We start from the raw sequence: 277,446 nt of genomic DNA on the forward strand, positions 1-277,446 counted from the left end.
TCCGGTGCCATCACTTCCGGTCGCGCCCTGATGGCATTGCTTCTGTTCTCCTCCTGATGACGTCACTTCTGGTCTCACAGTTATGATGTCATATCCACCACTACTTCCCATTTTGTATAAATTCCACCTTCCACTGTCATGTATGATCAACTGTTATGCTTTTGATTAACCTTTTCGCAACTTTTTCTTTGAAGATCGCCGGACATTAAGTGGGGACAACTCCCCAACTCTTATTTTTGTCTTGTGTGATACTTATTTACATATGTTAACTTATGTTACAGTTTTTGACGTCTGTCCTCGTGAGCACACCAACACTAATAAACATGATCCAAATTGACTGTTCGTCCAGAGTTTTCACACGACTTTATGCTCATCAGCATGTCTAAAAGTTCTGCCTTTAGGCAGTTATGAGAATTTGTCTTGAATGCATTCATGAGACTGAATCCTCATTCACAATTGGCACTTGACGCTTGAAATGTTGCTTCGCAGCGGAGAAGTAGTGTGTTAAAGAAGGTACGAAAAAGAAAAGGAAAAATTTTAAAAATAACGTAACATGATTGTTAATGTAATTGTTTTGTCATTGATATGAGTGTTGTTCTCATATCTATCTATCTATCTATATATATATATATATATATATATATATATATATATATATATATATATATATATATATATATGTTGTTCTCATATCTATCTATATATATATATATCTCTATCTATCTATCTATCTATCTATCTATCTATCTATCTATCTATCTATATATATATATATATATATATATATATATATATATATATATATATATATATATATATATATATATACCGCTTGGCAGGAGAAGTAGTGTGTTAAAGAAGTTATGAAAAAGAAAAGGAAACATTTTAAAAATAATGTAACATGATTGTCAAAGTAATTGTTGTGTGTATTTGGCGGCAGCGTCACAAAGTTGTTTTCGGTAGCTGCATCAGAAAATGTACCACGACGTCTGACACGCCTCCTTTTTAGTGTTTTCTCATAGCTTGGATTGCTGCTGTCATATATATACACACATGCATACATACATACATACATATATATATATATATATATTTTTATATATATATATATATATTTATATATATATATATATACACATATATATAGACATACATATTCATGTTCATATCTACATATCTATATACATAACTACATATACACATATATATATATATATATATATATATATGTCACGACGGCGATTAGGAGGCATGGACTGATTCGAGAACACCTGGGAAAACATTTGCCGCCAGGGAATGGCGGGTATTAACTTTCTCCCTCTGCTTCCTTGTAGAAAAGAGACCTTCCAGCACCATAGGCCTGGTTTGACGCTGTCGGTACTTCCGCCTTCCTCCGCCATCTTGCCCTGACGTCATCCTTCCCATCCTCCCTTGCGGTCCTTCCCAGCTGTCCTTCACTTCCGGCTCCACCCTATAAAATGGCGCGCCAGGAGACGGCGTCGCGTTATGAACTGTTTAGTTTATACTTTTGACCCTTTTCTTTTTGGAAAAATTTCTGTGTACAATATACGGGGCCGGAAAACCCCAACCCTTATTGCTGTCTCCTCGGTCCTTTTACAATATATATATACATACCTATCTACATCATATATACACACACATACATACATACACACACACAAATTATATATATGTGTGTATGTATGTATGTATATATGTATGTGTGTGTGTGTGTATATATATATATATATATATATATATATATATATATATATATATACATACATACATATATATATACACATACATATACTTGTGTGTATAGCTTTTATATATGTGTGTGTATAGCTTTGGTCACTGAGTGCAAGGGAGAAATAATAAAATATAGTCTATAAGTTATTAAACAGTAAAACATTAACGTTTTAAGAAGTACAGGTACATTGAGCTGCGGTGGGTTGGCACCCTGCCCAGGATTGGTTCCTGCCTTGTGCCCTGTGTTGGCTGGGATTGGCTCCAGCAGACCCCCGTGACCCTGTATTCGGATTCAGCGGGTTAGAAAATGGATGGATGGAGGTACATTGAGCACTACTGGAGTGGTTGCGGTAAACTACATTTTAAAGACTGTGTAACACAACAGGTAAGTAACTAACAGCAGCTAAAATGTATATGGATCATCTCTCGGTAGTAGATCCCTTTTGAAAGGCGCTACACGACGGCTGTGGTATTACATTTTCTATGTGAACGTTCAAATTTCTGCCTCTGGTAATGTGCCTTACCGGCATTTAAAGAAAATTAGTTTTGTGTCCTCTGCAGTGTTAAGAGAAAGGCTTTGGTTTGGGATAAAAGGAAAAAGGTGTAAAGAAAGGAAAGTTGCCTTTTTCTTTTATATAGTATAGAGAGATGTGTTCGCTGGCGTTATGATCGCCTTTTGGGGACAGTCGGGTGGGTCTTGTGTAGACTGGTGAGGCGTCCCGCCATTAATCGGCTGTGATGGCACTGTCAGTCCTCCACTCCTGTGCGTGTCTTCATAATCCGAGCTGAGGACCTCATAATCGTATACGTGCAAAAGAAAGTGTGAATCGCCTTAATATTATTTTGCTGTGGTGTAGAAAAGGGGTCCCGTGTTTGCACTTGTCTGGGCTATAGCGCAGGGGAGGATGAAAAAATTAAAAGTGCTCACTTTGACTTAAGGCAGAAGCGCAGTCAGCGTCTCAAAGGCCAGCACAGCTATGCACGCGCTGGCTGCTCGACTTTGCTGGGCAGGAGACCCCAGTTTTGCAGACACGTTCATGATATCAAAAGTCTCAGGGCTCTTTGGAGGTCATTCATATATTATATATATATATATATCAAAATACCAGCGCCTCAGCGGAGAAGTAGTGTGTTAAAGAAGTAATGAAAAGAAAAGGAAACATTTTAATAATAACGTAACATGATTGACATTGTCATGAGTGTTGCTGTCATATATATGCCTGCCTAAATAAGTCACCCTCGCTTTGCTCTTACTTTTTACCGTTCATTTAATCATGGCTAGTGGCGGAAAAATTATAAAATGGAAGGAGGATGGCTTTACCAAAACAATTATTGATGGCGAATCGATTATTCATAAAGCTTGAATTGGTGATCTGTTTTCTGTGTTAACCTCATATTTTTCATACTTCTTCTCAAACTAAGGTGGTGCGAGGGTAAAATGAATCGGGATCGCTGATCAAAGTAATCGGTGTACCAGGAAATCATGCATTGACAAAAGCTCCCTTTGCTTGTAATGCAAAGTGTGATTAAATGCATTATTTTTAACGCGTTATGGAGCACATGCATGAAGCTTCTCAGCTGTGCTTGTGCTAAGAAAAGGAAAGATTTTAAAAATAACGTAACACGATTGTCAATGTAACCTTTTGTAAGTAGTGCCTGGAGGATTCAGTGTGGAGAAACTCTATAGAGACAGCGTGTGTATTAACTTGTGGATTTTTCTGTGAGTATTTGGTGGCAGTCTGACGAAGTTGCTTGGAAGAGGCGTTAGCTGAGCTCAGCTCAGAGTGAAATGGGATGAATGGGAGGGGAGATGATGGCGTGACTCCCCCACCGCCTTAACTGTCAATCCCCACAAACACAGTCTCTCGGAATTTGCATAAGCACACCCCTTCACCTACAATTTTAACTTAGTTACAAAGTGATCAAAACTCTCGTTTATATCCTGCGTCCTCTCATTAAACTTGTATCCCGCATTACCTGTGGGCATGTGAAACGCCAGCGGTAGCCTGTCTATGAACTTAATTTAAAGTTTAGGTTTACACCTTGCTTTCTTTCCGAGGTAGCAGCACTCATGAATATGGTAGTATATGTCACTCGCTCGCTTCTTATTGTTTCGCTGCCTTCTCAATTATATAATGCATGTTTTCTTAAGCGCTTTTTGGAGGTCTTCCTGGTTTTCTACGCACTGCGTTGACAGTCAGTTCACGTGATTACGTGGGAGGCGTGATGATGTCACACGAAACTCCGCCCCCACGTCATTCCAGCTCAACTCCATTACAGTTAATGGAGAAAAATACCTTCCAGTTATGACCATTAGGCGTAGAATTTCGAAATGAAACCTGCCCAACTTTTGTAAGTAAGCTGTAAGGAATGAGCCTGCCAAATTTCAGCCCTTCTACCTACACGGGAAGTTGGAGAATTAGTGATGAGTGAGTGAGTGAGTGAATGAGTGAGTGAATGAGTGAGTGAGTGAGTGAGTGAGGGCTTTGCCTTTTATTAGTATAGATATCAGCAAATGTCCGAAGCAGCCGATTTTGATTTTTTCAGACACAACAAATCGAAAATTGCGATACTACATCATCACTGTCTTTGACAGCTCATTCAGCTCAGTTGACTGGGGAAGGAAATGACGGTACCTTTCAGCTATAGCCTTGTAAGGCTATTTGCACACATTCAGTCACAGCATTTAGAAATGACAACACTTTACTTACATGGTCCCCCCATTTCAGGGCACCATAATGTTTGGGACAATTGGCGTCACAGGGGTTTGTGATTCCTCTGTTGGGCTTCATTGCCTCATAAGATACCTTGGCTTGCTGCTCCCCTTTGGAGTCTGTACACTGCATAAAATGCATATGAGACAACTAAACTTTAAATGGGAGTTGTTTAATTTTTATTTAGCAAAAAAAATTGCCATTGTGGTAATCAAATTTACATGACAAGATTTCCTAAAGTAAGCTAATTTTTTTTGATAAGTCAATGATTCTTACAAAAGGAAAACAATATTTAATGTCATGATTTAAATAAATTTCACTTTCTTAGGTTTCATGTCTGGCAGTGTAGATGCCATTCTTCAACAAGAGCTGTGCTAATGAAAGTCAAAAAAGCCATTATGAAGCTGAAAACATGAATAAAACTATTGGAGACATCAGTAAAACCTGAGGAAGACCAAAATCACCTGTCTGGAATATCACAAAGAAGAAAAAACACACGGGTGACCTCTGGAATGACAAAGGGACTGGTAGGCCAAGGAAGACCTCCACAGCTGATGACAGAAGAATCCTCACAATGGTCAAGAAAAAGCTCCAAACGATCATGCACAGTCTTCAGGGGGACGATGTGTGTTTGTCAGAGACGACTATCAGCAGAAGACTTCATGAACAGAAACACAGAGGCCACACTGCAAGATGTCAGCCACAAAAACAGGATGGGAAGATTACAGTTTGTGAAAAAGGACTTCCAAGAGCCTGCAGAATTCTGGGAAAAGGTCTTGTGCACAGACAAGACAAAGATGAACCTGATCAGAGTGAGGGCAAGAGCAAAGTGTGGAGACCAAAAGGAACTGCCCAAGATCCAAATCAGACCACCTCATCTGTTAAACATGGTGCTGGGGGTGTTATAGCTTGGGTATGTATGGCTGCCACAGGTTCTGGCACACTTCTCTTCATTGATGATGGAACTGCTAATGGCGGCAGCACAATGAATTTTGAGCTGCACAGAAACATCTAAATGTCTCCAAACTCTTTGGGCAGCACTTCATTCCACACAAGATAATGAGCCAAACATACTGCTGAGGCAACCCAGGAGTTTTTAAAGCTAAAAAATGGAAAATTCTTGAATGGCCAAGCCAGATGCACAATTTAAACCCAACTGAGCAGACCTTCCATAAGCTGAAGAGAAAACTAAAGGGGGCAAACCCCTGAAACAAGCAGGAGCTGAAGATGAACCTGATCAGAGTGATGACAAGAGCAAAGTATGGAGACCAAAATGAACTGCCCAAGATCCAAAGCAGACCACCTTATCTGTTAAACACTGTGGTCAGGGTTTTATGGCTTGGGCATGTATGGCTGGCCCACTTGTAGAAAAATCTGATCTGCTCAAGTTCAGTAAATGCCTCCACACCCATTGGACGGCACTTTGTCCTACAACAAGATAATGAGCCAAACATACTGCTGAGGTAATCCAGGTGTTTTTCAAAGATAAAAAAATTTAAATTCTTGAACAACTAAGCCATTCACCTTATTTAAACCCAACTAAGCAGGACTTCCATATCCTGAAGAGAAAACGTAAGAGGACAAGCCCCCAAAACAAGCAGGAGCTGAAGATGGCTACATTATAGGCTCAGCAGACCATCACCAGGGAAGACCCTCAGCACCTGCTGATGTGAATTGCAGACTTCAAGCAGTCATTGCATGTGAGGGACATGTCACAAAGAACTAAATATGACAACGGCTTTAATAGACCTGCCATTGCTGTGTCCAAACATTATGGTGCCCTGAAATGGGGGGACCGTGTAGAAAAAGTGTTGTTGTGACTGAAATGTATGCAAATCCCCTTAAATGAAAGTCTACAGTGTACACTTTAATCACAATGTCTGAATTATTTGATATGTAATTTTAAACCTTGGAGCAGAGGGAGAAGTGAAGGAAAAATGTGTCTCTGTCCCAAACATGATGGAGGGCGCTGTACTTAAACAGGCTTCAATGACAGTGCAGTACCTCTGCTGCATTAGACCCCCTTAACGATTAACAGCGCAGTCACTTTCTGACTGATCTGCATATTGTCTTTAAGTATATATATGTTGTGAACTTGACCCGGACACAGACAGATGGACATCTTTTGTTCCACCACACACACGTTTATTCACACTATTTACAAGTTCAAGTTCAGTGCACATCCCAGTGCCTCCAGCACCGATCCCCCAGAGTCCCGGCCTGACAGTCCAAATGCCTTTCTCCTGGCCGCCTCCAGCCCTCTCTCCAGCTCCGTCCTTCTTCCACCACTGAATGAAGGGAGGCAGCCCCTTATATCACACCCCGAATGGGCTCCAGCTGCTTCCCAGCATTCCTCCGCAAACACGCCCCAGTGTGGCGAAAGTGCCGGCTGTGCACCCGGAAGTCCTCCGGGTGTCCCCTGTCTTCTTCCCCTCAGCACTTCCTGGTGTGGCAGATGTGCTGGGCTCCAGGCTTCTACAGGCACCGGGGCGCCGTCTGGCGGTGGCCACGGGTCCCTACAGGGTTGGGCTTCCAAGCCCTCTACCCGTGGCCCCCAACACAACCAGGGCGGTCGCCCCCTCGCGGTCTGGAGGAGGTACAAGCTCTCCTCCGGTCCTCCTGGACGTTCCGGCTGAGCTCCACCCCCAGCCGGATGCCACAATGTGTATATTTATTTTTCTATCGGCACATAATCAGTGCAAGCTCCCATCCTCTGTCTCTCGCTCTCTCTATCAGCACACCAATGTCCTCTTCTAAACCAAACATATTCTGATTATATTTATTGCTGACTCTAAGCTGACCTGTCATGGAGATGTTTATATAGGCACTAGCCATGTGCGCCCAACTATGTTGCGCGTGTTAAAGTTGTCTGTGAAGGGCTCCCTGTTTAAACGCAGCTGCCAGTCGGGAACTGGAACCTTCGTCGCACAGCATTATGATTTTTTATAAGGACAACAAAATTACAAAAGAAAACCCTTGGACATTGATTCGATAGGAACGGCCTACTCGGAATCACTGCCCGAATAGTAATTATGTGGTGGTGTGGGAGCATTTCTGCTTCTGTCCGTTCACAGTCCGTCTCGTTTTCACGACACTGTCGTTTCCTCTCACGATATCTTCTCAACCTTTCTCCAATCTCGCAGGTTGCTTTGTGGCAATCCAAAGGTCTACGCATGCGTGGAATTCGCGGACAAACAAAAATCAAGATCTAAATGAAGATCTTTTTAGTTAATTTAAAGCACAACAATTTGTTTAGTTTGAATGTCTGTGTTTTGAGGTGTGACTGGAGTACTATAGTCTTCAGTAGTATAAGCCTGGAGGAGATTCTTAATGCAATGCCTATGGTGTTAGCTGTCTCTCTACTGCCACCGAGTGCTTCTTCTTCTAATTAATTCGCGGACAAACAAAGATCAAGATCCAAATGAAGATTATATATAGAGATAGCATGTTACCTTCAGGACCGATTCCTGTTTTGTCAGCACCAGTCATGGAAAAGCAGATTAAGAAAACGGATGGGTAGATAAATTGCAATTTAATGTCATGAAATGAAGGTATAAAAGTTCACTTAGCATCTGTTAGGAAGTTTTTAAATTAACTGCTTTGTCTTCACAATCATGGCTGATGTATGTTTCATGTACATCTCATCTGAGATTGATTTTAATGCATGGTGTTGTATTCGTTGTCTCTTCTTTGTATTCCACTTCTGTCATTAATCTCTGGGAGACAAGAAATTAAGAATCTCACGGTGCCATGTACTCTACGCATGAAGATAAACATGAACTCGAGTCTGAAGCATTCTGAGACTCTAAAGTCCTCTGTATCCAAACTCCTGCCACATTCCACATAAAAAATAAACCCACTTGCTTGGACTTCAGGCCTTGTTTATTCTCGGGCTGAATGAAACCTACTAAATTGAAAAGAACGTCTGAATTGTGAGGTATGAATTACTACGTTAATTTAAGATTGGCTAAAACAATGCAGTTGAGTGAGGTGCCCAGAGTAAACATTTTTATAGACCCAGAAAAATAAAACAACAAAATATTACAGAAAATAAGTTTGTTGGATGTCGATTGTTTCTTCTCCCATATCCCAAAGAGATGTCTTAGTTTGATTTGAAATTTACTGGTCCAGGGTATTTCTACATGGGTTGATCAGATATCACTAGCTTTACAGTATCAGTGTTCTTGTTCCAGAAAAGTCGTTCAGCTTCAACGTCAGCCTCAGACATCACAAAGGAGGGACTTTAAGCCCAAAGTTACACGAGTTTTGGCCCTCGATGGACTGATCACTCACTGCTTTCTGTTTGTTGCATCTGGGATCCCTGCGATCCTGAATTAGATGAATCAGTCTTGTGAAACGGATGAGGCTATGGGATTTTACTTGAATAATAAAATTATGGAGTAACCCCAACCCATTACCCAAATTCTGCTCAGTTCGTTTTCACCCTGAGGTGTCTCCGTATGTCTGTATGTTGCAACACTGAATGCAGTCAGCAGAGCTTGGTCTCTATAAAGCAACTGTGAAAGGAGTTGCAAATCCCCTTAATCAAGCTGGAGTGCCATCCGCGGGGCACATTCCCATTTAACTGCCATTAACTGTCTGAAATGCAACTCAAGCACATCTCATTAGATTCTTCAACAGATTAGCCCGACTATTAGATCATCTGCTCCTGTAATGACCCCAGAATTGTGCCGTGAAGCCGAGCGTCCTTGTATGTGACTTGCTAGCTGCTAATTCCTAGATCTCTCTCTCCCCGAAGTGACTTTGTCAGCTTAGACTTTGGCAGGTTTACTACTTTCTACCTCAGTTATTTTTAAAACCAATTCCTATTTGTCAGTGCTCAGGCGATACGCTTTACCGCTTAAGCATCTTTACTCTCACAGCGGTGTGCCAAGGAAGTCAAGGCTGTGTGACGCAAGAGAGGTTGTAACGGCCAGTTACACCACCAAGACCTGTGGCCTGACAAGCTGAGGACGTTAGACCTGACAAGCCATACTTCTTCCAAATAAACTTCCCCAATCAAACTACCGTATATGCTCATGTATAAGTTGGGTCTTGAAATCCGAAAAATCAATTATAAAATCAGACTTATACGCCCATTCAAAAACATGACACTTATTTTATTTTATTTTTTTACATCTTCTTGCATCCTTTAATCTCACATCAGTTTCTCAGATGTATCGAATTTTGTTGCAGCAGCGCAGTTGCCAATTTCTTTCTCTACTTCCATGACATTTAATTTAAAACCAGCTTCATATTTCTTTCTGATCGAACGCTCCATCGTAGATAAGGGATGCTCGTACGATAAAGGTGTATGAGGGTGTGAGATACAAAAAACACAAATCAGTGCAAATGTTGCTTCGGAATAGTTTGGGTATTCGGGCACAATAGAGGGAGAGGTTAGGAGCACCCGCTGATACAGCGCATTGCCGCGCCCACATAGAAAAAGAGGCCGTGCGCCCCGTGGTTACTCTCTCAGGTGCTGCTGTATTTGCTGCCAAAGGGGCTTTTACAAAGTACTGAATGAAGGGTCTGTATGCTTATATGAATGTGAGGTTTGAATTTTTAATAATTTTGCAGACCTTGTAGAAAATGTGTTTTCACTTTGTCATCATGGGCTATTCAGTATAGATTGATGGGCAAAAACGGCACATGAATCCATTTAAAATTAAATCTGCAGCGCCATAAAGTGTGCAGATAGTTGAAGGGGTCTGAATACTTTTTGTATTCATTTTCAAATCTAAATCAGAGGTGAGGTGGGCTGCAGCCTATCCCAGCAGCATGATAATGTGAAGTCTCAGACTTCAAAAACAGTTTGCGACATCACTATGTACTTTTTTTTTTTTTAAACAAGATGTGAATTTTCTTTTTACCTGCAAAAGTAGAGGAGATCAAGAAAGGGGCAAATACTTTTTCACAAGCCTGCCCATAAAATGAACATAATCAATAAAATAGAAAAGACCAAATCACTGAAGCTCAAAAAATGTTGTGCTCATACAATTCAGTGGGAAAGTTTCTTTTTTGTTTGAGGGACTTGTAAATGCCATTCCGGTGCAATAAGTTCACACTGAATGCGTGTCACTTGGGTGAAGGCCATGAGATGCGCTTTGGCTGTTAGAGCGAGAGGCTGATGATATTGGAAGAGAAGGGCTTGCAAGATGCGCTTTGTTGTTAAATGGACCGTAAGGTGGCTTATACAGCTCCTGGGGCTGAAAGGAAGGTTTGTGGAAGGAAGTCGGCGCCAACAGAATGGCACAATCGGATGGCTCTTGCCATCGCCAGGCTGGCGTACACTGCAGTGCCCTGCAGAGGCTCTCATTTGGATCGCTGTGGATTAGATTTTCAAATACATTTTCTCTGTTTCTCTGTCTCACATGCACGTACAATCCACAGCTCCAATTTTCTACTTCACTGGAGCTTTTATGTCTTTTTCTTGTATTCGTTTCTGAAAGAAAAATACACACAAACAGTCCCTCGTGTGGGCATTAAAAATGCCTGTGATTGGCACCTGTGAAAGATTGGCAGACAGAGCCATTCTTCAGCAGGGACTCGCTGACATGAGGTTTTGATTTATTGTTGCTGAACAATACCTTCTGGTTTATGCTCCCATCTTCTGATCCCATCGTGTGCAGAAACAAAAGCCATTTCTTTTGAAAACTGGCGGGTCCGATTGCACTTTTTTTTCCTATGATTCTAATCAGCATCCGATTTTTTGCCAAAGTTTTGACATCAATAGTACAGCAGATCTTTTTGTATCTTAGTGTCTGTGACTTCTGTGCAGAGTTTGCACATTCTACCTTTGTCAACATGCATTTTGGTTTCCTATTTTATTGAAAATCAAAAACTAAAATCTCTCATTCATTTAAGCATTGAAAGCCTTTGGTGTGGCACTCCAAATTGTGGTTGGGTGCCTCCTGTTTCCTTTAATTAGAACAGTAGAAAAGCATTTGATAAGAACAAGCCATCCAGCCCACCAGCTCTCATCAATCCAATCCTCCTAATTCACCCAAAATAACATCAAGTCGAGGTTTGAAGGCCCCAAACGTCCTGCTGTCTATCACACTTCCTGGTCACTTATGCCACATGTCTGTGGTTCCTTGTGTGAAGAAAAACTTTCCAACGTTTGTGTGAAATTTACTCTTAACAAGTTTCCAACTGTGTCCCCGTGTTCTAAATGAACTCATTTTAAAATAACAGTCTCAATCCACTGGACTGAGTCCCTTCATAATTTTAAACACTTCCATCATGTCACCTCTTAATCTCCTCTTACTTTAAAGACTCAGCTCTTTTAATCTTTCCTCAGAACTTGTCCCCTGTAGTCCTGATATCACCCTAGTCGCTCTTCTCTGGACTTTTTCTACCACTGCTGTGTCCTTTTTGTAGCCTGGAGACCAAAACTGCACACAGGACTCAAGATGAGGCCTCACCAATGTGTTATAAAGCTTGAGCAGAACCTCCTTAGACTTGTACTCCACAATTCAAGGCCCTATATAACCTGACATTCTGTTAGTCTTCTTAATGGCTTCTGAACACTGTCTGGTAGTTGACAGCGTAGCATCCACTATGACTCCTACATCCTTCTCATAAGTACTTTGCCATATTCAGACATGCCATTGTGCATTCAAACCTCACATTTTTACTTCCTATTCGTAATACTTTACATTTGCTGACAGTAAATTTCATCTGTCACAAATCTGCCCAAGCCTGTCTGCTGTCCAAGTCTCTCTGTAATGACTCAACGGATTCCAGATTATCTGACAGTCCACCTAGCTTTGAATCATCTACAAACTAAACCAGCTTGTTATTTGTGTTTCTGGCCAGATCATTAATCTTCTTCATCTTTCAGCTGCTCCCATAAGGGGTGGCCACAGTGGATCATCTGTTTCCAGATTTTTCTGTCCTCTGCATCTTGCTCATACATTAAAAGCAGCAGCGGCCCCACCACTGACGCCTGTTGGTCACTACTCTTAACATCAGCCAATTCTGATGAGGTTCCTCGCACCATCACCCTCTGCTTACCTTCGTCTGAGCTCTGAACTCCCATCTCTTTAGGTTTGATGCCCAATCTCTCAAATGCATTCTGAAAATCAAGATAAATCCTATCCTAAGCTCCACTTTGATAGAATTCCAACATGTTAGTAAAACAGAACCCCTTCCTTGTCTAAACCCAGGGGCCGTCTTAACGTATGGGCACTGGAAGGGGGCCCACAATGTTTCTGATGCCTATGCATGTTTCTATTATGCACTCAAAATCAGGGGCCCAAGTGCACTACTTTACACGTTGGGGCGGAGCTATGATGCTGTTGAGACAGCCCTGCACCCATGCTTAGTGTTCAGTAAAATTCCTGTCCATGCCATGTGTTGCTCAATCCTCTCCATAATAATTCCTTCCATTGATTGAAAGTCATTCACATTAAGGTCACTAGTTACTTGGATTTGCCCAATCTCCCTTTTTATGTAATGGAATAATATGTGCTTTGGAGTTTACCCAGTAAGCAGTAATTGTTGAAAGATCTTTGCCAGGGGTTAGTTTATGTACTCAGTAGCCTCCTTAAGCAGATGATGAGATGGGTCTGGAACTTGATTGATGTCCACCTGTGGCAAACTGAATTGACTGGACATCATTTAAAAATTCACCCACCTGGGTATAGAAGGTCCCACAATTCACACTGCATTTCAGGAAAACAACCGAGCGATGAAGTTCAAGGAACACTGTGCAGATCTCCTCAGTCATATTGTGGTGAGGCCTACAGTAGATGTGGGCAAGGGGATAAAACCATTTGTAAAGTCTACAGTGTTCCCAGGAGCACAGTGCTCTCTATAATTGTGAAACACAAGAAATTTGGAACCACCAGGACACTTCCTAGAATTATCCATTGGGCCAAACTGAGTAACCAGGCAAAAAGGGCCTTAGCCAGGATGGTGACCAAACACCCAGTTGTCACTCTAACAGAGTTTCAGAAGTCCGCTGCTGTTATGGGAGAACCTGTTTGAAGAAGGACCATCTCAGCAGCACTCCATCCGTCAAGTGTTTATGGTAGAGTGGCTAGATAGAATTCACTCTTGAATTAAAAGTCATATGACAGTTTAAAGGACTCTGAGAACATGAGGGAAAAGATTCTCTGGTCTGATGGGACAAAAATTGAACTCCTCGAGCAAAACCTCATGCACCATGGCTGCTGAAGACCAGGTTTTACCCATCATCTTCCTAATAGCAGCCCTACAGTGAAGCATGGTGACGGCAGCATCATACTTTGGAGGTGTTTCTCAGCAGCAGGGACAGGAAAACAACTGGTCAGAAGTGAGGGAAGGATGAATGCATCCAAATAAGTAGAGGCACTTGAAGAAAACAGAGTGTGTATGGCCTCAGACTGAGGTGATGGTTCACCTTTTAGCATGAAGAGCTACAGCATACAGCCAAGACAGTAGCTTTGGGACAAGTTTATGAGTGTCCTTCAGTGCCCTGACCAAAGCTCAGAGCTTGAGAGGACCTGCCAGGAAGAATGAGATAAACTGCCCAAATCCAAGTGTGCAAAGCTGATAGAGTCTTGTAGTGGGGTCACATAGGGGGGTTTATTTGTGTGTAAATATGTCCTATTGAGTGATTGTTAAATGTGAATAACAACACTGGTCATGCCTATTTCTGTTTGGACATTGGGGTCAGTGCCTTTAAGCAGGTTTGCACTGATGCAGAGGGCTTGTGGGATTTCTAGTTTTGGTTTTGTGTGCACTGTACCGACAAAATCTGGAAAAGAAGGATGTGGCGGGACTTTTGATTGTGCCATTTTCCAGTCAACTTCAGCAGCTCGTAAACCTTTTACATTAATTAAAACTCTGCATTCATAGCAGAGAAGGATGGAGCTCAGCCCCAGGATTTAAGGACTGTGGTGGGTTCTTTTTTGTCCCAATCCAGTCCACCGATGCTCTTTGAGAAGACTATTCTTCTGGATTCTGGTGGTAGGACTGGATTCATTATCCAAGTTCCAGGAAGCAGTTTATTTAAAGGGAGTGTTCCACACATTTTTCTGTCCTTTACGTTTCCAGAACCACTTTCATCACCTACAGTAAAGACTTCCCGAACTGTAAATATCGTTGTATGGGGGTTTTGTTCATGGTGGTTGTTTAGTACTTTTGTCATTATTTTGCTTTACCATGTTTGTAAGCAGTTGTTCTAGTAAATAAGGAATATTTATTTGAGTGTTTGATGTATTTAATGTTCCTGGGGTGTTGTTAATGTTCGGGTGGCAGGGTGGAAATACAGTAGGGCTTAGGTGTAGGTGTCACCCGCTACACTTGGGTCCCAACACAGGTGGGTCGTCATGTGGTGGGTACGGCAATGCGCTATCAGTACATGCTCCCAACCTCTTAGGTGTTGGACTGATTCTATCCATCCCTCATTTTTAAAGCCTAGTGGCTTCTTTGCTACATAAATCTGGTGGCAACCTCCGTGCTTGCTAGACATCGGGGGTGTGCGACAGTCTTACTTCTATTGCTGCCAAAGGATCTTCTGTATCAGGGGTGCCCACACTTTTTCGGCTTGCGAGCTACTTTTAAAATGACCAGGTCGAAATGATCTACCTACATTAAAAATGCTACATATATATATATATATATATATATATATGGACAGCCGGGTCCCATGCCCGGCCAGGACGCCTCTGCTGCATACGTCCTGGGGGAGCCACCATGGACAGTGCAACGCCTCCCCCGGGGCGCCTGGGGGCAGCCTCCCTGGCCGTGGGTCCTTCCTCAGTCTCCCCCGTGGCTCCATGGGACATGGAGTCCACCACAGCTCGGTTGGGAGATGGGGTGGCCGCTAGGGGGTGCTACGGAGAGCCAGCCGCAACAATGGACGACTACGCCAGATGTGGAGCCGACCCGGACACAGACAGGCAGACATGTTGTTTTCAAACCACCACACGTTTATTTTACAAATATTTACAATAATACGGTCACTCAGACCCAGTTCAAAGTCCACAAACCCGAATACAGTCCTGGCCACTCAGTTCCTTTCTTCGGGCCGCCTCCACTCTCCTCTCTGCCTTTACCTTCTTCCACCCGACTCTAGCCTCGAATGAAGGGAGACGGCCCCTTTTATCCAGTTCCCTGATGAGCCCCAGGTGTTCCCGGCATTCCTCCCTTGGCGGAGTTTCGTAGTTTTTATGAACAGTTCGAAAGTGCCTTTCCACATTTTCCTTCTTTGGAATAGCAATGATAGATTGACAGATCAGACAAACGCACTTCGATTGTGACATTGTGAGAAAAAAAAATTCTCTTCTAATTCCACATCCACCCCATACACTCCCCAAACATTTTTTTTTAAATCCCTTCTTTAGTCGATATAAATTGGAAGGCTAACTAGATCACAGCCGGAGTTTTGCAGCAGCTTGTGCGTTTGATCGTGCATGCGGGATGATCAGCGTGTTAGAAGAAAAGAGATCTCAGACTGGCCGGCCTGTATGTCAATCAAGTGGCAAATGCCATAGGGAGGATATATGATAGACTAATGTTTAAAAAAAATTTTTTTTGAATGCAACGCGATCTACTTGCGCTACCTTTGCGATCAACGCATTGTGCACCCCTGTTCTATATAGTGCTGAATTAGGAATCTGAAAATGTATATGAATGAGAGATTTTGGTTTTTGATTTTGAACAAATTTGCAAACCTTTCTGAAGACATGTTTTCACTTTGTCATTATGGGATATTATGACTGATGGGCAAAGATGCCAAATGTATCCATTTAAAATGAAATCTGCAACGTAATAAAGTGTGCAGAACTCAAAAGGGACTGCAAACGTTCTGAATCCACTGAAAAGAAATGGCACACCCTTTCAATCTATCTGCTACTATTGGATGGCTTATCTGCACAGGGGCTGCCCAAAGTTTTACAGATAGGTACCATAAATACCCAAGAATAGAAAATTACAGTTTTATAAAATACCAATGGATTCCTGATTTTAAAATGACTCTTTCTACATAAAATCGTTGAGAGTTTTCTTGATCTGTCAGCACCCTACTATTATTCATTAAAGATTTCTTATTTTCGGGAATTATTTGGAACTTTTTCAAAGCCCAAAGAATTAATTGTACATGCAATGAACTCTTCTCAGAATGAAAAGGTTATTTGTCAAGAAAAGGTTCCACAAAGAAACACACAACCCAGTAGAGTGCCATACATTTAATATTAAGAGTGTGGGTACAATCCTGGATGGGAGTTGAGCGTATTATCTGCAAACCCTCCCTCTCACTTTCATCCAACTTTGAGACCCTCACTAACCATACATGAGGTCTAAACTTAAGTTGTAAACAATAAATCGTCTCCAGGTTGGTACAAAAGTTTGGCAAATAGCCCTGTATAATGTCTAGTGGACATGTCAAAAGAAATTGAAACAGACAGGTTCAAAATAAACATTCAACAATGTAAGCAGGTAAGAAGGGGTATTTATACAAAAAACAAATTCCCACAGGACATGATATGGGTGGAAGTGATGTCACCGTAGCAGGGCCAGAAGTGACGTCATCAATGGAGGGATGGAAGCAGAAGTTGTGGAACAGCCATTTTGGGTCCTGGAATGGGGTAAGTGGAGTTATTTTTCTTCTTTGCTTCTGAAGAGAGAGAGAGGCGTTAGTACCCTTCAGTGACCCTTCGTCTCATGATATTTTGCTCACCTTGGGGTTTGCTGGCTGCCTCCTAATCGCATGTGTGTGACAGCCTCCTAATGTGTTCATGAACGACCCTTTAGCCCCTAGGAGTCTGCCTTTTGAAGTGTGCTAAGAAACCAGAATAAAGTATTTTAACATTTATCATAATGATATTCTTCAGTAAACTATGCAAACTCTGAACTATAATATCATGATAATGATTAGTCAGCACACAGCAGTCCTAATAATACAGCATGAACAACTGAACATTAAGAAGCCACTAAAACAAGCTGATGCAGGACACCAGACAATGTATTATTTTCTGAATTTTGATCATAGAATATCACTTCCTTATAGTTGCATCACACAGACTATACCTCAAAGAGATGTTTGTTAACTTGTCACCATTAGGATGTTTTTGCTGTTTATACCAGCCTTCTAGTAGCAGTGCTTTGGTGACTTCAGTGTGCCACCTCCTCTCAGTTACAGCAATTCACTTGGATTACGTAAGATGATCAGAGCTCTGTTGGAGCCGGAGACCTTCTGGGAGCTGCACTGCTACATGGGATCAGAGGAGGCATGATGGGATGGCAATGACTTGTTTAAGCTTTGCAGCTAAAGATGTAAAAATAAAAACTGCGGTAAGTCTGGCTGTGGTGAAGGAGAGGTTAACTGTGAAATCTCTTTGCCGGGATTATGTAAATTATATGGGCAAATAAACTATTTTCTAAGTAATGAATCCTCATCAGTTTAAGTGCTGTGCATTAATTAAGTCATTGTTCAGTATTAATTACTTTATTAAGGTGATGTATTGTTAAGGAAAGGTATTTCATATATCAGAGACTGATTACACTAACAGGCCTGTATTAAAGTAATTGACCTTTCTCTGTAATTTTAAAACCTTGAAGTTTAGTTATATTTCTATTGGATTCAATTGCCTTGCATGCATGTAAGTGTTGCATAGTCTTAGAAAACTGTAAGCAATAACAGGGCAGCTCTAAATGTGGAATAACCGAATCCTGCAAATCATTGGACACTAAGACAGTAGTAGGCAAAAGTTTTTGCAGTGACACAAATGCTGTGCTTTGCAAAATTTGCGGCTTCAGTTTTTGTGGTGGCAATTCACACTGTTTTTATGTCATTGTGCAGAGTCATCAGATGGGTATTAATTCATTGCAAAGAGCTTTATTAACATAAAAAGTTAAATTTATCACACAAACCCATTTTCACTTATTTTGGCCCCTGGCACAAAATGATCAGCTAAAATCGCCCAGCAAGTGCCAGGACCGTCTCCTTCTGAGGAGTCAGCTGCAAAATCGTGTTGCCATCAGTGCAGAGCTGGTTCAGTATTGGCAGCAGGTGGGTGTGAGTGAGGTGAAGACTTTTGGACAACGGCCTTGTGCCACGAAGGACAGCAAAAAAGCCACTGTGTTCCAAGAGAAAAATCAAGGACAGACTGAAGTTCTGCAGGAAGTACTAGGACCACACAGCAGAAGACTGGTGTAAAGTTATTTTTTTGGATGAATCCTCTTTCCAATTATTTGGAGCATCTGAAAAATTGATTATCCAGAGAAGGAAAAGGTAAACACTACCGTGAGTCCTGTGTCATACGTACCAACAGTGAAGCATCCTGAGACAATCCATGTGTGGGGTCACTTCTCATCCATGGGAGTATCCCACTCACAATTCTGCAGAAGAACACTGCCATAAATAAAGAACGGTATCAAAATGTCCTCCAAGTGCAACTTCTCCCAACAATCCAGGCGCAATTTGGTGATGACCTGTGTATTTTCCAGCATGTCACAAGGCAAAAGTGATAACAAAGTTTCTCGGGGATCATATCATTGAAGGTTTGGACCCATGCCCAAGAAACTCCCCAGATCTTAATCCGACTGAGAACCTGTGGTCAGTTCTCAAAAAACGAGTGGACAAACAGAAGCCCCCAAACTGTGATTGACGTAAGCACTAAAAAGGCCCGAATGGATCACCTTCAGTCAGGATTTTACCCAGAAGCTGATATCCAGCATGCCAGAGCAAATTGCAGAAGTTATGAAGATGAAGGGTCAACACTCTCAACATTTACGTCTTACATAAATTTGATGCATTTGCCAATAAAAGCCTCTGAAACTTATGAAGTGTTTATCATTGTTCTTCAGTATACCGTAGGAACATGTACAAAATATCTGAAAATGCTGAAGCAGCAAAGTTTGAAAACACAACATTTGTGTCACAGCTAAAACGTTTGGCCATTACTGTATGTATTGTGTTCACCGTGTAATGGCGGATTTAGGTATGGGCGACATCTTATGGAGGTTGGCACGGCGCATCCGCACCGAAAAATCTGCTTCACAGCCTGAGCCGGTCAATCGTGGCGCCGTTTGTGAAAGTCAAAGTGCGCGCGCTCTGGGCGCCAGTGGGTGTCGTCTATAAAAGCGAAGGAGCGCGCGCTCCGTTAATTCCGCGGTATGTATAAAGAGGGGCGCCGTTTATGTAACTGAAGGGGCGAAAAGAGGGAACCCACGGTAGTCGAAGTCTTATACAAATTATCAAGGGGCGCCGTTCTCCACCACACTTTAGGGCTCTAAATTGGCTTTGACCGGCATAGCAAATACCTGAACAGTAAAGAAACTACGAGCCAAGGCATTCGGCTTCAGCACCTTGGACAGAACTGCAGTGGCACTCGGACTGCGGCTCTGTTTCACACGTCCTGTCTAAAATTAGATTTGCGACTGTGAATTACTTAAGGGTATTAAAACTAATGAAGTGTTTATAGTTAACTTGTTTAACTATATTTTAAAAATATATAATTTGACTTTGTTATTTTAACAATCTTGTTAATTGTGCAAGACTACGCCTGTGCTACCCTAAACAAAAAAAAAAAAAAAAAAAACACCTCGAAGATATATCTTCATTTTTTAATTCAATGTGAAAATGAAACTGTAGTAATTTCTTGCTCAGTGGTGCGTTCAAAGGCCTTTTGCATGGACTTCATATGTCTTTTACACGACCTTAAACTTGCAGTGTCCGCTAAACTGCCCACATTTCGACGATTTGCTGCTCTGACTTCCTCGAAAAAGGAATAGCAGACTTGGGCGACAGGCAGACAGAAACGTCTTTATCTTTATAATATCCGTTTTTGATGCAATATATGGACTTTATTTTTGAAGTTCAGCATATTTGTTTGTACCATTCTATTTCGCATAATTGTATGTTTTGTGTTTATAATGCGCTTCAAGTAACAATACACTTAATTAAAACTTTAACTACACTCTTAAAAATTCTGGTTCTTTAATGTCACTTTGTGGTTCTTTATTGGTTTGAGGGGTTCCTTGTAGAGCAAAAGGCACCATTTCATTCTGGGGTTTTCTGCATGTGAAGTTGGTTCTTTGTGTTTTGAAAATTTTCCTAATACAGTATGTAGAAAAAAAATCCTGAAATCTTTCGTATATGTTAGGCTACCAACCTTTCTTAGTAATTATTGTTGGTATATTGTATTTGATTTTACACTGATAATACAGGTATACATTGAATAATATTGTTTGGATTGTTACATGTGGTTTTGGGCACTGAACTCAAAAATGAAAATGATTTTTCTACATTTTTTTCACAAAACACATTTTTACTTGTCAATCAAAGGATTATTTTTGTTGTTTTTGCACCATATTAAGTAAAGCATAAATGTTTTATGCTAATGATAATTTGCTCGCATGTGATATGTTCCAATAATAAAATCGGGTTAAAACAAAATCGTTATTTTATTGGATAACAGGTTAAGATTAGAACTGAGCAAGGTGATGAGTCTTAGGAGATGTCGCGCCATACGAAATTCCTCAGTGAGGGGCTCAAGAAGGAATGGCTGGCAAGAAAAAAAAAGCTACAGCTTGGTGCCAAACACATCACCGGACCTGGCATGGTGGATCCAAATAACATGCGGCTATACCATCACTTCATGCTTGGTTTAATGCAGATGCTTATCAAATCCCTGTCAAAAGATGGAGGCTGTTTTATGGATTTGTGCTCAGACTTTCCTTATTTGTCTGAGGTTGAATTGAACGAGGGCATTTTTGCAGTACATAAAACTGATTTCGAATGCAGAAACGTGAAGGTGTGATGAATGACCTGAAACGAGAGGCTTCATTCTGGGATGAGTTCTCTGTAGGTGCCGCTGCGTTTTGAAAAGCCCACTTTCACAATTCTTTGCACTCTTTTTTTTTTTGCCATAGTGACATTTCGAATTCTGTACCCTGCACATTTGAATTGCGAGGCAGACTCCATACGCCATATGTTAACAGTGTGCTTTGTATGGCAGCTTGTGATGACATTTCCTGTGAATGTCGCTAAATGTACTCCTGACCTATTCCGGGGGGTGGTGCAGTGGTCGGGGTGCAGCCTCACAGCTCCAGATAACTTCTTTCTCCCCGTGTATGAGTATGTTTGACTCTTCTTGGTGTTTAAGATTCCTTCGTGTGATTTATAGGTCGAGTAGCACAGAGAGTGCTATAAGCGGCGCTCCGGCTTTGTGCCCATGCAGTGTTCTCGGGACAGACTGGATCTAAAGCACACTTGGACAGCACGTCCTCTTTGGAGCATTTCTCTTCTATACAGAGAATGGCAAAGTGTTTTTAGAAAAGCACTTCAGTTTGTCCTTCTGCGGCACTCTTCTTATTTTTCACAATGAGTAGCTCTCGTCATTCTGCCTCCTGGTCTCCCATCTGTCGCACCTCTTCAATAAATAAGATTATCGACTCTAACGTCACGCTAACCTAAATGGAGCACCGTAGGATATTTTAGTTAGAGATTAGGGAATAAGACGGGGTCAAGGTCTGTCTCCCAGCCATTACAGAAGGAGGAGGAGGAGGACGCTCATCACTGCGTTCCCAGAGAGGCTTTGGACTCACATCCATCAAACTGTACATGTGGTCGCAGCCAAATCGAGAAGGAGACCAACATGTCCCTGGCGAACCCTTTACAACAGCCCAGAATCCCATGGAAAAACAACAGCTTTGCGCTGTTGAATAAAGACCAGCCCATATCCGAGCAAGGAGAAACCATCATTGGAGCGTACCTCTTAACACTCGGTGAGTAGGAAAGTCCCAGTAGAGAAATCTTCATTGCCACAGCGAAACTCGATTTGCTTCTCAGAAAGGGGGACATTTGAAAACATCGGTCAAAGCGGCGCGCTGCAAAGGTCTGATTTGATCAAACGCCGCGCTGTCTGGTGCGATTTATCGCTGGAAATTGTTCAAGCAAACGTGAAACAAATGCATCGGAGAATGACGTAGTCTGTTAAATGGTAAACAGCTGGTTATTTGAATATGGTACCCTTATGAGATTTATACTATTTCTTAGTAATAACTTTAAGATCTCATTTTTGTTTTTAAATTAAAAACGTTTATTGCGGTGCTGGGCTGCTCTCTTCAATGTATGTAACTACTTTTGTAATAAGCCGGGTGCTCACGTTTCGGCACGACGATGTGTTTTAATCAACAGAGCGAGTAAGCAAATAAAAAGTCTTAGCAGAAAAAAATCCACACGTGAAAGATGCGTTCATTTATAAAGCTATCTGAGATCTAGGAGGTTTTGCATGGACATTTCAATAACATTGGGGCGGCACGGTGGCGCAGTGGGTAGCGCAGCTGCCTCGCAGTAAGTCTCCTCCCAGGTGGAGTTTACATGTTCTTCCCGTGTCTGTGTGAATTTCCTCCTGAAGCTCCTGTTTCCTCCTACTGTCCAAAGTCATGCCAATCAGGTGAACTGATGATGTTAAATTGGCAGGTATGTGCGTTTGGTGTGTGTGTGAGTGTTCGCCTGTCCTGGGGTTTGTGCCTACCTTGTGCGCTCTGCTAATTGCAGACAGGCTCTATCACCATCTCGATGACACTGGTCTGGGTTAAGTGGGTTAGACAATGACATAACACTTCAATAACACTGTCAGGTGATATCCTTGTCAGTTGTAACCCCCTTAGCTCATGCGAGTAATTGGGATTCTTTGTCTCTGCTCAACAGGGGCCCCTCTTCATAAGTGGCACTTTACTAGGTTGTGTGGTTCCTTGTCGAACCATTGCTTGATAAAGAATCATTTCATTCTGAGAAGATTTCTTTGGGATTTATAGAGGTTCCTATAATGTGGACAGAGCAGATACCTTTAATGTATAGGAGGCTACCCAAGAAGGATACTAACAGATCAAGAAAAACTGACCTTAGCCTGTGTGATTGCATTGTAACTGTGCTGACAATCAGCCAGGGATGAGTCACCACTACTTTGAGCTGGCATCCCATCTTGCCAATGAGCAGCTTCAAAGCCAGTGGCAAGCCTGCAATGTTACAGACAGGAGTCCATCTAGTGTGCCAATGGTGAGCCAGCCTTTTTAATTAAGTGATGAGCAAAAATGAATCATTCTGGCACTCAGTGCCCAGGCTATACAGTATGAAGCAAGAGTCCTTAAAAAATCAGGTACCCATTGGTACTTCACAAATCTGTTGTAATCTCTGGTGGCACAATGGTGGCACTGCTCCCTCACAGTAAGGAGAATGGGGTTCGCACCATGGGTTCTCCTTGTGTGAAGTTTGTATGTTCTCCCCGTGTCGGAGTGGGTTTCTTCCAGGTGCTCCTGATTCCTCCCACAGTCCAAAGAAATGTAGGTTAGGTGGATTGGTGTTACTAGACTGGCCCTGGTAGGTGTGGTGCCCCGTCCGCAGGATTTGTTCCTGCCTTGTGCCCTTTGCTACCTGGGATAATCTCCAGCACCACCCAAGGTGAACCAGGTTAGAAAATGGCTGACTGTTAAAATCTGTTATCTGATTATTTATGGGTTTGTTATGGATCTAAATAAATAACAGCTCCTTCTAGAACTTTCATGCAGATGGCTGTTTTTGGAACCAAATATGGTTTCCCTATAGCAGTGTTTGTTTTGTGATACAATCTTGCCCTTTTTTATACCCATTGTTTGTGAATTCCCTGTGGAGAATCCACCTTGGAAAATTGTGGCCTATGCTCAGATTGGGAGGTGCCCCCTTTTAAGAAGTATGAATAATCGTAAGAGTGGATGGGGGTCTTGAAAAACATGCAAGCGTTTTAGGCTTTTTGCCAATACTGCAGACATGTGCAAATCCTCAGCTCCCTGCAGCAGCTTTTTATTTTTTTCTTTCCAAACTGATGCGGTCCCTCCATGCAGAGGAAGCCTGTGTGGTCCAAGTGGGTCTGCATGGATTATTGTACTTCTTGGGCATGTGGGGTTCTCTACCGTTTATTATATCACCCTGCTTGCATGTAACTGACATCAGCTCGTTTTTTCATTGTCTAGCCTGCTTATCATCCAGTTCAGGTTCTCTGGGGTGCCAGTGCCTATCCCAGCAGCACATGGGCATGAGATGTGTGCCAACCTAGCAGGGCAGCTCCTGGTAATTTCATTTCATTATGGCAGGAAGACCTTTTTACACAAATCAAAAGTAACATTGTGAAACATTCTGGTTCTGTAGAGTTATCTACGCCATTCCATACGCGCTGCCGCTGAAGGAGCGCAGGTTGTTATTCGAGGCGGTCGCCGCAGCAATGTCGATTGCTTAATCAACCCATGGTGGCCAACCATGACCCATTACCATTCAATAAAATGTAACTGAGTCGCGACCCATAACTTAAGAAGCCCCGCCTTATGGCATTGTTATGAAAAATCACTTTGGCCCTATTTTATAAGCGCACTTAACGAATCTCGGGAGTCGTTTCTCCTGCTGCTTCTCCTTGATGATACCGGGTCATGGAACCAAACTGGCAGGCCCGTCGCGACAAGGCAGGCAAACCAAGCAATTGCTTGGGGCCCCGAGCTGGCCTGGGGCCCCAAGACAACGACTGGTTAAGAATAAAATGCAGCAACAAACTGTGTGAGCACCCCATTTATAGTGAATGCAGTAAAGTGCAATGACACTGTTATCGGGATCTCCCTCAAGGGGGCCCCCCTCGCTGACAGCGGCCAGCCAACCACGCGATCTCTGCTGCCGGCAAAATACAAAACTTCCTCGGTGTGGTTCCTTTGCGTGCGTGCGTGCGTGCGGGGGGCCTCCATGTCCATTTTGCTTGGGGCCCCTAAATTCCTTCAAACGGCCCTGCAAACTGGCACTGGTGTTACTAGCATGTCTGCCGGGGTGTACATTTTGACGTGTGCGGGAAGCCCGCTAAATCACCAAAATATGCTCAAATTTTATTTTCAACGATTTTCGCAAGTGACAGACGCCACTGATGCTTCGATTCTCTTCCCTCGGGCGGCGCGCCCTTGTAATACGCGATCTCGCGGGACTCCAAACACGTGATTTTGGATTCCGACTCTGCGCGATCCGCTTAGAAGGAGTCGAGGCTGTCGAGCTCATAGACATATATAGAGATAGATATAGATAGACGCCGCATTCACTGTGTTGCCCAGTCGACACGATACGTCAGTACGTCCGCCCTATTGCGAGTGGCAAAAGTGCCATTTAAACAAACATACGTAGACGTGGAAACCATGTTTTCTGATGAAAAAATAATAACGTTTAAAGCAGTATAGTTTAAATACAACAGATTTTGGCGAATCGTTTACATGCAATTATTTATATCCATTTATACAATAATAATGTCAATTATTAAATAATAATAACAACAAAAACAACAACAATAATAATAATAATAATAATAATAATTATTATTATTATTATTATTATTATTATTATTATTAAATAATTCCTCCCAAGTAAGTAACATTTCTCGGACTTCCTTCTTCCATCTCCGAAACATTTTCAGACTTCGTCCTGTTCTTATGCAACACAGTACTGAAGTATTGGTTAATGCCCGAGTCACCTCCCGTATAGATTACTGTAATGGTATTCTATCTGGCATCCCACACAAACGTATGCATCGCTTACAACTTATTCAAAATTCTTCTGCCAGGATAATGACCTGCTGTTCTAAATCCACTGAACATATTACACCTATTGTCTCTGAACTTCACTGGCTCCCTGTTAACTATAGAATACAATACAAAGTACTGCTCTGAACATTTAAGGCTCTCCACAACCTCACTGATGTCCTCCAGACTGACACTCCCTCTCGCTCACTCAGATCAAAGTCATCTGCAGCTCGACTTTCTGTACCACACGTCAGACTCAGTGCTCTGGGAGCTCAAGCGTCGTCTCTCATTGTGCTCCTCAACTCTGGAATTCTCTTCCCACTCATATTCATCAGTTTAATTCAATAACACATTTTAAAACTGCCCTCAAAACTTATCTTTCAAACTGGCATACCAATTGTGAATTTTGCACTGATACTGCCAATTAGCTTTGGTTGTTTGCTAATTATTGCTTTTGATTGATCATTTTCTTGTTTTAATTTTACTAATGTTGTTTAATTTTATTGTAAGGTGACCTTGAGGGCTAAGATTATAAAACGGGATTTTCTAATGGCCAATTATAGCCAAAACAATTGTTCAGCCTTACCTATGAAATGTAATCCCCTCGCTACTTGCTATGAGCCTATGATACAAACTCTGTCTAAACTGTTGCCAGACTTAATCCGTACTCTGGGGTTTTAGACAAAACTTAAAATTTGATGACATGCTTAGAAAACAAATGTAATAAAAGATAAAAATTTAGTAACACAGCTCACACGTTATTAGAGTACATGTCAAATGTCAATGTCATGTTCAAGTGCCAGTACCCTAGTAGGCTCTCGTAGCTACTCATTTACAATGGAATAAATTACAATGAAAATCTCACATGATTGAAATTTTCCATTAACTGAAAGATAAACTATAAATGTTCTGTCCTAATATGAAAAAATTCTTATCCTGAGCTTTATAACATTATTTCATCATACTAATAATTGCAGTTGAAAACCACTAATTATCTCTCACACCGACGAACAGAGAACAATAAAATGCATAACACATAATCTAAACTAACTATTAGTACCGAAGAATTTAAATACTAGATATGAGATAAAATAAATTGCAATAATGTACTGTATATGCTAACCGAAAGGTAGCAGTATCAAAACAGAAATTGGCAAAGGGCAGTTTTGACCAAAGTTTTTGCTGCAATGATGTGTACTGCCAACTAAAACAACTTGATGACATAATACTGTATATTATATAGGACTATATAAATCGCAGTAGCGGACAGATAATGTTTAGTAGTTTAGAAAATTAGTTTTTATGTCAAACAGTAGCCAGTACATAAAATGTATTTCATGAAACGGCCGGCCCATGACTAGACCAGAGTCTGCAGCCCATCGGGCATTGCCCAAATGCCCTAATTGCCAGTCTGCCCCTGACTTCATGTGCCTTCGCTCCGAGTGGAACAAAAGAAATGTAAACAATCAAATCTTAAATGTTGTAAGTATAACTCAAAACGCTGACTACGCCGCCTGGTGATAATGCTTTGTGCACTAGGACCCTACTACTTTTTTATTTTTATTTCTCAGGTTCCACTCAATGTAACTATGGATCCTATATACAATATTTTAAAAGCAACAATATTAAAATAAAAAAAAGGATAAAAAAATTGGCAGGAATGTCCAAAAAATTCGAGGACAAAACTGCTGCAGTTGTTTGCGTTTCTTCAATGCTGGCACCAGGTCCCTCAATCTGTGAAGAGAACACATCTCCTTCAGGTACTGGAAAGAGCCCACCATAGCAAAGGAGCCCTCCACCACTAGCAGGGCTCAGGTTTCTTACTTTACCAGGCACTTGGCTTAAGGTAGAAAGTGCCAGGCAGATTTCACTCCAATTCCCTACCAGCCTGGTGTCAGTTCAGTTCTCTAAACCAGCTTCCTCCTTGGTGCAGCACAAAGACCCCACACCTCTTGAACTCCTGAGACATGAGGGTCCACCTCTTGAAGTTCAGGGTCACATTGCCAGTCAGAGTAATTTTCATAGTTCAAAATAAACTCAATTTAGGGCCCCAAGGTTGTCTTGTTTTCAGCTAGAACAAACATATACATTCTTAATAATTGAAATATGAAAATGAAAACTATAAACAATAAACTCTCAAACACCCCAGCAGCACTTCCCTTTCTGTATGTTATATTTGAAAAAAAAATTGTATTACCATTTATACATTACATCATTACTATACAGAAATATACAAAACTAGCCAACCCGCGGCCTACCATACGCCGCATAATCAGGCCGGTTTTTTAATGATTTTTAAGCACAGGGAGAAAATTAACATTTGAAAAATCGGTAATGTAATAAATCAGCAAGAAAAGCAACATTGTAACAATGCACGGAACGAACCAACACACAATCGTCTGTGACTGAAAACTGGCGGACCGCCATCGCGCCCTGCCTGCTCGAGTGCCCACCTCCAACTCGTCACTTGAGTCGTTGTCGTCTTTGCACAGTCCTCATGCACCTGTGACTCACGTAGACTTTTCATTGCTCTGTGCGGTTTTGGCTGCTTTTCTATATATAATCCACCAAGACACCCGACCACGGTAGTAGCGCGAATTGCTGTATGTAGCGTGTCAAACAGTTTGCTATGGTGCACGCGGTCGTGCGTCGTAACAGAAAACTCGGTTTTTAAACACTGCTTACTTCATTGTGTTTTAACCTCAGCTGTAAAGGATTGTTTTAAGGATCCCATGGGATATCCCCTCGCAAACCGTTTTACACGCTGCATATGGCGACTCACCTCCGCGAGAAACATGCCTCTATGAACAGTCAACGTGGCTCGGAGGTACATGAAGCCTCTACGACAGACGAATATAAATGACGCCGTTTTTTCTGTGTCGTCGCATTCGAATTGGTGGGCGTGGCTCTGTGAGTTGTCGTCGTATCCAATGGTCTTGGAGTTGGTGGGCGTGGCTCCTTCCTGCGTGCACCATAGGTGTCTCACTTGTCGGCGGCTTAGTGAATCCACGCCGCTTTCCATGGGTGTCTTGCCTTAGTGAATTATATATATAGATATTCAAAGAATGACAATGTCAGGAAGTATTGTCTTTCAACACATATTTAAACTATATATGTACATATTAAATACATTTATATTTGGAAAATAAATTGAATGCTTTAATTGCCTTACTATTTTTAATATTTTTGATAGAGAGTATAAAAGAATTGAGGTCATCAATAAATAAACCATAGCTTGGAAGCCTATCATTTTGTGTTTTGCAAGGAATATGCAGAGTTTTATTTCACGGTTACATTCTTTGTTACTTTTTGTGTAACAGAACAGGGTAGCACCATTCCCTTTATTTATTGTGCTATTCATTTTATGTCCAAAATCCCTCATTAAAGCAAACCAAAATTTTTTCAAATGTGCACATGTTCAATAAATTCATTATTTTCACCACAAAAGCATTTAATACACCTGGAATACTTTTAGATATTCAACTATTGTGTGGATAAAGTTTATGAATGATCTTATCTGAAGTTTCTTTCACTTTATTTGTTAAACTATATCTATGAGGAAGTGTCCACACCGTTTTCCAAACAGTCGTGTACTTTGATGCCCACTTAAATTGCACAGCAGGAAGACTTTTTCGATTTAGTAGGTCCTTAATAAACTTGTTGTTTCTTTCCGCTGCACTAATCCTATTTAGAGAAACTGCTCCAGGTTCTTCATGTGATGGGAGAGTATTTTTTAGAGATGTACAGTATATCTCATAAGGGGTGCGTATACCACCAGGATCTATGAATCTATGACAGATGGATATTCTTTTAACTGAAATTGTACATCTGTAGATGTAAAAAAAGACCTCTTTCATTTATGAGTTGACTTACTAATAGAATGTTATTCCTATATCAATTACCAATGAATAAACTTTTCCTTCTGTTCTCATGGAGCGCAAACATGAATATCAGCAGAGTTTTCTTGGCAGCCTTTGTCGATTTTCATAAAGCGTGTTGATCAAGCTGCCCTGTGGGACATCCTGAGACTTCATTGGACCCCCTCAAGCTTGCTGGATATCATGGCCGGCCTGTACACTGGTACTGTGTGTGCTGTGCAGAGTTGTGGCAGAACCTCTGTGTTTTTCCCATTTGATTCTGTGGTGTGTTTTTGCTCCTACTCTGTTCAAAGTTTGTACGGACAGGGTGTTGGGGAGGGTCTTGGGTCCAGTGGCTGTGGGGCATCTGTTGGTGAAGAAAGATTCACTGATCTTGACTTTGTGACGATGCTGTGATCTTTGCAGAGTCAATGGAGGCTCTGATCGGGACTCTTGAGAGACTGAGTGAGGACGCTGAGTGTCTGGGCTTGCGAGTGTCCTGGATAAAAACAAAGATCCAGGCCTTTAATGACCTCTTGGGCACAGCGATCAGCAGTGTGTCTGTTTGTACTTACCTCAGCAGTGACATTCATGTCTCTGGTGACTCTTCCTATGAAGTCAGTAGACAGATCTGGAGAGCATGGGGGGTCATGAGGTCGCTGGAAAGGGTTGTGTGGTGCTCCCGATATCTATGCAAAAGGACGAAGGTCCAAATCTTTAGAGTCCTGGTGCTTCCTGTCTTACTATATGGTTGTGAGACATGGACGCTATCCAGTGACAAAGGCTGGACTCTTTTGGTACTGTCTCTCCGGAAAATCCTTGGGTACCGTTGGTTTGACTTTGTGTCGAATGAGCAGTTGCTCATGGAGTCCCGAATGAGGCACATTACCTACATTGTGAGGGAACGTCAGTTACGGCACTACGGCCATGTGGTGTGATTCCCCGAAGGTGATCCAGCTCGTAAGATCCTCATTGTTGGGGACCCGAGTGGCTAAGGGGTTGCCGACATAACACCTGGCTGCGGCAGATAGAGGGTCATTTCTGGAGGGTGGGACTGGACTGCGTGTCTGCCTGGGTAGTTGCAAACCAGAATCCAGAGCTGTTTCGCCATGTGGTGGGTGCGGCAACACGCTGTACCAGTGCATGATACCTGACCTGATTATATTTTCATTATTCCCACTACACACACACACACACACGGCCTCATCTTCTGGTCTCCCCTCCTGCCTACTCTGCTGTTATTTCTTGCCCTAAACTAAGTTCATTGGGGAGAATTCGAGAAAAAAAAAAACATTTAAAGAAGACAAAATATGCAATACAATTAACTGCAAAAAAATCAAATTTAAACCAAATGAAACAAACATGAGTAATCATAACAAAGTGAAGAATTCAAATAATAAACAAAGGATACTCATTCTCAATTTAAGTTATTCAAACTGGTGACATAAGTCGCCTTGGGTAAAACTGTTAGCCAAATACTAAGTAATAATTAAAAATAAATAAATCACCAATGCAATTCCTAGCTCATTTTCAGCTAGCCAGGCACAGTCTTTAAAATAAAGGTTCTAAAATGGCATTGTGCTGCGCTCTGTGGTCCCTCCTTGATCCACTGCTTGACCCAAAGCTCCATTTCATTCTGCATGTGAGGTCGGTTCTTTGGGCATTGAAAAGGTTCTTAATGTGTGGAGAAAATAGAAATCTTTAATGTATCGGAGGAACTGAGGGAGCCGACACTGATACAGGGCATTGCCGCCCCCACCACATGACAAAACCACCTCAGGATCCCAAATTAGGCCCCGTGTGCAGCTGTGGCATCTGAGGTTTCATTTTGTGGTGGCTAGAAGTGCCAATCCTGCCACCAACCCCCTGACAGTTCAAGAAAACCTGCACCTGAGTGACTGTAGGCAGCAGGCATCCCTTTAAAACAGAAATTTACTGGAATTTGGCAAATCGGGTATCATCCATTCACTGTAAAAAAAGGCAACAAAAAAAAAACAGGCAGGCAATGGTTTAAGGAGAACCCACACCTCCCAGAAAAGTGCCATTAAAGACCTTGGGCACCTTACACCAGCCCTGTGCCAATTTAGGGGTGCCATTAACCTAAGCGGCACCTCTTTGAGGGATGTGGAAGGAACACCAAGACGTAGTGAATTGAACCCGGGAGGGTGAATCCCAGCCACCCTCCCAGTTGGCATAGTGCTGCCCGTTTATATTTTTACTTTTTTTTTTTAGTTTAAATGTGCTTTTGGCTGTTATTAGCCTCAGTGAAAACAAACAAGCATGGGCAGAGTTGTCTTGGCAAAGGCTCCTATCTGGATTGGCATCCCAGAGAGGCTTTCCAAATTGGCATTTGTCTGGGTGTAGAAAGGCAGCAGTGTGTTCCAGATCTCTCCACGCAACAGTTGCAAAATAGAAAGAGAGCGCGTCAAAATGACTAATGGTGTTTTCTGTTTGATTATATTGTAAGTATAGATCGATGGATTTGCATATGTATGCAAGGTTATGAAAGACTGAATTGAAGAACAGCTGCCATAAACATCCGCTTAGAGCTCAGATTAAAGATGTCCAAAGAAGATTTATTTAGTTATACAACAAGCACTTTCTGTTGGTGTTTGAGTCTAATTATTCACATGTGCGGTTTTTGGGGGGCTAGCTTTGGCCAAAGCCTCACCTAGTAGTTGGGGAGTGGCTGGGTTTGGGTGAGCTTCTTCTGAACCAGCCTGCTTTGGTGGTACTTTGGGATGGCTCGTGCCCATTTTGTCATTATTTTACAACCTGTCTCTTTATTTGAGAACATGAGAAGCAGGCCTACACACAACTGTCAATGATTTCTCTGTAAACATATTAAAGTTCAAGGAGCAAGAATCTTTTATTGCCATTCCAACATCCACGTGCAGAAATAAAACTTGGTACTCAGGTCCTGGTAATTAAACAATAAGTTATTGATTCTTTTGACTTTCTGTTTAAAAAAAATGTTTACAGACAATAGGGCATATAGTCCAAAGTAACAAAATGTGTGTTGTAATGGATGTCACAAGTGGGCTGGCATTTTGGCCAGGGTTGAGCTGGGACCCTTACTCGACCGGGAGTCCAGCGCAATGGAAAGACACAGGGAAGTGTTGTATTAGAGGAGAAAATATTCACCAGACACTAGATGGCAGCATCCCTGGACTTCGGTACTTGTTTGGATACATGCAGGGCATGCTGGGAACTGGAGTCCTACACTCCAGTCCTGTTGGGTTCGATGGGTGCTGCAGGGGTTTACAGTCCCAGCTTTTTGGGACTCACACCTGATCCGGAAGTGCTTTCAAAAGACCGTGTCCTAGCACTGGAAGTACACCTGGGACTGAGATAAAAGGAGCCGCTCTGCCTCAACTCGATGAGCCTGAGTCGGAGGGCAGTAGGTAATGCTCATCAGGAGGACAGAAGGAGGAGGAGGAGAATCTTCAGTTATACTTGTGGGATGTGGCTGGTGCTTATTTGGAAAAGTGTTGGTTACCTTTTATTTGAAGCTAGAATTGTGTGGGGCAACATTGTGTCTGTGGTTTGGAGCTCAGCGGTGCCCCCTTGTGGTCACTGTGTACATGTAAAAGTTTAAAAATGTTTTGTTACTTATAATCCTCGATATAAGAATTAGCCAAGAATACACAGAAATAAATGTGCCAGAGAACCTTTATTTACATTATTTATATCCTTAACAGATTCCATAAAATAACCATGAATAGATGATGGCAGGTTTGGGAATAGTGTCTGATTTTGAAAGGATTCCTGCTGTCTATAATCACACAGTCTAAGTTCAGGTTTTCTTGATCTGTATATCCTGCTCGGTAACCTACTAATCATTAAAGATTTCTGTGTTGTCCTCATGTTATGGACCTTTTCAAAGCCCAAAGAACCAACTTCATACTCAAAGGAGCCATCCCTGAATGAAATGAATGTTCTTTGTCAAGCAATGGTTCTTTGAGGGACCACACAACTCATTTGAAGTGCCGGTAGGGCACCATTATTTTTTAAGAGTGTACGCTGCACCTTCAATGAAACACTTTTTCTTTTTTTTTCAGGATGGCTGTCATGGTTTGGCAATAGCATTGTCATTTTTGTCCTCTACAAGCAGAGGGCAACTCTGCACCCCACAGACTACCTCACGTTCAACCTGGCTTTGTCAGATGCAGGTATTTCCGTGTTTGGATATTCTCGCGGAATCCTGGAAGTCTTCAATGTCTTTCATGATGACGGCTTTATTATCACCTCCATCTGGACCTGTCAGGTAGGTGTGTGCTGCTTCAAAACAAAAAAACAAACAATGGAGCCTGCTTTCCAAAGGTGTGTCTTTCAATGTGGCTGATATGAGCGAAGCCCTTTGAACAGGTGCCAGTGACGGCTTCTACTGTAGGTCGCTTGTTTTACACTTTCATTTCCGACATAATTAATAGGCATTTTCATTGGTGTTTATCAAATGTGAATGAGATACAAGATGGCTATTGAAGCCTGTCTAGTCATCAGCTGTGCAAACAGCTTCCTGTGTAATGTCAGCAGCCATACCACCTGCACTTCAGAAGAGGTCAGGCTTGGCCAGCACTTGGCTGGGAGACTGTGATGATGCAGGTCGGCTCCACTCTCTCTGTAGCATTCAGGAGCCTCTCGAACCTGCTACCATACCCCAGGGATGAGCCTAGCAAATGAAGACACATCGCACAAAGCAAATGGTAGGTGCATAAAAGTGCTTTTATCAAAACAATTCAAAATTAATCAGTGTACCAGTAAATAGTGCAGTGGTTACAATTGTTCAAAAAATGAACAACACATAAAAACGAATTATGGTGCAGGTTTAGAAAAGTTGCAATAAATAAATCCATTAAAGACATCGAGGTTAAAAGCCAGGGACCGCATGCCCTTTCAAACCTGGCACCTCCTCCCCATTATCCCCTATATTGGAGGTGCAGTCAGCCTTCATATCCTGTCTCCATTACCTGCCGCCCTTCAATCGGCATTTGTAGGGCAACCTGTTGAGCCACCCATGATGCTCACCCTCAACCCTTGTGCGAGACGCCATTAATCGGGCCATTCCTACTCCCCACTGGCAGGGCCGTCTTAACAGCATCATAGGCCCCTCGGAAAAGCAGTGCATTGGTACTCCTGTTTTGATAGCAAAACAGAAAACACATAGGCACCAGAAACACTGTGGGCCCCTATGCTCCTGGCCAGTGCCCACTTTGCCCATACGTTAAGACGGCCCTGCCTGGCGATTGCTCAGTAGGAGCTCCCTTTCTTCAGATTCAGGCTCCTGCATCCATGAATCTCACTCCCGACCACCTGTCTCTTACTCTTCCTTTGCGTCTCTCCATTTCACCTCCTCCTCTCACTCGTCTATCTCTCGCTGGCCAGGTTATCATTCCTCCTTTTTCCTCACCCCTTCTTACTGTGCCGGCTCCCTTTTTTATCTGTCTCCGTGGAAATGTGGAAAGCCAATGAAGCAACTGAGGACAGAATGCACCCTCATGCGGAGGTGCGTGTCATCTGAATTACTCCACCAGCCCCCCACAGCTGCGTGAGCACGCACACCCACGGAGATCGGGCCAGCCAATTCATTATTTACTTATTAAAAATCGGCCACCTATTTTTGACCTGTGGACTCACTACACCACAGAGACTATCTTGGAAAACCTTGGACTGCTGCGGAAGAGGTGTTGGTGAGGCCAGCAGGGGGCGCTGACTCTGTGGTTTGAATGTGGATCCCAATGCCCCAGCACAGAGACGGGCATGCTGTGCTGTAAAAAGGTGCAGTCGTTTGGGTGAGACCTAAACTGAGGTCCTGACTCTCAGTGGTCATAAAAGAACCCTGTGCATCCTTCGTAAAGAGTAGGGAGTACTCGATGTCCAGGTTAAATTGCCCTCCACGGCCTGGTAATTCTGGCCCCCTAAGCATGCCATGACTCTGATTGGCTAATTATCTCTCAGCACCTAACAGCTAATGTGTGATGAGCACACAGACACAAAAATGGCTGCTATCGTATCATCCAGGTGGGTGCTGCACATTAGTGGTGGCTCATCACTCACAATGTAATAATAATAATAATACATTTTATTTATATAGTGCCTTTCCCAAGCTCAAGGTGCTTCACAGAGTCTCATAAAGAAACTTCAAGTGTGTGTAACATTGGATGCAAATGTTTCCTAAATAGAACACTAAAACAGATAGATATAGGATACACAAAGCATTAAATAGAGTAAAAGATAAGAGAGCAGAGTAAAATACTAAATTCACTACTAACAGAATAGCCTGAGCAAATCATATCATTTATGATATAACACACCCATACACACACACAGATTATCGTGAGCATCAGGACAGAGAGATTACCTGAAAGAAGAGGCAGAATGTCAGGGTCAGCTAAACGCCTTCCTGAACAGATGAGTCTGAAGTTGCTTTTTAAAAAAGAATGAATGGAGTCAGCTGATCTCATTAATTTTGGGAGGTCCCTCCAAAGTCTGGGTGCTATACGGCTGAAGGCCCTGCTGTCACCCACAGAGTGCAGGTTAGTGTGAGCCACAACAAGATTGCCAGAATCAGAGGACCATAGTGGGTGGACATGAGCCTAGTGATGGAGAAGCTCATTGGTGTAGTCCGTGTGAGGCCTTTTAAAGCTTTGTAGGTTAATAATAATATGCAAAGCACTTTGAGTAGTCAGAAAAAGCACAATAAAAATGTAAAGAACTATTATTATTATTAATCTATTACTACATACATGATCCTGACACAGAAACCCCCTGCCATATATTTCTGAGTCTTTGCTTTATAGCCACATTCATCCTGTGCTTTATTGTCAACTGCAGTATAACTGGCTATCACTGTAAAAAAGAGCCATGCAAAATAAAGATCTACTGACTAAATCACACTTGAAACCCCAAAGTCTCCCCGTCCTGTGCCCGTGAGTGCAGGTTACCTTATGCTTTTCTCACAAGCAGCTTCATGACGCTCTTACTTGGTTTTCAAGATGAAAGGGTTTTCGAGGTACGTACAGTATAAGCTGCACTTTCTCGGATTGTTCGTTGCCCACTTGTAACAGAACCTCGTGCTCTCCTTGCAGGTAGATGGCTTCTTAACCCTGTTGTTTGGACTGGCCAGCATCAACACCTTAACAGTCATAAGTGTTATTCGATATATCAAAGGCTGTCATCCCAACAGAGGTAAGAGCTGACTGAGAACCTGAGAACATTAAAGACGACAACATTCTGCTTTCTGATGGCTGCATTTACTGTACACACATTAGGTGTACATTGCTTTATTTGTTTATTTAACATTTTATTGAATTTATTAAAATCAAATAACATTCCACACAAGCAAGTGAAATTTTACAAAAAGTCAACCCCAACCCATGAGAAAGAGAGCTAGTCCAACATAGTGAAACATTAATAGTAGAAAAGATAAGTAAGTAAATAAATAGAATGAAAAGGAGAAGAGCGTCTGCCTCCATAATTTAAATGAATTATTATTCTAAAATGTTATTAATTACATCCTGCCAGGCTTTAAAAAAAGTTTTGCACATATCTGCTGAGTATTTCATTTTTTCCAATTTCAAGTAGTATACACTCATATGAAAAAGTTTGGGAACCCCTCTTAATTCTTTGGATTTTTGTTTATCATTTGCTGAGCTTTCAAAGTAGCAACTTCATTTTAATATATGACATGCCTTATAGAAACAGTAGTACTTCAGCAGTGACCTTTTATTTTATTGGATTAACAGAAAATATGCAATATGCATTATAACAAAATTAGACAGGTGCATAAATTTGGACACCCCAACAGAGATATGACATCAATACTTAGTTGAGCCTCCGTTTACAAATATAACAGCCTCTAGACGCCTCCTATAGCCTTTGATGAGTGTCTGGATTCTGAACGGATGTATTTTTGACCATTCCTCCATACAAAATTTCTCCAGTTCAGTTAAATTTGATGGCTGCTAAGCATGGACAGCCTGCTTCAAATCATCCCATAGCTTTTCGATGATATTCAAGTCAGGGGACTGTGACGGACATTTCCAGAACATTGTACTTCTTCCTCTGCATGAACGCCTTTGTAAATTTCAAACTGTGTTCTGGGTCATTGTCTTGTTGGAATATCCAAATCCCGCGTAACTTTAACTTTGTGACTGATGCTTGAACATTATCCTGAAGAATTTTTTGCTATTGGGTTGAATTCATCTGACCTTCGACTTTAACAAGGGCCCCAGTCCCTGAACTAGCCACACATCCCCACAACATGATGGAACCTCCACCAAATTTGACAGGAGGTAGCAGGTGTTTTTCTTGGAATGCGGTGTTCTTCTTCCGCCATGCAAAGCGCTTTTTGTTATGACCAAATAACTCCATTTTTGTCTTATCAGTGCAAAGCACTTTGTTCCAGAATGAATCTGGCTTGTTTAAATGAGCATTTACATACAACAAACGACTCTGTTTTGGCGTGAGTGCAGAAAGGGCTTCTTTCTCATCACCCTGCCATACAGATGTTCTCTGTGCAAATTGCGCTGAATTGTAGAACGATGTACAGATACACCATCTGCAGCAAGATGTTCTTGCAGGTCTTTGGAGGTGATCTGTGGGTTGTCTGTGACCATTCTCACAATCCTGTGCATATGCTGCTCCTGTATTTTCTCTTGGCCTGCCAGACCTGCTGGGTTTAACAGCAACTGTGCCTGTGGCCTTCCATTTCCTGATTACATTCCTTACAGTTGAAACTGACAGTTTAAATCTCTGAGATAGCTTTTTGTAGCCTTCCCCATAACCAGGATACTGAACAATCTTTGTTTTCAGATCTTTTGAGAGTTGCTTTGAGGATCCCGTGTTGTCACTCTTCAGAGGAGAGTCAAAGGGAAGCACAACTTGCAGTTGACCACCTTAAATACCTTTTCTCATGATTGGACACACCGGTCTATGAAGTTCAAGGCTTAATGAGCTAATCCAACTAATCTGGTGTTGCAAGTAATCAGTATTGAGCAGTGACAGGCATTCAAATCACCACAATTACAAGGGGACCCACATTTTTGCACAGCCAGTCTTTCACATTTGATTTAATTTCATACAACTAAATACTGCGTCACTAAAAATCTTTGTTCAGAAAAAACCCTGGAACTCAGATGTTCCTAGGAAATGAAAGACTGTTATCTTTTTGTTGAAAGGAGAGTCAATTATTATGCAGATTGAGAGGGGTTCCCAAACATTTTCATATGACTGTATAATATCAGTTACTCACTGACTTAAAAGAAGTGGTTTAGGATATTTCATGCTGAGCAAGATACAGTAAATCTACATGCCAATAGTGAAGTAAAGGCAATTACAGTTTGTTTGTCCTTGCATCTCTTTAACAGCTACTCCACTAGTTGAGACATTGGATTTCTTTTTTTCTCAAAAGATAAATATGAACATACAGAAAGGGAGTGACGACCTGGCATGGGTCGAAAAACTATTAGACTATATATCCCCTCTTAAGAATTCACCTGAGATATAGAAAATGGGGCTTCTGGGCTATGGTGTTTAAAGAAAGGTTGAGACTGACTGGGTGAATGGTTCCTTACCCACCCAAAGGACCCACATAGTGGATGGAGGGCACTGATGGCCAGATGTCTTGACCTTAATGGATGGTGTTCCCTTTCCCTGATGGGACTATGAAATCAAAGTCTAACAGGCCTATATACTCCCCCAGTACACTAGGTGGTGGAATACTTTGGTTGGATCACCCATGCACACACCCGAAGGGGAACTTTGGAATTGTAGTCCCATTGGTCAGTCCTGCTGGGTGCCAACAGTACCACTGAGCGGAACTGTCTAGAATGGGCTTTCCCATTCTACAGGTGCTCCACCTGACCTAGGAGTGCTTCCTCGGTGTAATGTCTTGACACTGGAAGAACTCAGGGGTCTGGCATAAAGAGAGCCACCTGACCTCATTTAGGGTGTCAGGTGTGGGAGAGAAGGAGGACAAAGCTCACCTGAGGAGTTTGGAGGGAGGATTGAAGCATTGTGCGTGTGTGTGTGCGCCTGTGTGTACCTTTGAAGAAGTCTGTAAAGGTGCTGCCTTCAAACCCAAAATGGTATTTGAAGATGGTGCACTGAGGTTACAAGACATATCGCTAGTGGTCACAGGTGACTTAACACATCATAAAATAATATCCAGTCTTTGCATATCCATTATTTTACATACAGTAATACCGTTACAACAGCAGCCAATAGCATATTACAAGTACAAGTGGTGAACAGGAAGGCTACGTGACTTACACAGTGGCTCAGATGTACAAATGGAATTGACAGCCTAGTGATTAACAGCCCGTTTGCTTACCCATCAGCCCACTCTGCAAAGGGGTCACAAGCCTTAACCAGGCAGCAGGTCATGGACTCCTTCTAGGTTAGAGACTGAAACTCCATTTTCAAATCTGAATACGCTTGATTCTCAGTCATCTAGGGCACCAGTGCAAAATAAAATTATATGTTTCAAATTTGTTGTGTAAATGTTATTTATTTATTGTGTGTCTCTCTTTTTTTTTTAACAGCGTATTGTATTGGCAACAGCAGCATTGCAGTTTCACTTGGACTAATCTGGGTGGCTGCCTTCTTCTGGTCTGGAGCCCCACTGTTGGGCTGGGGAAGTTACAGAGGTCAGGTTTCAATTCTTTGAAATGATTGTTCACCTTTATGACTTTTCAGGATTGTACTTGTATAGGAAACTTTCATGCTCTGTCATTTCTTTAGAGCAGGAGTCTGCTTTTCCTCGTACGTTTCTGTAGTTTCAATTTTGTTTTTGACATTTCTGTTAGGATTGCGATTGATCTAATTTTCATCTGTATCACTCATGTCCTGTCTTTGCGTGAATGACTATTCCTTCTGATTCTTTAATTTGATTTCTCCCCAATTTGGAAGAATAGAGATGACTGCTCATTTAGGGCCATGTGCATACTGTACGTACACATAAAATCCACCTCAATAATGTGACAAAGTGCTAAATATAGTGCCCTGAAATGGGGGGGACTGGTTAGAAAAAGTATTGTGTGACCAAACTGTCTGCAAATCCCCTTAAATGAAAGTTTGCAATATGCACTGTAGTTTTAAGCTGTGGAGGAGAGGAGTAAATTAAAGAAAAATGTGTCTTTGTCCCAAAAGGGCTATGGAGGGCACCGTATGTAGAGTTCATATATCTAAGGATGTTGGTGCACCATCTTCTGCTGCTAGTGCAAAGTGAAGTATGGAATGGCATCTGATGTGAAAATGTGGAGTTTTAACAAAATGGACAGTCCAGTCAGACAGGATAAGAGAAGGGCAAAGATGAGCAGACATTTCTTTATGTGGTTTAGCAAGAGATTTGTTAGCAACTATGCAGAGGTCCTGCTACACGGCAGATTAACTTATCTTCAAATCAAAACCAAAAGTCGAAACAAAACAATGTGTCAACTCCAGAACTGTTCATAGCTAAACATTTTTAATTTTTTGAGTACTTGCCTCTCAAGAGATCTTTCCTTTCTGTGGCTTTAAAGATCCACCTCTCCTCCTCATTTATAGCTCAAGAATCTTCTCTTCATTTGAAATGCACAGAATTATGGGAATGCATCTTTCCTGTTTATCTTGTACACCACACTATGTTTTCTCGAAGTATTAAAAATATTTTTTTTAAAAAATACCTGCATACGTCAATTCCTGACGTTTTAAGCATATAAACGGATGTCAGACATGTGGATTGTGCAGCACAAGTCATTTGAGAAATTTTCTTTTTCCTTTTTTCCATGGATACTGCACACCGTTTTTTTCGTTGTCCAGAGTTGGTCGGTATTGGGTCCCATTTAATCCAAATCTTTGTCATGTACTTTCTCTGTGCAAACAACAACAACAACATTTATTTATATAGCACATTTTCATACAAATAATGTAGCTCAAAGTGCTTTACATGATGAAGAAAGAGAAAAAAGACAAAGTAAGAATTAAAATAAGAGAACACTAATTAGCATAGAATAAAAGTAAGGTCCGATGGCCAGGGAGAACAGAAAAAACAAAAAAAAAAAAAAACTCCAAACGGCTGGAGAAAAAATAAAATCTGCAGAGGTTCCAGGCCATGAGACCGGCCAGCCTCCTCTAGGCATTCTACCTAACATAAATGATCAGTCCTCATTGTATTCAGGGTACTTATGGAAGGACTTGATGATGACTGTCACGTGGACATCTGGCCTTTAGTGCATCAATGTAGGGACATCATGGGGCTTTGATCAGGTGGTGGTGGCGCAGGTTAGTACGGATTTTGGAACCACCATGAATAGTAATGATAATTAATTGAATATACATAGCATCAGGATTAAACTAAAATGAAGTTATGAGAAAGCCATGTGAAAGTAATGTGTTTTTAGTAGTTTTTTAAAGTGCTCCACCGTATCAACCTGGCGATTTCCTATTGGCTGGCTATTCCAGATTTTAGGTGCCTAACAACAGAAGGCCACCTCACCACTTCGTTTAAGTTTAGCTCTTGGAATTCTAATCAGACACTCATTTGAAGACCTAAGGTTACGATTTGGAATGTAAGGTGTCAGACACTCCGATATATAAGATGGAGCGAGATTATTTAAGACATATGATCACCACTACAAACTAAATGGGGTAAAGTAATATAACATTTTTAGGTGGAGACACAAGCTGTTGCTGCTGCAGTCTGTGCCGCCATCTTTTAACTCATAGCCGCCATGATACTATAGGTCACGTGACAGGTGCGTCATAGCAAGTGTCAAGAATTGATCCATTGCTTACATTTTCCTACACTTTTCCTTATCATTTTACAAGGTCTAGCACTTGTTTGATGGGGTTCTTGAGTCCTAGAATCTCAATCTGAATCTCTCAATTAAATATTGTTTCTGTTATTCCATTTTTCTGACTTTTATCGCTTTTTTTTTTTATTCACGACAGCTGCTAATTTGACTTCCTGTTGCTAGGGCAGCCTCTCGTGCTGTTAGGGGCGTGTTCTTGGAGGCTGTGACCTCTGGTTAATGATGATAAAGGTTAAAAGGTCATCTTTAGGAGCACTTTGCTCTCCGAGTTTGTGGATTCAAAACAACTTATTTTATGCCTTTAAATCTTATTACTTTTGCCTGTTTGGTTTTTGACTTAGTTTGAATTTCTGACTTGGATTTTTGTCTCATTGTTATCAGTGTGGCTGACTTCTCACGTTTTGATTATTTTTCAGTTTTGACTTTGCCTTTTTCTCTTGATTTTTACTTAAATACTCCTACTCACTTCCATAGGATAATAGTGATTAGAGACACACAAAATGGCAGCCCCATAAAAAGAAAATCAAATACTCAAAAGGGAGACACAATCACGTCACTGTGATAACAGTAAAATATAAAAACATAAAAAATAAAAACAAAAATACAAAATAGTGTTTGGACCTTTTAATACTTTTTTACCAAAAAACAGATTATGTAGTCATCATTGAGCAATGAAACTCAAATGAGTTTAAATGAGTTAATAATCATGTTGTGCTAGGAAATAAGAAGAAAAAGATGGAAATATTCTCTTTGCATAAGTATTCAATGTGATATTTCGTCAAGTGACCTTTTGCAGCAATATCGCTTAAGGCAGCACCAGGATGCAACCAAATTTGCATGGAATGACCAGGAGATGTCGTTTAAACAGGTTAGGGACCATAAACCGAAGACTAATAGAGAGAGAGAAATCATAAAACTAATTCATACACAAGCACTACAGCTGAAAAGCAAAAGCAGTAACTCACGAGACGTGAAGTCAAATAAGGAATTAATGAAAGCAAAGACGACCATCAGAACCCATCAAACTCACATACTGTAATTACATTTCTGCTATGTAAAATGGCTACTGTGATGCAAAATAGCAGGTGAGGAAACAAATCAAACAGTACATCATTTATGAATAATTAATAACTCTATAAACAAGGAAAACAATATCCATCCATTCATTATCCAACCCGCTATATCCTAACTACAGGGTCATGGGGGTCTGCTGGAGCCAATCCCAGCCAACACAGGGCGCAAGGCAGGAAACAAATCCCGGGCAGGGCGCCAGCCCACTGCAGAAGGAAAACAATATTTACAATTTAAAAACATGAGACAAGTCAAGAATCATGACAGTAGCTTCGTTAAGTCTTTTTTTTCAGTGTGTCTTCACTTTGGTCAATACTCCCAGGCAGGTCGGCCCACTTTATTTAAACCGATCCAATGTTGCTAGTGTGCCTGATTTATAAATAATTCCACAACTGTTTGAGATCAGAGCTTTGACTAGGCCACTTATGGAAATTAAAGTTTCAAATTAAAAATGAATTTAGACTTGTGCCCGTATTTATCTAGAATCTCATAATCACGCCTAGGAATTGCAGTGAAAGTCTGACCAGAATAAGAACTTGTCCATCCCCAGAGCAGCACATGAAATAGCATCCTGCATCCACTGACAGTGACGAGTAGTTCACGTTTCAGAATGAATGATGGCATGATTTCATGATTCATGATGACGTTTTAGAGTTTGCATGGAGACCCTAATCCTAACCCTCACCACAATAATAATAATGATAATAATGTTTAAAGCAGTAGGAGAAGAAGAAAAAGAAGAAGGTAGGATACTCCACTAAGCTGCATGTAATTTGTTGCTGCATTGCAACAATGTCAGGAATAATACAGTGTGAATCCATGAGAACCTGTGTGTTGATACTATGATATCTGTTTGTAGCACAAGTCTGGCATTTAATATAATAAATGCTCCTGCCTTTATGGAGTCATATACATAATATTTATTACAAACAACAGATAAATAAATACAATACGACTAATCAAGGCTCCCATTAAAGCATTAGCACAAATGAACTTCGTAATCTGCAACGAAACCCCACAAACCTCCTAAGAACTAGGGAAGTAATAATAAAATGAAAAAAAAAAAACAAAATCGCTAAACAATCAGTGCAACGCGCATGGCAAATCAATCTAACAATACTGTTTAATCGAGTAAAGAAAAATGTGACAAGCCCCATTGTAGTTACAAAATAAAACTTAAACTCTTAAAAATACATACAAAATACTTAAAATCCCCATAAATCCTCATAAATCCTAGTGAAGTTAGCAGCAGTTTCCTAATTCAAGTCTCATGGACTAGGAGTCCCAAAGCACATAAATCCCAGTAAGCTCCAAAAGCACATCCAATAATTCCCACTAGAGGGGGATATCACCATCAAACCCTGGCTACTAATAAGAGCAAGCACTGAATCTTTATAAAAGATGAAATCTTCACAAAAAGTATTCCAATCACTATGAAGTTCTGTGGAGCACAAAGGCAAAATGGAGTTACTTGAAACACAAGGCAATCCGAACAAAGTTCCAATACAGAATCCAAAGACATAATCAAAAGGAACAGAGCAGAAAGTCAATTAATCAGTTAATCATAAAAAAAGACAATAAAGCACAAATAAACTCACTATACCTGGGCACATTTGAAAGGAATCACCAGGAACTGCGGGAGATACTCCTGATTTGTAGGGTGCAGGGTAGTAATTGGGCCTCTAGGGAGACCACCCACAAAAGACATGGAACATAACAAAGACAACTTATAGACAAGATCAAAAACAAAGAATAATGCACATAATCAACAAAAGCAACATTAACATAAATAAAAGGAACAAAAATTAACAACAATTAGGAAAATTGAGGAAATACTGTTATTCCTAATTCTAATATTAGGATCAAATTCGCATCACTCTGAGATTTTTTGAGCCAGGTAGGACTGGGCTGCTACTCTGAGATGCTTGATACAAGGGCACAGCTCTTGTTTTGACATTAAAGAGAGTCTTCCTCTGTTGTTCCGTATCTAAACAGCCAAATTAAATCCGCCATGTTTCAGTGTTGCAGAACAATACAATGTGAACACGTCCTTTTGTCTTCTTAAGATTTTTAGTGACATAAAACATTGTCACATAAAAAACGTGGAGCCACCCAAACATTGTAAACATTATGCTTCTGAGCACTGGTGAGGCCTCCTCTGGAGTCCTGGGTGCTGTTTTGGTCTCCAGACCACAAAAAGGACATAATAGCACTAGAAAAGGTCAAAGAGAAGAGCAACTAGGCTTATTCCAGGGCTACAGGGGATGAGTTATGAGGAAAGATTAAAAGAGCTGAGCCTTTTAGGTAAAAGGAGATTAAGAGGTGACTTGATTGAAGTGTTTAAAATTATGAAGGGAATTAGTCCAGTGGACTTTAAAATGAATTCAACAAGAACACGAGGACACAGTTGGAAACTTGTTAAGGGAAAATTTCACACAAACATTAGGAAGTTTTTTCTTTACAGAGAGAACCACAGACACTTGGAATAAGTGGCCAAGTAGTGTGGTAGACAATAAGATTTTAGGGACTTTCAAAGCTTGACTTGATGTTTTTTAGAAGAATTAAGTGGATAGAACTGGCAAGCTTTGTTGGCCAGAATGTTCTTGTCTAGATTGTTCTAATGTTCTGAAGTTCTAATGTACTCTGAAGTAAAAGTAATACAGAGAACAAGTTTCAATGTTCAGTAAAATTAGACAACAGATTAAGGGCTTCAACACGTTTGTAAGGCACTGTGAATAACATTTCAAAAATGAAATGACAATAATTACATCGTCACATGACGTAATGCATTCCTAATAGAAAGATGCGATATAAACTGAAATGGACATTCATACCATAGGAAGCTCTTCATCACATTTCATCCATCCATTTTCTAACCCGCTGAATCCGAATACAGGGTCACGGGGGTCTGCCGGAGCCAATCCCAGCCAACACAGGGCACAAGGCAGGAACCAATCCCGGGCAGGGTGCCAACCCACCGCAGGACACACACAAACACACCCACACACAAAGCACACACCTTAGGGCCAATTTAGAATCGCCAGATTGTAATTTCATGTCAGATTTTCTGACAAACGTGAATATGAAAAACACAATACAAAATAGAAATGGACTTGTACAGCTATATGCCTTAGTTAAAACAGAAGAGAAACAGCTACATGTTCAGTGTGATCATATTACTTGGTATTCATCATTCCGTTTTTTGGTTTGTTTCTATCTCCAGATCGTGGATATGGGACCTGTGAAATCGACTGGGCCAAAGCCACCTTTTCCACCATCTACAAGTCCTACATCGTGTCCATCTTTATCTGCTGTTTCTGTCTGCCAGTCACTGTGATGATCTTTTCCTATGTGTCGATTATAAACAAAGTCAAGACCAGCCACGCCTTAACAGCTGCGGGGGACCTTACTGAAAGACAGCGAAAGATGGAGAGGGATGTTACGCGGGTGAGTGAGATACACATGCAAAAATGTTTTTGAAAAAAAGACTCACAAGCCAAAGGAATCTCGGCACATTTTCTGTAGAGAGAGGACAACTTAGTTAAGGGAATCCAGAGAAAAAGTTACATTGAGTTAGGCCCTAAAAGGTCTGATTGGAAGGTGGCCAACATTTAGGCTTTTCAGAGCCACCCAATGTTACGAATGTTGGCAAGAAGAGGCCATTCTGTCCACAGGTGTGGCAGTGCAGGTTAGCTCCATGCTACCAGTTCCTTCGAGGAGCCTCTTGAACCCAAGCACTGTCAATAACATTACTGAGATGAGCCAGGCAAATGAGGACACACACAAGGCAAGGGGTAGGTGTATAAATATGATACATTGCTTTTATTAAAATCAAATACACAAACACGTCCAAAAAGTACAGTGCTCTCTTCCACAATACATCAATAAATAATCCTTTTAAAGAGTGATGACCCATGAGTTTAAAATCAAGATTTAAAATAAGAATAAAAACCAACAACACAATCATAAGGTCAATGTTCTTTCCACTCTTAGACAAGCCCAGTAAAACTGCTACTTCATCTCCCTGGGTCCTCACCAACCCAACCTCCATCTTGGCTGCCTCGAGCTGTGTCAGCCAGACCACTCAGAGTCAGTTATCCTCTCGTCATCCTCCCCATGCCCCTGGCGTGTCTCAGTTCCACTTTGAATGAACCCTCTGCTCCAGACAGTCAGTGTGGACAATCTGCCCGTAGAGCGCTGATCCTTTGGTCCATCACGGGGCCTACGACCTTGTTGTCTCTCACACACTGGCTGGTGAGCTTGTCCTGCCTCTCCACCTGATGCTGCTTTCATGGCTCTGTTCTAGCTTTCTCTTAATTGCTTGCTCTCCCTCTTTCTGACCCATGTAGGCTCCTTATGTACTCTGCTGCCTAACTGGGTACAGCTGCGATGAGCTGTGCCCCCCGTAGCATCATTGAGGTGTCTGACTGATCTGCACGTGGTCAGCCAGCTACTCAATTAACCACAGAGCTAAACGTGCCAATGCACACCCGCACCAAACTGGTGCCTGCACCTTCTTGGGCGCTCTTTTCTATTTAAAATTTACCTGTTCTGTCCCTACTGAGCTCTAATCAATTTCAGAGGAGGCATTTTTCTCCTTCCTGTGCTCTAGTGAGTACTTAGCTAGGTTCTGGATGTTATGAACAAAGTGTCCCAAAACACAAGAGTTCCAAAAATTGCCACTAAACGGAGATATATGCAGCTTGATACAGTATAAAGGTGATTATTAAATCAGGATCATTATCAAATAAAAAGATTTATTCTTCAAAAGTGCTCTTCAATAAAAATAAAGCTCCATGGAGCAGAAAAGGCAATTGGAGTTGCCCAAAACAATAAGGCAATCCAGTGCAAACAAAGTCCCAATATAGTAATAAAGATAATGATAAAAAAAACAGAGCAGCAGACCAACAAAATTGAGTAGTATCACAAAAGCACAAATACAGGAAAAATCACAAATAAACTCAATGACACCCTAGTGCATTCAAATGAACCACAAGGCTCCGTAGGAAAAACTCGCCTAGGAATGAGGACCATAATGGGCTGGTGGTCCCGCCTCTTGGGGAACCACCCACAAAACACAAGGCACATAACAATGTCTTAGAAACAAAATGAAAAACAAGGAATAATGAAAATAAGTAACACCTTAAATAAATGAACAAAAAGAACATGAAAGAAGGATTTGAACCCCGGACACTGGAGGAACAATGGCTGAAATACAACCCTGAGACCATTTTGATTTTCGGCTCAAAGTGTGAACTGCAAGAGTGTTTTGTTTAATTTCCAAAATGAACCCAGAAGCTTCAGTTTGCATCAATAACATTTGCTCAGACTACTTTAAACTAGAACGTGGCACTAGACAAGGATGCCCCTTGTCACCGCTGCTGTTTGCGATTGCCATTGAACCACTGGCAATACATTGTCGAAATAATGATCAGATAAAGGGGATTAGCAGAGAAGGACTGGAACAGAAAATCTCATTATATGCAGATGACATGGTACTGTATATATCGGACCCAGAAAATTCTGTACCTGCAGTCTTAGCAGCACTCACAGAATTTCAAAAGATCTCTGGTCTCAGAATTAATCTGAATAAAAGTGTACTCTTTCCAGTGAATTCTCAAGCATATAATATTAGATTAGATACCCTACCTTTAATCATTGCAGAACAGTTTAAATACCTCGGGGTAAACATCACAAGTAAACATAAAGCTCTTTATCAACAAAATTTCGCCGTCTGCATGGAAAAAATTAAACAAGACTTGCATAGATGGTCAACCCTTCATCTCACTCTAGCTGGAAGAATTAACACTGTTAAGATGAATATTCTTCCTAAACTCCTTTTTTTATTTCAAAACATCCCAATATACATTAATAAATCATTCTTTAAGCAATTAGATTCAACAATAACCTCATTTATTTGGAATTCAAAACATCCACGCATCAAAAGAGCGACCCTACAAAGACAAAAGGCAGAAGGCGGCATGGCTCTACCTAACTTCCAGTTTTATTACTGGGCGGCAAATATACAGTCGATAAGAACCTGGACACAAATAGAAGAACATACACAGGCTTGGACCGCAATAGAAGTAAAATCCTGCAGTACTTCTTTGTATTCCTTGCTTTGTGCTCCAATAAACACACGTTATCGGCAATCCACTAATAACCCAATTGTGCTCCACTCACTTAGAATCTGGAACCAATGTAGAAAGCATTTTAAGACGGAGAAGCTTCTTTCTGTGGCACCCCTGCAAAGAACCACCTCTTTCAACCTTCACAAACATATGCAGTTTTTAATATCTGGAAAAAATTTGGAATTAACTTGCTTAGAGATCTTTATATAGACAACGTCTTTGCATCCTATGAACAATTACATTCCAAATTTAACATTCCAGCTAAACATTTCTTTCACTATCTTCAAATCAGGAACTTTGTTAAACAGAACCTTCCAGATTTTCCTCATCTTGCACCCTCACCCATGCTGGAAAAAATATTGCTCAATCTCAAGGACTTAGACTCCATCTCTACAATATATAAAATCATTTTACAATCCCTTCCTTTCAAAGATCCAAGAGGACACTGGGAAAAAGATCTCTCAATTAATATATCAGAAGAGGAGTGGAAAGTAGCAATGCAGAGAATTCACTCGAGCTCCATATCGCAAAGCATACAATTATACAACTCAAAATTATATATCGAGCACATCTGTCTCGACTAAAACTCTCCAAAATGTTTCCAGGACATGATCCAACCTGCGAACGCTGCAAACTAGTTCCAGCCTCACTGGGTCACATGTTCTGGGCCTGCACCAAATTAACATTATTCTGGACAAAAATTTTTAATTACCTTTCAGACAGCCTTGGACTCACAATCCCTCCTAACCCATTAACAGCTGTGTTTGATGTTCTTCCAGAGGGTCTTAAAGTGGAGAAAGACAAACAAATTGTGATTGCATTCACTACACTGTTGGCACGCAGACTTATTCTGATAAACTGGAAGAACCCAAACTCTCCTCTTTTAAGTCAGTGGGAAACTGATGTGTTATATTATTTGAAATTGGAAAAAATCAAATACTCAGTTAGAGGATCCGTACAGACTTTTTCAAAACATGGCAGGATCTAATCAGTAATATTTTAAAATAAGTTCATGAAGCATAGAGAATTTATTAATTTAGGTATGTTTAAAAGCTGTAAAATTTTATGCCGTTTGGCTTGCTCTCTCTCAAGGGTGGGGATCGATCTGTTCTTAACTATATTTTTCTTTTTGTAAAAACTTGATTGCTTTGTATGGAGTGCAATTAAATTAATAAAAATAAAAAAAAATAAATAAATAAATAAAAATTTCCAAAATGAGAAAGCCACAACTTAAAAGAACTTTTCAAAAAATTACTTCAATTAAGTACTTTTGTTATTAAAGAAATTATTTGATTAACTTAAAAAAAAATTCCTATAATTTACAATACAAAATACTCTCTAACTCTCTGTCAGTTGATCAGACATTTTCACTGGCAGGTTGCCTGCATAATTTTAGGGTATTATAATAACAAGTTAGTATATATTATTTTGTAATTCTCTCATTTAATCTTTTTTTTCCTACCTGGTTTTGTACTTTAACAAATGAGATAAAACATTGTCTTAATATTAATTTGGAGCAGATTCTTACATTTTTCTGGTCTCAGATGTTCCGATGGAGGGAGTGTTAATCACGTTTCACTGGAAGGATGTGAAGTACAGGATGACAGGAGATTCAGGCCTACAACAGATAATCAGACTTGTTTAAGCTACATCACCAGGTGCTGGGCCACAGCCCTGAAAATGCCTGCATGGTTACCCTTAAGGACCCTAAGGCCACCATTTCTTACTGGTTTCTCATGCCCATAGCCTTGGAAAGACAGATGGACAAGATGGATATCCCTCTAGACCCAGCTCTAGACATGTTAATATACAAACAACAAGGACAAGAATATAATCAATAAGATGGCTAACTTGATATGCAAATTATACCAAACTAAGTGGTAGGGCAGATAATGAGGAATCACCTAAATTGCCAGTGATTTATCCCTCTACTCCACAGTTTAAAATTACAAAAAAAACCAATTCAGACATAATTAAAAAGCACATTGCAGTCTTTCATTGAAGGGGATTTGCAGAAATTTTCGGTCACCGCACCTTTTTCTCCACGGTCCCCCCATTTTAGGGCACCATAATATTTGGAACAATTGGCGTCACAGGTGTTTGTGACTCCTCAGGTGGGTTTCATTGCTTCATAAGATACCTCGGCCTGCTTCTGCCCTATGGAGTCTGTAGTTGCCATAGTTTAACATGAGGGCAAGAGCTGTGCCAGTGAAAGTCAAAGAAGCCATTAAGGGACTGAAACACAAGTATAAAACCATTGGAGACATCAGTAAAACCTTAGGATGACTGAAATCAACTGTCGGGAATATCATGAAGAACAAAGAACACACTGGTGAGCTCAGTAACCATAAAAAGGGACTGGTAGGCCAAGGAAGACCTCGCTCCACTGGCAACGACAGAAGAATCCTCACAATGGTCAAGAAAAAGCCCCAAACGCCTGTGCGACTGACCAGAAACAGTCTTCAGGAGGCTGATGTGTGTGTGTCAGAGACACTCTGCAAGATGTCAGCCACAAAAGCAGGATGGCCAGATTGCAGTTTCTAAGAATGGACTTCAAAGAGCCTGCAGAATTCTAGGAAAAGATCCTGTGGACAGACAAGACAAAGATGAACCTGATCAGAGTGATGGCAGAAGCAAAGTGTGGAGACCAAAAGTAACTGCCTGAGATCTAAAGCAGACCACCTCGACTGTCAAACATGGTGATGGGGGTGTTATGGGCATGTATGGATGCCACACGTCCTGGCACACTTCTCCTCATTGATGATGGAACTGCTGATTAATTAATTAATTAGTTCTGAGGTGTGTAGAGACATCTGATCTACTCAAGTTCAGTAAATGCCTCCAAACTCAGTGGATAGCACGTCATCCTCCAACAAGATAATGATCCAAACTTAATGCTGAGGCAAAGCTAAAAAAACTAAAAATTCTTAAATGGCCAAGCCAGTCATCTGATTTAAATCCAAATGAACAGGCTTTCCATATGTGTGATCTGTGAATCACAGACTTCAAGCAGTCATTACATGTCAGGGATCTGCGACAAAGAATTACACGTGACAATGGCTTTAATAGTCCTACCATTGCTGTGTCCAGAAATTATGGTGACCTGAAATGAGGGAACAGTGTAGAAAATGTATGCAGATATCCTTAAACGTCTGCAATGTGCACTTCAATCACATCTGGTGTTTGAGTTGTAATTTTAAACTGTGGAGCAGATGGGGTAAATGAAGGAAAAACATGTCTTTGTTCCAAAAATTTTGGAGGACACTGTATGTCCACAATTCTCTTCAAGCAGATCTGTCATTAAAACAAATTAAATGTAATGTACAGTAAAACAACATTCATTTATTTATAAGCATTTCTTTACAAAAAGTCTAGCTCAATATGCTTTACAAATAGAAAAAGAAAAATGACAATTACGAAAACAAATGAAAAGTGGAAGAAACCCAGAGACCGTAAATTAAATTAACACTGAATCGTCAATCTGTAAGTCTCTGATGGTTACAATGGTGAAACTCATCGTCTGACTTAGCAGCGTATTTTATGCTGCGATGACCAGAAAAGTGGAAACAGTGTGGAAGATGAAGAAGATGAAGAAAATAAACCAGGAAAGCAGCCCTTAATTTGAACATCTGATTTTGAGCCCTGTGAACTCCAAGACCTCCAAACAATCTCCGAAATATTCACATGCATTTCAGGACCTTAAAATTTCCAAAGATACGTGTTTTTAATTTTTTATAATATTTAAATAAACAAACTTTATTACACAGACTTTATAAAAGTATTCTAGTTTAACATTACATGTATCTGTTTTTTTATGGAAGCTCTAAACCACACAGTGAAAACAACTATGGGATAACACCTATCCCGTAAATACTTGAAAATACTTTTATGTAAGTTTGACATGTTTTCACATATATATGAGACTTTATCTCGTATGTACGTGATAGTAACATGAAAACATCTCGTACATATTGGATATCTTCATGTATGACCAAGATTTTTTTTATTGTGCGAGTCAGAGCTTCCGTAGTTTTATGACTGGACAATTGAAAAAGAAAAGAGCATGCTGAAAACCCTGGAATCCGCACAAATCTAAATAAATGGCCAGGTCAGTGGAGTGAAAGAAAGCTGGTTCTGGAGTAGCAGGTATGAAAGCAATGGGAGTAAGGCGAAGGGAACGAAGATGCATCAGACGAGGCTGAGAAGAGCAAAACAAGTATGGGCAGTGGAACAATTTAAGACTGCAAGATATCCAAGAGAAATTTTCATTTATGCAATAAATAGTAAGCAGGACTGATGTCATGTGTTTTTCATGCAGTAGGGCTGGTGATTGAAAATCAGTTCTCGCCATTTTTAAAAACCACACTTTCTCAGTCACTTAATGTGATTTTTCTAATCCCCCTTTTTTCTTTCTGTAGGTGTCCATTGTAATCTGCACAGCTTTCATTATAGCCTGGTCTCCCTATGCTGTCATCTCTATGTGGTCCGCCTGTGGCTTCCATGTGCCTAACATGACTAGCATTTTCACCAGACTTTTTGCCAAGTCGGCCAGCTTTTATAATCCCATCATCTACTTTGGCTTGAGCTCCAAGTTCCGCAGGGATGTCAGTGCGCTACTTCCTTGTACCAAGGAGGGGAAGGAGATGGTCAAGCTCAAGCGCGTTAAGCACCTGAAGCCAAAGCCAGAGGCCAACCTTGCTCGGCAGGAACGTAAATATGTTGAAAACGTGAAACAAGCACCCACCCCAGATTCAGGTGTCGGAAGTCCATGCAAAACGCCTCCTCCGCAGAACCAAGAGGTCATCTTCATCCCATTACAAGCCACACAAGAAGCTCCAGAATCAGAATGTGAACGACTGTGAAAATGTGCAGAGAGTGTCCTCCAGGGAGTGAGGGTCTATAGAATCTACTGGGTGTTTGGTTCGGCGCTGCTAAGAAATCAACTGAATAAAATAATCAAAAATATTAAATGTGTGACACCACTCTGTCTAGAGCATGACCATTAAATAGACCGTTATGTTCAGATACATAGAAGCTAAATGAGAATATGTGAAAAATCACAGAAGAGAGTGACATTAAACACAGGGAATTTATTTGATTCTTACGAAAATGGCCACTGCCAACCTTTGAGACGCTAGCTGTGTGTATGAATCTTTTACCAATTCATTGGTAAGAGCCCACTCCCTACCCACTGTAGGTGCCATAGAACATGTTAGCAGTTAGTGTTAACTATTGTTCCAGAAACACTTCCAGAAATAGATAGATAGATAGATAGATAGATAGATAGATAGATAGATAGATAGATAGATAGATAGATACTTTATTAATCCCAAGAGGAAATTTACATATTCCAGCAGCAGCATACTGATGAAAACAATATTAAATTAAAGATTGATAACAATGAAAGTATAACAGACAGACAATAATTTTGTATAATATTAACGTTTAACCCCCAGGTGGAATTGAAGAGTCGCATAGTGTGGGGGAGGAACGATCTCCTTAGTCTGTCATTGGAGGAGGACATCTCCTTCTGGAGATGATCCTGTTCAGTGGATGCAGTGGATTTTCAATTATTGACAGGAGCCTGCTCAGTGCCCGTCGCTCTGCCACTGATGTCACACTGTCCAGCTCTGTGCCTACAATAGAGCCTGCCTTCATCACCAGTTTGTCCAGGCGTGAGGCATCCCTCTTCTTTATGCTGCCTCCCCAGCACACCACCGCGTAGAAGAGGGTGCTCGCCACAACCGCCTGATAGAACATCTGCAGCATCTTATTGCAGATGTTGAAAGACGCCAGCCTTCTAAGCCTCCCTCCACTAGAGGGAGATATGATTCTCAAAGATTCTTTTACAAAGAAAACGATTTATTCTTCACAAAACTGCTTGTAGCAAGAATGAAGCTCCATAACAGCACAAAAGACAAGAAAGGAGTTGTGTGTAACACTAAAGTCAATCCAAAGTCAACAGGGCTCGACATACATACTCAAAGAATTGTCAAAATACTGAGCAGAGGGTCAAACATTTAAGCACAAGTAAACTCACCTCTCCCTGGCACATTCGAAATGAACCACCAGGGGCTGTGGGAGACAGTGAATCCAATGCAAAGAACATTGTCTTATTGTAATTATACATTTTCACAGTGTTGTCATACTTTATGCATTCAAACAGGACAATGTTGTACAATATGAATTATCAGCGTGTTTAGTATTTACACATGTATAGAAAAGGTGTTGGATGGATAAATGGATGGATGTGTATGTGTGTGTGTTGCAAGGGACATTCACACTCAGGTGAGTTCACTTCATCCATCCACTTTCAAAGCTACTTAAGCATATTCAGTTGGCCACAGCCTGTCCTAGCAGAATTAGGGTAAAAGACAAGAAATCAACCCAGAGTCAGTGCCAGTCCATCACAGGGCACACAAGGAGGAGTGGTGACTCTGTGGCTAAGGATCTGCACTGGTATTTGGAAGGTTGCCAATTCAAAGCCTGTTACTGCCAGATGAGATCGTACTCCATTGGGCCCTTGAGCAAGGCCCTTAACCTGAAAATTGCTTCAGGAGTGCTGCGCTCTGACCTCCAAAGGTCAAGCAAAATGACAGTTCCCCCTTAGGAATTAATAAAGTAAATCAAATCAAAATCAGACCCGCTGGAAAAACAGAGAATCACTGATTAACATGTAGATCTCTGGTATGTGGGATGAAAATCAGAATATCTGCCCATCATATAATTTGAAGTGGCAAGGCAGGAACCAACCCTGTATGGAGCTGCCAACCTCACCTTGTGCTTAAGGATGGAAAGTAGCACAAAAATAATAAAAAAAGGACAAGAAGAAGAGACATGTTGCAAAACAATGGGAGAAACATAACTGCAAAAATCTACAACCTGATGACAAAACCAAAACACGTATTAAAAATTGAAGCTGAAGAAAACCAGCGATAAGACCTGTAACCAGGAACGTATTTTAAAGAAGAACTTGCTAAACAAAGCTTTGCTTTTTGGATGAGGAGAAGACAACATCGGTGACCTTTTACGCATCATGTAGACAAAGGCACCCGCTACTCACTTCCAATACGTGTCTGAGGCAGCTAGTAAACAACAGCCACAAAATGGCGGTGCCCATGAAAATCCAAAATGGTGCAAAATAATGTTAACTACTTTCAATTTGAAATTAAACATACACTGCAGTATTTGAATTCTACATATTTAAAAACCTAAAATGGGTGTATAATAGCAAAGCAATTCATAGTAAGAAAAAAAAATAATATAAAAATCCCACAGAGCAGAACTAAATCAGATGACCTCTTTGGTAAGCTTGTCTTTGTTCTTTACTGTTGAACAGCACTGTAGTCTTCTACTCCGATTTCTTAATTATGATCTATTTAGTGGCTGTACTAATACCTTCTAAATTATGCAGCAGAGGAAGGCTTGAACTGTTCTAAACGTAACAGCTAAATGGTAACACCTAAGCTGCCAGTCTGTGACTTAACAACAGTCTTGTTTTCACTCAGACCTTCTCTTCAAAGCCAGAGCTGCATGTCCGCTTTGTGTACTGAGTCTCACACTTCTGATCTTTTTCGTTTTTTTTTTTTACCCTTTCACTCGAGACCCCAGCTTTTCCTTTGCATGCAGGCGGTGTGGTTAACCTCACTGGTAGGACTGAGGGCCCGACTTTAGGTGAAGAGTGTGTAGCTGCATAATGGGAACTTTGTGAGTCGTGGCTGGTATTCTAAGGGCCTCAGTGACGGAAAAACAAACCATTAGCAATGCCTCAGAGGAACCAGGCTTGAAGGTGTCAGCTGAAACTTCCACATTCCCATGTAAATGCTAAACATCCTAATTATCCCCGGCTCTCAGGCAAATGGAGTCCAATGTCAGCTTCATGCTGAAGCTTCTGCAAGTCCTGATGAGTCACTTAAATAGCAGGTAGTGGCAGTGCCAAGGTGAGCTCAGAGCACTTGCTGTCATTAATCTGCTAAGACGCTTGCAGTGTGATGTGAAAAGAGCTCACGACAGGCTTGTCATTCTTGTGTGCTCTAAAGTCTCAGACTGGGGTACATGCCATTATTAACAAGTGACAGCCACCTCTTTATTCATTAAGCTGTGCCATATATGTGCATAAAGGCTGGCTTTGCAGCTGATGCAAGAGACATCTTTGAGGACAATTTTCTCACAAAAACAGTGAGACTCACATTTTTCTATAGGTAGTTTTTTCTTTATATATATATATATATATTGTGAAGGACAGCCGGGTCCCATGCCCGGTAGGGACGCCTCTGTTGCTTATGCTCCGGGGGAGCCGCCATGGGAAGTCCAATACCTCCCCGGGCGCTTGGTGGCAGCCTCCCTGGCCGTCAGTGACTCCCCAACCACCCGCAGGGCTCCATGGGAGATGGAGTCCTCCACAGCTTGGTTGGGGCCCGGCGTGGCGCTAGGGGGAGCTGCCTGCTTCCCACAGCCCGGCTGGACGAGCTTTCAGCCCCACCCGAGGTGCAATCGGGACCAGGTGGTTAATCACCTGGAATGCTTCCGGTGGGCTATAAAGGCCCAGCCACCACCACTCGGCGAGCCAGAGTTGGGAGGAAGAAGGAGACGAAGCTTGCCTGGGAGGAGTGGTGGAGAATTGTAAGATTGTGTTTTGGGACTGTGTTTGGGACTGTGTTGGGCCTGTGGGACACGGGAAGGCGCAGCCCACGGCTGAAGAAAATAAACCTGTGTGTTTTGTACACGTTGCCTCTGCGTGGTCTGTGCCGGGTCGGGCGCTATATAGCGCCTTTTACATCTGGCGTAGTCGGCAGGATTCCGGCCGCCCATTTGGACCGGGACCTGCATAAAATTGTGTGTAACGGCCCGGCACAACACCTGGGGGCACGTGTAGCTCAGCGCAGGAGCGCACACCGCACCGCAGTGCCGAGCGCGCTCCCGAGGCAGAGAGCGTGCTCTATTGTGAGTACAGCGCTGAGAGCGGCCTTTGGACTGCAGCAGGGCACGCTCCCGACGAGAGCGCCACCGAGGCCGAAGCGCGAGGCACGCGCCTGCACGACTTGCCGGCGGACACGCGCAGCACAGCGCTGAGAGAACGCGCTCGCAGCTGCAAGCAAGCCAGCCAGCGCAGCACAGCACAGCACAGCGCAACTGAGGCCGCAAAAACCCACCTACAGGCACCGCGCCATGGGGAAAAAGAAAGCCGGGCGGACACAGAAGCCAGCCTCCAGACGCCGGCATGCCGGCCCGCTCCACGGGTCACAACCGGAGGTAGGTGACGGGCTCAAGAGGGAAGGGCCACGGGAAGGGTTTTCCGCGTTTGCGTCAGCCTACCTCCCGGACCCCGAGGGACGAACCACCTGTTGGTGGGCAGATGGCCTTTGTTCGTGGCGTGACGGCGCAGAGAGCGACGGGGAGAGCGAGGCTGGGCTGTGTCTTCCCTTTGGGCCGGCCAGTGAGCCGGAGGAGGAGAACCCGGAGGAGTTTCCCGATGCGGTGGCTCAGCTAGAGGAGCAGGAGCTCCTCTCCGAAACAGGTAAAGGGGGGTGTGTCAGCCGCCCGCCGAGGACAGTTCGCAGGCGGGGTGACGGACCTTCTCCCGAGCCTCTCGGACTCCCAACGGACCTGCGGAGGGTCCGCAGGGTCTTGTTGGCTCGCGGTCGGTGGGAGGAAACAAGGGGACTTCAAGTCCAGCGCCGACCGAACGCATTAACTTTTCTTGGGCTGTAGAGGAGTTGAAACATGTTCTCCTTCCTCTGCAGTCCTTAGTTAAGGTTTTTCAGGTCCTGCAGGAGACGAAGGAGGACTTGGACAGGAAGATCGGCGCCCCGATGGCGGCCGTTGTTAAATGGCTGGAGAGACGGGGGGCCATCCTCCTGCCTGCAGGACACAGCGGTTCAGGTAGGTGAAGCCTGGGCCGTAGAGGAAAGGGGGCGGAGCGCAACGGCTGCGGATATGATCAGTGCTGCTTGCCAGGTCGCCCCGCCCACTACACAAGACGCCGCCGTGTGGACCGATACGGTGGCAGAGGAACGTGTGGAGAGGCAGCTGGTGGATGTTGGCTGCCAGACAACCCCGTCCCCTCTGCCTGCACCGGTCTCGCGGTCGTCTAAAGGGGTGCAGGCGGCACAGGGTCTCTCTTCTTCCCATAAGGGGACCCAGACCGTCCGTGCACCCCAGAGGAAGAGGAGGACCCGGACAAAGAGGTCGGGGACTCCTGACAAGGTGCAGCGTAAGCCCGTTAGTGGCACTGCAGGAGGGCTATACTGCGGAGGGGCGAACACGTCACCAGCCCTCCCCGGAGTGGGCGAGGGGGCAGGAGTTTCCTGCCTGCTTCCGTTCCCGCAAGGGTCGAGCTGGAGGGGTGGGTTGTGCTTTTCTTGTGGTCACGCTGGTCATGTCTGGAGGGTTTGTCCAAGGAGGACGTCCGAGTGGCAGGGACGCCGGGCAGCACCCCAGACCTGTTCATTATGTTTTACAGGGCGCAGCCGGGAGCCAAGGATGCCGACTCCCTGTCCTGGAGGAGGACCCTCAGGGCAGGCCGATGATCCCCACAAGCCTCATCTGAGGGAGGGGAACTGTGAAGGACAGCCGGGTCCCATGCCCAGTAGGGACGCCTCTGTTGCTTATGCTCCGGGGGAGCCGCCATGGGAAGTCCAATCCCCCCCCGGGACGCTTGGTGGCAGCCTCCCTGGCCGTCAGTGACTCCCCAACCACCCGCAGGGCTCCATGGGAGATGGAGTCCTCCACAGCTTGGTTGGGGCCCGGCGTGGCCGCTAGGGGGAGCTGCCTGCTTCCCACAGCCCGGCTGGACGAGCTTTCAGCCCCACCCGGAGGTGCAATCGGGACCAGGTGGTTAATCACCTGGAATGCTTCCGGGTGGGCTATAAAAGGGCCCAGCCACCACCACTTGGCGAGCCAGAGTTGGGAGGAAGAAGGAGACGAAGCTTGCCTGGGAGGAGTGGTGGAGAATTGTAAGATTGTGTTTGGGACTGTGTTGGGCCTGTGGGACACGGGGAAGGCGTGTGCCCACGGCTGAAGAAAATAAACCTGTGTGTTTTGTACACGTTGCCTCTGCGTGGTCTGTGCGGGTCGGCGCTATATAGCTCCTTTTCCAATATATATATATATATATATATATGTATATATTTGACTTTTTCCATTACATGGCAGCAGCATGCTGAAGAGTATCCCACATACATCTAAGAGCTTGACATTAGACAACATTGGAAAGGACAACAGTCCCTTGATATTCATACACAGGGCAACTGTATTTAAAGTTCTAGTTAACATAACAGACACTTGTTAGGGACATAAGGTGAAATCAAAGAAAACCTACCTGATCTCAGGTGTACAGTATGAAGTGAGGGCCTGGATAGATAGATAGATAGATAGATAGACCTTTAGTTGTTCTCAGGGGAAATTTACCTTTTTACAGAAGCAAAATAAATAAATAAATTCTATATTATGACAAACAGCAATCCACCTCTCAAGATAAGAAGCGAGAGTAGTCAGTCAGTGTGAGGCATTACACAGGCACATTGCTATCCTTGAAACATTTGTGCTGAGCAATATGTAGGCTGAAAGTCTTCAGTGTTGGTGGGTCAGAGAGAGAGAAGATGTGCAGTGTTGTTCATAATGGCCGTCAGTTTTCTTCTTCACCACTACCTCTATTGGGTACAGAGGGTATCCCATAACTGAATCTGCCTTCATAATTTGCTTGTTGATTCGGTGGGCCTCTCTTGAAGTGATGTTACCAGCCCAGCACACCACAGCATGTATAAAATCTCAATGGCCATCACCAAGTAGTAGAAGATGTGAAGAGTGTCACTAGCCACATTAAAGGAGGCTGTGTTCCCCTAAAGAAAAAAAGAGCCTGCTCTGCCCTTTCTCATATAGTTCCTCTGTGTTCCAAGACCAGTCCAACCAGTCATTAAAGGGGACCTCCAAGTACTTGAAGCACTACAGAACCTCCACATCCACCCCCTGACAGGACGTAAGATGCTCTTTGGTGTGTGAAAGTCAATTAGCAGTTCCTTGGATTTACTGATGTTAAGATGCAGACAATTCCTTCTGCACCAAGAAACAAAGTTCTCCCCCTGACTCTTCTCCCCCTTTATTAACACCCCCCTTTAAGTGCAGAGTCATCTGAGGATTTCTGTAAGTGACATGACCTGCTGTTATGTTTATAGTCAGAGCATTACATGGTGAAAAGTAAAGGTGACAGGACTGCTGCCTGTGGTGCTCCGTGTTGCTCACACAGTCTTTGAGGCTCACACACTGGTCTACCAGACCGATAACCCATCATCCAGGACTCCCAGACTCATCCATATCTCTGAGCTTACCCCTTAACTGGGATAGCTGGATGGTACTGAATACCCTGAAGAAATTGAAAAACATCATCATCACAGTGCTGCCAGCTTTCTCCAGTTCTGTGGAGCAGAGAGCTAATTGTATCTGGTACTCCAGTCTTTGTCTGGTAGGCCAACTGCAGTGGACCCAGGTGGTCTTTCACAAGAAGACTCATATAGTCCAGAACGAGCCTCTCCAAGTTCTTCATGACAGCACTGTTCTAGTATTTAAACCTGAATTAACAGTAAAATGTGAGCTCCATAGATGTCTTGCAATTTGAGAGTGCACCTAGAGGAAGACTGGCATCCCAGCCAGGTTGTGATACAGTCATGGGACTTTCAGCATTGGGAAAGGTGACATAATCTATCATTCCCTTAAAGTGCAACAATGCAGAATAGAGCAAGCAGCCCAGTCATCCAACCCTCCTCTTCTGACAGCTGTCAAGCAGATGTTGTCTGTAGTAATCAGGCTCTTTCTGGACTAAGGAAAAAGATATGCAGGTTGAATTCTGGACTGACATCCAATTTGCTGTTGGTTCCTGCCATGGGCCATGTGTTGCTGGAATAGGATCTGAATCTGCTCAACTCTAAACTGGATTAAGAAAGTCTGGGAATGCTTGTCCATTCATTGGCACTGTGGTACAAGGATCCTTGTGAAGAGAACATCATCCTGAGCAAAACATCTAATGACCAGTTTGTTAGCTGCTTATCTTCAGACAGACTTGCCAATGTTTTTCTTAAATATATACCCAGAAAGATATATCTTTATAATTATATTTTGATGGGTGTATCAGTGGCGAAGTGTGGCCAGGGGCAAAATCACTAAGGTTTGTTGTAAGGCTGTCATAACAACAGGAACAGCTGCTTTGATATTCTTTCATTTAACATCCTGGGACCCCATGCTGGGTCTTGTACCAGATCTGTGGGCTTCTTTCACTTGCTAACAAATCCATCTTCTAACCTGCTTATTCATCTGAGAGTCACGGTATGACGGTGACAAATTAAGAAGCAATGGCCACAAGGGGAGAGCCACCCTGGATACTGTTTCAGGCTCCCCCACCCACTCTCATGTTGACTAGTCTAACTTACATGTCTTTGGAATGGGGGAAGAATGACATACACAGGGAGAACACGCCAACTGCACTCAGGCAATGCTAGGATTTGAGCCATCTGTGCCAAGTACAATCCTGAACTGAAGTTAACAGGTGAAAAATGGATGGGTGCATTCTGATTTATTCATTTCTTAGGAATATACGATGTCTTTACCTACTACCACAATGCGGAGCACCTTTGAATCTTACTAAATAATAATACGTTTTATGTAAAACTGCCTTCCAAGGTACCCAAGGCCACTGTTAAACGATACACATAAAATCAAACAGTCCAATATACAAACAAAACTAATGGGAACAACAAAATGCAATATTGAAAGGAAAGGCTTTAAATCTAGATTTAAAAGAGAAAATGAGGAGCACGCACAGAGCTCCAAAGGCAGGGCATTGCATAGCCATGGCGCTGATACACTAAAAGACCCTGTTGGCCATAGTGTGCAATCTGCATAACATAACGGAATGGTTAATAGGAAAGAGTCAGAAGAACGAAGTGAATGTAAGGGAGTATAGGGACAAATTAAAGAAGACTAGGGCCTGGACCATAAAGAGCACTAAAAACTAAAAGGAGACGTTTATATTGAACACGGAAGGGAACAGGGACCTAATGCAATTTTAAAAGTGTAGGAATAATATGCTACCAGGGTTTTAAGTGGGTAACCACCCCTGCTGCTGAATTTTGTACATGTTGTAATTTGTTTAAACTCTGAGCAAGGATCCCAAACAGCACCCCATTGCAACAGTCAAGTCACGAGGTTTACATAAGCGTCTCAGTTGTAGTATCAGAGAGCAATGGACGCAGCTTTGAAATCTGCTTAAGATAGAAAAAAGGCAACCTTGGTAATATTATGACAAAGGTGAAGTGAAAAGGGGTTCTGCTGTTTGGCAAAATGGCCTGTTCCTGTTAACACTTTTTTTATGTTCTTCTCATTCAATCCTCATGAATCCAAATTAAACATGAGCTGACATTGGTTCAGCTAAAACAAAGTCATGTGGAAAATGTTGTTTTGGTGTGATCATCACAGCAGAGCTCACATCGCCCCAGGACAGAGAACATGAGGGAGAGCATTCTTCAAAATGTGCAATTCAAAGCCAAAGGCAAAGAAATGCAATTCCAGCAAAGCTACTGACAGGGATGTCCATATAAATGGCTTCCAAAATACATGTTCGGCGTGCCGATGGCAATCTTCCTTCACGTCACAGCTGAGCTGATGTGCAGCCAAGAAGGGTGGCTACCATTGGGGCTGTGCTTCTGAGCAGACCTTTTAGATCAGCCTAATTATCATTTTGGATTTATTTAATTATCCTCTATGTCACTCTTACATATTTACAGACAAATGTACAGTACATCTCTGTGACTACAAAGGGAAAACGTGAAATGTACAAGTGGGGTTAATTCAGACCCCGTTGCTCAGAGTATTTCAGTGAATAGAAGGGAGCAATTTTAATGAGAACAGGCCATTGGCACAACAAACTCTTCTGTTCTACTTACTGACATTGTCCAAAATAACATCAAGTTGAGGTTTGAAGATCCCCAATATCTTAATCCCCACAGAAGAGATTTTTGCTGTGTTTGCCTTACCTTTTCAGGTAATGCTTTTGAGCTCTTCAAAGCTTTGTGTATTGCAGAGTCTTTTGATTAAACAAACATTTAACATTAACAGTAGGGTGATGGTGCAAGGAACCTCTTCAGAATTGGCTGATGTTATGAGTGGTGTTCCACAGGGGTCAGTGCTAGGGCTGCTGCTGTTTTTAATATATAAATGATTTAGATAGGAATATAAGGAACAAGCTGGTTAAATTTGCAGATGACACCAAGATTGGTGGATTAGCAGATAATCTGGAATCCGTTATATCACTACAGAAGGACTTGGATAGCATACAGGCTTGGGCAGATTTGTGGCAGATGAAATTTAATGTCATTAAATGTAAAGTATTACATATAGAAAGTAAAAATGTTAGGTTTGAATACACAATGGGCGGTCGGAAAATCAAGAGAACACCTTATGAGAAGGATTTAGGAGTCATAGTAAACTCTAAGCTATCGACTTCCCAACAGTGTTCAGAAGCCATTAAGAAGGCTAACAGAATGTCAGGTTATATAGCGCCTCTATGTGTGGAGTACAAGTCCAAGGAGGATCTGCTCAAGCTTTATAATGTACTGGTGAGGGCGTGTTTGGGAGGAATGGCCCCCCCGATCTGAACCCGAGCGGTGTTTTGTTATTGGACTTCTGTGTTCGTCACGAATTGTCCATAACGAACACCATGTTCAAGCATAAGGGTGTTCATATGTGCACTTGGCACCAGGACACCCTAGGCCTCAGGTCGATGATCGACTTTGTGGTCGTGTCGTCGGACTTGTGGCCATATGTCTTGGACACTCGGGTGAAGAGAGGGGCGGAGCTGTCAACTGATCACCACCTGGTGGTGAGTTGGCTTCGATGGTGGGGGAAGATGCCGGTCAGACCTGGTAGGCCCAAACGTGTTGTGAGGGTCTGCTGGGAACGGCTGGCAGAGTCCCCTGTCAGAAGTAGCTTCAACTCCCACCTCCGCAGAACTTCAACCACGCCCCGAGGGAGGTGGGGACATTGAGTCCAATGGGCCATGTTCCGTGCCTCTATTGTTGAGGGGCTGACCGGAGCTGTGGCCGCAAGGTGGTCGGTGCCTGTCGTGGCGGCAATCCCGAACCGCTGGTGGACACCGCGTGAGGGATGCCGTCAAGCTAAAGAAGGAGTCCTATAGGACTTTTTTGTCCTGTGGGTCTCTGGAGGCAGCTGATAGGTACCGCAGGCCAAGCGAACGCTGCTTCGTTGTTGCTGAGGCAAAACTCGGGCATGGGAGGAGTTTGGAGAGGCCATGGAGAACGACTTTCGGACGGCTTTGAGGAGATTCTGGTCCACCGTCCGCCGTCTCAGGAGGGGGAAGCAGTGCAGTGTCAACACCGTATATGGTGGGGATGGTGCGCTGCTGACCTCACTGACGCTGTGGGTCGGTGGGAGGAGTACTTCAAGACCTCCTCAATCCCACTAACATGCCTTCCACGAGGAAGCAGAGCCTGGGGACTCTGAGGTGGGCTCTCCCATCTCTGGGACTGAAGTCACCGAGGTGGTCAAAAAACTCCTTGGTGGCAGGGCCCCGGGGTGGATGAGATACGCCGGAGTTCCTTAAGGCTCTGGATGTTGTAGGACTGTCTTGGTTGACACGTCTCTGCAACATCGCATGGACATCGGGACAGTGCCTCTGGATTGGCAGACGGGGTGGTGGTCCCCTCTTTAAAAGGGGACCGGAGGGTGTGTTCCAACTATAGAGGGATCACACTCCTCAGCCTCCCTGGAAAAGTCTATTCGGGGTTCTGGAGAGGAGGGTCCGCCGGATAGTCAACCTCGGATTCAGGAGGAACAGTGTGGTTTTCGTCCTGGTCGCGAACAGTGGACCAGCTCTTCACCCTTAGCAGAGTCCTGGAGGGTGCATGGGAGTTTGCCCGACCGGTCTACATGTGTTTTGTGGACTTGGAAAAGGCATTCGACCGTGTCCCTCGGGAATCCTGTGGGGTGCTCGGGAGTATGGGGTACCGGACCCCTGATAAGAGCTGTTCGGTCTCTGTACAACCGTGTCAGAGCTTGGTCCGCATTGCCGCAGTAAGTCAGCCCGCTTCCAGTGAGAGTTGGACTCCACCAGGGCTGCCCTTTGTCACCGATTCTGTTCATAACTTTTATGGACAGAATTTCTAGGCGCAGCCAGGGTGTTGAAGGGGTCCGGTTTGGTGGACTCAGGATTGGGTCACTGCTTTTTGCAGATGATGTTGTCCTGTTTGCTTCATCAGGCGTGATCTTCAGCTCTCTGGATCGGTTCGCAGCTGAGTGTGAAGCGGCTGGGATGAGAATCAGCACCTCCAAATCCGAGAGCATGGTCCTCAGCCGGAAAAGGGTGGAGTGCCCTCTTAGGGTTGGGGGAGAGATCCTGCCCCAAGTGGATGAGTTCAAGTATCTAGGGGTCTTGTTCACGAGTGAGGGAAGAATGGAGCGTGAGATCAACAGGCGGATCGGTGCGGCATCCGCAGTGATGCGGCTCTGCATCGGTCTGTCGTGGTGAAAAAGGAGCTGAGCCGTAAGGCAAAGCTCTCAATTTACCAGTCGATCTACACTCCTACCCTCACCTATGGTCATGAGCTATGGGTAGTACCGAAAGAACGAGATCGCGAATACAAGCGGCTGAAATGAGTTTCCTCCGCAGGGTGTCTGGGCTTTCCCTTAAAGATACGGTGAGAAGCTCAGTCATCCGGGAGGGGCTCAGAGTAGAGCCACTCCTCCTCCGCATCGAGAGGAGTCAGATGAGGTGGCCCGGGCATCTGATCAGGATGCCTCCTGGACGCCTCCCTGGTGAGGTGCTCCGGGCACGTCCAACCGGGAGGAGGCCCCGGGGAAGACCTAGGACACGCTGGAGGGACTATGTCTCCCGGCTGGGCTGGGGACGCCTTTGGGATTCTCCCGAAGAGCTGGAAGAAGTGGCCGGGAGAGGGAAGTCTGGGCCTCTCTGCTTAAGCTGCTGCCCCCGCGACCCGACCTCGGATAAGCGGAAGAGGATGGATGGATGGTGAGGCCTCATCTTGAGTACTATGTGCAGTTTTGGTCTCCAGGCTACAAAAAGGACATAGCAGCGCTAGAAAAGGTCCAGAGAAGAGCGACTAGGCTGATTCCAGGACTACAGGGGAGTCTTTACAGTTTAAGCAAAAGAAGATTAAGAGGTGACATGATTGTAGTGTTTAAAATTATGAAGGGAATTAGTCCATTGGATTGAGACTGTGACTATAAAATGAATTCATCAAGAACACGTGGACACAGTTGGAAACTTGTTAAGGGTAAGTTTCACACAAACATTAGGAAGTTTTTCTTTACACAAAGAACGATAGACACTTGGAATAAGTGAGCAAGTAGTGTGGTAGACAGTAAGACGTTAGGGACTTTCAAAACTTAATCTGATATTTTTTTGGAGCTTTGGCGAGCTTTGTTGAGGCTGAATGGCCTGTTCTTGTCTAGAGTGTTCTAATGTTCTAATGTTCTAGTACCACACCACCCCCCCACCCCCCAAATCCCTGAGGGCATTTTTGGAACTTTATTGATCATGGGACTCCCCAGTCACACCTTTTTAGGCATTTGTTTTGGTTTGCAGTGTTTCATGTTCTATCTTTTTGGCACCATTTTGTGTGCACGTCATCATGCTCCCATTCTCATTCTGGTGGGGGGCCAGATTCAGTGGATTCACCGGTACTTTCACTATAAATATGGCAATGTGCCGTAAATTTGGTATCCCTGAGTGGATATTTAAAAAGAAAACTTTAAAAACGAAGCAGTAGTTCCCTTCTTTTCCAAGAAGGCCCTAGCGTTGGCTCTGACTTCAGTTTGGTTGCTTCCTTTGTGTTTGTCTTTGCTCATTGCCTAGTTCTGACTGTCGTCCTGGCTTTGACCATTTGGTTCTTTTCTAATCTCATCTTTCACCTCCCAGTTCTTTTATTACCCCTTATAAATACCACATGTCGTGGTTAATACACCTTATCAAAGGGCTACTCATTTTAAGATCTGAGTTATGTTTCCACTAGAGAACTAGCCAAAGCTTTCTGAAAAGGAATTGGGGAAAAGACGGAATCAATGACAAAAACAAACACAAAACACTAGTACAAGTCTAGACCAGAGAAAACTTACACGAAGAAGGTATGATATGAATAGAAAAACGATTGAAATAAAAATGCCATTGGATTTTGATAAACTCAGATCGGAAATTAAGTTTTGGATGAAATTTTAAATCTGTTTTAAACTTGTTGCATCGCTGACAAAAGGTACAACCTCAGAGAACACATGTCTAACAACATGGGAAGCTTCTGAATAACAGGAACACAAACTGCAATTATCCTTGTGAACCACTAAGGGGGTGTTGTAGCAGCCCCAAACTCCTGACACAGTCTCCGATGACAATAAAGAGATGTATTGCCACAAATACCTTAATGCATTCCACAGCTTTGGCAATATGACTCTTCCCTTCTCCACTCTACCCTGGTGAGCTTCATCTGACAACACTCCTGACTCTGACTCCCCGGGTGAAGTGCAGCAGCTTCCTTTACACCAAACCAGGGAGTACATCCAGCGCTATCACACTGCATCCAGTAAGCACTTCGGGGTCAGGTGGAACCTCCATTGTGATAGGAGAGTCTGCCTCCAGCAGCTCGCCTTGGCGGTACCCGAGGAATCCCAACAGGGATGCCCACTAAAACTACAACTCCAATACAGCCCTGTGGGTGTCCAAACAGGATGCACACTAGAGGGTTGTCACTACCCAGTGTACTGGTGAAGCACATGGCCCTGGGAAGCAATCTCCCCATGTTCATCCATTATAATAGTCTCAAAACCAGGTAAGGTACCACTAACCCACCTGATAGGAAAGCCCATTCTCCCACATCCTTCCATTAAAAGGGCCTCCCAACCAAGTAAGGAATCACCCAACCCGGCCTTAGGATGCCATCATGAAACAACAAAAATGGCCCAAATAAGTCTATAGAATTGAAACCAATCTGATAATACCCTGGTTCAAATGGATTGTAGAGTATAAAAAAAGTCTAAGAACTCACAAAAACACAGTGGATTTAATTTGAAAAGTTAAAGATATACAGTACTACAGATTATAACATATTTTTGCTTTGCGCCCCACCCCACCATAACCTATCATCTATGGAGGAGGAGCGAAAGCTTTAGAATCGTCAAAAATTTCAATCTCTGGTTATCAACAGATCTTGATGTTTTACGGTCCCCCTGATACTGAAAACATTGATAATGAGTGTGTGTGCCTGTCTGTATATGTGTGTGTCTGTGTCGCAGTTTCCTTAGGACGTTCTACAGCTAAAACGACGAGACAGGAAACTCAAAACTTAAGCCTGTTATGAGCTGACGATGTGCTGATTAGTTTTTGAGCCAAATCTTGCAAGGGAAAGACACACTCTAAAGGAACCCTCAAATACCGTAATTCTGCAATTCATTTATTAATTCTTCTTGTCAATTGCTATAGTAATGACTCTTTTATGATCAGAAAGATCAGAATCAGAGCAGTAAATAATTACTGACAGGTGTCACAATAATGAGACATACTCTGATAAAGGTTTGGGGCAGCCACCTGTATATTCTGGTATCCCGGCTGCAAAGTCGCTTTTCTCAAAATAAACAGCACTGATGTGCATACAAATGAGTCCAAAACAAGACTGAGGATTTAGGGAAAAGGGACAGGCTTTTAAAGGGGAAGACAGGAAGTGAGGTCATAAGGATCAGGCTCATGTTCTTTAGCCATTGGTTTGAGCCCAGACGTGACATCACAGGGGCCGGAGCCAGTAAGGTCTCCTTCCATTGGCTCGGTCCCTGAAGTGACATCAAGAGAGCCAGATGGAATCTCCCGGGAATGGTCTACAGGAAAGAGAGAAAAAGAGTCAGTGCACTCTGCCAGCTCCCGGCATGCCTCAGAACTGTCGTCACTCGAGCCCTTTAGCTGCCTCCCATGCGCACATGTGTGACACAGGTTATAGAATAGTTTGGGTGACTTGGTTCCTAGGGTACAAAGCCTACTGACGTTCTTATCCAAATTTTTTGCCATATCCTATGTAATTTGTTTCTTGGTTCCAACCTTCCTTTTGCTTCTATTCCATCTCTATCAAATCACAACAATAAATAACACAAATAACAATAAATTAAAGCAAATAATTCATCACATTAATTAACGGGTTCCTGACACAGTGAATGCAGGACATGGACAGCATGCAAACATCATTCAGACAATACCATTTATTTTTGTATAGCCTAAAATCACACAAGGAGTGCTGCAATGGGCTTAAACAGGGCTTGCCTTTTGACAACCCCTCAGCCTTACCTAGGAAAAACTCCCAAAAAGCACTTGTAGGGAAAAAATGGAAGAAACCTTGGGAAAGGCAGTTCAAAGAGAGATTCTTTTATGCATAGGCTGGGTGTGCAGTGGGTGTCAAAAAAAGGGGGTCAATACAATACAGTACAATACACAGAACAGAACACAAGTAATTATCAATACAATATAATAGTACAATAGAAATATTACAAGTACAGAGCAGAATTTAACAGTAGATGATATCACATAATGGGATTCGGATTTCTTCCGAGTCCTGGAGACCTCAGCTATCGTGTTGCCCCAAACTGGCCTTAGCGCTGGGCAAGCCAATTGGATGCAAGGACCCCTCTACCTGACGATTCCTGCAATCCTCCATCATAACTTTACCTTAGGTAGGCAAAACAACTTGGCAGTAGGGCTGTGGCACCAAATGCCACATTTAAGTATTGAGAAGAAAAACAGATTAGGTGAGGGTTAGTCACAAACAGCGACCAAACAGTACTCTCAACTCTGTTCCTGAAGCTCAGAGGCGGTCTCCCTAACTGCTGTGGTTAATTACGCTGCTTTTTCAAAGGAGGTTAGGGTTAGGGCCGGGTTACAGCTAGCTGATAAAGTTATACTCTTTCATTACCTAACACAGAAACCAACCTCATCTTCAACTAGTAAAACGCCTGAAGGCAATGATTCCAAAAAGCACGGCCTGCATGTCATAAGAGGAGGACTGGCCCATAAATCATGTGCGGTTTTCTGCATAGCTGTGCGGAGCTGGTAATTTGCACAGTAGAACTCTGCTCTACCTATTTTTGAATCTGTCTCTGTTTGTTTTTAACAAAGAAAGGAAAAGTAGTGGATGGAGGTACGGGTGTCTGATTTATGGTCAGGAATGCCAAGGTTCCTTACATGAAGAACGATGGAAATGCAAATTATCCACTTCACATAAACTGCAGCTGTCAGCTTTGAAATTCTTTGTATGCAGCAAAGCTACCTACAATTTACTGCACTTCTAAAAATACTTCTGCCCCAGATAATTCATAACTCTTATTTCTACTAGCTGACATTTTCTTATTTTAACATTTTTGATGGCTAATACAATGGCATTGAAGTTGATGATCAAGAACAACTCCCTTGCAGTGCATAATCTGTTAACAGAAATACACAATGGGTGACTGCATTGTCCAGTAGGATGGTAGGCCCACTTTCTATGTTCTCCATTGGCCTTTCTGAGATGAAAATTCTGGTGGGATCACATACACTTGGGAGAGGGGAACAATTTGAAGAGGCAAAGCCATCCTGAGAAGCCATGTAGTATGTACAAAATGTGTGTGTGTGTGTGTGTGTGTATACAGTGTGTGAGTGTGAGTGAGTGTTCCACCACAAGGTGGAACTGGCAGCATTTTTATTTTTTTTGAATAACTGACCAGAAGATGAAACATGAGTCAAAATACAAAGCAACGTTTGAAACTGGGCTGTCAAAACTATCAGATGTCAACACTGTAACCACAGTTCTAAATCAAAGTCAAAATTTGAAACACTAAATTCATAGAGTTGTAAAAACAAATCACTCACCAAAATCTTTGTTTTTATTTTCATGCAGGCAAGCGAATTGCACTGACCTTTAAATTGTCACACCAGTGAGATATGAGTCGCACCCTCCAGCCAAACTGCACTCTAGCAATGGCTTACTATATCATGGCAATGAAGCTACAAAATTGAGGCACCTGAGGGAAAAACGAAATGGCATCAGAGAAGATGCAAAACTACCTTAAAGCTACACTACCAGTTCAAAGTTTTAAAACACCTCAGTTTTTTGGAGTTTTTATGGGAAAGCATGCAATTTAATGTCTTAAAGTTTCATGAAATCAAGTGTGATGGATAACACACATCGATGGGTGTCCCAGCCAGGATGGATTATGATTCCTTAAGTGGACTGGAGGCCAGCCCTATACCACCACAAGAAATAGGGTAAAGATGCTAATGCCAGAGTGGGTACAATGTCATCCTGGCTGGGTTGAACCATGGAATAATATCCAGCCGGGAGGACAACATAATGGAAGGACAGGTTAGACAACCTGGCAGGACTACAGACTCCCTGACACAATGGGAGACAACTTCCTTGGGCAATGTTACCTCTGTGGATACCCACAAGGCACTCTGGATATTGTAGTTCCCTAGAACAGCCTTGTCCGGTTCTGTCTGGGCCACCGGGGGTGCTTGGTCATAGCCTGAATGACGTGCTTCCAGGTCACCCAGAAGTCCCAAAAAAGCAGAGATGAGGAATCCCTGTAGACTTCAACTGACACTTGCATTTTTTGACCTGCATTGTTAAACTGTTGCTCAGTGAGGTGCCTGTGATCACACAAGCTGGTGACCCACAGAAACATGTCTCCTGATGGGGTTGTGACTTTGTCTCTGTCAGATCTCCTATCAGAGGTTCTTTCAGTTTCCAGTTGCCTTTAAATTGTGTAGGATACCACTGAACTCACTGACACTGATTTCTTTTGCATTTAATCTAAATGAAAGGCCTACACTTGTAAGGTTGTCTCCAGACAACCCAAGAGAACTTGAGAGGATCTGCAGGGAAGAATGGCAGGAAATCCTCAACTGCAGTTGTGTAAAGCTCGTCACATCAGAACGAAGAAAACTCCTGGCTGGAGCTGCTGAAAAAGTGCTTCAACTAACCACTGAAACAAAAGGTCTCGATATTTCAGCTTTTTATTAAATTTACAAAGGTTTTAAAATCCTGCTTTTGCTTTGTCCTTTTGGGTATTGAATGCTGCCTGATGGGAAAAAAAAGAATTTAAATGATTTTGGCACAAGGCTTCAACATAGCAGTATGTAAATAAGTGAAGAGATCTGAATACTTTCTGAAGGCACTTAATATTATATATATATTGTCACAAGAACCACAAATACACATCATAAAGTACAATGTGCCTTGGCAGCAAATAGATATTTAAAGATAGTGAGTTGTTCACAAGACTGAGTCCAAATCAGAACTGCAGTATTGAATCAAGATGGCGGCTTTAAAGGCCAGTGTAGGAAGTGATTTCTTCGGAGCCAGAAGTGGAAGTAACATCATCGGAGACGGAACCGGAAGTGGCAACCCTGCGGGATTTCCTGTGAATGGTCTGCAAGGGATCGAAAAAAGACAGTCAGTGCACCCTTCCGCCCCCTGGTCGGTCGTGGAATTGCCATTATTTAGCCTCTTTAGTTGACTCCTACTCGCACATGTGTGACTATATATATAAATATATAGTGATAAAGAGAAGAACACAATCATAAAGGTTTGGGGTTTCCGGCCCCGTATACTGTAAAGTAGAGTTGGTCAGTGTTTTTTACAATCATTTACAACAGATAATGGTGGAAGTTATATACTGCATACACACACATACAGAAGTGGCTGGAAGAAGCTTGTTGGGCACCTGAAGTCCTCACCATTGATCAGCCAGGGTTGGGAGGAAGAGGACAAAGCCTGAAGAGGAGTGGAGGCAGGGGGACTGGCGACAAAAGGGACTGTGTTGTGTGAGGGATTTGTGCACTGAGCTGGAAAATTTAAATAAACTGGGTGTTGTGTGTAAAACTCGTCTCTCTGCGTGTCTGTGTTGGCTTGGGGTGGCTGTACGTACCCTGGTCTTTCACAATACATATATATATATAAATATTGTGGCATCTAGCCAGGGCTGGAGCCTGGCCGGGACGCCCAGGAGGACCGGAAGAGGACTTGTGCCTCCTCCAGACCGCGAGGGGGCGTCCGCCCTGGTTGTGTTGGGGGCCTCGGGTAAAGGGCTTGGAAGCCCAGTCCTGTAGGGACCCTTGGCCACCGCCAGGCGGCACCCCAGTGCCTGAATATCCTTGGTGTGGCGGAAGTGCTGGGGGGAAGACGACAGGGGACACCCGGACGGCTTCCGGTTGCGCAGCCGGCACTTCCGCCACACTGGGGCGTGTCTGAGAAGGAGTGCCGGGAAGCAGCTGGAGCCCATCTGGGTTCCTATTTAAGGGGCCGCCTCCCTTCAGTCGAGGGCGGAAGTCGGGTGGAAGAGAGACAGAACTGGAGAGAGAGGACTGAAGGCGGCCAGGAAGGCACAAAGACTGTGAGGCATGGACATTGGGGTTGCGGTGCAAGAGGCACTGGGGTTTGTGGTGCACGTATATGGACTTTTAAATAGTGTAAATAAACGGTGTGTGGTGGAACTTATGATGTCCGTCTGTGTGTGTCCGGGTCCGAGTCCACAATATATATATATATATATATATATATATATATATATATATATATATATATATATATATATATATATATATATATATACTGTACATACACACAGACATTTGTGCAAAAGTATTTGTGCACATATTTATCCCATCATTTTGAGCGTGAACTCTTATGCTGTAACAATACATTTTCAAAGTGAAAATAAACCCTTTTCTGTAGATATTTAACTTAACAAGAAGAAATTCCAAAGTGAGTGTTTGCCTAAGTATTGAAGCCCTACACATTCAAACTTTGTCAAACCCTTTTGATCCTATACCAGCTTTAAATCTTTTAGGGTATGTCCCAGTTTTGTAGTTTGTTCAGCAGTGATTCTTCTCAATTCTTCTTGGCAGATTTAATAGAAATCATTTAGGCTGATTGGATGGCGCCTCTGGACAGCAGTTTTCAAACAGTGCCACAGACTCTCTATAGGGTTGAGATCAGGGCTTTGACTTGGCTATTCCAAAATATCCACCTTTTTGTTTTGGAGCCATTCCAGTGTCACTTTGTCCTTCGGTTTAGGACCATCGTCATGTTGAAAGGTGAATCTTCTCCCCAACCATAGGTTCATAGCAGACTGGAACAAGTTCTCCTGTAGTATTGTGCAGTACTGTATTTATGTTCATCCAATGTCCCTTCGACTCTGACAAGATTCCCAGTCCCAGCAAATGAAAAGCATCCCCATAGCATGATGCTGCCACCACCATATTTCACTGTAGGTATGGTGTTTTTTGAGGTATGGGCAGTGTTAGTTTTATGTCTCACATACCTCTTTGAAGTCTGGCCAGAAATGCTATTTTCATCTTACTGTATCTGACCATAAAACCTTCTCCCACTTCTTAACTGGGTCTTTCTCATTCTTTGTACTAAATGCCATTTGTGCTTTTATGGAGTCCTCATTAAGGAATGGCTTTTCTCTTCCCACCATCCTGTAGAGGCCTGTTTTATAGAGAGCTCTTGAAACTGTGGACCCCTGCACCGTCACTCCAGTTTCAGCCAAAGAGCATCATAGACTTCTGAGAGTGACTGTTAGATTTTTAGTTGCCTCTCTCATCAATCAATGTCTTGCTCTGATGTTTAGTTGTTTCGGTTATGGCTTGTTCTAGCTGTGGTGAACCTTCCACTTTCTGATGATGGCTCCAACGGTGCTTGACAGGACATTCGAACTCTTCGATGCTTGTTTATGTCACCATTCCCTACCTTGAGCATTTCAATGACTTTGTTTCTCACATCAGCAGAATGTTCCTTTGTCTTCATTTTTGCAGTGATTGTCCAACAAAGACTATGGCCCTTTAGAAAGGGGGCTTTTTATATCCAGAGAGATACAAAGGGCTCACAAGTAGGACCTCATTATGTTTAATTAAGACTGTCAAATAAATGACTGTCACCTTTGTGTCATTTGTGATTCATTTGTGTATATCTGGAGCTTCTAAAGCACAAAAGTCTAAATTCTTAATGCAAACACTAACTTTGGAGTTTTTCTTCTTCAGTGAAATATCTACAGAAAAATTTTATTTGGACTTTTGAAATGTATTGCTACAGCATAAGAGTTCACATTAAAAATATTGAAGGGATAAATATATGTACAAATATATTGTCATGCTGAAAATTAGGATGACATCAAAGGGGATTAAATACTTTTGCCAACCACTGTATCTACATTTTGCTTTCTTAATCAATGTTGCTTTATTGTAAAACCATCATTTATAATATAAAATTAGAAGTGAGGACTTGCTTTCAGTCATACAAGCACAGCACCTGCCTAATAAGCCTAAAAACAAAGTGTTTCTTCTTCAGAAAGCTCTTCAGATCTACAGTATAACTGTAATCAATCATCCAGTCAATAATTTTAGATTTCACCCAATGTCATCCTAAACAAAATACTACATACACAAGCTACAAGAATCCTGCATCAAGCTGGTTTGCACCCACTCCTTCTTCTCATGAGTCTGGAAAGAATTGAGCCCCCTCATTGCCCTTTGAAGATGAGAACAATTGCCATGTAAACACGCTGTGAAAAGCACAAAACAGCAAGCTCTTGAAAAAGCCACCGTGGAAATGTTTGCCTGCACGCCCCCACATGGAAAGTCTCTGTCAGTGAATAAATAAAGGGCTCCTTTAGACATTACATTTAATGATCTCACTGATGAAAGCATGGCATTTCACTAAAAGCCTATGCATCTGTTCCAGAGAAAAAAAAAACAAAAATGCCCAGGCAAGAACAAGCTGACAGACACGTGATAAGACACTCCTTATAGCGAACCATTAATTTTAACATTACATACAAATACAATGTTAGTCGGCACAGCTCCAGGAAAATGTGCGTCTTCTGTTGGGGAATTCATCTTCTGGCAGAAACTACCATGAGTAAGCTATCCTAACATGACGTAGGGGGCGCTGCTGAGAACCTCTAGCTACTGGATACCCTAAAGTACTATCTATCTATCTATCTATCTATCTATCTATCTATCTATCTATCTATCTATTAATTATTAGTGCCTCATCTATCTATCTATCTATCTATCTATCTATCTATCTATCTATCTATCTATCTATCTATCTATCTATCTATCTATCTATCATAAAGTGCCTTTAATATTTAACTATAATATAGTGCCCTTCCTATCTATCAATGTATCCAGAGTGACGTTCTGGTGCTGGAGCTAAGGTGTGCCTTGTGATGGACAGGTGCCTCATCCAGGTCTCTTTCCTGGATTCCTGCCTCTAGCCTCCCCTTGCCCTAAATCAGATTAAACAAGTTTAAGAAGGAGTGTTGTGTTGTTGGGGAGTGAGCCAAGTGAGGGCACAATGCAGGCTATAGCGGGTATGGCTTCCCAGCTGAAGCTCCAATTTGGGAAGGTGTGAGGTGCGTGCCAATGCCACAGTTCTGCACTGTGATGGTAAAGCTCCTTAAGACACAGGACTTACAGAACAACGGCCATCATCGATATATACGGTGTAGAGTCATTTTCTCTTCTTCTTCTTCTTCTTTTTCGGCTACTTCCGTTAGGGATCGGGGCAGGAAAATGTGGAATTTTCCAAAGTGTACTCTGCTGCCAATATACATCTTCAAGAAAATGAAAAACAGGTCAGTGGATGCTGAAAGCTTTTCTATTAGAGGGGGATTTGATGAAATGACTCTTTAATCCCAGCCTCTTATTTCAATAAAGAGGTTACTGTTTTTGCAGAGCCCATTCCTTTAAACTGAACATAAAGTATTTACTAAAAATGACACGGGAAGCCCATTCTGAATATTGTACCTTAGATGAGTTGTCATTAAAGGTGGAGACATGCAAGTCAGAATCCTGTGCCAGCTTGCCATCTGTGTGGAATGTGCATGTTCTCCCCAAGTCTACTGATTTATTTATTGTTTCTCCAGATCCTCCTGCCTTCCTCCCACATCCCAAAGACCTGTGCTCTATGTTCCTGTATGATTTTCAGTGTGGTTGTATGATAGCCGGTTCCTCTGTTGCCTTTACCAGATGCTGCTAGAATAGGCCCTGAATTATGTTTAAAATAGAAATGCACAAATGTAGGAAATACAGTACCAACTGAAAGTACATTTCTGTGACAAAAAGTACAGAAACAGGGGTGAGATCTGCATAAAACGCCACCCAACCTGATGTGCAAATACTGTAATTAGCTTTGTATGATCATTACTGTCACTAGAGGGCAGCAAATCAGGCTCATGGTAAAAATTGGACAGGGTCAGATTAGAGTGATCTATCTATCTATCTATCTATCTATCTATCTATCTATCTATCTATCATATAGTGCCTTTCATATCTATCTATCTATCTATCTATCTATCTATCTATCTATCTATCTATCTATCTATTGATTATATAGTGCCTTATCTATCTATCTATCTATTGATTATATAGTGCCTTATCTATCTATCTATCTATCTATCTATCTATCTATCTGATTGTGTTTTCATATCTGTCAATTACTGGTTTTCAGTGATAAAATAAAAACTTTGTGATTCAGATTGTAACACTTTCAGTCACTGAGGCCAAGTGGTCAGCCATGTTGGCTACAGGCATGTGACAATAAGATGATGCTGACAGTGACAGCTGTAGGAAGACACTCTACCCTGTCCTGAAAATTGTGAAAAGTTCAGAGAAACAAATGTGGCTGCTGTCAATGCTTTCTAACTTCTTCAGAGAGCTGATGTTCTCTATAGACTGTCAGGTAAGGAGTGGGATTGCATTCTAAGAATCCATTATGGCACGTGATTGCAGCCACTTGTCATTTGGACTGATCTCCAGAAAAGTCCAATTTTACCTTGGTGCTAATCACTTAGAGATACACACATGGAGAAAATACAGGCATGATATTTAAACACCAGACGCCCGTCCACACACACACCATCATCACCCCCAAAGAGAAGAAACCATCAACTGAAAGAGCTTCTCTCCTCTGCTTCTTGTTTAAGGGCAGTTAACTGTGAACACAAACATGTCAAGGACATATTGGCACTTTTGACTTTTTATGGCAGGACTACCTGAGGACATTTTCAGAGGAGGCAATTCTTAATCAATAACAGCTGCCATCTGCTAGGAACACCAACATGATTTCAACACACTTCCCTGGCAAACCATTTCTAAGGACCTGTCACCGAAAGCGCCCGAGTGGATATAAAGAGCTGCTGAACAGTGTGCTTCTGAGATTCATTACAAATATCTGATGCCTTAGAGGATCAGTTCTATAATGCTTGGTTAGATATTTCACAGGACACCATTCAGAATTTGCATGGCTTTGCCACATGATGCACAGCTGCTGGAACTGCCTGCAAGAGTATTAAACTTTCACATGAACAACTTTCATGAGTTAAAATGAGTTCATCAAGAACACGGGGACACAGTTGGAAACTTATTAAGGGTAAATTTCGCACAAACATTAGGAAGTTTTTCTTTACACAATGAACGATAGACACTTGGAATAAGCTACCAAGTAGTGTGGTAGCCAGTAAGACGTTAGGGACTTTCAAAACTCGACTTGATGTTTTCTTGAAGGAAACAAAAATGGATAGGAATGGCGAGCTTTGTTGGGCTGAATGGCCTGTTCTCGTCTAGATTGTTCTAATGTTCTAATGTTCTAATGTTTGGCTCTGCTTTTGAAATCTTCACTTACACGTTACCTTCTCTGGACTCGTTTTTTAGAAATTAGTGCAATAGAGGGTCGGCTCAGGTGGGACGGTTTGGAGACAAAGTCAGAGAGGTGAGATTGCACTGGTTTGAACATGTGCAGAAGAGAGACACAGGGTATATTGGGAGAAAGATGTTAAGGATGGAGCTGCCAGGCAAGAAAAAAGAGGAAGGCCTAAGAGAAGGTTTATGGATGTGGTGAAAGAAGACATGAAGATGATGGGTGTAACAGAACAAGATGAAGAGGACAGGAAGATATGAAAGAAGATGATCCGCTGTGGCAAGACAGTGCCTTTCATATCTTTCCATCATTGTGTCCATTTCATACAGAGCCCTTGTAGAGACTGCAAATCTGTCTATATAAGTATCTCTTATAGCGCCTTTCATAAGCATCTATTGTGCTCCATACCTGGCTTTCCCTTACTCTCACTCTCATATGATGTATTTCATATAGTGCCTTTCACATCTATCTATCTATACATCTTTATATGCCTCATTTATTGTTTTTCATATCCATCCATTTCTTTAGCTCATATAGTTCCTTTGATATTTGTCTATTGCATTTCATAACTATCTCTCATATATTGGATTGTTTTATATCAATTTAACTCATAGAGTGCCTTTCATAGCTAATTATTTCTCACAAAATGCTTACTTCTATCCATCATTTTATCTCATATTTCATATTTATCTGTTGCACTGCTTATCTATCTATCTAAAGCTAATATAGTATTTTTCATATCTCTCTTTTTATCTGATATAGTACCTTTCTTATCTATCTGTTGATCTCATATTATGTGTTTCACATCCATCTATCTCATATAGTATCTTTCAGGTTTATCCATCGATTTATCTCATAAAGAGCCTTCACTTTTCTCTGTTTGTCTGTAGTAAATTCCATACATACTGTATATATCTTGTATAGTACTTTTCATACATATCTGTTGTGAACATTTCAGCCCGGATCACAGACAGATGCTAAGGACACAAGTATCAAAGCGCATGTCATTTTATTTATACAGTTCCAACAAGCACCAATACACTTTACTTTACTTTCCTTTCATTTCTTCTTTTTTATCTCACTCTTTCTCTCTGTCTTTCTTCCTCCTCCACTCTCCCTCCGGCAAGCTTTGTCCTCCTCCTCCTGACTCTGGCTTAGTAGCGTCTGCTGGCCCCTTATATAGGGCACCCGCAAGTGCTCCAGATGTCTGAAGATGTGTTTCCAGCAGCACTTCCTGGTATGGTGGAAGAGCTGTTCTCCAATGCTCAGCAATCATTGTAGCACCCTCTGGCATTGCCCCCAGATCGCCATCTAACTTTCCGGGGGAGGTAATGCTCAGACCACGCTTGCTCCCCTAGTGCTCCCAGCATGGAGGTGTCCCAGCCTGTCTAATGTAGTGTTTTTCATATCTATCTTCACATTAGTACCTTTCATATCTATCCATTTATTGTATATTATGACTTTTGTGCCTATCTATTGCATTTCATATCTGGTTCTAATGTAGTGTTCCTCATACCTGTCTTCCTGCCTCTAACACAATGTTTTTCATATGTATGTTTCTACCTAGAATAAAGTACCTTTAATATCTATCCATTTATCTCATATTATGCCTTTCATATCTCTCTCATATAGCACCCTTCAGATTTACTTCATAAAATGACTCTCACGTCTCTCTGTTTCTAGTGAATTGTATATGGGCCTATCTCACATAGTAGCTTTCAAATCTATCCATCTATTTATCTCGTACATTACCTTTCTTTTCTATTTATTTCATTTCCTATCTCTTGGCCTATCTATAACATAGGGTTCTGCATATAAATTTTTATGTCTCATAGAGTACCTTTTACATCAATCCATTTATCTTATATTATAGATATTGTGTCTATATTTTGCATTTCATAACTATCTCTAATATCGTGTTTTTCAGATCTATCTATGTCCATCTAATACAGTGTTTTTCATATGGATGTGTCTACCTGATATAAAACTATGTATCTATCCATTTACCTCAAAGTATGCCTTTCCTATCTATTTTATGTATTATCTTTAATGGTTATCCATCTATTTACCTTATAAAGTACCTTTTACATGTATCTCTCTATCTGTCTAAAGAATTTCCTATTTTTATACTGTATCTCATGCAGTGTCTTTCATATCTGTCTGCCTCTGTGTATGCATCGCCTAATTATTATGCTAGCAGCAAAGAGAACTTCAGCATAAGCACTTCAATACTCATTCGTCTTCAAAATGAAATTTCAGAGCCTTAATAAGCCTTTTCCATTTCAGGTATCCTTCTTTGCCACTGGACAATGAAGTCCATCCTGAATCCCTAAGATGAATGTGCAGTATACCACCAAGTCTTTAAGATACCAAAGAGAAGCTATTACCTGCAGGGAGTCTGAGCCTGCAGAGACACTCGCTTCAGCGCCAGTGTCATCCACCCCAGTTTAGTTCGTCCCCACGGTGGCGTAGTTGGTTACCTTTACTCCATATTGGTTAAACGCGATAAAATGACCAAATGCTTACATAATCAATGAGTTCCTGGCTGAAAACATGTGTCAAAGTGACGAGATGTGAGCTTGAAATGGTTGTACCTGCTCAAATCAGCTGGGCTTCGTTTGGCTTGACGATGTGATTCCTAGAACGCTGTACTAAACGTCATTGCGGTTCACTCGTATGGCACACCACAAGAAAACGGTGTATTGTATCACATTAATAGCTAAACGGCACTCTAATTATTTTAAGAGCATGGAATTCTATAACGCTTTAGGCACTAAAAATGTTTCCAGAAGTGTATGCTTTACAAAGGATGTCATTATAATAACAGAATTATGTTACCAGGTGCAATTAGAGATGATTTGTGTTCTAACCAGGCATTCCTGTGTTGGGGTTTATGGTTTTAAGTAGAGCTCACAATTTATTTTAATGCTTGGTGCGCAAATAACTGGCTCCGCGCAAGGTAAAAGGAGTTGAACCGGACCGGAATCCGAATTAAGCGGTGAAACCACGCCCACTTTCCAGGCGGGCAATCAATACGAGGCGTGGAATGACGAGAGTCGAGCTGATGACAGCGCAGAGCCGGAAGGGGAGCAACGTTGTGTACCAGCGCCCGTTTGTCAAAGGTACATTAGCCCGACTCCTAGGAATCACTGCTATGAGGCGTAGTGCACGGTAGTCATAAAAGGGTATCTGTGGTGCTGGGAACAAAATCTGCAAAGAACTAGAACTCGATGTGTGTTTTAATTCTAATTCAAATGGTGCGTACCTAGAAGAACCTTAAGGAACCATCAAGTAAATGTAAAGCAGAGAGGGCTTAAAATATATACATTTCTGTCATTCTGCATTGTAAATCATTTATTGTAATGAGCACTATGACAACTGTAGATGAATCTTTCTCTAAAATATATATATATATATATATATATATATATATATATATATATATATATATATATATATATATATATCACATGTAAATTATTTCAAAAACTATGAAATATTCTATAGCTCTGTAGTTAACCTTAGACGATTACGGCAAGACGTTAATATTAAAACTTACATTTTACAAAAATAACAAACAAAGACACCATATATATAGTACAACGTAATTTATCCCCACTGCACACATAGGACAAAGAAAATAAAAAGGGAAGACGAATTATAATGAGAAGAAGAGCATACCTTAAATATACTGCTCAAAAAAATTAAAGGAACCCTTTTTAATCTGAGTATAGAATCAAGTCAATGAAACTTCTGGGCTGTTGATCTGGTCAGTTAAGTTGCAGGGGGTGTTCATCAGTTTCAGCTGCTTTGGTGTTAATAAAATGAGACGACCCCCCCCCCAAAAAAAACAGGAATGGTTTAACAGGTAGAGGCCACTAACATTTTCCCCTCCTCATCTTTTCTGACTGTTTTTCACTAGTTTTGCATTTGGCTACGGTAAGTGTCACTATTGGTAGCATGAGGCGATACCTGGACCCTACAAGGTTGAATAGGTAGTCCAACTTCTCCAGGATGGCACATCAATACGTGGCACTGCCAGAAGGTTTGCTGTGTCTCCCAGCACCATCTCAAAGGCATAGAGGAGATTCCAGGAGACAGGCAGTTACTCTAGGAGAGCTGGAGAGGGCCCCTCGTAGAAGGTCCTTAACCCATCAGCAGGACAGGTATCTGCTCCTTTGGACAAGGAGGAACAGGATGAGCACTGCCAGAGCCTACAAAATGACCTCCAGCAGGCCACTGGTGTGAATGTCTTTGACCAAACAATCAGAAACAGACTTCATGACGGTGGCCTGATGGCTCGACGTCCTCAAGTGGGCCCTGTGTTCACTGCCTGGCACCATGGAGCTTGATTGGCATTTGCCATAGAATACCAGAATTGGCAGGTCCACCACTAGTGCCCTATGCTTTTCACAGATGAGAGCAGGTTCATCCTGAGCACATGTGACAGACATGAAAGGTCCTGGAGAAGCCATGGAGAATGTTATGCTGCCTGTAACATCGTTCAGCATGACCGGTTTGGAGGTGGGTCAGTGATGGTCTGAGGAGGCATACATATGGAGGGAAGCACAGACCTCCACAGGCTAGACAACGGCACCTTGACTGCCATTAGTTATCTGGATGAAATCCTTAGACCTATTGTCGGACCCTATGCTGGTGCAGTGGGTCCTGGGTTCCTCCTGGTGCACGACAATGCCTGGCCTCTTGTGGTGAGATTATGCAGGCAGTTCCTGGAGGATGAAGGAATTGATACCACTGACTGTCCCCCATGCTCGCATGACCTCAATCCAATGGAACACCTCTGGGACATTATGTTTTGGTCCATCCGATGCCACCAGGTTGCATCTCAGATTGTCCAGGAGCTCAGTGATGCTCTGGTCCAGATCTGGGAGGAGATCCCCAGGACACCATCCATCGTCTCATTAGGAGCATGCCCAAACACCTAATCCACCACCACCACCACCGCATTGTCAGGCATGCATACAAGCACACGGGGCCATACAAACACCTGAGTACAATTTGGATTTGCTGCAATGAAATTTCAGTAAAGTGGACTTGCCTTTGATTTTCTGGGTGTCTTTGAATTCAGCCCTCTGTAGGTTGATCATTTTCATTTCCATCAAACGATGTGGCATCTTTTCATTCCTAACACATTACCCAGTCTATATCAGTAGAGATATCCAGTGGGATTTTTTCCCATTGAGATCTGATGTGTTTTCAAAGTGTTCCTTTAATTTTTTGACCAGTTTATTATTGCATTCATTACGTTCAAACAATAGTAAAATAACTGAAACGGGAGCTCACTCTTCATGTACCTCTCCTCAGCCCAACTTACTCTCAAGTGATGAAACTGCAAGGGCAAAGATCAACAATTACTAAGAAAAATACAGAACAAAAATAATCTAAAATAATTTTATCATGAATTAAATTTAACTTTTTTTTTTTCTTGGGGGCGGAGAAATAAATAAGTTAAATAAAACCCCACTATACTTGGGCCCCTTGCAGCTCGGATTGGCTCCCACGCCGACGACCGCGAATTGAACTGAGCGGGTTTGAGGTTAGAACATTAAGGTGGGTCACGTCTACGTGTAGCCAATTTCTGTTAAACTTGATATCTGGGAGCTGTAGTGTAATGATGAATACTGGTGTTCGTATACACACTTAATACGTTCTTTTTATTAATGGTGTATTTGTATGACATTAAGCACATCCGATGGGAATAAAATAAAATATATCAGTTCTGCTTGTGTGTGTGTTTGTTATGTGTTTGAACTTATCTCTACTACATTTTGCACAGATTGACCATTTGTAAAGGGGAGGGGGTGGTATGTTTTGTTCTAAAATGTAGTCGGGTACCCCTTCTTGTGTTTTCCCAGCATGCAGATCCCCCGTTGAACCCATCTCCACTATACGTTTTGCACAGATTCCTCATTTGTACCGGGGAATAAGGCTATGTTTCAAAATGTGGTTGGTATCCCTGTCTGGGCATCCCCTGCTAGTATTACACAATCTTGTTTTTTGTTACCTTTACATAATCTAACATGTCATGCTAAATTAAATTTAATCCATTACGACATCGGCAGCTTTGGCCTCAATGTAGGAACAAGCTTTGGACGGGACGCCAAGGCTATCACAGGACCCACTTGTACAATTGCCAGTTAAGCCTAGGCTTCATTAGAAATGTGGGAGGAAATCCTGAATAACCATTGGAAATGCTATACACACAGGGGAAAAATATGTAAAGTCTACGCAGACTGGGTCTCGAAGCGAGGGTGCTGGATTCATGAGGTAGCAGCGCTAACCTCTTCGCCTCCTTATATATACGCTAGCTAGAATGTATTTATGTAAAAAACGTATTTAAGTTGTGAGAAGCATGTGGACCGAAAAGGGTGCATCGTTCGATTACTCGCGTCCTTGCACACTCGTCCACTCAGACGCTCACTCCCTCACATTGCACATTGCACCTCATTAGCTCCCTATCTCAGTCACGCACTCGTGCCCAGAAGGCGCGGTTGCTGCACCAGGGTGGGGTCAGCCAATTAAAAAGGCCCCGCCTAATATCCCGTTACAAGTTCGCGTGCGCTCCTCCTGTCTCTTCAATGAGCACTCAGCAGTCGGAGGTTTGGGCTGCTGCTACGGCGATCTCTCTTGGTCTTAAAAGCCTCTGGACTTACAATAATGTCTATGACAAGATTGGCAGTCGCGAGTGTCTGACTGATTAAAGCCACACCGCGGACCTGGAAGAGGAAGAGTCTTTCTGCTCGGTAAGCGTCCTACTGATTTTTAACTATGCATGACTGTGTCAAGTGCTCGCTAAAGGGACGACGTTCTCTGCCTGTCTGTTAAGGGTTCATTTTGTCTTTACCTGTTTTTAGAGGAGTCAGAGGTTCCCAAAAAGTATGCACTGCAGCAAAGCAAATAGATAAAAGATCGCTCACTTCTGGTAGACTTTAAGAAGTATACATAAACAGCATTTGCCGCGTGCGTGAACAGAACTGCTTAACGCATCATAATAATTCTAGGGAGGAAAGAAAAAGTCATGGTCTACAGAGCAAATGAAAATGCAGGCTCTGCTCATCTCAAGGTAACGAGCAACGCATCTTCAGGATTTTACTGCTGTATAGCGCCCACGAAAAACTTTAACTTAAAAAGCAAAAACTTTTTTATATAAACATTGTTCATCAAATGAATTTAAACCTACCCTCACTAGTAAATCTGATGAAATGTAACCTACATTTCACAAGTGAACTCCCTATCCAGCATCAACGGAACGATGCGAGGTGCAGCAAAGAGCCGAATGAACTGCAGCACCTCGGGTTTAATGCATACTTCAAGATTAGACCGACCTAGGCACAAACGTTTAAAAAGCGCTGAAAGCCATAAAATGTTACATATATATGTGATGTTAACTAAAGGTGATGGGGGACGTGTTTCAAATGCTGCTGCAGTCTATGCTGGGACCGTGTGGCGTAGTGGTCAAGGATTTGGATCTCAATCTCTTGAGGTTGTGAGTTCTAATCCCGCTGCCGACATTTGTGTGACTCTCTGACCGAGTCACTTCACCTGCCTGTGCTCAAACTGAAAAACGGAAACAGTGGAGCCAGTTTTATCAGAAATGCAGCCAATGTGTGCAGGCGCGTGTGTGCCTGAGAAACGGGTAAAAGTGTCCCGAGAGTTGAATAGTGTAAACTAACTGTAATGAATTCTGGTGTCCGGTGAAGGGTTTGATCCTTTCTCCTATGCTCTCGATACCACGATGAGATAGCGACTCCTGCGACTTTATCACGATCTAGACTAATTCAAGGATTTAAATCTCACAGAGCATTACCATCTTATTTTCTACTATTACAGTATAACCAAACAAAGTATTAATAAAAAGTTGTGATTACTAATAAAAGATGTCGACATGCTTTATCCCGTGTGAGAGGTTTATTGCTAACCTCTGAAAGGAGCAATTCATATAAACGGGAACTAACGCCCCTTTCCCTATCATTGGAAATACGTTTTGGTGACAAATGCGTGGCAAGGGCGCCCCCTTAAGGACGAACCGGGATATTGCGTAGATTCCATAAGCGTGCATTTCTATCTCACCTGTAGTACTAGGTTGTTGTACCGTGTTAGCCATTATGAATGTAGAGAAAAGCAAAGCAAAATGACACCTTTTATTGGCTAACTAAAAAGATTACAATATGCAAGCTTTCGAGGCAACTCAGGCCCCTTCTTCAGGCAAGATGTAATCAACATCTTGGATTACAGGATTACATCTTGCCTGAAGAATGGGCCCGAGTTGCCTCGAAAGCTTGCATATTGTAATCTTTTTAGTTAGCCAATAAAAGGTGTCGTTTTGCTTGGCTTTTCTCTATCTCACCTGGAAAGGCACGTTTGTTTGTTTGAGGTGCAGAAGACAACTGGGCTTTGAAGAAAACTGCTTACACGACGAGTTGTTGATGTAGATTCAAAACCCGGCAAATCCATTTTACACGTTAAATCGAGACAATTGTACCATACGCGTCAATACCGTTCAACCGTCCAACGAAGATCAACCCCAAACGAAGCGCCGGTCCATGCAGGGCACTCTCATTTATGGTGTCTCAATAACCGAACACGGACCTTTTAATGTAGGCGGAGGGAAAAAGAACAGAGCAGACACGGTGACATCGTTCAAGCATAACCCAGGAAAGGATTTGGATTTTTTGTTTCAAATGTTATTTTGCAGTCATAAAGACGCCAGAGTAGTTCTTCAGAGTGATGCCATCCATCCACACGAAGAATCCATAGAAAAGATGTTAGACTCGTAAAAGGCTCCATAAATAACCTCGAGATGATAACACATTGGCGAAATGGACTCTTCCTGAATGGCAAGCCCACTATACCTAAAATATTTGTTTTCTTCACATTTCAAGGCCCAAAGACCCAATTTCATATGCCAAGAACTCTTCCCAGAATGAAATGGGTTTTTGTCAACCAATAATCCAGTAAAATGCCATTGGCTCGTTTCTGCTGTTTAGATCAGGAACACTGTAAACTTTGAAGAATATATATACTGTATAATTCTTTTCCAGTAAACTGTGTCAACATCAGTTGGAACTACGCTCTTTTATTATGCCGCAGCACAGGTGGGCTACATCGGCAGGTCGCAGCCTGCAATGGCAGCGCACTAAGGACTCCTAGCGGGAGCCACATTTCAAAGTGGACACGAAATCCACAGTGTATAGTTGCATGATAACTCCGGCAACCTTATTCCCTGAAATCTGGGGTCGTATGCCCCGATCCATGTTCATGCCTATTCAGTCTGTATTGCATAGATATTTTATTAATTAGAAAAATAATCATGCTCTGAAATTAAAAGCCCAAGAGTCCATTATTTTTTTTATAGCCGCTTGACTCGGTTCAGGTTTATAGGCAGCTGCTGCCTACAAATATTCTGGGAGGGATCTACTTTAGGAAATTACAGCTACTGTAGACAAAGGGCCGTAAGCCACAATAAGCCGCCGGATGTCCATGAATATTCCATACCCACTTATTCAGGGCAGGGTCACGAGAAGCTGGAGTCTGTCGCAGCATGTTTCGGGGGCAAGGCAGGAACAATTCCTAAACAGGGCGCCAACCCAGCGTGAACACACACACACCATACAAGGTGCCAATTTAGAATCCTTAATCCATCCAACCTGCATATCTTTGGCCTTTGGGAGGAAATCCATGCAGAAATGGGCAGAACATGCAAACTCCATGCAGGGGGTCATTCCTTGCAGTGAGGCAGCAGCGCCATCACTGCGCCCCCCGATGTGTCAGGGGTGGGCAAAAACAGGTTTATAGTTGTTCGTATACGGGAAAAGGCATACAGATTATGATCAGCTTTAATAACTGAAAGTGAACACACACACACACCATACAAGGTGCCAACCTAGGTTTAGTCTTTTAAGTGCTCAAATGATACAAGAGTAAACTGTTTCGTGTACGCCCAAATGTAAACCTGCTTTTGCCCACGTGTGTGTGTCCGCATGTATAGTCATGAAATATTTAAAACGCATAGACATCCATCAGTTTTCATAGCCGTTTGACATCTCAGGCTCCCAGGGAGTCGGCGCCTACCCCAATGCCGGCCGCACAGGACTTCCTTGGTCAAGTGTCCTACGCAAACTACCAGCTTTTATTAGTCTGTTTAGCTGACCATGATGAAGCCATTTGTCGTAGGAGGGATGAATTACAAGTCCCGGTGTCTGTTTACTGAGAGGGGCGGATTAGCTGCTAAGGTTTTCCTTTGTTTTTTTTTTTTACAAAGCCGAATTCAGGTTTTAAACGCTGAAATAAGTTTAAAAGCATATGTTTAAATTAATGGTTGATAACGGAAAATTATTCTGATAATTTATACATGGTATGGTAAATGAGACAAGTCTGACTTTATAGTGCTACCCGAGGAATTAGAAGTATGTTGTTTAAGTCTGACATGGTGGTCCTGGACACATGGATTGCTGTAATGCGTAACCCTTATTTTTGTGAACCCCAACAAATTCCTACACATTGAATTTCGGCATATTTCTTTAACGCTTTAAAAGGCTCGCCCCCCGAATCCTCCCGTCATAGAATTGCTTGTTTTCCATCAGGTGCTGACTGCGATTCCATTTGGGGTTTAACATTGCAGACAGCACACCAAATCCGGCTGCTCCTAAACTTCATTTGGTGCTCCTTCTGGGTCATTCTGCCTTTCCGAAGCGGGACTGGCCACATAGTACACTTCCAATGCCTCCAGCCATCTCCACGTTTTTTGTTTGGTGTTCTCATTTTACGTGACCTAAATTAGACTGAGTGGTATTGTGGACTGTGTTTGAAAAAGAGAAGAAACTCGTTGCGGGTGGCACAGCAGACTAAATCCAGCAGCTCCTGAGCTCCATGTGGTGCTGGGTGGATTAGCGGTGCTAAATTGGGCCCTAATGGTTGGGCGTGTGTCGGTGTGTTCTCTCTGTGATGAACTTCTCCTGCCTTGTGCCCGATATTTGTTGGGATTGTCTCCAGCGTTCCTGCTCAAGACACATCGGTTTGAAAACTGGCTGCCATGAGTGGAGGGATAGCGTTACTTCTGCACCGAGTCACGCAGTACTTTCACTTGACTGACAGCTTCATTGAATCAAATTAAGAAAACCTTTGATCACTGCTTCCCTGCTCGCTCTGACCTTTTGTTTGAAGACTTTCATATTTAATTAAATTTGGAAGCGATTGCACGTAGTTATAAACGTAATGACTGGGCTACAACTGCTTACTTAATCAAAACGCACATCCACTTGGCTTTAAAACCGAGGGCGTAGTTCTTGAAGTTTCTCAAAGCCAACTGGGGTCGTCGCTGTCGCCATAACGATCTTGTCTTTCACTTCATACACCACCTTCAAATTACAACGCTAAGAAACACAACGCTCAACACTCCATTTTGAATTAGCCCGTCGCTGTTTATTTGTATGCCAGGGTCAGGCAGACGGTTTCATGCCGAATGTTCTTTAGTTTTATCAAAGCCCAACTGCCGTCTTCCTCGCCTGGTAGGCACACAGAGAGTGCCGATACTTGCGGATTAGTGACCCGAGTGACCCCTCATTTCTCGGCTGGATCAGTTTCTTGGTTGTTTGCTTCGGTTGCTCATCGTCTGTCAGTCTGTTCTGAAGCATCTCCTGCCTCTAAAAGCGTTCCTGTCCCTGACAGGCTCCATTGATCGCTGTGCGTTTCTCCCAGACACCTCTTAACATTTTGGCGCCCCAGGCGGCTGCCTAGCTCGCCTATACCTTGGGCCACCCCTGCTGGAGTTTAAAGTGCAGTAGAATATTATTTGCCATATTTCTCATTAATTCGATCAGTCCTTCATTTTCAGAATTTGTTTACTTAGCGTGCCCCAGGGCCATCTTATCTTATGGGCACTGGTCCCTGGGGCCCACAATGTTTTTGATGCCTATGTATGTTTCTGTTTTGGGGCCCCAGTGTACTACTTTGCCAGGGGCCTAAGGTGCTAGTAAGATGGCCCTGGGCTGGTGATTTCAAAGTGCAGAACTGGGGCATGTTTGTAGCATGTATGTAGGAGTAATGTCTATTCCAGTACAATACAATGCAATTTATTTTTGTATAGCCCAAAATCACACAAGAAGTGCCGCAATGGGCTTTAACAGGCCCTGCCTCTTGACAGCCCCCCAGCCTTGACCCTTTAAGAAGACAAGAAAAAACTCCCAAGAAAAACCCTTGTAGGGGAAAAATGGAAGAAACCTTTGGAAAGGCAGTTCAAAGAGGGACCCCTTTCCAGGTAGGTTGAGCGTGCAGTGGGTGTCAAAAAGAAGGTCAATACAATACACAGAACAGAACAAATCCTCAATACAGTATAAAAATATTAGAAGTACAGAGTAGAATTTAACTACTATTCACTGATGCCCACATGTAGTGCCCGTCCTCTTTGGTTTAATGCCTGCTTTGTCTCATCGTCAAAGTTGGACCACAAATTCTTCTATGTCATATCTCTACAATTTTTTTTTTTTTTTTAAGCTGAATTTTATATTTCACTAGCTGAAATACCCAGCATTGCCCGGGAGGAAAATTAAAGTGTGTTTTTGTTTTTAATTGTTTGAGAAAAACATAATTTTAAAAAAACACAACTTTAAAAATAAAATATATTTACAAACAATAAAGACTCACCTTGTCTTGTGATCTTGTATGCATATCATCTAGTTGATGTTTGGAACCGGCCAACTCGATTTAATTTGAAAAGCAACAGGGACGCAGTGGTGCTCAAACAAAGAACTTTAAAAATAAATGAACAAACAATAAACCTGGGTTCGCTTCCCGGGTCTTCCCTGCATGGAGTTTGCATGTTCTCCCTGTGTCTGCGTGGGTTTTCTGCGATGGGCTGGCACCCTGCCCAGGGGTTTGTTTCCAGCCTTGTGCCCTGTGTTGGCTGGGATTGGCTCCAGCAGAGCCCAGTGACCCCGTAGTTAGGATATAGCGGGTTGGATAATGGATGAATAAAGACTCACTAATGTGTTTGTCTTGTGGTTTTGTATATACAGTGCATCTGGAAAGTATTCACAGCACATCACTTTTTCCACATTTTGTTATATTACAGCCTTATTCCAAAATGGATTAAATTCATTTTTTTCCTCAGAATTCTACACACAACACCCCATAATGACAACGTGAAAAAGTTTACTTGAGGTTTTTGCTAATTTATTAAAAATAAAAAAACTGACAAATCACATGTACATAAGTATTCACAGCCTTTGCTCAATACTTTGTCGATGCACCTTTGGAAGCAATTACAGCCTCAAGTCTTTTTGAATATGATGCCACAAGCTTGGCACACCTATCCTTGGCCAGTTTCGTCCTTTCCTCTTTGCAGCACATCTCAAGCTCCATCAGGTTGGATGGGAAGCGTTGGTGCACAGCCATTTTAAGATCTCTCCAGAGATGTTCAATCGGATTGAAGTCTGGGTTCTGGCTGGGTCACTCAAGAACATTCAGAGAGTTTTCCTGAAGCCACTCCTTTGATATCTTGGCTGTGTGCTTAGGGTCATTGTCCTGCTGAAAGATGAACCGTTGCCCCAGTCTGAGGTCAAGAGTGCTCTGGAGCAGGTTTTCATCCAGGATGTCTCTGTACATTGCTGCAGTCATCTTTCCCTTCATCCTGACTAGTCTCCCAGTTCCTGCCACTAAAAAACATCCCCACAGCATGATGCTGCCACCACCATGCTTCACTGTAGTGATGGTATTGGCCTGGTGATGAGCGGTGCCTGGTTTCCTCCAAACGTGACGCCTGGCATTCACACCAAAGAGTTCAATCTTTGTCTCATCAGACCAGAGAATTTTGTTTCTCATGGTCTGAGAGTCCTTCAGGTGCCTTTTGGCAAACTCCAGGCAGGCTGCCATGTGCCTTTTACTAAGGAGTGGCTTCCGTCTAGCCATTCTACCGTACAGGCCTGATTGGTGGATTGCTGCAGAGATGGTTGTCCTTCTGGAAGGTTCTCCTCGCTACACAGAGGACCTCTGGAGCTCTGACAGAGCGACCATCGGGTTCTTGGTCACCTCCCTGATTAAGGCCCTTCTACCCCGATCGCTCAGTTTAGATGGCCGGCCAGCTCTAGGAAGAGTCCTGGTGGTTTTGAACTTCTTCCACTTATGGATGATGGAGTCCACTGTGCTCACTGGGACCTTTAAAGCAGCAGAAAGTTTTCTGTAACCTTCCCCAGATTTGTGACTTGAGACAATCCTGTCTCGGAAGTCTACAGACAATTCCTTTGACTTCATGCTTGGTTTTTGCTCTGACATGAACTGTCAACTGTGGGACCTTATATAGACAGGTGTGTGCCTTTCCAAATCGTGTCCAATCACCTGAATTTACCACAGGTGGACTCCAATTAAGCTGCAGAAACATCTCAAGGATGATCAGGGGAAACAGGATGTACCTCAGCTCAATTTTGAGCTTCATGGCAAAGGCTGTGAATACTTATGTACATGTGCTTTCTCAGTTTTTTTTATTTTTAATAAATTTACAAACACCAAGTAAACTTTTTTCACGTTGTCATTATGGGGTGTTGTGTGTAGAATTCTGAGGAAAAAATGAATTTAATCAATTTTCGAATAAGGCTGTAACATAACAAAATGTGGAAAAAGTGATGCGCTGTGAATACTTTCCGGCTGCACTTTGTTATCAAGTTCGGAACCGGCCCACTCTATTTAATTTGAAAAGCAACAGGGGCAGAGTGCTGCTCAAAAATTAAGCATGTTGGCAGGTGCCTGATATATACTAACCGTGTAAGCCCATGCTGTTAAAAGCACGGGATCCTAGAAAGTATTTAAATCATCAGAACTACTTTGGGCATGTCTCTGCTAGAAGGATTCATGTTGCCAAAGTGGTTGTATCGTTTGTGCATTAGCAGTTTAGTGACTGTCTTTCTTAGGAGGTTTCGTTTTGCTGGTGTACTGGCCTCGCTGGAGCCCTCACCCCGACTCTACATCTCTCTTCCGGGACGGATGGACAGACACATACACACTTCCACGCATAGAACTCTATTTAATTTCAAAGCAACAGGGGCGCAGTTGAGCTCAAACATAAAGAATGCTGGCAGTCGCCTCCAGTTTGCCTTCTGGTGGTCGTTCCGAGTGTCAACTGGAGGATAACATGCATACAACACCGTAAGATCGCCCCCCCACCCTACCCAGAAAAGGGTGGGTTACGGCTAATTTCACCCTACAGTATTGTTAGTCGACCAATGAGGAACATGTGTACCAAGTTTCAGAAAAATCACTTCAGACGTGATGCTGGAACATACATACACACATTGACTTTATATATAATATTATGTATGTATATGCGTGTGTTCTTTTGATACATTACATTTATGGATAACCTCGGTGAATGCAATGGTGCATAAACTTTCGATGTTGCTTTTCAAACAAACCCAGTGCATTTTGTTTGTTTTCTAAGTCCTAATGGAGTGTTTAATGCACTTTCATCAGGATTGCGTTACTTGCTCTTGTAAAAGTCGGGCTCTTTTTGGTGAGGTACATTCTTTAAAAGTCCTGGTTCTTTACCTTCATCCTACTGACTGGGGTCTTTGGGGACCCCGGTGGGGTATATTGTGTCATATCTCGCAGGTGCTTTTTTTATCATTCCAATTTTTGACTTTGTCAAGCAGTTTCTTCCTAATAATGTCACATCATAGTTTTTCACACCACTGTAGAACTATTTATTAAAACTGCAAAATGTCAAAAGTGCACTTTTGACATTGTATTTTAAAAATCAATCTACAGTGGTGTAAAAACTATTTGCCCCTTCCTGATTTCTTATTCTTTTGCATGTTTGTCACACAAAATGTTTCTGATCATCAAACACATTTAACCGTTAGTCAAATATAACACGAGTAAACACAAAATGCAGTTTTTAAATGATGGTTTTTATTATTTACGGAGAAAAATAATCCAAACCTACATAGCTCTGTGTGAAAAAGTAATTGCCCCCTGAACCTAAACTGTTTGGGCCACCCTTAGCAGCAATAACTGCAATCAAGTGTTTGCGATAACTTGCAATGAGTCTTTTACAGCGCTCTGGAGGAATTTGGGCCCACTCATCTTTGCAGAATTGTTGTAATTCAGCTTTATTTGAGGGTTTTCTAGTCCTAATGTTCTTTTTGCTTAACAGTGGTTTGCGTCTTGGAAATCTGCCATGCAGGCCGTTTTTGCCCAGTCTCTTTCTTATGGTGGAGTCGTGAACACTGACCTTAATTGAGGCAAGTGAGGCCTGCAGTTCTTTAGACGTTGTCCTGGGGTCTTTTGTGACCTCTCGGATGAGTCGTCTCTGCGCTCTTGGGGTAATTTTGGTCGGCCAGCCACTCCTGGGAAGGTTCACCACTGTTCCATGTTTTTGCCATTTGTGGATAATGGCTCTCACTGTGGTTCGCTGGAGTCCCAAAGCTTTAGAAATGACTTTATAACCTTTACCAGACTGATAGATCTCAATTACTTCTGTTCTCATTTGTTCCTGAATTTGTTTGGATCTTGGCATGACGTCTAGATTTTGAGGTGCTTTTGGTCTACTTCTCTGTGTCAGGCAGCTCCTATTGAAGTGATTTCTTGATTGAAACAGGTGTGGCAGTAATCAGGCCTGGGGGTGGCTACGGAAATTGAACTCAGGTGTGATACACCACAGTTAGGTTATTTTTTAACAAGGGGGCAATTACTTTTTCACACAGGGCCATGTAGGTTTGGATTTTTTCTCCTAAATAATAAAAACCATCATTTAAAAACTGCATTTTGTGTTTACTTGTGTTATATTTGACTAATGGTTAAATGTGTTTGATGATCAGAAACATTTTGTGTCACAAACATGCAAAAGAATAAGAAATCAGGAAGGGGGCAAATAGTTTTTCACACCACTGTATTTATTCAGTCACTGTTTTGGATTGGTCCTAAGTTAGTGTGCGTAAGGCCACTCTGTTAGTCATTTAGAAGGAGACGGGCATCACAGCACCTAGAGATTTTCACCGCTCCTCTGTTGACAAGTTGAGATACTGCTGTTCCTAAGGTAAGAAGTTCCAAGTCTGAAATACAATGCATAGTTTCATAATGAAATGTGTTAGAACTATAAAATGTAATGTTTCCATTCTATTATAAAAAAAAAAAATTATGTAAAATAGTTTGCCATGAAGACAGGGAGTGAGTGGGGGGAAAGAAATAAATTGTAACAGGTTTTGAGGCTGCAGTGGGGGAAGGAGGTTTCTCCGAGCTCCAAGATGTGTCTGGCTGTAATAAATCTAGAATATAACTAAATAATTTTGTTAAAACCATTAAATGTTAACAGCGTTTGTTTTTTCAGGGGAAAAATGGCGAGCTCATCCAAACAGGCTAGATTTGGTATTGATGAGGCTCTGAGACAGTTTATGGTTCTTTACTGGGTTGTGTGGTTAATCGTAGAGCCACTGCTTGACCAAGCACCAATTCATTCTGGGAAGGGGTCTTTGCATATGAAGTTGGTTCTTTCTGCTATTATGTAGGAATAAATAAATAAATAAATAAATAAAGCCTGAAATCTTTAATGTATGGTCAGCTGCCTAGCAAGCAGTGCCAGTGTTCGGTTAATTTGCACCCTAGGCCAGGCTGATTAGTGTGCCAATCGACTGTTCGGTAGCGAACTGTGCAGTTGGGTTTCTCCCCTGTATGATCTGCGCCCAAGACATATGCCAGCCCTGCTAGCAAGTTGCTAACAGATTAGGAACACCAGGACTTGGCCAGTGACATTGTATGCAGCGAGAGTCCTTTTAAAATCACCCATTAGTATTTCACAAATCTGTTTCCATCTATTCATGGTTATTTACTGAATGGATCTGAAGCTAAGGTTCGTTTTGGAAACTTTATGTGGATGGGTCTTTTTGGAAGCCAAAACTGGTTGTTCTGGAGACTGTTCTGGCACCTTTACTTTTAAGGGTGCACAATATTTTCCAGAAGAATGGATGCTCCTCAATAGCTTTTTGTGAACAGGACAGGTGGTCGTTAATGTCTGCATCTCCACCTCGTGCGACCGGCTAACATGCTTTTGCAATGAGGGCTCAAACCTTTAGTCTCCTTATTAGGTGTTGGTTTGAGAAATGGACAAGCTTGCTGCCGCCCCGATTTTAAAAACTCTTTCTCTTTGGCATGCTTTAATTTCTGAGATTCACAGCAAGGCTTTTTATCGTCATCTCCGTATTGTTTTTGCTTTATCTATGGTGGAGGAGTGAAGGCTTTTGATTTGTCAAAAATTTCAATCTCTGGTTTTCAATGGATCTCAATGTTTTAGGGTCCACTGATACCGAAAACCTCAATATCTCGATGGTGTGTCTCTATGTCAGTTTCTTGACGACAGTCTAGAGCCAAAACAGCTAGAGGGAAAAATATCAAACTCAAAACTTAAGTCTGTTATGAAATGATGTGCTGATGAGTTTTTGAGCCAAATAGAGCAAGAGAAAGAAGCCCTCTGGAGAAACCTCCAAATGCTGTAATTCTGCACTTATGAATTCTTCTCATCAATTGCTATCGTAATGACCTAGTTTATGATCAGAAAAATCAGCATTAGAGCGGTAAATAATTACTGACATGTTATAGAATTGTTGGGGTAATTTGATTTCTGGCCTACTGACGCACACGTCTGAATTTTTTTTTTCCCCCCCCCCACGGCTATGGCCAAACCAACTGGGAGTGTAAATGCCCAATTACAGGTGACATCTGTTACTGACAGTTGTACCAAGTACAGAGGGTGTGGCTTATCTTTTGTGTGATCTGGTGGTTTGATGTCTGTGCCAGGTGGGCTATGTCATGTCCGGTTATTTTCTAACCAACTCGGACCAAGCTTGAAGGGGTGCTGGAGCCCATCTCAGCTAACAGAGGGTGCAAAGCAGGCAACAAATCCTGGACAGGGTGCCAGCCCATTGCAGGGTGAACACACACAGGCCACTCCAATTCACCTAACGTGCATGTTTTTGGACAGTGGGAGGAAGTGGTGGCAGACACAGGACAAACTTGGTTCTCCCAGTCTCCTTAATGCAAGGTAGCGGTGCTACCACCAGGCCACTGTGCAGCTCATGGGTGGGATATGCTTGCTCCACAACACAACTTTTTTGGATGGGCAGCCTGTTAAAGCCGGGACATACTATTATAGTTCATTAATTTTTTGGGACACACAGTCTGAAATAAGGGACTGTCCCGTTCAAACTGGAATGCCTGGTCACTCTACTCTCTACAAAATAGCTATCCACAGTTCCTGTCAAAGACGGGTAATGGCAAATCTTGTTTAGTTATTCTATCTCTTGCACATCAGGTACAACATTCAGCACCCTTCCTCTGTATTTGTGTGTATGTGAACCTCTCTTGACTGGCACTTCCTCTCTCGCACGCGTTCCCGTAAAGCCTATTTCTGAGACTCTGTCATTTATTATTGAGATGCCTTTCTTGCCTCCTGTTTCATGGTACACTTTCTGTCTTTGAAGGCGATGCTCTCACCGTGCGCCTTGTGTGTCTCACATTTCTGACTGATCAGATTGCTCTGAAGGACCAGACACACAGACTTTAATAGTACCTGGTTCTTTAATGGCACTTTCTGGTTCTTGACTGGGTTGAGTGGTTCCTTGTAGAGCCATTGTGTGACCAAGCGCCATTTAATTCTGGGAAGGGTTCTTTGCATATGAAGGTGGTTCTTTACACTTTGAAAAACTAAAATCTTTAATGTATGATAGGTTACCTAGCGGGACATTAACAGATTAAGAAAACTTGAACTTAGCCTGAGTTATTGTAAGCAAGTGTTCTTTTTCACACATGACTCATTGGCATTTCACAACTGTTACCATCTGTTCATGGTTATTGACTCTATGGAGTTTGTCATGGATCCAAATAAAAGTTCGTTCTGTAACCTCCATGTGGATGGGTCTTTTTGGTAACCAAAAATGGTTACTCTTGAGCATCGCTCTGTAGAACCACTCTGGCAGCTTTTATTTTTATAAGTGTACGCTTGAACTTAAACACAGGGCCGTTACCCACCATAAGCCACCAGCACAAATTGATATTGGGTCAGAGCAAACCCCTGCATGAGACATTTTATGTATATATAATGGTACTTTTGAAGTCGGTCAGTCATTTTCAAACGGGGTCTGTTAGAGCCTGTCCCAGCTACCATAGGGCACAAGGTAGGGAACACTCCCTGGACAGGGCGCCAGTTCATCACATGGCACACATGCACAAGGGCCAATTTAGCATCGCTAAACCACCTAACCTGCATGTCTTTAGACTGTGGGAGGAAACCCATGCAGACACGTGGAGAACATGCAAACTTCACGCAAGGAGGACCTGGGCTGTGAACCGTAGTCCGCATACTGCAAGGCAGCAATGTTAACTACTGTGAGGTCCATGATGTTAAAGACTGTCTCCTCTTCAATCTGGTGGCGTAGCTCAAATAGCTCTGCTGTGTCGGCTAATCAGTTGCAATACCAGCATCCTCCTTAGCAATGGCACCTCTGCATTAAGGGTGGATGCTGTACCTTTTTATTCCTTCAGTAAAGGATGGCTGCATATTCTTTTACCATTTGCTTATCTATTACTTGGTGACGACAATCAATGGATCAACCCAACTATGCACACCTCTGTGAGAACAATTTTAACTCTCTCAGGGCTGGGTTGACTTTTGTCAATATTCAGGGGTAGAGGACAATAATCAGCTGTAAACTGCAACAAAATTCACCCTTACATTTTAGTTTGACTCTCTTTGCTAGAAGGACAGTTACATAGCTTTGTTGGTTTGACATCAATTTCCTACACGTGCATGAGTAGCGAAGAGCAAACCACCTCTAAAATGGCATTGACGTCTCTCCAAAGCGAATGTACAAAAGCAAAATACTCCATGGACGTTTCACATAATCTTGTTGAATTGGACTCTTACTTGTCAGACTCAGAGTTTGATGGAAGTGAGATGGATATTGAAAACGAAAGTAAGGTACCAGCATCGTCTCATCTGTCCCCAGATTGTGTTGCTGAACACTTTTTCGTGTAGCATTTGCCTGGTAGGACCACCAATTACAATGACAAGAGGTACAAACCAGATTGTGTCACACTGCCACCACCACCACCGCCGCCCACCTACTGTTACTAAGACAGCCAGGCAACCAGCCCAAAGTTTGTTCCTGCTGACCATTGAGGCGCCACTGCCACCAGAGATGCCAAACATGTGCCAACAGCAGACAAAGCACATAGCAATAGACGTTTTATTTTGATTTATAGGTGACATGAATGCTTTGTGTGCTTTGCAGAAAACTGAGTTTTTTGGAAAAAATATTAAACATCCTCTTTCTCTCTTCTGGACAACTAAAAGGCATTTTTATGACCTCCTAAACATAAATACCTGGCTATTTGATGGGGGGAAAAAACCCTGACAGATTTCCTATATATTTGGGGGTTGTTTCCACCTTCGCTAACATTAAGGACAAGTAACGCTGCTCAAAATGTACTTTAAATGATATTCTGACCATGAAAAATACTAATGGCATAAAACAAAACTAACTTATTTCAAATAAACAAAAAAACTATATTTTTCAAAATGTCACCCCCCCCTACTCCAACAGAAACAGTTTGGTAGAGAAATTCCAATTTTAGCACACCTACATCTAGAAAATACACTGATTTGTGTGTTTTTGCACAGGGAGGATTTTGTTTGCAATACCTTCATGTTTCCTGTAATTGAAGTCCAAACCACAGTCGCCAATGAACACGATGTCTCCTACTGCACCTCTGGTTGAGTTTTACCCTCTGACTCAATGGCTTCCTTTAATGATAGACCCTGGAGTTCTTCTGGAGCCATGGCCTTGCGTAACAGAAGCTCTTCCAGATCCTATGTAAGCCCCCCAAAGAGCTGTATTCCCAACAGCACCCTCTGTCAGCACTCAGGGACCCCGAAAGGTTGCTCCTTGACACTACGAGTCCCAGGCACCCCCACAGGGGGTCCACACTATGGCCAAACCTGATTAGCACTTCCCCCTCTCATACTGGGGTATGAACTCTTCAGAATCCCCGGTCTTCCGCAGTTCCGGAGCCTTCTTAACATAAGGTATGATGGGCACTAACCCAGGAGCATAGGGGTCCGCAATGTTTCAGATGCCTATGTATGTTTCTGCTTTGCTGCCAGCTAAAGAAGGCACCGCGTTTTTAAAAACTGCTTCCAGCATTGTTTTAACCTCATTTTTAAATGGAATATTTATTGGATCATTTTAACCTCCACTTTGGATCATCCTGTTTTTAATGGATTATTTATTTATGGACATTTTGATGCTTTTTTTTTAAATGAAAGCACTGTTTTCACTTTTCACCTTCCCTTTGCTGCATTTGGTGTCCTCATTGTCCAGCTCATCCAGTTACATTACCGATAGTGTCGGGTTGAAATGGCTCCCAAAATTAAGAAAAGAGCATGGAGCAGGACCTGCATCGTCACAGCCCTCCTGTCACGTGGTCTTTCTGTTTACAGTCTCCTGGATTCACCCCACCATCCCAGTCGAGACTCCAGTCCATCTACTACGGCACTTGCATCTGGCATGGTGCTCATTTCTGCTGCACCTCTGCTTCACAGGCCTATGTTTAAAATATTTAGACTACATGAACTTAAGTTTGCATGAAGAACTTAAGTTCATGTAGTCTAAATATTTTAAAGTCCCACACACCAATCATTCATAGGTGACTGATGATTCCAGAAAGACTGGTGGCCTACATCGTGTTGGTTCCCAGCTTCTGCAGGTTTTGGACAACAGGTGAAGTTCATCCTTAACAAACTAAAAGAGTTTGCCTAAAGCTATTTAATTAGTGCATGGAGGCCTTTGAGGTTAACCATTCATTTTAGCTTTCTCGATTTGTGATGAATTTTCTTTGAAGTTTCATCTCACTGCCAGAGACACACTGGAGATGTTCTACAGAGTCCATATTTTCACACAGATGAGAGAGCCAGCATTTGAACCTGCCTCTTATGATAAACACGAGTCCAACCCCAGGATCTGTTCTTGCCGATGAGGTAGATGAGACCTTTTTCAAAACCCTGTAAAAGTAGGGAAAGACGGCTACAAAGCTTTCTTTGAATATGCCTTCTGGGCTGCTGCCTTTAAATGTTAAAGTAATTCTTCCTGCTCCTCATCACTGGCCTGAGCCAAACTGACTAATCAGGCCAACCTTGGACCACTTTGACACTACGACAACCTAAATATTCAGACCTTCAGGACACCCGTGGAATGATCTTCCCGCTGGTGCAGCTCATGCAATGCTTTGTTTTCATTTTTGTACTTCTGATTGTTAGTGCTGATAGGTGTAGGAATCTGGGCACGTCTCCTATCGGGTGGTGTGACAGCTGGAAACAAAGTTGTATGGAAGGGAAATATTCCACACTATGGGCTCCGTGGTGCCTGCATCTCCTTTCAGACAGAAACTACTTCTCTTTTTTTAAGTTGTCACTCTCTATTTAAACATCATTTTAATTGACTTTACAAATGCTGAGCTAAATAAGATCTCCAAATTACAATCCACAAAGATGTAATTAATCTAGACACAAGTTTGCTGTAAAGTAACTCCGAATGGCCGGCTTTGGGCTGGCTTATGATCCTTCCAGTGTTGTGCAAGTTTACACCTCACAAGAACTAGCTCAAAGTTCAGTTCACATAGATTAAAATGAATAAATGCACGTTCATAGTTCACCACTTCAATTTTGAGCTAGTTCAGTTCATTTTGTATATTTTAACGGCTCACTTATACTTCACGCTAAGAATGCCCACGTGCACGCATCATGGCTGCCACGCGTTCCCAGCATTTGACACATCCTCTGAGCAGGTCCTCAGAAATTAACACGACGTGTGCGCGAGTTGCAATACCAGGAAAAATCTGGGGGCGCATTATGCTAAAAGTTGGAATGGTGACATCTGAGACTCTAGTTACTATCTACATGTGACAGAAAGCCGCTTTGAGGATCCTACAAGATCAATGAGCGTGCTTCAATGTTTGATAAATAGTTCGATGTGTTGAAGCAAAATGCCGACATACAGATGCTTTCGTGGTGTTTTTATATTCAAGCATCGCATATTCCCGATCATAATGACACGATCCATTTTAAAAGTCTCACATACCGTCTTATCTGCCGTCCACACTGGGCGCATTACATGTATGATATTCCAACTCTCTGCACCTTTAGAATCCTTAGATTTATATTTGATATCACTCTCATGATGAAATGCATTAAAGTGTGTATGTTACATTTTACAGATAAATCATTAATTTGTTTAAATAATGAATACTGTTAATTGCACATATAGGCGTGATACTGTGGCAGAGCGGTAGCACTGCTGTCTCGCAGGGAGTCACATTGCTGGTACTCCCTGCCTGGAGTTCACATGTTTTCCTGCTGGGTTTCCACAGTGTGCTCCGGTTTCCTTCCAAAGATATGCAGATTTGGGGATTTGGTGCCACTAAAATGACGCTAGTGTATGTGTGTGCTTGTATTCACCTTGCGATGAGCTGAGGCCCCGTCCAGGGATTGTTTCTCACTCGTGCCCAATGCTTGTTGGAATGGACACATCCCTGGATTGATGGATTTAATCAATAAACATCCTTTTCTGAGAAATTGCAGTAAGGTGTCATCAGAATTTAATGGGTGTTCTAAGCAATTCACATCACAGCAAAGCTGAACCTGTCCTCACCGTGATATCTTGCACTGCCACCTGGTGGATTCTTCCAGATGTACATAAAGTACACACGCAAGTGTAAATAGTAAAACGCTTGTGTAGCAGGAGCGTCCGCTGCAGCATACGTCGGGTCACGTCGCGTGAAGTATAAACCCAGCCTTAGGAGTGAGAATAAATGATCCATGAGCTTACATTTTCAATTTTACATTAATTATGGAGACTTTTTTTTATTTCAATACACTTTATTAAATTATACCCAGAAACAAACTTGTATAACCATATATGCTAATATTCTATCGGTCAAAAAAGAAATTAAATAGATGCAAGTATAATATAAATTACCGCTTTATTTCCAACCGTGTGACACAAATGGTGACTCTGGAACCAGTGTGTAGGTGAACTAACTAATTACACTGCCGGTTAAAATTCGCATCACATTGCATGTCCAATGGAGAAAAGTATAAAATGGCCTGGTGATATACGTTTTCCTAAAAGCGAGAGTGGAACTTCACCGAGTGCTTGTGTCACGAGCACAAGCAGGCAGACACAGACCGGGCCTATTTGATTTAATGTTGTTTTTTCTGAATACAAATGGCAAAAAATTCACACAAGATAAATATTTGTAAAAATCCACTATTTGTGTTTATCTGAATACTGTATTTGGATTCACCTCCACCCCTACATTACAGGGTAAGGCAAACCATTTAATCTGGACCTAAACCAGATCCAGAATGCCACCTAAAACTGAGCTAGCGCACGTTCAAGTTCTTCACTTGCAGATAAGTTGCACTAAGTTCACTGTTCTTAAAAAAAAAAAAAAAAAACTTGTTCAATGAACGTGCATTTTTGAACTAGTTCATGTAGGATACTGGCTCCTTCATCTCTGTGACTCCATCAGTTTAAAACTGTCAGGCCATGTTCCTTGCTTTGGGCTTGGTTTACCAGTTGAGTTTGCCTACTCCTTCTTGACATTTTGATGGTTAAACTGGAGCAGTGGTCCCCTTATTTTCTTATTTATGGCCCCATCTTCACGAAATTTGGTAGGTGACTTCCCTGCGCTAACCAAAACCAATGTACGTACTTATTCCACTGTCAGCCGCCATATTGAAGTTTCCAATGTCACTAATTCTCCAACTTCTCGTGTAGGTAGAAGGCTGAAATTTGGTACTTATTTCGGTAGTATGATGCCACTGTCTGCCGCCATATTGAACTTTTCAACGGTCTTTGTTACTTATGGGCCTATCTTCAAGAAATTTGGTACACGGGTTCCCAACGCTAACTGAATCCTACTTGCGTACATATATATGTCCATAGCCTGCAGCTCAGTCACCGTGTGAGGCGGCATTGGGTCTCCCATTCCAACGCCTCCCACGTTGTTGGCTGCCTGCCTATATAAGGCCGTCCGTCGCTCCAGTCTCTAAATTCCCTTCCTTGCTTCGCCACAGGATTCACATCTCCCTGATAACTACAGCCTTTTTATTTAATCCACGGCTTCTCCGCTGTTTTATTGTTCATTTATTACGATTATAGTTATTGTGTAGGTATTTTAGACTTACTTTACGTTGTTCAGGTACCCATTTACTTTATCATTCCAACCGTATTCCCATTAACATGTCTATCGAGGTGATCACCATCGATCAAAGAACTGTCACTTACCGAGTGGTTTCCATGACCGGAGATGGCGCCTGCCTTTTCCATTCTCTGTGTTACATATTGCACGGCCATATCAGGCTCACTCTTGATATCCGGAGGAACATTGTGTCTTATTTATTGAATGACTGGGACAGGTTCAAGGGTTCAAGGTGTGGACTGATGACGGTACAGGAGATAATTATACTACACAGGAGCACTAGAAGAGTGAAATGCTTAAGCCCTTCACCTATGCTTCTTCATGTGAGTTGATGGCTGCCGCTGAATTGTTCGGTTGTTGCTTTCAAGTGTACCAAAATGGTCAAATATTTTACACCTTTGGACAACCGCCAATGCCTCTTAAACATCTTAGATTCACAGGTGACGATTTCAGTAGTGGACACTTTGATGTTTATGAATGTTTAAACTCTCAAAAGCTGGATGTGATTTTATCGATGAAACCGGTTGTATGCTTACAACGCTTGACAGATGCCGAATGTCTCTTCAACACAAGTCCTGCAAATACTGTAATTGAAACAAACCATGAAACTCAAACCGATTATGACAGCAGCAATCCAAACTGTGAGATTTGAAACACGATTACTGTTCACATGGCCAACTGTACTTGCATGCTTGAAAGTAAGCTCAGCGCACAGCTTGGTCATATTACAACCAGAGGGCCGAACTCACAACGTGGTATACAAAGAGATCCTTAACAAATAATTATTGGTATATTTTCCCTCAGTGTAAAAAGGTTTAATTTTCTTCTTAATAAAAATTTTAAGGCAGTACTTTGCCGCTGCGAAGCACGGGTATTTTGCTAGTCTATCTATAATCTTCATTTGGATCTTGATCTTTGTCCGCGAATGAATTCGAAGAAGCACTAGATGGCAGTAGAGAGACAGCTAAAACATAGGCATTGCATTAAGAATCTCCTCCAGGGTTATACTACTGAAGACTGTAGTACACCAGTCACACCTCAAAACACAGACGTTCAAACTAAACAAATTGTTGTGCTTTAAATTAACTAAAGAGATCTTCATTTAGGCGGCGCAGTGGTAGCGCTGCTGCCTCGCAGTTAGGAGACCCGGGTTCGCTTCCCGGGTCCTCCCTGCGTGGAGTTTGCATGTTCTCCCCGTGTCTGCGTGGGTTTCCTCTGGGCGCTCAGGTTTCCTCCCACAGTCCAAAGACATGCTGGTTAGGTGGATTGGTGATTCTAAATTGGCCCTAGTGTGTGTTTGTGTGTGTCCTGTGGTGGGTTGGCACCCTGCCCAGGATTGGTACCTGCCTTGTGCCCTGTGTTGGCTGGGATTGGCTCCAGCAGACCCCCGTGACCCTGTATTCGGATTCAGCGGGTTAGAAAATGGATGGATGGATGGATCTTCATTTAGATCTTTGTTTGTCCGCAATTTCCACGCATGCGTAGACCACCTTCCAGTTTAGTACGTTGTTACTCACGGATGTCAACAATGTGCCGGAATAACAAAAGGGGTGGTGGACAGTGTTATCCTGGTTAGAGAATAAGATTGCCGAAGATAAAAGGTACGTGCCTACGTAACATATGAATGAAAGAAAGACGGTGGGTAAAATGAATGACAATGTAACCGCACGTTCTGGAAATTATTATTGTTACATTGTAGCCGGCGCGTCTCACAGTTGTACTGTGGCTTGCTCACAAGTCAGTGAAGTGATCCCTATTTATGCTTTAAAGAGCCTGGATACCTACAGTGGTGTGAAAAACTATTTGCCCCCTTCCCGATTTCTTATTCGTTTGCATGTTTGTCACACAATGTTTCTGATCATCAAACACATTTAACCATTAGTCAAATATAACACAAGTAAACACAAAATGCAGTTTTTAAATGGTGGTTCTTATTATTTAGGGAGGAAAAAATCCAAACCTACATGGCCCTGTGTGAAAAAGTAATTGCCCCCTGAACCTAATAACTGGTTGGGCCACCCTTAGCAGCAATAACTACAATCAAGTGTTTGCGATAACTTGCAATGAGTCTTTTACAGCGCTCTGGAGGAATTTTGGCCCACTCATCTTTGCAGAATTGTTGTAATTCAGCTTTATTTGAGGGTTTTCTAGCATGAACCGCCTTTTTAAAGTCATGCCATAGCATCTCAATTGGATTCAGGTCAGGACTTTGACTAGGCCACTCCAAAGTCTTCATTTTGTTTTTCTTCAGCCATTCAGAGGTGGATTTGCTGGTGTGTTTTGGGCCATTGTCCTGTTGCAGCACCCAAGATCGCTTCAGCTTGAGTTGACGAACAGATGGCCGGACATTCTCCTTCAGGATTTTTTGGTAGACAGTAGAATTCATGGTTCCATCTATCACAGCAAGCCTTCCAGGTCCTGAAGCAGCAAAACAACCCCAGACCATCACACTACCACCACCATATTTTACTGTTGGTATGATGTTCTTTTTCTGAAATGCTGTGTTTGTTTTACGCCAGATGTAACGGGACATTTGCCTTCCAAAAAGTTCAACTTTTGTCTCATCAGTCCACAAGGTATTTTCCCAAAAGTCTTGGCAATCATTGAGATGTTTCTTAGCAAAATTGAGACGAGCCCTAATGTTCTTTTTGCTTAACAGTGGTTTTGCGTCTTGGAAATCTGCCATGCAGACCATTTTGCCCAGTCTCTTTCTTATGGTGGAGTCGTGAACACTGACCTTAATTGAGGCAAGTGAGGCCTGCAGTTCTTTAGACGTTGTCCTGGGGTCTTTTGTGACCTCTCGGATGAGTCGTCTCTGCGCTCTTGGGGTGATTTTGGTCAGCCGGCCACTCCTGGGAAGGTTCACCACTGTTCCATGTTTTTGCCATTTGTGGATAATGGCTCTCACTGTGGTTCGCTGGAGTCCCAAAGCTTTAGAAATGGCTTTATAACCTTTACCAGACTGATAGATCTCAATTACTTCTGTTCTCATTTGTTCCTGAATTTCTTTGGATCTTGGCATGATGTCTAGCTTTTGAGGTGCTTTTGGTCTACTTCTCTGTGTCAGGCAGCTCCTATTTAAGTGATTTCTTGATTGAAACAGGTGTGGCAGTCATCAGGCCTGGGGTGGCTATGGAAATTGAACTCAGGTGTGATACACCACAGTTAGGTTATTTTTAACAAGGGGCAATTACTTTTTCACACAGGGCCATGTAGGTTTGGATTTTTTTTTCTCCCTAAATAATAAAAACCATTTTAAAAACTGCATTTTGTGTTTACTTGTGTTATATTTGACTAATGGTTAAATGTGTTTGATGATCAGAAACATTTTGTGTGACAAACATGCAAAAGAATAAGAAATCAGGAAGGGGGCAAATAGTTTTTCACACCACTGTATGTGTCCCTCTTTTATAACCATTGCTCCGTGTATATTGCTTTACTCTTTTGGATTGCCACAAAGCAACCTGCGAGATTGGAGAAAGGTTCAAAAGAGATCGTGAGAGGAAACGACAGCGTCGTGAAAACGAGACGGACCTTGAACGGACAGAAGCAGAAATGCTCCTACACCACCACATAATTACGATTCGGACAGTGATTCTGAGTAGGCCATTCCTATCGAATCAATGTCCAAGGGTTTTCTTTTGTAATTTTGTTTCCCTTATAAAAAAATCATAATGCTGTGCGACAAAGAGCCCAGTTCATGACTGGCAGCCGCGTTTAAACAGGGAACCCTTCACAGACAACTTTAACACGCGCAAAGTAGTTGGGCGCACATGGCTAGTCTAATATATAGTGATAAAGGCACTATATGGCGCCCGACCCGGCACAGACTGACGCAGAGGCACATGTAAAAATCACACAGGCTCTTATTTTCTCTTCAGCCATTGGGCACGTCTTCCCAGTGTCCCACAGGTCCAACACAGTCCCAAAACACTTTACACAACACCACACCAACAACTCTCCACCTTGCACCACCACTCCTCCCAGGCAACCTTGTCCTCTTCCTCCCGATTCTGGCCCCTTAGTGGTGGAGGCTGGCCCGTTTTATAGCCCACCTGGAAGTGTTCCACGTGCTTGACCACCTGGTCCTAATTGCACCTCTGGGTGGGGCTGATGACTCAGCCAGCCGTGTTCTTGAGTCTTGGCAGCACCTCCTAGCAGCCACCCCTACCCAACCAGGCTGTGGAGAACTCTATGTCCCATGGTGCCGCGCGGGAGACTGGGAAATCAACATTGGCCAGGGAGGCTGCCACCAAGCGTCTCTGGGGGGAGGTATTGATGTCCATGGTGGCTCCCCCGGAACATATGCAGCAGGGGCATTCTGGCCGTCGCAACTAATCCGCATCAGTGTTACCATTGGAGCATCACTGATTTGGATCATAACAGATCCATGGTTTTTGTTTAAATTGCTCTCCACAGCCCATCTCAAGACGCTCTGCAACCTGAACGTGACCCAGTCGCATTCTGTACTCTGTATTCTGTCTCCATGGCCCAAATGCAGGCAACACATGACCCAAAATGGGTCACGACCCATACTTTAAGAATGTTTTAAAGCATTGCAATTTAGTCAAATTTTAACATTGGCTGTTTTAGTAACCCACTTTAGGGATTACCTATAATGATTGTTCAGTCATTCTAGTCATACTATTACACCAATTAAGACAGGTTGAAATCTAAATGGTCAATGTAGACCTCCGCGTTAACGTTTCCAGTGCACCATGCAATGCCTCTCACTCTGTTGTATGCCATTTGGTATGAGAATTGACAAAGCAGTGTTAATGTTTGTGATCCATCTGTTGGAATAACCGAGACATAGCAACCAGAAGGACACACCGACACATCCTTTTATTTAGGGCAGTGGTCCCCAACTCCGGTCCTGGAGGGCCGCATTGGCTGCAGGTTTTCATTCTTACTCTCTCCTTACTTGATGATCACTTTTGCTGCTAATTAACTCCTTTCCCTTTCATTTTAATTGACTTGTTGTTTAAAATTTGTTCCCTTGAATTTCTTCATCATTCCTCTGAATTGCTTCATATCTTTCCTTAAATGGCACCCAAAAAGAAATGAAACAAAAGTGAGTAAACAAACAGAAGACCAACTAAATCAGGGCCTCAAACTCCAAACAGTTGCTTAATAAGGAGCCGATTTCTTGTTGTTAATTAAACCCGCTCTTGAGTTCCATGGCTTGTTGCTGCTCTCATTGTGCAATGGCATACAATTCCAAAATTAATGATTTTCTCTTTTCTAAGAGCAGCACTGTCCAAATGTGGACCTGAGCAGATAGACATTCCTGAGACCTTCACCTTTTTTATTTTCACATATCGCATGTTCAACACAGTATTATGCTGGTCATGTTTTGGCTCATTTTATATCTCATTATTATTTGACTACTAATTAAAGAAAAAAACAATTGAGGGGTCTGAGTCTTCAAGAGCAAATCAATTAAAATTAATTCAAAATAAGTGAAGTGGCAGCAAAAACAGGTCACTAATTAAGAAAAGGCTTAGAATGAAAACCTGTAGCACTCCAGGACCAGAGTTTGAGACCACTGATTTAGGTGGATAAGAACTTAACAATGGCTTCTTTGCATCTTAACAACACTTACACAGACTGCGTTAAATCATCCCTCCCTGTCCAGGGTGGCGTATTAAGGATTATAATGGGTTGGCACCTTGGCCAAAAATTGTTCCAATACGCTTCAGCTTTGCTGCCCCCCTACTTTGGTTAAGCATGTTAGGAAAATGGACAGATGAATGGATATTCTGTCCCACTTAGGCCACCTCAGACCATTGCAAAGTGAAGTTAAGAGGCCCAGTTTCACAGAGGCCATACCCGCTTTAGTGATGTTTACATGTGTCATTTAGACCAAGAAGTCTTTGGTGATGTCTTATTACATAACAGTACGTGGCAAATGGATGATTTATGGGTAGTATCTTATCTAAAGGGTTACTTTTTTTTTTTCCCCCCCATTCTTCTGCTCTTTGTTGGTGACGCGATTACCCCACCATTTCAAATCTCAGTTGTTCTGATGACACACGTTCATGCTGCTACTTGTACTGCCTAAAGCTGCTCTATATTTGCCATTTTATTGTCCTCTTGATTTCTTGTTAATGGTGCTCAGTATCTAAAGCCAGCATTGGCATGTTAGACTTGCATAATCTTCAAACCATGGGATGTACTGTAACTAGTAGTACTAATCCTGTTATGCGTAAACAATACAGGGAAATTCTTACTTGGATGTCTAACCAAAATTCAACCCTCTGTGGTGCCATGGACAGCTATGAAACTAATTGGACGGACTATCTATTATTTTCCTAAACTTGTCTCTTCTTGGTCATGGTCTTTGATCATACAGTACTCTTTTTTTTTTTTTTTTTCCCGTTTGGGAGTCTGGATGCTTTTTAGTAACTAGCAAAAGTAACTTCACCAAGGGAACTTGTTCTCGATGGGCAAAACGTGAATGGAGTGACAGAAGCAGTGAGTGACTTTTGTGTCTCACATGGACAGAGAAATGAAGCTGAAGGCCCTTGGAATGACAGAAGCTCAAATTAGAGAGTGGGCCAATAGGGGATTGAATAGTCTGAAAATCTTGACAAGTTCAAGGACAATAGTCCTGGGTTCAAATCTGGGGTCAGAGCATCTCCAAAATGGCAGGACTTTTGGGGGTGTTTCTGATATGCAGTTGTAGTTACCTAACAAAAGTCGTCTAAGGAAAGACAACTGGTGACAGGATCATGGACGCCTGAGGCTCTCTGATGTGTGGGAAGTGAAGGCTAACCCATCTGATCAAATCCCAAAAAAGAGCTCCTGTAGCCCAAATTACTGGAAAAACGTAATGCTGGCCACGAGACAAAGGTGTCAGAACTCTCAGTACATCACAGATTGCTGCATATTGAGTCTGATCAGTCTGCAACATTCCATACAAATAAATCAAGTTTTACAAAAATAGGTTTGAAATAAATCAACCCCAATCCCTGAGAAAAAGAGCTAGGCCAGCAGAGTAAAACTTTTAGGCTAATAAAAATAAGTAAATAGATAAAATGAATAAAGATAGGTGGAGTAAAAGAGGGGAGAGAATCCGCTTCCTCAATTTAAATACTTATTCTAAAATGTTATTGATTAGACCCTGCCAGGTTTTGAACAGATCCTCGAAGTGCGAATTTGATTTTTTCCAGTTCAAATAGCATATGACATCAGTTACCCACTGACTTGGAATAAGAGAGTTCGGATTGTGCCAATAGTGCAGTAAAGGCAATCGTGTTTTATTTCAGATCAAGTGGATATCCAGGCGAGTGTGTCTGTCCTTTACCAGGGGAAGAACTAGCAGCAGGGTGCACTACAGGAAGAAGGCAATTGATGCTCTAGGCCAGGGGTCGCCAAGTCCGGTTCAGGCGGACCACCATGGCTGCAGGTTTTCATTCTAACCCTTTAACGTCTTGTGACTTCACTTTAATTGAATTGCTTTTTTAAGATTTATTTGCCTGAATTTCTTCATTATTCCTCTGAATTGCTTCATTTCTTTTCTTAAATGGCACATAAACAGAAATGAAATGTTAAGTGAGGGAGCCAACTGAAGATCAAATAAGTGAGGGCGTCAAACTCCAGCCAGTTTCACTCCAACTGCTTAATGAGGTGCCGATTCTTGTCGTTAATTAAAATCGTTCTTTAATTCCTTGGCTTGTTGCTGCTCTCGTGGTGCATTGGCAGACATTTCCGAAATTGTTGATTTCCTCTTTTCCTAAGACCACAGTTAAAATGTTTTGTGGACCTGAGCTGACCAACATTCCTGAAACCTTCATCTTTCTTTATTTTCACATATTATAATTTTGACACCAGTTGTTTTGGCTCATTTTTATATCATTATGGTTTGGCTGCTAATTAAGAAAAGACAATTAAGGGGTCAGTCTTCAAGAGCAAGTCAATTACAATTAGCTCAAAAGTTAATTAGCAGCAAAAACAGGCCTCTCGTTAAGAAAAGGGTTAAAATGAAAACCTGCAGCCACGGTGGTCCTCCAGGACCGAAGTTGGCAAGCCCTACTCTAGGTAATGTTCTGGTGGGAAACCTTGGTTCCTGGCAGTCATATGTATGTTACTTTGACGTTACACCTGCCTAAAGATTGTTGCAGACCACATACACCCCTTCTTGTCAATGGGATTCCCTGATGACGGTGGTCTCTTTTTCTCAATGGGATCATGCATCTTGCCACACTGTAAAAATTACTCCGGAATGGTTTGCGGAATATGAGAGATTGTTTAAGGTGTTGACTAATTAGCTAGTATTTTGGGTTTTTTTTTTCTCTTCTCTAATTCAACATTCAGAAAAGCATAGCAGCCTGATTTTTACATTTATAAGACATTTATAAATATTTCTGCTTTTGCTCTAGATTTAAATGCTTAACTCTCTTTTGCTGATTCCATTATATTTTGCCCTTCCTCTGTGCAGTTTCCCCCTCTGCTCTATCTTATTAATGACAATTAAAAATGAGCAGAGCAGACACCCAGTCAAACACTGAATAATCAAAGGCTACAAGTACTTTAGAGTGAGACCCACTAATTAGTAAATAATGGATTAGTCAAACAATTAGAACACCTAGAAAAGTAGGATGAAAATATTGTAAAAAAAAATAAACGTTATTCCCATATAATTGCTTGGTACATATGATATATATAGAGATAGAGATAGAGATATATAGTTAGAGATATATAGTTAGAGATATATAGTTAGAGATATATATATATAACTATAGATATAGATATAGATATAGATATAGATATAGATATAGATATAGATATAGATATAGATATAGATATGTATGTATGTTATATATATAGTTATATAGATATAGATAGATATAGATAGATATAGATAGATATATATAGATATAGATATAGATATAGATATAGATATAGATATAGATATAGATATAGATATAGATATAGATATATATATATATAGTTATATATATATATATATATATATTATATATATATAGATATAGATATAGATATATATAGATATATATATAGTTATATAAACCAACTTAGTTTTCTAATTTCTATATTGTTCCCAAAACACACAATTTTTGAAATAACAGTTCATTTAATTACCCCAGGGGTTCAATTAAAAACCGAAGTTGGTTGGAACAAAAAACCTGCAGGCACAGTGGGTGCCCAGGACCGAGTTTGTGGAGCACTGTGTTAAGCTAACAGACATTCCAACTGGAACTGCGGCAAATGGTGGCTTGACATAGTATCGACTTTGGGGGATGAATACTTATGCACACTCAGGATTTCTGTTTGTTTGCCTTAATTATTTCTTGTGTAGCCATGTTGTATAAATAAGTTCTAATGAGACAAAACGGAACAAACTCCAATTATTTCACAAGGCACTGGGCAAAAAAGAAATAAAAATATGAACTGCCATCTAACAGTAGGGGTCGGAAACTGGAAAATTAAACCTTCAGAGAAAAAAACGAGTGGACTTAAGATGTTCAAAACTATTTGCACAAATTCAAGTTCGTACTGAAACTTTGGGTTTTGCCTCACACAAAAATTCATGAAACAAATTGTTTCACCGCAAGTGAAATTTTCTGCATTAGCATATCTGTTACTATTTCATTTACAGTACAACCTTCTTTTTTTCATGCACCAGGCACAATTTATTAGGGCGCAGCACATTGAAAGTGGATCAGCACTTCTAGAAGCTCTCGGACAGCCACACACCCAGGCCAGTTGATTTTAGCAGCTGAGAAGAACCCAGGCTTGGACCAGCTTAAGGAGTTTGGGGAAAGTGAGTGCAGATGTTGTTACCTCTGATCCCAAATGAGCATGACAAGGCTGAACCGGCGACAGGCACACCATCTACGAGCCATAGGAGAGAGTGTGGAGTTGGATGGATGGAACTTTGAAGACTGGATGGTGTTTGAGTGCACTTGAAGGAGACCTGGATTTCAACTGCAGAGTAACTCTTAGGGAGAAATAGTCCTTGTTCCCCTCGGCAACAAATATTTAAAAACTCAGAAGTGAGTTTTGCATTTTTCCATCCATCCATTTTCCAACCCGCTGAATCCAAACACAGGGTCACGGGGGTCTGCTGGAGCCAATTACAGCCAACACAGGGCACAAGGCAGGAACCAATCCTGGGCAGGGTGCCAACCCACCGCAGGACACACACAAACACACCCACAAACCAAGCACACACTAGGGCCAATTTAGAATCTAACCTGCATGTCTTTGGAGTGTGGGAGCGCCCGGAGGAAACCCACACAGACACGGGGAGAACATGCAAACTCCACGCAGGGAGGACCTGGGAAACGAACCCAGGTCTCCTTACTGCGAGGCAGCAGCACTACCCCTGCGCCACCATGCCGCCGTTTTTGCATTTTTGCAATTATGAAATCTAATGTGAAACGAATTTTGGGAGCAATTTTGCGATTTAGGTTTTTTTTTTTTTTTTTTTTGGTGAACCAAAACTGTTTTGCTCATCAGTATTCCTGATAGTCCTCCAGTACAATGCACTAGGGTGACATCAGTTGGAAAATTGTGGTCTCAAAATTTAAAAAAGATTGTGGAAAATCCAGGGTTGAGCTACTTGACTTATTCCAGGCATGCAGAATGTGAGCTATGCAGAGAGCTTGAAGGAAGTCAGTCTTATCAATGAACAAACTGACATTAGAAGATAACATGATCAATGTGTTTTAAATTATGGAAGGTGCTTTCTAGATCCTACTAAGTTTCTCTAGCTGTGTGTGGTCTTTGGGACAAAAAACACAACCCAAAGACTCCCTAGCAGTTTTATTATACTCATGAACTTGGAGAGGCGTCCGCAAACTCTTAAGAATTACTCGAGGCAGAGGACGCAGACCCACCTGTGCTTGTTACCCCACTGGCTTTCGGAAGACAACCCTGGTGTTGCCATATCTCTAGCATAGGAGTCCTATTAATCTGTTACCTCCAGACAGACAATGTTTTTAGTGAAAACGTCAAGCCTTGCCCTCCGTTGCTGAGGTGTTTCACTTGCACGTTGCTGAGCTGCGGTGTTTGCTTAGTTTTGACGTTGTGTTTCTTCATCAGTGTCATTAGCACAACGTTGTTGTTGCGCGGTGGTGTTTGCTGCACGCAGGTCTTTCATAGTGAGAAGTGAGGTGCGTGCATGCGTGCGCCATCTAGTGGCTGTGGTTTAACATGAGCAGAGCTGACCGCTCCATACACACACACACACACACACACACACACACACGGGTCTTTCGTTTGTATATGTCTAATGTTAACCAAAGATTGGATGTTTTTTTTTTTCTCTACAGAATACTGTGCATGAAATAAGTGCAGTAAACCGTAATACTTTGATTAAAACGTGATTAAACTTTTCTAAAAGCTTGATCTACAAGAAAAATTTAATCTTTGTTGTGTTTTGAAAGAAATACAAAAAGAAATCCCTTTTATTGTCGGAACAAAGTAAACAATAATTGATGTTGAGCTGAAAACCTTTTTCTGAGTTTATGTGCTTTCTCTTCATCTTCACAGTCGTTCTTGCTAGCAGAGTTGCATTGGGCCCACTCGTGAAACGTTCAATTTAATATTGACATCATATAATGATTAAGAGCACAGTGGAAAAGAGACATTTTAGAAAAGGATATAAAAACTCCGACTGCCCCGCTCTGCTCATGTCTGCAGTTAGCTAAAGTTATTTCATCCCGTTTCCCTCCTGTGCGATTTAACCATGAAGAATGGAAAACCTTTATTTAAAAAAAAAAAAAAAAAGAAAAGGCCTCGGGCACAGATCCTGAATACCTGATGGCTCCTGAGATGTACTTTTAATTTGACAGCCGCCGATGTGTCCAAGTGGAAATGGCCACCTCACACCTGGTCGCCTCCCAGATTTAATGGAGCCATTGAAACATTACAGCTTGTAAAAGCACCCACCCCACAATTGAAAGGAAATGTGCACAGGAGAAGAGCTGCCCCTTTTCCATTAGGGAATGACAGGCATGATATTAACTCCACCTTGGGTGGCTTTATATGATTAGAAACATTTAAGGTGGTGTGTGGGAGGCCACACTGAATGGCATGCAGGTGGCTCCTTGCACCCTGGAGGTCCAGTTTCCTTGTCCGATTCTCCATTGTGGTTGTCCCTAAATTCTACACATTCCAGCTCCGATTGCTACTGCTGATCTCTTATTGGCGAGTGTTGGGGTGTACATCTGTATAAAGCCTGGCTGGGCATTCTAACCAGTGTCCATACTAACAAGCGGACACCTTGGCTTGTTTAGATTTAATAACTCTAAAGCCCACTAGATAAAGAATATTGTTCTTCACAAACCTCTAGAGCAGTGGTTCTCAAACTGTGGGGTGGGCCCCCCTAGGGGGGTGCCAAGTAACAAAAAGGGGGGTGCAAAGATGTGAAAAAAGAAAATAAGAATCGAAAATATGAAAAATACATCTATTGAAACCAAAACAAATTAACTTAAACTACATTTTGATACTAGAAAAATTAAATATAGAGTTAGATAAATGTCGATAAGAGTTAAGTAGGTATAACAAAATATGCATCTATGATGTATCATTAATTAAAAAAAGAACAAATTGGTATTAGTGGGCTCCTTTCAAAAAACCTTAGGGGGGCACGATTAAAACTGTTATTTAAAACTCGGGTCGCAAATACGTAAAGGTTGAGAAACGCTGCTCTAGAGAAACTGTCCTGCAAAACCTCAATAACGGTGTTCTAAGTCATGGGTGTTATTAGAAACCACGCTGGTGACGTACATTTACTTAAAGGCCGACTTACTGCATTCAGTTCAGTTGAAGTTTAATTGCCCAGAGTTTAAACCCAAACACTTAAGCTGTTCATAAAACTGAGCCTTCAGAATTCTTTCAGTTAAATAATAAATCATATACTCGGACATCCATGGAAACAAAGGGCAAGGACATGCAAGGAGCAATCCTTCACACAAAGGATCGTGCAGTACTGGAAGAACCAAATCATTCAGTTGAAATGAAAAATTGATAGGGTGTCATGGAGGTGCAGTGGTACCGCTGCTGCCTGGCAGTAAGGAAACTGGTGGTTTGTATCCTGGGTACTCCCAGCATGGAGTTTTCATGTCTCCCACAGTCCAAAGACCAGTGAATTAGGTGGGCTGGCACTGCTAAACCGGCCTGTGTGTGTGTTCACCCTCTGATGGACTGGTGCCCTGTCCAGGGATTGTTCCTGCCTTGTGCCTGATTCTTGTTGGGATAGGCCCCTGCTTCCCTGTGTCCCTCCCCTTGACAAACCAGTTTGGAAGATGGATGGAAAAAACTGGTAACTCTTTAACAATTATGTGGATATGATATTGGGGCAAACTTGAATGTTAGTTAGCCAAACAAGCCTGATGGACTGAATGGGCCGCCTCCTGTTAGTTTTATGTTCTTATGAACAAGTTCAGAATCGAGCAGCCTTGTTCTCTATAGGATGTTTAGAAGCCAAACAGCTGCCGGCCTCCATCGTACTGTTGTACTTTAAACAGATTTCCGATTTTTCTGTTGTTCCTAAAGTGCCCTCGGGTCAAATCGGCTCCTGATAATTGAATTATTTTCAGCCTCCCTCTTCAATTAAAAGCAAACATTTGAACTTTTAAGCTTTTAATCTCCTTGAAAGGGTGGATAAAGTCACTTAATCTCCACTTAAACTGTTTCTTCAGTGTTTATCAATGATAAATGATGCTTTTAATATTGAACGCTATTGAAAAGTCCTTTACAAAGCATTGAAGCCAAATGGATAAAACTTTGTGTCCCCCTAGGAAAATTTTTGTTTTTTTACAGAAGCTCTTTAAATAAATACATGCATACATCAGAATGACTAAAAAATAGAAGAATTTTAAAAAGAAAGAAAACTCCTGACTTGGCTGTCCCAGTCCCAGTGAGGTGTTCATTATGCAGACGTATTCCTGTTGGTTTCTCAACACACTTCTGCTGAATGATTCATTGGCTGAAAGTCCTCCATGTTGGTGTGTCTCAGAGAGCAGATGTGCAGCGTTGTTCATAACGGCACTCAGTTTTGTTTTAATTCAATGTACTGCCTGCACTGAGTAACAGGAGTTTGAAATGATGAGGGAATCGGAAAAGTTGAAAAGCCAAACTAATAAAATGAAGGTTGAAACTGTGTAGATGTGAAATAAGCAAAGAAAGCCGAGAATGTGCATCAGTCATCGAAAACAGGATACAGTGTGACATTTCATAGTGAAAGGGGGACGGATAATGAAAACCAAGTCAAGCAGACGTTAAATGAAAGTCCATAAAACACCCCAAGAATAGTTAACCAGAGTATACTGTTATGAATGACATTTTATGTCCATTTTCTCCTGGGCTTTCCTTATGATATATATATCTCCTCGAGGTGCCCCTTTTGAGAACTCAATGCTGTAGTTATTTTCTTGACTGGAGCCTTGGTTTAAAAATTTAAATGTTTTTTAACGATCAGTGCAGACATTTTATGGATTTGCTCATCGTGATGTGGGTCCTGGTTACTACAGGTATGGCATCAAGGGTCATGACATTGTGGGGTCAGTGGTTAAGGCTCAAAAAGGTAGTCTCAATGGACATTTTGTATCAGAGATTTGGACAAAAGTACGGTTTTGCAATTGTTTGTTTTCGGTTTCTTGAAATTATGTTCTTTGACTTAATTTAGTTTTGACCACGTTCCTTTTTGACTTTGGATTTTGACCTGTGTCTTTGTCATCTCGGTTCTTTCTCCTGTTCCTCATTCTACCTCTTTTTACAGAGGAATCGGTAATTTTAAAGAATCGGGGGGAATTCACATTTATACAGCCGTTATATGCCCTGTTGACGTCACAATGTGCACACTGCCAGTTCTCTTGCGTGGTAACTGAATAGCATCTGCCAATTAAAATGACAGCACCCATAACAAAACAATAGAGCAACACAGAAGAATTAATTTTTATTCTCCTTAAGTGCATTGTGAAATAACAACATAGATAAAACTAAAGGATTCTTTGGTCTTCAAAGCTGAAACGATGTTGGAGTTGGGGTAATGTAAAAGACCAGCAAAAATGTAAGCTGCTAACCATGACATGAAACCAGACTACAGCTATGTAGATAGAGACCTCCGATATGCCCCTTCAGATCTTTGCAAGCCTCATTTTTCAATCTTACTCTCCTAGATCTGTCAGCGATGGTGATCAATGGGTCATCCACTTCATATGTCACAAAACTGTGTGCTCTTGACCAAATTCTGTGGAGCCAGGTGGCTGATGGTTGCTGTCACTCTCCCCTTCCTCCTGCTTAAATCCTGGCTCGGCTGGGGGTTCTGACATCTGCCCTGTGTTTCCCTCTTAGGTTTTTCTCAGTTTGTTTTCTTTTCATCTTTTTAATGAGAAATTGTGTGTATGGAATTGTATTTTACTAGTGTGAAGACATTTATTTTATAAGAAACCTGTTGGCATCATCATTTCTATTCTTCAAATTATTTATTTATTTTTTTTAACTTCAATAAATATTTGATCACAAAAAAAGAAATGGTAGACTGAGATTGAACATGAGAACAATAGAAATATGACAAATGAGAGGAGGACCATTCAGTCCAAGCCAGTTTGTTTAGCTCCTAGCTAAGCTGTCCCAACATCTCATCCTGATTCTTAAAGAATTCTGCTTCAACTCCATGTCTCGGTAGTCTTTTCAGAGTCCAACAACTCTTTACGTAAAGAAGCGTCTCTTGGCTTAAGTCCTAAATGCACTCACCCTTAATTTCCACTGATGTCCTCAAGTAGTTTCAAACAAGTATTCAGCTTTGTAAATTTTGCCAACTCCCCGCACTCTCTAATTGTTGGAACAATTTCCTCCGCAGTCTACCTGCAATCCTGGATCTTCCCATAACCATTGAATCACACTTGGCGATGCATCAGAAGTGTAATTCAGACTTCTGGAAACCTTTCAGCACAAAGCAGCTTATAGTCCATGTTACCAAGTTGAACTACTGTAGCTGAACTGCACTGCCTCTCATGTTATCTGGCATTTTAATGTGGTAGATGTAGCTTTTTCTTGCTTGACATTTGACCTTACTACTCAATGTCTTGTGCTCTTATTCACATGCTGCCTTCTCTTGCCATAAATGAACTATTTGCATACACGGAGACGTTTTTTACATTTGCAAGATTGTATTTTTAAATTATTGGTTCTGCATTTAGGGTTAAACACAGTAGTTGAACAACACTTGGGTTTTTCATACCTGGTCTTGTATGTCCTTGCATTTTGAACTTTAAAAGAGCAGACTGTAGATATGTGATTATCATAGCTGGGCTTGCAGATTTGTATATTTAAAATGTTTAAATTGGAAGATGCCATGTGAGCATTGCTGAGCTGCTCATAGCTCTCCATTCATCATTTAGTCACTGTAATGTCAGACCAGAATGTTTCTGGCCCTGCAGTTATAAGCAGGATGCAAGACGTTGTACTCCACACATCAAGGTGCTATTTAAGTCCAAGGAGGTTCTGCTCCAACTTTATAACACACTGGTGAGGCCTCATCTGGAGTCCTGTGGGCAGTTTTGGTCTCCAGGCTACAAAAAGGACATTGCAGCACTAGAGAGAGGCCAGAGAAGAGCAACTAGGCTGAGTCCAGGCCTACAGGGGATGAGTTATGAGGAAAGATTAAAAGAGCTGAGCCTTTACAGTTCAAGCAAAAGAAGATTAAGAGGTGACATGACTGAAGTGTTTAAAATCATGAAGGAAATTCGGGCAGTGGATCGAGGCTCTGACTTTAAAACGAGTTCATCAAGAACAAGGGGACACAGTTGGAAAGTTGTAAAGGGTAAATTTCACACAAACATTAGGAAGTTTTTCTTTACACAAAGAACCACAGACATGTGGAATACGTGACCAAGTAGAGTGGTAGGCAGTGGGATTTTAGGGGCCTTCGCAGCTCAACTTGACGTTTATTTTAGAAGAATTTAGTGGATAGGACTGGTGAGCTTTGTTGGGCTGAGTGGCCTGTTCTTGTCCAGATTGTTCTGTAAGAGTACAAAAGAATTGTGTCACGTAGCCAGACCATATCTCCTGGTCTATGCTGTTTAGCTAGTTTACAAAGCCTTGTGTTAAGAAAATTAACAACCGTGCATGCATGCAACATGTTGACTTTAATCTCGACATAAACATCGAGATTAAAGTGGAAATGCTGAGACTAGGGATGGCATGTTGACTCTATTCTCTATGGCCCTAATATGCTTCCGTACTTAGCTGGGCATTACGCGATTCGTCTAAGAGATTATAATATGCTAGGTTTTCCGCATTCGACTTGCATAAAATACCAGAAATTATACGGTGAAATCAAAGCCTGACTTATCCGTGGGAGAACTAATTAAGAATTGGGTTAGAATGAAAACCTGCAGCCACTGTGGTCCTCCAGGACAAGACTGCTCCAGCTCATTACACATTTCCTTGATCATTGTGTCAAATAAAAGTGACAAGATGCCAATTCTTTAACAATAAAAACATTGCACCCTGTCCTAACAATTCAATGTGCTTGAATGAGGTGTGAAGAGAAAAGTGTCTGCCAAATGAGCAAATATATCAATAAGCTCAAAGACTATTGAAGATCTACTTGAAGAATTCACCCCTCTGCCATGATGTACTTGTCAAGGTAAAGTGACAACAAGGGCTAGTGGTGGAAAGGAAGACCTCTGAGGCTTGTGGAGACCTGAGATGCCAATCCTAACACTCGTGTCGAGCATGCTGTCCTTTATCTTGAGCTACTGCTTGTTCCAAAGGTTTTTACTGACTACAGGTGCAGGAACCTTCTGAGAGGTGAGTATTAGGGCTTGTTGTCACAAGAGCTTGAGTTTCTTTTTCGACTCGTGTATTGACATGCCCCTCGGACTGCCTGTTCTCAGATTTCCCAGAGTTTTGCCTGCACTCGGCTGCACTGCCCTTAAAAAAACCAACATTCCTACAAGCACCTCGGGGAAGATTGTCTGTCAGCCTGATAACTCTAAACTGTGTGTGGACTTTGCAGGAATTTCCAAACTCTCTTCACTGACGTGTTCTCCTTTCATGTTACAAAAAGTCATCTAACACTTCACTTTCGTTGAAGTGCTAAGGAAAACTGGTAACAGCTTACTGAATAAATTTATGAGTTTTCTTGGAAAAACCTTTTAGTTTGATTATACCAATACCAACTCAAGAACGACAATAAAATTCACTGCAGCTGTTTGATATCAGAAATGAGGCACCTTTTTAACAGGGGGTAGAATGAAAATGAGATCACGGTAAAGTAAAGACACCACTGAGCCCCAAATTCTAGACCCAATAATACTCAACACAGTCACGGGTTCAAATGATGGATTGTTTTTAATCCAACGCACAAGCAGTGAAACCACATAAATAAAAATGTCCTTCTTCCTCCAGTTGAGTGTTGCTACACGGACCCAGAACAGCTTCTCGTGACCTGGCTTGACTTGTGGGGAGTACTGCCAGGGTAGTGTGCCCCCTTGTGGCACTTCTGGACTCCAGTTCTCATGAACCCCTGCAGGTGTCTAAGCCTCCAGCAGCCAACTGCCACCTAACGTGTTGGGGATGGAACTGCTCCTGGCCTCCAGCTTCAGCTTGTCCATCCCTGGCACCTTCCAACGTTATAAACGTGATGTCATGCTGTCATCCAGCTGGGATGCCCATCTGTCCTCCATGGCACTCACAATATGTACAATCAGGTGTGAAGTGTAAGCTTTTCCAGCCATCCATCCATTTAACCAAACATGCTTAATTTCTGAGCAGGATTGCAGGGGAGCTGGAATCCATCCCAGTAAGCACTGGGCACATGACTGGAATAAACCTCTGACAGGACGACAGGGTGAACACAGACAGACACCCAAAGCCAGTTTAGCACTGCCAGCCCACCTAACCTGTATGTCTTTGGTTTGAGGGAGGAAAGCCATGTGGACCCAGAGAGAACATGCAAACGCCACACAAGGAGGACTTTTATGGGTGGCGCTTTTTTTAAGTTATTTATTTATTTTAATTTCCATGCTGTAAAAAGTTGTAGAGCTAGTCAGAAGAATGAAAGAACAAACCACGTTAAATGCTTTGTTGAAACCGTTGGATGTTAACTTGCATAAAAATAGAAATAAAATGGTATTTGCACAGAACAAAAAAAAGAAGAAAAACAAGAAGGACTTGGGACAGGAGCCTTGGTGTCTGTCTTGCAAGGCAGCACTGCACCATTGTGCCACCCACAAGTAGGCTTTATGTTCAACTAAAGTCTGGCAGTTGTTTTCTAACCTGCTTAGTCCTGAGAAGGGTCCTGGGGGTGCGCTGCAGCCTATCCCATTTAACGGAGGGTGCAAGGCAGGAACAAACGCCAGTCCATCACAGGCTCAACATACACACACACACCAATGTAGTATCGCCAAACCAAGTGGTCAAAATAATTATTGTGAATGCTGTAACGACAATACACTTCAGTTACCCAACAGGAGCTGCAGACCCGCTGGGGCCGAGTTAATTCTGGTCTGCTAAAGACAATTGATGACCACTGCCAACTTCGCAAAGATTCATTGCTTGACCAGTTAAACCCGGTTCAGGGTCACGGAGGCCTGAGTGTGTTAAAGTGGAATAAATTATAATTGTGAATTATGTGTATTGTGAATTTCCCCTTGGGGATTAATAAAGTATCTATCTATCTAAATAAATAAATCTAACATGGAGTTACATGTACTCATTATAATTAGTAATTTGGTAAAGTTTGTCATTGCATTTTATCTGCACTCAGTGAAGGGTGATATACAGTTCAGATGAAGACGCTGTCATTTAATGTAATTTACATCCAGTAGATTATAACCATGAAATGGAGTAATTTTATACTTTTGTAACGTCCAGTTAGCTCAGTTTTATTGAAAGTTTGAAATTGAAATTTTGTACTCTAACTGTACATACTGTATGTGTGTATTTTAATTCAAATCCATATATGTTAAGTATTTTGCTTTATTTTGAACTCTAATTCTACTGACAAACGTTATTCAGGCGGTACAGCAATGGCTAAAGCTTCAGGAGTCGACTCCATGCAAACCTGAGCTGGATTAGGGTTTATAAAATAAAACCTATTGAGCATTCCAAGAAACGGGCACGGACCTGTGCGAGGGCTTCCTTGAAGTTCTGGTGCTACGGGAGCTGCCAGCTTCCTGAGATGGGCCCATAAGCCTCATTGATGAGGTGAAGGCCCTGCTGATCTAAAGTAGCCATTACGACGCACGTGTTGCACTTGTTTTCACTGTTGGTTTAACTTGTCAGTTGGCATTCAACTGAAATCGGTACATTTGCTCAAGAAGCAATGATGATATATTTTTTTTTTTTTTACATTTTATATAGTGATTTCCTTGCTACTCAAAAGCCCTTCAGTGAGTGGGGAGCTGCTAACATGTAGCACCTTACCTGGATGATGTGACGGCAGCCATTTTTGGGCCAGTACACTCCTCACACTTTAGCTGTTAGGTGGTGAAGTGCTGAAAACAACAGCCAATTAGAGAAGGGGGTAAGTAGGGGGCCAGAATTAACAAGCCATGGTGAGCAATTTAGCCAAGACATTGGGATAAACCCTACTCTTTAAAGATCCCTGGGCATCCTTCGTAATGACCACAGAGAGTCGGGACCTCTGAAGGATGGCACCATTTTTACTGGACAGTGTGCCCATCACTGCATTGGGGTATTGAGATCCACATTCAGACCACTGGGTATGTGCCCCCTGCTGGCCTCACTAACACCTCTTCCAGAAGCTTTACCAGATGGTCTCCTATCCAAGTATTGGCTGGACCTGATCATGCTTAGCTTCAGGTGGGTGACCTCTTCTGAAGTGCAGGTGGTATAGCTGCTGACATGAAAACAGTTAATGAGAACAATGTCTGCATGTAAGTGTCCTGAATCCCAAAGTGGGCCTCTGCACCTATTAGAAGCATCTGCTTATGCATGAAGCTTTGACTTTTTGGATCACATCTTAACCTCCATTCTCTGGTTTCGAGAGATTAAATCAGCACTCTGCACCTGCACTCGGTGAAGATTGCTATACAAAAATAAACTGAAGTGAAGTTGAATTGTATTATGACAGAAGTCTACTAACACATTCCAGAGGGATTTCATTAACAGATGCACAAAGTTGAACATTTGTGCTCTGCGTACAAACAAAATATTCACAAGAAATGCATATTTCTATACGCACGTGAAGATCTAGAAGTTTTGTTTCCCTGGTCCTCCAGGAAAACTCTTCTGCCCAGCGGCCTGTTCAAGAGGTCATGTGAAGGCTGCAGTCGTCATAACTGTACAATGTTCCTCACGTTCGGATCGATGGAAAACGGGCACAGAAGAGGGAAGGACCTAGCGGCCTCATTTATAAAGCTTGTGTTAGTACAAAAAGAGGCTTGAAATGTGTGTATGCAACTTCTCACCCAAACATCAGTAACCTGATGGGGTACATGTCTACACTGTGTGCACAATTATTAGGCAAGTTGTATTTTTGAGGATTCATTTTAATATGGAACAAACACAGTGCTATCAGTCAATCCAAAATGTTAATAAACCTGAAACCTGAATGTTTCACAACGGAAATGTGAGTGTGAACATCATCAGGGGAATACATATGTGCGCACAATTATTAGGCAACTATTAGTGTGCAGATTTATTATGCAACTAAAGGAAAAATGAAAATTTTCCCATCTCACTTGTTTATTTTCATCTGTTATAGTGAGAATAATAAACAAACACCTCAAAATTTACAAATAAACATCTCTGACATTTCAAAAAAAATAAATCAATCAATCAATGACCAATATAGCCACCCTTCTTTCCAATAACAGTCATAAGCCTTTCCATTCATGGAGTCTGTCAGTTTCTTGATCTGTTGACGATCAGCTTTTTGTGGAGCAGTGACTACAGCCTCCCAGACACTCTTCAGAGAGGTGTATTGTTTTTCTCCCCCGTAAATCTAGCGTTTAAGAAGTGCCCACAAGTTCTCGATAGGGTTTAGGTCAGATGAGGAAGGGGGGCCATGTCATTATTCCTTCATCTTTAAGGCCTTTACTGGCTGGCCACGCAGTGGAGAACTTCGATGCAAGTGATGGAGCATTGGCCTGCATAAAAATCATGGTCTTTTTCCTGTATCACTGTTTGAAGAAAGTGTCTTCGAAAAACTGGCAGTAGGTTTGGGAGTTGATTTTGAGTTCATCTTCAATGCAAAAGGTCCAACTAGCTCATCTTTAAAAATACCAGCTCATACCAGTACCCCACCTCCACGTTGGAGTGGAGCTCTGTGCCCATTACTGATCCACAGGTCCATCCATCTGGTCCATCAAGAGTCACTCTCATCTCATCGGTCCATAAAACCTTTGAAAAAATCTGTCTTCAGATATTTCTTGGCCCAGTTTTGACGTTTCAACTTATGTTTCTTGTTCAGTGGTGGTTGGGTTTCAGCCCTCCTTACCTTGGCCATGTCTTTGAGCACTGAACACCTTGTACTTCTGGGCACTCCAGGTAGGTTGCAGCTCTGGAATATGAAAGTACTGGAGGATAATGGGTTCCTGGTAGCTTCACGTTTGATTCTTCTCAAATCTTTGGCAGCTAATTTGCATCTTTTGTTCTCAACACGTTTCTTGTGACCCTGTTGACTATTTGCAACAAAATGTTTGATGGTTCTGTGATCACACACCAATATCTTAGCAATTCCAAAAGTGCTGCATCCCTCTGAAAGACCTTTTACAATTTTTGACTTTTCAGAGTCAGTTAAATCTCTTTTTTGGCCCATTTTGCCTGAGGAAAACTAGCTGCCTAATAATTCTGCACACCTTGATATAGGGTGTTGATCTCCTTAGGCCACACCCTCCCTCATTACACAAATACACATCACCTGACGTGCTTAAATCCAATAAGCATTCAAGTTAATACAGCTTGGAGTTGGAATATACGCATTAAAAATGATGATATGGTCAAAATACTCACTTGCCTAATAATTGTGCACACAGTGTATATTTATAGCAGCTCGGACTCCTCCGTACGCAACATGTCAGAGAAACTGGGAAATGACGACACCCTTGGTTATGCAGCCAGTCCAGCTAAATGATGACTCCCGTGTATAATAATTCACATCACCGTTATGTTGTTATAATCTGCGTTGACATGACAAACATATAAAAGCCCAAATGTGATGAATATGATGCACAGACTGTATTTTAGTTCCCTTTTAAGATGGCAAATGCTGCACTTACATTTTTTACTACTTGTCTGCCAGTTCCCTGGGAAGTGACAACATGTCAGGAATATCTCCAACAAGCTACACCCCATCATGCCCCGCTGTGCTGGAAGCCATTAAGCAGCATCCAGTTTTCATATGGTATCAGTCTATGAACAGCAGAACATAACACATCATTGCCAACATAAAAAGTCACTTTGCAGCCATGTCCGTTTCTCCTTATATAATGGGTGCTCTTTACATCTAGCGGCAGCTTTGGTCCCTGTGCGTCGCGCTTTACCCATGTTTCTTTAAATTGCCAAGTGATGGCGGAAGTGTGCAAGTATGAGAAGGCCGACTGCTTTGATTGGGTGAAGGGGAACTGCCATATCGAAGTAAAATGTGAACAACCCAGTGCGTGTGACCGACTGACACACCTGTATTTCCGCGAGTCACACTCCCACACGCACTAAGAGTGCTGTATTTTATTCGCCAATGTCTGTTATATGGCAGCACATTTCAACAGAGACTCGCCTTAAAAAGACAGCACCCTTCCCCTGCCATTTTCCAGACACGCAGCAGCGGTTGTATGTCACTTCTCTCTGTAGTTACCATCGCCAACGTCCGTTAGATAGCAACACGGTTCAACACAGACGCTCCTTACTGCGTAATACCACTCGCCTTTGTGTCAAGACTCTCTATCCAAATATTATTGAAGCAACAATCATGACACGTTGCTCAAGACATAAAGATGTTTTCATACCAACAATACTGCTGATTCCGAATGATTTACCCTTTGATTTCAAACTGCTCCAAATTCCTGTTCGTTTAGCTTTTGCTCTGTCAATTAATAAGGCTCAAGGGCAATCACTACAAGTTACAGGCATCAATTTAGAAAATCCATGCTTTTCACACGGACAACTCTGCGTAGTATGTTCTAAAGTGGGCAATTCTCAGAATTTGTTCATTTTCTCACCACAAGGGAAAACAAAAATATAGTGTATCCAAAGGCTCAGGAATGAGCACTTATTACCTATTACAATAAAATGTGAATCAGAAAACTGTTTGTTCTATTTCTATTTTCTGTTTCTTTCATTTTGGGAATTCACCGGTTATAGATTCCTGGTCAACGCCGGGTACTTCTGGTAGTATTTGAAATAAAATGTAACCTAGCAAGAATGAAGCTGCTTCTGTTAGCTGTGCACAGTGACATTCCATTAACACACAAGCCATCTGTGATGCCAAGATGACTGGCAAACGTTGTGACCAAGTGGCCTGGCTCAGCCCGTGGTTCATTTTATTTTGAAGCAAAGTAACCCCAGCAGATGTGATGGTGCTGTACATGGCGGCTGGCTTGTTGGTGAGGTAACTGGCTGACCCCTCAGTATTTCATATGGCCTGTACTATTCACTGCAGTAGCAATTATGTCAATACATTTGCACATGTGCCAGGTGTTAGTGGCTACCCGCTCAGACACTGGTGGTGCCTTACAATTTTTCCTGGCCCCCAGAACACACAGGAGTGGCACTATAATGTCACACATGCTCTGGCACTCTCAGTTATGGAACAGAGCCGGATTCTCGAATCCAGGAGGTGGGGCCTCTCGATGTGTCAGGTGCGAGGCTGCTCTACCAGCCAATGAAACATCATGATTGTATATGTATGAGGTTGATTAGCATGCTCCATATATGGATATTTCAGTGCAGCATTTGAGGTGCATTCATGTAAGTGTATTTACAAGATTTATAAAGTGTATATTGTGTAGAAATGTGCAGATCACTAAATCTGTGTGTTTAATTTTAATTGTGACTGAGACCTCGGAAGAAGTGATCTAGTCAAAACAAAGGTAGGGTTGTTACAGGGAAAATGTTGTCCACATCAAACAAGATAACTGAGTGGTTGCTCTAAGGCGAAGGATAGGCGCGGTTATCTGGAAGGTTCCCAAGACAGGGACTGGGGTTTGAGGTGCTGCACTGCCCCCTACTGGTCACATAGTTTAAAACACATGAACAGGTGAGTTGCACAGTTCTTGTTCACTCATGCTTCTCTTGAATCCATTTCACCCATCCGTCCACTTTCGAAGCTACGTCATCATAGTCAGTTGGCCACAGCCAATTCTAGCAGAATCGGGGGAGAAGACAATCAACCCAGAGCGAGTGCCAGTCCATCACAGGGCACACAGACAGGAGTGGTGGCTCTATGGCTAAGGGTCTATGCTGGTATCTGGAAGGTCATTGGATCAAAGCCCATTAACTGTCGGAAGGCATCCTACTCTATTCAGCCCTTAACCTGAAAATTGCTCCAGGAGTGGCTGACCTTGTACTTGACCCCCAAACATCATGTGAAAAGATCATTTCCGCTCAGGGATTAATACAGAGTACCAAAAAAAAAAAAAAAGTTGAAGATCAGTAACTAGAAATGCTTTTATGCTTGAAAAGAATCTCTAACAGAGGTTGAATATTTTATCCACAAGCAGCAGACCTTTCAACCTGTTGAATTAAATTACGTGAGATGCCAGGATCGCCAAGTCCACAACTTGCCAGCACTAGAGACGGGACACACAAAATTCAAAACAAAATGACATTGGAAACGATTCAAAGTCATTTTAACAATTCAAAACCACTGCCAAAATCAAACACTGAACTCTGATTTGAATTAGCCATACTTTGAAACCTATAATTGATATAAAACACTCAAGCTCAATGTGACTAATGTGCTGCAAAAAGTGAAACTCCTCTAATGCCTGCTCGCAATGCAACGGTAACATAACCAAGAATGGTGGAGGAAAGATAAAATGCATTTAAAATTTAATGGTCACTTGATATAGTCCCAGGAAAACCTGGAAAAACACCAGGCTTATTCATGTGGTATCTGCAGACCTCACTCCGCTTTTCAAGGTCCTCCATCGCATCAAATGAGGGGATCTAGCAGACATCTCCTAAAGAGCAGTGTCACTGTACACCTGGTAGATCCCAAGGGGGTCTACATTCAAAAGGAAGGTCATCAAGAATTTTATGTCACAGAGAGTACTGGGTAATTAGAGCTAGCTGCCCAGTCAAGAACTTCCCACTGTCCGAGATTTTGATAAATTAAATACTACATTTACATTTTATCAAAAGTGACTTCCTTAAGAGGTCAACCTACTCGAGTAACATCAGTCTGGGGACTTTTTTGGAACAAGTGTTACAGGACAAGGGTACAAAATTAGTCATCACAAGTGAAGAGCTTAAAACAAAATATAAGCAAGTTTACACTTCTTTAGTTGCAAAACCTAGCTGCTAACATCAATTAGACAGAAATTCAAACCCAACAAAAGTCTTCAAACGCTTCTTAGACACCATAAGGGAGTCGGAATTTCGAATGGAAGTGGGCAGCTTGTTCCACCAGCTAGGAGCTACGCAGGAAAAGAGTCTGGACTGAGATTTGATGCCACCACACGGTGTTCATCAGCTGACCTGAAGGACCACAGGACCACACAAGTGTCTCCATACATGCCGGTGCTGACCGTCTGACTATTCATTAGTCATGGATTTGATCTTAATGTGTGCTGCTACAGGGAGCCAATGAAGCGATCGAAACACAGGAGTGACATTTGTCCTTCTTGGCTGGTTGAACACCAGAAGTGTCTCTTAATTCCAGCGCCACATCCGAGTGGCAGCCTTTCCAGCAGCTCTGTGTATGACTTTATCTTTTTACATTTTTTTCTATTTTTTTTTTTTCTTTTCTCAATTCACTGATCACTTCTACCACTTTCTTTTATGTGGAATCGCTCCCTGGACTTTTGTTTTCAATGTGAATTTCCCCTTGGGATTAATAAAGTATCTAAGTGTTGTTGCATTTTGAATCATCTGCAGTGGCTTAGTGATGCACACTGATGGTTCTGCCAGCAAAGAGTCGCAGGAGTCCAGATGGGATGGAACCAAAGTCTGGACCAGGAGTTGTGGAGACCTGAGGATACTTGGCTAATTGATCATTACGAGATATATAAACCAAATGCTTTACTCCTATTTTGACAAACCCCAAACCTAAGGGAGTCCATTCTGGGGAGTTTCCAGTTTATCTGAGCATAACTGTAGAGGTTTAGAGCTTTTGTTCTTAGAAATTTGGTTAAAATACCCCCAAGGTTAGGAAAAGACAGTGTGGTTAAAAGTTGCTTCCATCCATCTGCTGAGGAATTCTTGGCTGGGGTGGATAAAGCAATTACCTCATCATAATTGTCAGATGGCAAAGTGTGTGTGCTTGATTACTCTGTGGAGTTTTTGCACCGTTGCTGTCTGCGATCACAATACTAAATAAAAGGAGCAAGGCCTGGTCTCTAAGATCAGGGGCTAAAAACATATGTTGATTCTAGCTGACTGATCAGTGGCTAAAGCCCCAAGCAACTCTCCACTCCCACCCCCCATGATGCCTCTGGGTGAAAGACTAAGAATAATTATTGGACAGGCAGAGGTCAAGAAAGGCAGGAAAAAAACAAACTTTACAAACGAGTGCCAAAACCACAATTCAAAATCCAAAAAAACCAAGGTCAAAAACACGCTATGTCTGGTCTGATATTTTTTGCATACGAGATAGGTAAAAGCATGTTGTGGGGTGTTAGATTTTTGTGCTTGATCCCATATGTGGATATGTCTTACTGGGAAGCAAAAAGCATCTGAACATGTCACTAGCAACTGACATGTCATTACAAACAAACTTATCCAAAATGGCACTTGGTGACCTCATCAGAATAATGATAAAATGACTCTAAATGTCATAAAAATAAATGAGAATCATGCTGTGCCCACCAGGGGGTGCCCCCAGAGCCCAGACACCACTCATCCAAACACAATGTTAGGCTAAATAAAAGGTTGTCTACTATGCAATCATTCCCTTACAGGGTTAAATTAGTCCAGCACAATAATAACACACAACTGGTCACCTTTAGTCTCCTTCCTCCTCTCCTCCATGAGTGTCTCCCACCTCCACCTAACTCTGACTCTCCGGTGCAGACAAGGTGGCATCTTTTAAGCCAGACCCTGGAGTACTTCTGGGGTTCAAGCATTGCACACTGGAAGGACTTCTGGGCCAGGCAGGAGTTCCCTAAAGTAGGGACAGCATTCCCCTGCAGCTCCCCCTGGAGGCACCCAAGTATCCTAACAGGGCTGCAGCTCCCAATATGCACTGCGGGGTTGCAAATAGGAGTTGCAGCAGAGGGGTGCTGCCACCCTGTGTACAGGAGGAATACATGACCCTGAGAAGCAACCTGGACGTGTTTATAGTGACCATGAACTGGCATCCATCTCCGCACAATTATCAGTTCACTGCACATCTAGTGCCGCCAGGAGCAGCCGCACAGGCTTGATGGGCTGGTTACGTCACGTGATCTCGCTAGAGCCAATGATGGCGCACACCAGTGGGAAAGTGATGCATATTTCAAGAGGACCAAATCTAAATAGTTTGTTAAACAGGAACAGAACAAACTGATCTAGCTTACTGAAAAGTATCCTGGAAGAGAGAATATTTTTTCCAGGACTGACAATTAAAAAGGACAGTCCCAGGAAAACCGGAGCAGGTGGCAACCCTACCTCTGCCTGTCCTTCCATTGCCGCCTACTGGGCAGAATGCCACCCATCCACTCCGACACTTACACATACTACAGAAATTGACCCAATTCACCACAACCTCCATTTGTTGTTGACCCCATTAAATCCAGATTAAGGTAGTTGGGACCGGATTAAGACCTTTCGAGACCCTAAGCACTTAAAAGATTTTGGTACCCCCCATAAATCTCAAATTCAAAATATAAACCGCAAAATAAAACTTATTTTTAAAAATTGTGTATCTGGCAACGCTGCTCTTTTACTAATTTTGTTGTATTCCCAAGAAAAATATATTTCATTAACCCCTATTATTTTTATTATTGTGTATATAATTTTTTTCATTTAACGTGGGAGCCCCCTTTCCAGTTGCACTATTTGGTCCACGACAAATCCAGCAATGGAAAATTTCTGTGTTGCCTCCCTTTCCTTTGATGCCCTAAGCAATGTGCTTATTTTACTTAAAGGTTAATCCAGCCCTGAAGGTAGTGAGGGCCACGGTGTGTTCCGGAATGTTGTGCCGTTAGTCCACCGCAGAGTGCACTCCCTCACATGTGCACCCATGCTCACTCTCGCCAGGGGTCACCAATTAACCTAACATTGGCACCTAGATAAAAAAAAATCCACACACATGGGGAGAAAACGCAAACTCAATGCAGTGGCTAAAATCCCCAGGACTCTAAAGCCATGAAAAAACCACGCTAACTGCTGTGCCACCATGCCTAATGTCACAGCTTATTCTAACTTGTTAATTTGTGCATTCAGAACCAGACTCTGATTGCATGAAGTGTAGATGTCCGCTGAGACTCGAGACATAGCAGGAATCAGGAGAGATGAAATGAAGCTGAAGAAGGAGCGTCCTGTGAGTGACCCACGCTAAACAGACATTGTGTGCTGTGCCAAGGTGGTCACCGGCTTCAGTTGGTCACATTTACCAGCTCACTACGTATCATTCACCTTGTCTTTTACTACTACAGTTTTTTAGTCATTTATAGTGGCAGAAATAAAACCGTAGTGTTTCCAGCTTGCATTCTGTCACGTCTACATGAAAAGGTATTCACGTGTTAAGTTCTTTTTATCGTCCTTTCAGTCACTTCACAGAAAAGTGTATTTATGCTCCTGTCGGCCTTTGTTCACAGCAGGGTTTTAAAAAAATGAGAACAAAAGTGTCAATGACGCCGTGTTTTTCTAGAGAATAAATAATAATTATCTCCTAAAAATAAAACCCACAAATCTGGTTACGGCAATAAGTCTGTGTTTGGCTTTAAGCCTACTCTATAGACTTGAAGCTGCAGGCTTGTTCCTGTGCCATTCAAGGAAGGAGCCAAGGGCCGCAAGGGTGCAGCTTCTCAGCTTCTTTAAATGTTGTTGTTTAAAAGGATGAAGGCAGACTTGTTGATGGGAATTGCTCGATGGCTCCTCAGTTGCCTTTTACAGGAAGGACACGGTAGATTACAGTGATAGATTAAAAGGCTGATACTTACTTATAAAGCCGGGAGTTTGGATTGACAGCATTCTTTTCTTTCATGGCTCATTTATAAAAAGATCTGGGCCTCCTGTGAAGAGTCCTGTGGGATGCAACAGTCGGACTAATATGGCCACAGTGAGGGGCAACAGAAAATGGCAAATGATATTTATTTCACTTTGTGTTGAGTATACAATAAGCTGTGATGTTTAGTAAAGTAGACCCCTATAAAGTAATATACTTTTACAGACTGGCTGTATAATGCAATACATTTTATAAATATATAGTGGATTCACTTTCTACACACTTTGTTGTACTGTAGATTGAGTTTTAAATGGAAAACATTGTCATTGTTGCCCATCAGTTTACACTCAATTATCCATAATGACAAGTTAATTCCATGTTTTTCAAAAAGGTTTATTAAAAAATCCTAAACTGAACTCTTTCATTCCTATAATTATTCAGACATTTTGAAGAAATAACTTTGGCAATTGCAGCTTCACTTTTTCTTGGGTAAGGGTCTACAAGCTTTACACACCTCGATTTGGCCAATTTAAACTCCTTCTTTCTTCCATTCATTAGATTGAATAGGAAGAGTCTGTAAACTGCCACCTTCAGGTCTCTCCACAGATGTTCTATGGGGTGTTAGTCTGGGCTTTGGCTGGGACAGTCAGAGACTTGTCCTGAAGCCACTCTAGCGTTGTTTTGATTGAGCACTTCAGGTCAACTGTGGTCCCAGTCTAACGTTGTGTGAATTCTTTAGCAGGTTTTCTTCAAGGACCTCGCTGTATTTGACTCCATTCTTCCTTCCCTCAGTTCTGATCACTCTCACTGCTGCTGAGAGGCACCCCAGTAATATGACGGAGTTGCCACCATGCTTCACTGTAGGAATGGTATTAGGTAGGTGATGAACAGTGCCTGGTCTTTGCCAGACGTACTGTAGTCTTGGAGTTCGGCCCAAAGAGTTCAATGTTTGTGTCATCAGACCAGAGAATCTTTTTCTCAGGCTTTCACAGTCCATTAAACTATCATACTCAAGAGTGACTTCCATCTAGCCACTCTACCACAGACACCTACTTGATTAAGTACTGCTGTGATGGTCGTCCCTCCGACAGGTAATCCCATCTCAACTGAACACTTTCGAGGCCCCCTTCTGAGAGATCATTGGGTTCTTGGTCACCTCCCTGACCAAAGCTTCCCTTCTTGCCCAGTTACTCAGTTTAGACAGATGGCCAACTCTAGCAAGCATCCTAGTGGTTCCAAACTTCTTCAGTTTCACACTTATTGAGTCTTGTGTGCTTCTGGGGACACTCTGTAGAAATGGTTTTATACCCTTACCCTGATCTTATGCCCCACCACAATCTGATCTACAGAGAGTTCTTTGGACTACATACCTGTACCTTGTTTTTTTGTTTTTTTTCTAGTGGGCATAACTGAGCTCCAACCCCTTGTTCAAATAAGCCATTTTATTAAACTGAGTACCTTTCCCAATGGAGTGTACTCTTCTTTCATTTTATCTTTCTTTTCTTTTCCTTTCCCTCCACTTCTCCTCAGAGAGCTTTGTAGTCTTCCTCTCTACTCAGACTCACCAAGCAAAGTGGAAGGCTGTTTTAATTAAAGCTTACCCGGGAGTACTTCCAGTGCTCAAAACTGTTGTCTCCAGCAAACACTTCCAGGTCAGGCAGAACCACCATGGAATGGGACATTCATCTCTTGATAGCTCCCTCTGGCAGCATCCCATGGAACCCAACAGGGCAGCCTTAAAGTACCACAACTCCCATGCTGCCATGTGGATGCCCATATAGGAGCTCACCACAATGGATGCTGTCCTCTGTATGGGGGAAAATGACCAGTACATGAGAGGCAGTCTCGTATCGTACCCATTTCTTCTGGCATCCTGATTGGGGAAGGGAATGCTAACTATCCCATTTGGGGTACTACTCCACTCAGGCTGTTCACCTACTATGTTGACTTCCCAGTTGGGTAAGAGATTCCTATCCATGGCTGCTGAGATGCCAGTCCCAGTTCACTAGCTGCCGCAGTGCCCCTGCATTCCCACCTTCTGGCTAGGAGGGGGAATGTCATGCTTCTCTTCCTGACTATCTAATATAGTGGCCACCCGGCGAGTAAGGGTACAGGGACCACCCTGGCAGGTGTGCTGGTGCATCGATCACAATGCATATGAGACAAACGGCACATAATTAAGGTGCTATATAAATAAAACGTATTATTATTCTTAGTCACAGTCCATCATAGTTTATGTCCATATCATGCACGTTTCACAGAGTGAAATCTTTCTTTTTTACTTTCATGTTGTGCAAATCTATTTTAAACTTCTCCTTGCTGTCACTATTTTGTTTACTGTTGCCATGGCAGCTGCCAGTCGCATGATGTGTTTTATCATTGCTGCACATCTATAAAAGATGGAGGCAGGTTTCTCCTTCCATCCAAGAATTTGGATATAAAAGCAAATTGATGGCGAGTCTCTACTACAACTTCATTAAAGAGAGAATTTCTTTAGGACATCTGCTCTCATATTTTTCTGACTTCAACTTCAGCATTTCATTTTAGCTTGTCGTCTGTGGAATTTGGCTTTCTGGTTCTGACCTTAGCACTGACTTCATCAATTTAACATTTTTGGTTTGCCCACCAAATCAATTTCCATCTCCTAATCTATTTATTTTGCCGTTATCCACCTGGGTCATAATATGAGAGAGTTCACCAGACAGTGTGTTATCAGCAGTGGGCACTGCAGTGAAAGAAATGGGGGTCCTGCTGGATCTTTTGAAGGGCAGGCAGCAAAGGTGCTGTCAAGTATGGGTGGCTGTTTTGCAACAAGCCCAGCTCGGTTTAAGGGATGAGTCGCTACACCCAAAGACCGTGACGAACACATGAAGACAAAGCATAACGTAATGTACAGATGCTCTGTGTGGCACTGCTACACTTTAGCAGTATATTGAGGCTCAGGGATGTAGAACAGCTTGGTGCCACCAGATAGCCGAACAGACGAACTTAAACTGGCAGAGGATGTGAATGAATCCAGAAGCCGCTACAAGGTGTTGTCTCAGGCCTGTGGTAGAAAGCTGACTTGTTCCCCACCGCCCAGTGAGCTTAGCATTCGAGAGGAGAGTTGGGGTAAGGGATCGACTGATAGTCAGGATGTTCAGCCAAAGGAGAACAAGAAGAGTAAGAGGGTGACTGGGAGGCAACTAGAAGGGTGCTTTGCTTGGGTTCTTGAACACTGAATTTAGATGATGGGCAAATGGACATACCTACCCCTCTGTACTGTAAAAGAAATCATACTGACAGGAGATGGAATGTAACAATGAGAGAAAAGCCAAACCTTGTTATTGTTAGGTGCCATCACTTGACTCCTAGCGAGCCTTTGTACAACAGAATTAAAAACTGCCCCATCCTGCATCTTCCTCATAGTTTCTGACAATTTCGACCCCATCATTGCAACCACTGTATCAATCCATCTCGTAAGGGGGACTTCCTCTCTTTTGTTGTCTTTCCACTTTACCAAGCATGATGTCCTTTTCTAAGAAGTGATCCTTTCTCACAACATGTCCAAAGTAAATGAGGTGGAGTTCCACCATCCTTGCTTCTAAGGAGCATTTCAATTGTACTTCCTCCAAGACCGACCTGTTTGTTCCCTTGGGGGCCCATGGTACGTTTAATATTTTTCGCCAGCACAACAACTCGAAGGCATCCATTCTTCAACGGTCTTCCTTATTCATTGTCCATCTTTCACAATCCTAAGGAAGTGATTTAAAACACCACGGCTTGGATCGGATGCACCTTTGTCCTTTTTGTTTTTAAACACTTTGGAGAAGTCTTAGAGTACAGATTTTCCCAGTGCAATATGCAGCCTGATTTCTTGACTGTTGCTTCTGTGGTCAAGTAAGATGAAGGCCTTGACAACCTCAATCTTCTCTCTGTCTGTCTTGATGTTACTTACTGGTTCAGTTGTGAGGATTTTTGTCTTTCATGATGTTTCAGACAGTGTTTCCATCTGAAACAACGTCTCCTTTGCTCACCCCATAAGGACCTTGCAGCCGGAGGAGACGTCCTCCCGACCAGCACAGTCGGGATGCTGTCTTCTCTCCATCTTTCACTTTAACCTCACATCTTCACATCTTCCTCCTCTACCCTCTTTACAGTGCTAGGGGTGCAGGTGTGCTGCTGCTGCTATTTGGAGCCTTCGGAGTGTTGATGAGACATTCAACTGAACCACATGTGTGTTCAATTTAATGCACGTGTGGCCAATTGCTGTGTCCAGCAGGAGGCACAAGCTCCCTGGGAATGAGTTCTTTTGTAACTGCGGCATGTTACATAACCCAAATCTATAGATATAAGAGATAAGGCGATACCCCTCCCTCCCTAGTGATATGGTGGTAAGAAATCACGCAGGAGAAATAACTTTTGTTTAATGTCGGCTTACACTGCATATCAGACAAATGAAGCCAATGAGAAAACCTGATCCGGAAGTGAGGGCCCGAGGCTTAGAGTCAATCTGTCGGTGTCGTCGGTGCAGTGGAAGGCATTTTCAGGAACAGATGATGGTATCTCCCATTCGTTCATTGGCTTCAAAGGTATGCCAGGTAATGTTCCAAGGCTTTATACTCTTTCTTCATGTGAAGGGCCCCCCTTAGGCGAACAAGGGGGCAGTGCTTAAACAAGGAAACAATTCTATTCTGAGTTAACAGACAGAAACACACCATTACAGCATCTCGCAGTGTGACTGCACACTTTCCAGTTGTTCCAATCTGTCGTCTGTCATACAGCTTGCTTAGCAGTCCTATGTGAGCCCCTGTGCTTAATGTGGCTATGGCTCAGCTGTGCATGTGAGCAGAAATAAAGCAGATAGATCTGCACAGAGCATAGGGACATGTTAAACGTATGCTTACAATCAACCCATCAAACACCAGAGGCACCCAGCCATGGTACCACCATCCACGCACCTGCACCTCCTCCAAAGCCCAAGCACTTCTTAATATATTCATTTATTTAATAATTGCACAACTGCCATGGACTACGTGATGTGTTAGAGTAGTGTGTTGTATTGTAGGAGAGCAGGGTTCACCTCCTGGCTTGGATTTAAGTTCACATTTTATGTCTCTTTTTTGTTCATTTTTGAATCCTAATTTCGATTATGTTAATGTTACCTTTCTTAATTATGTGCATTATTATTCACCAGTAATGGTGCACTGCACGATAACATGCAGTGAATACACTTGATTTGAGCATTTCTAGTTTCCATCCTCTTTCTCTGTAGGTTTAGCATTACTTTGCTCAGAGGTTGATGCGTTTGCTGCTTCCTGAGCAGCTCTTCTTTTCTCCACCCTAGCGGCCCACTTCTTCTCTTATTTTGTCGTCATCTTTTCACATTAAAATGGATTAAGTCATCGTTTGTGTTGCAATTAATATATATTTTTTTTAATTTTTCACTTAAGCTGGCACTTAAGTCTTCAATCTGCCTCAAGAATGATTTAAGATATGAAGAGGTAGAGCAAGTGATGGCAAAGGTGGTAGAGATGAGAACGATACACGGACACATGTGCCACACAGCCACCCTGCTGGCCGCTGCCGAGAGCTGATTCTACAATAAAAGAAAATAAAAATAAAATGATGACTGACTGACTTAAAAGAGGAATAACCTTGGAGGTCAATCATCACCCCAAAAGTTTTAGTAGTACACACCACATAGTATAAGTGTACTAAATTTCAGGTCAATAGTTCAAACGGTTTGCGAGCTACAGGTGATTTATAATCCTGAACAGACAAACAGACAGCCACAGTAGCGTATTATATATAAAGATTGTTTTTTTTTATTTTGTTTATGTACTGTATATAAGCTGCCTGTGTTGTGTTCCATGTATTTTGCGGGTACCCCGAAGAGAGAGGGCCGCCTGTCAATCCCCTCTAGTAACTGTTCTTCGCCCTATAAATCCAGAGGCTCTCCCACCGTCCCTGCCCTGCCGCTTCATCTTGAATGTGCCCTGGAAGTGTTGGATTTACTTGTTTATTGGATTATTGCACTTCTAGATTCTGACTCCTAATTCTTTAAATATCTGAGTTGGGACTTATTTGCTTTGGATCGTCTTTGGTGTTACAGGCAACTCCTTTTTTTGTCTCTTGTGTTCCTGCGGAGCTTCATTCTTGCTACAAGCAGTTTTGTGAAGAAGACTCGCTGTTTTCCTTCTTACTAAGTGAGGTCTGAGAGTGTTGTCTCCCTCTAGCGGGCATTTCTGGAAGTGCCTGGGACTCCTAGTGTGCTACATTTTATTACAGTATGTTTGTACAGTTCAATGACCTAGAATATAGCAGGGCAAAGTAACAATGTATTTTCAAATAACCACTTGATGATCAAGTGCACATCTTTCAATAGCATAGAGGCCATTTTATATTATTATGGAATGTAGTAGAAGGCTGCGTATTGTACTGCTTATCAACAAAAGCACACAAAATTACATGGTTGGACTGATGATCCCATGAAGTGAATTAATGTCAAATTCTGTCATGCCAACGCTCTCTGCGTTTAAAAAAGACCCCAGCAAGCCAAGTCATCACCTGCATAGATCCCTTCACTTTGGCAGGTGATACTGCAGCATGGACGATGGATATCTCTTGATAAACTGACAGGCTGAACCCTCAGGCAAAGCATATTTTAAACAAACAGTTGCACTAACAACATTTCAGTCTTCTGTTTTGACAGCCATTAATCGTACTGAATACTTTGCACGGTCCTAATGTTTGAGGCCTGTAAGTGAGTTGTTGATGAGATTATTGTTGTTTTCTTTTGTGAGAGCCCTTAAGAGCAAGAATTCCAAAGGACTTGTTTTACGCGGCACAGAACATTGGTAGAATATGAGTATATAATATATATATATAGCACTAGAATTGTGCTGGAGTCTGTTTTAATATCCAGTACAAGAGGATGTGAAATCGCCTAACACACTTATCCCAAGGCCTCTCAATGTCTCTTGATTTATGAAGGAATGTATAACCATTTGGTGATGGCCTGGCCAAAGGAACAGTCAGACTTACTAAAGCCAGTAATAAGACGCAAATAAGATTTTGTACTTAAAGCTGCTACATTAACTTACGTCATTATTTCCAAGATAGTGAAAGTTTAGTAAGAAGTATTGTTAACTGCAAGAATGTTTTTGCACTGGTGATATATTTTTTTGTTTAAATTTGAATTAAATCTATACTAATAAAAGGCAACGCCCTCACTGACTCACTCACTCACTCACTAATTCTCCAACTTCCCGTGTAGGTAGAAGGCTGAAATTTGGCAGGCTCATTCCTTACAGCTTACTTACAAAAGTTAAGCAGGTTTCATTTCGAAATTCTACGCGTATTGTCATAACTGAATCCTACTTACGTACATATATACGTCTATCGCCTGCAGCTCGGTCACCGTGTGAGGCGGCGTTGCGTCCCCCATCCCTACACCTCCCACGTTGTTGGCTGCCAGCCTATATAAGGCCATCCGTCACTCCGGTCTCTACATTTCCTTCCTTGCTTCTCCACGGTATTCACGTCTCCCTGCTGATAACTGCAGCCTTTTTATTTAATCCATGGCTTCTCTGCTGTTTTATTGTTCGTTTATTAGGATTATAGTTATTTGTAGGTATTTTAGACTTAGTTTGCATTGTTCAGGTACCCATTTCCTTTATCGTTCCAACCGTACCCCCATTAACATGTCTATCGAGGTGATCACCATCGATCAAAGAACTGTCACAGAGTGGTTTCCATGCCCGGAGATGGCACCTGCCTTTTCCATTCTCTTTGTTACATATTGCACGGCCATATCAGGCTCACTCTTGATATCCGGAGAAACATTGTGTCTTATGTATTGAATGACTGGGACAGGTTCAAGGTGTGGACTGATGACGGTACAGGAGATAATTATACTACACAGGAGCTCTATAAGAGTGAAATGCTTAAGCCCTTCACCTATGGTTCTGCATGTGAGTTGATGGCTGCCGCTGAATTGTTCGGTTGTCACTTTCAAGTGTACCGAAATGGCCAAATATTTTACACCTTTGGACAACCGCCAATGCCTCTTAAACATCTTCGATTCACAGGTGACAATTTGAGTAGTGGACACTATGATGTTTATTAATGTTTCAACTCTCAAAAGCTGGATGCGAAGTTATCGATGAAGCCGGTTGTATGCTTACAGCGCTTGGCAGATGCCGAATGTCACTTCAACACAAGTCCTACAAATACTGTCGTAATTAAAACAAACCATGAAACTCAAACCGATTATGACAGCAGCAATCCAAGCTGTGAGAAAACAGTATAAAGGAGGCATGTCAGACGTCATGGTACATTTTCTGATGCAGCTAGATGAAAACAACTTCATGACGCTGCCGCCAAATACTCGCAGAAAAATCCACAAGTTAATAGACACACTGTCTCTAAATACTCGCAGGCAAATCCACAACTTAATACCGGGAATGCCTGTTAAACATCTTCGATTCATGAGTACCGATTTGGGTAGTGAACACTTTGATGAATGAAACCTGTTACCTTTACAACAGTTGACAAACACGGAATGTAACTTGAACACAACACGTCCTCCAAATACGAACCTGATTGAAAGAAATAATGATAATCAAATCCTTGATGACAGCAACACTCATAACAGTGGCAAAACAATTACATTGACAATCATGTTACGTTATTTTTAAAATGTTTCCTTTTCTTTTTCATAACTTCTTTAACACACTACTTCTCTGCTGCGAAGCGCAGGTATTTTGCTAGTTAATAATAAAGGTACCTCTAGTGGAGGATCTGATTTTTAATGCTTGGTCTAATCATTTTCTTTATTCTTTGGTTATCAAGTGATTTAGATTTTACTTCAATACTAAATTATATAAGATGCCCCAGAACAGGGATTCTGGGTAGCAGCTATAGGATATCAACAGGTGACATAAACAACAGCCTACAATTTAGGATCATAAGGCTGTGGCCTGGGCTGTGCTCTGATCAGTCAGTAAGGCAGATTCTGCTGCCATATTTTGGGATAAAATAAAACATCCCCTTCTGGTTAGGATGAACCATCTGAAATGAAAAATTTAAGTCTAAGGGCTAAATCTAAATATAAGGCCATAGTCCGATCTTCTCGGTTAGAACTCCTTACAGTTCTTTGTGCCAGATTAAAGACACATGAGGATTGCACATTTCAAGCCATTGCTCCAAGGTTATGGAACAGTCTTCCACCGATGTTGAGATAAACCGATCAATAGATTCTGCTAAAGTGTCAATTTGGGTAGCATTGCCCTCTATGGGTGTTTTGTATTTTGTTTTAATATTGCATTTTATTCTATGTTTTATTGTTCAGCACTTTGTGACTTCTGTCTGTGATAGATGCTTTAAAAATAAAATTTCACTTACTTTACTTTTACCAATTTCATTCCAATTGTTCACAGAAGCTAGCCTTTAATTTTTATTTGGATTTTAACCAGCAGTGAAGGTAATGCAATTAGCTACTGTATAAATTTCATCCCTTCTGTATAATCTTAGAAAGAAGGGGCCAGACAGGATTGAATTCTGACATTTTCTTTAAGCTTTGGTGCATAAAGATATGAAGTTCCTCTTTAATACCTCCGATTGCCTCAAATTGATATTGTTAGTGAAACCATAATTTTATAAAATAAAAAGGTTCATTTCCACAAAAAGGCTCTGAAACAAAAGCAAGCTAAATAGAGTACAAAAGCAAAATTGAGTCACCTTAAAACGAAAGGCAATCCAGTTGAACAAGTTCCAAATATAGAAATCCAGAGCAAGGTCAAAAATAGACCAAATGGGTCAAAAATCCAGAAATTCACAAAAGCACAGAAAAAGGCACAAGTAATCCCACCAGCACATTTGAAATGAGCTGCTAGGAAGGGTCGGAGACCCTCTGGTTCTACTGGGTGAAGAGTTCCTGGTGGTAATTAGCAGGTGGGCCCGCCTCTTGGGGGACAACCCACAAAACAAAGGCAACTTAATTAAATGGACAAAACCAAAAAAAGAACAGTGCACATGAGCAACAAAAGCATCAAAAATTAACAACAGACATGAAACATGACTTGCAACCTCAGCGAGGGGAAGAACTATGGCTGAGACATGACACTTCTCTGGGATGGTTGAGGTTGGCTCCATGTCCTGTGACAGCTTGAGTCCATAACAGTCGATGAGGTAATTGAGGATAAGCCAGGCAATGAGGACACACAGTACAGCACGTGGTAGTGCTTTTATTACAAAATATTCATTAGACAAACAGGGGTTCAAAAACCCCAAAGTGCAAAATTTGTGCAGTGCAGTCGAATACTTAATAAATAAATAATCCTCAATAACAAGTGGAGGTTAAAATCCATCCATCCGTTATCCAACCCACTATATCCTAACTACAGGGTCACAGGTATCTGCTGGACCCAACCCCAGCCAACATATGGCGCAAGGCAGGAAATAAAATTAAAAAGTACTTAAAATGAGGTCAAAATGCCATGCCAAATCTGTCCAATTGTGAGCCACAGTGCTTCCCTCTTAAAACCGATGTCTCCTCTGCTTACCCCCTATGGGATCCTTGCAGCAAAAGGAGACGTTCACCAACAGGCATATGTCAGCCGCTAATACTGGCTCAGACCTCCCCTTTGGCCTCTGTAGGGGGCTGTGCCAAGCCTCACCCCATCATCTCACGCTACCACTCCCTGGCCTTATATAGGAGACCACTCTGAGCAGTAGGTCACTCCTATTCCCTGATATGCTCAGCAGGACAAAATTCTGTACCTCGAGCACAGGCCATGTACTTCTCTCAAGATATACCTTACCTGCTTGCTTCCTCTCCATATTAGCACCTGCTCCTTCACGATTCTGCCCAAAGTTTAATTTTCTCATTAACCTCTTTATTCAACACCTTTTGGTTTCATTCTGGATCATTTATTTATTTAAAATTGCACATCACCTCGGACCTCCCCCATCACATTCTCTGGTCCAAGAATTAATAATTTCTTCCAGTGTCGATTTACTTCATATAAAATAAGCTGGAGAAGAGGCCGGACTTCCAGAGATAAGAGTTAACCTCACTTGGCTACCAAGTGCGCTTCAAAAGTGCAGCAGAAGGCAGAGATGGCATTAGCAACTGCACCCCCTCTTGGTGTGAAGTGGTAGAGCTTACATTAGTAGAGCCCTGAAAGAGTCCAATATGTGGTCATGTCTGACATTTTGCAAAAGTTAATTAAGCTGATCCCACAAGGCTCAGGCACATATCACAGTTTTTTTTGTGTTTTTTCCACTTGATGTCTTCTCTTTGACATCACAATTTAATAACTGCTAGTAAAGGTGGTTACCATTGTTGGTCACTGTTGAAATTATATATTGAGTCGAGATCATCAGCACAAAGTACGCACAGTACTTCTCAGCTTTCCTTTCAATGAACCTTAAGCAGCAAGTAGAGAAACGAAGGATGATGGCACCATTGGACTGGCTGCTTTCCAATCACTGGTTCAGCTCTGAGAGTTCAAAAAGTCTGATAGAAATCCAGTCACTTAGGTTTTAGAGATGGACTTTCAATATCATCTAGACACACAAGTTAGAGGACTGGTTCTGTACAAGTCTTGCATTATGTATGTTGACAATGTTGTGTTTGCTGCCTTGTAAAATGTGACATTTTCTTTCTTTTTCTCCTTAGCTGTGGCAGCACAAGGCTGAACTGTCATCACGTTGAATGCTGTGAACACATCCGCCATGAGCAAGTCAACTCTGGCAGTGGTGGTCTTCGGTAATCCCTTTAATTTTCTATGAATGCTAATGTGGGACATTACTTAACTAACAACACTTTATATAGCACCTTGCAAGTTCAGGCCTATAATATTAATGGTTTAAATGATTTTGATGATTCAAGGACTGGCTGGTTAATGTTGCTTAGTAAGGAGTGCACAGTAAGATAGAGACCCAGGTTGGGTCAGCCTCCCTTATGAACTGAAGCCCAGCAATTTGTGGCATAGCTGCTGAGGTATAGAGAGGTTGGGAGCATGCGCTGATACAGCACGTTGTCGCGTCCACCACACAGCAAACCACCCAGATTGGGACCTGAGTGCAGCCATGCAATGGGTGACACCTTAGCACCATCTGCAACTAGGTCAGGTTTTTTTTTTTTTTTTTTAAAGTGGCTGGAGTGCCAGTCCTGCCAACAACCCCCAAGTTGAGGACCTGCTTGCAGGGCTGGATGCAGATTAACACCATACCCAGGACAGAACAAAGGGCCTTGCTCAAGGACCCAATGGAGTAGAGTCACTTCTGGTGATTTATGGGATTTGAAACGGTAACCTTCTGATTGCCGGTGCAGGTCCTTAGCCTCTGAGCCACCACTCCACCCTCAGGTATACTGAGCAGAAGATCTAAAATATTCGGAATATTCAATGCGTCAATCTTTGTTTTATGTATCATAATTAATAGCATGTAGCTTTTCACAATTCATGCTGAGCAGCTGAATAAAAACATCATAGCAAATGTAAAAAGATGAAACCCGTGAGAGTCTTAAGAACAAGCATGTAAACATAACTGCCTGCGTATGACACAGAATGGGCACAGTGGTGGCACGATGTGTCACAAGAGCAAACATCTTTATTAATTGGATTCATAGAATGATGAGTAGGTGCAAGTGTGGCATGTGATTCTAACTGTATTAGATTTTTTTCTTTCCAAGAATATTATCTAAATGATATGAAACCTAAAACTGATTATTTTCAGTCAGTCACATTTTTATTAAACCAAATAGTGCATGATGAAACATGGAAAGAAGTCATTTCAGTATCCAAAAAGAGTTGGCCAGCATCGATGGATTCCACTTGTCTTGATTTCGTTTCTCTATCACTGAAATGTGCTGTATGAAATTTTTACCATGCTCATCATGACTGCAGCAAGATTAGCAGGGAAGAAGTCCAAGTGTGAATGCAGAAAGTGAATCTTTAGGATCATGTTCCACTTCACAGATTTGTAGGCTTGAAGCATGTTGTCAAGCAGCTGGATGTAGCTTGGTGCTCTGTAAATGCCAACAGCATCGCTGAATGACGTCCATGCGATTTTCCTCAGGCCGCACTAACAGATCCCCGAAGCACCAGTCATTGATGATGTGTGTTAATTTGGTGACCCACAAAAATTCCTTCTTCTGTCATGGCATCAGTTATTTGTCGAAACATCTGTCTCAAATCTCAGAATCTTTTAGCATCCTTGTTCATTGCTTCCATAAAATTTTTAATCGGTTAAGTTTTATATGGAGAGAAAGCCGAACTATCTTTGTGGTTAATGCGGCATACCCAACCTCCAACCTCTTGAGCAGGTCTTTGGACTGTGTGGTGATTCTTTCGAGTAAATAATTCTTCACACGAACAAAAACAAGTTTTGGGGACCGTCCCCGAATATTGTCATGCAGACAATGATGAAAAAAGCGATTCAGAGTCTTTGGAAGTACAATGAATGTTTTACTTGGAACAAAATGGTGGTTTTATAGCAAGAATGAATCATATGACAGGAAATGGTTGGCAGGAAGTGATGTTGCAGCAGGAACCAGAAACAACGTCATCATGATGGACCGGAAGTGAGGTAATTTGTGGGAGCCGGAAGTGATGTCATCGAGGTTGGCCAGAAGTGATGTCATGGCGGCCATTTTGACGACCAGTAGTTGTGGGATTATTTCTCTTTAGGATTTATGTTGATGAAAAGAAGTCCAGGTAAGTACCACGTGATGACCCACTATCTTGCGATATTTCACTCGCCTTTAGGCTCTTTGGCTGCCTCTTAATTGCACATGTGTGACAACTGCTTGTCTTTTTGTGATGTGTCTGGTATCTGGACCAACAAAAATGCCTTCTTTAATCTTGGCATCAGTTATTCATGGAAACATCAGTCTCAAAAATCAAAATCTTTCAATTTTCTTGTTCATCGCTTTCATGAAATTTTTCATACATTCAAGTTTTGCATGAAGAGGAGACAAAAGCCAATAAAACATGGATGTGGATGCTTGAAGTATGTGGTCAACCAGCTGGATGTAGTTTGGAGGTGACAAGAAAATTCTCAACAACTTCCGAGAATGCCTTCCATGGGAATTTCCTCCATCCCTACTAGCAGATCTTTGAATTGCTTGTCATTGAAGACTTGTCTGATTTGTGGACCAACAAAAAGTCCTCCTCCAATCTTGGCATTAATGATGTGTTGAAACATCTGTCTCAAATATCAAAATCCTTTAGCTTCTTTGTTCATCACATCCATAATCAGTTAATCACATAGTGCATTGAACCAAACGGGTGACTCAGACGAATCCCTCCCAACCTTATCTAACAGAACTATAAGTGTACTAAACCTTCCATGCGGCTGTTGCTTATGATCGCTTCAGGATTTGGCTGACCATCTGCCTCACAGGAGAATCACAGAGGTCATCAGGTGGGCCTCCTTCTCTCAAATGGTGTTTCATAAGATATAAGGCCCAAGACACCGAGAAGGTTTTAACAGAGCGTGTAACGTCTTACACACGCCCTGTCCTTTCATGATGATAGCAGCTTAGCCAATTCTATACATCTCCCTTAGTTTTAGTTTTACTAAAATAATCTAAAAACAGTATTATAATAATAAAATAATAAAACCAATAAAAAAAAACACTTATTCCCATACGAGCCTGCTCTGCCGACCTCCAAGATAAACTCCAATCGGAGTCACACAAAACAGGCTTGTATGATGAGCTTGTCTCAGCAACCTCTAAGGTGAACTCGGATCAAAGTTGTGCTGGACTCGCATGTATTATTTAAAATTGTCTTACTACAACCCAATAAGTTAAAACCTATAATAAATAAATCAATCATAAAATCATATGTCACACAAAACACATTCATCATGTCTATCTTAACATACTCTTAAATAATAGTAAAATACCCAAAACATACGTACTGTTTGAAAAAAATACAACCATACATCTTGCGACACGCATTCCATGCATTTTGTAAAACCCATAGCTATTCTGACGTACTGTTAAACTCTAAAATGCAGTAAAAGCATACATTTAATTAAAAAAAAAAACCTAAAAGTCTTTTCTCCACTCCGTGTTATGCCGCCTTAGCCATCTTCTTCGACTACATTACTCAGTTTCTACATTTCTCTCTTAAGCTGACTCGATGAAAAGCCAAATTCTCCCATCAGTGATGTCACTGATTTTGCTATGAAGCCACGGCAACTCACACTTGTGCAACCCAACCTTCCAATATGGCTTCAGCTGCCAAATCTGCATACTTCAATTTCTTTCTTTAATGTGCTTCTTCTAATGACCCTTCCCATGGAACTGTAAACTCAACGAAATAAACTCTTTATTTTCTTGGCCACAAGTTACTCAGAGCTATTTCTTTTGGGATTATTCAAATTTTTAATCAGTCCAAGTTTTATATCGAGAGGATGCCAAGCTATCTTTGTGGTTTATGAGGCCCACTATTCTGCCCTTACAGAGCGGCCAGATCTTTTTAATGTAAAGGGCGTTATACTCAGTTTGTCAATATTAAGGTTATTGTCACTATCTCTGCGCACACTGTTATACAGACAGACCAAGTATGGTACACAGGGGCTCAGCATTTAGAATTGCCAACCAAGCATTGGATTAGATAGCCAAAGACAGCTGGAGGATTGTATAGTCAGCCTAAAAGACAGAATAGTATACTTCTGTCCTCTGTCAGCACAAAAATCTTCTTTCCTTATTGGGAGAATGAGAAATGCAAGTAGGCATTGTGCTATTCCTGTATTTTTGGAGGGGGAGTTGAACCTTTCTTGTCCTTGTTTGGAGACCAGAGAGGACCAGCATGTGGATAAGACAGTATATAAGGATGGACCTAATGCCAATACACTTTGAAGCTGTAAGGAGGAAGATTATGTCCTCCCTCCGGAAAATCCTTTCAGCGTGGTGACGAAAGATGGCAGACTGTGTAGATCAAGACTTCCACTTTGATAAAGTCTGTCATAAGCTTCCCGTCTGTAACCGCGTAAACGCCATCGGTAAAGTAAGCTAAAGTATATCTGTTGCTCTCATGTGATGTTTGTACCGCCGTAATCACGATGGGAGGGATATCGCCTTTTCTGTCATATTTCTATATTTTTCGGTTACTTAACATGCCGCAATTTCAAAAGAACACATTTCCGGAGTGCTAATGCCTCCTAAGGAAACAAGGGACTCTCTGAATTGGCTGTCCCATTCACGGTACTTGGGCAATCCGAGCTGCATTCCTAGTTGTGGCGCCTCGACTTTTCAGTCACCACAGATGTTCCAGTTGTAGTTGATGTGCTATATGTGTGTACATCACAAAGTAAGCGATTGCAATAGAATACTATATAACAGGATTGTGATCAGTAGGCCAACATCCATAAGATACACCCAAAAGTGTTCAGGAAGAAAAGTCTTTTTCTAGACTGGGGCCTTTGATGTACTTTCATAGCCACCGTTTTTTAAATTACACATGTTTTCTTTCTTTTTCTCTTTCTAGTTATTTTAGTGTTGATGTATGGTGAGGGTGCAAAGGAAAATGGACAAAAGAGTAAAAAGCCAAAGCAAAGTAAGTACAAATGTGGGTTTTATGTGTTTAAAAGTGTGTTTTGTTTTGTTAATATTTATTTGATTTTTTTTTTTTTTTTTAACGGTGATGGACTGGCACCCCAGCTGGGGTCGAACATTCCAACAATTGTGATGACAGGCCATTCAGCCCAACAAGCTTATCCATCCTTTTCACCTAGATTGTCCAAAATAAATCAAGTCGAGATGTGAAGGTCCCTAAGGTCCTGCTCCACCTCTCGACTTTGTAATTTATTCCATGTGTCTGTGGTTCTTTGCATATAGAAAAACTTTCTAACATTTGTGTAAAATCTGCTCTTATGCTTCCAGCCCCATCTCCGTGCCCTTGACCCTGCTTTACGTACAATGCTGCCACTTGAGTCAGATAAGTGGATTTCGGAATTTTAGATATAACTGTGAAGTCCTCTGGACCAGGTGTTCAGTAAAGCACTGTGGAGAGCCTTGGCGTATTCTTACAGCAGCAGGTGCGAGGGTTTGAAGCTGCCTTGGATAGTTTGGTTGTCCATTGCAGAGCCCAGACTTGCAGACTGTGTGGGGCCAGTTTATAATCTCCAGATAACCGTAATACGAGGGAGGATGCAACAGTTCCTGGGGAAAATCCAGACAGAAGGTGACAGTGACCAGGCCAAGAAATGAGCCCAGGTTCCAGGAGGTATGAGGCAGCACTTTTAAACACTGAGCCGTTATACCACTCCTCACTTTACCGATAGCCAGAGCTGATGGCATAGTGTTTTGTCTTGGTAGAATAATTTATTACTCTAATTTACCTTTTGTATTATTAATGTGTAGTGTTTGTCAGAATGTCTCAGATCTCACAGACTTACCACTGTTTATAAGGTATTGAACCATATCACTTCTCCCCACCTTCCCTTCTACATGTATAACCTCAGGCAATTCAGTGTATTAAAAGACATGCTGCAGTTAAGTTACAATTTAAATAATGTATTATTGATAATATTCATAAATAATAACAATAGCAAATTATAAGTGAAAACTGGCAACCATACATGCTTGCCAGCTAGGCAGTCTGGCTTTCCTGTGGGGGTTGACTGAGAAAGTCCTTCATAGAAACATTTACCAAACTGGTGTGAGGCACTTCCCTCAACCCCGTCGTAAAATTACAAAGAGACCTAAAAGGGGTGTAACCATACAAATAAAGACAAACAAAATATTTATCAACTTGTATGCAAAATTGTATGCACACCACAACACATAAGGGGGAACCAATCTTGGCTGGGGAGCCAATCCATCACAGGGTGCAGTTACAGCCAATCCTCTGATTCCCAAACCTCAATTTTGAATTCCAATCAGCGTAATCTGCACCTTTTTTAGGATTTAAGAGGAGCTGGGCTACCTGGGAAATATCCAGATGGGTAGAGTGGCGGAGCTGGGACCTGAGCACACCACAATGTGTTGTGATGTCCACTTCCTTTTCTTGTCCTCCTCAAGAAAGCTTGGTGATGGCTCCGTTCTCAATTATTCATCCATCCATATATCTATTTTTCTTACCAAACCAAAACAATAGAGCCATCCGGAGTAAAACAAGATCCAGTCCACTGCAGCGGCCTCACTCATTCAGTGTGATAGTTTAGACATATTGACTAAACTAACATGGCAGCTTGCAACTCCTTCAGAGTGCTCAGAGGTTCTTTGGTGGCCTCCATCACTCGTCTTATTCTTTGTTGTCTAGGCAGATTTACAGCTCTTCCATGCTTTTTCCATTTCTTAATGATTGCTTTAACTGGACTCCGAAGGATATTCAGATTCAGTTTTACCCATTCATAAAAACATGATGGCTACAGACTTCTCGAAATGTCAACCAAGAAAAGAGCTGTGTTCCTCACTCTAGGGGTACTGTGAAAAAGTACAAAGGTGTAACTGGATACGCAGGTAGTAGAGGTGTGGACAAGTCTGTCTAGTTTACAGAGAGAATTAGAGGTAGGTAGCTTATCTTAATTTACTGTTCTGTGTGTACATTTTCGAGTTGTTCCAGTACACGTTACCCAAGACGCTTTTTGCCATTTAGTTGTACATGTGCTGCTATAAGATATTTAGATTTTATGAAGTCAAAAATGTGAAAAATGAGCATAACAACAACACCCAATGTATAATACACTGCAGTCGATAATGTCCTGATCAATTTTAGAGTCCTATTGCTTTTTCTGTATTACGTGCCATTTTGCATGTTGTTAGGATCGTGACCCACATTTCTAGGGGTGTGGTCTATGGAGTCATGACCTCAAGTTCATCAGCACAACGAGATGAAAGGTCAGCAATGGCACCAATCTTTTTCCAATCTGCGGATAAGTCCTTTAAATACAAAAAAACACTATTTTTGTTAACTGGTCTTCATGCCTTGCCTGGTTTTGACTTTGATTCTTGCCAATCCTCTTGGTTTCCTATTTGTTTTGTTTTGTTTTTTTCATGCATCTCAAAAAAATTAGTTATCCATTTTCCGCCGAGCCAGGACAGACGTGCAATGGAATCAGATGGCGACATCAGAAAATCGACTCATGAGACTGCTCACACAATTTTCTAATGTGACCGTACGATAAAATCGGGCATCGCAAACCTTTCATACTTTGCACAAAAATGACAGCGAGGCTGCAGTCGGTGACTACAAATCGGGCCAAAAGCTCACAGTGTATGCCAGGCATAACAAGATAGGCCTAGGGAGTGAGAAACCCCTTTCAGTCACAAGGGATCTATACTTTTGCTCACCTAAAAAAATGATGATGTCTGCTACAAAACGTGCCATCTTCTAAACTTCCAAAAGTGGTTTACGCAAACAATGTCAGCCATCTTCAAACAAATTGAAGGAGAGCCCAGTAAAATATCCACCTCTCACAACTCCTGTCCAACTCCAGCACAACATCTGAATCTGATCAAACTCCCGTGCGCCGGTGGGTCCGATTCAAATGGTGGGCTTGAGTTCTTGCTCACCATGCACCTCATCTTGTGGACTCAAGTGTGGATATTTTATGTATTTGCTTCCTTTGTCTTCACAGACGTTCCTCAGATAGACTGCGATGTCCGAGCTGGGAAGATCAGCCTCCCGGAATTTCTAGCCAAGTGCCCAGCAGGATGCCTGGAGACGAAAGAACCGGTGTATGGCACTGATATCTATGCCTCCATCTCCAGTGTTTGTAACGCAGCAGTCCACAGGTCTTGTATGTTTATTCATTTGCATTAGTGTCTAATCTGACCTAACCTCATAGGACTGGGTCAGTGTAGAAGGAGTAAAGCCTCCATTTGTCCGTCTACCTAACCGGTGTGGCTCTTCACTTGTAACTATGACTGTGTTCCTGAATTAGATGTTTGAAGGTTGACTGTACAGATTCCAAGACACATCATTTAAATGGCCGGTCATTCCCAGAGTGTTTGAGGTTCATGTGGCAGCCCACAATGAATTCACAAATAAAATGTTGGCACACTGTGGGCAGCAGGCCTTGAAGTTATTATAGAGCTGTAGTCGCTGTTTGGGGCTGCAGTTGTAGGACTCTCAATGACTCTTAAATGTTTATGTCACTCATATCTCATGTGCTGAACACTGACTGGCCTGCCTGTGTGTCGTCATGTTAAGATACTTGCTGATTGCTTGACTATCACCTATAGCACTTTTTAGGGATGAGCTTCTTCTAGTACTGCCATATGTGCCAGTGACATTCTCTGTTGTGGTAGCACTTGATGAGATCTTTTTGATTTTGAGTAATTTAGTGGCACAGTGATTAGTGCTGCTGCTGCTGCCTCATGGATCCAGCGTCCTGGGTTCAAACCCTCCTCCTCCTCCTCCTCCTTCTCCAGGTCATCATCTATGTCGAGTTCTCTGTGTCTGTGATTTTTCCCTACCATATTATCTGCAGGTTAGAGAAGCAGGACTTTCAGGAGTGTGTGCTCTAGTGGGTACAGATTGCCTGCCGCCTTGCCCAGGACTGTTCCCCGCACAAACTTGGACCTCTCTCAACCCTGCACTGGTTTAAGCAGCTTTGAGAATGTGCTGTGTGGATTTTATGGTTTCAGCTGTGGTGCGTTCATGGCCAGGTTTACTGCTGATACAAGTATGGATTCTCCTGAAATCTGTGGACAGTTTAACATTGGATGGGCCTAAAAGCTCTGCCACCACAAGCAGGGCAGATGCTCATTCCATCTTGGGAAACAGCTGGGTCTCTAAGCCTTTGCATTCCTGTGGTTAACCAGTGAATGTTAAATCCCTGCTGAAACGGCACCACCCCGAGTCATCAGGGCCACGCTGTGCAAGCCTTAGCATCCACACATCTCAGCTAAGTGAACATCAATAATAAACAGTCCATGTAACAATTTACAGGCCATTATTTTCAGTTTCAATGACTCTTCAAAAAAGTTTAATGCACTTCTTTTTTTATAAATCTTAAAATAACTGTCAGAGGAGGAAAAGATGAATATTCCAGCTGAAAAGGACATTCTTATACAGTATGTTACTTACCTGAAGCGGTTTGTAGCAATGGCTCAGAAAAAAATTTTAATCTTATGTTTTCCTAGAAGAATGGGATAAATGGTGAGCAACCTCAAACAAAATCAAAAAGATCCAGGAAAAAAGTTTACATTACCCACGTCACTTAATCCACATGTCAAGTCATCCAGTTGAATGCTTACACGTGTTATTCACTAAATCCTTTTTAGATCAATAAATCTGGAAGCTGAAAGTAGTCCACAAACAGTAAACCTCTGTACGCGGGATTACACTTTTGAACTGAAGACCGGACCCTTCACCAGTGAATGGGAGGGGTGGGGCCTGCCGGGTCTTCATTTCAAAGGCTTGATTCGGTGTGAAGGGGCTTCCTGTTTGTGGAGAACTTTCAGTTTCCAGACTTATTTCTTTAACTAGATTATGGCAAAAACTGCACATGTTTTGCCCACTGTGAGCATACATGAGTTGACTGGATGATGTGATGTCCCGATTATGTGACACGAGTAACATGAGACGTCTTCAATATTTTTTGTCACCATTGGGTTCTGTTCTAGCAAAAACTTTGTTCTGCTGTTCTAAATAAAAACACAAGATTACAATTTTTCACAGCCATCACTGCAAACTACACAGGGTAGGTAACATATAATATGTTTCATATTTGGGTGGAGAATTCCTTAAGGCCAGAAGATGAACTGCTGTGACTGCAGTGCACACACACTACCGGAAGGGCAGCGGGCAGATTTTAGTCCCAAAGCGCCTGCTCGGTAGTTGAGTTCGGTGAAACTCAGAAACCCAAACACCCACCTCAGCATGGCGCCAAACATCGGGGGTCCACGGTAGGTGGATACTGTAATATTTTACATATTTGGGGGCTCCATGACAGTACCTGTCAGGTGTAATTTGGATTTCATCATTTATTTACCTGCTTTTAATTTAATTTGTGTCCCTTTTGTATGTTTACATTATTTTAGTTGAAAGTTTTTAATATGATTTTTTATATTTTGCATATTTTTGGATGTTCTATATTAGTACTGTTTAGTTCTAATTAATATTTGTATTTTAATTTTGTCAGCTATTTACATATTCACATATATAATTACATTGTTTACTTTTAGTTGAATTTTTCTTAATATAATTTTTTACATTTACAGTACCCCTTGGTTTAAATCACTGTTTTTTTTCATTTTATTTTTGCCATTTTTCTTACATATTTAATTAAATGTATTCATTTTAGTTGTGTTTTTATATGTATTTTTTTACATTTTGCAAATTTAGATGCTCCTTAGTAATACCTCTTGGTTTTATTTAATTTAATGCTGTCGTTTAGTTACACATTTACATATTTAATTAAATCTATTCATTTTAGTTAAATTTTTGTTCTATTTTTGACATTTTACTTATTTAGATGTTCAATTGCAGTACCCTTTTCTTTAATATTTTTATTTACTTTAATTTTGACATATATAAATACATTTATTAATTTTTGTTGACTTTTTCTTATTATAAATTGTTGCATTTTGCATATTTAGATGTTTTGTAGCAGTACCCCATTGGTTTAAATTACGTTTATTAAGTTTAATTTAGCATTTTTATATATTTTAGTTTTACAATTTTTTTAAAATATTTAAAAAACTAATTTTAGTAGCATTTTTAACATACTTTTTTTACATTTTATAAATTTAGATGTTCCATAGCAGTACCCTTTTGGTTTTAATTAATACCGTATTTACGTGTGTACAACACGCACATTTTTTCCCAGAAATTATCATTAGAAAATCAGGTGTAATGTAATGTTTACTTCTACTGCTTGTGCTCGCGTGCTCCCGCACTCTCTCTCTCTCTCTCTCGCACGCGCTCCCTCTGTCCCTCTGTCTCTCTGTCTCTCTCTCTCTCACACGCGCTCTCTCTGTCCCTCTGTCTCTCTCTGTGTCTCTCTCTCTAAACACTTCCTATACAATCACAACGCACTTCTTACACGGGGCAAAATGATTTTCGCGATTTTCTTAGTAAAAATTAGGGTGCGCGTTTTACACAAGGGCACGCAGTAGTATTTTTAAATTTTTTTTTTTTTTTTACATATATAATGCATTTAGTAATTTTAGTTGAATTTTACTTAATTTTTTGCATTTTACATATTTTAGATGTTCCACAAATGTACTCTTTAGTTTTTAATTCATGATTTTTTTTAAATTTTACCTCTTTAATGTTTACTTAAATGTATTAATTTTAGTTGAATTTTTCAGGCATTACTTTTCACATTTTGCATTTTTAGATTTCCACAGCAGTACAGTTTGGCTTTAATTACTATTTTTATTATGTATTTATTTTGCAGTGGAATCATATCTAATGCCGGAGGGAAGATCCTCGTGAGGAAGGTGGCAGGCCAGGCCGCCTACAGGGGCAGTTTCTCCAACGGGGTCCGATCCTTGTCTCTACCCAAATGGCGCGAGTCGTTCATAGTAGCAGGTAAGTCTTAATGGCTATCAGCCAAGCTTTTCTTTGAAGGATGCCAGAGTTGAAAAGCACAGAGGAGCAAACACACCTAATGTAATGCACTCTGTCCCAGGATCAGAGGCCAAAAGGCGACCAGTCTGACATGCCTCTACTGCCCCCCTTTGCTGTCTAAGTGCCAGCGCTTTTGTGCTGCCTGGAGGCACAACATGGGGATGGCTTCTTGTGATTGACTTGGCGAGGTCACATTGTCTTCCTGTTGTCAAAATGGCCGCAGTTTGATGGCTGTTGACGCTGAAGATGGTTAGGACATGTAGCTCTTGGCGTCATTACTGCCTGTATTTAGTCTGTTCATTCTCCTCATGTCCTCATTATTCTTCTCTGCGTACGCTGGAATCCACCCAAATCTTAAAGATTTGCATGCCAGGTTGGCTACAGAATGTGTTGTACAACAGACTGGCATCCAGTTCAAGGTTAGTGGCTACCTCTTTCTCTGTTCTTCTGAAATAGCTTGTGATCTTATGTGTCTTTGCAACGAAGATGCAGGTTCATCAGATTCATGGACTGGAGGATTAAGATGTTGGTGATACAATCGTGCCATTGTCTAACAGAGCCAAGGGATCTGGGTTTGCTCATTGCCTGCCTGTTTCTTCTGCTGAGGTGACACTCGCTACATTCTGTGTACGTGACAATGGTGACCTTAGAGTGCCTTCACAAAGTATGCAGACCCTTTCACTTTGTACACATTTTTCAATATATCAGCTTTGTATTAAAACTATTTAAATTAATTTTTTTCATCATCAAGCAAAAATCAATACCCCATAATTACAAAGCAAAAACAGGATCGTAAGAATTTATGAAAAGTAAAACACTGATACAAGAATTCAGACCGTTGACTGAGCACTTGGATGAAGCTTCTTTTGTGTTGTATTTCAGCCAGTGTTCCTCCCCAGACTGGGGCTCAAACGTCTTTCCAGGTTTTCTTCATTTTTCATTCCTTTATTTGTTTTAATAATTTTGGTAATTAAATATGTTTGTTTTTTTTTTTATAAGTTCTGTGTGTTTTGTTTGCCCTCCACCCTATAAAGGCTGAGGATAAGCCACAGTCCCCTGCGGCCTTTCAGAAACATTCACAGAGTTGTTCATAAGCCGCCTACTGTGTTGTCTTTGTTTTTTGCCCAGGGTCGTTGTCCTGTTAGTAAGTGAACATTCAGCCCAGTTGAAGGTCCGGTGCCCTGCTAAAGCAGGTTTTCATTAAGGATATGTCAGTACTTTTCTTTGTTGAACTATCCCTCATGCCTATTGAGTCTTTCAATGCCTGCTACTGAGAAACAATGCCACAGTACAATGCTGCCATTTGAATGGTATTGTGCAGAAGATGAGGGGTGCCTCATTTCCTCCAGATTGGATGCTCAAAATTGTCACTAAACAGTTCAATGCTAGTTTCATTAGACCAGAGAATCTTGTTTCTCACAATCAGAGAGTTCTTTAGGTGCATTTTTATAAACCTTAAGTGGACTTTTACAGTAAATGCCATCTGACTGTAAAGCCCAAATTAGTGGAGTATTGCAGTAACAATTGTTTGGGTTTTTTTTTTGGATGTTTCTCGGGAACTTAGCCAGACTGAACATCAGATACTTGGTTACCTTTCTTACTGAAGCCCTTCTCCCCTTATTTCCCAGTTCACTCAGGCAGGCAGCTCTAGGAAGAGTTGTGGTTGTTTAAAACTTCCATTTAAGAATTATGAAGGTCACTGTGCTCTCGGGAACCATTAATTCAGCAGAAACTTTTTGGTAAGCTTTCCCAGATCTCTGCTTCACCCCAATCCTGTCCCTAAGCTCTGTAGGCAATTCCTTCAATCTCATGGCTTGTGAGGTGGAGTGGTGGCTCTGAGGCTCGGGATCTACAATGGAATTTGGAAGGTTGCCAGTTCAAATCCCATAAATTGATTCCACTCCTTTGGACCCTTGGACAAAGGCCCCTTAACCTTCCATGGCTCCTTCCTGGCTATGACGTTAACCTGCAACCAGCCCTACAAGCAGGACCTCCAACTTGTAGGATGGCAAGATTGGCACTCCAGCCACTGTTAACAAAAAAAAAAGCAACACTGCTCCACTCCATTCACACTTGTGTGGTGTTAAGATGTTGCATGGCTGCACTCGGGTCCTAATTTGGGATCCTGAGGTGGTTTGTCAAGTGGTGGGTGGCGCAATCTGCTCTATCAGTGTATGCTGCCAACCTCTCTCTGTCATGGCTTGGTGTTGCTCTGATGCACATTGTCAGCTGTTGGGCCTTCCATAGGCAGTGTGTGTGTGTGTCGTTTCTAATCAATTGAATGGACCACAAGTCGACTCCAAGCAAGGTGTAGAAACATCTCGACAGTGGTTAATAGATTTTCAGCTGCCACAGCAAAGGGCCAACATAAGATTTCAGTTTTGTATTTTTAATACATTTGTAAAAACTCCTCAAATCCTGTTTTCAATCTATGGTGTTGATTACTGCTCGACACTGGAAAAAAAATCAATTTAAGAGATCTTAGCACAACAGCACTGCCACATAACAAAATGAAAGGGTCAGAATACTTTATGAAGGTGCTGTATACTCCAATAATTTTTAGCCTGCATTTGCCCCCCAAACTGGCCACGGCTGCTGTTTTCTGGACCTCTTTCTACCCCCAGGTACCCAGTTTGTGTGTCTCCGATATGCAGCGCAGGTTGATTGGCAATGTGAAGTGGGGCATTTGTGGGTTTGGATGTGTCCTGCATTTGACTGGCATGCCATGTCACTGCTGGCTCAGCTCCTGCTTATGTGTTGTGGGTAAAAGAAAACAATTGCAAAAATGGAGAAAATGGTGGCTGGCATTAGTGGTATTAGTCATGGGATGCTATAACAGAGTCGTTGTGTTTTTCTTATTTGTATGTCTCTGCAACGCAGCCCCAAAACTAAGGTGTACCTCGACTGGCAGAGTGGCTAGTTGGAGTCGCACAATGCAATCTTACTGCCATGAATGGGGTTTTATAGAGTGGCGGGCACACTTGATGTAAAGTGTGCTGCTGTAGGTTACAGTGTAATGACTGAATGCTGGGGCATGTTGGTGACAACAACATCTTCAGTCGCTCCACCGCCACCACCATGCTCTGCTCACTGGTTCTGCTGTTCATCTTTGTCTTTCTCAGAGGGGAAGGCTAAGAAGGGTGTGACCTATCCGTCAGTCCTCGAGTTTGTCTCTACAAGAACCTCGACTGGGAAAACTGGTATGGAAAAATATGCCTGTTATTCTAAAATGCATGTTTTGTAAAAGTTTTCTGTTTTTGGTAACACTTTAGTTTAGGGACTTTAAAATTGCATCAACTTCTCATTTATTCTTAACTTCATAACACTTACAAAGCATCAGTGAAGTGTTTATTCACCTCTGCAATGTGACCTGCTACAAAAACGTCACTTTGGAGTGGTCTGTGGTTTTGTAAAATGTTTTTCCTACTTACCTTTTTATAAACTGCTCAAAAAAATGAAAGGAACACTTTGAAAACACATCAGATGTCAATGGGGGAAAAAAATCACTACTGATATGGACTGGGTAATGTGTTAGGAGCGAAGGGATGCCACATCGTTTGATGGAAATGAAAATTATCAACCTAAAGAGGGCTGAATTCAGACACACCCGGAAAATCAAAGTGGAAATTTCATTGCTGCAACTCCAAATCGTACTCAGTAATTTGTATGGCCCCCATGTGCTTGTATGCATGCCTGACAACATCAGGTTAGGGTTTGCATGCTTCTAATGAGACGATGGATGGTGTCCAGAGGGATCTCCTCCCAGATCTGGACCAGGGCATCACTGAGCTCCTGGACAGTCTGTGGTGCAACCTGCTGGCATTGGACGGACTGAAACATAATATCCCAGAGGTGTTCTGTTGGATTGAGGTCAGACGAGCATGGAGGCCAGTCAATGGTATCAATGTATACTCTCGACACATGAGGAACCCAGGACCCACTGCACCAGCATAGGGTCTGACAATAGGTCTAAGGATTTCATCCAGATAACTAATGGCAGTCAAGGTGCCGTTGTCTAGCCTGTAGATGTCTGTGCGTCCCTCCATGTGTATGCCTCCCCAGACCATCACTGACCCAGCACCAAACTGGCCACGCTGAATGATGTTACAGGCAGCATAATGTTCTCCACAGCTTCTCCACACCATTTCACTTCTGTCACATATGCTCTGGATGAACCTGCTCTCATCTGTGAAAAGCACAGGACGCCAGTGGTGGACCTGCCAATTCTGGTGTTCTGTGGCAAATGCCAATCGAGCTCCACGGTGTCGGGCAGTGAACACATGGCACACTAGAGGACGTTGGGCCCTCAGGCCACCCTCATGAAGTCTGTTTCTGATTGTTTGGTCAGAGACCTTCACACCGGTGGCCTGCTGGAGCTCATTTTGTAGGCTCTGGCAGTGCTCATCCTGTTTCTCCTTGCCCAAAGGAGCAGATACTCGTCCTGCTGATGGGTTAAGGGCCTTCTACAAGAGGCCCTGTCCAGCTCTTCTAGAGTAACTGCCTGTCTCCTGGAATCTCCTCCATGCCCTTGAGATGGTGCTGGGAGAAAAAGCAAACCTTATGGCAATGACACGTATTGATGTGCCATCCTGGAGAAGTTGGACTACCTGTGCAACCTCTGCTGGGTCCAGCTATTGCCTCATGCTACCAGTGATAGTGATACTGACCATAGCCAAATGCAAAACTAGTGAAAAAACAGATGAGGACGGGAAAAATGTCAGTGGCCTTCACCTGTTAAACCATTCCTGTTTTGGGGGTCGTCTCATTGTTGCCCCTCTAGTGCCCCTGTTGTTAATTCCATTAACACCAAAGCAGCTGAAACTGATGAACAACCTCCTCTGCGACTTAACTGACCAGATCAACAGCCCAGAAGTTTCATTGACTTGATGCTGTACTCGGATTAATAAGTTTTCCTTTAATTGTTTTGAGCAATATATTTTCCAGGTTAAAAAGAAATGGGCAAATTGCATGAACAGAATAGCCAGTTAGGAGTTACTACTTGATTTTGATCTTCAGTGATATTTTAGTGATATTTTAATATTAGGCAAATTTAATAACTTTAACTTCGAGTGAAGAGTAGCGTTGAGTTGTTTGTAATAAGCTATCCCTATGTTTTTTTTATGCAGATCCCAAAAAAACAGAACAGGAAACAAAGAACACAAAGCATTCTGGGACCACTTTGGACAAAAGCTCAGAACAAGGTAATAATACTTTAAGTGGTTGCACACACCCGGAATGAGTAGTGTTGTTAGCCATCTATGTTGTCACTAACTTTTGTGTGTCTATAAATGTGCATTTTGTCTAGAGTTAATTTACATGAAATGGTTTCTGTGTAAAGAAAAAAAAAAATGGGTATCTGTTTATCCGGACTTCTTCAATCCGTTGCTCTCTCTTTGTTGTTGTAGCAGTGCAAAAAGAAGTCAGGGCTACGTCAGTGGCAATAATTGTGCAGACAACCACAACACCGGAGCCAACAACATCTGAAGTGACCACCAGCACCACCAGCACCACCACCAAACCAACAACTCCTGCAACGACTCTTCCTCCTCCTCCTCCACCAACCACCTCTGTAGCAACATCTACAGGCACAGCCAAACCTCGGGTTGTCGCACATAAAATCAGAGAAGCAGGTAAGTCATCATTAAGGAATATGAAATGGCGGGCACTGAAACCTGCGAGGTTAAAGTGATGCAGTTGTGACGCTGAAATGTCTTTACGCAGATTAATAACTCAATTCTTTGTTGTTGTTATGGCCACCATTTATTACCCACCATACATAACATAAGGGTGATGCTGAAGTAAAATGTAAGTTACACTAGTAAGACAATCTAGTCAGTGTTATGAAGAAATAAACAAATGAATGTAACATCAAATGGCATGGTGTGAAAAAGTAAGTGCCCCCTTCCAGGAAGTTATTACTTGTATCAAATTTTAACTGTTGTACATTGTATAATTCAAAATCGTAACACTGTGTAGAAATTGTAGCACATTTAAGAAATGACATAAATAAAGAAAATGTGTTTTTATCAAATATTAGATTTTGTTTGAAGACCAGATGTGCTCTCTTCACAAAGAGAAACAAAGACACACAGGGTTAGTTAGGAAATAGTGTGGTGGTGGAGAGTAGCACTTTAGCAACCTTCATAACCCAACTTGATGTTATTTTGGAGAAATTTGGTTGATAGGACTGGCAAGCTTGTTTTTGTCAAAAATTTGATTATATAAAGTTTATTAATCCCATGGGGAGATTCAAAATTGAACCAAATTTGGAATAACAGAAAAAAATTAGGAAAGAGCAAATGGATCTTCATAGCATTTCATCTGGTAGGAATGATTAAAGGTGTGAACTGGAAAGAGAGTTTTATGCCATAACCATGATGCATTTTGGGAAAATTAATAAGTTAACAGAGCAAATGACAAAAAGGTGTGAGGAGAAAATAATGAACAAATGTAGGGGTAAGAAACAAAGCAAGGATGCCACACAATGTGTGCTTGCCTCGATGTGGAGTAATGAGCAAGAAGAAGATAGCAACATGAAGAACCAGAGAGATGAGACAGGTTGGGAGCATGCAATGATAGCACAATGTCGCACCCACCACACGATGAACCACCTGTATTGGGACCCGAGTGCAGTGGGTGACACCTCAGCACCACACTGGAACTGTGTGAGGTTTTATACGGTGGCTGGAGTGCCAGTCCTACCACCAACCCTGTGAGTTGGAGGACCTGCCTGCAGGTCTGGATGCAGGTTAACGTCATACCAAGGATGAAACAATTGCAGGTTTACAGCCTGGCTCAAGGGCTCAACGGAGTAGAGTCACCTCTGGCATTTACGGGATTTGAACCAGCAACCTTCTGATTGCCGGTGCAGATACCTAAAAGAAAGTTTATAGGGTCAGGATAATGATAGCACTTGAGCTGAGATGTTTTTTAATAACTTATGACTTATGAAGTCTTCTGAACAGCAAAGTAGTGATTCCTGGGCACAAGATAATAAGTTATGTGACGCCTGAGATGGTAATCCACTCCATGACGAGAAGTAACTTGTGTAGATAAGAGCCATTTGTTGGACACGTGCAACAACTCTTCAGAACATCTGCAGAAGTGTGTGCTCACCATGCAGTACCTTGCATGAATGAGAGACTAATGAATTGTACAAATGAGGATGCGAGACTAAAAAATGGAGAAGCCTAGTATAGAGTGTGGACGGCCCTTTAGGTGATGAACTGCCTGTAGTGCACTTGTTAATCATACACTGCTTTGTAACAAAGGCTTGTTCTGGCCTTATTAATGTTTACAAAGCATCAGTCAAGTCCTTCTTCACGCCTGTGCAGTGTGGCCTGTAAAGAGCTGGTGACATTACTGGTGAATACGAGAGCTACATTTGTTCTCATTAGCCAATAATTATACTGAAGTTTGCAATGCTGAGCGATGTCTCATGTCTTGTTTAAGTCACCTCAGACCAGTCTAAATTGAAGATCTTTTAGTAGGCCGCATTACAGACATACAGTCCCAGTAAAAAAGATTCACCTCCTGGAAGTTCACACATTTTATTTGTTATACAACATTGAATCGCAGTGGATTGAATTTGACATTTTGGACACTGACATTAGAGAGGCATTTTTCTGTTAATCAAAGTAAAAACACATCTCTGCAATTAATTACAAATATAAAACACAAATCCAATAATAAAATTATTGATCCAATAAGTACTCACCCCTTTAAATCGAAATTTGGTAGATGGCAGCCCTGACAACCTTGAGTCCGTGTGCTCAGGCCTCTCCGTCTATGCTGGGTGGTCTGTCAGGTTGACTGTTGATTGTGAGTGAAGGGTCTTTGTCAAATCCACCCACAAATTCTCCGGAGATCTGGACTCTGACTTGGCCACTCCAGGACATTCACGTTGTTGTTTTTAAGACATTTCCACATGGCTTTGGCTTTATGCTTGTAGTTGTTAGGTTTCTTGCAGATTTCCCCATATTTTGCTGCATTTATTTTACCCTCACAAGCCATTCAGGGCCTGCTGCAGAGAATCATCCACACAATTTGATGCTGCCACATACCATACTTCATGATAATGTTGGGCTTACATCAAACATGGCATTTAATCTGGTGGCCATAAACTACAATTTCCACCTCATTAGGCCGTAGAACCTTCTTTCCGCAACTTCATAGTCTCTCACATGCCTCCTGCCAGTCTCTAGGAAGATGTCCTCTGCATTTTGAAGCTTTGTCCCTCTCCCATAAAACTGTGACTGCTAAGGCAGTTGTTGTCTGCACAGTCTGTCCAATCTCAGCCGCTGTAGCTTATCACTCCATCAGAGTTCTCATTGTCACTCATTTGGTTTTCTCCCTTCCTCACTTACACATGACAATCGCTCCGTCTTTGTGGACGGCCTGCTCCCGGCAGATTTCCAGCACTCCCAGACTCTTTCCATTTCTTTGTGATTGATGTAATTAGATATTTGAACTTGTGACTTGTGCTTTTCAATCAGCTTTTCATGGACTTCCTTGGAGTGTCCTCTTGTCTTCATTGTGTACGTTAGGCCACCATACTCACCATAGTCACCACGTCATCCCCTCCAGCGTTCACACTAGCAATCAACTGAAAACCCAGACAGGTACGACCTTCATTCTGTGACTTCTAAAATGAGTTGGCTGCTCCAGTGACGATTTAGGGGTGTCATATTAAAGGGTGTGAATACTTAAGCGACAATTATTTTGGGTTTTATATTTGTAATTAATCTAGACTACATTGTAGAGATCTGTTTTAACTTTGACATTAAGTGATCTTTGTCTTTTTGCATTGCTTGGTGTCAAAAAAGCCAAATTCATTCATCCATCCATCATCCAACCTGCTATGGCAGGGCACCAGCCCACCACAGGGCATGCACGCACACACACACACACACACACACACACACACTAAGGACAATTTAGAATCGCCAATGCACCCAACCTGCATGTCTTTCGACTGTGGGAGGAAACTGGAGTACCCGGAGGAAACCCACGCAGACACGGGGAGAACATTCAAACTCCACAGAAGTGAACCCGGGTCTCCTAACTGCGAGGCAGCAGCGCTACCCACTGTGCCACCGTGCCACCCAAAAGCCAAATTAAATCCACTGTAATACACCGTAAGTTGTATAACAAAAAAAGTCCAAACTTCCAAGGTGTGGAATATGTGTCTAGCCTGTGGCCAGTAGGGGGCACCAGGGAGCACCAACCCCTCAGACACAACTACTGGCGACACAGTGTTTGGTCAATAAGAGGCAAACTGTGAACCTTTTACGAGCTTCCTTTTCCAATTGCGCAGCACAAAAAATTGCTTTTTCTTATACTATGTCTTGGGTGGGCTATGCTCTCCTGCCCACCTTCCAGTTGTCCTGGGGAGTCGGAGCTTGAAAACATTCGAGTGGCAGGCTCTCTTTTATAGCCAGGCCTGAGAGCACAATGGTCCTGACAGACAACTCCAGGCATGCCCCACCAGAACCCGACAGGGCAGCCCTGCGGTGATTCATACTGGGTCACGCCAAAAGGGATGCTGCCACCCAGAGTACAGGTGGACGCTCTGTCTTTAGCAGGCAGTCACCCACTGCCCTGTCCTGTCCTGTCGAGCTCCCAAGCCCACCCAGTATGTCCTTTTAATGATTGCTTGGAGGCCATTGTCAGTGTAGCTTCTGCAGGGTTCTTCTGTAACCACGTCCTGGCACGGCTCCCTCGATGACCTTCCTTTATCAAGGCCTCCACTCTTACTGAGGCTTTGTAAGTGTTAAGACCTAAAGAAGCCTTTAAGGTCTCGTTATATACTGCAGCAGTATAATAGATGAAATTTAACAGACCCCACTGAAGCGTTACCAGAATGCATTTCACTTGTGCTATTGTAGCGTCTCATTGTCAGGAAATACCTTGCATTAGTGAAAATAAATTTAATGACTGGTATGGTAGAGTGAGTGATGGTAGAAATGGAGCTCACGGTTTGCCAACCTTCACCAGCTGCGGAAAAAGAACATTGGCACAAGAGGCAATTCAGAGAAACAAAGAGATTTATTCAGCTCAAACTGACATTTCTATTGTGTCGTTAACTTTCTTCCTACTGCTCTTCCTATAAAATATATTTTTTCCTCTTTAATCCCAGCCCCCCAGAATTGGTCATTGTAGGCTGTAGATAACCAAGGAATTATTTCCTTTGTATTTTTGCTTCAGGGAGCAATCAGCAGCTCTTTGCCTCTCTACTCGCAGCAGCGAGCTCAAGTAAGTGCACCTGCGCCAGCCTCGTCCAAGGTGTTGGGAACCACTCTGATACTGAGGGTCTTGGGCGCCTCCTGGTGTTGGGATGTTTGTTTGTCACTTTGTCAGACACGACATTGCGTCAATCTGTCTGTTTTTCTTTATGTGTACATCAGGATATTTCTCCAAACTTTTATTTGAATCATCTGTGTCTTCAATTTGCTTTATGAGAAATCCTTAAAGAATGTAAAATGCTAAGAATCAGTTCATCACTGTGCCCCTCGATGAAAGGGAGGTAAAGCTAGCTTGACGTTTGACATTCGGACTGTCGGGCCATAACAAAAATAACAATGTCATTAAAGTGGACTATGGAAAAAAAATTCACATTTTTTCACAATTTTTTTTTTTTTTTAAAGAAACGTCCCTATTGTTTATAAAAATCAAAAATAGCTCTCAAAACATAATAAAAGTCCAAAAATCAGTCCAAAATACACAGCAGCCATAGCAACAGCACTTCAGAAGATGTTATTCGCCTGAAGCTAAGCCTGTTCAGGCCCGGCCACCACTTGGATGGGGAAAGCTTGGGTAGCTGCTGGAAGAAGCCGTTATTGAAGTCAGCAGGGTGGTTTACCTGGTGGTCTGAATGTGGAGCCTAAAGCCCCTGTGCAGTGATGGGGACACTGTGCTGTAAAAACGGTGCCATCCTTCGAATGCGAAGAGCGCCCTCTTCTACGTGATGGTGTGCTGGGGAGGCAACATAAAGAAGAGGGACGGACGCCTCACGCCTGGACAAACTGGTGAGGAAGGCAGGCTCTGTTGTAGGCACGGTGCTGGACAGTTTGACATCCGTGGCAGAGCGACGGGTGCTGAGCAGGCTCCTGTCAATCATGGAGAATCCACTGAACAGGATCATCTCCAGACGGAGGAGCAGCTTTAACGACAGACTGCTGTCACCATCCTGCTCCACTGACAGACTGAGGAGATCGTTCCTCCCCCACACTCTGCGACTCTTCAATTCCACCCAGGGGGGTAAACGTTAACATTATACAAAGTTATTGTCTGATATACCTGCCTCACACTCTCCACCTTGGATTTTTTAACTTGTACTGCATTGTTATCACTCATTAATTAATATTGTTTGTATCAGTATGCTGCTGCTGGAGTATGTGAATGTCCCCTTGGGGCTTAATAAAGTATCTCTCTCTCTGAGGTCCTGACTCTCTGTAAGGAGTATCCCAATGTCCAGGCTAAATTGCCCCAACAACCTGGTCATCCTGGCCCCCTAATCACCCCATGTCTCCAATTGGCTCTCTCTCTCTCTCTCTCACCTACAGCAGGTAATGTGTGTTGAGTGTCTTGGCACAAAATGGCTGCTGTCGCATCATCGAGGTGAATGCTGCACATTACTGGTGGCTGAAGTGGCTCCCCACTCATTATGTAAAGCATTTTGAGTAGTAAGAAAAGAGCTATGTAAATGTAAAGAATTATTATAAACTTGGCACTAATGTAGAAAATTTTGTGACAGTCTTTACGTTTTAAATATCGTTTTTAAAATAACATCTATAACTTGCACCAGTGTAAAATCAACTGTGTGAAAACTAAAACAGACATCAAAGTGGATTTTTTTTTTGGAATGCCAATGCCTAATGTGCATTTTACAACTCAATTTTTTATTTAATCAAAGACCTTTAAAATGTCCTGTTAATCCTTTTAAACTGCATGTCTACCATTTGAAAAGTGAGGCTGTAGCGCCAGGTTGCCAAAATCCCAGGGGTCTTTTTAAATGACATCGGACCAAATTTGGACTTCTGTTGTGTTTTGAGAGCTATTTGTGATTTGTACAAAAATGTAGGGACATTCTGAGGATAAAATGAGCGCTTGTCAATGAATTAAGTGGGTTTTAACGGCATTGCTATTTTTGTTTCAGAGATATGAAGCCTCAAGGTCCGAATGTCGAACGTCAGGCTACCTTCACCTCAGTCTCAAAGAATAACACCTCCAAGAGTATTCATTCTTTGAAAAATGGAATTGCGGCTATTGCTTCCAAAAAAGAACAACGCTTATAGTGTTGTAGCAAAAATGAATATTCATGTCATACACCAGAAACGTGAGCAGACTTAACAGCGTCTGCTCTGTGACTCCCTACTTAACTTGTACACGAGTCGGCCCTCTCGATGGATTAATGATACAGGCGAGCCGAGCACACCACACCACACCAGACCAGACCCTTGTGATCTTTGTTCATTTTATACCTGGACCCGACTTTTATCAAGTGTCTCAGAGTAACAAATCGGTCCTAACACGCTCAAGAATCTCAGGATGACGCAGATTTGGCCCTCCTCTTAGCAGCAGGAGAGGAAAGCATTTTATCAGTGTTCCAAATTTTGGAAACTACTCCTGACTTCACCAGGATTTAATAGAGCTGTCACAACTCACAAGGAGCTGCCTGAAGATGGCGTTCAAGCAGCGATCGGCATGTACCTCCTGGAAAAGGTGCAGTGGTTTAGAAACGCTGGACAACAATGAACACCTTTCAGCAGGTTTCACTCCCTCTGCCCAAAGATACCCGACTATGGCGCGGCGTTCAGCACTGGTGCAGTCCGTGTTCATTTGACCGTAGGCTCCTTGGCCAGACTAACGGCAGAGCGCTGCACTGTACACGTTTGAATTACCCACAAGCCACTGCTAATGTGTTACGCTGCGTCTGCTTCTATCCGTTACAGCTACCACGTAATTTTCAAATTGCCTTTACTTTTTCATTTACCCTCGTACTTTTCCTCACATAACTTCTAAATGTTTTTGATTAAATGAAGAGAATACAAACTCCGTGTTTGCCCCTGAGGTTGGATTTATTGAGTTTTAGGATGTGGTGAGGACTTAATGATTGTTAGTGTTATATATTGGTATATAACTGACATAGGGTGCATTTACTTTTTCACATGATTGTAAAGTTGCTCCAAGAACGAGTTCAATCGCTAATTACTGCAAATATACCATAGAAATCTAGACACCTCCATTAAAGTACTACTAGCATTTATTAAATTGAACAGTTTTAATTAAATGTTTAATGGAATTATAAGCCATTTAAAACAACTATTTTTTTTATAACAATTAACTAAACTTTGATTAGATCAAGTCCTGAATTTCAGCCAAATCAATTGATTAGTTTCAATAATTTTGAGATTGGGCAACTCTAACTCTATAAAATCCAATGTTTCAATGAGCGAGTCAGCGGTGGGATTTCAATCGGGACTGTGAGGACTGAAGGGGCTCCTACATCCTGGGGGCACACAGACTTGACACCAAAAGCACTTTAACAGCACAGTTCATTCAGGCTCAGCATTAAACAACAACGATCGATCGATCGATCAATTCAGGGGCTGCTTTTACTAAAGAAAACTCCCCGCTGTGACGCATTTTGAGGAGCATATGGGGCGGAGTCCCTGAAACCCTCCTCAGTCATCAATTCGGTAAACTAGTCACGTTTTTGGGGGTCCAGCTTTTCTCCATAGTGCCGATTTTAAACAATCCAAAGAAACCTTTTCTATAAATTTACATTTGCTTGTCTGTTTTTTTTAGCTAATTCTGCATAAAGCGTCTTGAACTAAAATGCAGCTAATTAGGTTTTTAAACATGTTTCTCATTCTCAACACTATCTTCAGGGCAGGCCCAGAATCAAGGAAAGCCACCTCCACAAGGTACAGTATGTCTCCGACGTTCTCTTGATGCCGTGTCGGTAAAAACCTCCTCGGCACGACTAACTGAAACATAAACTCTCTTTAAAGTATTCAGGGGCTCGTCCAGCTACGCAAGTAGAAATGTGCCTCGCACTAATCCAGGTAATCACGTCTCTTTATCCTGATGCTCTTGACTCTTTAATGCTTGTTGTTACTGTTGGTGTTATTTGTATGGATGGAGAGTGGACGTGTCAGGAAGGCCGGGGCATGGCCACCGATGCTTTCTGTATGGTTTAATGGCGGCCTGTGCCTGTACACAGCTTTTTAACAAATCATTCCTTAGAGCAGTGGCTCAGGTTGGACGGTTGGGAGACAAAGTCAGAGCAGCGAGATTGCGCTGGTTTGGACATGTGCAGAGGAGAGATGCTGGGTATGTTGGGAGGAGGATGCTAAAGATAGGCCTTCCTCTTTTTCTCCTCCCTGGCCGCTCTAAGAGAAGGTTTATGGATGTGGTGAGAGGGGACATGCAGGTGATAGGTGTAAAGGAGCAAGATGAAGAGGACAGCAAGATATGGAAAAAGATGATGTACTGTGGCAACCCCTAACGGGAGCAACCGAAAGAAGATGATTTGTGCTGTGTGACATCCCGTTATGCTTCAAACAAACAAACAATTATGCCATTTCCCATAAAAATGCCACCTCGCAGGACTGAATGACTACAGCCCCATTGCTTTGACATCTGTGGTAATGAAGACCTTTGAGAGACCGGTGTTGGCCCATCTGAAGAGACCCCTTGTTGGACCACCCCTACTGAGCCAGCAGATCAGTGGATGATGCAGCCAATATGTACATCCTGCAATGCCCTGACAACCCAGGCAGAGTTAAGACAAACCCCTCCCTCCAGACCCCTGGGTGAAGTAGCTCCGTAACAGAGAGCTGATCATACTTTTATCAATGCAGTGCACGGACAGAAGGTCATCTGATGCAGCGCAGTATTTCTCTCTTGTTTATTTTGGCACAAGATCTTTTAGACTTGTGTGCTTTGCTGAAAACATCCCTGGCTGTCACCCACCACATAACACCCCTGTTGACAGCCCACGTAAGGATTCTGGCTGTCGACCTCCAGCTCAGCATTTAACACAATCATCCCTGACTTCCTCCACTCAAACCTCACCCAGCCTTCTGTGCCTGTCAGCGGATTAGGAATTTCCTAACTACAGTGGAACCTCGGTTCACAACCATAATTCGTTCCAAAACTCTGGTGGTGAACCAAAGTAATTTCCTCCATAGGATTGTATGTAAATACAATTAATCCATTCCAGACCGTACGAACTGTATGTAAATATATTTTTCCTAAAGATTTTTAAGCACAAATACAGTTAATTATACCATAGAATGCACAGTGTAATAGTAAACTAAATGTAAAAACATTGAATAACACTGAGAAAACCTTGAACAACAGAGAAAACTAACATTGCAACTGTCTCTTTATAAACAAGCCTTATGCGTCCAGCCGTCTCACTCACTCGTGTGTGTGTGTGTCTCTCTCTCGTGCGCGCCTGTGTGTGTGTCTCTGTCTATCTCTCGTGCGCCTGTGTGTGTCTCTTGTGCGCCTGTGTGTGTGTTGCGCTCGCTCTCTAGCTCGCTCGCTGCACAGGGACAAACTGAACAACTGTGGAAATCATCGGCGCACACAAACCAAAAGAGAAACTGGCTTGTTCGTATATCGATTGTGTGGTCATGAACAGAGGCAAAAGTTTGGCGAACATTTTGGTTGTAAACCGATTTGTACGTGTTCCAAGATGTTTGTGAACCGAGGTTCCACTGTAATAGGAAACGGCAAGTGACAGTGACATCTAGCTCCTGTAGAGTCCGTGCCTGTGCCCCCCAGGGATGTGTGCTCTTACCACTGCTCTTCTCATTCTATAATAACAACTGCACTCTAAGGACCCCTCTGTCACACCCCTCAAATATGCAGATGACACAAGCAGCGTTGGACTCATCGGGAATGGTGATGAACCTGCATACAGATAGAAGGATGAGCAGCTGGCCTTTTGGTGCAGTGAGCACAATCCAGGGTCGTCTCAACGGCATCACAGGGCAAAGTAGTGTGCTTGGGCCCCGGTTTTGATAGCAAAACAGAAACATACACAGGCATGAGAAACATCACGTGCCCATACCTTAGGACAACCCTTGGACAATCTGGAGTTTAAGCATGCTCAAAACCATAAAGGTGTTTGTGAACTTTCGTGAGGGTCCCGCAGTGTTATCTCCTCTTACCATATTCCTAGTAATATGTCAGCAGTGGAAACCTCCACATTTCTTGGATCCACATTTTCGCGTGACTTTAAATGGAAGACCAATATGGAAGCAATTATTTAAATAAAAAAAGACGCAGCAGCTCATGGACTTTCTGTGACCGTAGAGGGAGTCTGATCTACTGCAGGAGTGCAGGTTCAGTTCTACACAGCGACCGTCAGGTCTATTCTCAAATCGTCCATCACAGCGGGGTTTGGATTGGCAAGAACAACCAACAACAGTCAAGTCTGCTGAAAAAAGCACAGGCACCAGTCCTACCACCTTACAGGACATGAAGTGGGCAAGGAAAATCCTCACCGACCCCTCACATGTGCAACATGCGGCCAGATGTTCACACTCCTAGTTTTGTATTTGTTCTTATCAATTGCGATTCTGTTTGTCATGTGACTATACGTGATTACAGAGTTAAAAAAATGGGGTGAAAAGAGGAGACACAACTACATTAAAGAGTTTGGTCACCATCTTGGAACGCCTGCATAACTGAAAAGGCTAAAAAACAAACAAAGTGTACAACAAGTTGCAGATTACGCCTTTATAGACAGGAGCTCAGCATTAAATTAGAGCAAGATGGCCAGATCATAGCTCATATAGTCGCTTGGCAGGAAAGGGCAGAAAACAGAAGTGATGTCAGCAGTGGAGTGGCTGTTGTCGTCTGTTCTGGAGTGGGAGGAACACAGAAGGGCATTAGACCACAGTGCCAACCCCCACCAGCACCCTGAAGCTGCCTCCCATGTGCATGCATGAAATATAATTCTGATTTCTTTCTTCTTTTTCCAAAGAACACATTCATCTGAGGATGATGTGCAATGTACCTTGTGCTATTTTTAAGCTGGAATGATCTTATTTGTAATGTTCTCAATTGGAGCCCGTCCTGCTCAGTGACATATCCTCACGTGGAGACACTTGGCTGCAAACTTGGAGGGGGTGATAATGGGGCCCTTAGAGTTTCAAAGCACTAATTTTCCCATCTGACCTAAAAGGGAAACCCCTTAAGCTCCAGAGAGCAAGTGGGCTTCTGACTTCTAACTGTAAGAGTGCCATAATACGTAATGGGCTCTCACTTTTCAACTTCCACTACCCCCTGTATTAATGAATGAATATAGAAGTATGAGCGCCAGGGGCAGGTCAGAGACAGGTTCATGCCCCTGTGCCTGATAGTGCCAGGATAGATAGGCTTTACCTTCTCCTCTCTGTGGCCTTATAGTGGAACATGCACGTTTGGAAAGGAATGAAGAAATGCTACTGAGCTGGTGTTTTTCCGATAGTATTTGGCTCCTGATAGATGCAGCTTATTTTTAATTGTAATGTGGTGGACACCCAAAGAGCAGAAGGATGGGGGAAGGCAGCTACTTTGGGACACTGCCTCCCCCAGGATGCTAGATGGAAATTTCCCTGCACCATAGAGGTGCCCCGGATTCCAGCAGGGCATCATGGGATCTGAAGTTCAGCTTCACAGCTATGCTGGGTACCATGGATGCCACTAGGAGACGCTGCAGGAAGACCTGGGGATTTTTATGTTCCATATAGCCTGGAAGTACTCCCAAGTCACAAAGGACAGAAGCCCTGAAGTACTTTCAGCCTGAAGAAAATACAAGTTCTCCATCTGACCTGGAAGTGCTTCTGTCCTTCCGTCCACGTAATTCGTTAGCACTTCCGGGTCAAGGCCTTATTTAAAGGACTGCTGTGAACCCAGCAAGCGAGCTGGAGTCGGGAGGAGTGGAGGAGAGATCGGAGTGTATTATTGTTGTGATTAAGTATTGATTTGTCTGTTTATTGGTGCCGGTGGAGCTTGAAGGGCACTTATTAGAAAGAAGATATTAAAACAACTTCTTATTGCTTTTAACCTGTGTCCAGCATGTCCGCCTGTTGGGGTTAAAGGGGTGATAGCGAGTCCTAGCGTCTTACAGTAGATACTGGTGGTGACAAAATTAAAATTACAGGGTGCCATTAAATAAGAGCGTACTGCTTCCTGGTGGTCTGCAGTTTGCCACCATTTATGAATGTACAAAGAAGTACAGAAGGAGGGTCAGTTCCACACGGATGGACAGGCACAGGGGTGTGATATAAGAAGACCACCCTTTGTCTCAATGTCAATCAAATATACAGAGAGAAATGGCGTACTGTTATCTTCATGGAATACCTGCTAATGTTGCCATTTGAGAAATGGCGAGTTGAAAGCTTCTCTGCATTTCGTAAGAACATCTCACAAATCCACACCCTGGTCTCTGTTTAATCAGTATAATATGGGGGGCCAGAGGAGCCAGCATTGTGAAGGCACTAGAAAATCCAGTGACTGGTCCGACTACCAGCACCGTGTGACATGACAGTTGGAAAAACTCCCTGGAGCTTGACAAGTGATCCCTTAAACTTGAACTCTCCGTTGACGGCCTAACTCCAGCTGGAAATGTCCCAATACTCGATAATTTTACACGACACTTCCTAACTAAGCAGGGGCCCACTCACCCTACGAATATCTAAATGATCACTTTTTTTATTAAAGGGTGGACTTGATCTTTATTGTTCTGATGGAGTTGAGAACTTTGAACCTGGAAGGTGCTGTGTGTATGCGAGTTCCTCATCTGGGTGTTGGTGCATCGCTGCTCACTGTGACTTCACTTTTCATGTCTCCTTGACCTTATATGTTTACTTTTCATTTCCTTCTCCTCTGCAGGCATTCGGAGACAAGAACCTGCTGTTGTGTACAAAAGGCCTCCTGCAGCTGCTGCCAGTTCTCGTGAGTTCTGTTTTCCATGTTATTTTTTGTTTTATTTTGGAAGCAAGCGGTGTGAAACTATGAGGTGCCATTGTGCAAAGTGTAGTCGGTCAGGGTCGGTCAGCTCAGAGTTAGAGAAGGGGGATTCTCAGCCATGGATTCAGAACCTCATTGTAACACTGGACAATAAAGATTTTGCTTCCTGAACATTACTGGGAGAATCTTATGGATTTGGGTCAGCTGATCATAAAACAAAATCACCTTTAAATGTTCCTGTCATGTAACATTTAATGGCAATCTCCCATGTGTTGAGATTTCCTCTCATATTATGAATATACTTTTGGAAAACATGAAACATCTGTGGTGCTCTACAAGTAGTAGCACTGCTACTCAGAAGGGTGCTCAGATATACCAAGAGCTTCAATTGTGAGTGGGACGGCCATCCCTTTAAAAAGAACTGGACACTGCCCAAAAGCAGAATACTGTGGCACATAAACCACTTGCCAACTCAACAAGGAGATTTATGCCTCCTCTTCATGCAAAACTTGGACTGAAACTTCAGACTGAGGCCAAGAATTAAGAATGCTGGTCCACAAACCAGACACACCGTGAATGACAAGCGGTTTTGAAGATCTGCTCATGTGGCCAGAGGACATCGCGTGAAAGGCGTTCAAGGATGTTATTGGAAACAATGGAGCACCAAGCTTGTCCAGCCAGTTGACATCTTGCTTCAACCATACAAAACCATGTCACTCAAGATTCATTTTCTGCATTCACACTTGGACTTCTCTGCTAATGTTGGTGTAGTCAGTGATGAACTTGAAGGTTTCAACCACGACATTGCAGTGACAGAGAAGCAGGATTAGAACAAGAAGACCCACCTGTGCTGGCCGTGTATTGTTAGACACTGAAATGAAAATCATCAGATGCGGAGTACAAATGAAAATCAGCAGCCATGCATTTTTAGCTTGAACTAATGCAGTGCGTCAGCATCATTAAGTGGTTAAACACACTAAATAAAAGTCAATTTCACATTTCTTCGAAATCCTACATGATACAGTCAGTCTGGAATTATATTTAAAGATGACTATCACAATGACGAAAACCTTTTCAGGAAGCAAAGTTTTGCAAAAGAAAGGTTCCCAGAGTTTAGACACAGTCAGCTTACCACAGCTAAACAAAAAGGATGAAACTGGAATCCGGTTTTGCCTTGGAATCTCCAAATCCCCATCCAGCCAACAAATCCAAGACTGCCAATTGGTCGTTTGTGTTGGTATTACATTGCTGACAGACTGCATGATGTTTGCACTGTAAAATTGACCAAAATCTCAAAAATAAACGTCTTCACTAATGTCTACAAAGCCAACATTTTGGCTCCCATTCTGCCATTCACCTTTCTGGAAACAGACACAGGTCAGCAATCATAAAATTGCAATTGAAGGATCCCATTTTCTGCTTAAGAAGTATGGGGAAGAGAAGAAGACAACTATTGAAGGTATTGTTAAATTTAATGTGTCATTTATGCACTGCGGACAAGTATCATGTTGAACATATATGGTAAGGCATTTTATTGATAAATTAATATTCATTTATGTAATTAATTCTGCATTTCTAATATTAAAATGGTCACAAAGATTCCCATACTAACTGATCTGTTCACGCTTCGCATCATTTGGGAGAAGCAGCGTCTTTTTCAAATACTAATGACAATGCAAGCACAATTTATTAAAATTTGCATAACAAATGCATCACTTCTGCTCTCCCACATTTGGCGCAAATCTAATGCTAGCAAAGCTGAGGGATGTCCCATACTAAGCATGTCTGAGACAATTAAAAGGCATTGTTTTGTGAACTCAATACATTTTATTGAAACCTGCAAAACAAACTAAGGATTGTGCTTGAGAAGATAAGTTGTGAAGTAATTCTGGCCTTAAATTGCTATGTAGGAGCTTCATGCTCAGCAGATTCTTTCGATAACAGGAACACCACCACTTGTGAATTCAGAAGCCAACTGGTCAGCATTACCTACTGGTAGTGATGAGTGAAATGAGTTGCATGAAACTGAATTTGCAGTAAAGCTCTGTGGTTCTCTTGACAAAACATTTTGGAAAATAAATTGTTTCCCACTTCCTGCAAAATTCATGCCATTGGCATAAGAAGAAAGGCGTTTAGCGCCTGTCTGGAATCATTTCATGTATTAATTCTGCATGCATCTGCCATTCATTTAGTATTCAAATAAGACTCTCTGCTGGGGGGTCCTTCAGTAGCGGAGTTCAGATTGACAGCAGTGACTTTCTGCGTGGTGACCATTCCTGTGGGGAAAACCCAGTAAGGTGCAAGTAAGTAATGGTGCATTTTGGCATGTGTCCCTTTGAAAAATACGCTCCGTTGTACGACCTGACCACCTCTGCGGTGATGAGGACGAGACACATGTATAGAATTTGATTGCACTGGTGCGGTACGGATTAACAAGTTTAACACAAATACTGTACAGAAAAGAAGACAGGGAAGCCCACAAGTGTGAACAAGGCCTTAGTTAGCAGTATTCCAAGTTTAACCAAAAAAAGAAATTTTAAACCTTACGAAAAAAAACTCTTTAGCAAGTTTTGTATTTCACAATCGTGAAGTCACCCATGAAACAAATTTTAATGTCAATTCCACAAAACTGTCTGTGAATCGAAGTCGGTTGCCAATTTTTAATTTTTTTTTTCCTTTCTCTCTTTCAGCGTATAATCGGGTGAGCCAGGCCTCCCTCGAGAGGAACCAGCACTCTGCCCAGTCCAACCCCAGTAAGTGCTTCTTTGTGCTTTTGTCTGTGATGAGTGTGCTTACAAATATAAGAACGGTTATGTAGATAAAACAACTCAGGAATTTACATTTAAAATTGAATTACACTAAATGCTATTTACTGCAGTTGGGCTGGCGCCCTGCCCGGGGTTTGTTTCCTGCCTTGCGCCCTAAGTTGGCTGGGATTGGCTCCAGCAGACCCCCGTGACCCTGTAGTTAGGATATAGCGGGTTGGATAATGGATGGATAAATTCTATTTATGTACAGCCAAAGTCGCTGAGATCACACGTTATCGCCATTCTGGTGTTTGACGTGAAGTTGTATCTTCACGATTTTATGCATTGCGCTGCGTCACACGATTGGCTGGTTAGATACTTGCATACATAAGCAGGTGTACAGGTGGCCCTAACAATTTGCTCAGTGAGTGGAAGTAATAACTGCAGCTGCATTGAGCTCAAGAAAGTGCAAGTGCAAATTTAGTGTCAGATGTATGGCGTAGAACAAAACTCTTACGCCTACCCAACATGCAACACATCACCGCTCTCTTGTGGACAGTATTAGGCTGCCTAGGACGTGTTTCTTCACCCGGGAGATGCTCACAGAAATGGTGATGTTTAGAACCCCCTGACCCACCTGCTGGGCCGCACGCCAGCCTGGGCTGCTAAACAGTTGCCACGATGGGTGGGCCAGCTAAGGTGGTAGATGTTCAGAAGGTGGTCTGGCTCATTTCAGCTTCTGTTATTTAGGACAGCATAAACAGCAGACCACATAACCTTCCTGGTGAACTATTCTTGGAATTTAAAAAAAAAAAAAATTAATTTGTAATGGAATTGAGACCTCTGTGTACCAATGTATGTAAGCTTAAAATGGCGTAAGTGTGCATGGAGTGAGTGCTGATAACTGTTAATATCAAATGACCTGACGGCCACTCAAGCTCTGTCCCATTGTCACCATTAATTTTCTATGAAACTTTAAGTTAATATGTTAGTACTAAATATTAACTGATAGACATTTAATATCAAATCTTGTTAATATCAAACAGCCTGAAGGTGCCATTTCAAAACCTTTGTCTTGTTGGCTGATTGTTGCCATGAACTTTCTATGAAACGTGAAGTAAATATGTTAATAACTTAATGCTAAATATTGCCTGATAAACATTTCCTTGTTCATAGCAAATTTCCTGGAGGTATTTTAATGGCAAGTCAAGCTCATCACCACCATTCATTTTTCTAGCCCTGCATGCTAAGTTATGGTGTGCCGTGGTATCAACGACAAAGCCCACCACGGAGGAGACCCTAGTTATTTACTTGCCATTTTTGATCTTTTCTTCCATATAAAGCTTTGCTTTAAGTTACAATGAAATAAAGAAAAAAGGAAAGCTTCTAGGAATTGACGTCACTCCAGCTGCTGTGCCCTGGTCCATCTGACTAGTCCCACCATAGTAAATATCCCACAGGATTCTGACCTCCATTCTTTTCAGGTTGAAGGTGGCCACCACATGCATCGGAGGCTCTTCGGTGGCCGTGCCTGCGCCCGTCTTGCTTGCATGACTCCAAGGCCCTTTGGTAATGCGCTGGCGTCTGCTGCTGCTGCCGCCGCAAGCTTCGCATTTGCTTTTTTGAATTTTGCCTCCAAAGCAGCTTTAATCTTTCCTGCAGCTTTCTCTAGAAGGGACTGGCATCACAGTTATCAAAGGCCCGACTGGTCTACTGGAATCAGGAAGCAGACAGGTATCGCCATCCAAGACGTGGGCAGTAATAACACTAATTAAATAACAGCGAGGCAGCCGTCTAGCAATGCCCTCCTTCCATCTTGCTACTTACAATTAAAATAATAGGACTGAGTGACCTCCCTTCTAGTTACACTGTGCAGCCTTCATCCCAAAAACAGTTGGGAAAAACAAAAAGGAGTGATTTGTACATTTGATAGCAAAGAGAAAGGGATTTCATAGTTCACTCAATCGACTGCATTATCTTTTGAAGATCTGATATTCTGAAACGGATGTTCCAAAAAAGTTGTGACGGGAATAGTTTAGGACTAATAAGTCTGTGACACGTTGAAATAACAAGGTGACGTGAAGCAGCCGAGTCAGTCGTGTGCTAGAACAGGGCTGGCGAACTCCGGGTCTGGAGGGCCGCAGTGGCTGCAGGTTTTCATTCAAAACCTTTTCCTAATCAGTGACTAGTTTTCGTTGCTATTTAACTTCTTTTCCTCTTCATTTTAATAGCCCTGTTTTTAACAATTTGGTGCTCTGAATTGATTCCTTTCTCCATTAAATGGCAGCCAAACAGAAATGAGACGACCGATGACCAGCTAAATTGGGGCTCCAAATTTCAACCAATTTCACTCCAATCACTTTCTTAATGAAAAGCCGATTATTCTCGTTGTTAATTAAACTCGTTATTTAATTCCATGGCTTGTTGCTGCTCTCATTCAGCCACAGCAGACATTTCCAAAACTGTTGATTTTCTGTTTGTGCTAAGAACACCATCAAAATGTTTTGGTGACTTGAGAGATCAGCCTTACTGAGACCTTCACCTTTCTTTACTTTCAGATATTCTGTGATGGACACTCGTGAGCTGCTCATATGGTGGCTCGTTTTGTATCTCAATATTATTTGGCTACTAAGTAAGGAAGGAAAAAAAAAAAACACTAAGGCGCCTGAATCAAGTTAATTACAATTAAGGCAAAAAAAAATTAATCAGCAGCAAAAACTGGTCACCAATGAAGAAGATGAGGGAGAGAGAGGTTAGAAGCACACGTTGATACAGTGCAGTGCCGCACCCACCACATGACAAACCTACTCAGGCTCCCAGATTAAGACCCGAGTGCAGCACCACACTAGTTCAGATGGAGTGGAGCAGTGGGAGGTTATTTATGGCAGCTGGAGAGCCAATTCTGCCACCAACCCCCAGGTTTTCTATGCAGGTTGGAGGGCCTACATGCAGGGATGGATGCAGATTAACGTCATACCCAGGACAGAGCAATGGCAGGTTAAGGGCCTTGCTCAAGGGCCCAACAGAGTAGAGTCACTTTTGGCGTTTAGGGGATTCGAATCTGCAGCCCTCCAGGACCGGATTTCAACACCCGTGTACTAAAAATAAGGAGCCTCCAAAAAGGGCCGAGTCCTTCAAGAGCACAGGTGGCCGGCGGCTTGCCAAGTTGACAACAGATGCATCAGCGAATAATCCTGCACTTTGAGAACAACATCCTCCCCTAAGACAATCAGTAGAATTTTGGGGCATTTCACCCTCTAAAACAATTAAAAGATTCAAGGAATGCAGTGAAAATGTAAAGGGCAAGGTTTAAAACCACTTTTGAATGTGAGTGGTCTCCAATCCCTCAGACGTCCCGGTCTTACAAAGCATCATCATGTGTCGATGATGGAGATCATGACGTGGGCTCAGGAATATGTCAGGCCACACCACTGGCTGCTGCAGCCACAGATGCAAGTTAAGGCTTTAGCATGCAAAGCAGAAGCCATGCATCAGCACTGTCCACAAGTGCCGCCAACCTTTCTGGGCTCGGTCTCATCCGAGATGGAAAGTAGCACAGTGGCATCAGGTTGTGTGGTCTGACAAATCAACATTTGGGGGAAAGGAAAAAAAACAACCAGCTGTTGTGTTCTCTGGATAAAAGAGGAAAAAAGGACCATCTATGTGGTTATTAGTGTCTGGTCCAATAGGGGTCTGTCGATGGCCAAGGCTTGGCTAACTTGCACATCTGGGAGGACACCATTAACACTGAAAGATATATGTACGCATTTTGGAGCAACACAAACTGCCATGTAGGCACCATCTTTTATAGGGACATCCCTGTATGTCTAGTAGGACAACATCAAACCACCTTCTGCCCAGGTTACAAGTGCAGAGAGTGCGGGTACGAGTTTGGCCTGCCAGCAGTCCTGACCTGTCTATGACTGAGAATGTGTGGCACATTATGAAGAGGAAAATACGGCAATGAAGGCCCCACACAAAGGTACAACTAAAGACCTGCATGATGGACAAAGGGAAGAAATTCCACTTGATGAGCTTAACCAAAGTGTGTCTTCAGCTTCCAAATGCTTCATTGGTGTTATTAACAGAAATGGTGACGGGACACAGTGGGAATCACTCGACTGTCCCAGCTTTTTTGGAACAAGTTGAAGCCATCATATTTGACATGAGTGTATATTTTCAAAATAATAGACAAAGTTACACTCACAAGGGAAAACGTCAAAAATGAGTTGTTGTAGGGTTTTCAATACGGTGCACAGTGAGCAGAATTTACAAATCGCTCTCTTTCTGTTTTTACTAGAATATTCCACACTTTCCCAGCTCTTTTGGAATGGAGTTGTAGTGCAGTAAACACTCCTGACTGACAGACGCGCTCATCTCTCTTGTTGTGTAATCACTAACCCTAACCTGCTAAGGTGTTCACGTCACATTCTGTATTTCTCCACATTGAGTGCTTGATCACTTTTTCAACATGGCTCTCAAACACGGGAATTGCACCTTTAACCATGCCAGAGTATAAAATAAGAATGAAATTTATAATAAAGCATTTTTAAGGGAGTTAAATGTCTATGCAGTTAAAAAATATAAATAAATATTATAATGCATGTATAGAATGGGCGACCTTACAATAAGGGAAATATGGGACGAAATACAGCAGCATTGCAACGTCAAACCTGCTTAATCCAGTTCAGAAATACTTAAATACACACTCATGTAATGCACTAAATAAAATACATTTGCTAATTAACCCTTTTCACAACATTTAGAAGTGGAGCGTCGATAGGTTAACCTCCATAATGTTTGGAACAAAGACCCATTTTGTCTTGATTTCTGCTCCACAGTTTAAAATTACAAATCAAACCATTCAGACATCATTAAAGTGCAGGCTTTCATTTAAGGGGATTTGGATGCATTTTGGTCACATTACACTTTTTCTACACGGTCCCCCCATTTCAGGGCACCATAATGTTTGGGCCAATTGGTGTCACAGGCGTTTGTGATTTCTCAGGTGGGTTTCATGGCTCCATAAGATTCCTCGGCCTGCTTCTACTCTCTGGAGTCTGTAGTTGCCATTCTTCAACATGAGGACAAGAGCTCTGCCAATGGAAGTCAAATAAGCCATTATGAGGCTGAAAACCAGGAATCAAATCATTTGAGACATCAGTAAAACCTTAGGATGACCAAAATCAACTGTCTGGAATATCATGAAGAAGAAAGACCACACTGTTGAGCTCAGGAATCACAAAGGGAGTGGTAGGCCAAGGAAGACCTCCACTGCTGATGACAGAAGAATTCTCACTATGGTAATGAACATCTGTCTGACAGATCAGAAAGTCTTCAGGGGGCTGACGTGTGCGTGTGTCAGAGACAATTATCAGCAGAAGACTTCATGAACAAAAACACAGAGGAGACACAGCAAGATGCAAACCACAAAAACAGGTTGGCCAGATTAGAGTTTGAGAAAAAGAACTTCAAAGAGCCTGCAGAATTCTGGGAAAAGGTCTTGTGGACAGTCGAGACAAAGCTGAACCTGATCAGAGTGATGGCAGGCAAGAGGAAAGTGTGGAGACCAAAAGGAACTGCCCAAGATCCAAAGCAACATGGTGCCGGGGCTGTTATGGCTTGGGCATGTATGGCTGCCACAGGTCCTGGCACACTTCTCTTCACTGATGATGGAAGTGCTGATGCCAGTGACACAATGAATTCTGAGGTATGTAGAAACATCTGATCTGCTCAAGTTCAGTAAATACCTCCAAACTCATTGGACGACGTTTCATCTTGCAGCAAGATAACGAGACAAACATACTGCTGAGGAAACACAGGCGTTAATCAAAACTAAAAAATGGAACATTTTTGAACAACTAAGCCATTCACCCGATTTAAACACAACTGAGCCGGCCTTACATAGAGGAAACTGAAGGGGACAAGCCCCCAGAAACAAGCAGGAGCTGAAGATGGCTGCATGAAGGGCTTAGCAGAGCAGCACCAGAGAAGACCATCAGCACCTGCTGATGTCTATGATTTGCAGACTTCAAGCAGTCATTACATGTGAGGATATGCGACAAAGAACTAAATATGACAACGGCTTTGATAGACCTGCCATTGCTGTGTCACAAACATTATGGTGCCCTGAAATGGGGGATCATGTAGAAAAAGTGTTGTGCGACTAAAATGCCTGCAGATCCCCTTAAATGAAAGTCTGCAGTGTGCACTTTAATCAAAATGTCTGAATTGTTTGATTTGTAATTTTAAACTGTGGAGCAAAGTGGGAAAATCAATGAAAAACCTCTTTGTCCCAAACATGATGGTGGGCACTGTAGGCAAAATTGTTAGCTAAATTTCAGCTAAACCTTTTTTTTTTTTTTTTTGTATTTAACATTAGTTAGCTCTACAGACATCAGCATGTAGAATACACAAGGTAAATGATACGATTGCAGCTAATTTAACTGTCTTTGACCTACAGTATGTTTACCCAGAAGCCATTCATTTTTGCTTGTGTCAAAGGTTTTTTCATGCGAGTTATATTCAAATTCAAACACTCGTGATGAGAACAGGCCATTCAGTCCAAAAGCTCACCCATCCAAATTCATGCAGATTCTCTACAATAACATTGTGTCGTCTTTTCCATGTCGTCAGAGTCAAACCGCTGTCTACATATTCAAGTCCAAACTTCAATAACAGCGATGTGACAAATTTGTTTGCATGTTTTACTAGTGCATGCCCTCCTCTCATTTGTTAAAGTTGGCTTTCCGCTTTTGAATACTAAAACTCATCATCTCCTAATCGATTTTACTCACCGGTGGTTCACGTTTCCATTCCGTCGTGGGGTCACTCGTTTCTTTCAGCAAGCGGTTTTACGGGTGGGAATGACCGCTGCTGTGTGCCTTCTATTCAGAGGAAGGGTGATGACTGATGCCTTTTTGTTCTTTCCACGTAGACGTCAGCTCCGTTGTTCCCGATTCTGGCTATACTTGGACAGAAGTGGAAAATGCTCACACTCCAGGTAAGGATTTCTCAGTGTTCTTACAGAACTTGCTCATGTCCTTCAACTAAAACCCAATCTGGCCTGTCAGTAGTGTTAGTTAAACCAAAGGGTTTGTGATCAAAGCTGCAGGCCTGTGGGTGAAGAAAATTGCCAATTAAATCAACACACGTCTTTGTGGACTCCGATTGCCCATCCACATCCCAGAGACAAAACTGATAGAAGTCATGTTTCCATTAACCTCCTTATTGCGCTTTTTGAAATTGCAAAACAAAAAAACAGTAATGAAAACACGTGATTTTCAAAAAAACTCAAAATTCCCAAAAAGATTTTTATGCTCGCTTAAGTAATAATTAGCAAAACTGGAATGGAAAATTTTTTTTTGCATTTAGGTCACATGACCTGATACAAATTTTCAAATACCTGTGCAAATGTGATGTTGCAAAAAGGCAGTATCATGAGCATGTGACGATGTGGGTTCTGGCTCCACACTCCCTTTGCTGTTGGAAGCACATGAACCCAACACCGTCGATAATGTTACCGAGTGAGCTAGTCAGTGAAGGTATTAATTGAGCATCTGAACAAGGGAATGGTTAAAAGTGCAAAAGTGCTTTTATTAAAAATCAACAAAACAAAAACAGTGTTCATAAATAGTGCAGTACTCTCCAAGTTCTTCAATAAATAAATAAATAATCCATTAAATGAAAACGAGGAGTAAAACCAATAAATAGAAAAAACAATCCTTTAAAACCAGAGGTTAAAATCTTCTTTTAGGAAGCAGTCTTAAAACCAACAACAAATCTGGTGCTCTTCTGTTAGCGTCTCACCTGCTAATCCCGTTTGGGCAGCAGCAGGCAAGACGCTCTCTGCAGCTGCCCTCCTGAAACACACGCACGAGACTGGAGACCTCCCGATCCCTGGCTTCGGTATGGCACTCATCCCAGTCCCGGAGAACTTGGTTTCCCACAACGGCCAGGTCGCTCACGTTGGGGATTCCCACCACCAAGTCTCCCGACTTCCGCTGCCTTTCAATGGCCTCTCTGCGGCCAGTCGCCTTCCCTGGTCACTCCCGCTACCTGATCGCTCAGCGGGAGCGACATCAACACAAATACATGGGTGTCAGCCTAACACCCAGCTTCCACGCAGCTGTCCACGGCCATTCGCCGCCGTCCGCCGCTCTTCGCGGCTCTCTCTCACCGACCTGCTTCCTCTACTGCTCCCGATAACCTCCGTCCTCTCCTTTCCTTTCACTCTCCGATCGTTTCTCCCCGAACGTTTCTTTCTCCCCCCCACAACCGACTCGCTTCTTTTTAAAAACGTGAGGGGCCATTACAGCTGTAGCATTAGCCACGGGAGCAATCACGAATGTGGGCAGTTCCTCACCTGTACACACGGTGAGAAACGCCCACATCGACGACTGCCCCACGGCTCGCTACAACAACGCCCCCCTCACGAAGCCGCCTCGGGTACGGCGATTATTTAAAATGACTGGCCTTTTGCTCAACGAGCTGTGGACCCATAACACCACAGAGCACTACCAGGTGACAACACAAATGTCCCCGATCATTAATCTCTCGTCAACAGCCGCTTGCCTTTCCTGTTAACATAATCCTGATACCTGTTACTTGGTCCACAAATTGGGAGCTGTCGATTGCACCATACACCTGAGGTATTTTGTGTGCCTCGTAATTGCACTGCGAAATCTGCCGTGCCTCTTCCACATAAGGTAAAGTGATGTATCACTCGTTAGTTTGGAGCATATGGCCCGACACTCCCCATATACACACCAAGTTTCGGCAAAAATCCTGTACTACAGAGAGGTAGCCAGTTTATAAAGAGCAATGGCTATGAGCTTCTCGATCGGGACTGGCTTCATCATGTATGCTACGGCAGGGGACATGAGAGGGCCTATTACACTGCATAATTCTATGAATGTTGATCTGCTCATCCTACAATTTTGTGTGCACAGCTCCTCAATAGAGAAGGATAAAAGAAATTGCACTGTATCTTTGTGGACCTGGAGAAAGCATATGAAAGGGTGCCTCGAGAGGAGCTGTGGTATTGTTTGAGGTAGTCGGAAGTGGCAGAGAAGTACATAAGAGTTGCACAGGAAGTGTGACAGTGGTGAGGTCTGCGGTAGGAGTGACGGATGCATTCAACGTGGAGGTGGGATTAGATCAGGGATCGGCTCTGAGCCCTTTCTTATTTGCAATGGTGATGGACAGGCTGACAGATGATTAGACAGGAGTCCCCATGGACTATGATGTTTGCTGATGACATTGTGATCTGTAGCGATAGTAGGGAGCAGGTTGAGGAGAGGTGGAGATATGCTCTAGAGAGGAGAGTAATGAAGGTCAGTAGGAACAAGACAGAATACATGTGTGGAAATGAGAGGGAGGTCAGTGGAATGATGAGGATGCAAGAAGTAGAGTTGGCGAAGGTGGATAAGTTTAAATACTTGAGATCAACAGTACAGCATAATGGAGATTGTGGAAGAGAGGTGAAAAAGAGAGTGCAGGCAGGGTGGAATGGGTGGAGAAGAGTGTCAAGAGTAATTTGTGACAGACGGGTATCAGCAAGAGTGAAAGGGAAGGTCTACAGGATGGAAGGGAGACCAGCTATGTTATATGGGTTGGAGACGATGGCACTGGCCAGAAAGCAGGAGACAGAGCTGGAGGTGGCAGAGTTAAAGATGCTAAGATTTGCATTGGGAGTGATGAGGATGGACAGGATTAGAAATGAGTACATTAGAGGGTCAGCTCAAGTTGGACAGTTAGGAGACAAAGTCAGAGAAGCGAGATTGCGTTGGTTTGGACATGCAGAGTATATTGGGAAAAGGATGCTAAGGATAGACCTGCCAGGAAAAAAGGAAAAATAGGAAGGCCTAAGAGAAGGTTTATGGATGTGGTGAGAGAGGACATGCAGGTGATGCGTGTGCAGAGGACAGGAAGAGATCGAACATGATGATCTGCTATGGTGACCCCTAACAGAAGCAGCCGAAAGAAGAAGTAGGTGATAAAACACCTTTATTTGCATACAATCACTTAATGGAAACACACACAATTCACATTTATGTTTTGTCAACTTTTCAGAAGTTTCACTTCACAGTGGAAACTGGGACTACAGACCCAGAGAGAAACATGTAAATACCAGGCTTTGTGATTAAACTGAGGATACTTTAGGACATTAGAAGAATCAAGACAAGGACAGGCCATTCAGCCCAACAAAGCTCACCAGTACCCTGCACTTAATTCCTTACTATATATAATTAATAAGGAGAAATGCCTTCTGTCTCTGTCATAGTGGAGTATTAAGTTAATCTCACAGTTTGCTTTAGTAATGATTTGAATTAGAATTTTCACAATGTCTGATTCAACCACCCCTTGTTACTGAGTCAACAGACAGAGGTTTGTGTGTGTGTTTTAATATCTCTCTGACTTTAAGTATAAATCCATTTTGCAAAAGATAATCAGCTCAAGTCAAGGGCACGGGTTAAATTAAAAATTGTTTTCCTTCAGTTCAGAGCTCTAAACCTGGAATCTCTGACTTTGATCGTTGGGTTCTGAGCTTGAGACAAAACAGTAAGTGTGTGAATTGTTAAACTGCTTTTACTTCTTGAGTGTCCGGGTGCTGCCGCTGCTGGTGGTGATGGTGGTGGAATTCCTGGTATTTGGGAGCCCTTAGAGATTCTGTCGGGTGTGCTTGCTTCACAGCATGGGAATGGAAGGTGGATGATAAGGACAAGTTGATCAAATTTCTAAAAGTGGTAAGCAGACATGATATGGTGGAGCTAGAGAGGTCATAACCTGAGAAGGTCATTTGATCAACCAATGTCCAAATCATTCAGGTTCTCTTCAAAGTCTGATGCTGTATAATGAAACAAAGTTAATTAGTGTCCAACACAGCCAGACATGGACAATGCATAGAGATGGATGTTTCTGCATGAGGACCCCCATCCTGTCTAACTTCTCAGACTGCATGGATGCTCTTAAAGATGTACAGCAGCATGACAGTGGAGCTCTGTGCTATCAGAGGACGTTGTATTATATGCTGTGGTGTGTATGTGTATGTAATACACGGGTTTATATTTCTGAAATGTATCTATACACAGGGTGACCCATGACCCTGAAAGCAGAGGTGTAATTGAATGCAGTGAACTCTCGGACTCAGATTTCTCACAAGAATTGTCTTAATGTGTTCTTTCCTGAAAGACAGCTTGGCAAATATCGATATATGAATTAGATATTTTTACCTAAGATTTTAGATCTGTGGCACACCCTGTATGTTTATGTATATATTTGTATGTGTATTACATAGCAATTTACACTACGCTATAATATTAATTATTCTTTTGTGTGTGTGTGCTTATGTGTGTTGTCAATAAGAGAGCATACAGACTCCAACCTGAAATAAAAGTGTGAAGTGACAAAGTGGAAATTTTAAGGAATGAACACAAAACCAGAAAGGTATGAACCAAGTACAGCAGTAAATAAACAACAAAACCCCAAAGCAGACCCCGACTCAGTCCACCTTACACAGATCTTGTCCCAGAGTACAGTTTCCATTTTAGGACATGCTCCTCCCACTGGCAAAATGCCATCCAATAAAACACCATCCTCCTTCTTGTCTCTGACCTCTGCAAAACTTTCTGTCATCCTGCCTCAGACGAAAAAATCTGAGAAAAAACAAGCTGGGTGCCTCAGAAGGGGGCGGGGCAGATGCCAATCATTTCAACAATGATGGCAAATACCCGCCCAATTTGTTTTATAGCTGGCCAATCAGTAGAAAGGAAAAACTCATCTGTCAGTCTCTTAGGCGGGAATACATTTTAGACAGCCAATCACATTCTTCCCTTTTATAACTTTTTTTTTTCCAAAGCTCCTGCGTGTTACAGCCTTATGATGAATTTGCATTATTTGAAATTGGATTTTTTTATCATCGCCTTTTTGAAAAGTGCAAAACGATATGACATTACCTTTCATGACAATGAAACCATTGCTGATTTTCCTTTTTCTGCCATTAAAAATTGGAGCAGTACATTGCACATTTTAGGATTGTGATCCATTTCCCTGCTATTTTAATTATCTCTCTATTATAATAAAAAAAATCCTGGGACAAGACGTGACTTTTTCAGAGAGATACTTTCACATCCCACGAGATGAGACTTTGTGCCAAGAGATTTAACCACATCCATGGCTGGAAATAAAAGACAAACAGTAGATGACAAAGTAGAACATTGTAAAGAATTCAAAAACATTGGCGCGATACACATGCAGAGCAAGTTAGAGATAATGGAAGTACGAAAATTCAAATGTCTCAAAAAAAGGATAGTAAAGATCGCATTAGCGCAAACAAGCAGAAATTATTACTCAGTGAAATAACGGAACAGCAAAAAGGGATTTAATATGTTGTTTGGATTTAAACTTTAAATCAGTGACTTGTAGATCATCTAACTCGTGTTGCCATCAGGGAAAAGTAGTGTTTCTTCCCAAAGAAGAGGCGTATCCACGAGAATTAAAACATTTATTGCTTGGTGAAAGTGAAATCCACATACGTGAGCGGCAGAGACACACAGTGGCAGGCACCTAGCGCAGGCTGGGGGTTGACATGCAAAACGAGCAGGGGGTGAACCCCCCTAGTTTAGTTGAAAAAAAAAAACTCTTCCTATATTTCAATAACAGAAGTGCATCCCATACAAGTTGTTAAAATATTGCTAAGCAAATGATGCCGTAAGCTAACATGTTTAATGTAGCATCTTATGTAACACATTGTTTTGGCAGAGGAAGGGTGGCATTTTGTGAGAAGGAGGGGGTGTCTTAAAGTGTAATGGCCCATACTGGCACACCTGGTGGGCTTGCTGGTAGACAGTTCTCCTGAATAGCTTAATGTACATGGTAGCTGAATGGTCTGCTCTCCCAAAGTGTTATACTTTTCATCACCATATTTGAAAATGTTAGCCCATAGTAGAAAATCCACTTGTGTCAAAAGCTACAATACAAACGGCAGAGCTTCAGGAGAAACATCTATGCAGTATAAGCCTGTCACTGCTACTTTTATTAATGTACTGTATAGTCACAGCCTAAAAAGTGCTGCAGTCTTCCAAGGGTCTGCTTTGCCAGGTTTCCACTGTGCTCCCTTGGTACCTGAAAAGTCATACAGAATTCCTTCCCTGTGATATCTTTCTTTAAGGTATTGTTTTCTTTTAAGGACAGCTAAATGTGTTTATTTTCTCATCCTAACTAAATGTCATTTATTATATTAGCTCCCAGATCTGGAGAATTGGATAAAAACCGCAAAAGTGTACCAGAGGTATCGGATACAAAAGGTGAGGAAATCTTTTTTTTAATTTATTCATTCTACAGGAATGCAGTGTGCCCTGGTAGCCGAGGCACTGGACTTTGACCAAAAAGGTTACCTGTCCAATCTCGACTTTTGACAAGATGTCAAAGAGTGCACTGCAAATAATGTACAGTATATGAGCAAAGTGTCAAAGTAGTGATTTGCAGCAGACAAAATGGTGACAAAAAGCTACAGGAATTTTCTAAACCAGGCCAGTGCACGCCTGGAGTTAGATTTATTAAACTTGCGTACACAAAACAGAGGCCCAGAATGTGCATATGCAGTTTTCCTTGATTTATAAAAGAAAACTCGATGGGAGAATACTGTACGTACGGCTACTCTGAGAAACCCTTACTTAATAGCTTGGAGAAAATGGGTGGCATCCTTGATAAATGAAGGAAATGCAGCCAGAGCAGCTAAGTGAAGACTACAGCCCATAATAATTCATATAGTGTGTGTTGACTTTACTAACATTTTAAAGCTCAGAAGTGTTGAACATGATGCACAGGCTCTGTTTTAGTTCCCTTTTTAGAGGGGCAATGCTGCATATTTGCACTGAACAACTTTTTTTGGTTTTTCATCAGTTTCTATCGGCTACCTGTTGTCACGTATCTACAGGATGTGTCTGACAGGTCAGGAATATCTCGGCTAAGCTTCACCCCATCATGCCCGCTGTGCTGGATTCCACTAACCAACTGATGAGGCGTTACATTCTGTTTCAATAGGGTGTATTTGCCAACATAAAAAGACAATTTGCAGTTGTGCCTAACTTTCCTAAAGTAATCGGAGCATTGCAAGAAGGGCACCTAGCGAGAATAATACTGCTTTTGTTAATCCTATTAACAGCTCTAATACACACAGAGCCTACTCATACAGCTAAAGACAAAATCAAATCTGTTCGTTTTATTTTATTGGAGTGAATCACAGATGAGTTGGAATGAATCACTCGATATGTCAGACTAGGCAACTAGATTTTTTGTGAGGGCGCCACAACTGCCTCTCACTTACTAAGATTTTGTAAATGAAGGCTATGAAAATCGCAAGAAATGGGACATGGCCTTCAGATGAATTCGCAATTCCAAATTAGTGTGAATAGGATTGTGGATGAGTGTGTACATGTGTGTTTGGATTTAGGCAAACGAGCTGTCTTTTCACAAAGAAAAATCGTATCCCAAGCTATGGCTGAACAAGCCCAATGCCAAGCAGAGACAGCATTTATTAAATATTAGTAAAGTGCCACCCATAAACACATGAGCTCACACAAACAGAAAAGCCCAATATATATAAATGAAGTGAAAAATCAGTAGAGGCTTACGAATTTGAGAATGTCTATTCAATAGCGAATGATTCTACTAAAATAACACCATTGAAGCACTGACAGCTTAATATTAAGCTAGTAAAGATAAAGTGAAACTGCAGGATGATGTGTGATACGAGGACATTGAAATGCACATAAACAAGGCAAATGTGGAGCCATTGAACTTACCTGCAGAAGAGTTGAACTTGACAATTGTGGCAGTAGCTTAGCAACTTGCAGGGAAAACTTGGGAGTTGGTGGCAAGATTGGCACTCCAGCCACTGTAGAGTAAAAAAAAAAAGTCACACTAGGCTGAAAAGGACATAAACAAAGCCACTGAACTTACCTGCAGAAGAGTTGAACTTGACAAGTCTGGGGAACTGAATCACTGCTTCAGTCAAGTTCACAATCCCAGTCCATTGTTGTTCACTAAAGCACAATTTACAATACATTTTATTCAGTTGATTTTTATTATGTCAATGTTTCATGTAAATTACATGCAATAAAACTATATTTATACATATACAAAAAAAATTTAATTTAAGAAATAGTTTTGGAGGGACAAACACTAGATAAGCACTGGTTGCGCTGTAAGTGCTCAAATCTCTCTAAGCAGAAGTAAGTCTCATATTGCCTTTAGAAGTAAAGGCTTAAATAATTTTATCTTTTACCAAAGCTCAATCAGAATCCATAAAAACATAGCTGTCCGAACTAAAGCGAGAAGTCTGCTTTACATAAAGCTGAAAAAGTTTCAAGCAAAGCACACACTGCATGCTAATAATCTTTATCAAGCCTCAGATAAGAGTGCACTGCCTTGACCTTTTATACCATCAGACCACCAAGAACGCTCACCTCATTCTCCCGGTGAATATCCATAATAACGGCAGTCTCGAGATTCACAGAATGCCTATGTCCTACATCAAAAAAACACATGAAAAGCAACAAATATCTTTAACACGTTTCAAATATGATTGTAAAGAGTCTGACATTGTGGTCAGCAAAACAGGAGCGCCACACGGGACTGTACTTTCTCTGGTCCTGTTCAGCCAACATACATCAGACTTCCAATACGACTCAGAGTCCTGCCACGTTCAAAAGTTCGCTGACGACACTGCTATTGTGGGCTGCATCAGGAGTGGGCAGGAGGAGTATAGGAAACTAATCAAGGACTTTGTTAAATGGTGCGACTCAAACCACCTACAACTGAACACCAGCAAAACCAAGCAGCATGGACCCTGTGATCATCAGAAGTGAATGTGTGCAGAGGGCGAGGACCTATTAATACCTGGGAGTGCAGCTGGATGATAAATTGGACTGGACTGCCAATACTGATGCGGTGTGTAAGAAAGGACAGAGCCAACTATACTTCCTTAGAAGGCTGGCGTCCTTTAACATCTGCAATAAGATGCTGCAGATGTTCTATCAGACGGTTGTGCTGGGGAGGCAGCATAAAGAAGGACGCCTCACACCTGGACAAACTGGTGAGGAAGGCAGGCTCTATTGTAGGCATGGAACTGGACAGTTTGACATCAGTGTCAGAGCGACGGGCGCTGAGCAGGCTCCTGTCAATCATGGAGAATCCACTGCATCCACTGAACAGGATCATCTCCAGACAGAGGAGCAGCTTCAGCGACAGACTGCTGTCACTGTCCTGCTCCACTGACAGACTGAGGAGATCGTTCCTCCTTCATACTATGCGACTCTTCAATTCCACCCGAGAGGGGGTAAACGTTAACATTATACAAAGTTATTGTCTGTTTTACCTGCATTGTTATCAGTCTTTAATATTGTTTTTTATCAGTATGCTGCTGCTGGAGTATGTTAATTTCCCCTTGGGATTAATAAAATATCTATCTATCTACATTCCTAAAAAGGTGCAAAATAAACCAGGAATAATTATAAAAGGAAACCAAATAATAATACCCTGAATCCTGAGGTTGCCACAGAGGGAGACCGGCAATGAAGTGAAGAACACGGCCAGACATCTTTTAAAATGACAGAATCTCGCTATACTGCTCGGAAGACCAGCAGAGATATTTTTAGAGGAGGCCGAGAGCAAAGATGTAGTCAAGACAAAAATAAGGGAGAAGCCAGGAATTCTGAAGGCTAATAACCCAAACAAAAATGCGAGACAAAAATCATAATCAGAAATAGTCAAAAGATTGAAACCAGAGATACTAAAAAGTATTTCAGAGATCAAAGCACGAGGCAAAAAGGGTCAACTCGGATAAGGAATTCACCTTTCCAAGTGAAGTTTAAACCCATGGAGTAAATGCTCAGAGGTCACGTCTTGCAAAGGCTGGAGCAAGCCTAGTAACCCAAACACAAGAAGGTGCTCATCAGAGCTAAACAAAATGACAGAAATAAATGAGCACAGCAAAAAATAAACTTTAAATGAAAAAAAAAACACTCAGGAATGGTCTCAACAACCTCCATTTAGAATGTCGTACCTCTAAAAATAATGAAAAGAAAAGCAGAAAATATCTAAATAAATGGTCCAATATAACATTCACAAAAATATTTTTTTCTGAAGACCACATGGATTATTTTTTATTGATAAACATTTCTAGCCCACTGTCAAATCTCATAAGCACGACGCTATTATCCTCTCTGACTACACTCCTCTTATCCTGGAGCTTGCATCACTCTGCCCTACACACTCAACTCGCCACTGGTGTCTAAAACATTAAGAGAAGGTCGTCTCCAATCCAATCGACTATTTCTTAGACACAAATGCATCCTTAGAGGTCTCTGCAGTGACACTCTGGGAAATGATGAAGGATGCTTTATAGGGACAAGTGATTTCATTCCACTCTAATGAAAACCGACTAGAATGCAGCAGAACTGATTACAGAGATTTCCAGAACAGATCACAGATATGCCAGATCTCCTAACAAGGTTCTTCATAAGAACAGACTGGCTCTACACTCAGAATTTAAACTCTGAACAACAAAAGATACTGAACAGATTATTTTAAAGTTGCGACATCATTGTTAAGAACACTGAGAAAAGGCTAATGAATATGCTGTTATAGTATATACAGGGTGGTCCAGATCTAATCATGCAGATCCAGATCGTCTGGATGACTGATTTATGTGGGGACGATTCCAGTTCAGCGTGAAGACGATTCTCCATGTCGTCAGTTTGCACACTTCTCGATGGTCCTGGATTTTTTGGATGATTTTCTATGTAATAAACTTAATAAGTTATACAGTAGCTTAATTAAAATTGCATAATTAGACCTGGACCACCCTATACATTTCTGACTTAAAATGGACGCATCTGCTAGTAATTTTGACATTCACACAGATGCTCATTTTAAGAACGGGCACAGAAATTAAAAATGATTAAATAAAAAGCTTCCTTTCAGAACACAAATTTCCGGATGACAAATTAATGCAACCCTAATCCTAACCCTAACAATGTGCCTTCGTTAAAACAAGCTTAGTAATTTTTGGTATTTATGGTTAATAACTTCTCCTACATCCAAAAGATGTCCCCCTTAGAGTAGCTGATATTATTACAAAGGAGTGGCGGCCCACTGAGGGCTGGTTTCGGAATAGCAATGGACACTGAGTAGGATCGGTTCAGCAGTAGAGATAAACATTTTAGTTTGCTTTACCAATTTCATTCTTTAAATGATTTGATTATTTGATTAATTTATCAATAGAATTTGAGGTTGGGAAGTCCATTGGGGGAGTGGCTCCCCTCTGTTTGCATTGCAAAAATACAATTTAATAATTCATGCATTATTATATACTAGCTGAGTAAGCCCGTGCTGTAAAAAGCCTGGGCTCCTAAAAACTATAGAAAATGTCAAAAAAACTGAAATGCAGAGTCAGCGGTTTCATTTTGCGGACGTACTCTCCCTCCTCGTCTATCAGCAGCTAAGCGAGTTTCTCTCTCAAAGTTTCACTTTGGCGATGGAGTTGCTTTCTTTCAGCTTCATGCTGTAGCCTCGTACTTCTTTCTTCTTCTGACTCATTAACTTGGGGCCGCCTTGCCGGCTCTTTGAACTTGTCACTACCCGATCATACTTCCGGGCCAGACAGACCGACACACACACATTTCCATGCGTAGATGGACTTTAAAATGAGTTAATCAAGAACACTGGGACACAGTTGGAAACTAGTTAAGGGGAAATTTCACACGAACATTAGGAAGAGAACCACCGACACATGGAATCAGTGACCAAGTAGTGTGATAGACAGCAGGACTTTAGAGTCCTTCAGATCTCAACTTGATGTTATTTTGGAATTACATGGATAAGACTGGCATGCTTTGTTGGGCTGAATGGCCTGTTCTCGTCAAAATTTTTTTGCAATGTTCTAAGGATACAATATAAGATAACTAGCAGAATACCCGCGCTTCGCAGCGGAGAAGTAGTGTGTTAAAGAAGTTATGAAAAAGAAAAGGAAAAATGTAAAAAATAACGTAACATGATTGTTAATGTAATTGTTTTGTCACTGATATGAGTGTTGTTGTCATATCTATATATATATATATATCTATAGTAATAAAAGGCAAAGCCCTCACTCAGTCACTCACTCACTCATCACTAATTCTCGAACTTCCCATGTAGGTAGAAGGCTGAAATTTGGCAGGTTTATTCCTTACAGCTTACTTACAAAAGTTAAGCAGGTTTCATTTTCGAAATTCTACACGTAACAGTCATAACGGTCGATAATAGTTGACAAGATCCGCCATGTTGAACTTTCTTATTTATGGCCCCATCTTCACGAAATTTGGTAGGCGGCTTCCCTGCACTAACTGAAACCGATGTACGTACTTATTTTGATGGTATGACGCCACTTTCGGCCGCCATATTGAACTTTCCAACGTCACTAATATTCCAACTTCCCATGTAGGTAGAAGGCTGACCCCATCTTCACGAAATTTGGTAGGTGGCTTCCCTGCACTAACCAAAACCGATGTACCTACTTATTTCAGTGGTATGACGCCACTGTCAGCCGCCATATTGAATTTTCCAAATGTCGCTTATTCTCCAACTTCCCGTGTAGGTAGAAGGCTGAAATTTGGCAGGCTCATTCCTTACAGCATACTTACAAAAGTTAAGCAGGTTTCATTTCGAAATTCTACGCATACCGGTCATAACGGTCAACAATGTCCTCCATGTTGAACTTTCTTATTTATGGCCCCATCTTCACGAAATTTGGTAGGCGGCTTCCCTGCACTAACTGAAACCAATGTACGTACTTATTTCGGTGGTATGACGCCACTGTCAGCCGCCATATTGAACTTTCCAACGTCACTAATTCTCCAAATTCCCGAGTAGGTAGAAGGCTGAAATTTAGTACTTATTTCGATGGTATGATGCCACTGTCGGCCGCCATATTGAACTTTTCAACAGTCTTTGTTACTTATGGGCACATCTTCAAGAAATTTGGTACGCGGGTTCCCAACGCTAACTGAATCCTACTTACGTACATATATATGTCCATAGCCTGCAGCTCAGTCACCGTGTGAGGCGGCATTGGGTCCCCCATCCCAACGCCGCCTCACGTTGTTGGCTGCCTGCCTATATAAGACCGTCCGTCGCTCCAGTCTCTACATTCCCTTCCTTGCTTCGCCACGGGATTCACGTTTCCCTGCTGATAACTACTGCCTTTTTATTTAATCCACGGCTTCTCCACTGTTTTATTGTTCATTTATTACGATTATAGTTATTCTGTAGGTATTTTAGACTTACTTTACATTGTTCAGGTACCCATTTCCTTTATCATTCCAACCGTACCCGCATTAATATGTCTATCGAGGTGATCACCATCGATCAAAGAACTGTCACTTACTGAGTGGTTTCCATGCCCAGAGATGGCACCTACCTTTTCCATTCTCTTTGTTACATATTGCACGGCCATATCTGGCTCACTCTTGATATCTGGAGAAACATTGTGTCTTATGTATTGAATGACTGGGACAGGTTCAAGGTGTGGACTGATGACGGTACAGGAGATAATTATACTACAAAGGAGCACTAAAAGAGTGAAATGCTTAAGCTCTTCACCTATGGTTCTGCATGTGAGTTGATGGCTGCTGCTGAATTGTTCGGTTGTCGCTTTCAAGTTTACCGAAATGGCCAAATATTTTACACCTTTCGACAACCACCAATGCCTCTTAAACATCTTAGATTCACAGTTGACGATTTCAGTAATGGACACTTTGATGTTTATGAATGTTTAAACTCTCAAAAGCTGGATGTGAAGTTATCGATGAAACTGGTTGTATGCTTACAACGCTTGACAGATGCCGAATGTCTCTTCAACACAAGTCCTACAAATACTGTCGTAATTGAAACAAACCATGAAACTCAAACTGATTATGACAGCAGCAATCCAAGCTGTGAGATTTGAAACAGGATTACTGTTCACATGGCCAACTGTACGTAGCATGCTTAAGAGTAAGCTCAGCGCACAGCATGGTCATATTACAATCGGAGGGCCGAACTGACAATGTGGTATACAAAGAGATCCTTAACAAATAATTATTGGTATATTTTCCCTCAGTTTAAAAGGGTTTAATTTTCTTCTTAATAAAACTTTTAAGGCAGTACTTCGCCACTGCGAAGTGCAGGTATTTTATATATATATATATATATATATATATATATATATATATATATATATATATATATATATATATATATATATATATACACTCATAACAGTGACAAAACAATTACATTGACAACCATGTTATTTTCAAAATGTTTCCTTTTCTTTTTCTTTCCTTCTTTAACACACTACTTCTCCGCTGCCAAGCGAGGGTATAATATATAGATATATATAGATATATATATAGATATATAGATAGATATAGAGAACAACACTCATATCAATGACAAAACAATTACATTAACAACATGTTACGTTATTTTTAAAATTTTTCCTTTTTTTTTGTACCTTCTTTAACACACTACTTCTCGCTGCAGGCAGGTATTTTGCTATATATATATATATATATAGCAAAATACCTGCGCTTCGCAGCGGAGAAGTAGTGTGTTAAAGAAGGTACGAAAAAGAAAAGGAAAAATTTTAAAAATAACGTAACATGAGTGTTAATGTAATTGTTTTGTCGTTGATAGGAGTGTTGTCATATCTATATATATCTATATATCTATATATTATTTATATATAGTCAATGTACAGGTAGGTGGTATAACCTGCTTGGCATTGCTGCCTGTCGCACCTCCTCCGGTGCCCATGGATGTATGCATGTATATGTATGCACATACATACATGTGTACATATATACATACACACGTATACTATGGGGTACCAAACAGGCAAATACATTGATTTTCTGAATATATAAAGTCTGCGTCAGAATATATAAAGTCAAAACTTGAATATATAAAGTCTAGTTAGATTTAGTCATCATTGCATAACTTTTTCTTTACCATAGAAATTTAAAGACTAAATTCAACTTCCATTCCTAACAAAGATATTTCTGGCGACTAAATAGAAGCTACTTATATCCAAATTCGAACTATTGAGCTGTCGCCTGCCTGCCTGAATAAGTCACCCTTGCTTCGCTCTTACTTTTTTACGTTCATTTAATCATGGCTAGTGGCAGAAAAATTATAAAATAGAAGGAGGATTACACTATGTGAGTATGGCTTTACCAAAACAATTATTGATGGCGAATCGATTATTCATAAAGCTTGAATTGGTGATCTGTTTTTCTGCGTTAACCTCATATTTTTTCATACTTCTTCTCAAACCAAGGTGGTGCGAGGTTAAAATGAATCGAAGCTGATCAATGTAACCGGTGTACCAGGAAATCATGCATTGACAAAAGCTCCCCTTTGCTTGGAATGCAAAGTGTGATTAAATGCGTGATTTTTTAATGCGTTATGGAGCACATGCATCGAAGCTTCTCAGCTGTGCTTGTGCTAAGAAAAGGAAACATTTTAAAAATAACGTAACACGATTGTCAATGTAACTTTTTGTAAGTAGTGCCTGGAGGATTCAGTGTATAGAAACTCTAGAGACCGCGTGTGTATTAACTTGTGGATTTTTCTGTGAGTATTTGGTGGCAGTGTGACGAAGTTGCTTCGGAAGACGGCGTTAGCTGAGCTCAGCTCAGAGCGAAATGAGATGAATGGGAGGGGAGATGATGACGTGACTCCCCCACCCGCCTTAACTGTCAATCCCCCACAAACACAGTCTCGCGGAATTTGCATAAGCACAGCCCTTCACCTGCAATTTTAATTTAGTTACTAAGTGATCAAAACTCTCGTTTATATCCTGCGTCCTCTCATTAAAGTTGTATCCCGCATTACCCGTGGGCATGACAAACGCCAGCCTGTCAATGAACTTAATTTAAACTTTAGGTTTACACCTTACTTTCTTTCCGAGGTAGCAGCACTCATGAATATGGTATTATATGTCACTCGCTCACTTCTTATTGTTTCGCTGCCTTCTCAATTATATAATGCATGTTTTCTTAAGCACTTTTTGGAGGTCTTCCTGGTTTTCTACGCACTGCGTTGACGATCAGTTCACGTGATTACGTGGGAGGCGTGATGATGTCACACGAAACTCCGCCCCCCATGGCTTTCGAGCTCAACTCCATTACAGTATATGGAGAAAAATACCTTCCAGTTATGACCATTACACGTAGAATTTTGAAATGAAACCTGCCCAACTTTTGTAAGGAAGCTGTTAGGAACGAGCCTGCCAAATTTCAGCCTTCTACCTACATGGGAACTTGGAGAATTAGTGATGAGTCAGTCAGTCAGTTAGTCAGTCAGTCAGGGCTTTGCCTTTTATTAGTATAGATAAATTTAACATGCTAATAATTCATATGACATTGTCCTGTATCAATACACAAAGCATGACAACACAATTAAAATAAGGCTAAACGTCAGAGAATCTTAAGTGAATGGGAATTGAGCAACTCCTTCTCGGGTAATGAGTCAGTTCAGACTTGAAGGAGTCAGTGAATGACGCATGCTGCTGAAGTCCATGTGCTGCAAAATAAATAAACATTAAAGTTAACTGGAAAACAATTGACTGTTAAAAACTATAATAATATTTTTATAAGATTTCATTTTGTGTGACTAATCTGTTGAATGCATAAACGGAGAAACATTATTTGTTTAATATTATATTTATACTGTATGTTCTGTTTAAAACAATTCCAATAACAAGTTGTACAGAAAAAGCCATTGAGGCGTTCTAAATGTAGATGTGCTGTTGTCGTATCGTACTTGTATGATGAATGAGAGACTCATCTGTGAGAGGTGTCACACGCAGCCAAAGATTCAATTCATTCTCAAAAGAAACACAAGTGAAGTAAATGAGCATCAAATCAGTCGGCCAGTATTTGGACCTTCATTTAAACCATTGTAATTGTAACAGGCAGGGACAATGAAAAAGGTTTGGGGAATTTGTATCCCGTATACTTGAAGAAAAAAAAAAAAAGAGATGACTTTATAGACAACGCGTTTAAAACAGAACTGACATAGATAGGCAGGATGTTGGAGACTGGAAGAGGTGGGAACTGATGGGACCGGAACTGGAAATGCCATTACGAGGCAGGATCTTGGTTGGTGAAAGTGTCATCATTGGGAGGCCGGTTCTGTTGTGGGTCTGCAGAGGGAAAAGAGGAGAGAGTACTACTGGACAGCGCCACCCCTTGGCTCAGCTGAGAAACATTCATTTTCGAGCCTGTAAACTGTCTCCTAATCGCACATTCGTGACATCTACCTGGGAAGAGAAGATGCTGATGACAACCTGCACACACTACGGCACTCCGGTTGAGCGCCACTGAATCGATTCATTCGGGCTTTTAAATCTGTTCATACAACTCCCCAAAAAGAATCATTGGTGAATCTCCCCCATCACTACTCAGCACTCCAAGACACCACACTGCAAGAAATGAGCATCATGTTGCTCTGTCTGCAAATCACAGCTAGCTGTCAAAGTGAATTTGGGACATCTGCTTTGCAAGGCACCAGAATGGAAATATGAAGTTTGTTTGACTGGAAAATGCTTTACTATATTTAAAATGAGTTAAGTGGATTTACCTAACAGTGTGCAAACTGTGAGCTCGTGGTGAGACACTTCTCTCCCCTTTATCCTCTTTACTATGTAGACCTTAACAAAATGTCTCCGGTCCCATACATGTAACACTGCAGTTCCTGCCGGTCAGCACCCACTCAACACATCTGCAGATTGAAAGAACAGGCAGGAGGAAGCCACACTTTCAATTAATGACATATATTATATGACCAGATTATAAGGAAGTAGAATGCAATTAGTGTTAATTATAAAAATGAAGTTTGTTTGACTGGAAAATGCTTTATGTAGAATGAGTTAAGTGGATTTACCTAACAGTGTGCGAAACCGTGAGCTCGTAGTGTGATGTGAACGTGTAACGTGTCTGGAAACAAAAGGGAATGAATTAAGAACATCCATGCTACTGTAGGAATAAGAGCCAGTGGGGGCTGGGTGGTCTTTTGACCTTGAACCCCTGCAGATTTTGTTTTATTTCTCCTGCCTAACTGGATTTTTTTTTGTTTTTCTCTCCTCCTGACCCTCTGGCCTCATCCTTGGGTGCTTACACCATGACACTGTGTATAAGATGCTAATACTCTTCTACTTGATATATGTGTCTGTTTTTTTAAGAGTGTTTAGATTCATTTTTTTCTTCTTTGTTACTTACTTACTCTTTAATATTCTTAAAGCCTAATCTTATTCGTTTCTCTTTTCTTGCAAATTTCTCTTTGCCATCTTTTAAAGTACTTTGAGTGACACGGTTTATATGAAATCTGCTATAGAAATGAATGGTGCTGTTGTTGTGTAGCTCCAAACTTTCCAGGTCAGCTACAGTGGTGTGAAAAACTATTTGCCCCCTTCCTGATTTCTTATTCTTTTGCATGTTTGTCACACAAAATGTTTCTGATCATCAAACACATTTAACCATTAGTCAAATATAACACAAGTAAACACAAAATGCAGTTTTTAAATGATGGTTTTTATTATTTAGGAGAAAAAATCCAAACCTACATGGCCCTGTGTGAAAAAGTAATTGCCCCCTGAACCTAATAACTGGTTGGGCCACCCTTAGCAGCAATAACTGCAATCAAGCGTTTGCGATAACTTGCAATGAGTCTTTTACAGCGCTCTGGAGGAATTTTGGCCCACTCATCTTTGCAGAATTGTTGTAATTCAGCTTTATTTGAGGGTTTTCTAGCATGAACCGCCTTTTTAAGGTCATGCCATAGCATCTCAATTGGATTCAGGTCAGGACTTTGACTAGGCCACTCCAAAGTCTTCATTTTGGTTTTCTTCAGCCATTCAGAGGTGGATTTGCTGGTGTGTTTTGGGTCATTGTCCTGTTGCAGCACCCAAGATCGCTTCAGCTTGAGTTGACGAACAGATGGCCGGACATTCTCCTTCAGGATTTTTTGATAGACAGTAGAATTCATGGTTCCATCTATCACAGCAAGCCTTCCAGGTCCTGAAGCAGCAAAACAACCCCAGACCATCACACTACCACCACCATATTTTACTGTTGGTATGATGTTCTTTTTCTGAAATGCTGTGTTCCTTTTACGCCAGATGTAACGGGACATTTGCCTTCCAAAAGTTCAACTTTTGTCTCATCAGTCCACAAGGTATTTTCCCAAAAGTCTTGGCAATCATTGAGATGTTTCTTAGCAAAATTGAGATGAGCCCTAATGTTCTTTTTGCTTAACAGTGGTTTGCGTCTTGGAAATCTGCCATGCAGGCCGTTTTTGCCCAGTCTCTTTCTTATGGTGGAGTCGTGAACACTGACCTTAATTGAGGCAAGTGAGGCCTGCAGTTCTTTAGACGTTGTCCTGGGGTCTTTTGTGACCTCTCGGATGAGTCGTGTCGGCGGTCTTGGGGTAATTTTGGTCCTGGGAAGGTTCACCACTGTTCCATGTTTTGCCATTTGTGGATAATGGTTCTCACTGTGGTTCGCTGGAGTCCCAAAGCTTTAGAAATGGCTTTATAACCTTTACCAGACTGATAGATCTCAATTACTTCTGTTCTCATTTGTTCCTGAATTTCTTTGGATCTTGGCATGATGTCTAGCTTTTGAGGTGCTTTTGGTCTACTTCTCTGTGTCAGGCAGCTCCTATTGAAGTGATTTCTTGATTGAAACAGGTGTGACAGTAATCAGGCCTGGGGGTGGCTACGGAAATTGAACTCAGGTGTGATACACCAGTTAGGTTATCTTTTAACAAGGGGGCAATTACTTTTTCACACATGTAGGTTTGGATTTTTTTTCTCCCTAAATAATAAAAACCACCATTTAAAAACTGCATTTTGTGTTTACTTGTGTTATATTTGACTAATGGTTAAATGTGTTTGATGATCAGAAACATTGTGTGACAAACATGCAAAAGAAAAAGAAATCAGGAAGGGGGCAAATAGTTTTTCACACCACTGTACTTTGCTATTTTCTGTTTTTGGGATGCAAAAGATAAATTTTACATTTGTGGAAAAATGTTATATGTTGGTTTTCTTTTTACTAATAAAATTCTCATTCAAATTAAAAAAATATATATAGCTGCATTTTTGTCACTCTTTAATGTTGTTTTTTATCAGTATTCTGCTGCTGGAGGATGTGAATTTCCCCTTGTGATTAATAACATATCTGTCTGTCTGTCTATGTTTTGAAACAGCAGAGAGCGTTGATCCCTGGAGGCCGGAAGGAGACACATTTTTCACAGGTAGGACCCTCTGCAGTGCATATTTTTAGCTTTCACTGTTTAGAAACTGTTAGTCCTTCTATGATAGGAAAAATGCAACTGTTAAAAGATTGACATTTTAAAAATAAATATTCATTTTATGTTTTTTGGACTGTGTGGAGCTTTTGTGGAGATTGAGGGATGGGTAGAATGGCTGTCTTGAGGTATTTCTGTAAACCACTTAGACTTTATTGTTTTATAACATTGAATCCTGGTAGATTTCATTTTTTTTAAATTGATCCACGGGAACAGACTCTTCAATGTCAAAGTGAAAACCGAGCTCTGCAAAGTGGTCTAAATGAATTGCAAATCTAAAACATAAAATACTTGATCATGTGGGTATTCACCCCTTGTCTTGTCTTGATTGAGTCCGAGGTGACCCTTCTCTCCCCTTTATTATGTAGGCCTTAACAAAATGTCTCTGGTCCCATACACGTAACACTCTTGTAGGTCCTACCATTCTGCACTCGCCCTACATCAACATCTACAGTCATGGCCGAAATTATCGGCACCCCTGGAATTTTCCCAGAAAATGTACCAATGCTGTTCTCCCCGTGTCTGCGTGGGTTTCCTCCGGGCGCTCCGGTTTCCTCCCACAATCCAAAGACATGCAGGTTAGGTGGATTGGCGATTCTAAATTGGCCCTAGTGTGTGCTTGGTGTGTGGGTGTGTTTGTGTGTGTCCTGCGGTGGGTTGGCACCCTGCCCAGGATTGGTTCCTGCCTTGTGCCCTGTGTTGGCTGGGATTGGCTCCAGCAGACCCCCGTGACCCTGTGTTTGGATTCAGCGGGTTAGAAGATGGATGGATGTACCAATGCTCCCTGAAAATTGTTGCAGTTACAAATGTTTTGTAACATTGTTTTGGACATTTAATGTTGTCAAGCCCGTTTTTTGAGCTTTGTTTGACATGATGTCATTTTTTTTGTGTTTTTCCAATGCACATAAAGGAAATAAACATGTGTATACCAAAACATTTGTAATTGCAACAATTTTCTGGGAGAAATAGTGCATTTTTAGGGAATATTCCAGAGGTGCCAATAATTTCGGCCATGACTGTACATCTACAAAGTGAAAGTGAAAGAACAGGCAGAGGGGAGCCACACTTTCAATTAATTAATTCAATTGATGACGTATATTATACGAGCAGATTATAAGGAAGCAGAATGCAATTAGTGCTAATCACAAATCGATTCAACCTGATAGCGCTAGATGGGTACTTTCAGGTGGCCCTATAGATTGTAGTCACGTTTGATTCTTCCTGGTCAGCTCATCATCTGCACTGGCCCAAGCAGTCTGCCTCTCCCAATATGGCTGCGGAGACAGAGTTGTCTTTTCTTCTTGGAGAATCAGCAACTTATACCATCCCTATCTCAAATCCTGGACAAACGGGTGCGGGCAACTCCCTTGGTTCATCCAGTCGTGTCCCGTCACAACTGGACCAATGAGGCGTCGTGATACAGAATGGCCAATCGTAAACAACCACATTTTGGTCCTTAAGATCCTGCTTCATACCAGCTAGGCAGTTGTTGGCCTTTCTGCAGGGGGGATTGTAATGTCACAATCGAGTCACCTTTACCAAAACTGGTCCACTGCCATAAATTACACTCCCTAAAGTTGGAGAGAAGGAACTTAAAATGGCTTATTTTCGGAAAGCTGCTTCCTTCTTTTTAACAACTACTAATTCTTAAGTACCCATTTACAATTAATTGTCAAAATCTAAAACGTCTATATGTGGAAGTTTGTGTCTGTCCGGCCTGGAAGTGAGAGGTGGAGTCGGGGTAAGGGATAAGTGTATCCTCTGAGGATACACAAGCAAGGCCAGCACGTCAGTAAAACGAAACCTATGAAGAAAGCCAGGCGAGCACATCAGCAAAACAAAACCTCCAAAGATAGACAGACAGACAAACTCACTTAGCTGCTAATACAGAAGCCAGGCAAGCATGTCGGCAAAACGAAACCTCCGAAGAAAGACAAAGTCGCTTAGCTGCTAATACAGAAGAGAGGCGAGCGCATCGGCAAAACGGTATCCCATTTACTTTTCCTCCCACCGCTAATACACAAGCAAGGCGAACACATCAGCAAAACGAAACCTCAAAAGAAAGTCACTCGTTTAGCCGCTAATACAGAAGCCAGGCAAGTACATCGGCAAAATGAAACCTCCGAAGATAAAGTCGCTTAGCAGCTAATACAGAAGAGAGGCAAGCACATCATCAAAACGGTATCCCATTTACTTTTCCTCCCACCGCTAATACACAAGCAAGGCGAACACATCAGCAAAACGAAACCTCAAAAGAAAGTCACTCGTTTAGCCGCTAATACAGAAGCCAGGCGAGTACATTGGCAAAATGAAACCTCCGAAGATAAAGTCGCTTAGCAGCTAATACAGAAGAGAGGCAAGCACATCATCAAAACGGTATCCCATTTACTTTTCCTCCTGCCGCTAATACACAAGCAAGGCAAACACATTGGCAAAACAAAACCTCTGAAGAAAGAAAGTCAGTTAGCCACTAACGCACAAGTGACGTGAGCACGTCAGCAACTCGAAACCTCCTAGGAGAGAGATGCCCAGAATAGTTCCTTTCAATTACCTGATATCTCTACATTTCCATTTTTTTTCTGACAATTTCAATAGTTTCTAGGACCCCGGGCTTACACAGCTATATTTAATATTAATCTATACCCCTCCCAACTTTATATGACACCCCTAAATCAAGACAGGAGCAGCCAACTGATTTTACTAGTTCAATGGAGATCTGTCTAAGGTTTCAATCAATTGTGGTAGAAATACTTCAGCTTGTGGTGAGTCAGTATGGTGGCCTAACTTACGACGAAGACAAAAGAACATGCCAAGTAAATCCATGAAAAGGACAAGTGAGGCGAAGGAGACAAGAAGATATCCAAGTCATTGCACATCTCTCGGAGCCCAGTGACATTAAGAGACAGACCGAGTATGGCACAGCTGTGAATGTGACCAGAGCGGGTCTCCCACCAAAACTCTGTGATCACGCAAGAAGAAAACTTGTCTCCATCCCCGAACTTGTGCTTTCCATCATTTTTCTCACAGAGTTGCTCAGAGTGGTGTTCTGTCGTCCTTGTGTAGGTCCGGCCACCACCTTCCACATTCAGGGACTTTTAGACTCCAATCAATTAAAGCAGACGAGTGACCTCCATTGAACTAATTCGGTGATTTCTAAAACCAGTCGGCTGCACTGGTGAGGATTTCAATGTGTTATATAAAGGTGGTAAATACTTACTTATGCAATCAACTTATTTGGTGTTTCATATTTGAAATTCATTTAGATCATTGAGCAGAAATCTGTGTTCACGTTGACATTAATCTTCAGTGTCAAAAGAGCCTGAATAGATCAACGCTGTGCAACTATAAACTTCCAATGGAGTGAATTCTTACAAAAGGCTCTGCAAGCAGCACAACTGCAAACCTGTGAAGTGCGAGGCGTTTGTACTTTTACATCCACCGGAGGCCAGCGTCAGAAGCACACACAGGCCGTCTTTCGTGTCGGGACAGGCAGAAGGGTGTCTCCATAAATGCTGTCATATTTCAAGTGTTTGATTAGTAAAGCGACGGGCTTCCGCATTCAGATTCGCCTTTGATTGATTTTAATACGCAGAAGGTAAAGCTTCCCTGTGTTTCCTTTGTAATCCCATTTGAAAGGCTGGCGCTGCGGGCGCTTGAAAGCCAGAGTTGTGCTTATTGAGCAACTCGGGCAGAAATGTTGGAGGCGACTATGCACTGGATTTGGGCTTTCCAAACATTTTCTTTAGTGACACCCCAAGGACTTTTCAGTTCAACACGCCAGCCTAATGGGCCTGCGTATTTACCTACAGAGTTTGATTTTAGAAATGGAGTGCAGAAAAGAAAACTAATTAAAACCAAACCTGCGTCTGCATTTACAAACTCCAAGCAAAGAGTGGCTCGTGTGTGACTGGGGAGTTTTACAGATTTCACGATATTAGGCTCAGTATGACACAATTCAGTTCCCATTTCTTCATCAAGCACTTTTTAACTTTTTATGACAAACTAAACACAAAGACGTTGGACAGTTCTCATCACCACGCCACGTCAGTCCCATTTTTGTTAGATACTTCTTCCTGTAGATGTGTACCTTTTGTATGTGTTCCACTATTCGTCCACACTAATAAGGAAATACTTAAAAAATGCCATTTTCGCTTTGATAGTTTTCCATTTACATTTAGTGTTTTCAGGTCAGTTTCTAAATGTTTATCCTCCACATGATTGAAGAGTTTCAAATTATGAAGGGAATTAGTGCAGTGTGACTTTAAAATGAGTTCATCAAGAACACGGGGACACAGTTGGAAACTTGTTAAGGGTACATTTGACACAAACTTTAGGACGTGTTTCCGTACACAAAGAGCGATAGACACTTGGGACCAAGTGACCAAGTAGTGTGGTAGACAGTAAGACGTTAGGGACTTTCAGGACTCGTCTTGATGTTTCTTTGGAAGAAATAAATGGATAAGACTGGCGAGCTTTGTTGGGCTGAATGGCCTTTTCTTGTCTAGATTGTTCTAATGTTATTAAATGTTAGAATTGAATAGACCTCTTCAAGCTAACTGACCAAGTGACCAACTAGTGTGGTAGTCAGTAGGACTTTAGGGACCTTCAGAACTCAAAATGAAGTAGAGAGGACTGGTGAGCTTTGTTGGGCTGAATGGTCTGTTCTCGTCCAAACATTTCTAACGCTCCCACTGAAAACGCATACGTCCTGCCCATTAGGCACACGTGGCTTATCAGTCAAGTGCAATGTCTGAAATATCAGAAGAACACAGAACAAGCCACACTGACTTCTTTGTCAGGGCTCACCCTGAATCACAATGGGTTTTAAAATGTTACCTACGAGAACAAGGTTGGCAAATCTTTGGGATATCTGGACTGGGAGTCCAGCCAAACCAAATACAGCAAAATAGGCAAGAGTGTCACCTTGACACTAGTAGCAGTATCAGTGAGCTGATGAAAAGAAGTTAGGAGAGGACAGCAAAGATGAGACCACAAGGGGTCTTATCAGAGCAAATTGAACTCACTGTCGGATCTCATGATTATTAGATGGCGGCGTTTTTGAAAAGGTTCCCGTACTGCCATGTGAGACCAGTCATTATTTTAAATTTGCACAATTTGGAAGTAGTGAGAAGTCAAGCAAAATGACACCTTTTATTGGATAACTAACACACAAACATTCAGGGCAACTCGGGTCCCTTCTTCAGGTAAAATGTAATACAGAAACTGGAGTTCCCTGTGTTATATATATATATATACACTAGGACAGAAAACATTGGGAAACCTTTAAGTGAGACATCATTAATGGAAGGAATTATTAAGGATACGATTGAGAAACGACTTACGACCAAGTTTGATTCCACAGGATCGGCCGTAAGTCTGGATGGAAGACAGACTGTTCTATGTATTTAAACCTGGCCGTATGTATAGAATGTCCCTTAAGTCATATTGTTTGTTTTATATCTTTTTTTATCGTCATTCTTAGCACATTGTGTAGATTTTCTACCATTTTTTTTACCAGTAATGGCGCACTGCACAATAACATGTAGTGAATACACTTGACTCATAGTTTTCATCGTCTGTCTCTGTACGTTTTGCATTTGTTTGCTCAGCAGGGTGGTTGATGTGTTTGCTGTTTCCTGAGCAGCTCTTCTTTTCTCTACGCTAGACGCCCGCTGCTTCTCTTCTTTCATCGGCATCTTTTCGCGTTAAAACTGATTAAGTCAGTGTTTGAGTCTTCAATCTGCCTCGGGAATTATTTAAGATATGAAGAGGTTGGGGAAATGATGGTGAATGTGGTAGGGCTGAGAACGGCACCCATATGCATGCTGGCCGCTGCCAAGAGTTGATTCTACAATAAAATTAAATAAAAACACAAAGAGGAGTAACCTTGGAGGTCAATCTTCACCCCGAAAGTGGATAGTAGACATCACGTAGTATATGTGTACCAATTTTCAGGTCAATAGGTGAAACGGTTTGCGAGCTACAGGTGATCCAAAATCCTGGACAGACAAACAAACAGCCACGGTAGCGTATTATAGAAGCTGTTTTATTATTTTGTTTTCTTAGTACTGTTGATTGCATGGGTGCTGAACCTTTAACAGCTTCGAGAATCCTTTCTTTGTCCGTGTGATGTTACGTCATCAGTGTGAGCCTCTCCTGCTTTCATTGTGTTAACTGAGAGAGGAGGAATTGTACCGACAGAGTCTTAACACTCGTAAGTTCAGTGTGGTTGCATTACCCCTTCATGGCGGTTCACACGAAGAAGCACATCGTGTGTCTCAACGCTGAAGCTTTGGAGGTTAACTGGAATCAAAGCCAAAGTGTAGCAGTACGCCATGGGTGGCAAACGCTGGTTACAATGGGATAACAAAGTTCCATGCAATCGCATTTGCTTTCTTTCCTCCCTTATACTGCTTGATCACCTTCATTTTTGTTTCAAGATCACTTGTCTTTTTTCGTGTAATTGTAAGACAAATGTTACTGAACGTAGCTGAAACCACTGCAGGTCAAGATGAACGAGTCACAGCATATGGAGCTGGTGTTGTTTGCCTGTGAGACACGGTAGCGGTCGTAAATCAAATGGTCGCATAGGACGAAAGTTGATGACTACCTGTATGCATATAAGAATGTAGGAAATATATTCTTATTTTTAATAATAACTTTTCATTTTGACTTTATATAAAAACAAACAAAGCATTAGCCATAATTCAGATATCCAAATATTATTTTTGACTAATGTGAAAGCGCAAATGCAGATTTGTTTGTTTTTATAGAAAGTGAAAATGAAACAAATTAACAGCATTACCTTCTTGACACTCCTCAATCAACAGCACACCACCATGGGAGCTGTGCCACCCAGCTTGAAAACGCTCCACTAGACTGTCACATGGAAGGGCCTTTTAACCGCAGTTGCTACAAAAGATGCTACACCCAATAAGATAGATGAATAAATCACAAAGACAGGGTGTGACAATGACACAGTGGTTGACCCTTCACTCTATGTTCAGATCTCCACGCTGTCACAGTCTTTGTGCTGCTTGCAGGCTTCTTCTGTCTCTCTGTGGATTCTTCTTCCATGAATTATTGACGTGGATGAGATGTTTGTCCATCTAAAAGTTACCGTGTGCCCCATCCAGCCCGGTGTTGCCCATATAGATGTTGACATCTTACTGCTACTAATCAATGGCATCTTTACTAGTAATGAGCAAATCCTATGGATCTCACTTCACAATAAATTCAGCAAAATTGCAGAAATGTTCGGGAACCTCGCCAAACTTCGTGAAATGCAAGTGAAAGGGTAAGGGGGAACTAGAGTAGTCTTGAGTGGATTATGTTGGTGTAATGGGCCATGGAGCCTAGGGAAGCGTCTGCCAACTATGCCCGATGGATTACTGTGACCAAAAGTGTGACCTGAGCTGTTCGGCAGCAGTGCAAACCACTCTCAAACAACAAAAGACACACACAGAACAATAACTACAAATAAATTACAATAAATGGCCACAAACTGACAATAAAAAAATAATCATTGCATTCCCAGAGTTCCTTCACAGTCGACTTTGGCACTGCCATAAACTGAAGGCATTGGACTGAGTCGATCCATTTTTGGATTTCCAATCGGTCTGTGCAGATAGGAGTTCCATCGAGAAGATTATTACACCTTATCAATAGTAACAAATCTTTTGTTTTTCTTATTAATATTTAATTTTATTTATTTTTATGCTTGCTTTGACCTGTAACTGCTCAATGTGGCTAATTACGCATGCATTCAGCTGGCATACAGAATAAGCCATACTGCGCAGCAATGCGTGAATGAGCGCTCAGAGATCAGTGTCACAAATTCTGTGGCAGTACTCCTCATATTCTCACTATGCTCCGCTAACGTATCCTCCAATGATTTAAAAATAAAGGATTATCTATGTTTACATATCAAAATCACGACGGATAAAACTTTCAATACGGAATATAATGAGCATTTCAGCATTCCGTTCAATATTAGTCAGGGGCTCAGGCCTCACGGCAACGGCAAACGGGACAGACAGGGGCGCCGAAATGCAAAATTGTCCCAATAATCCCATACAATACGGAAGTATGGAACGTCTATAATTATGTAAAAATCAGACAATTTTAATCTCTCATCTCTTTATATTTCATCAATAAAAATTGTTATACAAACTTGCATACACTGAATACCATTGTTATGATTATTATGATATCATAAATTAAGTACATGTAATACTAATACGTGACTGATAACCTGACAAGTGAGTTACCTGACACTGCACTGTCTGCACACATCAGAATTTTTGTTTTCTTGCTTTCTTTCTTGCAAATTCTGCTACAAGCTCATTGGTGTCCAATTTCATGGCTCATCGACTTTCAATCAATAGCATGAAATGTAAGAATTCGTTAAGTAAGCTATTAACAGAATTGTACTTTCTGTGCAGAAAACCTGAATCTGACGCTACAAAATACGTACATTACGGTTACGCGTGCACTCACCTGCGGAAGTGAAATCTAAGAAGAAACAATAGGCTAAGCCGCCAAGTGGCTAGGCCTAAGAGCCTAAGATTCACTAATTTGGCAGTTGGCACACGGCATACGTGATTGCGCTGTTCGACATACGGCCATTTGATTTGATCGATTCACTTACCTAACTGAACTGACTGAGAAATAGACGGAAGCGGGAAGCCGTTCGTCGACGATCCTGGGAAGCTGCTTGCCTGCTTCATAACTAAGCTATAGCCTTTCGGAGAATGAAGCGAACATGTCGCTTTGTTTTTAGCCGCCGCCATCTGTACACAATGTACCGCCCGGCCCGGCCGAGTCGGATGGCGCTAATGAAAATAATGTAATTGTGGGAAAATGTAAAAATGCTGACTGACGGTGGCTAAAATCGCTAAATACGGACATTTGAAAGTCCTTACTACAAAGTTACTTAAATTAATAAGCAATACGATCGGTCTAACTAATTTGACTGTGACTGATGGTCTGATGCCCTGATCACCTGATGAGAGCGCCTCAAAAAAAAAAAAGAGGCCTGATGGGCACTCCCGAGAATCGGGGGGCCCGGGTGCATTGCACCCCTTGCCCCATTGTAGCTACGCCACTGGTAAGAACCATTTAGTTTAAGGGATATTTTGAGTGTGTTCACTTCACAATGGTCACTGATGAGAACAGGCTGGTCCTCCAGGTCTGCCGCTAAGGCACATTAACAGCAGCTGAGAGGTGGCTGAAGGGTTCGTCTGAATGTTCTTTGAGATGAGATTTACCGGTCTGGGCTTCGACTTTTCTAGCAGCTCTCTAACTGCCTTGTTTCTTTAAAGGTTTTCCTGCAAGAGAACAAGATTCAGCCCCTCAAGCGCCGGAGCCCGAGTCACAGGGCAATCCAAGTAAGTATGCTGCCTTTTCAGGACACGACGCACGAGACACAGTCATTAGAGTAGTGACAGCCCAGTGCGGAGGAGCAGCACAGTCTCGTCTAGCTGAACCTCCTGAAAGCGAGGGCTTTGATCTTCCATGGGTGTGTTGCTCTTCTAAAGTGGCTGACTCCTTTTCTCGGGGTTTCTAATTTTTGTTTCTACTCTGTGGCAAAAAAATCATGAAAGCTATCCTCGGAGGTCCATGAAAGTATGAAATGTTTGTAAAAGCACAGCAAAGAACAGAGGTGGGTTAGGTGGTCTTGGGAGGACAATTCTATGGTTGGTGATTCAAATGACTATACAGTATGTTGGTCAAAGGCCAGACATCCCATGGCACAGCCAACCAAGGACCATGCAACCATCTATACAGGGAGGTAGAGGAAAGTGTACAGCTGGCATCCCAAAACATCCCTGACATGAGCCATTCAATCATTTCCTAGTCCCGTGTAATCATGCACTGCCCTGTGGGACAATGGAGGTGGGCGACCAGGCAGGCAGGCCTCACATGCCATGTTGTGCAAAGGATGATGGGATATAATGTGTCTGCTGCCATGCAGTCAAACTCCTCTTAACAGGATGAACTGGGATAGACTGCAAACACCACGACGCCTGTTGTTTAGATCGTAAAAATTTCCTGACGTGCAAATCTTGTGGACTTTATCCTCTGTTAAACAAAACAACTGAAACATAAAAAGAGTTGGGGGTCCCAGATGGGAAAGTCCCTGCTTATTTGCTAGGTTCTGGAATTGGATAGAAAGTGTGCTGACTAACGATAAGTGAAACGGGCAAATTTTGATTTTGCGAAAATTTGATTCCCAGGCAAATTCACAATTGTGAAACGTGTAAAGAATTTTTGGAAATTTTTAAAAAGTTTTCTGGGGTGGAAAACAAACACTGCTCCCTAAATCTTCGTTCACATTCCTGCAGCTGCGTAACGCATGTCATCCGTAACACGCCAGTAAAATCAATTCTACGATTTACGACTCCTGATCACATGACCGTGGAGTACGTTTATGAAAAGTGTCACATCCGGCATGTTTTCCACATACGGACACAGCAAAACGAGCCGTAGTGCACATTATTGTGCTTTCTTCAAAGGGAAACTCAATACACAGAAAGGAGGTGCTGCTGCTAAACCCTCTCGAGACAAGTTTTAGTGCAAAAAGTGCGCATTTATTAACCTCCTTGGCATTCTATTTAATTCTCAAAGAAACGTAAAAAGCGTTGCATTTTTTGGCTTGAAAAATTACATTTATATTAAATCTCATCTTTCTACTGTAAAATGTGCAAAACACAAAACATACAAAGTCAGAAATTTAATAATAATATAATAATAACTAGGGGACTTTGCCCCTTGCTATCTTTGCTCACCAACCCCCCGCCTGCACTACATGCCAGCCATTTTGCGTCTATGCCCTGTGCGTTGTGAAGAGGGGCACTGAACGCACCCCAACGAGACGCGGTCACTCCGCCGACACCCCCTCTTAAACGGTGGTACAACGGGAAAAACATGCAGTTTATTTTTTATCACCTCTTTGCTCAATCAGCTGCTGACTTGCTGCTACAGTGATCTGCATCTCACGTGGTGCACTTCTGTCATATCACCTATGTCCATATATCCATTCTCTTTTCACTTTTACCTTTTTGTCAATATCGCATTGAATTTTGATTCCATGTATGGAATTACATCGTGACAACGCAACATATAACCGCCCATGAGTGAATATCATTTCTTTCTCTCTACAAGAAATGTGTCTGACAATAGCATTCAAACAAATGAGAAAAGACTGAACCGTGCGCATGGTTATGTGGGCAGGACTTTTCCAAATCTCTTTGCATAAGCTCTTGCCTCGCAGGGTTTCCGGCCCCGGACATGGTTACATCTCTTGGCATGAAGACTCGTCTTGTGGGACGTGAAAGTGTCTCTCTCAAACAATCACGTCTTGTCTCCTTCCAAGATTTTTTTTTTATAATAGAGAGATATGAATAGCACACTACACATGTGTGTGTGACATGAGCGTCACTTTCGCATTCCCAGAATCCCTTTCGGTTTCAGTGCCTGAAGACAGATTGATTCACTTTGTCGTCACTGTTGATGAGAGGTGTTTTATATACGAGAAGCCATTACGAGGCTAGGAGAAGATGTCTACACCGTTTGCCTGAGTAACGCTTGAGCCTGACGGTTACACAAGACACGCCTACACCGTTGGTTGAGTGACGCTCGGCCCTAACGCTGTTGCTACTTTTACAGCCCGAGTGACGCTCCGTCTAATACTGTAAGACACATCTATGCTATTGTCCAAGTGACACTTGGGACTAACGCTTTTAGCACTATTCTTACAGCCCAAGTCTGCCACTAAGGAGGTTAAAAAGCAAACGCATCACTATGTAGATATTCAATAAATCATTTTCAATAAATATTTCCATAAAAACAATAGTGAAGCAGGGAAAAAAATCCAAAAAATAGTTAAATCCCAGAGATGAAATCACACTTCACCAACAAGTAGCTCGTTTCACCAGTGCACCCCTCAGCACCCCTGCTCTCGTTCAAAGTTCATTCAGTAAATGGGAGACGCCAACAAACCCGGTCCCCTTGGCTCCCTCTTAGCCACTGAGAGTCACTAGAGCCCAGCTCGCCTCACTGCCACTTCCGCCAGTATCCACAGTGAGACCCCCTGAAGCCCTTGATGTCCCCTGCTCCTTCTATCACTCAGCAGGCTTGATAGTCTCCCTGAATGGCACTCCTTGCTCGCTCGCTCCATGGAGATTTCCACTCAGCCAGTCCACCTTCTTTCACACTCCGTTTCATGCACTTTTTCCAGATGATTTATACCCTGCAGTGGGTTACTCACTTGCACATGCCAAATGAATCCACTCCCCCATTAAGAGCTCCATGGCCGCATGTCTTTCCTGTCTCTCTGCACCTACACTACAAATCCGAGTAGCTTGTCTACCTTTTTAAATATGCCCTCCTCCATTTTGCCATTGCTCTGTGACACAGGGGGACACACAGTTTTTTTTTTTTTTTGTGTGAAAAGTGTTAGGAGCTGAAAGATGGCTGACCGCAGGGTATCATTAGACCATGTAGCTTATTCCTTTTGTCTTCTGCAGAGTGCAAAGTGGACATCGCGTTCCTGATAGATGGGAGCTGGAGCATTGGAAAGCGGCGCTTCAAAATACAGAAGGAGTTCCTGGCGGAGATTTCTCAGGCTTTGGATGTGGGAATAGCAGGGCCCATGCTGGGTATCATTCAATACGGGTATGGAATAAATTAAAGTGCTACCCCCTGTGTTGCTAATGGTACTTGTATACATGGTGCATAAATGACCATTAAAGTGAAACAACAGTAAAACCAAACAAGTTTTAGTCTTCCTCATGCTTCTCTATAACACTCAAAAATGTTTTGTCTTGTCTTACTTGTGTGCCCACTGTTCTGTGCCGACTTGATATTTCTGGCACAGTGTGTCCCACAATGATACTCCTTCAGATTGGAGAACAGGTGGTGTCCTGTGGTGCAAGGTCTGGGGAACAGGCAGAGAGTAGCATCACTTCAAGTCTACAGTACCCAAAACGGACTTTGCAAACTATGCAGTATTAGCAGAGACACTACAATGACAGCTTGACTCCTTTCAGAAAATGCCCACCGCAAACACCAATGAAAATTAGCACAACACTGACCTGTTATAAAGGCCTTCCCAGAAATATAATCAACATGTGCTACACGTTCAATGTCAGAATATTTATGATTATGATCCTGCCGACTGTGGCACAGATGCTGAATTCATCTGATGTTTTCAAATAGTCGTGCTAACAATGTCTTGATTGTTTTCGGGATCCTGGGTCACATTTATATATTTCAACTCCAGTTATCAAACATTCCTTAAATTTCTCCCAGTCCCAATTCATTATCTCAAAATTCACCTTATAACAATGGATGTGGTGAGGCTTCTTTGTCACTTGTCAACATTCTGTAAACCAACCATGCCCAGACCTTGCTTCATAGAGGAGCAAGTGGATTCAGCTGACCCATCCATTATTCCTTACAATCTGTTAATTCACCCGCCCTCTCTCTTTGATTCTGCATTACAATTCTTTCCATGATGGCAACATTTTCTTCTGCTTGTGCTATCAAAGATCAACAGGCCCTTAAGTCAACTTCAACAGACATCCTGATGTGGCAGAAGTCTGACCGTGACATGTAAATGGACTGGTCCAGGTACATGTTGACAAGGTGAGACAGAATTTCCAAAATATGTTGTGCTGCAGCATTAGAGATTCAATGATAACACAACACCTGATATTCCATTATAATCCCCTTCATGATGGCAACATTTTCCTCTGCTGGCGCCATCAACGAGATTTTTGGGTTACCTTCAAGAAACATCCTGCCATTGTGGAATGCTGCAGGTTATCCATTGCCTGAAACAAAAGAATGGACTGGTTCAGATACACATTGTCAAAGTGAGACAGAACCTCCAAAAGCATGACATTATAAACCACTAATGCTATAATGTTGTAATTCGCAAATTTTAGTAGACAGAAGCTAATCTTTGGCAACTTACAAAATCAGCAACATGGATGACCACTGTCAAGCCTAAAGGTTTTTGATAATCCCTCATAATTTTCACATGAGATTATTGTGTTAACTCATAGTTTCAGGAAACTGGCTTTATATCCCAGCCTGATCACCAGTACGAGTGTTGCTTCTTCTCTCCACACCCACACTTTCTTGTCTAGGTAGTCAAGTTTCCGTCCACATTCTTGTGTTAGGTTTATTAGCCCTACGTGACCAAAAGTGCCCTGTAATAGACTGGCTCCATGTTTAGGGTCACTTTACGCCTTTTTACCTGCTGGTCCTATATTGTGATATGTGAGGGATTGGTGAGCAGAATTAACTCACTGATTGAGTCTGCAGGTAATAACCACTCTCACCAGTTCCCATTCTCTCTCTGAAGGGATGATCCTGTGACAGAATTCAACCTGAAAGTTCACTCCAGTTCCCGGGACCTGAAAGTCACAATTGACAAGATTGTACAGAAAGGAGGACAGTCCAATGTCGGTAAGTAAGTAGCTCACTAAAACATTCAGATGAGGCAAAGATTTTTGTATCTGAAAGTCCTTCACACTATTCTCTTTAGGACTTATGGAGCCCCAGTGTAATGTCTAAGCTCTGTCAATACTTCGGTTTTCCTGTTCTTTTCCCAGCCAACATCTGAGGATATACAATCCACAGTTGCAATACACTTGCATCCAGCATTATGGTCCAATATCTTCTGTCAGTCCAACTCCTTCAGAGTTCACCCAGATATGACTGTCACTGTAGCCTACTGTTGGGAGCATCCCACCTCACCCCTGACTGACCTAGCTGATAAAGAAGATTGGTTCCCAGCCCCTGGTGAGAGAATAGAGCAAATCTGCAGGCGGGAAAGCAGGATTAATCCGTTTTATCTTTAAAATGGCTAGTACCACAAGCAGAGTGTGAACATTCACACTATACAACCTCGATCATCCCGTAGTTCTGTAAGCAGACGAAGATCAGCAACACATCCAAGTTCTGGCACCCCAGCAGCATAGTTGCATGAAGTCTTGGCTGTGGCTTGGACTCCCCTTCATCTGATCAGCTCCATTGTCAGATCTTCTAAACAAGACTATACCTAATTAGAGCTATATAAGGCAATTTTTCCTTTATCCGAGCTCATACAATTAAAACTGCTTCCAAACATCAGCTGTTTTCAGAGCTCATCAGAAGCAGGAGGCTATAATGTGACATGCTTGTATAAGTTAGAAACGGTTCATGAAATCTTAACTTTGTAGTAGCAGTCCTGCTTAAATATTTGGTTTAAGCCAGTTCTTACCCATTATCAGCAAAGACGTACATAGCAACTTCCCTAAAACTCTGGACTTGCCATGTTGCAGAATTTCTGACACTTTTCAGTTCAACTAATTCATTTTTTCAGGCAATTTGCATCTAAATACCACAGCAAGTATAACCAAGATACATTTTGCTTATATAATAGTAGGCTGTTTTAGCACAGAGCAGGAAAAGTGTTGTTGTTGTAACAGTTAAGTTGCAGTTTAAGTCACACTTCAAATGTTACAAGAAAGGTTCTGCTCTTTCCACCTACACCTCGGTTCAAATCCCACACCCAGTTGTTTCTGGAATTGAATTTCTACGTTTTTCCCAACAGATATGTCGGTTGTCCTCCAAGCCCTCAAAATGTGGTGAATGGCAATTGGTGACAATCAATCAGCTCTGCGTAGTAGGGAGGCAAATTTTGATTCACTTAACTGATTCGATTCTTTCGCCTTTGTCAGTTAAGTAAATTGATTCATTAGGTTAATCTAATTTATTGATAAGATCTGGGGCTGGCGGCAGAAAAAAACAAAACCTTTGGTCCCCCTTTGGACGAATAACAAAATATAATGAAATAAATGGTTAGTTTATTATAAATACTGAATTACCGTATATACCCGCATATAAGTCGGGGCTTAAAACCCGAAAAATCGATCATAAAATCAGTCCCCGACTTATACACCTGTTCAAAAATGTGAGAATTTTTTTTTTTAATCTTGCCTTCTCCAATCTCACATCAGTTTCACAGACGCATCGAATTTTGTTGCAGCAGCTCAGTTTCCAATTTCTTTCGCTACTTCAATGACGTTTAATTTAAATCCAGCTTCATATTTTCTTCTGATCGAACACTCCATTGTAGATAAAGGATACTCTTACGATAAAGGTGTATGAAGGTGTGAGATACACAAAACACAATAGTTTGGGTATTACCGTGTGGTCACGTAGACGTAATACATAGAAAAATAACGCTGTGTGCTCCATGGTTACTCTCTCAGGTGGGCGTTAGCATATCATAATCTCTTGGACCAATAGCGTGAGTTTTCCACATTCAACTTATACGGCCGACATTATAAAATACCAGAAATTATACAGTAAAATCAAGCCCCGACTTATCCGTGGGAGAACTTATCCACGAGTATATAACGGTATATGTTAAACTTATGCTAATTTCTATCTTGTTAACCATGTTATCTGTCAAAGACAGGTAACAGAACACATTTTAAAATACTTGATTTCTTTTGCCGTATGTGTATCTTCGAGGATTCTTGCACTTCATTCCTCCGTAGCCTTGTGTGTCTGAACATCTCGCCCAGCCCCAGGCGTGCTCCCATCAAGTCGGCTCCTCAGGCTCTGTCATTTCAAGGCACCCTGCTTGCTTCCTGTCTGCTTTTATACGTCTTGTCTTTTGGATTGGATTCCCTACATGCTAGATCATTCTATTATATAGTGAATGACTCTGTTCTGCTTGAAAGCACAAAGCACATGAATCATTAGTGAACAACTACTGAGCGATTTGTTGCAAGAAATGATTTAGCTTGCTAATAAAATGAACAAGAATCGTGTACCTCGTAATGATTCAGCTCGAGAATCAAAGGAATGAGCGTCATGTGACTCATTTGTGGGTAATGAGTCGGTTCAAAATTAAAAGAATCCATGAAAATAAACCATAAAAATATGTTTAAGTTTCAAGCAAATACTGTAAATGCTAGAATTTAGAGTAATATTTTATAAAGGTTTAAGTGTTGACAGTTGTTCAGAGAATGTGCTGTATTGTGAAACCTGTATAGTAGCTAAACATATATAAACGAACGAATTGTGTGTGTGCACATGTATAAGGAGCAGTCCGCTCTGCCCTCGCTCAAGCACTTTTACATTGAACCTCACTTCACACTACAAAAGACCTGTGTGCAGCAAACACTACCGCGCAACAATGACGTCATGCTAATGACACAGACGAAGAGACACAACGTCGAAACGAATCAAACGCCGCGGCTCAACAATGTGCAAGTGAAACACCTCACTAAAAGCACTGGCTCTCTGGAGGTAGTAGATGAAGAAGACTCCTATGCCAGTGATATGGCTAAATATGGCATCGCCAGTGTCTTCTTATGAAAGCCAGCGGGGCAACAAGCACAGGTGGGTCCACTTCCTCTGCCTTGAGTAATTTTTAAGTGTTAGCGGACGCTTCTCCAAGTTCACGAATATAATAAACTGTTAAGGAATCTTCTGGTTGTTATTTGTCCTGGAGATAGATATCAAAGGCACTATATAATAGATAGATAGATATCAAAGGCACTATATACTAGATCAATCGATAGATATGAAAGGCACTATATAATAGATAGATAGATAGATAGATATCAAAGGCACTATTTAATTGATAGATCGATAGATATCAAAGGCACTATATAATAGATAGATATCAAAGTCACTATATACTAGATCGATAGATAGATATCAAAGGCACTATATAATAGAGAGATATCAAAGGCACTATATAATAGAGAGATATCAAAGGCACTATATAATAGATAGATAGATATCAAAGGCACTATATAATAGAGAGATATCAAAGGCACTATATAATAGATAGATAGATAGAACTTTATTTGTCCCCTGGGAGAAGTCTGGCTTCTGGATCATCTAATGTACAGTATGCAGCAGATTCACATTCATTGTTAACTAAAATGAGAGACTACTTCTGTTAGCATTAATATGGCATTTGCTATAGAAAGGTACTATATAAGAATGTTTGCTTGTATTAAACAGCTGCATTCTAACCTAACTATGAAAATGGGCACTTTTGGTCCCATACTGGCATAGCGGGGCAGTGCTGCCTCACAGAGTTTAATGACCTGTCCAGTCACATTCGCTTTCTCTGTGCACTTTGCACGTGATCTTGGTGACTTTATGGATGACTCAGATTTTCCTCCCATCCCCTGAAGGCATGCAGGTTAGGTTCTCTGACACCTCCGAATGAGCCCTAAATGACCAAAGGTTTGGACAAGAGTGAAATTGAGGCTGGTGGTGCCATCTCTACCTGCTTAAAGCTCCCTGGGCTCTGCTCCAGCTGCCCCACAACCTCCTAATGGATTAAGCAGCTTCAAACCCTAGATGAATGAACGTTTGGTGAGGTATGCTGTGACAAGCTGGTAACTTCCAGCATTAAACCCCTTTTTTAGCAGCTAGTGAATCCCATTACTAGCTGCTAGCATTAAAACTGAAGTGGGCATTATGCATGACATGCCTGAGTCTCTTTATTTTGACAGGTGCCGAGGAATAACGTAATTGAGGGCTTTGGAGAGATGGGTCTAGGGTGGGCGTGCCTTGAATTTGTGGGGGCATGTCGTGATTTAAAATAACATTTTTAATCAACACAAAGGGCGCTTTAATAATTTAGAGAATGGCCTTGAGCGCTTCAGCGAAGCCGACCTTCCTTGACAAATTCTTTTTTCTGCAAACAAGTAATATCCTGTGAGCTTCACGTCACTCAAAGCAGGACTTTTTATTTCTTTAAAGTGGAATGCACAACCTGCCAAGGCCTTTAACTAATTTTTAACAGCCTAATCCACCCAGCTAATACGTTGGCTCCTTCCTGCTCTCATCTTATGGCATCAGACAGACCACAGAGTGTGATTTGCCATTCTTGAAGTGCTGCCATAGTGAAACTCGACTATTGACTACTGTTAAAAGTGGCTGCAATCCCGACTCCAGCAGGGTCCAATTCCATACTACATTTCACTTCACTGAGACCTTATGGTGAGGACATGGATGAATAGATCCGAGCTACTTTTACTGATTTGGAACTTTTAGATCAAATGTTTAAATAACGTGTTTACAAAAGTAATATTTGGAACAAACAGCCAATACAGAGGGCATAAGAGACTGGAGGAGATAATAATAATTATTTACATCTACATGGCGCTTTGACCTCCTTGATCCCCAGGCTTTACATATGCACTTATCCATCATAAACTTTGTGTCCGTGTGTTTTCCGTGATTTTAATATTTTAGTTATATTACAGACACATTGTAATCTACTGTTTAGAATTGAATGTATTTTGTATAGTTTGGGTGTGTCAGCTGCTAAAACACTGTAGACCCCTTAGGTATACTGTATAGTAAGTAGCCTTCATATTTATCTATTAGATTTACTAGGCTGACTGACCACTTCTTAAGGCAATTCAATATGTACTGTAGATCAATTTGATATTTTATACAAACTCATTAATTTGGTTATATTGCATTTGAGCGATATTACTTTAATACTCGTAGTTTCTGTTATTTTTGTGATGAAATTTAAACTTTTTTTCTATATTGAGGTCGCCCTTTTGAACCTCCCTGATATTTACTACGCGGTGAGCATTTGTACTCCATCAACATTAATTATATCGAGAGACATAATTTTGTCTACTTTTCCAGCGCATCGCGCACAAAAGCAATGGAACGATGGGAGCACCAGAACTCTGCTGACATCATGTCGCCGTGCACGCAAGCTGCAAGTAGTAAGTCTGTGATAAGCAGAATACCGCTACGCTTTCCACTCACAGGACGGAAGGACAATCCCGACCGCTTTTATATAGTAAGACAGAAGAAGATATCGCACAGTCTGGAGTAGAAAATCACTTTTTACCTGGAAAAACGAAACTACAAATCCCATCGTGCATTGCAAAATGGACGGGGCGTGTGTAGCACTCACTGGACGGAAGGACAATCCCAACCACTTTTATATAGAAAGATTGAAAGAAATAGGAATAAACAACAACAAAAAAAAATCAAAAAGGATTTGCCTAAAAAGGCCATCCAAAGTAAACAAGATCCAAAACAAAATGCACAAGAATAATCCAAGAAAAAACGTTGAGAAGTGGAGCACAACTCAAAGAAAATCACAATACTCGTAAGAACTACCTAAATCCAGCAGTGCACTTTCAAAATGAACCGCACTGGACTTCGATTGCCAGCAGCTCGTATAGGGATGGGGGCGGTCTGTTAATGGTGATGGACAGGTGGCCCCACCTCTTGGGCAATCTCTACACAACATACAAGGAGCATGAGAGAATTGCAAGATACATAGATACTAAATAAAGACCAATTAAAATAAAAATAACAGATAATACATGATTAAAGGAATAATAAATAACAAAACAATATTTAATAAAATAAAGAATAATAAAAAAGAAGAAAAAAGATAAAAAGAGGCACTTTATACATGAGCCAGGAGAGTATGCTTGACCATAAAAACAAAAGTGGATTTTATGTGTATAATGCTTTATTTTATCATATATTGTATTTCATATTGTCATTCCTTTACTATACATTATATACTTGATGTCATATAGCTCATTTTAAATCTGCCATACAATATTGTTAACCCTGTCTGAAGTAGTGCATTTCAAAACTATTATCCATTATAACAATTTATTAAATTGTGTATTTCATATCTATCTATGACATAATGCTTTTCTTGCCTCTCAAACCTGTGTGTCTTATTACCCTTCATATCTAAGTTATGTTGATCATCTATTTTAGATCAGCACCATGTAATAATAATACATTTTATTTATATAGCGCCTTTCCCATGTCCTTAGTAGACCATGTGATGGAATGGCACCTTGAATCAGGTCGAGCAGATTTATGACTTGGGCTATGTAATGGTGTGTCAGATAGATCATCTTCAGCCCGGCTCAATAAACTGGAACACCCGTATTGATAGATTTGAGTGCAGTCAACCTTGGCTTGGATCTGAGGAGCTGGAAGGAAGCTAACAGACGATATAAAGTCTAATTGAATTTGTTGTGTGTCCCTTAACATATGCACATTTAAAAACTCATACAAGAAGGATCCATAACAAAGAAGGGTTTAGATCTTTGCTTGTAAATTATCTTCCCCCACCACCAAGTGAGCCTAAGTGGACTTGATTATCCAGCATTCCTACTCTGTGTGATGTGCTCCTCATTCTCATGCAGGTAAAGCCCTCTCCTATGCCAACAAATACTTCTTTAGCGAGGCAAGTGGGAACCGTGGCGGAGCACCTAACATCGCTGTGGTGTTGGTTGATGGCTGGCCCACTGACAAGGTGGAAGAGGCTTCCCGTCTAGCCAGAGAATCTGGAATTAATATCTTCTTTGTCACTATCGAAGGACCGGATGAAAATGAGAAGCAAAATGTGGTGGAAGCAAGCTTCGTGGACAAGGTAATGTGCAGTGGGATGATGTTATTTCAGTGACTGTCAGATTCGTTGTACAGTATGTATTGCTATGGCCTTACCTAACACCAGGAAGCAGCAGAGTTGCACTTTGGTGGCCGGCCAGTGGTCAGCCACAAACCTACAACATTAGCGCGTTGCTTTAAGGAGGCTGCTTCTGTGCCACACATTGCAGGTTCATGGCTGACCACCGCCAGTTCACCACAGTGAAAATGTGCAGAGTGAGATGCTTTGTGGTGTGAGTCAACAGCAATACACATGCAAAGTAAGTACAGCTTAACAAAACTCAAAAAGCAAGCGTCAGTTTGTACTGTGAAGACGAGGCTTTGTGCTGCAGATCTGACAGGGCAACTGGAAGGAAGAAAGCCTTTCCTTAAAGGATAAAATCATGCCTTGTAGTATTGGAGCTGTGGTCTACTGTGGGCTGGAAGGAAGTATTGTGGACCGATGAATTAAAATTTGTAATCTTCGGTCGGTCCATTACATAGTGGGGTGTTTGTACGTCGTCAAGTTGGTGAAAGGATGGCTCTTCAGTATGTGGCACCAACTGTCAAACATGGAGGGGGACGTGTGATGGTCTGCAGGAAGAACTGGTGACTGGCATTGTGAATCAAAAGGGTTACCACAGTTTGGCTGTTAGAGTGCAGGCTACTTTGATGAAAGAAACATTTGAATATTTTTTTTATTTGCCATTGTTTATTTGTTCTACAGTAGGTCTTGATTTCGTGAAACATTAAAATATTAAACTGTGTGTATTTCCATAAGAAGTGCAAAAATTGAGGTGTTCTAAAACTTTTGACTGATGTATATCTCAAATTAATTTTGTGATATCTTAAAAATAGCTCTCTGCTCTATTTCAGATATGTAAAAATGTATTTCAATATATCCTAAATTGTCTTTAATTAATGAACTTCTTTCAAAATATTTGAATGTTACAACCCCAATTCCAATGAAGTTGTGTAAAACGTAAATAAAAACAGAATACAATGATTTGCAAATCCTTTTCAACCTATATTCAATTGAATACACTACGAAGACAAGATATCGAATGTTCAAACTGATAAACTTTATTGTTGTTTTGCAAATCTTCACTCGTTTTGAATGTGATGCCTGCAACACGTTCCAAAAAAGCTGGGACGGAGCAGCAAAAGACTGGGAAAGTTGAGGAATGTTCAAAAAACAGCTGTTTTGAACATTCCACAGGTGAACAGGTTAATTGGAAACAGGCGTTTGTCATGATTGGGTATAAAAGGAGCATCCCCAAAAAAAAGGCTCAGTCATTCACAAGCAAGGATGGGGTGAGGTTCACCACTTTGTGAACAACTGCGTGGGTAAATAGTCCGGCAGTTTAAGAACAACGTTTCTCAACGTACAGTTGCAAAGAATCTAGGGATTTCATCATCTGCTGTCCATAATATCATCAAAAGATTCAGAGAATCTGGAGAAATCGCTGCACGTAAGTGGCAAGGCCGAATACCAACATTGGATGCCCGTGACCTTCGATCCCTCAGGCAGCACTGCATTAAAAACCGACATCATTCTGTAAAGGATATTACCACGTGGGCTCAGGAATACTTCAGAAAACCATTGCCAGTTAATACAGTTCGTCGCTACAACTACAAGTGCAAGTTAAAGCTCTACCATGCAAAGCGAAAGCCATATATCAACAACACCCAGAAACGCCGCCGGCTTCTCCGGGCCCGAGCTCGTCTGAGATGGACTGACGCAAAGTGGAAAAGTGTGCTGTGGTCTGACGAGTCCACATTTCAAAGTTCAACAGCCAGCATTTGTGATGGTATGGGGGTGTCTTAGTGCCCATGGCATGGGTAACTTGCACATCTGTGAAGGCACCATTAATGCTGAATGGTACATACAGGTTTTGGAGCAACATATGCTGCCATCCAAGTGATGTCTTTTTCAGGGACGTCCCTGCTTATTTCAGCAGGACAATGCGAAGCCACACTCTACATTTGCGTTACAACAGCGTGGCTTCGTAGTAAAAGAGTGCGGGTACTAGACTGGCCTGCCTGCAGTCCAGACCTGTCTCCCATTGAAAATGTGTGGCGCATTATGAAGTGCAAAATACGACAACGGAGACCCCGGACTGTTGAGCAACTGAAGCAAGAATGGGAAAGAATTCCACCTACACAGCTTCAAGAATTAGTGTCTTCAGTCCCCAAACACTTATTGAGTGCTGTTAAAAGGAAAGGCGATGTAACACAGTGGTAAACCTGCCCCTGTCCCAGCTTTTTTGGAACGTGTTGCAGGTATGAAATTCAAAATGAGTGAAGATTTGCAAAACAACAATAACGTTTATCAGTCTGAACATTCGATATCTTGTCTTCGTAGTGTATTCATTTGAATATAGGTTGAAAAGGATTTGCAAATCATTGTATTCTGTTTTTATTTACATTTTTACACAACATCCCAACTTCTTTGGAATTGGGGTTGTAATTTCAGATAACTACAATTTAGTGTAAGATATCTCAAATACATTTCCAGATATCTCATTTTGAGATATCTATATTTCAAGATATTGTGAGATATCTACAATTTCAAGCTATCTTTAAACCGACATGAAGTCTCATTGAAAGAGTAGAAAATTGTACGAGATGTAATTTTGGAGATATCTCAGAATGCATTTCAGTGATCTTAAAATGCCTGCAGGGTCAACTGAGATATCCTGAAATGCATTTGAGGGAACATAAAGGAGCATACTTTGAGATATCTGGGAAGTAGTTTCCTATTAGTTAAGACATGAATTGCATTTTAAGAGATCTAGAATTCATTTTGAGATATCTGTAAATGTTAATTCCGTTTCACAAAACCATGGAGTAGCAATCGCACCGGGACGCTGAACACACTCCTAGTAACCAACACACACACAAACACACAGTGTGACCAGGCCCGAGCCCTTGACGGTGAGCTACCAGACCTCTGCATTTTAGAAAATTATTTGTGATGACACAAATGAAATGAAATTGATATAGAAAACTAGGAGGCTCTGCCCCCTGTTCGCTTCGCCAACCCCCGGGCGGGCGCTATGCGCTAGCTACTTCGCGTCTCTGCCGCTCACGTATGGGTAAAAGGGTGTACAATTTAAACAGATTGTTATTTTCATGGGAACTGTTACATATGCATAACAGAACTAACTATTTTACATTACAGCGAGTAATTAACCATATTAAAAAATAGTAAAACAGAATAAATTGAAAGAAAATTGTGTTTCATTTTGTTTTAGAGGTATTTGTTGAGTTTTTTTGTTTGGCTTTGAAATTAACACTCAAATACTTTTTTAAACTTCTGTCTTTGATATCTGTCTTTCGAAACTATTACCACAAACAATTCGTCACATATTGGTTTATTATAAATGTGACCGTGATCTTTCGGATTCATATAAAAATCCAAGCAAACTTCTTTGTCCATAATTTGTCGATAAATTTCGTGTAAAGTGCGATACTTTTGGATGTATGGATTTGTGTCCATTATTGGCTGTAGAATTTCTAATACATCTGATCGTTTAACTCTTTTGATTTGATGTTGCATCGCTTCACAGTGATCATAAATATAAACCTGACCGAACTGTGGTTTCTTCGGAATTAAACTTGTAGTAGCTTTAATTGTTGCGGGACCACAGATTCTCATAGTGTGCGGTCCATTCTTGTGTAAATCTACGCTTTGAGCATTGAATGTTGCGAATGTGAACAGATTATTGTAGATTTGGAAATTTTGCCTCTAGTGTTTGTGGATTTCACTTTCACCAAACAACAAATCTTTTAATTCTTGCGGATACGCCTCTTCATTGGGAAGAAACATTACTTTTCCTTGATGGCAACATGAGTTATAAGATCTACAAGTCTCTGACTTAAACTTTAAAGCCAAACAATATCTATATATACTTCTGTCATATCACCTATGTCCATATATTCAATCTCTTTTCGCGGTTTCATTATTTCAGTAATAATTTCCGTTTGTTAGCACTAATGCAATCTTTACTATTAGTTTTTGAGACTTTTAGTACTTTCATAATCTCTAACCTGCTCTGCACATGTATCGCGCCGTTTTTGAACCTCTCTATGACATTCTACTTTGTCTTCTACTCTTTGTCTTTTATTTCCGCTTAGACCTGCTAGGTTTCCAATTCCACTTGATCCGGGCTGATTATTACTTTCCTTATTTTCCAAATTTGCACTTAGATTCTACTATTGTTATTTTTTAAATTCTTTTCTCTCCAACTTTTGGGCCTCTTTTCGATGTGCTGCCCTTTCTTCTTCGCTAAGTCGTTGATGTGTCATCTAGAACATATAAAATTATTGTCCAGAAAAGGACTACATCAAAGGAAACACACAGATTGTATGTCTAAAAACACTGTCCAGAAAAGCTTCTTTAAGGGATGAAACTGAGGACTTTTCCTAAAACTGCGTCTGACAGAAACATTCACATGAATGAGAGTTGAGTGGACCGTCGATGTGCTTGAATGTGGTTGAGAGGAGGGCGTGACTTGAAAAAAATCTCACGGCAAAAGTCTCGCCTCAGGATTTTTTTTTTTTTATATAATAAAGAGACATAATCAAATTGGTAAAATACAAAAGATTTACAAAATAATGCAATCATACTTGAGAAAAAGCAGTTAACCATAACATCCTAAAGCACAATTTTTTAAAAACAATGTAATCAGATTTGTAATAAAATGCTATATGTTTGCAGTTTGGTGACACATGACATTCACTTTATTTTTTGCTGCTGTTTTATTTTAAGTGTTGGGGACTCGTTTTCAGTGCAAATTCATTTACTCCTGAATGTAACGTGGACGTTAGTTTTGCTGTCCAAAGCACTCTACTTACTGTTTTCATTATTCCTGACTATAGCAGTCCCCACTTGCTTTATTTGAACCTTTTACTTTCTTGCTCGCAGGCCGTTTGCAGGACAAATGGTTTCTTCTCTTTGAACGTACCAAGCTGGTTTGCCTTGCGGAAGACGGTGCAGCCCCTTGTGAAGCGAGTCTGTGACATCGATCGACTTGTGTGCAGCAAGACCTGTCTGAATGCTGCCGACATCGCCTTCGTCATCGACGGCTCTAGCAGCGTAGGCACAGGGAACTTCCGTACGGTGCTGCAGTTTGTGGCCAATGTCACCAAGGAGTTTGAGATCTCCGATACGGACACAAGAGTGGGCGCAGTCCAGTACACCTACGAGCAGAGACTGGAGTTCTCCTTTGGCCAGTACAACAGCAAACCAGAGCTTCTCAATGCAATTAAACGCATCAATTACTGGAGTGGAGGGACAAGCACGGGGGCAGCCATCACCTTTGCCACAGAGCAGCTCTTCAGCAAGTCAAAGCCAAACAAACGCAAAATCATGATTGTCATCACGGACGGAAGGTCATATGATGATGTTCGTGCTCCTGCACTTGCTGCCCATCGCAGTGGTAAGCCTCTGTCGTATGTTGTGTGCCACTACATGAGAAACTAGCCAAGTCCTTTGCATGCCGCAGGTTTAAAATACTGTAAGAATGTACGCGTATGCAATACATTTTCTTAGTAAAGAATGATCATAAATAAGTTTTATTCTGTTAAGGAAGGAGGGATGCAAAACCATGCACCCAATATCCCTATATGGTGAGGTGGCTTTTCAAAATAAGTCGACCGATCTGCTCAATCGGCCTGGCTCCACAATGTAATCAATGGAGTGACAAAGCCTGAGCTTCTACATTTAGCTTGGAATCTATGCCAAGAAACATAAGAACTTAGGAAAATTGGCAAACGAGCAACGGAAACCATTCAGCCAATCAGACTGTCCCAGTATTTCACTGGCTGTCAAGGTTTCCGCTTCAACTTCATGATTTGGGGCCAACTGCCCACTCATGTTCAGTCTCTGTGCCCTTTGACCAGTCCTAGCTATGCCAGCAGCCATACCAAATGCACTCCAGAAGAGGTCATCCACCTAAAGCTAAATATTAGCAGGCCCGACTAATACTTGGATGGGAGACCAACCAGGAAAAGCTTGGGGTTGCTGCTGGAAAAGGTGTTGGTGAGGCCAGCAGGGGACACTTACCTGGTGGTCTGAATGTGGAGCCTAATGCCCCAGCGCAATGACGGGGACACTGTGCTGTAAAAATGGCGCCATCCTTTGGATGAGAAGTAAAACGGACATCCTGACTCCTCTGTGGTCATAGAAGATTCTTGGGCATCCTTCATAAAGAGTAAGGGGTATCCCAATGTCCTGGCTAAATTGCCCACCATGGCCTAGTCATTGCCCTGTTTCTAATTGGCTATCTCACCACTTCACCACCTAACAGCTAATGTGCGGCGAGTGTACTGGTGCAAAAATGACTGCCGTCACATCATCCAGGTGGGTGCTGTACATGAGTGCTGGTTGACGTGGCTCTATACTCACTGTGTAAAGCGCTATATAAATTGAAAGAAGTATTATTATTAGGCACTACTCATGTCCTTGAGTCTTCTACCAATGCAGAATTTAATTTGTAGCCCTGGGCTAGGAAAATCTAACTCCTCGTCACCTGATAATTTAATTTAAGGTGTATTTTGTGCTGAACAGAACAACAATCCAGAAATAGCCTGAAAGTGATGTAGGGGCTTCCATGATGGGAATGGTGGAACAGCACCCATTTACAGGTTGTCTGGCTGGAGCTGCTTGACCATTGTGGCAGCCCCAGCTGACCGTGGTGTCGTGCGCACAGCCGTCTGTTTTGTAGAACTGCCCAGTCCAGGTAATCGATCACTGATTTAGAATATGAAGGCCCTTTGTCACCCAGCATGCACGTGTCATTTCTGGACTTGCATATATCCCAGTTGCATTCTAAACTGTACGATGTGTGTATTTCTCGTTGTTACAGGTGTGATTGCTTATTCAATTGGGATTGCATGGGCAGCCCAGGAGGAGCTGGAATACATTGCCACCGATCCGGACAAAGAACATTCCTTTTTTGTGGACGAGTTTGATAACCTCTACAAGTTTGTTCCCAAAATTATTCACAACATTTGCCAGGAGTTCAATTCACAACCACGGAACTAATAAGCAACAGATGGTGTCGCGTATTATTTGCTAATAGACTTTTCACCTTACTGGAAGCAAAGTTAGAAAATCACTGAAGAAAATGTAAAAAAAAAAAAAAAATGTCTTCTGACAATTGTGTATTTGTCTTTGTTAACAATCCTGTATCCCCTGGAAAGCTTTCTAGTTTAGGGTTTGTTCTGAACATCTGAATGACTGGTTTTGGCCTTCAAGAATGGCTGACAGTAGAAGATGAGGATGATGGGATACATCTCTGAAAAAACGACTGGTGGTCAGGAGGAGCACCAAAATGAGCTCCGCAATGGAAGATAGAAACAGAGTGGACAAAATGAATTGCAGTTAGCGTCTTGTCATGTCAAACTTCTATTGGTAAGCTTCTTCAACTAAAGCTTGATTGTTAAAGAACTGAGGTGTCACGTGTGGGGAGTGCAGGGCTGCTTCTGATGCAGTTCATGAGGGGCAACAATGGCTGCAGGCTTTCATTGTAATCAGATACTTAGCTTGTTTCTTTTAGTTTTTTGTTTGATTCTGTACTTGATTTGTGAATTAGGTGTTAACTAAAGATACGAAAACTTAAGGAAAGCCACAGATTAATTTAGTGACCTGCTGGTTCCCTTACGTGGCTCTTGAACCTCTGCCATGTCGTCCATCAGCATTTTTCAGTCGCCGTTCATCCGCACTTTCCATTGAGGAATATGTGGCTTCTCTACGAGGCTGACACTTCACCAGTCCTGAAAGAATAAAGAATACAATGGAAACATCAAAGAGACAATATGTACCTCTATAATCCAAAATTTTAAAAATAACTCGGGTTAACTAAATTGTGCAAAAAATTAAAAAAAAATGTACATTAAGACATTGAATTAGCCAAAGCAGCACATTTATGTTAATGCATTTGCTACAAATGGTTGAGATGCACCATCTGTTGGAATGATAAATGCGATGAATTATGAAATATATTCCAACAGAGGGTGCACTGTGAACGTTAACACTGAGGTCTATGCTGATTAATTTAATTTCAAGCAATCTTAGATGGGCAGCACAGCTAGTAGTACATCACAATTTTGAAGAGAATCTACTGTATATCTTGATGATGAGCCCAAACACCCACTCCATCCTGTCAGGAGGCACTGGATTAATTAAGAAGTTAAATACAGGTAATTCTTTAAAGTAGCATTAATGAGCAGCAGGCACCCAGAATTTAAAGGATTAAGCATGGTGAGGCGCCATGTCGCAAAGCAAAAGGCAAGTAAACTGGCATCATGAACATGACAAGAAGTTCTGTCTTCTTCAGGCACCTTCTCTGTCATTAGATCTGCACATCTGAGTCCAGGAAACTCCTTTGGAGTGTGACGCTGACAAATTTGCAGAAATCGTGTGATGTGATCAAGTCAACATGGACCAGAATCTCAGCGGACTGTTTCTAATATCCATGCCATAATGGTAGATAGACATAAAACATATTTAAACATTTATATATACTGTATATATATATTTTCTTTCTCACCAGAACTATTAAGACATATGCTGTCATGAGCCAATAATGTAGGACCACCCAAAAAAAAAAAAAAAGTGAAATTAATAATCAAAACATGCATAACATCAAAACATTACAGAAGCCAGGGCCATGCCATTTCAAAATGCTTTCTTGAGATAATGGAATTATTGAAGAAGTGCAATATCATTAGTTTTTTTTTTTTTTTTATCCTTTTATTGAGAGTTTGAGAAAATGAAACGTAACACGCGCTCCTTACGAGTTTGCAAACGCTTGACAACAACTGAAAAGCAGCAATGATGGCAACCGAGGGAAACTCATGTGATACGCACACAAACGTAAGCTCATCTGCATCAGGAGTTTCCGCTAGCCGTGTAATTGTGTCGTTTGATTCAGCGGGTGTCTGCTTCACGTTGCTTTGTGTCAAACTGCACATGGCCCCCCACAATGGGGGGCTGACAGGGCTCTAGCCCGGGATCACAGGGGCCTGGCGCAGGATGAGCAGATATTCTGCGCAAACAAAACGTATCAACAGAAAGCAAGGATTCATCCTACAGCATTGAGTGTCAACTTCTGCATAAAATATTTTGAAAACTGAAAACAAGATCAAAAAAAAGTTTCAGATTCCTATTGGGTATCACGTTTTCCTTAATCCCAGGTGAAGGGCCCACCGGAGATCCTGGCCTAGGGGCCCATGTTAGAAAGTGGGGGCCTGATTGTTTTTGGGCAAACCCTCCGTTTCCTGTTGTGAGCTGATCATCAAAACATGGCATTGGGGTCTCCTGTATCTGTTCTGCAGAAGGCCCTCTTGATCCAAAGTCCACTTCAAACACAAGATCTTTAGTGACCCACAACCCAGTCATCATACGGCGTCCATTAAGCTAAACAACAAGCTATACACTTCAGGAAACATTCGGTTATCTCGATATCGTAAAGAAATCGTTCTTTAAAGTTTATTTTCTAGACATGATGGAATAATTTTCTCAGGATCTCCCAAAAATTAAACTTGTGTTTTCTTGAGATCTCAAGATAATTATTCTGTTACCTTGTGCAAACATACAAAAAAAAATGTAATTGCACTTCTTTGAGAAACTGATCCCATTATCTTGAGGAAATAAAAACAGTTACACTGTACGTCTTTGCTTGGCTTCCATGCTAAACAGCCTGCTATGAAAACACAGCTGACTGTATATATCAGTTTGTTTTTATTTTTTCAGTGCTTACCAGGCAGGGTCCTCAGTAAAATTGGGCTTTAATCCGACAAAACAGAAATGTCTCTCAAAGAAAATAGTCCATTTAACTGAAAAACTTCCCAGAGTTCCCAGTGTATTAACAATATGAAGCATTTACAAACAAGTACTCAGGTTAATGGAGATGAAGGCGATCAAGTCTGCTGTGTCCAGTGCTGATCACATCTGAGCACACTAGGTGAGTGAATGAGGAGGCTTGTCTGCGCAAACGTATTTTCAGGCTGAAATGAAGTGCGAAAAAGGTGTCTGTGCAGGATGAAAATCAAAGATAGCATGTCAGCCGAAGACATTCAAATAATGAGCTTTGTAACATTCTAAGAAATGCTGGTGTCATTATGAAGATGGTGAGGACTGTTGAGAACACGACAACTTGGTCATAAACAAGTAACGACGACGGCAACACTGCCGCATACTAGAAACGAAGTACGACGGTTTCCTGCAATTGTTAACTGCTCATAGAAGTAGGACGACAGCAGACCCCTGAACACAAACAGCCTGTTTGGTGATGGCCAAGCATTCTGCACACACAACATTAAAATGCGGATTGTCTTTCGACAATTGAACAACAAGGACTTTGGTGATCTTCTGTCAAAGGCTGATGCCAGTCGGCGTTGTCCTAACACTTTAGAAGTCGACCACATACAGTATCTTGGCATTAGGTTGAAGATGTAGGCGAATTTAAATAAATCGTTTCCAGTGGTCACCTTCCTGCAGTGCACACAAAGCATGCAACTTACGGGCTGCAGATTTGGGTGGCGGTCAGTTACATTTCTGACACTACCGGTAAGTGATGCTGGCGTACATGTGAGATTATTCCAATGGTCACAAACTTTCCAGTGGGAGGAAAAATCTGCAGCCCTACAAAACTTTATTGAAGCCCCTCCTTCATAAATACGAACAGAATCGAGTGTTCTGTGAATATCAAAAAGTCTCTTCTGTGCTACAGTATGGAAAAATATACCATATACGCCAATTCACGCCCTTGCTCGTTGTACAGTATATAATGACTATATGTCTATAAATATTTTTAGTTTTTTTTTTATATATATATATATATAAATATCTTAACAAATAACCAGTGTTAAAATGATTTGGTTAGACGTCCTAAATATAAATCAACATTTACTGCAACATGTCACAATGCTCACCTCTGCAGGTAGTAGTCGACCCAAGTCAAAATATCAAACAATGAATTCCCTTAACAACTGGACATGTAACAGAGCCAATCAGGGAGCTGGAAGCCTAACGTAATCCCCCCGAATGGGGCAACACGTGAGGCCAGCCATCCAGCAGCAGTGGCGTCACAACACAGCAAGCACCTCGACATCCGCCACAAGAGCACACGCTTCACGGGAAAGCAGTTTCTGCGTTAACCTCGTCTGAAAAAGACAAAAGGAGCATTAATAGCCTTTTCCATGTGACTTGTATATTTGTTAATATTAAAATTGTATTTTAATGTGACAAATATCTATTTTGTGCTTTATATACAACAAAAAAATGACTGTAATCTTTTTTGCAATAAAAAGCCAAAAATGTTAAAAGTAAATGTTTTCTTGTGCTTTATTGGATGGCCTGGAAAAAAATATGTCTGCTGACGAATTTATGCTTCCTGGGATGTATTTGAATTTGACATTTAACAGCATATTTAACCAAGAATATTATCAGAGTGTATAAGACAGAAAAGTATCTTGCCAGGGGAAACAGAGTGTGTTGCACACGTAACATGAGAAACGGGGCAGCTCATTGTCAGAGGGACCATGGCCAGTGGGGCAGTAAGAGAGGCAGACACACTGGTACAGTTTGAAAATGGCTAAAATAGTCCCAAAAAGTGATAAAAATGCGCAGGTATTTTGCTAGTATATACTAATAAAAGGCAACGCACTCACTGACTCACTCACTCACTCACTAATTCTCCAACTTCCCGTGTAGGTAGAAGGCTGAAATTTAGCAGGCTTATTTCCTTACAGCTTACTTACAAAAGTTAAGGAGGTTTCATTTCGAAATTCTACGCATAACGGTCATAACAGTCGACAACATACGCCATGTTGAACTTTCTTATTTATGGCCCCATCTTCACAAAATTTGGTAGGCGGCTTCCCTGCACTAACCAAAACCAATGTACGTACTTATTTCGATGGTATGATGCCACTGTCGGCCGCCATATTGAACTTTTCAACAGTCTTTGTTACTTATGGGCCCATCTTCAAGAAATTTGATACGCGGGTTGCCAACGCTAACTGAATCCTACTTACGTACATATATATGTCCATAGCCTGCAGCTCAGTCATTGTGTGAGGCGGCGTTGGGTCCCCCATCCAAACGCCTCCCACGTTGTTGGCTGCCTGCCTATATAAGGCCGTCCGTCGCTCCAGTCTCTACATTCCCTTCCTTGCTTCGCCACGGGATTCACGTCTCCCTGCTGATAACTACAGTCTTTTTATTTAATCCACGGCTTCTCCGCTGTTTTATTGTTCATTTATTATGATTATAATTATTGTTTAGGCAATTTTAGACTTACTTTACATTGTTCAGGTACCCATTTCCTTTATCATTTCAACTGAACCCCCATTAACATGTCTATCGAGATGATCACCATCGATCAAAGAACTGTCACTTACCGAGTGGTTTCCATGCCCAGAGATGGCACCTGCCTTTTCCATTCTCTTTGTTACATATTGCACGGCCATATCAGGCTCACTCTTGATATCCGGAGGAACATTGTGTCTTATGTATTGAATGACTGGGACAGGTTCAAGGTGTGGACTGATGACGATACAGGAGATAATTATACTACACAGGAGCACTAGAAGAGTGAAATGCTTAAGCCCTTCACCTATGGTTCTGCATGTGAGTTGATGGCTGCCGCTGAATTGTTCGGTTGTCGATTACTGTTCACATGGCCAACTGTACGTTACATGCTCAAGAGTAAGCTCGGCGCACAGCATGGTCATATTACAACCGGAGGGCTGAACTCACAATGTGGTATACAAAGAGATCCTTAACAAATAATTATTGGCATATTTTCCCTCAGTTTAAAAAGGTTTAATTTTCTTCTTGATAAAAATTTTAAGGCAGTACTTCGCCGCTGCAAAGCGTGGGTATTTTGCTAGTATATATATATATATATATATATATATATATATATATAGTATACGCATATATATATATATATATATAGCGCGAATAGGAGGCCGCGGACGGATTCAAGCGCACCTGGGAACGTGTTCGCCTTTAGGGAATGGCGGGGTACTAACTTTCTCCCTCTGCTTCCTCATAGGAAAAAAGACCTCCCTCCGCCATAGCTGACGGCTGACCGCAGTACGGCACTTCCGCCCTTCCTCCGCCATCTTGCCCTGACGTCATCCTTCCCGTCCTCCCTCACGGTCCTTCCCAGCATTCTTCCACTTCCGGCTCCTCCCCTATAAAATGGCCGCGGACGCCACGGTTCGGCGTCACGCTTATGAACGCATTTTGTTTATGATTTTGACCTGTTTATTTGATTGTGGAATCCAGACAATATACGGGGCCGGAGAACCCCAAACCTCTTTGCTGTCTCCTGCTCCATCTTTTACTATATATATATATATATATATATATATATATATATATATATATATATATATATATATATATATATATATATATATATATATATATACACACAGCTAGACAATGTTTTTAGTGAAAACGTCAAGCCTTGCCTTCCGTTGCTGAGGTGTTTCACTTGCATGTTGTTGAGCCGCAGTCATTGCGTTGTTTCAACGTTGTGCTTCTTCATCTGTGTCATTTTCACAACATCATTGTTGCATGGCGGCATTTACTGCACACAGGTCTTTTGTAGCAAGTGCTGAAAAAATATATAAATGTGCAAACATGTGCCATCTAGTGACTGTGGTGGAGTGCGAGCAGAACAGACTGCTCCATACTCACACGCACATGTCTTTCATTCATATATGTGTAATACTCACTTTTCTAATAAACTACCCACTTAGTGCCATTATAGTTCAACAACAAGAGAAGGTCCTCACTTGTGGTCTGGAGCATGTGCCCCTTCAATTTGTGACTATACTGTGGACTTTAAGGAGCCCACATCCCTTGATGTGCTTTCATAAGAGGCATCCAGCAGGTAACAACACCCATTCAAGTGTCATCAGAGGTTGACCATGGGCTGTTGCCTGAAGGATTGGCCGGCTTTGGCCTCAACAATGACCAATCAGGAACACTTTTTTTTTTTTTTCTTTTTGGCAACAAGTAGTCGCTCACAGAGAATACTTCTCTGATGACTTACAGGTCTGCTTTCAGTAGGCCTTCCATTCAAGTATTCACGTCCACCCTAAACGCTACAAGTCATAACTTTAAAGTATACGATTACAACAAGGAAGTCAATGGAAACTATAAACTCTTAAGTTTAGGTTTACGTCCTGGATATGCACATTTTCAAACCATTTTCTCAAAGGTCAAAACTGATCTATGCAGCTTCAGACACCGGTTTGGTTTCATGCTGATCAACTTCCTTATTTAAGTCTTAAACTTCACCCATGACTATTGCTATGAGCAGACAAGCAGGTAATGTATTCTTAACTCAACAAGAACAGTCCTAAGAATCTGTGATGAAATAATTATTTCTAGCTTCCATTCATTATCAAAAAGGACACCTCATAAACACAAAACTCATGTTTCATTAAAATGAAACCTTTGCTGCTTTAAAGTGGACATAAGGCTTTTTCATCCCCTATGGACCTTATTCCCTTTTATCCTCACTGGAAGCTGCCAGAACAGTCAAGGTATTTTTAAAATATATGAAAAAACGCTTCATTTTAAAATGCATATTTTTGTATCAAAATAATAAACAACATTTATTTATATAGCACATTTTCATACAAACAATGTAGCTCATAGTGCTTTACATGATGAAGAAAAGAGAAAAAAGACAAAGCAAGAATTAAAATCAGAGAACACTAATTAACATAGAATAAAAGTAAGGTCCGATGGCCAGGGAGGATAGAAGGAAAAAAAAAAAAAAACTCCAGACGGCTGGAGAAAAAATAAAATCAGCAGAGGTTCCAGGCCACGAGACCGTCCAGCCCCCTGTAGGCATTCTACCTAACATAAATGATCAGTCCTCATTGTATTCAGGGTTCTCATGGAAGGACTTGATGATGATGGTCACATGGACTTCTGGCCTTTAATCCATCAATGTAGGGACATCATGGTGCTTTGATTAGGTGGTGGTGGTGGCGCAGGTCGCCACCACAGAAAACCGGAAAAAGAACAGAAGAGAGAGTAGGGGTTAGTATGGATTTTTGAAGAAACACCATGAATAGTAATGATAATTAATTGAATATGCAGAGCATCAGGATTAAATTAAAGTTAAGTTCTGAGAAAGCCATGTTAAAGTAATGTGTTTTCAGCAGTGTTTTAAAGTGCTCCACTGTATTAGCCTGGTGAATTCCTATTGGCAGGCTATTCCAGATTTTAGGTGCATAGCAGCAGAAGGCCGCCTCACCACTTCTTTTAAGTTTTGTTCTTGGAATTCTAAGCAGACACTCATTTGAGGATCTGAGGTTACGATTTGGAATATAAGGTGTCAGACATTCCGATATATAAGATGGAGCGAGATTATTTAAGGCTTTATAAACCATAAGCAGAATTTTAAAGTCAATCCTGAATGACACAGGCAACCAGTGTAGTGACATCAAAACTGGAGAAATGTGCTCGGATTTTCTTTTCCTAGTTAAGATTCTGGCAGCTGCATTCTGCACTAGTTGCAAACCATTTATGTCTTTTTTGGGTAGTCCTGAGAGGAGTGCGTTACAGTAATCTAGTCGACTGAAAACAAAAGCGTGAATTAATTTCTCAGTATCTTTCAATGATATAAAAGGTCTAACTTTTGCTATATTTCTTAAGTGAAAAAATGCTGTCCTAGTGATCTGATTAATATGCGATTTAAAATTCAGGTCACAATCAACAGTTACCCTTAAATTCTTTACCTCCGTCTTGACTTTTAATCCTAATACATCAAGTTTAGTTCTAATAACCTCATTATATCCATTATTGCCAATCACTAAAATTTCAGTTTTTTCTTTAATTAGCTTGAGAAAATTACTACTCATCCATTCAGAAATACAATTAAGACATTGTGTTAGTGAAACAACAGAGTCGGGGTCATCAGGTGTCATTGATAAATACAGCTGCGTGTCATCAGCATAGCTGTGGTAGCTCACGTTATGCCCCAAGATAATCTGACCTAACGGAAGCATGTAGATCGAAAAGAGCAGCAGACCCAGGATAGAGTCTTGTGGAACACCATATAGAATATCATGTGTCATTGAAGTATAATTACCACAACTAACAAAGAATTTTCTCCTTGTCAGGTAGGATTCAAACCAATTTAAGACACTGCCAGAAAGGCCCACCCATTGACTAAGGCGATTTCTAAGAATATTGTGATCAATGGTATCAAAGGCGGCACTCAGATCTAAGAGGATGAGAACAGATAAATGGCCACTGTCTGCATTTACCTTCAAGTCATTTACTACTTTAACGAGTGCAGTTTCTGTGCTGTGATTTATTTTGAAACTTATCAAGAATAGCATGTTTATTGAGGTGGTCATTTAGCTGCCTAATGACTGCCTTCTCTAGAATTTTACTTAAGAAAGGAAGGTTAGAAATAGATCTAAAATTTTCAAAAGCAGAGGAGTCGAGATTATTTTTCTTGAGCAGGGGTTTAACTATAGCAGTCTTAAGACAGTCTGGGAAGACCCCCGTATCTAATGACGAGTTTATTATGTCAAGAATACTATCAATTAGCACGCCTGATACTTCTTTGAAAAAACTTGTTGGTATTGGGTCAAGGACGCAGGTGGAGGGTCTCAGTTAAGAAAATATCTATACTAATAAAATGCAAAGCCCTGAGTGACTGACTGACTCATCACTAATTCTCCAACTTCCCGTGTAGGTAGAAGGCTGAAATTTGGCAAGCTCATTCCTTACAGCTTACTTACAAAAGTTAAGCAGGTTTCATTTCGAAATTCTACGCGTAACGGTCATAACTGGAACCTACTTTTGTCCATATACTGTATATGGCCATAGCCTGCAACTCGCTCGCCGTGTGAGGCGTGAGTTGCGTCCCGCATCATCACGCCTCCCACGTAATTGAGTGCCTGCCCATTTAAGGTAAATATTTGCGGGTGAAGGACTGAGCTTAGCATATTCATAAGTGCGGCTACTGCAGAAACCCTTTGACGCCGAACAAGGATTTGTACACATATCAATAGGAAAGCAAGGTGTAAAGCTTAAGTTTAAATTACGTTCATAGATACGCTGCCACTAAATATTCGCAGGCAAATCCACAACTTAATACCAGGAATGCCTGTTAAACATCTTAGATTCACGAGTACCGATTTGGGTACTGATCACTTCAATGAATGAAACCTGTTAAAAAAATGCATTACACAATTGAGAAGGTAGCAAAAGAATATGAAGCGAGTGACGCATACAAGCATATTCATGAGTGCAGCTACTTCGGAAACAAAGCACGGTGTAAACCTAAAGTTTAAATTAAGTTCGTAGACAGGCTGCTGCTGGCGTTTGTCATATCCACAACGAATACGATATTTGCGAGATACAAGTTTAATGAGAAGACGCATGGTTTAAATGAGACTTTTGATCACTTTGTAACAGAGTTAAAATTGCTGGTATACCAGGTCTGAGCTAACATTAAATAGAGCCGTGGACATTGCGAGATCGCACGAGATAGCACAAGCACAGCTGAGAAGCTTTGATGCATTTACTCCGCGCGGCTCACGTGAACTGACTTTGCAGGACTGGGAAAGGTTCAATTACGTTCATAGACACGCTACCGCTAAATATTCACAGGCAAATCCACAACTTAATACCAGGAATGCCTGTTAAACATCTTAGATTCATGAGTACCGATTTGGGTAGTGAACACTTCAAAGAATGAAACCTGTTATCTTTACAACAGTTGACAAACACGGAATATAACTTGAACACAACACATCCTCCAAATACGAGCCTGATTGAAAGAAATAATGATAATCAAATCCTTGATGACAGCAACACTCATAACAGTCACAAAACAAATATATTGACAATCATGTTACGTTATTTTTAAAATGTTTCCTTTTCTTTTTCATAACTTCTTTAACACACTACTTCTCCGCTGCGAAGTGCGGGTATTTTGCTAGTTTTATATAAATCAGGTAAATCTATCCTGGTAAAACAATTTAATTTGTTTATAATGGAGTACTGGGGTTTAGGAGGATGCGCAGTGTTGAGGAGATATACTATTTAGTATCTATCTATCTATCTATTTCTAATATCATAATTTCTTGATTGAAAAATACAGCAATAGCCTCAAGTTTCACTGGAAGTATTTTGGAGGCATTCCATTGAGTGACCTGAGTTTAGCAGACGATTAATCGTAGAGAATAAGACTCTGGGATTACTCGCATTGTTATTTATAATTCTAGAGTAATAGCAGCGCCTCTTAAGACGGACTGTGTCATTGTATTCTGTTATTTTAACCTTCGATATCTCATAGTGGATAGTTAGTTTAGTTTTTCTCCATTTATGTTCAGCTCTTCGGCATGTTCTCTTTAAATCAGACACTCTTTGGGTCTTCCATGGTATAACAATGCTAGAAGATTTTTTTAGCTGTCTTTTCAGGTGCGACTGTGTCAGCAGCAGTTCTCACCTTAGTATTAAATTTTTCCACCTTACTAGTTACATTATCTTCGCTATTGTAGTTAGCACTACAAATGGACTGGTTGCTTAGAATGTTTGTAAATTATGAAGCTGCTGATGAATCAAAGAAGCGTTTTTGAACAATATACTTCTCGTGAATGTTTTCTATCATTATTTCTGTATTAAACAGTCAAAGAAAATGGTCTAATAGACCAATATCAATTATCTGCTTTACATCAACTTTCAGTCCTTTAGTAATTACTAAGTCTAATGTATGACCTGCTTTATGCGTAGGCTGATTATTAATGAGCTGTCTCAAATCAAAACTGCAACCTTAATCATGGCAGTCTAACACCAAGTTGGTTAAACTTCAGGAATATCCATCTGACTAGTTAAGAAGCAAAAGCGATTGTGAATCAGTATCACCCACTTTGGTGCCAATGACAGTGACAACAAGGGTACTGGAGAGGTTACAGCAAGATAACCCCCCAAAAAAGAGATTGGCAGCCACAGGCAATTGCTTTCTCCTTGTCCTCATGACTGATTCTGCTCTAGATTTGCGTTTTGCTAGTGTCCTTGCCACTACTAGTACCACGAGGTGGTACCTGCATCAATGTCATCATCAATTCCTTGGGCAGCGTCCATTATATCAGTGGTTTCCTCATCACAATGAAATCCACATTGACACATTTGCTTTTGACATCTGAGGATATTTCCTCTATTCTCTGTGCAACGGAGTTGCAAGCAAGGTAAACGTTTGCAAACTCTTGCTTCTTTCCTTGGCAAACGTTTTCAACCATCCTCATTACATAATCTTTAACAAAATCTCCCTTAGGAAAAGATTTTCTATGCATTACCACTTCATAAGCAGCTCTTTTACTCTTTCCTCGAGACTAGAACAGCTTCAAGTCATTTTACTTTGTCCACCTGTTGGCTGCTGAAGATAGAAGTCTGCAAGCTTAGTCTTGTAATGCTTACGGTAGACGGCTGGTGCCCTTACCTGGCTGAGATGCCTTTATAGTGGAAGGACCATCAGAGAGAGCAAGCTCAGGGGATTATCTCCTCTGGAGCGATAGGTGGCAGCCCCCCTTGGGTTGCAGCAGTGCCACAGATTCCAAAAGGGCACCATGGGAGTTGGGAGTTCAGCACAGCCCTGTTGGACTCCATGAGTGCTGCCAGGGGGTGCCACAGGGGCTGTACAACCCTATTGCGCTGGGCTTCCACCTCACATGGAAGTATCTCCGGATCATGCTAATAGGCCACGAGCAGTGCCCCACGGGTGCAGCATTAAAGGAACCCACAGTCACTGCTCCAGGACCCAGAGTCAGGAGGAGGAGGGCAAAGCTTGCCAGGAAGAGTGGAGGCGGATGAGAGAGAAAGGAAGAAGAAAAGAAAGGATTTACTGCTGTTTATTGTGCTTGTGCTGCAGGTGGGAAACAAAAGGGAAGCATTTCCCACTGAAAAATAAACGTATTGCTGAACTTGTGTCCTGCGTCTGTCTGTGCTGGTTTTGGGAAGCTGAGCACTCCCTGCAAGCCACAGCTTCTTTATACTGAACTCTTTCATAATACAGTAGCTAGTCTTCCGATACATGAAACAAGCACAATTGTTTGGGCTTTTACTGAAAAAATACTCCACATTCTTGAAAAAGACAGCCCTCTCTATCAACTTTACTGTTCTTTTTTGCTTAAACCGTGGTGAGGCACAAACATTTCTCGCTGCTAGCTAGCGGATAAACAGTAGTGTCACATTGATTTTAAATCAAGAGTATTGCCTGAAGGTTATTTTGTCTCTTGACTTTATTTTTCAGTATTTTGAATTTAATTTAATAGTTAAAATGATAATACACTTGGACATACAGCATTTCTCAAACTCCTTGAACTTTTAACTAAGGATACCTACTGGTTTGTAAGAGTTGTATTGAAGATGTGAGAAATAGGATTGCTGTATGACTGATAACTGACAGCCTATTAAGGTTATAGTTGGCTACTGCAGAGACTCTTCTGTTAAGTGGAATACAGCTTTAGAATGACCCTAAAATAAATTGCATTGAATGTGTTTGATTCTTTTCTCTCATATTTTTTTAACTTATATAACATAAGAAGTAGTTGGCCCCCAGATATTTTTACCTCATCAAATCTGGCACCCCTTTAAAAAAAAAAAAAAGTTTCACACCCTAGATATAAAGGAAAGGGGGTGTGGGTCAAACATGCAATTAGCCACGTGGCGCAGCGCCTGGTCAAAAAAACCCACAAAGGTGCCCAACTGATCTATCTGCACAGAAGCTTTGCATTTTTTTCCTTTGTTCAAAAAGATAAAAATGTCTAGCAAATACCATTAAATATCTCATTATTATTCTAAAGGATTTGAAGTTTGTTTTGACTCGATGTCACATTACGCTCCCTTTTCTTATATGGACCTGGTGCACGGACATTAGTACCCCACAACCAGTTTGTTGTATTTTTTTTATTTTAAACAGTTCCATTTGTTGTGGTTTGTTTATGGTTATTGTTGTTCCTTCAATGTATTTTGATGAGTTTGGTGAAGCTCCCGAGCATTTCTGCCAACTTCATCAGACTCAAGGTGAAGTAAACTCCACTCCACTAATGATCAGCAATGGGCAGCATTAAAATATGGAGTGCTAAAGGGTAGCAATTCACTGTCATTTTCACATAATCTGCACATTAAGAAATGTTTCTTACAGTTGAGTCAAAGTGGCACTCAAGTAATCAATACTGAGATACGATTATGGGGTCAAATCCATAGAGAAGGCTTAATTAAAAGAAATTACATATTTAGGATTATGGCAAAAATAGACATATTTCAAAATTTCTTAGAATAAGAGAATAAAAACTGACAACTCACTAAACAATGAAAAGTAAGAATTATCTACTGATTGTGAAAATGATTGGAATAAAAATGTACAGGCTACAGGACTGAATTACTGGTATGAGAGAAATAAGCAGTGGGAATATCTTATGGAAGAACATGAATCAACTGTAAATTAGTGAGAGTTAATAACATTTAGATAAAATAAACTTATCAAATGAATCACATAAGAAAATAAAGAACAAACAAAAACGCAGAGATAAACAAACCTGGCAGAAATGGAAAATGAATTAAAACACTGGAAAAAGAAAAAAAATATTGGGAAAGATGGCCCACCTGTACAATTTAGATGAACCCTTTTGAAATTTGTCATAAAAAATGTATTGAATGATTAAAAAAAAATTACTTGTGGCAAAAAGGTACCTAAAACAAAGCAAAAGAAATAAAAACATTACCTCCTTAGAAGAGAGAGAAAAGGGTGATTGCTACTTGGAGGCTGACAACTTTATTATGTCAGGACTACAAAATGTCGAGTAAAACAGTGACAGAAAGTTTCTGAGAGATTATTGGAATCTTAAAATAAAGTCACCAGTTCTGGAAAAAGGTCCCAAATTTACTGTTAAACTCTAATAAGACACATCTTACGGTATGTAATTGAAAGGTATATTCCAGTGGGATTAACAAGTACAGGCTTAGTGGAAGCTACAAATTCTTCAGAACATACAGTCGTGGCCAAAAGTTTTGATAATGACACAAGTAGTATTGGTTTTCACAAAACTTCCTCTGAGAACAACTTCTTCCAACCATCCAGGAACAGTTTGGTGATGAACAAAGCCTTTTCCCACATGATGGGGCACTGTGCCATAAGACAAAAGTTATAACTAAATGGCTCGGGACAAAACACCAAAATTTTGGGTCCATGGTCAGGAAGCTCCCCAGACCTTAATCCCATTGAGAACTTGTGGTCAGTCCTCAAGAGGTGAGAGGACAAAAAAACCCACAAATTCTGACTCCAAGCATCGATTATGCAAGAATGGGCTGCCATCAGTCTGGATTTGGCCCAGAATTTGATTGGCAGCATGCCAGGTGAATTGCAGAGGTCTTCAAAAAGAAGGGCTGACATTGAAAATATTGACTCTTTGCACAAAAGTAATGTAATTGTCAATAAAAGCCTTTGAAACTTATGAAATGCTTGTAATTAAATTTCAGTATACCATAGAAACATCTGACAAAAAGATCTAAAAAACACTGAAGCAACAAACTTTGTGAAAACCAATACTTGTGTCATTCGCAAAACTTTTGGCCATGATTGTGCATTCATACTTTAAGTTTTAAAGACAGTAAGTATGCTATATGATGGAGAGTAATTATTCTAATGTGCAGAGTACTAACACCTTTTTCTGACAAAAGAGACATTCACACAAAGTCAGATTCTGCATGGGTGCCCGACGTCGGCAGTAGTGTTTGGTTATCTTTTCCATGTCAACATATTTTGTTGACAATTGATGTAAAACACAGTAAACACAATTTTGATAGAAAATTGAGTAAAATAACAGCATTTTTCTAAAAATGTTTATTTATTACTTGAAAAACAAAAAAAAAAGTGAATGTCTAAGAGAAGGTTTATGGATGTTGTGAGAGAGGACAGTTAATAGGTGTAACAGAGCAAGATGCAGAAGACAGGAAGATCTGGAAAAAGATGATCCACTGTGACAACCCCTAACGGGAGCAGCCAAAAGAAGAAGCAGAAGTTGCATTTGCAAGCAAATTAATTTTCATAACGTTTACCATTTCTGAATGATTTAAGTTGTAGAACAAAGCAAACATCCTGAATTGTGAAAATTATATGTGTCACGTGTAATGAAAAATTGGGAAATGTTAATGGATAAAAGGTGGGGGAAGAAAGACAACAGGGAAAGCATAACTTGGATCTCTACTAGGAAAAGGTACAGCTGATGTGATTTTTACTTGGAGGTAGTTTATGGAAAAAAAAATACAGAGCAAAACTGAAATGACTGCACCACACAGGGTATTTATATATTTAGAGAAGGCTTATGATAGAATTTCCCAATAAGAAACGTGGAGATGTATGAGAAATAAGGGAGTAGCAAGGATGTACTGTATGTAAAGACAGTAAGAATATACATGAGCTCACACACAAGTTAGAAGTCGTGTGGGAATGACAGATGCATTAGTAGTTAAGGTTGGGTTACACGGAGGATCGCCATTAAGCCCATACCTTTTTACTCTAGTTATGGATGTTATTGCTAGGAGAGAATAGATCAGCCATCATGGTGCATGCAATTTACAGAAAACATTGTGCAATCTGGCACCTCTAATATTGTAGGGAGGAAACTGGAGCAGTGGAGAAGAGTTATGCAGGACAGAGGTCTTGAGATTAGTAGGAAAAAAGACATAAGATCTAAGATTCAAGGTACTAGAACAAGATGAAGATGTTAACCTCCATGAAGAAAGGGTTAAAATGGTGGAAAAGTTCACATTATTTAGGATTAACAATAAAAGAGGATGGAAAGCTAGATTTAGAAATTAATCACAGAATGCAATCACGGTGCAAAAATTGGGGAAAAAAAATTATCGGGAGTGTTATGTGACCATAGAATTAGTGCAAGAGTGAAGGGAAAAGTGTGTAAACAGTGGTCAGATTAGCATTACTGTATGGATCAGAAACCCGGACAGTTAAAAAGGTGCATGAAAGTAAACAGCTGTTGACATTAAGGTGTAAAGTAACAAAACCTGGTAAGATCAAGAATGAGAGAATTGGAGGTACAGCTAAAGTAGAGAAATCTCAAAGAAAACACAGGGAGGAAAGTTAAAAGTGGTATGGGCAAGTCATGAGAAGAGAAGTAAACAATATGGATATGGAGGTGCTGGGACAGTGGAGAAGAGGACAGATAAAGAGAAAGTGGATGGACTGTGAAAAGGGACACCCTAAAGGAGAAAGGGGTATCAGGCGAACAATAATGTTAACAGTGTGGGAGAGTTTATAAGGGCTTAAAATATATAAAAATAACCATACAAACATATGGTTTCTACTTCGCGGATTTTCACCTATAGCGGGGGGATGGTTCTGGAACGCAACCCCGCGATTGAGGAGGGATTACTGTATGATATTAAGAGAACAACACATTATGGAACAACTAGAAAAGTCTAGTTAAAAATATTAAAAGAATAAAAAAGTGTACTGTATATACATAAAAGAAATGTCTAGAAAAGATGCAGGACATAGCAACAAGTAACTCTTTATCACATAACCTTGCCAAATCAGAATAGAGGGTAGCGTACAATATACTGAACCCAAATGAAAACAAATATAAAAGGTAAAACTTATTATTTCCAAGTTTAGAGTAAAAGAACTAAAACTATTAAAATGCATTATGGGAATGTGAAGAAATTAAGGAAATATTGATAATAGGAAATTTTCAGGGAATATGATAAAATGAAGACATTCATTTCCGAGGAATAAAACAAAATATGGAAACAGAGGAGTGGACAAAAATCATTTGCTTTTAAAGGAACTTAAAAATTGGTCACTTTGCAAAGTAACCCTGATTGAAAGCACATGGGTAGTAGAAACAACTAAAAATGTAAAGTTCAATTGATTTTATAACTTCAAGTACTATTTGAAATAAGACCAAGATCCAGAAAATGTAGTGGTTAAAGACTTAAAAGTGCCAACTGCCATATGGGCAAAGTACAATGAAACACTCTCTTCAACTGTAAGCACAAAAGGGCTTATATGTCTTATTTTCTGTTATTACTTTCTCCAACTCCACTCAGAAAAGAATTTGCATACACAACAGTATTTAAAAGTAGCAGAACTGTATTGATACTTGTTTTAATGATCTTCAGTGGCTTGAGAGCCTTTGAATGGGATGAACAGCATCTGAATATCGGTCCACTAGCCTACTCCCAAACCTCTCCTGACAAAGCACTCACTTTCATTGCCCAATTCCACTAATGAAAGTGATAGTGACCCTTAAACTAAAATTCAGTCCATTTGTTTAAACTCAGATCTCTTATGGGAAATCCGATTTGAATTGGAACTCAACACCACACACGAAAGTAGTCTGCATCAGATTTTAAAAAATCAAATACCACATGGTGTTCGGTGTTTACACCAAAATCCATTCTCTGCCAGATATGTAAAAAAAAAAATCTGAACTAGGTTACATCATAATGGTATTGTAAACGCAGTCTAATTTTCCATATTTTACTTAATGTTTTCTTAAGCATCACTTCATTCCATTCTTCTTATGTTACTTATAATTCGGGCCATCACAATTAAGGCATTATCTGTAATCAAAACTTCAACCCACTTAACCTGGTTTTAACCTCCTGTCTCCTTTAGCTCAATTTCATCCATCTCTTTTTACAATTCATTCTGCCATAAAAATAAAGTGAAAGCCAGATATTCATGGTAGTGGGTAACTTCTTGACAGCCCAAATTAGTCTGACTCCCAAACAGAAATAAAATTCACATGACAGAGGTAACATTTTTACTTCATAAATTTATTAATTTTACTGATAAATCTGTTACTCTCCCATATGAGGGTAAGGAGAGAATACATCATGAAAAGAATAAACTGTTAAGTCTGTACAAGAAAATTCGCATATATCAAATACACATTTATTAGGAATCCTCTCTATACAATTGTAGGTAAAATGATGCTAGTTTACAGGCAGACTTGGCATACCCAGAACATCTTACTGTTTTAGATAATACTCAGTAATTTCATACATGATTGTGCAGTTTAGGCCTGGAACCTCGGTGATCCAGCACTAACATTTTACGGCATCCTTCCCCTCTACTGTGAATACTCTCAATGAATATTTTTCATTGGTATATCAAGATGGATGAGACATGGAAGAGTTGCGTGTGAAACGCCTGCCACTGGACATGTCACAGACTCCAAATTAAGTGGTGATAACTGTATAAAATTAATGCCTCGGTTAGGATTATAGGAAGACAGTTTCTCTAGAATTGGGATTTCATTGCAACATAATCATGTCCTTAAAACCTTGTACTGAAACTGCAACACCAAAAGAAAATGCGGAGGGTAGAAAAAAAAAATGAAGATTCAAAATGAACGCCTGAGAAACCCAATTTGGATCCTTCAATAGTTTTACTACAAAATCCCAAGGAAGATCAAATACAATTGCGAACAATGGTCTTTAAATTGTGAACTGCTTTACATTCCCTGAATATTCACGGTCCACTGAAACCAATAAAAACACTAGAATCAACTAGATTTAAAAGTTAAGGCATTCAGAAAATGTTTATCATGTGAAAATCCTCATAGTTTTGGTCCCTAAACAGACACAAGTCAATTCTGTTGCATCATTTTTTAAAAGAATAATGAGGTGAAGCTAGGGCTCCAACATCAAAGCATATCTGCCACAAAACAAATCCTCTCTCGACTTTCCAATTAAATTGGCCTTTTCTGACCAGAAAACAAAAAATTACAAGAGTCACTGTGCTGTCTTCAAATCCTTCTGTTGTGGATCTTCAACACTTCTTTTTGTAATTCATATATAGGAACAAAAAGCCACCAACATTTTAAGTGGCAAGTCCAAAATCGTTTAATCTATTTACCAAATCAAGATCAGCAATACATCTTCTCTTAAAAGCATACATTTTATACCAAAACATTATAAAAGCATACACCTGAAATAAACTTGCATATATGAGTTGATCCATCATTCCTCGTGTATGATTTTATTGACTTTTTGTTCACCATGTTTTGGAAGCATGTGTTGTTTCCTGTGGGTTTAATTTCAGTTCTTTATTTGATGGACAATCATTTCCAGTGACTCTTTCAAAATAATTTTTTCCACAGTTCGTTTATTTTCTCAAGGGAAGATTGCATTTTCTGTTGAAAATTAATAAGAGCTCAAAATTGGCAGTTTGAAGCTATATTTCCCGTCGGATTGGTAATTTTGGCAGTAGTAATAGTCCAATTTGCAACTAAGATAATTTCATTATGATTTTTGACAAAAGTTCTTTGAAAATCCCATGCATATTTCTTAGTAGAGATCTTTTATGGAATTCTCCTCAGATAGTAAAATAACATGTATTGAGATCAATTGCAGAGGTAGCACATAATACAAATGTGCACCATTAAAATTATGCAGAGGATAAGGCTTATGGTTGGGGCATGCAGATGCAATGAGATGCATGATGTGGCTTTTAATTTCAGCCTGATCACGTGCCTCTGAAGGTTCTTCTTCAGCACTCTTTTTTTTTTATCAAAAGTTCTCTCTTTCCTTGTTGAGCCACCTTGTTTGCTTGAAAGCCATTTAATGTTCTTAGGTGGTTGCTTCCATTGATCTTCTCATGCTACGGTTTTCTTGTGTGAGATATAACTAAGTAACAAACAATCTACAAATATTTAAAAGTGTTGTTGTTTGACTCATGTCGCTTTTCTGATCTACCAGTTGCACTGATATCTATTTTATATGATATACATAACTGATTAAATTGAATTTCAATTGCAGCAGCTCACTATCTTATTTCTTTGAAGTTCACCTATAAAATTTATCGGTAACTGTTTTATCTTCAGTGGATCTTTACCCTTTACTTCTACCTTCCCTTTGAGCATTGGAGGCATGCTCTTAACGCCCAGTTGTTTAAAATATTTTTTTTTGACTAGGCATAATTGGATTGTGAAAATTACATTTGTATTGTATGAAATATAATTTGGATTATTCTGAATTAAAATTTCAGATATCTACAATATATTTTGATAAGTCAAAAATGAGAATTAAAAGATAAATATATTTCAATTCTGACTTGTCAGAAACCTAATTAGAAAGGTAAGCAGCTCATCTTCTAGGCTGTGGAGTCTAAGAAAAGTGGCAGTACTTCTACCAAGCAAATACATTTCTTTACTTCCTTGGTTTCAGGAACAGGAGTTAAAAGTTTTATTTTAATATGGATGATTTTTATCTTGGTTTGCTACACCATTTAATACTCTATTTACAAAGGGAAACCATGCCTGTGTCATTATTTCATTTTGAATAATCACTTAATACATTTTCAAGTAAAGAAAGGTAATGACAATCAGATGTGCAGAAAATAAACACAAAAAACTGACTCTGCTGCTTACCGTATTACTCTGCTGCACTCCTACTCTAAGTTAGTATCTACAAATTGCATGGTGAATTCAATTCAGTATTGCAGTCCAATCTTGTAAGTCTCAAAGTATTCGCAAAGACTCCCACTTGGGCATTTAAAATTGAAGTTGATACCTTTCATTGTAAAAGGAACAACAACTTAATAAAAGAAAAGAAAGTGGTTCTAAACCACTGACTGCAGCTGAACGCTGTTAAAACATGATGATAAAACAGTAGGGGCTGACAAGGTTTTTTACATCTGTTTGAGTAAGCACTGCACAAAAAAGTGGCCACATACTGTTCAGCATCTACATCAGAAGGCCTTAAGATGAAAGTGTCTACTTGTTTCCCCATGTTCTCCACCGAGGCCCATCTTGACATTCACACCAACTAATCTGGTCACATTCGTAAGGGTTAGGTTGCATTTTATTGCAACCCATGAAAAATGAACAGTAATAAAGGACCTTAATGTTACTTTTAACCAACTGAAAGATTAAAGCAGGAGGTCTAGAGAGATCTAATGGCATTTATTTAAGCCATGCAATCTCTTTTGTAGATTTGTTAGAAATAACAGCAGGTTTTTGGTTCTATCTGCACTAACGATATAAAATTGAACAAGATACATTGCAGGAATACCACATATAAGCAAAGTTTTTCCAACTCACATTACATATTTGTGTGTGTGCATATATATATATATATATATATATATATATATATATATATATATCATATTATATGTGTGTGTTTCTGTTTTATACAGTTTTATAATAAAATGTGCAAAGAACACATCTGCAAATATAATATATTGAAAAATAAGAATTCCTCTGTCCCACTACCCAGGCCCCTCCAACATATTCACGTCAATTATTCCTTTATACAGCATCTGAAAGAAAAGTGCGGATAAAAACTAAGAAACCCAACACTTGTTTGTCCAGACATACGTAGTCTACTGTTCTCATTAATAAAATATATATATTTTTTATTTCATCATAAATGTGTTCTCTTGTTTGTCTTTTAAAGACAAAATGTCTATAAGAGAAGGTTGACCTTCACAAATTTTTTGATTACAATGTTGACAAGCAAGCACCTCAAAGATTCACCTTTTGTTCAAGTAGACACAGAAAAGTAAATGCAACTCAAATGTTAAAAAACTGTAGTTAAATAGAACACACTTTATTCAAGACCCACACCATAATCCTTATTTTTTACACTGACTCACTTGGAATTGGTAAAAGAAAATAAATGCTGTTAGCAAAATGCAGTGGTAAGATAACCCACCACAAAAAAAAAGGGTACTGGACCACGGAATAAAATGTTTACAATATATACTGTAGAACCTTTAGAAATTCTATATAACACATTGGTTTTCTGCAAATAAACCAGACATTCAGAATATGTATGTTAATGGGCCAAAGACCCATTGGTTTAAGACAATATATGACATTAATTCAATAAACCCAAACCCCTAAATCTCTATATAAATATACATATATATTTATATATCCTATTTATTGCAACTAAAATGGCAGCCAGTGTATATTCTAGTGCTTAAAATACTTAAAAGAATAAATTACACACAGCTCAATTGCAGAAGTGCAACAGTATGCCTGCACTTGTGCATTGCCATGTTTCAGCTGATGGGCATTCATACAAGCAGGTCCTGTGTTCTTAAAGGCTTAGGGCAACTGCAGTCCATCCCACCTGCCACAGAAACTGTGGAGTTAATTAATCATTTCTTTTTAATATTTTGATTGCCAAATCACAGCCACTTTACATTTTTAAATATATCCTAGCACAATACATGAATCAGCTGTGAAAGTAAGGGTTAAAAGTCTTTCATCACTGCACTCGACACCCGATGCAGTTTGTCATGGGATGGTGTATCTTCTTTATTTTTGTAAACAAATTCAAAAAATAACAGACCAGATGAACATGGGTAACTTCAAAATTGATGTTACCAAAATTTTATTTTTAAAAAAACTACAATAAAATATTTAGAGCTCATTGTGCAATTTGCACTAGCTGCCTTGTGTGGGCGTTTCATCACTTTTATTGTTCGTTCTTTTTCTTATTACAGATTTGATAATCTTTAAAGCAGGAAATGAAATGTCTCTAAAGTTTGGCAGTGAATTCTATCTGATAAGGGAGAGCGGGGAAAACCCAGATGGTTAAAATGGTTGAAAGAAATTAAAAGCTTCCATTTAGGATTATTAACCCTAATAAAGTAAAAAAGGCGAGGCTTGAAATAATAAAAATTAAATTGGTATCCACTGGAAACTTATTATACATTTATAAAATATCCCTGAACACTTTTGTGATTTTAATAAAAATTAAAAACATAAATGATGGTATGACATAAATAACTGGCAAAATCACTGATAAAGAAGAGTAAGGAATTTAAGATGAGAGATGATAGGAAAATTCACGTTTATAGTGATGTTGTTTTAAATCAATCACATTTCAATATGAATTCACAAATTTGTGAACTCTAATCCTAATCTAACCCTGCAGATTCCTACATACTCTTATGCTCTTTTTAAAGGAACAATTAATTCTAAAGCTGGATCAGCTTACATTTGATTAAAAAAAAATAAACTTGAAAATTGCTTCTTTGTCCCCAAATTTACATTTACGGTGCAAAAGTTTTGTTTTTTTAAAATTGTCTGGAAGAAGTATTAAGCACTAGAGAGATTTTCGTTTTAAGTTATTTTTAAGAGATAGGTAACTCTTAAAAACTGAACAGATTCTTCACTGGCCACAATCAATATTCGAATTTTAAAACTAGACTTCAGGTTACCAGTCAGAAAAGGTAAGGTTGTATCGTAATTTAATGCGATATACATCATTAAGTTCCTAAAATGAAACCTCCTAATATCATTGGATTGACAATCAATTTAAGAAAACATTGTTAAGCCTGTAGTTAATGAATTTTCAATGAAGAAAGTGGTATGCAACACAAAAGATTTGTAGTATTAACTAAAAGCCTCTCCAGCCAATACGTGAAATTACAATAATGCAATTTCCACTGCCACTCTTGTTACAAAACTATATTTTAATGAATCCCTAATAACTCAATGAAGCTCACATGACTTGCACAAGCCTACTTTCATCCAGGCCGGCCTGGAGGGATGTAGAGCACAGCTCTATATATAGCTGTGTTTTATTATTATTATATATCTTTATTAGAACAGAGCAGAATTTAAGCTATAAGGCCCTTGCTGTGAAGTTAAAAAGGGGCTTTTGTAAGAAGTCCTGAGCCATTCACTGGCTATCTTGAAGGGCAACTTGCCAAAACATCCATTACACCCATTAAAAAGCAGAACCCCTTTTGTTCCTCATTAGTGGTAGTCTGTCTCTTGGAGCTGGTTGAGAGATATAGAGCATGATGTGCTGAAGGAAAAACTGTGTCATACGAAGACTTTGGCCAAAGCATCGGCTCCTGCACTGGCAATGTAACATTTGGATGGGTGGAATGCCACATCGTGGATAGACTCATCAAATTTCTTTCGATGGGCAGTGAACTCCTGAATACAAGTCTTGTTTTCTAGGTTCCACAAACGGATTGAACAATCATGACCTGTGAGAAGGTGAGGGGAGGAAAACGACATGATTAATGATGAACAACCATAACAGGAACAGTGCTAACATCAAGTTATATATATATTTTTTACTAAAACAAATACAATCACTCAACATTTAACAAGGCCACAATAAAAGTGTAATGTAAATTCAAGGTTTATTGTCATGAATTTTACAGACCTAAGTTTATTTACACTAATATGACAAATTTCAAGGAAATTATTAAAAAAAGTCTTTCATGAAATGATTATAAATCAAACCAAAAAACATAAAAGATTTGAGGCCCACATATTTCAGATAGAATTTTTCCTGAAATTATTTAGACCTCTTTCTCTATGAACTTCAGATGCTATTGTAAGTGTTACATCATGACAAAGTGACCAGCCTCCTACTTTGGGCACAGTGTTGTCATTGAAACATTTTCTTGAAAGCAATGTGAAGATACAAATGTAAAATTCAGATGTGGGTGAAATACCAACTATTGCGATTGTGAAGCATTTAAAACTGTATCCTTACGCTAATTATCCAAGAGACTGCCCCTACCTACCTCATACAATTACATCAAATATTAATTTCATTTGTCATTATTTTAGCAAAGTCCTAGTCATAATAGACAAACATGATTAAACATTACTGTACTATATATTGTTATTTTACATTTAGCTGACAATTGTAACTAATGTAATAAAGTATGCCTGCCTAAAAGGCTATAGTGAGTGCAAATAACTACATACATTTTGCTTCAAAATGTCAAATGACAAAATTTAACCCGAAAATGAAATCAGATGCCTATAGGAGGCTTTAAATTAAAAATGAAATATTGAAAAATAAAAGATTAAGGAAACATCAGTAAGTATGCAAGCTTATTTGAAAGAATTTAATTCACCAATTAAACTACATAAAACAAAAACACATTCTTATATAGTAATAAAATGGATGAATGTACGCCAGCTTTGCTAAGGAAATGCAGTTCTACATATTGATAAGATGCTATTAACACAGCTTGGTGAATACCTGTTTTAAGTTACACTAAGTACCACATCTGGGTAATGATGAGAATACAACTTCTCTTTTTCTTGGAAAATACCCATAAACTACGCTGTTTTCTATAAAGAACAATGTCTAATTTTTGGTTAGATGGCATATTAGTTTTGCTCACTCCTAAACATCTGATAATTGATTTTCAGTTAAGAACAAAAAAATGTTGGTTTCTTTTTGTTTTGTTTTTTTTTAAAGTTTGAGGTAGCAAACCTAGCATTGTTGATCTCTTCCTACTAAATGAATTTTTCAATTTATTTCCTCATTAGCATAAAATGCCAAATGAGCTAATTTTCTGAAAATGAATTTCAATACATAGATGTTCCATTCTCATTATAAGGGTAGGCCATAACTGATTTTTGCATTTAATAATGCTGCACAATAAGAGAGTATGTACAATTATAACATATCCTAATATATATACAGTATATTCTTGTTAATAAATTATTTGAAGGCTTCTTTTTAGTTAATTACAATATTATACAGTACAATTGTGCCTTATGGCTCAATAACATCTGAAGCTCAAAATTAACAAAGAACTAGCAAAGAAAAAAAACTATGCAAAATTACAATTTTAGATTTTAAATTGTTACAGAGGGACTGAATTTGCAAAGACCAATATCTGAATTACAGATTAATTAAATTATTCATTTATTTAAATGATAAAAGTGAAATGAGAAAAAAATCTATCAGATGACAGCACTAACAGTCAGAATGTTATGTTTCTAATGGACAAAGAAACTTTTCCAGGTGAAACAAAATAAAAAATCTGGGAATTACTTACTACCAGACATTAGATACAATCCATTTGGATCAACAGCTAAACTCGTAACAGCATCTAAATGTGCCACCATTGAATGGATCAGTTTGCCTTGGAGATAAAAGCAAAAATATTAATTGCAATATAAGCCATCTTTACAACAAACTTAAATTATAAGCAATGAGCATCATAAACACAGCTACATTTCCAAATAAAATTATTGACAACCATCTAACAGCAGAAACAAAAACTGAAAAATAGATGTTAACATCCAAGACTGGGTTTTCATTTCAAAGCATTCAAAATCATGAGTAGAGCAGAGCAAAATCAATTTTCTATCGACAAGAAAATATAATTCAGTACTACACTACTGAAAAATCTTGAACAGATAATTGATCTATACCTGTGTTGTTATCAAAGAACTTAATGTGCCTGTCCTCCAGTGCCGTAATCGTAATGGGAAGGGTTGGATGGCTGAGAACCTTGTTGATCTGACAAGAAGCACCTGAAAAAATAGATTATAAGTTGTACTGTTAAAGTGAATTTTCATGTAGGAAAATATAATTTGTACTGTTAAAGTGACATTTGCATGTAGCAAAAATCAACTGCGTTGTCAGAAGTATGTAAACATCATACTCTATTAAATTAAATATAGTATTGTTTTGAAAACATTTTTATGCAACCGAAAATGATACCTATATCAAAACTTTTTTTTCTTTCAAATTTCATCTAAACATTAGATGGCTGGTTCATGGTTCTGTTTGACAGCACATTCTGTTAAGCCTGCTTTTAACATCAGGGAAGGGTTGAAAAGTCACCCTAAACCGTGTAAGAACAATAAACGTAAATGTAGATTTTTAATCTTTCCTTCCTTTACTTTATTATGAATATAACAGACAAATATAATATTAAGTAAAAAAGCTGCTCATTTGTTTTAACATACCAGTGTCAGTATTAGACTCAAGATTAAGAACCAACTGTCGTGTCTCCATGTTGAAGATCCCAGTGTTTCCTGTGTTAAATGATGAAACCATATGTGCTGGATCACTGCATACAAGATCAACAGAAGAGGGAATCCCCAGCTCTGAAAATAATTAAACACAATCCATACTCATCATTAAAGTTAATCTAATTAACTGTTATAGTAAATAATTTACAGAGAAAAAAGTATTTTCTAGCTTAGTAATTAAGATAAAAACTTTAACAAACAGATTCATTCATATTTTAAAGTTAAGCTCAAAGATGAAAATAAATCACAATGATCCCCAGAGTAAATCATTTTATTGCTGTTTGAATTAAGCACACATGTGTGTAAACTGTGATAATAAAGTGTGAAGAAACTAAAGCTGTGCATTTCTGTCACTCTGCTTTCTTTAATAGTGTTACATATTAGCAATGTGATCATTTAAAATCTAGTTTATTTATATCAAATTTCTCATTGCTTGTTCTGCAGGTGGTGTGGTGTAGGTGAAACAGAGGCAGACTATAAAATACAAGTTTCAGGTTTTCAATTTCTATCTTTGACTATTTTTGTGACTCTGATCAAGTCAGTTAATTAAGCTCTGATCCAATTGTAAAAAAAAAGTATACGTAAATCTGTACTTGCAGTGTCCTAGGGATGGAGGTCACTATATACTGGTGCAATGTAATCAATCACTAGGTCAGAAAGAGTGACTGAGACTGAATGATGACAAAATAATTGATTAAGGAAGTGATAGCTGATGTTAAATGAGAGCTGACCTGAAGCAACATTAATATATTTAATGACTGGAGAAATCAAACATAATGATGTCCTGAAACAGACACCACACACCTGAAGGTACATAAGCAAAAATGAAATAATGTCCACACAAACAATCTTGTTTTTCTCAGTTTACAGGTCAATGTAATTATTTGTTTACCTTCCTTACTCTTACTGGATGTGATTTAGCTTTTCTCCATGCATAGTTATTTACTGGAAAAACAACATGCTTATAAATGTCATTAATTATACAATTAATAGACATGTTTTCAGCTCTAAGCCATTAACTAGCACAATTTCATGAATGTTTTGTGTTATACATACACACAGTAATAATAATATTATTTTAAAGCATTCATTATAAATTGTAATTTATTCCTTTGCTCTTTTGAATTTTCAAGATCTCTTATTTATTGTGTTGCTTTACACCAGCAGCATTAACTCTGGCTCGTTGTGATCCTAAAATGAATTAATCACATTTAAAGACAGTTGGATGGATGCAATTTTAAAGTATTCATGTGACTGCAAAAACTGCGAAAGGTGCCAAACAAAAATTAGACTACAAATATTTGCCAAGAAAGTACTAATTGTGCAAACAAACTTCTCAGCTTACAGTATTACATACTGGAAGCACTTGGTTTTCAGGCAAGAGGTAAACATGAACTGTGAAGTGTAGAAAGCAATTACTCCTAATTTGACCCTTTCACATTTTGCTGTGTTGAAAAGTCATAGCATATTTAAATGAAATTGTTCCCTAATCATGCAGAAAAAATCCTTTTATTTTAAAATGAAACATTTAGATGCCTTTGGAGTTGTATACAAAACAAAGATCTGAAAATTATCCAACCATTCCCTCCCTTTAAGCAATGTAAAATGGATGAGATATTTAATTTTCTTGAGCAATCACATTAAATACAGCTAAAACAAGAATTGAACAGCTCTTTGGCTAAACATAGGAGAAACTGTCTAGGCAACCTTTTCAGCACTTCAGATTTGGCCAATTTGGGACAATGGCTAGAAAAAAAAATATTTTAAGAAAGAGAAACATTAAGTCACATCTGAAGATTGCTAGAAGTCATATGAAAATATCTGAAACCATAAAGAAGAGAACCTTCGTGGTCTGATGAAACTAAAGTTGATCTATTTGGCCTAAGGTGCATAGAGGTCATCTAGACAGTTTCTCCTATTTTAGTAAAAGAGCTGAAAGTAAAGTGCTATGTTTTGTGCAATCTAAACACCCAGATAACACCACCCTTACTGCCAAGCATGGTGGTGGCAGTATCAGGTTTTGGGGTTGCTTTTCAGTAGAAGGAACGTTGAAGTTTTTTGCCACCAAGGACAAAATGGACAGTGACAAATACTGGCAAATTCCTGAGAAAACACAGTTACAGGTAGTCAGAGACTGCATTTATTGTAAAAATTCACACAACAGGACAGTGACCATAAAAACTACTAAGGAATGTCTTGGACAAAAAATGTTTGGCATGCAAGACCCGAGATTTGAATCCAATTGGAAATTTGAGGTATGACCTAAAAATTGCTTTCCACCAAACACTCTCCAACTAATAAAACAGAACTGAAGCAAAATTACATTGAAGATTGGGCAAAAATTCCAAAATCTAAATTTACAAAGATCACACAGATATACCCAAGAAAATGTATGGCTATAATTGCAGATAAAGGATGATGTACAAAATATATATAGTCTTTCATTCTGGAGAAAAAAAATGTTCCTGAATAAAGCATATTTTGATTAATATTTATGTTCAATATATTGTGTTATTAAAAGGAAAAAATAACTTCAATGTAAAATTTGGATGTGTAAGTGAAACAAAATGTGAAAAAAAAGTTGTTGGGGTTAATATTTTCTGAAGACATTTTTTCACATTCCATTACATCAGATTGTAGTGGGTGAAATGAGATGCAATCAGTACTTATGCAATGGTTTCTCATTTCCTCAGAAATACTTATAAATACACAATTGTTCCTTGAGGGTTTTAGTATTTTTTTTTTTAGTTTCATTTTAAAAGGTGCACTTTTAAATTTTTAAGTTCAGAATGCTGTATACCGTTACAGATAACCCATTGTATCTTTGTGTGGTATCACAGCTGCTGACTGGAAAGCTCTACGGCAGGTTGTGTTGAAAGTGCAGGGGATTATCAGAATATAGCTTCCAGCCATGGAGGACATTTATAGCACAAGTTGCCTCACGAAAGCCACCAGCATCTGCATGGATCCCACTCACCAATGCCACAGTCTATCTAAACTTCTCTCATTCAGCAAACGCTTCAGAGCCTTTCCTGCATGGACCTCAAGGCTCAGAAACAGTTTCATCCCAAGAGCTACAAATGCACTTAGTCAGTCCATCAAGTGCTCACCTCACTGTAAACTCGTATTACAACTTTAATCTTGTATAACCTGAGCCACTTTATGAACCCATATCTGCACTCTATGTACATGTATGTACTTATGCTTTCATAGTGCATATTTTTTATGTGTCAATGGTATAGTAAAGGCAATTACAATTTGTTTGTCCTTCTCCACTTTAAGCCCATCTGGAAGTACACCAAACACAGCTGTTAATGGATTAGGAGGGATTATGACACCAAGGGTGTCTGAAAGGCATTTAAAGATTTTGGTCCAAAATGTTGTTAATTTGGTGCATACCCAAAACACGTGGCTCAGTGAAGGGGGAACTTGATTGCAGCGTTCACAGATTGGATGTTGCCCTGGAAATATTTTGGACAATTTTAAATGAGAGAGATGCTCTTAATATATAATATTGAGTTGAATAATTCTATGCTTTGCACTTATGGAGCTCAAGTGAATTCTGTGCATTGTTACTTTCCACTCCTTTTCTGAGATGTTGAGTGAGAGATTCTTTTTCCACTGTACTCTTGGATCTTTGAAAGGAAAGGACTGTAAAAAGGTTTTATATATTACAGAGATGCTGTCTGAGTCCTTAAGGCTGATCGATATTTTTTCCGGTGTAGAGGTAAGTGGGAGGTGAGGAAAATTGGGCAAGTTCTGTTTAACAAAGTTTCTAATTTGAAGGTAGTGAAAGAAATGTTTTGCTGGAAAGTTAAATTTAGAGTATAATTCTTCATAAGATGCAAAGACGTTGTCTGTGTACAGATCTCTAAGTGATTTAATCCCGAATGTTTTCCAGACATTAAAAACTGCGTACATTTGAGATGGTGGAAAAAGGTGCTTCTCATGCAGCGGTGCCAAAGATAAAAGCTTCTCTATCTTAAAATACTTTCCACATTGGTTCCATATTCTGAGTGAGTGAAGCACAATTCGGTTGTTAGTATTTTGGCGATAACTAGTATTAATTGGGGTGCAAAGCAAGGAATATAAAGAAGTACTGCGGGATTTTATTTCTATTGTGGACCAAGCCTGTGTACGTATATTTATTTGTGTTCATGTTTTTATAGCTTGTATATTTGCTGCCCAGTAAAAAAAATTGAAAGTTAGGTAGGTCTTTGTAGGGCCGCCCTTTGGATACGTGGATGTTTTGAATTCCAAATAAATGAGGTTATGGTTGAATCTAATTTCTTAATAAAAGATCTATTAATGTATATTGGAATGTTTTGAAATAAAAAGAGAAGCTTAGGAACGATATTCATCTTAACAATGTTAATTCTTCCAGCTAAAGTGAGAGGAGGGGTTGACCATCTATGCAAGTCTTGTTTAATTACTTCCATACAGATGGCAAAATTTTGTTGTTAAAGAGCTTTATCTTTACCCCTAGGTATTTAAACTGATCTGCGATGATAAAAGGGAAGGTGTCCAATATAATACTGTATGCCTGACAATTCACCTTTATTCAAATTGATTCTGAGACCAGGAATCTTTTGAAACTCTATTAGTGCCATTAGGACTGCAGGCACAGTATTTTGTGGATCTAATATATACAGTACCATATCATCTGCATACAGAGAAACATTCTGTTCCAGTCCTTCTCTGATAATCCTCTTTATCTCATAAGCGTTTCAACAATGAAATGGCAGTGGTTCAATGGCAATTGCAAAAAGCAGTGGCGACAAGAGCCATCCTTGTCTGGTATCATGTTCTAGTTTAAAGTATTCTGAATGAATGTTGTTAATACAAACTAAAGCTTCTGGATTGGTATACAGTAGTGTGATCCATGCACAAATTTTTGGACCAAACCCTAATTTCTCCAATGTAGTATTTGGTCTTGTGAGATTACCGAAGGTAGCACTTTCTCCATCCTTCTAGCTAGGACTTTGGAGAGTATCTTAGCATCATTATTCAGAAGTGAAATTGGTCTATATGATGCACATTGTAATAAGTCCTTATTTTGTTTAGGAAAGATGGTAATTAATGCTTGAAAAAATGTTTGAGGTAGAATTTTATTTTCTCTGGCTTCTGTAAATGTTGCTGATAGAATGGGAGCTAGCTGAGTTGAGAATTTCTTAAAACATTAGGCAGGGTAGCCATCAGGACCTGTTGCTTTCCCACTCTGAAGTGAGTTTATAGCATCTAGTAATTCTTATTGTGCCAAAGGTTTATTCAATTCCTCTGTACTAAGAGTATCTATTTGTGGTATCTGTAATGCATCCAGAAATGCATTACATTGTGTCTTGTCTTCTTTAAACTCAGTAGAATATAAGAATTTATAGTAATAGTAAATGTGTAAATTATATTTTTTTAGTCAATGATTTTGGCTCTGTTTGTGTTGGCGATTGCTGAGATTGCATTGCAAGCTTTTTGCTTGTGGATTTGTTGAGCTAAGATCTTATTAGCTTTCTCTCCATGTTCATAATAATGATGTCTTGATTTAAATGTGAGTTGTTCAGTTTCTTTAGTTGTTAAGAGGTTGAGTTCTGAATGCAGAGACTGCATTTTCCTATGAAGTGCCTCACTTGGACACCCGACATGTTCATGGTCTATTCTAGTAATTTCGCTGATTAGCTCTGACACCTTCTTGGTTTCCAATTTATTTCTGTGGGAAAGATATGAGATCATCTGTCCTCTTAAGAAGGGCTTCAGGCTTTCCCAGACAATTCCTGCAGAAACCTCTGAGGATGGATTTGTCTCTAAAAAAATACTGATTTGCTTGGGTATTGATTCTGTACAGTTCTGCTAATAAAAGTGGATTAAAACGGCATCTGCAAAATGAGTATGTGAGGCATAATGACTTTAGCTCCAAAATCAAAGGGGCTTGGTCAGAAATAACAATAGCGTCGTACTTAAAAGATTTAATCGTAGGCAAGAAATTGTCATCTACAAAGAAATAATCAATTCTTGAGTAGCAATAATTCACTGGTGAGTAGAAGGAATATGCTCTTGAGTTTGGGTTTACAAATCTCCAGGGGTCTGATAAGTTTTGGTCAGTTACAAACTGTGTAATTGTCTTTGCAGTGTTAGATGTCATCGCCCCTCTGGCATGAGACCTATCTAGGTCTGGATTTAAAAAACAATTAAAGTCCCCAGCAATTATAATTGTATGAGTGTTCACGTTGAGAATGGATGCAAATACGTTTTGCATGAAATCCTTATCATCGACATTGGGTGCATAAATATTTATCAAAATCACTTTTAGGTTAGATAAATTACCTTTGACAATCACATATCTCCCTTCAGGATCAGATACTACAAATGAGACTGGACAGTTAACTTTGTGAGCTGGAATTTTAAAGGTCTGAATCATGAATTAAAGAGAAAGAATTTTCTCACCTAACAGGTCCAAACACTAAAATAGTATTTTTACAGGAGGTCCACTTATTAAGCAAGGATCAGTTTTGGCTGCACAAAGACTGGACTGGCCAAATGTTCCAGTCCAGCTTTACAAAGAAAACTAGAGGTGTTGAAATTCTTATACATAGAACAGTCTCATTTGTTTTTTTATTTTATTAATTTCATAGGAAAATTAGTTTATGGAGGAGTTGCATATTGAATCCCATTGCACCATACAATGAAAATAAAGTTATTCAATTCAATTCAATAGAAGAGAGCATATATTTACAGATGATGATCCCTGGCTTCTAAGTCAATTTAGATTTCCAAGTGCTATCCCTCTTGGAGCTGTGTGATGTTAGAATACTAGGATGTATACTTGATAACATTTTTATGATGAAATGTATTAAAGTATGATATTACATCCATCCATCCATCCATCCATTTCCTAACCCGCTGAATCCGAATAGGGTCACGGGGGTCCGCTGGAGCCAATCCCAGCCAACACAGGGCACAAGGCAGGAACCAATCCTGGGCAAGGTGCCAACCCACCGCAGATGATATTACATTTTACATATAAATTAAGTTCATTTAAATGTATAATGTTAATAATTAAACACGTAGCGGCATGGTTGTGCAGCAGTAGCAATGAGCTAGTACCCGTCCAGGGATTGTTTCCTGCCTTGTGCTCTTTGTTAGCTGGGACTGGTACGTCTCTGAATGGATGGATGGATGGATGAATTAAACATGTATAACGAAGACTTTTCAATGTTCCTTAAAAATTTTGAAGAACTGACGTTCTAAGCTTACAGCTGGTTTTACATTTCTAACAGATGCTTATCTTGTGGCAATTAATTATGCAGAGAAAGAAAACATAAGGACAGAAATTGGAGGTTGGTACATTTGACACAGACAGTATTGCTGCAATAAATTATTGCATCCAGAGTTAAGCATGCATCCCAGTAAACATCTTGCGGGTGGCAGGAACAATCCCTGGATGGTGCGCCAGCTTATCGCTCCCTCTGCACCACCATGCCTCCACATGGTTAATACAAGTTTTAATGCATTTTATAATGAAAATGATATCAAGTATACATCTTAGCATTCGAAAATGTTAAGAGAGCTATAATATCATGAAGGTAATGCATTATTTGTGGTGATTGCTGCCTTTGAACTCCTGTTGGTGTAAGAGAAAGCCTGTTTAAGAAGCACGTAGAGATTAACAACTGGATCGGGGAACACTTAGAATATGAAGCATTTAATGTGTTACTTTAGTTACAATGGGATTTGAGAAACTCTAGTAAATTAAACATAATTTTTAAGATGAAGTTCACAATGTTCTACTTTAATTACGAAATTAACTACGATGCTAAAGCAGAAATTTCAAGATTAAAGCTGACATTTCAACTTCAATCTTGACATAAACCTTTTTGTCTTCATTGTGTCCCTATTTTTTTATCCTTATCTGTGACCCTAATACACTTCCATATGATTTACAGACAGTTGCCTTTTCACAACAACTTTGACATCTGACCGCTTCTTTTTTATTTCAGGTACTATGGGACTTTCTGAACTTGAACTTTTGAGTACTACTTCATCCATTTCCTTTTGTTGCTCATACTACTGTTTAAGCCACAAAATAAGTTTTCCCTTGCCTCCACTTCACGGAGTAGTACGCCCAGTTCATATTTCCTGAAATTCTTTTTTCTTTTTAATGTGCTTTTACCATTGTCTATTAACAAAACTGTGAACAGAAAGGGATACTTATATTGATTTGCTAATACAAATATGGGAAAATCTGGGAGGAGTCAGGGTGGGGCTGTAGATGCGTGAGCATGCGTTAAAATTCACATTGATTGGGATTTATAAAGGGGAAGTGCATGGAACTTTACTTATGCACATTTCTGTTTTTGTCCATATGCATGTTTTAGTGTGAATTCTACACAAGACATTATAGATGAGGCCCTAAATCTTAAAAAAACAAATTTAAATAAGTATAAGTATAGAAAATTAAATACTTTGTTGATCTGATATTATACATAACACAAGCTCATACTTCCCCTGAATTTCTAAGCTGTCTGCCACATATCACTAAATCTGGTTATCTAGGTTGTCTGTCTAGTACTCTGCTTACTATGAGACTTTTGAGTCTTGAGCATAGACAACTTGCTCATTAATTACTAAAGTCAATGTGAAATTATGTGAGTTCTAGTTGTTGGGTATGTAAAACTTGCCAACTAAAGTTGCTGAAACTGTCACCAGACTAAGTCAATTTCTAAGACGAAAACCATTGAGCATTTCGAATTTAGCGACAGCATGCAGACCTTCCAGCACAGTCTTGCCTGTCCATTTTTATGATGCGCTTTGTGCTACATTATTTGTATGAAAATGTGCTATATAAAAAAATGTTGTTGTTGCTTGCTGTATGAAGGATTAGTAGGTATGGCAAGTTCATCCCCAGAATCATGGCCCTTTTTTCTATGCTATTGTGGTATGTAAAACAAGAGACATCAGACATACAAGCTTTTCTTTTTGCTAGTTAGGTGCAAAATATTTATGAATTGCACTTCATATACTTCAAAAAGAACACTCTCCCATCTACTGTACATTGGAGAAAAAACTATTGAGGGAGTGAGCAGATTTGAATTTCTTTAAGGGCGAAGATGACTGCTTTGGACATTGACAGGGCTCGACACAGCCTTTACTTCTGCAAATGTCCAAGGAAGCAGTATAATCCATACTCATGTCTTTGATTTCCAGAGATTTTAACTCTACCCATACTACAGAACAATTAGTAAAGTACAAAGTTTATTTGTATTTAAGTATTGCAACTTTCCAACAAAAATGCATGCTCATCATTATTTAATGTAATTTACTGTGGGGTCAGTTTCTTGTATATCTGTTACCTTTGTTTTCATTAAATACTGTCAAGGCTGAAGAGATTTCTGTAGCATTCCACAATCGTACAGTGCCATCTGCTGAACAGGACAGTAACCTCTGATGTGCCGCACTGTAAACTAAACCCCATACTGCATCGGTGTGACCCAAAAGAGCACCTCGCAGTATAGATGAATCTGAAAATATGTCAATAGAAATGGTATGAGCTCAATCACATTGAAAAGTCAAACAGAAACAACATCAAATTCAAGTTCATGTGTACAGTAAGGAACAACAGTAACATTAAATGTGTATGTTACCAGGAGTACAAATTAAGAGAGAAAAAAAAAAAAAAAAAATTGCACTATCAATAGCATTTTCTAAATAAAAGCATTAGAATGTAAGCATTAAAACAGTGCAGTTGTAATTTATACAAACTTTAATAAATTTGCATTTGTGTTTCCATGTAAGTTATACTAACCATATGAATCATAAGGGTCAACATTTGGGCTAGGAGTATTCCAACTCTGAATTGTCCCATCAATTCCACCACTGAAACACTGATCTCCATTAGTGCTCATCACTACACATAATACAGAACCCCTGAAATATAAAGATTTAGTTATCAAACCAAAAAATTAACCTTAAAGAGCCATTTTTAATCTGTTGTGGTAGCTGGCCCGGACACAGACAGGTAGACATGGTTTAAATTCACCCACACAAGTTTATTTACAATTGCTAATATTTACAAGTGCACACACTATCCACACAACTTCCCCAAAGTCCAGGCCTCAACACAATGCCTCACTCTCTTCAGGCCACCTCTTCTCCTCTCCTCCTGAGCTCTGTCCTTCTCCTTTCCCGACTCCAGCCAACAAACGGAGGGAGGCGGCCCCTTTTATCCCCACCCGGACGTGCTCCAGGTGCCTCCCGATAATATAATCTTGCGCCGGCACTCCCCAGTGTGGCGGAAGTACCGGCTGTGCACCCGAAAGCATTCCGGGTGTCACTGGTCTTCTTCCCCCCAAGCACTTCCAGGTGTGGCGTTGGGGTACCCCCTGGCGGTGACCATGGGCCCCTATAGGGTTGAGTTTCCAAGCTCAGTTCCCATGGTCCCCAAAGCCACCAGGGCGGTCACCCCCTTGTGGTCTGGAGGAGGCATACTGTACACATCTTTCTTTTCATTCAGCACATTTCTGTGAATATTCTTAAATATAACCTACTACATAAATGATCAACCCATTTTCAAAAACCTGTTCATTGACTTTCAGAGACCGCTAGACAGCATGAACTACGAATTAGTGAGACAGAAGTCCATTACTGAATGCTCTTGCACAATGCCAACCACATGCAGTAAAGAGAGGTAAATTAGAATCATCAATTAGCCTAATCTTGACATGTGAAGAACATGAACTTTCATACAGCATTACCAGACTGGGAATGAAATCCTGGTTCACGGAGCTGTGATTACTACTACTACTACTACTACTACATTAGCATTCTACCCCATATATTGCTTTCAAAAGCAGATGCTTACTTCATCTGGCAACAAACATTTTGCTTTGGTTCATATTGAAATGACCAGATTTCTAGAAAGTATAAGCTTCAAAAACATATTTATAATGCTAATCCTAGGTTTTCACTAAATCATAAATTATTATTTACATTAACGTTTCTTATATTTGTGCTCTAAAAATGATCATAGTTTCAGGCGTTTCTATCATTACTTGAAAAAAATCCTTCAATTCTGTATTACTGATGATTCCAAAGTTGATTAAAAAAACAGAAATCTTGCACTAAAGTTTTCTATTGGCTCAAGCAGCTGGGAAACAGCATACTAATATCATACTTTAAACAAATAATTTTTAATTTAACTGGGGCACACATCTGATCTCCTCAGTTTAGTGGATTATTATCTGGAGGCAGCCGTATAAGCTTCTCCAAGAAGCACAAAGCAAGTGTCATATTGAACTTTGTTATCAGTCTCTTGTCAGCCAAAGTAAAAGCTGAAGTAACAGGGTCTCTTTTCATTTTCTGAACTCACTTTTTCAGTTATGGGGACACTGGACATCT

At 41.1% G+C, this 277,446-nt stretch overlaps 3 protein-coding genes across 9 annotated transcripts in view; 2 read left to right on the forward strand and 1 right to left on the reverse strand.

Moving 5' to 3' along the window:
* Positions 1-21,476: 21,476 nt before the first annotated feature.
* opn6a (opsin 6, group member a) lies at positions 21,477-54,760 on the forward strand. Its single transcript, XM_039738374.1, has 6 exons — positions 21,477-22,187; positions 33,904-34,109; positions 36,931-37,030; positions 40,387-40,491; positions 46,931-47,154; positions 54,257-54,760. The coding sequence occupies exons 1-6, from the start codon at positions 22,058-22,060 to the stop codon at positions 54,698-54,700; spliced, it is 1,209 nt and encodes a 402-aa protein (XP_039594308.1). The 5' UTR covers positions 21,477-22,057; the 3' UTR covers positions 54,701-54,760.
* A 32,393-nt stretch (positions 54,761-87,153) lies between these two features.
* On the forward strand, positions 87,154-241,058 carry vit (vitrin). Of its 7 annotated transcripts, none has more exons than XM_039739055.1 (24): positions 87,154-87,339; positions 148,759-148,848; positions 153,584-153,652; positions 156,678-156,834; positions 160,449-160,582; positions 163,744-163,821; positions 165,748-165,822; positions 166,027-166,251; positions 170,828-170,875; positions 174,514-174,549; positions 174,637-174,690; positions 179,519-179,581; positions 182,287-182,349; positions 184,006-184,077; positions 189,281-189,346; positions 192,844-192,906; positions 195,588-195,650; positions 209,641-209,688; positions 219,066-219,131; positions 222,273-222,420; positions 224,117-224,220; positions 230,982-231,208; positions 236,135-236,648; positions 238,077-241,058. In XM_039739055.1, the coding sequence occupies exons 2-24, from the start codon at positions 148,815-148,817 to the stop codon at positions 238,253-238,255; spliced, it is 2,586 nt and encodes an 861-aa protein (XP_039594989.1). In that variant the 5' UTR covers positions 87,154-87,339; positions 148,759-148,814; the 3' UTR covers positions 238,256-241,058. The 7 variants fall into 7 exon arrangements, with proteins under 7 accessions (XP_039594989.1, XP_039594990.1, XP_039594993.1 ...); XM_039739056.1 differs by having other exon boundaries at positions 209,644-209,688; XM_039739059.1 differs by lacking the exon at positions 192,844-192,906 and having other exon boundaries at positions 209,644-209,688.
* A 19,769-nt stretch (positions 241,059-260,827) lies between these two features.
* strn (striatin, calmodulin binding protein) overlaps positions 260,828-277,446 on the reverse strand; it is a 190,992-nt gene continuing 174,373 nt past the window's right edge. The window contains exons 13-18 of the mRNA XM_039738562.1: positions 275,855-275,976; positions 275,403-275,570; positions 265,996-266,136; positions 265,456-265,557; positions 265,077-265,163; positions 260,828-263,252 (exon numbers count right to left, since the gene is read on the reverse strand). Of these exons, the coding sequence (XP_039594496.1) occupies positions 263,083-263,252; positions 265,077-265,163; positions 265,456-265,557; positions 265,996-266,136; positions 275,403-275,570; positions 275,855-275,976 (790 nt within the window). The 3' untranslated portion in view covers positions 260,828-263,082. The remainder of the gene's footprint in view (positions 263,253-265,076; positions 265,164-265,455; positions 265,558-265,995; positions 266,137-275,402; positions 275,571-275,854; positions 275,977-277,446) is intronic.

This window comes from Polypterus senegalus, chromosome 16 (assembly GCF_016835505.1).
Source record: "Polypterus senegalus isolate Bchr_013 chromosome 16, ASM1683550v1, whole genome shotgun sequence".
In the NCBI taxonomy this organism is placed as follows: domain Eukaryota; kingdom Metazoa; phylum Chordata; class Cladistia; order Polypteriformes; family Polypteridae; genus Polypterus; species Polypterus senegalus.

Excerpts from the sequence above, each read along its gene's own strand:
- opn6a (XM_039738374.1), top strand. The coding sequence starts at position 22,058 with ATGTCCCTGGCGAACCCTTTACAACAGCCCAGAATCCCATGGAAAAAC. Across the intron at positions 37,031-40,386 it reads AGGCTGTCATCCCAACAGAG|CGTATTGTATTGGCAACAGC; the intron begins GTAAGAGCTGAC and ends TTTTTTTAACAG. Across the intron at positions 47,155-54,256 it reads TGGAGAGGGATGTTACGCGG|GTGTCCATTGTAATCTGCAC; the intron begins GTGAGTGAGATA and ends TTCTTTCTGTAG.
- vit (XM_039739055.1), top strand. The coding sequence starts at position 148,815 with ATGAGCAAGTCAACTCTGGCAGTGGTGGTCTTCG. Across the intron at positions 166,252-170,827 it reads ACATAAAATCAGAGAAGCAG|GGAGCAATCAGCAGCTCTTT; the intron begins GTAAGTCATCAT and ends TTTTTGCTTCAG. Across the intron at positions 224,221-230,981 it reads AGGAGGACAGTCCAATGTCG|GTAAAGCCCTCTCCTATGCC; the intron begins GTAAGTAAGTAG and ends ATTCTCATGCAG.